General features: G+C 38.5%; 1 protein-coding gene, 1 long non-coding RNA gene and 2 other non-coding genes across 4 annotated transcripts; 3 read left to right on the top strand and 1 right to left on the bottom strand.

Moving 5' to 3' along the window:
* The first annotated feature begins 23,382 nt into the window (after positions 1–23,382).
* Positions 23,383–23,496, top strand: LOC143672413 (U5 spliceosomal RNA). Its single transcript, XR_013169861.1, has one exon. It is a non-coding gene; the product is annotated as a U5 spliceosomal RNA (small nuclear RNA).
* Positions 23,497–62,571: 39,075 nt separating this feature from the next.
* Positions 62,572–215,333, top strand: LOC143671180 (uncharacterized). The gene is made up of 3 exons (XR_013169502.1): positions 62,572–62,731; positions 73,380–73,484; positions 211,425–215,333. It is a non-coding gene; the product is annotated as an uncharacterized LOC143671180 (long non-coding RNA).
* Positions 62,849–65,877, top strand: UBQLN2 (ubiquilin 2). Its single transcript, XM_077146170.1, has one exon. The coding sequence runs from the start codon at positions 62,864–62,866 to the stop codon at positions 64,733–64,735; it is 1,872 nt and encodes a 623-aa protein (XP_077002285.1). The 5' UTR covers positions 62,849–62,863; the 3' UTR covers positions 64,736–65,877.
* Positions 138,747–138,959, bottom strand: LOC143672386 (small Cajal body-specific RNA 2). The gene has a single exon (XR_013169838.1).
* Positions 215,334–288,358: the final 73,025 nt, after the last annotated feature.

Here is a 288,358-nt window from a genome sequence, read left to right as displayed (position 1 = left end):
ATCTTATTTTATCTTTACAACAATCATGTGACATATGTAATGCTATACCCATTTTTCATTTGAAGAAACTGAAGCACAGAGATGTTAAGTGGATAGATAGCTCAAGGTTACAAAGCCAATTTATGAAGGAGCTATATTTAAATTCCAGGCTGACTGAGATTTAACTGACTTCAAAACCTGGTTGTTGTTGTTGTTGTTTACTTCTGTGATATACTGCTAAGTGTTTGAGTACCCTAAATTATCCTGGTATTTTATTGGACATGTAGTTCAGCAAAAAGACATACCTGTGTGTCTTTAAAAACATTTTTTAAAGTACTCTTTCCTATAAAACGGATGGATATAGAAAGTTGCCGAAGTATTGTTGGAAGTGAATTTTATTGGTTGTAGTTAAGGTTGGCTAAGATTTTATAGATTTATAAGATTTTTAATTGTTTCCTTATCATATATATCTTCATGCAAAACAAGAGTTTAGTTCTCACTCTGTTAAAATGAAAGAAAAAAAAAGTATTCTTTCCTAGCAATGAAAGGCCTGAACTACTGCTAGATAAAACAACATGGATGAATCTTATAAGCACAATGGTGGGCAAAAGAAGTCAGACCCTAAGAAGTAATATCTAGTTCTTAAATTTATTTCACTTATATAAAACTCAAAAGAAATGACAATTTATCCATTATATTAGAAGTGAGGACAGTGGCTACATTAGAGGGGTTTGTGACTAGAAGGGAACATGAGGGTGACTACTAAGGGGTTGATAATCTGTTTTTTGAGCTGGACATTGATTAACCAGATGTGTTCATTGAGCTCTAAACACATGATTTGTGTGTTTTTCTATATATATGTTATACCTCAATAAAATAAATTTAAAATTATTCCTTTCAATTTAACTATATAGTTGTTTTATGAATTTACATCTTCTTCAGGCCAATTCTCTTATTCTTTGACTACTGCATAGTGGTACTTCTAATTAATCACCACAACTAAATATATCCCTACTCATCTCACTCAAACCCAGGCCCACAGAGGCTCAGTACAGAACTCTTATGGATTTAAAGTGACTGAGTTTAAATCTTAGCTCTGCCACTTACTAGATGTGTGACTGTAGGTAAGTTACTTAACAGCTTTGCACTTTATTTTCTTTATCTATCAAATGGGAATAATGAATACCTACTAGGACCAGTTATTGGTAGAATTTAATTGAATTAATTTCTATCTCTTAGTTAATGATCATAAAAACATTATAATTATTCTCATCATTATCCTCATAACTCTCCTATTCCCATTAAGAAAATCATCACTACGCAGATCTTCCAGTGCCTGATTGGACAGACAGTCCTCATAAATGTCTTCTAGGAGGTGATACAGGATGTTTCCAAAATTTGCCACAGGAAAAAACTAAAGTTTTGAAGCACTCTATGTTTCCTACACAGTTGTTTCTTACCTGATTCTAGAGAAAATTATAAAGGTAATTCTTCAACAGAGCTTATTCATACCAGCAAATCTCTGGCCATGGGAGAGAATTTTTCCTTCTTACTGAGATATATTGTATAGTCACATACTACATAATCATCCAAAATGTACAATCAGTATCATCATATAGCTGTGCATTCAACATCACAATAGATTTTTAAACATTTTCATTACTCAAAAAATTTTTCAAATAATAAAAGTAAGAATAAAAGTAAAAGGAAAAAAAGAAAACCCAAAATATCCCATACACTTTTTGTTTATTTCTTTTTTGTCTCATATTTTCTTACTCATTTGTCCACACACTGGATTAAGACAGTGTCAGTCACAAGGTTTTCACAATAACATGGATATGCCACAAAAGCTCTATAGTTATTCAATCATCTTCAGGAATCAAGTTTATTGGATTATGGTTCAACAGTTTCAGGTATTTCTCTGCAGCTACCAGAAAACTGCACAAGACTAACCTCCAGAATGACCTCTCAGCTCTATTTGAAATCTCCCAGACACTGACACTTTATTTTGATTTCATTTCTCTTTTCCCTTTTGATCAAGAAGGCTTTCTCATTCCCACATTGCCAGGGGCAGGCTCATCCCTGGTAGCATGTACCATGTAGGGGGGGATGGCAGGGCATTCACCTGTGGAGTTGCCTTAGAGAGAGACCACATCTGGGAAAAAAAGAGGTTCTCTTGGGGTGACTCTTAGGCATAATCATAAGTAGCTTTAACTTCTCTGCTGCAGGAATAAGTTTCATAATGGCAAGCCCAAGATTGAGGGTATGGGCCATCAAATTGGCAGTACCAAATGATTGTGAGAATATCAGGTTTTCTGCAGGTAGGGAAGTTTAATATTTCCACTTTTCCCCCCAATCCCTCAAGGGAACTTTGCAATTATTTTTTTAACTCTTCTGCCCATATTACTTTGGAATGTATTAGGGCATCACACCAACCTGTACAGACCAACAAGGTCTCACACCCTATTCAAGGTTCCATGTAATTAGGTGTTTGAATAACCTGACCGTATAAGTTAAATTAGATATTGGGGTACTGAAAATAAAAATTTTGCACCAAATAAACATGTCTTCCTTTGTTCTTACACAGAAGTTGAAGTTTTAAAATACAGTCAATATCATCTGTATGCATTTCAAGCTATTATGTACTCCAGAAAAGCAATGCCCTTTAATCTTCATTAAATATTTCTGGGTCGGAGCCTTTTGATTGTGTCCATGGAACTGTGACCACCCAATTGTGGGTAGAAACTTTTGATTAGATGGTTTCCATGAAAATGTGTTTCCATCCATTCGAGGTGGGTTGCCTACTATAGCCTTTTTAGAGGGAACCATTTTGGCAAAAGCTTTAGAGCCCACACAGCCAGAGATCTTTGCAGATAAAGAAGGAAAACACTTCTAGGGGAGCTTCATGAAACAAGAAGCTGGGAGAGAAAGCTAACAGATTTTACTATGTGCCCTTCCAACTGAGAAAGAAACCCTGAGCTTCATTGACCTTCTTGAACCAAGGTATCATTTCCAGGATGCCTTAGATTGGACATTTTTATAGTCTTGCTTTAATTTGGATATTTTCATAGCCTTAAAACTAAATTTACAACTTAATAAATTCTCCTTTTAAAGGCTATTCCATTTCTGGTATATTGCACTCCAGCAGCTTGCAAGCTAGAACACCATCCTTTACCCTTTAGTCTAAGCTACCTCAGTCATACTCAAATTAATTTCATTTATATCTGTAATTGAAGTATGATCACATTTTCAGTTGCTATATGGGGTAATGTTGACTTTTAAAACTGCAGAAACTGAGTTTCAGGTGTCACACAAAACTCAAAGTTCCAGGGACTAACCAGGTTATACATGAAGAGTTCAGCCTCTCAGAATGTAGAAATAACAGTTACAACTCTGGAATAGACATGACTGTTGTAGGAGTTTATAATCTAGGAACCTTTACAACATGGCTTCACCTGATAACCTATGGCCTCAAATTTAATTTGCAGTTTGCACATTACAGTTAGTCTATATTAGAGAGGTGTTATAATACTTGTTTTTTCATTTCTGGCTGATTTCATTCAACATACTGATCTCAAGGTTCAGTCCCCCAGTTGGACACCTCACAACTTCATTTCTTCTTGCAGCCACTCAATAATCTATTGTATGTATACACCACAGTTCCCCTTTCCATTCCTCAGTCAATGCACCCTTAGGCCACCTCCATCCATTGCAAAATTCAAACAATGCTGCCATAAGCACCAATGTGTGAATGTCTATTCCTGTCCCCACTCTCAGTTCCTCCAGATATATACATAGTAACAGGGTTGCAGGATCACTTGGCAACCCCACCCCTAGCCTCCTGTGCAACCACAACACTGCCCTCTAGAGGTCTGGAAGATAATTTTTTTTAAGTACACTCTGCCTTTACTACCAACACCGTGCTTTCCCACATCACCAAGGACCTCTTCTTATTTACTGGCCTCATCCCTTTATTCTGAGACATATTTGAAGTTTCTTCCAACAATTAAGTTTTTCCTCCTGTACTCAGATTAGTCCCTGCATATTTAAATTAGCTTTTTACACTTACGACTACTTCATTTTATGATGCAGATTATTCAGAAAATGGATTTTGCCCTCCCCTATACATACCAAAATCAGATCTATGCTTTCCACTAATTTTTATGTGTTCTGCAAAAGCAAGAGAAAAGTTTAAAAATTCAACAGCAATAAAATATTGAGTTCTCTTTGTATAATCACCAATAATATGTTCCACCAACCCAGAATTTTGTACACAGTTTTGTAACCTATTTTATATTAAACATGGTTCCTTATACCAGATGCATGCACTTCCTCATCTCTCAGAACCTAAAAGTATCTCTCAATCTAGGGTCCTTATTCTGTTCTTATCATAGCTCAGTTGCTGTACTTTTTCCCCTTTTCTGAAGAGGATTTGGGCTTCATTTAGAAACTCATCTGAATAGAACTACCATTAAAACATTCTTTGTCTTTTTTTCCATTTCATGAGTTTTGGTATTTAATCACCATCCCTTTCTGATAATGTCATCATCATCCAATATGGTTCTTTTCTTCCTTGCTAATATTTTCTGGTTTCATTTCCTCACAGACACTTATTTTTTCCAATCTTCTATTTTTGGTTCTTTATGTTTTTTTCCCATTCAGGCAGATTTATCCCCTCTGTGCTTGTCTTTCTGACTTCCCCCTGGTCAACTTTTCTCTTTAATTATTTCTATATATTTTGAGTGGTTATTACCCAACACACTAAGTTCTCATATATTTGCCTTGAGCGTGTGACTATATATTCTGTCTGGTATCACACATGTCATGGTCAGTTTCATGTGTCAACTTGGCCAGTTGGTGGTACCTGTTTGTCTGGCTGGGCAAGTGCTGGACTGTCTGTTGCTATGAGGACACTTCATATAATTAAATCATGATCACATTGGCTGCATCCACAGCTGTTTCCATTTGTAATCAGCCAAGGGGAGTGTCTTCTGCTTAATCTAATCACTGGAAACCTTTTAAAGGGGATTCAAAAGAGACAGGCTGTCTTCCTGCTTCAGCCAGTGAGTCTCTCCTGTGGGGTTTGTTCAGACCCTCCATCAGAGTTGTCAGCTTCACAGCCTGCCCTATGGATTTTGGACCGTATGTTCCCATGGTTATGTGAGATGCTTTTATAAACTCTATAATTAAGGATATTTTCTGTTAATTCTGTTTCTCCAGAGAACCCTAACTAATACAGTTTGGTACTTGGGAGTGGGGTGTTGCTACAGTTTGCAAATACCAAACATGTTGGAACAGTTTTTTAAATGGATAAGGGGAAGAGTGTGTAGGAGTTGTGAGGAGCTTGACAGAGAAGGCATAAAATACTTTGAAGAGACTGATGCCAGAAGTGTGAATTCTAAAGATACCTCTGATCAGGCTTTAGATGGAAATGAGGCATGTGTTATTGCAGACTGGAAGGAAGACCATCTTTCTTTTAAAATTGCAGATAATCTGGCAAAGTTGACTAGTGGCTTTGGCTAGAAGGCAGATTTTAAAAACCATGAACTTGGATATTAAGCAGAAGAGATTTTCAAATTAAATGTGGAAAGTGCAGCCTGGTTTCTCCTGGTAGTTTATAGTGAAATGTGACAGGAAAGAGATAAGCTAAGAAATGAATTCTTGGGTACAAAGAAACCAGAAACTGATGTTCAGGAAAATTCTGGGCTTCCGGGAAGGGATACCCTAAAGAATAGTGCCCCACGTGAGGATTTAACCAAATGTAGAACCAGTCAGCCATTTCAGAGAAAGCTAGGATTAGACATGGAGTTATCCAGGAAGGATTTGGGAAACTCCTTATGTCTAATGGGCACATGCTCAGGGAATTCTCTGGTCTTACCATGTTCCCCACCCTCCAGAAGCAGCTGGATTGATAGAACGGTGGAATGGCCTTTTGAAAACTTAATTACAGTGTCAACTAAGTGGCAATAACTTGAAGGGCTGGGGTAATGTTCTCCAGGAAGCTGTATATGCTCTGAATCAGTGTTCATTGTATGGTGCTGTTTCTCCCATAGCCAGGATCCATGGGTCCAGGAACCAAGGAGTGGAAATGGGTGTGGTACCACTCACTATGACCCCTAGTGACCCACTAGGAAAATTTTTCTTCCTGCCCCTGCAACCTTGAGCTCTGCTAGTCTACAGGTTTTAGTTCCAAAAGGAGGAGTGCTTCCACCAGGAGAAACAACAATGATTCCATTGAACTGGAATCTAAGACTGTCACCTGGTCACTTTGGGCTACTCATGCCCCTGGATCAACAAGCCAAGACAAAGGTTGCATTATTGTCTGGGGTGATTGACCCTGACTATCAGGGGGAAATAGGACTGCAACTATACAATGGAGGTAAAGAAGAGTTTTCTTGCAATATAGGAGATCCCCTAAGGTGTCTTTTAGTACTACCATAGCCTGTGATTAAAATCTCAATGGAAACCTCAACAACCCAATCCAGGCAGGAATATCAGTGCATCTGAAACTTCAGGAATGAAGGTTTGGGTCACCTCACCAGGCAAAGAACCACAGCCAGCTGAAGTGCCTGCTGAGGGTAAAGGGAACATGCAATGGGTAGTGGAAGAAGGTAGTGATAAATATGAACTATGACCACATGATCAGTTACAGAGATGAGGACTGTGATGCTGTTTTGTTCCTGTTATACTATTTAAGTTGTAAGATATCAAGTTTAAGAATAAATATTACCCAAGGACTTGCACCCTATTCTGGATAGAGTTAGTGTGTTTCCAGTTATATGCAGGACAGTTGAGTATTGTTAGGTGAAAGAAAAAAAATGTGTGTTTTAATGTTTTCTATTTAGAAATTAGGTATGGTTTAAGATGATGTGTATAGTTGCCAGGCTGACAAGGAGTGGACTGTCATAGTCAGGTTCATGTGTCAACTTGGCCAGGTGGTGGTATCTGTTTCTCTGGTTGGGCAAGTGCTGGCCTGTCTGTTGCTATGAGCACATTTCAAAGAATTAAATCATGATCACATCAGCTGCATCCACAGCTGATTCCATTTGTAATCAGTCAAAGGGAATGTCTTCTGCAATGAGTATGTTTAATCACTGGAAATCTTTTAAGGAGGATTCAGAAGAGACAGGCTCTCTTCCTTCGTTGGCTGGTGAACCTCCCCTTTGGAGTTCATCCAGACCCTCCATCAGCTTCACAGCCTGCCTTATGGATTTTGGACTCTATGTTCCCATGGTTATGTGAGACACATTTATAAATTTTGTGTTTATGGATACTTCCTGTTGATTCTGTTTCTCTAGAGAATCCTAATACAATACCCTTTGAATTTCTTCCATAATAATGTTTACTCATTTACTAATTTTAAGTGTAAAAAGACTATACTTGCTTACTTCATTGATGTTGTTCTCCCTGAGCAGTATTGAGGTTCCTCTTCATAGCTGTCAATCTCAAGAACTAGAAAATTAAGGCTATTTGATTGTCCTTTGCACATTAAATTGTATGCTCAGCACATCATTAATCAGAAAAAAAAGATGTTAAATCATCTGAAGATGACAGAATGACTCTCGGTTCCACAATATATGACTATATTGTGACCCAATTGACTGTATTAAAATATAAATAAAGAATATTTAAATCTGAAAGGGATATAAACAAAAACAAAAAATAAAAGTAAAAGAAAAAGTCTGAAGGGTCTAGAAATAGTAGTCAGTCACAAAAGCATAGGGAAAAAGAGAATGAGGTAAACATTGGCAGTATCCAATAATAAAGGAATTTTAAGCATTAAACTCCTAATATTTCCTGTCCAATGATGAATACTATCTCTGTTGAGAGATTAAAGTATAGTGCCAGTGTATATTAATTCAATTAAACTTTTGATTTATGATATTCTGAAGTGCAATTTAGCCAACAGCCATCCCAGTACATCCCATCACACGTCTTTAGATGATTTTGCCTATGTTTGCTTTAAACAATGATGTGCTGGGTTTAGAATTTACAGCCAAAATGCAATCAGCTATCCCATATTGTATAATTCTGATTTTGATTTAGTTTTCCATTTAGCTTTGCTGAGGGAAAATGTGCTGAATGTATAGACATGTGTACTTACAGTTGGTGTGCTCATGCTACTTTTTCACTAGAAATTAGTAAATTCTGGTGTCGATCTCAGTTTCATGTGCTTTCTCATTTGGGTGAATCAACCTCTCAGGGCCTGAACTCCTCTAGATCATGAAAAGAGTGACCCTCTGGACCTGCAAACCAGATGATCAGAGTCAACATGGCAGTACACAAATCAATGATCTTCAAACACTTTTACTCATGTAACCCTTTAACAGATTTTGAACTGCATACCATGGCTCATAATTTTTTAAACTTTTTTATCATATAGTCTAACATATTCAAAGCAAAGAAATAAAAAAGCAATAGTTTTCAAAGCACTCTTCCACAAGTAGTTACAGGGCACATCCCAGAGTTTGTCATGGGCTACATACCATCCTCTAACATTTTTCCTTCTAGCTGCTCCAGAATATGAAGCCAGAAGGCTTAAATGTTTTTATCATCACAATCGACTTTTTTCTTTCTTTTTTTCTGTAAAAAATAGCATATATACAAAAAAAGCAATAAATTTCAAAGCACAGCGCCACAAATAGTTGTAGAACATATTTCAGAGTTTTACATAGGTTACAATTCCACAATTTTAGGTTTTTACTTCTAGCTGCTCTAAGTTACTGGAGACTAAAAGAGCTATCAATTTAATGATTCAGCATTCATATTCATTTGTTAATCCTATCTTCACTGTATAACTCCACCATCAGCTTTGATCTTTTCATTCCTCTCTTTAGGGGTGTTTGGGCTATGGCCATTCTAATTTTTCAGATTGGAAGGTTCTGCCAGTAATATGTGGTAGGGAGATGGAACTTTATGATGTTCTGGAGAGACTGGGCTAGGTTTCAGGGCTTATCTGGGCCAGGGACCCATCTGGAAGTTGCAGTTTCTAGAAAGTTTCTCAAGTGCATGGAATCTTTGTGGAATCTTATATATTGCCCTAAGTGTTCTTTAGGATTGACTGGAATGGTCCTGGTTGGGGTTTGGTTGGTTGTAATAGGTAGTAATGTCTAACTGAAGTTTGCATAAGAGAAACTTCCAGAGTAGCCTCTCGACTCCATTTGAATTCTCCTTGCCACTGATACCTTATTAGTTACCCTTCTTTCCCCCCTTTTGCTCAGGATGGAATTGTTGATCCATGGCCAGATTCACCCAGGACCTGGGAGTCATCTCCCACATCGACCATGGCTCATATTTAAGTTGACATGTAAAGTTTGCCATTGTATGTTTAAAAGATTGCAAGAATGTAATTTCTTGTGTGTTGCATATATCAATTTTTTAAAAATAAAATATTAAGTCACTCTCTTAAATGTATCCAATGGAGTCTAAATACTGTAGCAATTAGAAATCCATCATTATTCTTTTTTAAAATACAAGGAAAAATTCTTCCCTAACAACTGGAAAATCAATAATATTTCATTTTTTTCCCTTGAGGTGTATTTCCATTTATTTCCTCCATGGAAAATTTATCCTTATGTTTTGGTTTCTTAAAGTTGCTGGAATGCAGTATATAAGAAATGGAATGACATGTATATCTATTTTGCTTGGGTAGGCACACTGGGAATCAAACCTATGTCTCCGGCATGGCAGGTATGAACTCTACATGCTGAGCCACCATAGCTCATCCTGGAATGGCTTTTTAAAAGTGAATTTATTAAGTTGCAAGTTTACAGTTCTAAGGCCATAAAAATGTCCAAACTAAGGTGTGCTGGTTTGAAACTGTTGTGTACCCCAGAAAAGCCATTTTCTTTAATCCTCATTCAATATTGTTGGGTGGGATCTTTTTTATTAAGTTGTTTCCATGACGATGTGACCCACCCAATTGTGGTTGGGAACTTTAGATTAGGTGGCTTTCATGTATATGTGTCTCCACCTATTCAAGGTGGGGTTGCTTACTGGAGTCCTTTAAGATTAAACCATTTTGGAAAAATCTTCAAAGCTGACAGAGAGATATTTTTGGAGATGCAGAAAGAAAATAACCCAGGTGAAGCTGTTTGAAATGAGAATCCAGGGAAGAAAGCTAGCAGACATCACCCTGTGCCTTCCCAGCTGAGAGAGAAGCCCCAAATACCATCAGCCTTTTCTTGAGTCATGGTATCTTTCTCTGGATGCCATAGTTTGGACATTGTTATGGTCTTAAAACTGTAAACTTGCAACTTAATAAATTCACTTTTGAAAAGCTGTTTCATTTGTGGTATATTGCATTCTGGCAGCTTTAACAAATCAAAACATAAGGCATCCAGGGTCTTTCTGCATAGCCAAAGGTCTGTCTCTTGTTGGCTCTGTTCCTTCTGAGGTTTCTCAAAAATGTTTCCTATTTTAAAGGACTGCAGTAAATTAATCAAGACCCACCTTTAATGGGTGACATCACATCTCTAATCAAAAGGCCATACCTACAATCGGGTGCATCACATCTCCATGGAAGCAACCCAATCAAAGTTCCCACCCCACAATGTTGAATCAGGATTAAAAGAAACATGGCTGCCCCAACAAGGCTGGATCAAGAAAAAGGACATGGCTTTTCTTAGGTACATAACAGCCTCAAACTGGCACACCTCATTTTCAATATTTTTATATTAGAAAGATTTTCATTGTTCATCCTATCATACTTCTCTACCACAAAAGCTATAAAGATTGAAATTAATTTTTAACAGTTCTAAGCCATAAAAATTATTTTTAATTATAGTGATTGCATACATATACATATATGTATGTTATAATTATAATTATATATATATATCACTATAAATAAATATAGATAACAAATATCAGAACTACAGGGAAAGATGGTAGAGTAGGGAGCTCCAGAACTCAGCCCTCCCACCAAAACATCTATTAAACAGTCAGGAATTATCTGAAACAACTTTATTGAATCCTTAGAGGCCAAAAGAACACTCTTCAGCATCCAGGGAGGAGTAGAAGGAAGAAGGTGATAAATTATGGTAAATAAATGTAAATTACCTTTTTTATGCAGTGGTTGCTAGTTCCCATATCCCACTTTCACAGCATGCTACTGTGAGTCCAGTCCCTGGCTAGCTGCTGGTGACAGAAAGAGATATAAAAATCCTCTTCTCCGGGAACAGAAGTGGGTATGGCTGATCACTGATAATGGCTTTTGATTAACAAATTGGGGTCAGTGGTTCTTGGTTCTGAGGACAGATATTGTTTCAACTCCACCAGGACAGGGGTGGAAGCAGTGATTTAAAGTTGTAGCACCTCCCCAGGGCTGCAGGTTACAGTTTGCTGAAGGGCTACATTTGCTGGGCAGACTAGGAAACTCAGTTTCACTGAACTATCAGGGACACTTTTGGACCCCTTCTTGATCCCTTCCTCAGGGAAATGTGGAGCTGATCTGTGACTCTTCCTGGTACCCTGGCTTCTGTTTGGCTGGAAAAGATTGATTTGCAAAATTTATCCCCAAATGACATGCCTCACAGACATCCCCTTCAGGGAAAAGCAGCCCCAGACAAGGAAAAGAGTGTAAAAAAACTGTAGCAGTCTGGATTAAAAGTTGACTGGTGGAACTGCAAGTGTAGTTCAGTGATAGAATTCTCACCTGCCATGTGGGAGACATGGGTTCAATTCCCAGCCCATGCACTTCTCCCCTGTCAAGTATTCCAGCATCTAGAAAGCTAGAACCACTCCCCTCCCTCCCCCCCCAAAAAAACATTCAACAAATGGTGCTGCAATAATGGGATAGTCACATGGAAAAAGAATGAAATGTGACCCTCATCATGCAGCATGCAACAAAAAGAAAAAAGCCTACTGGCATCAAATACATGGGAAAGAGAGGTATGTCTCCTGGGAAAGAGAGGGGACAACCAAACTCCTGTAAACAGGGGAATTCCAAAGCAACTAACATGCAAAATCCCAGGATAAGACAGAGACCCAGAAAAACTGTGAAAAGTCTACACAATGCACTCACTTTGAGCAAACCTTCCTGATTGGAAAGTGAAGCTCAAGAAAACCTCTTTCTCCTTACCACCAGGAAACAGACATCCTAGGGAGTAAATCTCATAGTTAAGATTTTTAAATGTTAAAATGTACAGTGTGAAAAAAGGAGTACAAGACAAAGAAATAGGAAATGCTGGTCCATCCAAAGGAAAAGGATAAAAATACAGAGCATACCAACAAAGAAGACAAGAATGTGAACAGACTGAGAAAGCCTTGAAACAAAATCTTAATAATGCTCAAGGATATGAAGGAAAGTACAGAGAAGGAACTGAAGCATATCAGGAAAAGAAAGAATGAAAAATATGAGAGTTTAAGTAATGAGATAGAAATTTTAAAAAGGAACCCAGGAGAACTACTAGAGTTGAATAAAACAATAACTAAATGAAAAATCTTATGAGGGTTTCAAGTGCAGATTGGTGATAGGGGAAGAAAGAATCAGGGAACTAGAAAACAAGACACTTGAAATAAGTCAGGCTGAGAAAATGAAAGAAGAAAGAAATACTAAAAGTGAAAATAGCCTAGGGCAGCTATGGACACCATCAAGTGCACCAATATGTGCATAATGGAACCTCAGAAGGAGAAGAAAGAAGAGAAAGTTGTAGAAGAAATTGTCAAATAAATGATGGGAAAGAACTTCCCAAACATAGCAAAAGATGTGAACATGCATATCCAAGAAGCTCAGAGAACATCAAACAGAATGACCATTAAGACATATATACCTTATCATACATGAATTACACTATCAGATGCAAAGGAGAAGGAGAGATTTCTGAAAGCTGCAAGAGAAAATGATGTGTTATATACAAAGTAATTCCAATAAGATTGAATCTTATTTTCATTTCAGAAACCATAAAAGCAAGTAGGTTGAAGTACTTAGGGAGGTGAAGGAAATCAACTGCCAGACAAGAATTTTATATCTGGTGAGAATCTCTCAAAAATGAGGGTAACAAGTGGAAAATTCTTGATATTTTCACTAGCAGTGGGTACAACCAAAGCAATAGGATGAGCCCCCAATCTTGGGGTTTGTTCATATGAAACATAACCCCACAAAGGATAGGTCAAACCTACTTAAAAATAGGCTTACGAGTGGCCTCTCTCAAAAACCAACATAACAAGCAAACTCAACACCCTCCCCCTCTCTATGTGGGACTTGACTCCCAAGGGTGTGGACCTTCCTGGCAACATGGGACAGAAGTCCTAGAATGAGCTGGGACCACAGCATCAAGGGATTGAGAAAATCTCGAACAAAAGGGGGAAGAGCAAAATGAGACAAAATAAAGTGTCAATGGCTGAGAGGTTACAAACAGAGTCGAGAGGTTATCCTAGAGCTTATTCTTATGCATTAAATAGATATCACTTTGTTAGTCAAGATGTAATGGAAAGGCTGGAGGGAACTGCCTGAAAATGTAGAGCTGTGTTCCAGTAGCCATGTTTCTTGAAGATGATTGTATAATGATATAGCTTTCACAGTGTGACTGTGTGATTGTGAAAACCTTGCGTCTGTCTGGTGCACCTTTTGTCTACTGTATCAACAAATTAGTAAAACATATGGAATAAAAATAAATAATAGGGGGAACAAATTGTTAAAATAAATTTAGTAGATTGAAATGCTAGTGACCAATGAAAGGGAAGGGTAAGAGGTATGGTATGTATGAATATTTTTCTGTTGTCTTTTTATTTCCTTTTCTGAATTGATACAAATGTTCTAAGAAATGATCATGATGATGAATATACAACTATGTAATGATATTGTGAATTACTAATTATATGTATAGAACAGAATAATCATATGTTAAGAATGTTTGTGTTTGTTGTTATAGTTTTTAAAAATTAAAAAATTAATTTAAAAAATAAAAAAATGAAGGTAAATTCCAGCCAACTCTAAAGAACATCCAGGGCAATATATAAGATTCCACAAGGGTTCCATGCACTAAAGTTAACTTTCCAGAAACCTACAACATTCAGATGGGTCCCAGGTCCAGATAAGTCCTGAAACCTAGAGGGCCCAGCCTCCCCAGAATGTCAGATAGCTCCATCTCCCTAGTGAAGGCCCTAACAATATGAAAAAGTTAGAATGACCATAGCCCAAACACCCTTAAAGAGAGAGATAGAAAGATCAAAGGTGATGGTGGAGTTATACAGTGAAGATAGGATTTAACAAATGAATATGAATGTTGAATCATTGAATTGATATTTCTTTTAGTCTCCAGTATCTTAGATCAGCTAGAAGTAAAAACTTAAAATCATGGAATTGTAATCCATCTCAAACTCTGGAATATGTTCTGCATCTAATTGTGCTGTGCTTTGAAATTTGTTCTTTTTTTTGTATATATGTTACTTTTCACAAAAAAGAAGGAAAAAAGTCTATTGTGATAATAAAAACAATTTAAGCCTTCTAGCCTTCTATATTCTGGAGCAGCTAGAAGGAAAAATGAGAGAGGATGGTATGGCAGCCCATTGCAAATTCTGGAATCTCTCCCATAACTACTTGTTGAAGAGTGTTTTGACAACTTTTCCTTTTTTATTTCCTTGCTTTGTATATATATTATATTATACAATAAAAAAAATTTAAGGATGGTGTGATGGTGGTTCAGTGACAGAATTCTCATCTGCCATGCCAGAGACCAGGTTCAATCCCCAATTTCTGCCCATGTAAAAAAAAAATTTTTTTAATGATGGTAAGATTAATGCATCCTCAGATAAACAAAAGATGAGGGAGTTCATCCACTAGACCACACCTACAATCATAGCTAAAACTGAAAGGAAAGGCCCCTAGACAGTGGTTCAACTCAGCATTAAAAAATAAAGACATGTAAAGGTAACCATTTCGGTAATTTAAAATGCCTGTATTATTGTATTGTATTGTTTGGTACGTAACTCCTCTTCTTACTTCCTACATCTTTTAAAATGAAAATGCATAAAAGTGATGATAAGACTTCCAGGAAGACGGCCTTATAGAGTAGCTCGAGATTAGCCCTGTTGCATGGAGAAGTTAGAGAAGAGACAGGATGGCAACTGAGATAGCAACTTGGGAGTGTGGCTAACCTGGGAGAGCTTTCTGTACCACATAGGGAGCCCTAGTTGCAGACACCGAGGAACTGGAGGCAGAAAGCTGGAGCCTGGTGCAGAGGCGGGAAGCCTGAGGGAGTGCATGGATGGAAGCCAGACACCAGGAAGTAAGCCAGGCCACATTCTTTGGGTGCACTACCCTCAGCAGTCCAGCCCTGTAACTGGTGACTTCACAACCCACACACCTGAATTCCGTTACTTGCTCCCATTCCCTATGCTCCAGGCACCCTCACCCCACCAGCCCCCAGTACACATACCCGTCCCCCCACCCCAAGTGTAGTCCAACCCACCTTCTCCTGCACACTTCCCCAGCACTACCTCCCTCACCCTGCTCTCTGCAGGCAATTACCGGTGCACAAAGACTGCAGGCACTAACCTCCATACTCAGGCTAACCCTGGACCCCCTGTCCATAGTGTCGCACAACCTCACCCCACCTTCCCTGAGCTCTGTGCATCAGTTTACATCACTTCTAGGGCCACACATGTGCACTGCCCCCCAATCACATCACTCAGCTCTGGGAACTGCACTTTACAGCAGCCCTAGAACTGTACATGCATGTGGCCCTCAGCTACACTTTCCAGCTCTGAGAAAGTGCTGACCTGTGCAGCTGGGTCACATCTGCCCCCAATCCACAAAGGTATAATGCCGACCTGCTACCAAAGCTCTACACATGCACACAAAGGGCCCCATGCCTTAGCCCAGTGCACAAAGGTGATATGCCCCCCCAGATCAGTGCACCCACACAGCTACATTCTCCCTGACTGCTGGGTGTCCACGTTCACAACCATCAGCATAACATCCCTGATCTGTGCCTATACTTGCCCTGAAACAAATCACTGCACTGACTGCCCTGCTCAGTACCGTACTGCCTGCTGTACAGACATTCTGAAAACACAAGGCCTTAGACTAATGAAAGAAATCAACTCCCAAAGTGCATCAATCAAGATATTTACATGCCATGAAGACAGCAGAAGATCATCAAACATATCACAATGCAGACAGATATAGCCCTGCCTAGTGATCAAATTAAAACACCAGAGGAGACACAGATGTTGGAACAACAAATCAAAGATGTTCATACAAATTTACTTAATAAAATAAGTGGTATAGCAACTGACATAAAGGAGATCAAGAAGACAGTAGAAAAGCATAAAGAGGAATTTGAAAGAACAAATAAAAAATAGCAGATATCACAGAGATTAAAGACTCTGTTGACCAAATAAAAAAGGTACTAGAGGCACACAACACCAGATTTGAAGAGACAGAAGAAAGAATAAAAGAACAGGATAACTGACTTCAAAGACTCAAGGTAGCAAATGGCAAAAAAAAAAGATGGAAAAATATAAATTGTATCTCAGGGAAATGATAGACAAAACAAAGCACACAAATATAACAATCATTAGTTTCCCAGAAGGAGAAGAAAGGACTAAAGGGATAGGAAGATTAGTTGAGAATATAATAAGAGAAAACTTCCCAACCCTCATAAAGGACATAAATATGCAACTCAGTGAAGCCTAATGTACTCCAAACAGAATAAATCCAAATAAGCCTTCCCCAAGACACATACTAAACAGTCTGTCAAATGTTGAAGAGAAGCAGAAAACCCTGAAAGCAGCAAGAGAAAAACAATCTACCAAATATAAGGGAAACCAAAAAAGACTGAGTTCAGACTATGCAACTAACACAATGGAGGAGAGAGGGCAGTGGTATGATACATTCAAGATCCTGAAAGAGAAGGATTTCCAGCCAAGAATTCTCTACCCAAACAAATTGTCCTTCAAAAGTGAGGGAGAGATTAAAATTTTCACAGACAAACTGTGAAATTTGTTCTGTTAGACAAACAAGTCCTAACAGAATTTGTCAACAAGAGACTGGTCTTACAAGAGATACTAAAAGGAGCCCTGCCAGTTGAAAAAAAAAAGACAGGAAAGGGAGGTCTGGAGGATGGCACAAAATTGAAGAGTACCATGAAGGGTAATTTAAAGAATACAAAGAGAAAGATGAAAAAGAATACATAGAGCCAACAAATAAAATTAAAAAGATAAGATGGTGGATTCAAGAAACACCTTTTCAGTAATAACTTTGAATGTTAATAGACTAAATTTACAATTAAAAGATACAGATTGGCAGAATGGACTAAGAAACATAATAAAGCTATACGCTGCTTACAAGAGACTCATCTTAGACACAAGACTACAAATAGATTGAAAGTGAAAAAATGGGGAAAGATTTTCCACACAAATTGTAACCAAAAGAAAGCAGGAGTAGTTAAACTAATAGACAAAATAGATTTTAAATGTAAAGACATCATAAGAGACAAAGGATACTATATACTAATTAAAGGGTCAATTCACCAAGAAAATAAAACAATCATAAATGTTTATACTCTCAATCAAGGAGCTCCAAAGTACATGAGACAAACATCAACAAAACTGAAGGGAGTGATAGCTGTTTCATCAATAATAGTAGAAGACTTCAATACAATGCTCTCCTCTATACATAGAACAACCAGACAGAAGATCAATAAGGAAATAGAGAAGTTAAATATCTTGATTTAATGAATTAGATGTAACAAACATATACGAGTCATTGCATGCCAAAACACAAGGATATATATTCTTCTCTAGTGCTCATGAAACATTCTCCAGGATAGATCACATGCTGGGGCACAAAACAGGTTTTTATAAATTTAAAAACATTGAAATTATGCAAAGCACTTTCTCTGATCACAATGGAATGAAGCTGGATCTCAATAAAAACCAAAGAATGAGAACATTTGCAAATATATGGAGATTAAATAACACATTCTTAAACAACCAGTGGGTCAAAGAAGAAATTGCTAGAGAAATCAGTAGCTATCTGGAGATGAATAAAAATGAGAATACAACTTGTCAGAACTTATAGGATACAGCAAAGGTTGTGCTGAGAGGGAAATGTATTGCCCTATGTGCCTATAGTAAAAAACAGGAAGGAGAAAAAGTCGAGAACTTAACAGCACACCAGGAGGAACTTGAAAAGGAATAGCAAACTAACCCCAAAGCAAATAGAAGAAGAGAAATAACAAAGATTGAAGCAGAGATAAATGAATAGGAGAACAAAAGAATGAAAGAAAATCAAAAGGTGTTTCTTTGAGAAATCAATAAAATTAATGGGCCAGTAGCAAGACTGAAAAGAAAACAAGAGAGAAGATGCAAATAACCAAAATCAAAAAAGAGAAGGTGTGCATAACCACAGATGATGAAGAAATAAAAGAAATCATAAGAGGATACTATGAATAACTATATGCCAACAAACTAGACAACTTAGAAGAAATGAACAAATTCCTGGAGACAAACGAATCAGTTACACTCCACCTAATTCATTTTATGAAGCTAATATATTTTTTAAATTAATAAACAGGGTAAAGATACCATAAGAAAGTAAAACTAACACCCAATCTCCCTAATGAACATAGATGCAAAAATTCTCAATAAAATATTAGCAAATCAGATTAAAAGAATTATACACCATGACTAAATGGGGTTTATATCAGGAATGCAAGGATGCTTCAATGCAAGAAAATCAATTAATGTAATATAGCACACTGACAAATTAGAAGGGAAAAATCACATTATCATCTCGATTGATGCTGAATAGCATCTGAAAAAATTCAGCATCCTTTTCTGATAAAAACACATCAAAAGATAGGAACCAAAGGTAACTACTTCAATATGATAAAAGGAATATACGAAAAACTGAAAGCCAGCATTGTACTCAATGGAGAAACACTGAAAGCCTTCCCCCTAAGATCAGGTACAAGACAAAGATGCCCACTGTCACCACCATTATTCAATATTGTTCTAGAAGTTCTAGCTAGAGGAATTAGGCAAGACAAAGAAATAAAAGGCTCCAAATCAGAAAGAAAGAAGTAAAACTCTTTTTATCTGCAGATGACATGATACTATACTTGGAAGATCCTGAGAAAATCTTCAACAAAGTTATTTGAACTAATAAACAAATTCAGCAAGGTGGCAAGATATAAAATTAATGTGCAAAAATCAGTAGCATTTCAGTACACAAGCAATGACCTAGCTAAGGGGTCAGTTGAGGAAAAAGTTCTATTCAAAATAACCAAAAGAATAAAATAGTTAGGAATGAAATTAACTAGAGACATGAAGGACTTGTACACAGAAAACTACATAACATTGCTAAAAGTAATCAAAGGAGATCTAAATAGGTGGAAAGACATTCCCTGATCATGGATAAGAAGGATAAATATAGTTATGATGTCAAGTTTCCCCAAATTGATCTACAAATTCAACACAGTACCAATCAAAATTCCAAGAACCTACTCTCTGAAGACTTATAAAAGCTAACTACCAAATTCATCTGGAAGGGAAAGAGGCCCCAAATAGCTAAAAGCATCCTAAGAAAGAAGAAAGATGTGGGAGGATTAACACTCCCTCACTTTAAACCTACTATGAAGCCAGAGTGGAAGAAACAGCATAGTACTGGCACAAAGACAGAAGCACTACCAATCGAATCGAATCAAAAGTGCAGGATTAAACCACCCAATCTATGGTCAACTGATTTTTGACAAGGCCCCAAAATCCTCTGAACTGGGACAAAATAGTCTTTTCAATAATGGGGCATGAAAGAACTGTATATCAATAGCCAAGAGTATGAAAGTGGACCCCTATCTTACACCCTACACAAAAATTAACTCAAAGTGGATCAAACACCTAAATATAAGAACTAGCACCATAAAGCTTCTAAAAGTAAATATAGGGAGACATCTTCAAGACCTAGTAATAGGAGATAGCTTCCTAAACTTTATACCCAAAGCACAAGTAACAAAAGAAAAAGTAGGTAAATGGGAACTCCTCAAAATCAAATGCTTCTGCACTTCATAAGACTTTGTCAAAAAGGTGAAGAGGCAACCAACTCAATGGGAGAAAATATTTGGAATTCACATATCAGACAACGGTTTGATTTCCTGTATATACAAAGAAATCATACTGCTCAACAGCAAAAGAACAAACAACCCAATTATAAAATGGGCTAAAGATATGAGTAAGCATTTTTCTGAAGAGCAAATACAGATGGCTCAAAAACACATGAAGAGATGCTCGTTTCCATTGGCTATAAGGGATACCACTTCACACCTATAAGAATATCTGTTATTGAACAAACAGGAAATTATAAACATTGGCGAGGATGTGGCGAAACTGGAACACTAATGCACTGCTGGTGGGAATGTATAATGGTGCAGCCACTATGGAAGAGAGTTTGGCGGTTTCTTAGGAAAATAAATATCGAGTTGTCCTATGACCCAGCAATAGCACTAGTTGGTATATACCCAGAAAAGCTGAAAGCAATGACATAAACAGACGTTTGCACTCCTATGTTCATAGCAGCATTATTCACAATTGCCAAAAAATGGAAACAAACCGAATGTCCGTCAACAGACAATTGGATCAACAAAATATGGTACATACATACAATGGAATATTATGCAGCAGTAAAATGAAATGACATCCTGAAGCATATGACAAGATAGATGAGCCTTGGATACATAATGCTGAGTGAAATTAACTAGACACAAAAGGATAGATACTGAATGATTCCACATTTATGACCAGCATAAAGGTATAATCAGAGGTTTATAATACAGAATATAGGTCTTAGAGATACATAGAAACTAGACATGGGTGAACCGCTAGCTAATGAAGTTGAACCCCAATGTAAGGGAATAGATAGAAGCAAAGGTGATTCTCTAGTGGGTCTAGAAGTAATATTGCCCTATTGAAGATGAACAAGATTGAAAGGGGTTTTATAAACTTATGTGTCCCACTGATTAACACTAAAAATATGAATGAATTCTCTTAAGAATTACTTCAAAGATATGATTCTTCTATAAAGAGTGTTTAAGTCCAGGATACAGGGGGAAATCTGCAGTTGCATGCTATGAGCTATGTTCAGAAGGAAACCATCAGCACTACCACAGCAACAGCAGAGGTAAATAATGGGCTGAGGGACAAGGGTTAAGAGGAGCTTTAGATTTCTTATTTGGCAAGGGTGTGTTTATTGGTTTTCTTTCTCTTGGGAACAATGAAATTATCTAAAATTGAGAATGATGATGGACTGTGCACCCTATACATGGTGCCTGATGAATGCAGGTGGTTGAAGGATGCACTGATGGAGAAGTAGAGTGGCAGATGATAGTGTATAATTATGAATGAAGGTTGTGCTGCTACAAAAAGGAACAAAGTTCTGAGGCATGCAATGATATGAATGAACATGTGGGACATTTGGTGAGACAAAATAAGCCAGAAACAAAAGAACAAGAATGGTATGGTCACCATTAGAAAATGCTTATAAGAAAACATGGGCTAGATTGTAAGCTTTTCAAGCAGACACATTAAGTCCAGAGTGGTGATAATTATTTCTAGATTTTGAGAGGCTGTTTTATATATATAACCAGATATTTAGAAATAAGAATGAAGGTGAACAGGTTGGGGTTAAAGTAAGTCAGAACATAGGGGTAAGGAATATGGTGTCTGTATTTTAGAACCACACATACTCTTTGAGACCAATGGAAGAAAGATTTATTTGGTCTGGAACTGAAATTTTCTGTAGTGCATGATCTAATTCACCTTATCTGTATAGCTCATTTGAACAATTGAAACACAGAGCCCAGAATAAGAAATAGGTCCTCTAATCCTGTACAGAATATTGTAGTACCTGGATACATCCTAGAGTATATTAAGTAGATAATCAAAAAGTATTGGCAAAGGAACTATTAAACTTTAACATCATGGAATCCACTGATACTGTGTCAACTTTTAGGGACACCTGAATCAACAGGCCATGTCATTGATCATGAGGCTTCCTTTTGTGAAGCTTATGTAGGTAGCAGAGAAGTTTAGCCTACCTATAGGCATATCGAAGAGTTACTTTTGGAGGGCCTCTTTTGTTGCTCAGATATGGCCTCAGTCTCTCTATGCCCAACTCTGCAAGTGAAATCATTGCCCTCCTCCCTATGTGGGACATGACATCCAGGGGTGAAAGTCTCCCTGGCAATGTGGGTGATGATTCCCAGGAATGAGTCCAGACCTGACACCATGGGATCAACAATTCCACCCAGACCAAAAGGGGGAGAAGAAGTGTAACTAATAAAGTATCAGTGGCAGAGAGATTTCAAATAGAGTCAAGAGGCTACTCTGGAGGTTGGTCTTAGGCAAGCTTCAGTTAGACCTTGTTACCTGTCATAACCTGTCAACCCCCAACCATGACCATTCCAGCCAATTCTAAAGAACACCTAGGGTAATATATAAGATTCCACAAGGGTTTCATGCACTAGAGTAACTTTCCAGAAACCTACATCCTCCGGATGGGTCCCTGATCCAGATAAGTCATGAAACCTAGCCCAGTCCCTCCAGAATATCAGATAGTTCCATCTCCCTATCCCATATTAGTGACAGACCCTTCCAATATCAAAAATTTAGAATTGCCATAACCCAAACACCCCTAAAGAGAGGGATAGAAAGATCAAAGGTGATGGTGGAATTACACAGAGAAGATAGGATTTACAAATGTATATGAATGCTGAATCATTAAATTGATATCCCTTTTAGTCTCCAGTACTTTAAGCAGCTAGAAGTGAAAACCTAAAATTGTGGAATTGTAACCAATGTCAAACTCTGAAGGATGTTCTACAACTAATTGTGGTGCTATGCTTTGAAATTTATAGAGTTTTTGTATATATGTTATTTTTCACACAAAAAGAATGCAAAAAAATCAATTGTGATGCTAAATAGTATTTAAGTCCTCTACCCTCTTCTATTCTGGAGCAGCTCAAAGGAAAAATATGAGATGATCATATGGTAGCCCATGACAAACTCTTGGATCTGTCCTTTAACTACTTGTTGAAGAGTGCTTTGAAAACTGTTGCTTTTTTATTTCTTTGCTTTGTATATAGGTTATATTATGCAATAAAAAAGTTAAAAATAAAATAATAATGATAAATCTAGGCTTTTGGTTGTAGAATATACATAGATTAAGTGGTATATGCACCCGAAAAGATGGTGGGAGGTATAGGAAAATAAATGTGCATTCTACTGAACTTAGGTCAGTGGTTACCATGGGGTTAAAATTTAACATCCCAAATATATAATCACAAAGAAAATAGAAAAAAAAATCTAGATAGAAGTGAAAAGGCACTCAATATAACACAACACAAGAAAGCAAATAAGTATAAAATTAAGCTTTAGTGGTATGAGGGATAAAAAAGGAATAAGATATTCAGGTTTCTCTTCAGATTGTATAAATCTTTTGCCATTTGGTAAAGATTTCCATGGAAAGAAGCAATAATGAGCTACAGGACTAATTTTGATGTCTTGCTTTGGAAAGACCAAATATAAGCTGTCAGAAACTTAACTTACTAAGAAACAAACTTCTAAGCAATGAAAAAAAAGGAATAAGACTTACAAAGGGTAAATAGCAAATGGCAGGAAAAAGTCTGGTATTATCAGTAGTGCCTTTAAATGTAAATTGACTAATCTTTCTTGTCAAAAGATGGAGATTGGCAGAATATAGCTTATCTGCAGGAAGCTCACCTGAAAGTCAAAGATACAAGTAGAAGGAGGGTGAAATGACAGAAAAAATATATATACCCTACAAGTAGTAACAATAAGAGAGCTGGGGTAGCTATACTAACTGTTTTAGTTTGCTAAAGTGGCCAAAATGCAATATATCAGAAATGGACTGGCTTTAACAATGGAAATTAATAGCTTACAAGTTACAATTCTAAAGAGGTGAAAAGGTACAAATTATCCATTAACGGGAGGATATTTTCTCTGAAGAAAGGCTGCTTGCATCTGAGACACCCTTATCACATGGGAAAGCACATGGCTGCCATCTGCTGATCTTTCTCTCTCACGTTTCATTGCTTTAAGATTCTGAGGTAAAGCAATGAGGTTTTTTCAACTTCTCTGTGTCCTTCCTTACTTCTCTGAGGCTTTTCTCTCAGCTCTTATAGGTTTTTTTTTCTGTAAGTGCTCTCTGCTTTTTCCGTCCTTTATCCTCTCACAAAGGACTCCAGTAAAATAATTAAGACACTTTGAATGAAGTGAGTCTTCATTGCTCACATTATACTCAAATTGAATAAACCTAATCAAAATGTCCCACCCAGAATAGGCCTCCATGAATGGGAATGGATTAAAAGAACATGATGAGATAGGGCTGACATGACCTGCGGATGGGTCAGATGGGGCTGTAAAGAGAAAGGGAGGCCCTGGTTGCAAAAGCTGAGGAACTGAGAGGCAGAGAACCAGAGACTGTCTGGCTGGTGCAAACAGCATAACGCAGAAGCCCGGAGCCCTCAGGAGTGCATGGATGGAGAGACAGGGACGAAGAAGTAAATCAAGCTGCATTCCTTGAACATACTACCCTCATTGGTGCAACCCCTTGACACATAACTCACCCCACACCCCACACACCTCAACCCTGTCATCTGCCCCCTCCCCATGCTCCAAGTACCCCCACCCCACCAAACCTCCACTCGAGTACCCACCCCACACCCCCACCCCAAGCATCTGCATAATTTCCCCAGCCCAACCCACCTCTCCTGCAAAAGTGCAATCTCACCCCACCCTTCCTGAGCCTGACCGCCCCCTCCCTACATCCTGTAGGTGGTCGCCAGAATATAAAGGCTGTGGGCACTTACCTTTGTACTCAGGCTACACCAACTCCCAACCTATACAGTCATGCAATGACACTCTGTGCCCCCCTGATGTCTGTGCACATGAACATTAGCTTACAGCCCTCCCAGATCTGTGCTTGTACATGGTTCCCAGTCAAGCCCCCCAATGCTGAGTAAGCACTGACATGCGCAGCCAGGCCACATCCACCCCCAGTTCACGCAGACGCAACACTGACCTGCGATCTTGAGCTCTGTGCATGCACACAAAGAGCCCCACACCCCAGACTAGGGCACACCAGTGTCCTGTCCTTCACATTCATGCACTTGCACTGTCACACCCTTGCCACCACTGGGGGCCCACGCTCACAGGCACCAGCTAGCATCCCCAAACTGCACCTATACCTGTGCTGTAATGCATCACTGAACTGTTATGCACCCCCATGCCCCGCATCCTGCTCCACATCCATCCCACAAATACAAAGATTTAGACTACCGAAAGAAATCAACTTCCAATGTAAGTCAATCAAGATATTTACATACCATGAAGGCAGCAGTAGATCACTAAGCATGTCATGGTGCAGACAGATATAGTTCAGCTTAATGACCAATTTAAAACACCAGGAGAGACACAGACATTGGAACAACCAGTCAAAGATGTTCATATAATTCTACTAAATAAAATTAATGGGATGGCTAAAACATGAAGGAGATCAAGAAGACACTAGAAGAACATAAAGAGGAATTTGAAAGAATAACTAGAAAAATAGCAGATATCAGAGATTAAAGATGCTGTAGACCAAATGAAAAACTTACTAGAAACACACATCACCAGATTTGAAGAGGCAGAAGTAAAAATAAGTGAACTAGAGAACAGGACAACTGATTTCAAACACTCAAAACAGCAAATGGCAAAAAGGACGGAAAAACTTGAATTGGACCTCAGGGAAATGGTGGACAAAATAAAGCACATAAATATAAGAATCACTGGTGTCCCAGAAGGAGAAGAGAAGAGTAAAGGGCTGGGAAGATTAGTTGAGGATATAATGGGGGAAAACTTCCCAATCTTTATAAAGTACATAAATATGGAAGTCAAAGAAGCTCAATGAACTCCAAATAGAATAAATCCAAATAGGTCTTCCCCAAGACACATACTAATCATTCTGTCAAATGTTGAAGAGATGCAGAAAATCCTGAAAGTGGCAAGAAAAAAGCAGCCTGCTATATACAAAGGAAACCACATAAGACTGACTTCAGGATGCTCAACTGGCACCATGGAGGGGAAAAGGCAGTGGTATCATATATTTAAGATCCTGAAAGAGAAAATCTTCCAGCCAAGGATTCTGTACCCAGCCAAATTGTCCTTCAAAACTGAGGAAGAGATGAAATATTTGCAGACAAACAAATCCTGAAAGAATTTGTTCACAAGAGACCAGCCCTACAAAAAATACTAAAGGGAGTTCTACCAGCTGGAAAAAAAAGGAACATGACATTTTCTTGGGTACATAACAGCTCCAAACAAGTACACTAATATTGGATAAAATAGACCTTAAATCAAAAGCAGTTATGAGGGGGAAAGATGGTCATTATATACTAATAAAGGGTACAATTCAACAGGAAGATGTAACAATTATAAATATATATGCACCTAATAGCAGAGTGCCAAAATATATGATGCAAATACTGACAGATTTTAAGGGAGAAATTGACAGTTCTACATTAATAGTAGGGAAATTTAATACATCATTTTCAATAATGGATAGAACATCCAGTCAGAATATCAATAAGTAGTACACTAAACTAACTAGACCCAACAGATACATAGAGAACACTGCACCCAATGAAAACAGAATGTGCATTCTTCTCAATTGTGCATGGGTCATACTCCAAGAAAGACCATATGTTGGTTCACAAAACAAGTCTCAATAGTTTCAAAAATATCAAAATCTTACTATATATATATATCTGACCTCAACTGAATGAAGCTAGAAATCAATAACAAAGGGTGAAATGGAAAATTAATAAATCTGTGAATATTAAATAGCATATTCTTAAGCAACCAATGGGCTAAGGAGGAAATCAGAAGAAAAATTAGGAAATATCTTGAGACTAATGACAATGAAGACACAGTACACCAATTCTTAGGGGATGAAGGGAAGATAGTGCTGAGAGGGAAATTTAACTCTAAATGCTTGCATTAAAAAAGAAGAAATAATTCAAACCAGAGACCTAACCACAAAACTGGAAGAATAGGAAGAGAAGAGCAAACTAATCCAAAGAGGGAAAAAAAAGGAAATAACAAAGATTAGAGTGGAGATAAATGAAACAGTAAAATAAACAATACAGAGAATCAACAAAACTAAAAGTTGGTTCTTTGAAAACATCAATAAAATCAACAAACATTTGGCAGGCATAGAAAAAAAGAGAAAGAATATAAATAATGAAAATTAGAAATGAAAGGGGGAGATTACTACCAACCCCGCTGAAATAAAAGGACTATAAGAGCATATTATGAACAACAGTATGCCAATAAATTAGGTAATCTAGATGAAATGGACAAACTCTTAGAAACACATAAACTACCTACATTGAATCAAGAAGAGATAGACCTTAACGAATGTTCTAGTTTGCTAGCTGCTGGAATGCAATGCACCAAAACAGAATGACTTTTAAAAGGGGGAATTTAATGAGTTGCTAGTTTACAGTTCTAAGGCCGAGAAAATGTCCCAATTAAAACAGGTCTATAGAAATGTCCAATCAAAGGCATCCAGGGAAAGATACCTTGGTTCAAGAAGGCCTATGAAGTTCAGGGTTTCTCTCTCAAGTTCGCCGGCACATGGCGAACACAGGGCTTCTTGGCTCGTGGACTCTCTGCATCTCATGGCTACATCGTTCTGCTCCCTCTGAATCTCTCATTCTCCAAAATATTTCCTCTTTTATAGGATTTCAGAAACTAATCAAGGCCCACTCAAATGGGTGGAGACATGTCATCCCCTAATCAACATTCTTGACTAAACCACATCAACCAGGGAGATGATCTCATTACAGTTTCAAATATACAGTATTGAATAGGGATTATTCTACCTTTATGAAATGGGATTTATATTAAAACATGGCTTTTCTTAGGGGGCATACTTCTTTTCAAACCAGCACAACGAACTAATCACTAGTACAGAGATTAAATCATAAAGCAAAAATGTCCCTACAAATTAAAGGCCGGGCCAGTTTAGTTCAGAGGGAAATTCTTCCAAACATTCCAAGAAGCCCTAACTCTAGTTCTGCTCAAATTCTTTCAAAGTATGAAGAGAAAGGACTACTTCCTGTGATGGTCCAGTTCATGTGTCAACTTGGCCAGGTGATAGTACCCAGTTGTCTGGACAAGAAAGCACTGGCCTATTTGTCACTGTGAAGACTTTTCATGGACTTAAATCATGAGCATGTTGGCTACATCCATGGCTGATTACATTGGCAGTCAGCTAAAGGGAGTGTCTTCTGCAATGAGTGATGCTTAATCTAACCATCAAAGGCTTTTAAGGAGGATTCAGAAGAGGTGATCTCTCCACTTCAGCCAGCCAGCCTCTCTGGAGAGTTCACTGAGGACCTGCACTGGAGCTGCCAGCTCATGGGTTGCCCTACAGGTTTTAAACTCTTAAATCCCCACAGTTGTGTGAGACACTTTTATAAATCTCATATTTACAGATATATCCTGTTGGTTCTATTTTTCTAGCAGACCCTGACTAATAGTTTCATACCAGGAGTGGTTCTTGAGAAACAGAATATTAAAAATTGGTTTTTGCACTTGGTTTTCTACTCTGACTGGATTCAGAGGCATGAATGACTCTGTTTCCAATAATCAAGATGACAGTGACAATCCATGGGTTGAGTTGGCAAAAGAGATACTCAAAATATCACCATTAAATTCTGCTAATTGTATGCTTATATGAGGCAAGGCTCTGGGTGAGAGTGTTTTTTGATAAATTTATGGAGTTTTGTGGAATTAAGAGGTATAATGATGTTGGCTGGTTGTTGTGAGGTATGCTGGATACAGTGATGAGGAAGGGGGATGAATTAAAGGCTTCAAATTTGCAGCTTAAGCACTGTATGAAAGATGTAAAAGCTTTTATGAGTGCCGTGAATGAAAATCTTATTTCCTATAGGGGCAGACTTGAGATCTCTGAAAATCAGACCCAGAGTCTCATTATTAGAGTAGCAGCTTTACAAGGTAAACTGAAATCTCAGCCTTGCAGGGTGTCTGCTATTAAAGTGAGAGCAGTGATTGGAGAGTGACTACAAAATGGGGCGGTGACATATAAATGGATAATAACAGCTATAGGGACATTGAAACCCTAGATTATGCTGAGTCTTTTCTAGATAAACCTGTAATGGTCGGCCCTGGGGACATAGCTGCCCTCCTCCAGCCTGCTTTGAGAAAATGGCTCCCTGACCTCTACTCAATCCTGAAGAGTCCATCATTCAACCTCCTCCTGAAGAGATTAACCCTTCAGTGCCTGTGAGTCATGTAACTACCTCCCATGGGGAAATAGTCCTTGCTCTTCTGTCTGGAGTAATTAATCCTGTTTCACCAGATGAAACTGCAAATGAATGCCCTGAGGTAAATGACTTGGAAGATACTTCTAATTCTTTTCATGACCCGCCCCAATGACCCCTCTTTTTGTCTAGACCTATAACTAGACTAAGTTCCAACAAGACACCAAAAGGTGAGGCACAAAGTGTCACCCATGAATAGGTACAATATACTTCAAAAGAACTGCATGAGTTGTCCAGTTTATATAGACAGAAATCAGGGGAATATGTGTGGGAATGGATTTTAAGGGTGTGGGATAATGGCGGAAGGAATATAAAGCTGGATCAGGCTGAATTTATTGATATGGGCCCACAAAGCACAGATTATGCATTCAATATTATAGCTCAAGGGTTAGAAAGGGCATTAACAATTTGTTTGGGTGGTTGACTGAAACATGGTTGAAAAGGTGGCCAACATTACCTGAGGTTGAAATGCCAGAACTGACCTGGTATAAGGTAGAGGAAGAGATCCAAGGGCTTTGGGAGATTGGAATGTTAGAGTGGATTTATCAGGGAAGTCCTATTCACACACCCCAGAAATGCCCAGAGGACACACTGTTTACCAGAACTATGAAAAATAAATTTTTGAGACTAGCTCCATCATCTCTGAAGAGCTCTGTACTCACCCTTCTCTGTAGGTCATTATTACTATGGGAACTGCTATCACTGAGCTGGAATCCTTGAGCACAATGAGGATGATCAGATCCTGAGTTGGCAGAAGTGAGGTGGCAGCACCTAATCACCAAAGTCAAGGTGGGCATGGCTATCATAATGAACAGCAGACTCAAAGCAGGAGTCAAAATAATCTGACTTGTAGAGACTTGTGGTGTTGGCTAGTATATCATAAGGTACCTAGAAGTACAATAGATGGGCAATCTACTACATTCTTGTTTGAACTGTATAAGCAGAAGAGTTCTAGGTCAAGTGAACAAAAGTCTAACTTGAATTACAAAACAGAGAGTAATGGCCCCTTAATAAATTCCAATATTTGAGACACTTTCCAGACCCAGAGCCCCTTGAATGAGGGGAGGGGAGAGTCCCCTTGAGGAAGTTACCCCCTGTTACACTGCCACAAATTTATACTGTTAATCTTCCTCCAAGCCTTCCCCAAGGAGATTTATGCCCTTTGATCAGGGTAACTGTGCATTGGGGAAAAGGAAATGATCAGATATTTTGGGGATTGTTAGACACTGGTCCAGAAGTGACAATAACTCCAGGGGACCCAAAATGTCACCTTGGTCCAACAGTCAGAGTAAGGGCTTATTGAGGTCAAGTGATTGATGGAATTTTAGCTCAGGTCTGTCTCGCGGTGGGTCCAGTGGGTCCCAGGACCCATTCTGTAGTTATTTCCCAAGTTCCAGACTGCTTATTTGGAATAGACATATCGAACAACAGGCAGAGTCTCCACATTGGCTCTCTGATTCATGGAATGAAAGCTATTATGGTAAGAAAGACCAAGTGGAAGCCACTAGAACTGTCCCTACCTAACAAAATAGTAAATTGGAAGCAATATCAGATTCCTGGAAGAATTGAAGTAATTAGTACCACTCTCATGGACCTGAAGGATGCAAGGGTGGTGATTCCCACCACATGCACATTCAACTATTTGGTCTTTGCAGAAAACAGATGGGTGTTGGAAGATGATGGTGGATTATTGTAAACTTTACCAGGTGGTGACTTCAATTGCAGCTGCTGTTCCAGATGTGGTATCATTGCTTGAGCAAATCAGCACATTTCCTGATGCTTAGTATGCAGCTATTGATCTGGCAAATGCTTTTTACTCAATAGTTGTGAGTAAGGACCACCAGAAAGAGTTTGCTTTCAGCAATACACTTTCACTGTCCTACTTCAGGGGTAGATCCCGATGTCCCTAATTTTGTCCACAGGGAACTTGATCATTTCTCCTTCCCACAAGACAGTGCACTGGTCCATTATATTGACGATATCATGTTGATTGAATGTAATGAGCAAGAAGAAAAAGCTACTCTAGACTTATTGTTAAGGCATTTGTGTGTCAAAGGATGGGAGATAAATCCAACAGAAATACAGGGGCCTTACACCTCAGTGAACTTTCTAGTTGCCCAGTGGTGTGGGGCATGTCAAGAAATCCTTTCAAAGATGAAAGATAAGTTGTTGCATCTGGCCTTCCTACAACCAAGAAAGAGGCACAATGCCTAGTTGGTCTCTTTGGATTTTGGCAACACATATTCCTCATTTGGGTGTCCTACACTGGCCCATTTACCAAGTGAACAGAAAAGTAGCTAATTTTGAGTGGATACTTGAACAAGAGGAGGCTCTGCCACAGGTCCAGGCTGCTGTACAAGCTGCTCTGCCACTTGAACCATATGGTCCAGCAGATCTAATGGTGATGGAAGTGTCAGTGGCAAATAGAGATGCTGTCTGGAGCCTTTGGCAGGCCCTTATAGGAGAATCACAACACAAACATGTAAGATTTTGGAACAAAGCCTTACAATCCATGCAGATAACTACTCTCCTTTTAAGAAACAGCTTTTGGCCTTAGTAGAGTCTGAACACTTAGCCATGGGATGGTGAGTTACCATAAGAGCTGAGTTGCCTATCATGATCTGCCTGTTTTCTGACCCATCAAGCCATGAAGTTGGGCATGCACAGCTGCATTCCACCATAAAATGGAAATGGTATCTCTGAGATAGGGCCGGAGCAGCTCCTGAAGGCACAAGTAAATTACATGAGGAAGTGACCCAAATGCCCATGGACTATACTCCTGCTACATTACCTTCTCTTTCCAAGACCAGAGCTATAATCTTTTGGGGAGTTCCATATAGTCAGTTGACTAAGGAAGAGAAAACTCATGCCTGGTTTACAGATGGTTCTGCATGATAAGCATGTACCAACCAAAAGCAGACAGCTGCAGCACTGCAGTACATTTCCAGTATGTCCTTGAAGGACCGTGGTTAGTGAAAATCCTCCCAGTGGACAGAACTTCAAACAGTGCACCTGGTGTTCATTTTGCTTGAAAGGAGAACTGACCAGAGATGCTTTTGTATACTGACTCTTGGGCTGTTGCTAATGGTTTGGCTGGATGATCAGAGTTTTGGAAGGAGCATGATTGGAAGATTGGTGACAAAGAGGTCTGGGGAAGAGGTCTGTGGATCGACCTTTGTGAGTGGACAAAAAACATGAAAATATTTGTGTCCCATGTGAAAGTGAACCAGAGGGTGACTTTAACAGAGGAAGGTTTTAATAATTAAGTGAATAAGATTACCTGTTCTGTGGATACCAGTCAGGCTCTTTCCCCAGGAACTCCTTTCATTGCCCATTAGGCTCATGGACAAAGTGGTCATGGTGGTAGGAATGAAGGTTATGCATGGACTCAGCAACATGGAATTCCACTCACTAAGCCTGACCTGGTTAGTGCTCATTCTGACAACAACAGAGATCCACACTCGGTCCCTGATATGGCACCATTCCCTGAAGTTATTAGCCAGCTACATGGTAGCATGTTGATTACATTGGACCACTTCCATCATGGAAGGGGCAGCAATTTGTTCTAACTAGAATAGATACATTCTCTGGATATGAGCTTGCTTTCCATTCACACAATGCTTCTGCCAAAACTACCATACATGAACTTAGAATTCCTTATCAACCATTATGGTATTCCACACAGCATTGCTTCTGATCAAGGAACCCACTTCACAGCAAATGAAGTGTGGGCATGGGCACATCTCATGGAATTCTCTGGTCTTACCATATTCCCCATCATCCAGAGGCAGCTGGGTTGATAGAATGATGGAATGGCCTTTTGAAGACACAATTACATGCCAACTAGGAGGCAATACCTTGCAGGACTGCGGCAATGTTCCCCAGGAGGCTGTATATGCTCTGAATCAGCATCCAATCTATGGTGCTGTTTCTCTCATAGCCAGGATTCACAGGTCCAGGAATCAAGGGGTGGAATTGTGAGTGATACCACTCACTAGTATCTCTAATGCTGCTCTAGGAAGATTTTTGCTTCCTGACCCTGTGACCTTGAGCTCTGCTAGTCTACAGGTTTTATTTCAAGAAAGTGGAGTCCGTCCACCAGAAAAGACAACAATGATTCCATTGAACTGGAGTCTAAGACTGCCTCCTGGTCCCTTTGGCTACTCATGCCCCTGGATCAACAAGCAATGAAGGGAATTAATTTACTTGCTAGGGTGATTGACCCTGACTATCAAGGGAAAATAGAACTGCAACTACACAATGGAGGATAAGAAGAGTTTTCCTAGAATATAGAAGATCCCTTAGGGCATCTCTTAGTACTGCTATGACCTGTGATTAAAGTCAATGGAAAATTGCAACAACCCAATTCAGGCAGGACTACTAAAATGGGTCAGAAACTTCAGGAATGAAGGTTTGGGTCACCCCACCAGGCAAAGAACCATGGCCAGCTGAGGTGCTTGTTGAGGGTAAAGGGAAAATTGAGTGGGTGGTGGAAGAAGGTAGTTATAAATATGAACTGTGGCCACATGATCAGTTACAGAAATAAGGACTGTTATGGTATGGATATTTCTTCTTTGCTTTGTAATTAGTATCTATGTATTCGTGCATAAAGCAAATATCTTTGTTTTCCTCTCTATTTTATCCCTTTATCAAATGATATAAGTTGTACTGTTCATGCTATAGTATTTAAGTTGTAGGATATCAAGCTTAGGAGTGAATATTACCCAAGGATTTGTACCCTATTCTGGAGAGATTTAATGTGTTTCTGGTTATACACAAGACAGTTGAGAATTGTTAAGTAAGGAAAACATGTGTCTGTTATGGTTTTCTATTTACAGATTAAGTATGGCTTAATGTGTATAGATGCCAAACTGACAAGTGGTTGACTGTGATGGTCAGGTTCATGTGTCAACTTGGTCAGGTCTTAGTGCCCAGTTGTCTGGTCAAGAAAGCAGTGGCTTCTCTGTTGCTTTGAGGACATTTCATGGACTTCAATCATGAGCACATTAGTCCCATCCATGAATGATTACTTCTGCAATCATCTAAGGGGAGTGTCTTCTACAATGAGTGATGCTTAACTTAATCACCCAAAGGCTTTTAAGAAGGATCCAAAAGAAATAATCTCTCTTTCCCCTTCAGCTAGCCAGCCTTTCCTGAGAGTTCATTGAGGACCTTCATTGGAGCTGCGAACTCATGACTTGCCCTACAGATTTTGGACTTTTACATCTCCATGGTTGTGTGAGACACTTTTATAAATTTCATATTTACAGATGTGTCCTGTTGGTTCTGTTTCTCTAGAGAACCCTGACTAATACACTCCCTACCTACTCATTCTACCAGGCCCACATCCCCCTCATATCAAAGCCAAATAAAGATACCACTAGAAAAAGAAAACTACAAACAGAAATCTCTCATTAATATAGACACAAAAATCCTTAACAAAATAAGAGCAAACCATGTCCAACAGTATATTAAAAGAATTATACACCATGATCAAGAGGGATTTATTACTGGGATAAAGGTTGGTTCAACATAAGAAAATCAATAAATGTAATTCACCACATTAACAGGATGAAGGGGAAAAAACATGATTGATGCAGAAAAGGCATTTGATGAAATGCAGCACCCTTTCCTGATAAAATAAATTTAGGACACAAGGAATATAAAGGAACTTCCTCAACATGATAAAGGGTATATATGAAAGCCCACAGATAACATCCTACCTAATGATGAAACACTGAAAGCTTTCCCTCTGACACCAGGGAAAAGAGAAGTGTGCTCACTTTCACCACTGTTATTTGATAGTATGCTAGAATTTCTTGCCAAACAATTAGACAAGGAAAAGAAATAAAGACACCCAGATAGGAAAGGAACAAGTAAAATTTTCCCTATTTGCAGATGATATGATTGTATATATAAAAAAAGAAAATCCTGAAAAATCCACAAGAAAGCTCCTAGAGTTAATAAATGAATTCAGCAATGTGTCAATATACAATATCTGCACCCACAAATCAATAGTGTCTCTACACACAGGTAATAAACAATTGGAAGAGATCAAGAAAAAAATTCCATTCACAATAGCAACTAAAGAAATCCAATATCTAGGAATAAATCTATCCAAGGAGGTACAGGGCTTGTACACAGAAAACTACAAAATGTTGCTAAAATAAATTAAAGAAGACCTAAATAAATGTAAGGATATTTTGTGTTCATATATTGGAAGACTAAATATCACTAAGATGCCAATAATACCCAAAGTAATTTATAAATTCAATGCAATCCCAATCAAAATTCTAACCTTTTTTGCAGAAATAAAAAAGCCAATCATCAAATTTATGTAAAAGGTAAGGGGCCCAAAAAAACTTATTACAAATCAGCAGTAATCAGAACAACATGGTACTGGAATAAGGGGAAACATAGAACAATGAAACAGAACTGAGGAACTGAGAGTTCAAAAACAAACCCTCACATTTATGGCCAACTGATTTGTGAAAACGGGGCAGAGACCACTCAATTTGTCTTCAACAAATGGTGCTGGGAAAACAGGGTCTCCATTTGCAAAAAATAAAAATAAAAATAGGAGGACTCCTACCTCACACTATACACAAAAATCAACTGAAAATGGCTCAAGGATTTTAATATAAGAGTTTGAACTATTGAACTCCTAGAAGGAAACATATGGAAGGATCTTCAGAACCTTGTGTTAGGCAGTGGTTTCATATACTTTACACCCAAAGCACAAGCAATAAATGAAAACCTAGATAAATGAGACCTCACCCAAATTAAAAACTTCTGTGCAGCAAAGGACTTTATCATGAAAATGAAATGACAATCTACACATTGGGAGAAATATTTGGAAATCACATATCTCATAAAGGATTAATGCCCAGAATATTAATATCCAGAATATTCCCGCCTTGAACAGACATCTCTCCAAAGAAGATACACAAATGGCCAAAAATTACATGAAGAGATGCTTAACATCATTAACCATCAAGGAAATGTCAATCAAAGCCACAATGAGATGCCATTTCACATCCATTAGAATGGCTGCTATTTAAAAAAAATGGAAAATAACAAGAGTTGAAGAGGATGGGGAGAAATAGGAACACTCATTCATTGTTGGCGCAATGTAAAATGGAGCAGCTGCTGTGGAAGACATTTTGGAGTTCCTCAGAAATCTAAGTATAAAACTACCATATAACCCAAGAAATTAACTAATAGGTATATACCACAAATAATTCAAAGCAGGGACTTGAACAGATATTTGTATGCCAAAGTTCATAGCAGTATTATTCACAATTGCCAAAAGATGGAAGCAACCTGTGCCAATTTGAATCTATTATGTACTCTCAGAAAAGCCATGTTTTAATCCTGATCCAATCTTGTGAGAGCAGTCACTTCTTTTAATCCTGATTTAATATTGTAGGTTGGAAACTTTGATTAGATTATCTCCATGGAGTTGTGACGCACCCAATTGTGGGTGTGACCTTTTAATAAGATAGAGATATGACTCCACCCATTCAAGGTGGGTCTTGATTAGTTTACTGAAGTCTTTTAAAAGGGGAAACATTTTGAAGAAATTTCAGAGCTGACACAGATGTTGACACATGGAAAATAAAGACAGGGATGTTTGGAGATGCTTGGAGCCCAGCAGACTTTGCCATGGGATGTTAAGCAGGCCAGGACCTGGAGAGGGCCAAAGGAAGTTAAGAGATGAAGGCCAGCCATGGAGAAGCAAACTGAAGAACCCCCACAGGAAGAGAGGCTGAAAACAGTGCAGCCCAGGAGCAAGGGACCAGCAGATGCCAGCCATGTGACTATTCAGCTGACAGAGGTGTTCCTGACCCATTGACCTTCCTTGTGTTATGATATTTTTCCCAGGATGCCTTTGTTTGAACATTTTTATAGATTTAGAAAACATGTAAACTTGCAACTTATTAAATTTCCCTTTTAAAAAGTGCTCCAGTTCTGGCTTGTCACATTCTGGTAGCTTGCAAATTAATACACAACCCTAGTGGCCATAAACCAATGGGTGGATAAAAATATGTGGTACATAAACACCATGACTATTACTCTGCCACAGAAAAGAATGAAGTAACATGAATGAACTTTGATGACATCATGTGGTGTGAAATAATCCAGACATAAAAGGACAAATACTGTATGGTCTCATTGTTTTGAAACAATTACAATAAACAAACTCTTAGAGTCAGAATCTAGAATATAGGGGATTGGGTGTGGATAGGGAATGGGAAGTTAAGGTTTAAAATGTACAGGTTTCTTGTTTAGAATGATGGACATTTTTGTTAATGAATGGTGATGCTGGTAGCACAATATTGTGAATGCAATTAGTGGCACTGAAATATATACCTGAATATGATTAAAAGGGGGAAATGTTAGATTGTATATATAGTAACAGAGTAATTTTTTTTAAATCCTTAATAAATAAAACTATGCTATTTTTAAGCTCACCATTCAATGGTATTAATTACATTAATTACATTCACAATATTGTGCTATCATTAACAAAGCTTTTTCATGACTTGAAACAAGAACTTTCTTCCATTTAAGCAATAACTACCCACCCACCCCTCCAAGTCCCCTCATAGCCTTTGACCAGATCTCTGCCTCTATGAATTTGCTTATTCTGAATATTTCATATGTGTGGAATCACACAATATTCATCCATTTGTGTCTGGCTTATTTCACTTAGCATAATGTTTCCCAGCTTCATCCATGTTGTAGCATGTGGTGGCTTGAAGTTATATACTCTGGAAAAACATGTTCTTAATCTTAATTCATTTTTATGAGCATGAACTCTTTGTAAATAGGACTTTTTTGATGAGGTGACTTCAGTTAATATTTGGTCTAACTAAATCAGGATGGGTCTTAATCCTTTTACCGGAAGCATTATGTTAAAGGTCACTGAGGAAGAAGCCTTGGTGAGAAGCCAGAAGCTGGAAGTCAATGGAACCTGGAAGAGAAATAAGGCACTGCCATGTACATTTCTCTATTATAGAAAAGCCAAGGAACTGGGATCACCAGCAACTAGCCCCAGATTGCCACAGTCTTCTGGGAGAAATCGTCTTTCTGACACCTTGATTTTGGACTTCTCCTAACTTCAAAACCATGAGCCAATAAATTCCCATTGTTTAAGACAGCCCATTGTATGGTATTTGTTTTTGTAGCTGGGAAATTAAACCATAGTATGTATCAGAATTGCATTCCTTCTTATGGCTGAATAATATTTGATTTTACATAGAACATATTTTGTTAATCCATTCATCTGTTAATGTACATGTGGGTCCTTTTCAGCTTTTGGCTCTTGTAAATAGTGCTGCTATGATCACTGGCATATGAGTATCTGTTTCATTTCCTATTTTCAATTTTGAGGGATATATACCTGAAAGTGAAACCATAAGGTTTGTGTGTATGTGTGTGTGTGTGTGCGCATGGTCCAGTAATTGAAGCCAGGTCTCCTGCATGGAAGGCGAACATTCTACCACTGAACCACTCATGTACACTCAACCATAAGGTTTTAAGGGTTAAAATTTGTTCTGTATTGTTACCATTACAATTATTAGGCTAATCAACAGTTGATAAAAATAATATAAAGATATTACTGACTTTGATAAATAGGATATATAAAAATTAAAATTTAGTTGGAAATTCATTTGTGGGCTGTCTTAATTTCTTAGGGTTACTGTAACAAAGAACCACAAACTGAGTTGCTTAAAACAATAGAAATATATTAACTCATCATTCTGAAATCAAGGTGTCAGCCAGGCCCTACTTCCTCTTAAATCTCTAAGGGAGGATCTGTTCCATATCTTCTGGCTCCTGGTGATGGTTTGCCAGCAATCCATGACATTCCCTGCTTCAGGTGTCACAAGGTATTCTTCCCTCTGTCTCTGTGTTCAATTACCTCTTCTAAGGATACCAGTTATACTGGATTAGGGCCCACCCTAATCCAGATGGGTCATTTTAATAAATAGCATCTTTGAAAATCCTATTTCCAAAAAGGATCACATTTACATAACCTGAAGTCAGGACTTGAACATATCATTATGGGGGAGAAAATTCAGTCCATAACAGGGTTTTTTTTGTTAGTTTATTTATCCACATATCAATATTAATCATTTCTAGCAAATTTTTTCCCTCTTTTAAAAGCAGTATGTAAGCAGTAAGAGCCTTTATGATAAATAAATAAATAGTTGGGAATGGAAGGATGTTTATTATAGTAATTTCCTTACATCCTTGGACTCCTTCCAAATAATATGCTAAAAATCACACAATAATCCATGTCCATAAATTATTTTAATGACTTATCAGTTGAATACTCAATTAAGTCCTCCTTCAGTTTTGTTTAAGGTAGAAAATTGGAGATCATTGATTTGCAAAAGGATTTATTACCTAGTCATTCGATTCACTCACTTTCTCAACATAGACACCAGTACATATTTCAAATTGTCCCTTCATTTGTTGCTCCAGAAGTCTTTATACCCAGTGGCAATGCATCTTGGAGGGTGACAGAAGTATGCCTTTATTTTGTAAAGAGGAGAAAGTCAATAGTGAAAAGGAATGCCTTGGCTGCAGGAACATTTTCTGGCAGATCATTTTTAGGAGAGAGGATAATAAGAAATTAAGTATATGGAAATTGATTCTATTTAAGCTATCTTTACTGTCCTGCTGTTTGAAAAGTCTTTGTGTTCCATCAGGCGTACAAGTATGGCTGTAGATAAATTCAAGCTTGAAGACCATTACCTTAGATGACACTGCTACCACTTTCACATCTATTGTCGTGACTGATTTTTACCATCCACACCAGATATTTCCCTTGTGAGATTTCAAACTTTCCTAACTAGTATTTTCATTTCACTCTCTGCAGTCTGTAGACCACAAAATTTTTCACATGCTTAGTATCCCTGAGGATTGCATTCTCCTTTGATTTGGCCTGAGTATTTTCAATGTCTGATAGGGCTGGACTGCAACATCATAATTCACCAAGAGGTGTCATCAGCAGGAGCCATTCTGAGAACCTCAAATTGTGCATAAATACCAGCTGCATATTTTTCTCATATATAGATTTGCTTTGTGAAAGCAGTCACCTTGGAAAAAGATTTTACAATTCAACTATTGAACAGTTCTTTTTTTCTCTGCCCCCATTTTGAACTGCCCAAGGATTTTCCTTTTCATGATTTTCTCCACTCACACCAGAGTTTTGGGAATTTACTTGCAATGAATGTGGAGGAAGGCAACTGCTCCCACTGCAACCAGGTGTATTTCTGTTGAAATTCTGATTTGCAACTTGGAATGAATTTTCACATACCTTTTCAATGGTGACACATTCCCACTGGGCTATAATGTAACTAACTTCAACTCATAACTTTTTATAAATAAAAATATAAATTGTGATTCTCAGAGCATTCTGAATGGACAAAATATCCTCTATAGCCACCATTCTATCTTTAAAGTGACTAGGCCTTGATGACTACTAAAATGACAATTTCAACTTCTGAACCTTTCACTTTGTCAATTAATTCTACTTTATTGAACTGAACTAGATTCAAAGAGGCAATTGTTCTACTCATTTCTAACTTTCAGTGAAACACCTGCTCTTCTCCTTTTATATTTTATATCCAGCCTTCCATATATTTATTTACTTAATATTTTTATTGAGAAATCTTCACACACATACAGTTCATCCATAGTATACAATCAATGGCTGACAATATCATCACGTAGTTGCATGTTCATCACCATGATCACTTTTAGAACATTCAATCACTCCAGAAAAAGAAAGAAAAAAAAAAAGAAAAAACTCAAATACACAATAACTGTTAACCCTACCTCTCATTGATGACTAGTATTTCAATCCACCCAGTTTTTCACCCTTTATCCCCTCCACTGTTTATTTTTTATCCTTATTTTTTTTTACTCATCTGTCCATTCTCTGGATAAAAGAAACAACAGACACGAAATTTTCCAATCACATAGCTTATATATAATTATATAAGTTATATAATTACACAATTTTTTTCAAGAATCAAGGCTACTAGAACACAGTTCAACAGCTTCAGGTGCTTCCATCTAAGCACTCCAAGTACACCATAAACTAAAAGGGGATATCTATGTAATGCATAAGAACAACCTCCAAGATAGCCTCTGGACTCTATTTGAAATTTCTCAGCCACTGAAACTTTATTTTGCCTCATTTCTCTCTTCTTTTTAGTCAAGAAGGCCTTCTCAATACCATAATTCCAGGTCTTGGCTCATCCCAGGAGTCCTTCACCATGTTCCCAGGGAGATTTACACCCCTGGGAGTCATGTCCTATATAGTGGGAAAGGCAATGAGTTCACCTGCTGAGTTGGTCACATCTGAGCAACAAAAGAGGTTCTCTGGGGGTTACTCTTAAGCATAATTATAAGTAGGCTTAGATTCTCCTTTGAAAGAACAAGTTTCATAGGGACAAACTCCAAGATTGAGGGCTCAGCCTACTGAATTAATTACCCCCACTGCTTGTGAGGATATCAGGAATTCCCCAGCTGGGGAAATTTAATATTTCCTCCTTTCTCCCCAGTCACCAAAGTGAAATTTACAAATACTTTTTTATTCTCTGCTCAAATTACTCTGGGATATATATCAGGGCATCACACTAACCTGGACAAACCAAAAAGATCTCAAGCCCTGTTCAAGATTTCATGTAATTATGGTATTAGAATAAACTGACCATACAAGTTAAATTAGATGATACACTATCAAAAATATAAATTTTCCCTTTTGTCTTACACAGAATTTTAAGTTTTAAAATAAGAACCATATCATCCTTTACCCTGAATTCTGATTTACCTTAGTCCTATCCAGATTAGCTTCATTTATATCTCTAGTTGAAGTCTGATTACTTTTTCAACTTTTAAAACAGCTGCTGTTTGGGGAAATGCTGACTTTTACAGCTTCAGTGCTTTAACTCTGAGTCTCAGGTGTCACATAAATACTTGAAATTTCAGGGGATGACCAGGTTATACACAAATAGTTCAATATCTCAGAATTTAAAAATAACAGTTTCAACTTCTGAATATATGTGACTGCTGTAAGAGCTTACAATTTAGGACCCTTTAAAATGGGACCCAACCTGAAAACCCATACTCTTGACTTCAATTTTCCAACTTTGTATATTATGGTTACTCCATGTGAGGGACGGATGGTAATATTTGCTTTTTGTTTCTGTCATTTTATTAAACATACTGTCCTTAAGGTTCATTCACCTAATTATATGCCTCACAACTTCATTCCTTCTTGTAGCCACTCAGTAGTTCATTATACATATGCACCACCGTTCCCTGTTCCATCCCTCAGTTGTTGTATGCTTAGGACACTTCCAACCATTGTGAGTCATGAACACAGCCACCATAAACACCAGTATGCCAATGTCCATTTATGCCCTGCCTCTCAGTTCCTCAAGGTGTATACCTAGCAACAGGGTTGCAGGATCATATGGCAACCCCACCCCTATCCTCCTGTGGAACCACCACACTGTCCTCCAAAGGCGCAGCACATCTCACCTTCCCTACAAACAATGATTAGTTACCTTTTTTTCTCCATATTTTCTTTAGCAGTTGCTTCTCTCTGTTCATATTTACACAGTTTTATTCGCATGTCATACGATGCAGTCTAAGTAAATAGCCATGAATTTGTCACCATATTCTATATGAAGACATTTCCTTTTCAGCCACAGAGAATCCACCCCCTCCCCCATAATTCCTGCTTGTTAACGTTTAGTTTTGGCATAATGCCTTAGTTACATTCAGTGGAAGCATAACACAATGTTACTGTTGACTATAGACCTTAGCTTGCATTGATAGTACTTTTTCTTGGATACTGTCTCATTTTCAACACCTTGCAATGTTGAAATTAATTTGTTCTCCCTCATGCAAAAATGCTTTTATATTTGTACATTTAATCACCATCATTGTCCACTGTAGGCATTCCTAAGTTATACCATCTCAGTCTTTATCCATTATCATTCGTGCTGCTGCCATACATGCCCCGAGACCTTCTACTTCAATCATACTCACATTCAGCTTCATGCAGTGTACTTAGGTTATTGTGTAAGCATCACACTGTATTGTACTATCCATTCTGAAGTTTTACAATCAGTCCTGTTGCACATTCTGTATTTCACCAAATTCCCAATCTCTAACTTATTTCTATTTCCTGATAACCTGTGTTCTTAACTTTAACTCTCAGAATTCACTCATTAATGTTAGTTCGTATTAGCGAGACCATGCAGTATTTGTCCTTTTGTTTCTAGGTTCATCCACATTGATACATGTTTCATAACTTTATTCTGTCTTACCGATGTATAGTATTCCATCATAAGTATATAACACATCTTGTTTAGTTAATTGCCCATTGATGGACATTTGGGCTGTTTCCATCTCTTGGCAAAAATAAATAATGCTGCTATAAACATCAGTGTGTAAATGTCCATTTGTGTCCTTGCCTTCAGTTCCTCTGAATATATACCTAGTATTGGGATTGCTGGGTCACACAACAATTCTATATTTAGCTTCCTGAGGACCTGCCAAACTGCCATCCAGAGGAGTTGCACCATGTTGCATTCCCACCAACATTAAATGTGTGCCTCTTTCTAAACCATCCTCTTCAGCACTTGTCCTTTTCTTTTTTTTAATAATAGCCATTCTAATGGGTGTGAAGTGATGTCTCATTGTGGTTTTGATTTGCAATTCCCTAATAACCAGTGAAGTGGAGCATCTTTCCACATGCCTCTTAATGATTTGTACATTTGTATTTCCTCTTCTGAAAAGCATCTGTTCATGTCTTTTGTCCATTTTAAGAATATTTTATTATAAACAATGAACAGACGTACAAACATTCTTGACATGGTTGCAATCAATAGCTCACAATATCATCATGTAGTTGTGTATTCATCACCATGATCATTTTTTGAACTTTGCATCTCTCCAGCAAAAGAAGGAAAAAAGAAAAAAATTCATACATGCCATACCCCTTACCACTACCTTTCATTGACCAGTAGTATTTCAAGCTACTTGATTTATTTTAAAGTAATTGTTCTCCCTTTTAGTTGTTTATTTTTTAATCCATATTTTTTACTCATCTCTCCACACTGTAGATAAAAGGAGCATCAGACACAAGGTTTTCACCAGTCATATTGCAAAAGCTATATCATTATACAATCATCTTCAAGAAACATGGCTACTGGAACACAGCTTTACAGTTTAAGGCACTTTCCTCTATCCACTCTAATACACCATAAACTAAAATGGAGATTTCTATATAATGCATAAGTATAATCTCTAGGATGGCCTCATGACTCTGTTTGAAATTTCTCAACACTGACACTTTATTTTGTCACATTTCTCTCTTTCCCCTTTTGGTTGAGAAGGTTTTCTCAATCTCTTGATGCTGAGTCCCAGCTCATTCTAGGATTTCTGTCCCAGGTTGCCATGGAGGTTACACCCCTGGGAGTCATGTCCCATGTAGAGAGGGGGAGGGCAGTAAGTTTGCTTGCAGTCTTGGCTAAGAGAGAGAGAGGTCACATCTGAGCAACAAAAGAGACTCTCTGGGGGTGACTCTTAGGCCTAATTTTAAGTAGGCTTAGCCTATCCTTTGTGGGGTTGCTTCATAGTAACAAACCCCAAGATTGAGGGCTCGGCCTATTGATGTGGTTGTCCCCACTGCTTGTGGAATATCAAGAATTCTCCAAATGAGGAAACTGAATTTTCCATCTTTCTCTGCATTCCCACAAGAACTTTGCAAATACCTCTTTATTCACTGTTGAAATCACTCTGAGATTTATTGGAGCATCACACTAACCTGGACAAACCTACAAAATCTCATGAGATTCCTTTGTTCTTCCTCACACAAAAATGCTTTTAATTTGAACATTTAGTCACTATAATTGTACACTTTAGGCACTCCTAGATTATACCATCTCAGTCTTTGTCAGCTATCTTTCTTTCTTGTTTCATATGTGCCCCCCAATCCTCCTTCTTCTATCATTCTCAAATTCAATGTGCTTACATTACTGTGCTATAATCAGGTAGTATTGTGCTATCCATTTCTTAATTTTTCCAATAAGTCCTGTTGCACAATCTTTATCCCTTAAGCTCCAATTACCCAATCTCTACCCTATTTCTATCTCCTGATAATCTCTGTTCTTAACTGAAATTCTCCAATTTTGCTCATTAATGTTAGTTCATATCAGTGAGGTCATACAGTATTTGTCCTATTGTTTGTTTCTGGCTAATCTCACTCAGCATAATATCTTCAAGGTTCATCCATATTGTTACATGCTTCATGAATTTATTCCGTCTTACAGCTGCATGATATTCCATCATATGTATATACCATGTCTTGTTTAGGCACTCATCCATTGATGGACACTTGGGCTGTTTCTATCTCTTGGCAATAGTAAATAATGCTGCTTTAAACATTCATGGGAAAATGTCTGTTCTAGTTTGCTAGCTGCCGGAATGCAATATACCAGAAACGGAATGGCTTTTAAAAGGGGAAATTTAATGAGTTGCTAGTTTACAGATCTAAGGCCGAGAAAATGTCCCAATTAAAACAAGTCTATAGAAATGTCCAATCAAAGGCATCTGGGGAAAGATACCTTGGTTCAAGAAGGCCGATGAAGTTCAGGGTTTCTCTCTCATCTGGAAAGGCACATGGCGAACGCAGTCAGGGCTTCTCTCTCGGCTGGAAGGGCACATGGCAGACACGGCGTCATCTGCTAGCTTATTCTCCTGGCTTCTGGTTTCATGAAGCTCCCCGGGAGGCATTTCCTTTCTTCATCTCCAAAGGTCGCTGGCTGGTGGACTCTCTGCTTTGTAGTGTTGCAGCATTCTCTGCCCTCTCTGAGTCTCTCCGAATCCCTCTCTCCAAAATGTTTCCTCTTTTATAGGACTTCAGAAACTAATCAAGACCCACTCAAATGGGTGGAGACATGTCATCCCCTAATCCAGTTTAACAACCATTCTTAACTAAATCACATCAACTAGGGAGATGATCTCATAACATTTTCAAATATACAGTACTGAGTAGAGATTATTCTACCTTTAAGAAATGGGATTTATATTAAAACATGGCTTTTCTTAGGGGGCATACTTCCTTTCAAACCAGCACAATGTCCATTTGTGTTCTTGCCTTCAGTTTCTCTGAATATATACTTAGTAATAGTATTGCTTGGTCATATGGCAATTCTATACTTAGTTTCCTGAGGAACTGCCAAACTGGCTTGCAGAGCAGTTGTACCATTTTACATTCCCACCAACAGTGGATAAGTTTGCCTCTTTCTCCACATCCTCTCCAGCACTTGTTGTTTTCTTTTTTTTTAATAACAGCTTTTCTAGTGGGTGTCAGGTAATATCTCATTGTGGTTTGGATTTGCATTTCCCTAATAGCTAGTGAAGTTGAGCATCTTTTCATGTGCCTTTTAGCTATTTGTATTTCCTCTCCCGAGAAGTGTCTGTTCATGTCTTCTGTGAATTTTTTAATTGGGTTGTTTGTCTTTTTGTTGTTGAGTATCAGGTATGAGATATGGATAATCTTTCATTCTTTTGCATATGGATATCAAGGTCTCCAAACACCATTTTTTTTGAAGAAGCTCCTCTGTCTCCGGTGAGTTGGCTTTAACACCTTATCAAAGATCAATTGTCCATAGATGAGAGGGTCCATTTCTGAACATTCAATTTTATTCCATTGGTCAATATATCTATCTTTATGCCAGGACCAACCTGTCTTGACCACTGCAGCTCCATAGTATGCTTTAACGTCAGGTATTGTGAGATCTCACACTTCATTTTTCTTTCTCAAGATATTTTTAGCTATTCAGGGTTCCCTGCCCTTCCAAATGTATTTGGTTTTTCTATTTCTGCAAAGTAAGGTATTGGAATTTTAATTAGTGTTGTATTGAATCTATAAATCAATCAAGGTAGAACTGACATCCCAACCATATTTAATCTTCCAATTCTTGAACAGAGCATGCCGTTCCATTTATGCAGGCCTTCCATGATTTTCCCCAGCAATTTCCTATAGCTTTCTGTGCAGGTCTTTTGTATCCTTAGTTAAAATTATTCCTAAATACTTGACTATTTTGGTTGCTATTGTAAATGGACTTTTTTCTTGATTTCCTCCTCAGATTACTCATCACTAGTGTAAAGAAATAAACACTACTGATCCTTGGTTTTTGATATTCTACTCTGCCACCTTGCTGTACCATACATTAGCTCTCATAGCTTTGCTGTAGATTTTTCGGGATTTTGACATATCATGTCATCTGCAAACCATGAGAGTTTTACTTCTTCCTTCCCAATTTCAATGCCTTTTTTTCTTTTTCTTGTCTAATTGCTCTGGCTAGAACTTCCAGCACAACACTGAATAACGATGGTGACAGTGGGCATCTTGTCTTTTTCCTAATCTTAGAAGGAAAGCTTTCAGTCTTTCCCCATTGATGTTGATGTTAGCTTTGGTCCTCTCATATCTTCCCTTTATCATGTTGAGAAAGTTCCCTTCTGTTTCTATCATTTGAAATGGTTTCATCAAGAAAGAATGTTGAATTTTGTTACATGCCTTTTTTGCATCAATCGAGATGATCATGTGGATTTTCTGCTTTGATTTGTTGGCATTGTGTATTACATTAATTGATTTTCTTATGTTGAATCAACCTTGCATACCTGGAATAAATTCCACTTGGTCATGGTGTATAATTCTTTATAAATCGAAGCTGCTGGATTCGATTTGCAAGTATATTGTTGAGGATTTTTGCATCTATATTCATGAAAGAGATTGGTCTCTAACTTTCTTTTCTTGCAATATCTTTGCCTGGTTTTGGTATTAGAATGATGTTGGTCTCATAGAATGAGTTAGGTAGCTTTCCCTCTTTGTTCTAATTTGCAAGTTGTCAGAATGTGATATAACAAAAATGGAACAGCTATTAAAATGAGGTATTTATTAAGATGCAAGTTAAATGCTGTGAAAATGTTCAGATTAAAGCAACATTATAGAAATACCCAATATCAGACATCCAGGGAAAGGTACCTTGTTTCAAGAAGGCTGATAATGTTCATGGTTTCTCTTTCAGCTGTAAAGGCACATGGTGAATATGGCAATGTCTGCTAGCTTTCTTTCCAGGCTTCTTGTTTCAGGAAAGATTTCCTTCTTCATCTCCAAAGGTCTCTGGCTGAATGGGCTCTAAAGTTTTTTCCAAAATGGTACCCTCTTAAAGGGCTCCAGTAAGCAACCTCACCGTGAGTTGGTGGAGACACAGTTCCATGGAAACCATCTAATCAAAAGTTACCACCCACAATTGGGTAGGTCACATCTCTATGGGAATGATAAAAAAGATTCCACCGAGCAATACTGAATGAGAATTAAAGAACTTGGCTTTTCTGGGTACTCAACAGATTCAAATTGGAACATTCTACCTGTTGGACCCAAAAAAGACATATTCATTCCAAATGCAAAATACATTCATTCCATAACAATATCAGAAAGTCTTAAACAATTTCAGTAACTATATAAGGCAATACTAAGTCAGAACCAGTTCAGAATCTCATCAAAGTCAACTACAGGCATGGTCTTTCCTAATGCAAAATTCTCTGGCTTTGGACCTATAAAACTCAGAACAAGTTCTTTTGCTGCCAAAAACAAAGGAGGAACAGTCATAGGATACATATTCAAATTTCCACAGGGAGAAAATGGAAGGAACCCAGGGGTTACTGGACCCAAGCAATCTTGAAAACCTGTAGGATAAACTCCATTAGATTTCAAAGTCTGGGAGTCATTTATTTTCAGGGCTTTAGAACGTGTCACTACCACCCTTTCCAAGGACCTATGCAGTGGCCCACCTCTCTCAGAATGCAACTCTGGGGGACATTGGAGAGACCACATTTTTCTCAGCTCCACCCTCTCCAAGCATGGGGGCCACACCGGGGCTCTCTGCCATCTCTAGGGCACATGCTCAACCCCTCCATGTTGTGGCAGCCAGGATCCCCCCCCCCCCACAATCCACAGGGAATGTGCTCCATCCTCTCCAAGACCTGAGGCAACACAACTCTTCCATTGCAATGAGATGGAAAGCCCACCCTCTACCTTCTGAGCAAACTCACCCTCTTCAAGTGCTCGAGTGGGTCCACTCTCCTGGGCCGAGGTTTTTTAACTTCAGACCTTAACCTCTATGAGTCTGCCGCTGAAGACATTTCACCTTCAGTTTGTATCTTTTCTGAACCTTTTAGTCCAGACTGGCATCGGTTCCATTTTTACAGATCCCACAACACTCTTGTTGGCTTTGTATGTAGTAGGCAAGGGTCATGACCATCAGACAAAAGGCATTTCCACAAATTCTTCCTGGATAACTCCATTTCCAATCCTGGCTTTCCCTGAAATTGCTGACTGGTTTACATTAGGTTAAATCCTCATGTGGGGCACTATTCTCCTGGGTCTCCCTTCCTGGAAGCCCAGAATACTCCAGAATATCAATTTCTAGTTTTTCAGTACCCAAGATTTCAGTTCTCAATATATCTTTTTCTTCTTGCATTTTACTATAAACTTCAAGGAGAATCCAGACTGCATTTTCCAAATTTACACCCTCAAATTCTGCTCTCCAACAACAAAGAATGCCTTCCTTCTAGCTTGGAACAACACATTCATCAATTCTGTCTAAAGCCTCTTCAGAGGTATCTTTAGTTTCCACATTTCTACCAACAGTCTATTCAAAGCATTCTAGGCCTAATCTGTCAAGCTCCTCACAACTCTTCCAGAATCTTCCCCTTATCCATTCGAAAAACTGTTCCAACATGTTTGGTGTTTGAAAACTGCAGCAGCACCCCTTTCTCTGGTACCAAAATCTGTTCTAGTTTGCAAGCTGCCATAATGCAATATACCAGAAATGGAATGGCTTTTTAAAAAAATGAATTTATTAAGTTGCAAGTTTACATGTTCTAAGGCTATGAAAATTTCCAAATTAAAGCAACACTATAGAAATGTTCAATCTAAGGCATCCAAGGAAAGATACCTTGGTTCAAGAAGGCCGAGGATATTCAGGGTTTCTCTCTCAACTATAAAAGCACATGGCAAACATGTTGACATCTGTTAGCTTTCTCTCTAGACTTTTTGCTTTATGAAGCTCCCCCCAGGGGCATTTTCCATCTTCATATTCAAAGGTCTCTGGCTGTGTGGGCTGCAAACCTTTTTCCAAAAATGTTCTCTCTTAAAAGGCTCTAGTAAGCAACCCCATCTTGATTGGGTGGAGACATGTTTCTTTTGAAACCTTCAAAAAGATTCCACCCAACAATATTCAATGAAGATTAACTAATCCTCAAAGTATTTGAAGAGTTTGAGCAGGATTGGTACCAATTCTTTCTTGACTGCTTGATAGATCTCACATGTGATACTGTCTGATCCTGGACTTTTCTTTTTGGGGATTTCTTGATGACTAGTTTAATCTCTTTCCTTGTAATTGGTTTGTTGAGGTCATCTATTCCTTCTCAGGTCAATGTTGGTTGTTCATGCCTTTCCAGGAAGTTGTCCATTTCATCTAGGTTGTCCAGTTATTAGCATATCGTTGCTCATGGTGTCATTTCATTGCCTATTTTATTCTACATGGTCAATGGTTATGTCCCCTCTTTCACTTATGATGCCATATTTGCAATCTCTCTCTCTCTCTCTCTCTCTCTCTCTCTCTCTCTCTCTCTGTGTGTGTGTGTGTGTGTGTGTGTCTGTCTGTCTGTCTGTCTGTCTCTCTTTCTCTTTCTCATCAGTCTAGCTAAGGGTCTATTCATGTTATTGATTTTTTCAAAGAACCAACTTCTGGTTTTGTTGGCTTTCTTTATTGTTTTCATATTCTCAATTTCATATATTTCTGCTCCAATCTTTGTCATTTCTTTCCTTTTATCTGCTTTGTAGATAGTTTGCTGTTCTTTCAATAGCTCTTCCAAGTGAACAGTTAATTCCTTGATTTTTCCTCTGTTTTCTTTTTAAATATAAGCATTTTAGGCAATAATTTCCTTCTCAGCACTGCCTTAGCTTCATCCCATAAACTTTGATATGTTTTGCTTTCATTTTCATTTGCCTTGAGATATGTACTGATTTCTCTTGTAATTTCTTCCTTGACCCACTGGTTGTTTAAGAGGGTGCTGTTTATCCTCCATGTATTTGTGAATTTTCTGGCCATCTGCCTGTTATTGATTTCCAACTTCATTCATTATGATCTGAGAACATGTTTTGTGAAATTTCAATCTTTCAAAATTTATTGAAACTTGCTTTTTTGACATAGCATATGGTCTATCTTTGAAAATGATTCATGAGCACTTGAGAAAAATGTGTATCCTGCTGTTGTGCGGTGTAATGTTCTGAAATGTCTATTAAGTCTAGTCTGTTTATCCTATTATTCAAAATCTCTGTTTTCTTATTGATCCTCTGACTAGATGTTCTATCCATTGATGAGAGCAGGGCATTTAAGTCTCCAACTATTGTGGTAGAAGTGTCTACTTCTCCCCTCAGTGCTGTCAGTGTTTCCCTCATATATTTTGGAACACTCTACCTCAGTGCAAAAATGTTTACAACTGCTAGGAATTGTTCCTTTTATTAATGCATAGTCTCCTTTTTTGGCTCTTTTAATTGTTTTACATTTGAATTCTAATTTGTTAGATATTAGTATAGCTACCCCTGCTCTTTTCTGGTTGTTTGCATGAAATATCTTTTCCCAACCTTTCACCTTCAATGTATATTTGTCCTTGGGTAAAGTGATAAAGATATGTCCTGTTTCAGAATCCATACTGCCAGTCTATTTTGGGGGGGTGGGGTGCATGGTATGGGAATCAAACCCAGGTCTCCCACATGGAAGGCAGGCATTCTAACTGAACTACCCTTGCCACCCTTGCAGTCTATGTCTTTTGATTCAGGAGTTTAACGCATTAACATTTAAAGTTATTACTGTGAAAGCAGTACTTTCTTCTATCATTTTGTCTTTTGGATTTTATATGTCGTATTTATTTTTTCTCTTTTTACTTTCCCTGATAGTCTTCATTTTTACTCTCTTCTCCAGACCTCTCTCCCTCTCTCTCTCCTGTCTTTTCCTATCTGCCCTGTGGGCTCTTTTTAGTATTTCTTGTAGAGCTGGTTTCTTAGTCACAAATTCTCTTAGTAACTGTCTGAAAATATATTAATCTCCCCCTTGTTTTTGAAGGACAGTTTTGCTGGGTATAGAATTCTTGGTTGGCATCTTTTCTCTTTTAGAATTTTAAATATATCATACCACTACCTTTTGCCTCCATGGTTTCTGCTGAGAAATCCACAACATAGTCTTATGGAGCTTCCCTTGTACGTGATGGTTCACTTTTCTCTTGCTGTTTTCAAAATTCTCTCATTGTCTTTGACATTTGACAATCTGATTAGTAAGTATTTTGGAGTAGGTATATTTGGATCTATTCTGTTGGGGCACACTGCACGTCTTGGATTTGTAATTTTATGTCTTTTATAATAGATGGGAAATTTTCAGTGATTATATCTTCCATTAGTCTTTCTGCTCCCTTTCCCTTCCCTTCTCCTCTTAAAACACATATTACATTTTCCAGAACCCTGGTCATACTTTTTCATTCTTTTCCCTATATTTTCTTTTGCGTGTTTATTTCAGATGTCCTGTCCTCTAGTTCACTAACACTTTCTTCTACCTCTTCAAATCTATTGCTGTTGTTCTCTATTTTTTCATTTCTTCTATTGTGCCTTTCATTCCCCAAATTCTACAATTCGTTTTTTTAATACTTTTGAGTTCTTTATATTTACCCAATGTCTTCTTTATATCCTCTCTCAACTCATTGATTTGATTTTTGATGAGGGATTGCATGTTTGTTTGAACATCCTGAATGTGCTTTCAACATCTCATTTAAAGTGTTGATTTGTTCCTTTGACTTGGCCTTATGTTTGATTTTCCTAGTATGATTGGTTATTTTTTCCTGGTGTGTAGGCATTTGATTTCCTTAATTAGTTTATTCTGGAGGTTCTTTGCACTCTTTTAGCTAGGGTTGTCTTGTTGGATGGTGTGATAGGTTCAGGTGTCAACTTGGCCAGGTGAAGGTGTCTAGTTCTATTGCTGTGGACATGAGCCAGTGGCAAGTGAATCTCATCTGTTGCTGACTACATTTGCAGTTGGCTCGGAGGCATACCTGCTGCAATGGATGATGTTTGATTTAATTGGCTGGAAGCTTAAATGAGAGCTCAACGTAGCACAGCCCAAGCAGCTCAGCATACCTCATCTCAGCACTCACAGCTCAGCCAGGGCTTTTGGAGATTCAGAAAGGAATCACCCAGGAGGAAAGTTGTTGGAACCCAGAGGCCTGGAGAGAAGGCCAGCAGAGATCACCCTGTGCCTTCCTGCATAAGAAAGAATCTCAGTTAAAAGTTATCTGCCTTTCCTCTGAAGAACTACATGTTTTTAATGAAATAAATCCCCTTTTATTAAAAGCCAATCCATCTCTGGTGTGTTGCATTCCTTCAGCTAGCAAACTAGAACAGATTTGGTACCAGGAGTGGGGTGCTACTGCAGTTTGCAAATACCAGACATGTTGGACCAGTTTTTTTTTGGATGGAAAAGGGAAGATTTTGGAGGAACTGTGAAGAGAATGATGGAGAAGACCCAGAGAGCTTGAAGAGACTATTGGTGCAAATGGAACCACTACCAATCTGGACAAAGGGAGACACAAAAGGGACAAATTGGAGTTTGCAGAGTGAGAACCATGGAAGCTTGGGTTTGAAGCCAAGAAAACTTGGCAGGGAGAGTGGACCCACCCATATACATGGAGAGGGTGAGTTTGCCCTGAAGGCAAAGGATGGGCCTGTAACCTCGTTGCAGTGGAAGAGTTGTGCTTCCTCAGGTCTTGGAGAAGGTATAGCACACTCCTTGGGGACTGGGGAGAGCATGGCTGCCACCACATGGAGGGGTTGAGCCTGTGCCCCAGAACTGGCAGAGCCCAGGTATGGCCCCAATGCTTGGAGAGGGTGGAGCTGAGAAAAAGGTGGTCTCCTCAATGTTCCCTGAGGTTGATTTGGAAAGAGGTGGGCCGCTGCATAGTTCCTTTGAAAGGGTGGGACTGCCACTTTCTAAAGCTGAAGGATAAATGATTTTCAGACTTTGAAATCCAATGGAATTTGCCCACAGGTTTTCAGAACTATTTGAGTCTTGTGACATCTGTGTTCCTTTCAAGTTCTCCCTATGGAAATGAAAACATGTATCCTGTGACTGTTCTCCTTTGCATATTGGCACCAGATAACTTGTTTTGAGATTCATAGATCCAGAACCAGAAGAGAATTTTTGTCACTTTAATATGGTTTAAGATGAGGTGCATAGTTGCCAAGTTGACAAAGGGTGGACATGTGGTAGTTAGGTTCAGGTATCAACTTGGCCAGGTGAAGGGGCCTAGTTCTATTGTCATGGACATGAGCCAATGGCATGTGAACCTCATCTGTTGCTGATTACATCTGCAGTCAGCTAGGAGGTGTGCCTGCTGCAATGAATGATGTTTGAGTTAATTGGCTGGAAGCTTAAATGAGAGAGCTCAACGTAACACAGCCCAGCAGCTCAGCATACCTCATCTCAGCACTCACAGCTCAGCCCAGGCATTTGGAGATGCAGAAAGGAATCACCCAGGGGAAAGTTGTTGGAACCCAGAGGCCTGGAGTGAAGGCCAGCAGAGATCACCCTGTGTCTTCCCACATAAGAAAGAACCTCAGTTGAAAGTTAGCTGTCTTTCCTCTGAAGAACTACATGTTTTTAATGAAATAAGTCCCCGTTTATTAAAAGCCAATCCATCTCTGGTGTGTTGCATTCCCACAGCTAGCAAATTAGAACAGATGGCTTTGTTCTCTATCTGTTCTTAGGCATTCAGTTCAACTTATTCTAGACCTCTAGCATAGGTTTTGTTTATCTGATTAGAATTTTTCAGTTCTTGTTTTTCTGTTTCTTGCCTTGCCTATATGGAGCCTTTTTTTTAAAGATGGTGTCCTCAGAGATGATCAACCCCTATCAGATTTTCCCAGACCAGACAGGCCCACCTCTTGGGAGAAGAGAGTAGCCAGTGTCAAGTATCCCTAAGCATGAGACCCAGTGGGTTGTCAGACTTTCCTATGAAGCCTCTAGATGCTGTGTTTTTCCTGTCCTGCCCAGCATACGGTGCTTTTCAACATGCAATTCGCCACCAGCATAATTGCAGCTGTGCCTTTAATTTCAGGAGCCTCTCCCTGCCAGCGATATGGTTGAGACAGTGGCTGAAGTAGTAGGCTGGCTTTGATCGATTCTGTTTTTGAGCCCCTGGAGCCTGAATTCCCTGAAGGAAGGCCTCCACTTGAGCTGGGTCCCACCCTCTTTTCTTGGAGAAGATATTCCCTTTAGAGATTTAACTCCTTTCACCTAACTATTTTGTCTCTCAAACATGCCTTAATTCCACCCTTGCCTGGGTCAGTGCTGGAGCCTGAGATTGCTTGCAGTTCTGTCTAATGAGAATTCTGTGTGGAATCTCAGCCATTCCACCCACTGCAAACTTGTGTACAATGTGTGTCTGGTCACTGAAGTCCCCTCAACAGTTGTTCCATACAATTCCTGGTTATTTATTAGCTGTTCTGGAGGACAAATTAAATTCCACATCTCACTATGCAGCCATCTTCCCCTACCTCCTCACATATTACCTATTTTTAATTATACCTGAATATTTTCTCCTACCCCTCATTTTCATTTTAATTCTTCTATTGATTTTGTAAGTGTTGAAGGGATTTAGTTCTTCTAAGTTCCCTTGAAAGCCACATATAAAAAGCAACTTATCCTATAGTTTAAAATATAATATTCCACTTTTAATTGTACAGTGTGGCAGACATTCACTTCTATCACATATTGCTCAAATTCAAAGTTTCAATTGGAAGTCCCTCAAGGTCATAGGACTCTCAGGTTAAAGGCATGAAAAGACAAATTGAAGGAAAAGTATTAGTTGCTGTCATTATCATCAACAACAACAAGAGAAAGAGAGTGTTTGTCCCCAAATGGACATATTTCTACAACCCCTATGTGAATATACCAGCTCCTAAGAAAGTGAACCAATTATGTCCTTGTTTTTTTTTCCCCAAATCATCTCAATTCTTCCGTACTTCTACTCTTCAAGAGTTAGAGTGAAGGGTGGGAAGGTTTGAGCTCCTGCATAAAGGGTGGAAAACTCCAAAGCTTATGGAGCCAGCTATATAAGAAAGTGAATGAAGTGGGCCTAGTGGAGCCTGGCAAATCAGACTACATGTCTTGTCCATCGGGGCAGCCACTACGCAGCTCCAGTTAAATTATGGCCCTTCAAATGTATAGGCTCAACATAACCATATCATCCATTAAAATCTGGCTTTATACAGGAAATTTGTCAAATTAGGTGATGACAAGTGAAAGTCCTTCTACATGTTGCCAGTAATTCATGTCCTAGAATTTAAAGAAAGCATCTAACACTAGAATTTCTGGACATTCAAGAAAGACTGGCTTATGCATTCTTTCTTTATAGGCAAACTATATGAAAAAAGTTAAATTATTAAAAGATTATAGAAAGCATGCCTCAGAAGAAGAAAGATAGATCATTTGAATATATATCTCCAGAACAGAATAGATGCCTTACAGGTAGACAATATCTCTCCTCTGATTTTGTATTAGTACTTTTTTTTTTCGTTTCATAGTTTAACTTACCAGTGTAAACTTATTTCATTTGTTTCAATTCAAAGAGGGAGCTGTCAGAGCAATTATCATCTCTTTCATATACTTGATGCTGCTGAAATAACAGAGGTTCAAAGAAATGAATGAAATGTTCTGTGACTGAGCTGGAATTGAAACCCACGTTTGCTTGGTTCAAGTATATACTGTTCCCACTACGCCACTCTGCTGTCTCTTTTATGATTATTATTTGCACTTCTCCTTCACACCATAGCCAGGAGTGGGAAAAAAATCATAGGACTTCCATTAGGTTCTGTAGGTACTTAACGAGTACAGTCTTCTCCAGATCTCAACCGCAGGGAATTTTCCACCATCACAATATGTCTCTTTCTCCTGGTACCAGTTACAATTTCCCCACAATAATTTTTAGAGTGGATAATACATCATAGAATATAGAACACTGTCTCTACTTCAAGTCTAAATTTACTATCTGTTCTAGTTTGCTAGCTGCCGGAATGCAATATACCAGAAACAGAATGGCTTATAAAAAGGGTAATTTAATAAGTTGCTAGCTTACAGTTCTAAGGCCGAGAAAATGTCCCAATTAAAACCAGTCTATTGAAATGTCCAATCAAAGGCATCCAGGGAAAGATACCTTGGTTCAAGAAGGCCAATGAAGCTCAGGGTTACTCTCTCAAGTGAGAAGGCACATGGCAGACACAGAGTTGCTCTTTCATCTGGAAAGGTATGTGGTGAACACGGCATCATCTGCCAGCTTTCCCTCCTGGCTTCCCTTCACGAAGCTTCCCAGAAGGCATTTTCCTTCTTCATTTCCAAAGGTCACTGGCTGGTGGATTCTGCTTCTTGTGGGTATGTCATTCTGCTCTGCTCTCTCTGAATCTCTCTCATTCTCCAAAATGTTTCCTCTTTCATAGAACTCCAGAAACTTATCAACATCTGCCAAAATGGGTGGAGGCATGTCATCACCTAATCCAGTTTGACAACTGCTCTTGATTAAATTACATCTCCAGGGAGATGATCTAATTACTGTTTCAAACATATAGAATTGAATAGGGATTATTCTGCCTTTATGAAATGGGGTTTAGATTAAAACATGGCTTTTCTAGGGGACATACATCCTTTCAAACCAGCACACTATCTAAGAAGAGTTTTATCACTTTGGGTAAATGTTTATCTATGCTCTTATCCATACATACTCACACTCATAAAATGGGATTTTATTCTATGGATTATTTTTCTACAGTTTTCCTAAGAGTATTCTTTTTCCAAGGTCAATAAATACATTTTTACACTACTTTTTCCAAAGGATACATAAAATGGTTACACTAGAATGTGTTTACCAATCTCTTTTTTCTGCCATTTAGATTATTTTCAGTGTTTTTCCTATTATAAAGATTGCTGCAATGCAAATCTTTTTAGATAAATCATTAGAGTTCCTTAACTACTTCCTTAGGATAAATTCATAAAAGGAGAATTGCTCAGTAAAATTCTCTGCACATTTTATCAAGCTTTTGCTGTTTATTAACTAATTGCCCTTCAGATAACTTGTACCCACCAAGCAACCAGCAAAGAATGAAGTATCTGTTTTCTAAAATAATAATGATGATGATCATTATCATTACACGGTGTTTACTTTGAACAATTTTAAGCACTGTTCTAAGTGATTAACGTATGCTAATTTATTTGATTGTTAAAACAGCCCTTCATTTCACAGATGAAGAATACTGAGGGACAGAGATTATGTGCCCAATGTTATATAACTAATAAGTAGAAGTGATGAAACAAGGATTTGAATCTAAGTAGTCTGGATCTACTATGTCAAGATTGGATATTATATCAGTCATTAACTCTATAGACAGAAGAAAATGTTTCATTTATTTTAATTTGTATTGTTTTTTAATTTAAAGAAGATATTTTCCCTTTTTCTTCTTTCTCTTCCCTCCCTCCCTCTTTCCCTTTCCTTCTCCCTCCCTTCTTTGCTTTCTTCCTCTGTTCTACCCTTTTCTTCTTCCTCTTTGCCTTTGTTTTTCCTTTTGTAAGATACTAGCTCATGTCCTTTATCTATTTTTTTCCCTTGGGGTTTTCATTAATTTAAATAGATTTGTAAAATTGTGTGTATGTAAAGGATATTAAGACTTCATATTTTATATATGTTGCAATTTTTTATTTTGCCTCTAACTTTAAAGATTAAAAGTTTAACATTAAAAGTTTCTATTGTATTTTTGACATATACACGTTTCAAATTCTTATTTAACCAAACTCATCAATCTTTTCATTTATGGGTTTTTTTTTTGTTATTTAACCTAGTATTTTTCTGCAAATTTTATAATTTTATTTATCACCTGTAATTTATTTTAATATTTGACATGAAGAGCCACAGATGACTGTCTTTCCAACACTGTTAATGGTTCATTATTTTTCTTATGTTGTTTCTGTCATTTCAGTGGAAATTTGGTAAGGAGGGGTGGAAAATGCACAAACTCAGTCACCACCTTGAACAAGAAAGCTGATTTATTAAACAGATAATTATTTAACTACTTGCTCATTTTCATTCATGTTTTTTACATGGTCTGTTCAGGTTTTCTACTTCTTCAATGTATTTTGGTCATGTTATTTTCCTAGAAAAAATCGGTTTGCCTTTGTTATTAGCAGACATTTGCATGAAGTATTCCCTCACAATTTTTAAAAATCTCTCCTTCATCTGTGGTTAATCTACTCATGCAACCCAGTTTTGTTTGTCTTGCTACTGTTTGCTTAAGTTTCAGCTAACTAATATTGGGCATCTCACTAGTTAAGGCATGCTTGTTCAACTACGGAATGTTAATTTTATTTCACTGTAACTCATTAGAAACATTAAAATGGATGTATTTTGAAACAAAACACACAAAAAAAGCATGTGATTTATAAGAGAAAAGAGAATTCAAAGAAATGTGCTTGTTATGGACATCTTTGGGGAGGGTTCCAGCCTCCTTTTCTGTGTACTTTGGTGAGGGAATTGTGAGCTAAGAGAATCACTAAACTAATAGTGATTTATCTGATTGATTTGTTTTTTCAAAGAACCTCTTAGATTTATTTAACGAATTTTATTTTTGTGTGTTAATTCATTATTAATTGCTTTTTGCATTTTGTAGCTGGCACCCTGCTTTCCACATTATTTTCCTGTTGAACATTTTTAAACTTCTTTATATAAATGCCTAATTCTTTTATTTTCATTTTTGTGTTTAAGGTCTTCGAGTGTATAAATCTGATTCTGAGTTCATCCACATAGTATAACGTATATAAAATATTCTTAATCAGGAGCTTATTAAGAATTCAGATTCCTGGGCACTAGTATTTCAGTAAGTTTGGGGTGAGGTCTAGAAATTTGCATTTTTAGCAAGGGCTTCAGGTCACATTTAAGGAAACCCTATCCTAATTGTGACATATATTTTTCTCATTATTGTTATTTTTCTAAATAAGAACTTGGATTTGCATTTTGTTCCAAGAGTGTTTGGTTTTAATTTTCAAGTGGTTGAGTTTTTCATCCATATTAGCTTTGTTTATTAGAATGAAAGAAGGTGGCCTGTGATGTTTTCCTATTTTTCTTTTTTTTTGAGAAATTTAAGAATACACAAAAATACAAACAGTATTACAACAAATATTCATATTCTCACCACCCAGAATTAGCTATTGCTGATATTTTGCTTCCATTAAAAAACGAAATACCTTTTTATGGATTGAATTCAAGTTCCCTTTAATCACTATCTGGGTTTTATTCCATTTACTCTTCCTCAGGGTGTAACCACTGGTGCATCAAATATGTATGAATGCATCTATAAACACTATAGATGTTGTTTTGCATGTACTAATTAAGTTTTTTGAGATCTATACATATTGATATATTTAGATTGAGGTCATTCATTTTACCTTGTATTTTCCATTAATCATGTTAGTCATAATATATTAATCTCTATTCCCCTATTGATGGACCTTAGGTACCTGATTTTCTCTTAATCTTGAGATTTATTAAAGTATTGTGGCCTATGACTGTCAAATGATGTTAAATGTTCCTTGGATACTAAAGGAAAATAGAATTTTCTGGATGGTGTAAACCAGCTTTACAAATTTATCCATAAATTGGAAATTTATTGTATTATTCAAGTATTCTTTCTTAACATTACATCTCTATTTATCCTACTTAATTTGTAAAAGAATGAGGTAAATATATTAATAACTGCCACTAGTCATGTCAAACTCTACGTATATGCTTGTCTAAAAATAACTGCTTTTTAAAAAATTATGACTGCAGTGCTTACTTTTAAAAATCATCAGGAAATTCAAAACATTATTAAAAAAATAAGAATTATAACTTCAGCACTCAGCAGTAGCCATCATTAATATATTGGTATATAGTGTTCCAGATTTTTTACACATACAGTTTACTTATACAAACTGTTCAAAAAATAGTTTTAAAATAAAAATATCTTCATTGAAGTTTTTGGTATTAAAGCGTACATACTTGTAAAATTCCAAACTATACGGAAATATATAAAGCAGAAAGCAAAATTCTCTTACTTCCCTACAACTGATGTTTATTAATGTATGCCCTAAAGATTTTTTTATGCCATATAAATTAACCACACATTTTTAAACATAGTGCATATTATTTTATTGGTAATAGCATAAGGTATTTGATCGATCTGTGTAAACAAACACTGATTATCTTTTTAAAATGCTACTTTTAAAATGTTGCAGTGATATATATTTTATACATATATATTTTGCATAATTATCTGATTTTATCAGGTGAGGTCTCTGGATAAGGCATTTCTAAATAAAAGTAGAAATATTTAAAATGTTTGTATATATTTTCAAATTGCTTTATAGAATGAATGATTGTAATTCACACTTCAACTAGCATGAGAATGCATTTTGCCAACTCCCTGCCAACGGTAAGGTTTATCACTATTTTCCATATTTGCCAGCAAGGTAGGCCAAAAGTGGAATCTCATTGTTTTAATTTGAAATTTTTTTCATTACTAGCGAGATTGATCATCCTTTTATCTGCCTATTGGCCATTTGCACTTCTTTTGTAAAAATGTTCGCTTTTGTGCTGTAGTCTCCCCTTCCCCCATTGGGGGTGTTCCTTTTTTTCTTTTTGCTTTGTCAGAGTTATTATTCGTTTTTCGTCTTTTACACTGGATCGGTTCGATTCAGGCTTTTCACCTTTTCACTGCCTTATAGACTGCTAACATATATTCTCCATGGATTTTTAAATGCCGTATACAGAGACTCGCTCCTTCTCCTCCCTGCCTCCCTTCTCTATTTTTTTTTTTTTCTCTTTCTCTCTCTCCCCTCTTTTCTTTTCAGTACAGAAGTTTCTAATTTCCTCGGAGTCAAATCTATCAATCTGGGCTTGGCGCCGCGTCAGGAAAGGGGAGCCGGGAGGCGGGCGCCGAGCTGGGGGAGGGGAGGGAGGAGGGGAAGGGGCGTGGAGGAGCGGGCGGAGCGGCTGCGGGAGTTGCTGGGAGTGCTCGCGGTTTCATCACACGGCGGCGGCGGCGGCGGCGTTGGCGGCGTTGGCGGCGGACCGGAACCCTGATCGCTGAGACCTAGGCTCTAGGCTTACGTCGAGCTCTCTCACCATCGGAGCACCAGGAACCGGAGGAGGCAACGTTCGTTACAGAGGTACCGTGTTCCGCGCTCCCTGCCCGGCCCGGCCCGGCCCTATCCGTTGCGGCGGCGCCCCTTTCCTTCCTCCTTCCCTCGTTCTCTCGCCCGCCCGCGCCTTCCCTGCCCGCCTGCGTCACCGCGGCCGCCATGGCTGAAAACGGCGAGAGCAGCGGCCCTCCGCGCCCCTCCCGCGGCTCTGCTGCGGCCCAAGGCCCGGCCGCTGCCCCGGCCGAGCCCAAAATCATCAAAGTCACTGTGAAGACTCCCAAAGAGAAAGAGGAGTTCGCGGTGCCAGAGAATAGCTCGGTCCAGCAGTTTAAAGAAGCGATTTCGAAACGCTTCAAGTCCCAAACCGATCAGCTAGTGCTGATTTTTGCTGGAAAAATCTTGAAAGATCAAGATACCTTGATCCAGCACGGCATCCATGATGGACTAACTGTTCACCTTGTCATCAAAAGCCAGAACCGACCCCAGGGCCAGTCCACGCAGCCTAGCAGTGCCGCGGGAACTAATACTACCACGACGTCGACTCCCAGGAGTAACTCCACACCGATTTCTACAAATAGCAACCCGTTTGGATTGGGGAGCCTGGGAAGTCTTGCAGGCCTTAGCAGCCTGGGCTTGAGCTCGACTAGCTTTTCTGAGCTTCAGAGCCAAATGCAGCAGCAGCTCATGTCCAGCCCTGAGATGATGATCCAAATAATGGAAAATCCCTTTGTTCAGAGCATGCTTTCGAATCCCGACCTGATGAGGCAGCTTATTATGGCCAATCCACAGATGCAACAGTTGATTCAAAGAAACCCAGAAATCAGTCACCTGCTCAACAACCCTGATATAATGAGGCAGACCCTCGAAATCGCCAGGAACCCAGCAATGATGCAAGAGATGATGAGAAATCAAGACCTGGCTCTGAGCAATCTCGAAAGTATCCCAGGTGGCTACAATGCTCTAAGGCGCATGTACACTGACATTCAAGAACCGATGCTGAATGCCGCACAAGAGCAGTTTGGGGGTAATCCGTTTGCCTCGGTGGGGAGCAGTTCCTCTGGGGAAGGTACGCAGCCTTCCCGCACAGAAAATCGAGATCCACTGCCCAATCCATGGGCGCCACCACCGGCTACACAGAGTTCTGCGACCACCAGTACAACCACCAGCAGTGGCAGTGGGTCTGGCAGTAGCTCTAGCAATGCTACTGGAAACACCCTGGCTGCAGCCAATTATGTTGCTAGTGTCTTCAGTACCCCTGGAATGCAGAGCCTGCTGCAACAGATAACTGAAAACCCTCAACTGATCCAGAATATGCTGTCTGCACCCTACATGAGAAGCATGATGCAGTCGCTGAGCCAGAATCCAGATCTGGCTGCACAGATGATGCTGAACAACCCGCTCTTTACAGGAAATCCTCAGCTGCAGGAGCAGATGCGTCCTCAGCTCCCAGCCTTCCTGCAGCAGATGCAGAATTCAGACACACTATCAGCCATGTCAAACCCCAGAGCAATGCAGGCTTTAATGCAGATCCAGCAGGGGCTACAGACATTAGCTACAGAAGCACCTGGTCTCATTCCAAGCTTCACTCCAGGTGTGGGGGTGGGGGTGCTGGGAACCGCCATCGGTCCTGTAGGCCCAGTCACTCCCATAGGCCCCATAGGCCCCATTGTCCCGTTTACCCCCATTGGGCCCATTGGGCCCATCGGACCCACTGGCCCTGCAGGTCCTACTGGCCCTGCCGGTTCTACCGGCCCCACCGGGCCCACCGTGTCTAGTTCTGCACCGAGTGAAACCACGAGTCCGACGTCAGAATCTGGACCCAATCCGCAGTTCATTCAGCAAATGGTTCAGGCTCTAGCTGGAGCAAATCCTCCACAGCTGCCGAATCCAGAAGTCAGATTTCAGCAACAACTGGAACAGCTCAACGCAATGGGGTTCTTAAACCGTGAAGCAAACTTGCAGGCCTTAATAGCAACAGGAGGCGACATCAATGCAGCTATTGAGAGGCTGCTCAGCTCCCAGCCATCATAATTGCATTTCTGATCCTTGAAAAAAAATGTATCTTATTTTTGATAATGGCTCTTAAATCTTTAACACAGGCAAAAAAAAAAAAAACGACAACCCGTGCTTTATGTTTATTTGATTCTTTTAAATCTGTCTAGTTATAAATCTAATATGATGCATTTTAAGGTGGAGTCCTTCCTCCCTCTCTCCCTTCCCTCCCTCCCTCCTTCCCTCCTTCCCTCCTCTGTTTTGAATGGTGAGAATCAATGCTGTTTCACTCTAAGGTGTTGCATGCAAACACTTCTCTTTATTCTGCATTTATTGTGATTTTTGGAAACAGGTACCAACCTTCACAGTTGAGTGAATAAGTTTTGTCTTACAGATGTTTATTTGCATTTTAAGCATTAGCCTATGATAGTAATTTAATGTAGAATGAAGATATTAAAAACAGAAGCAAATCATTTGAAGCTCTCTAATTTGTGGTACAATATTGCTTATTGTGACTTTGGCATGAATTTTTGCTAGCAAAATGCTGTAAGATACCACTCATTGACCTTTTTGCTATGTTTGTACACGGTACAGTAAGCACAATTGGAACTGTACATCTTCTGGATAAATTACAATAGACTCTGTGAACAGAATATATGTAATCAAAATAAGAAAGAATACAAGAAATATTTCTGAAGCTAGGTATGTCTCCGAATCTTGTAGAATCTTACAGCATCTTTGATAAACTCAGTGAAAATGTTGGCTAGGCAAGTTGAGTTAAAATATAGTAGAAATGTTTATCCTGGTTATCTCTAAGTATACATTTAATTGTACAGAAAACTTACAGTGTACCATTGTGTTAACTTTTGCAGATAGACTGTAAATGACTTTAATCTTAGTGCAGCCTGAAGGATCAATGTAGTTATGCGAGAAAAGTGCTTTTTACCTAAGGCTTCCTTCTCAGTTTCTCTCATAAAGAGACAGACCCTAATGCATTTTGATTTGTAATTGGAAATGTAATTTTCACTGAAAGTGTCATGTGATGTTTCAACTACTTTTAACTGTTATGTATAAAGGAAACTGTATCTTTAGACTTTATCAGCTATTTCTCTTGTGCACAGGGAAAAATACATTAAAATGACTAAAAAAAATAAAAAATTAATTAAAATGGATAATTCTTTTCTTTCTGCCTTCTGGTCCTAAGATCATGTTTGGAAGGGTTACACCACCCTAAGATTATATAAATCTTAAGTGTATTAATCTAACTTTTGTGCACTTATTTAAAAAATTGTTTGCCCCATCTAGAATAATTTTGATGTATGGATTTACATATTCTTTTTTCCCAGAGGGTTAGCAGTTGTTAGCCAGTGGTTTTATCTCCCCCGTTCATTTGAAATGTCATATGTATATATACCCACTTGGCATATATACTTTATTCTGTGTTTGGAATCTCTTTGGTACCACTGAATCTCTGTTGTAGTCTCTGTACATCAGCCAAAGTAGTTAAATTGTGTTAGAAATATAACTTAATATCTATTAAGGTTATAAATATAATTTCACATCTGTTAGGTTAAGTCCTCCTATTGATCTTTTTTATTTTTACTTTTCATGATTTTCTGACATCCTCACATTTATTTTACCAGGTGAACTTTACAGTTAATAAGTTACCACCTCCCCCCCCAAAAAAAATATAAATTGGGAATTTGACTGGGATTGTCTTAAATTGATATGATGGTGAGAACTTCAGAATTGCATTTCTTTCCAGAAACATGATATGTTGTCTCACTTTTTAAAAGCATTTTACATCTTTCAAGAGAGTTTTATTTAAATCCTGAATAATTTTTTGTTAGTGCCTAGTAGTATGGGTACACAGGAAACATACACACTGATACTGTGATTGATAACTCTTAGTGTGCTACGTATGTGGTCATTGTTGGTGTAAAGGAGAGATTTATTTTCATAGATTAATTTTAAGTGGGGAAATATACTGAAATTTATTAATTTCAAAGGTTTTCAGTTATTCCATTTGGGTTCTTCTGCTAGGCAGTCTTATCCAGGATGTTATAGTAATGTGTTCTCCTTTGCAAAATTTATAATGTGGTTTCTAACTGCATGGGTTAAACACTTCTAGAACAGTGCTAAATAAGAAAGGTGGCAGCAGCATCCTTGTCTTGTTTCTTACTTTAACCAGAATATCTTTGCTGTAGCAATTCTAAATTGTATTTTGTGAAACATTCTTCTGGGAGATGGTCAAATAAGTTCATAAAATGTGGTATATTATAGTCTCTCTTGGAGATTCAATATGCAGTAGATATTGGCTATTATTATTTTTTTAATGAGTATGCTCTTCAGGTTTTTAAAAAACTTTATAAAACATTTTTTTTTCTTTTCAACACGTCTAGTAGCATTTGGCCTGACTGATCCTCAGAACGCCACTTTAGCAAATGTTGATTTATTTTTTCACAGCTATATGATGATGGATGTTTCAGGTAATCACAAAGCAAAGTCTGCTATAATAAATTTTAAATTTTTAATGAAATGGATAATTTTATAGGAAAATAGTACTAAAATTGGCCAATTTGTCTAGAAATTAGTGATAACTCAGTAACCATCGGAGAAACTGGTTGTCATCTGAGGCCTGGCTCAGTTTAACAGGTGAATTTCTTTTAAATGTTCAAGGAACAGAGAATTTCTTAATTAGCCTTGCCAAATATATGTCTCTTTATAAAAAATCTGTTTTATTTTCTCCCTGAGAAGATTCAGGTTTTTAATTTATTCTACTATTTTTCTGCTTTCTTGTTCATTAATTCTTTTATGATTTATTCATTTTGTCCTCATTTTTACTGCATTTTAACTGTTTTTCCCCCATCTCTTGCATATTGTGATTCCCTGCTATGTTGGAGCTCTATTTTCTTATTATTAGAGAAGTTGTAGGTTTATGAAAAATCAAGCAGAAAATGCAGAGTTCTCATATACACCCCCTCACGTACACAGTTTTCCATATTATTAACACTTCATATTAGTGTGGTAGTTTTGTTAAATTGATGAAACAATTTTATTATATTATACTAATAACTGTAGTTCATAGTTTATGTGTTCTATAGTTCTATGGTTTTAAAATTTTTACTCTGGTAACATATATACAACTTAAAATTTCCTATTTTAACTTTTCAAATATACAATTCAGTGTTCTTAAGTATATTCACAATGTTTCATCAGCACCATCCATTACCAGGAGTTTTCCATTATTCCAAACAAACTGTTCCAATAAGTACTAAGTCCTTATTCCCTACCCACACCCCAGCCTCGGGTAATCTGTATTTTAGCTTCTAATGCTGAATTTGCTTATTCTAATTATTTCATATTGGTGAGATCGTTCACTATTTGTCCTTCTGTTTCTGGCTTATTTCACTCAACATATGTTGTCTTCAAGATTCATCATGCTATAGCATGTATATCACATTTTGTTTATCCATTCATCTGTTAATAGACACTTAGATTGCTTCCATCTTTTGGCATTTGTGAATAATTCTGCTAGGAACATTAGTGTGAAAATATCTGTTCTTGCTTTCAATTCTTTCTGATATATACCTAGCAGTGAGATTGTCAGGTCATATGGTAATTCAATACTTAATTCCAAGGAGCTACCAATAGTGGTTGCGCCATTTTACCTTCCCATCAACAGTGAACAGGTGTTCTCCAGAATCTTTTAGGTTCTGTTTTTGTTTTGGGTTTTTTTCGTCTAGTATTTATCCAATATTTATGTACTTATTCATTCTTGAATAAGGAAGGGTATATTCTGACCTGCTGTTCTTCCCTTTTCAATAAAAGAGTGGGTCTGGTGATTCTTTTTAAAATTATTATTAGAGAAGTTGTGGGTTTACAGAATAATCATGCATATAATACAGGATTCGCATATACCACTCTATTCACACCTTGAATTGCTGTGATACAGTTGTTATAATTGATGGAAGCACATTTTTATAACTGTATTATAATTTGTGGTTAATTTAGGGTTCACTGTATGGTGCAGTTCCATGGATTTTTTTTAACTTTTATTTTACTGCGTTATATACAAGCTAACATTTCCCTTTTAACCACATTCAGGTATATTTTTCAGTGCTGTTAATTATGTTCACACTGTTGTACTATCATCACCATCATCCATGATCAATACATTTACATCGTTCCAAATAGAAACTGTATTTTAAGCCTTAACTCTGTATTCCCAGCTAGCAATACTTGTTTCCTCTCACTGTTTACTTAAGTTTTCACATGCTCCCAAAGCTTACAATGGATGCCTGGATGGTGTAAGTTTGTATTACTGGCTCTGTGATCTAGTAGGTTGAGGTAGCAAGGAGGTGGCTAGGGCCATAGGCAACTCTGGGAGGTGAACTTCACCAGGTGGCAGCTTTCCATATTTGTTCTTTTGGCATCTACTTCAAGTACGTGGTATTGTATGAACTCTTACCCCTTGTTGGGAGTGAAGGAATAGGGGAATCACAGATAGGCAGTTTTTAATTAAAGGGACTTTTGCATCAGGCCAAGACTACCATGTTAGTTGGGAAACCATAGTCAGGAAATGCCTGTATTTGAATGTGGCTGAGCTTGTCCTCTGAGGGGTAGTCTGGTCTAGATCCTTTTGATCTGTTGTGTCAAAATAGTAACAAATGGAAAGATTCCTGTCAGGGTGTAGCCTGGGGATTAGGATTCAAGTGTCAGGAGAGCCATTTGGCCTGGGTCTCACATTCATGAAGGGTCTCAAATTTAGACTTTGGACATTATGCCCAAATGAATTTATAATTCCAGTCACAGAACCAGAATGACCTGTTGGAAAGATATTCATCATATATCTTAAATTATTAAATGTAAAATTGTAATCTGGCAATTTAGATAACCCTAATTTGGCATTATTTGGTTTTAAAATATATAGTGAGGGTGTTAAAATGGAAGTGATTTAGTGATTTGTTTCCCTCAATTTAGGAGATTTTCATCCCAGTTTTTTTCTACTTCCTGCATCAGCCTCCAGGCCTTTCTTGTTTAAAGTAGATGTTATTAATGAGTTTCTGGTACAATTTTCCAGGCTATCATAGAACTTTCTTAGGTAAGGCAGTAGGTGACATCTCTCAATAAGGCCCCATCCAGCATCATTTCTTGCAGAAATTCCTTGAGAGTTGTGCTGCACTCTTTGCTTGTACAAATTGCCCCCTATGTTTCTTTTTTTTTTTTATGTTCTATTCTATTGGTTTGTGGGAGTACAAAACCACAAACTTTTTCCCTAAGTCTCATAACAGACTTCTGGGGAGATGGCAAGAATTGGAGACCTGTTCTCATGCTGCCATCTCCCCAGAAGTCTGTTATGAGACTTAGGGAAAAGCAGTTTTCTAAAAATAGATAGTAGAAGCATGATTTGAGATATGTCAGTCTGTAGCCACCCCAAGAGCAAGCTTTGTCAGACAGTGCACATACTTGCCTAGACTTAAGACTTTTTGCTAATGGGTAAAAACTCTGGACGAAAGCTACTCAAAACTGACAAACTTAAGCCTTTGGGTAAGCCACACTCAAATAAGGAGTTTGTCTCAACATACAAGAGCAACATATCCCAAATGGGTATGAATTAAGGCATATAGCAACAGATGTACTGAGGTATCTGAGCACAAATTTGGGCTTCCTGAGTCAGTACCTCCAAAATCCAACTTCCCGACTTCTGGACCTAAAGTATAGCTTAGCAAACTTAAGGTAATTTCAGGAAGGTTTCTATAATTCATTATTAAAATGATAGTTGATGAGCATGAAAGGAAGAAAAAGATTATTATTTGGCCCTAGCATGAATTTCCTTAGATTGTATTGTCAGATTAAATGAATTTCTATTAGATTGGGATAACAGTAGTAGCTAACAAGAAATCACTGTTATGTTCAATTGTCATAACAATGCTATGAGGTATTTCTATTATCATCGTCTCTAGTTTACATATGAGGAAATAGGCTAAAAGAGGATAAGTAACTTGTCTAGGATCACTCTACTATTAAATGACAAACCCAAGATTTGAACCTGGTTCTGAGATTCCAAAGTGTGATCTTAACCAGTGTACTATGTTACCTCTTCCTGAGTCCATTAATCTATACTGTCCATAAATCTATGGACATAAATCTATGTCTGTTAATCATAGAGCTTTTAAAATAAATTATATACTTGCTGGTCTCCTGAATGTTGTTCAGGAGACACATTAGCCAATGTTAAATAACTACATCTCTGCTGCTACTCACCTTGGAGCAGACTACATAAAAATGCACACATGAGAAGCAACTCTGTCACAAAACAATAACTGCCATTTGGAACATTGCTTTTTTGACTTTCTAGTTGTGGCTAATATTTGAAGCTGCCCTTCAATGCATCTGTCCACAGTGGCCTAATACATATGGTATGTCTCCAAATTGGCACTCACATGGGCCACTTGTGCTTCAGCTGCTCTGGAGGATGCCTGCCTTTTTGTTGAACTGCCTCCCGAAGACATCAGAAGGCAATAAACATTGTGTACCTCACCAAAGTATTTGAGAGTTTCTCAGAATGTCCTTGAAAATAAAGTGGATTACCATGAGCTAGAGGATAATGACAGGATAGTAGGTGGGTTAGTAATTTGAATGAACAATATTGAACAATGTGTCAGTTATTATGAACAGGTTTCCAACCTCAGCCCTCTTGCATTGAAGTTATTTTATAATAACTAGCATGAAAACATAAAATAGCATGCTCATTCCATTGCAAATAATAGAAAATTACAGGGCAGAACAAATGTGCTGATGACACTAACAAGCTCCAAAAGTTCATTAGAAGGCTAGGAAAAAAATAGCCAAATCTAGCAAGATTAAATTGAATAGGATCAGATGTAAAGTCCTGCACTTGTATAAAAAATTCATTTACCAAGGGAAGGTAAAATATAGTGCTTAAAAATAGCACATGTGAAGAAAGCTCGGTGGTTTTAATTTACTGTAAGTTAAAGATGAGTCAGCCTTGTGAGGTTATAGCACAGACACACATGTAATGAAATCTTATGCTCCATTAATAGGGGCATCGTATCCAGAAAAAGGAGGGCCTTCATAATGTTTTATTCTGTACTTAATAGTTTATTTTGGGAGATCTGGGTCATTTCAAAGTTTCACAATTAAGACAGACACAGACAATCTGGAAAATGACCAGGATAGTGACAGGTTTGCAAACAGACACAGTAAAGAAATTATTGAAAGGATCAAGAATGTTTTAGTCTAAAGACTGGAGGTTGTGGAGATTTTCTGAAAATAATTGAAGGCTTGTCAAGTAGAAGAGGGGTAACATTTACTTGAAGTTTTTCCAGAGGACAGATCAAGCCAGATGTTAGAAGAACTCAGAATTTTAGCTTGCTTTTGGGGAGTTTCAAGCAATTGAAGATACCTTCTTCACTGGAGACGCCCACTTGGCAGAAATGTTAGAGAATGGTTTTATGCATCAGGTAGAATTTTGGATTAGAAGACTTTTAAGATTCCTTCTAAAGCTAATGTTCTCCCAATGGACTTTTCAGTTCCCTACTGAAGCTGCAAGTCTGGGATCAGAATTATTCCAGAATGAAGTTACATTACAGATCTCTGTCCTGAATTTCTTAGTTTTAGTAAACAGCAACCTAGAAGACTGCATGTTAGTTGACATATAAGATCTAGGTATATTCAATTCATTTTATCTGTTGACACTACATGTGGGAAAAGGACACAAACTACAAGATCTTAAGCTGAGTGTCACAAATTGCTAGACCTTGAAGTAGAAAATAGGTTGGGATGCCTGAGGTCAAAGGACTCTGGTTTGAGGTTGAAGGTTACAGGGATACTCTGGCCTCCTGTTTCTCTTGATAGTATTCCCCCAACCCCTATCATTCATGGTGGTGGTTAAATTGGTAGAAGGGTGCTAAAACTGAGGGGAATGAATATAAGATATAAGAGAGAGCAATTTTTATTTATTTCATATATAATTCTTCTGTCAGAGTGATCCTTTTGGAGCAAAAAGATGTTTGCCTCGCCTAACATGACATTCATGTGGATATCATTACATTAAATAAAAATACCTTAAGACTCTGAGTCATTATGATTTACCTTCTTTGTACATTACCCTAGCAAACCAAAGGGTCTACAGAAGAGTATACTAGTACCAATGACAGGCTGACACGCACATCAAATTCCTTATTTGAGAAATGTGTATAGAATTTCAAATATGTGTGTGAGTGTTTGTGTATGTAACTTTGGTTTTGCCAGCTAAATCAAGATTCCTTCCACATACTCACATATTTATGAACTGACCTTATCTATTCCCTGTATAGATATTTGCCCTCTCCATGGACCTTAAACTGAGTTGATCACATATTGCTTGGCCAGAGGCCATGGGGAAATTGTTTTGGCCTTCCTGCTTTACTTGAACAGTTGTTCCCATTTCTGGATCCATTCCCATGTCTAAATGGCAATGATTTTTTTAAAAATGAACTTTTTAATTTAGAACAGTTTTTGGTTTTCGGAAGAAAATGCTGACACCTGATTTTGCCTGTTCTAGCATCTTATTTTAGTCTGTAAGTAACAATAATGTAATCATTATTACATACATTATTGTTAATTGAAGCCCATGTTTTAGTCACATTTCCTTAGTTTTTACCCTTTTCTATTCCAGCATCCCAGCAAGGATATCACATTACATTTAATGATGTCTCTCGGCTGTGACAGTTTGTTAGATTGGCCTTGTTTTTTATGATGTCAGCAGTTTTGAGGTGTACTGGTAAGTATTTTGTGGATTGTCCCACAATTGGTATTTATTTGATGTATTTCTCATGATTACTCTGGGTTTATGGATTTTTGAGAGAAACACCTGTAGGGAAAATACCATTTTCATCACACCCTATCAAGAGTACATACTATCAGAATGACTTACCAGTGTTCATGCTGACCTTGGACACCTGGCTTAAGATAGTGTTTGTCATCTTTGTCTACTTTGCAGTTATTCTTATTCCCCTATTCAGTACTGTACTTTATGGAAGGAAGTTATCATTCAGTTATAAGCTCACACTTACTCCCTACCACTTTGACAGCACAGTATTTATATAAATTTTTTGGAATTCCTCTGCATGGACTATTTGTCTCTTCTCCCCATTTCTATATATTTATTTATTTTAGAGAAGTTGTGGGTTTATGAAAAAATTACTCAGAAAGTACAGAGTTCCTATATATTACCCACCATTATTAGCACCATGAATTAGTGTAGTACATTTGTTTCAAATAATGAAGGGACAGTATTATAATTGTACGGTTAACTATAGTTCATGGTTTAAATTAAGGTTCATTATGTTTTACAGTCCTATGGGTTTTTTATTTTTCTTTTTTTTTAATGGTAACATATACACAACCTAAAATTTCCACTCTAAAGCACATTCAAATATACATTTCAGTGCTACTAATTATGTTCCCAATGTTGTGCTACCATCACCACCATCCATGACCAAAATATTTCCAAAATCCCAAACAGGAACTCTGTACAATATAAGCATTAACTCTGTATTCCCTAACATCATCCTGGCTCCTGTTTACCTATATTCTAGTTTCTGACTCTGTGAATTTGTTTATTATAATTATATCACATCAGTAAGATCATACACTATTTGTCCCTTTGTGTCTGGCTTATTTCACTCAACCTGATGTTCATCCATATTGTTGCAGGTATCAGAAATTTATTCCTTTAACAGTTGAAAATATTCCATTGAAGGTATGTCCCACATTTGGGTTGTAATTAATTGGCTGATGGATACTTGGATTTCTTCCATCTTTTGGCAATTGTGAATAATTCCACTATGAACATCAATGTACATATAATGTTTGAGTCTCTGCTTTCAATTCCTTTGAGTATATACCTAGAAGTAGGATTGTAAGGTCACATGGTAATCCTATACTCACCTTTCTGATGAACCACCAAAATGACTACCACAGCAGCTGCACCATTTTACATTCCCACCAACAATGAATGGCTGTTCCTATTTCTCCACATTGTCTCCAACATTTGTAGATTCCTGTTTTTTCGATAGTGACCATTCTAGTAGGTATGAAATATCTCATTGTGGTTTTAATTTATATTTCCTTAATAGCTAGAGTGTTAAGCATCTCTTTTTTTTATTATTTCATAAAAATATTTTTATTGAGAAATATTCACACACATACAGTCCATCTATAGTATACAATCAGTGGCTCACAATATCATCACATAGTAGTATTCATCACCACGATCATTTTTAGATGTTTGCATCACTCCAGAAAACAGAAATACAAAGAAAAAACTCATACATCCCATACCTCTTACCCTGGAGTATAACCACTCCGATACACCATAAACTAAAGAAGGATATCTATGTAATGCATAAGAATAACCTCCAGGATAACCTGTCAACTGTTTGACATCTTTCAGCCATGGAACTTTGTCTCATTTCTCTCTTCCCCTTTTTAGTCAAGAAGGCTTTCTCAATCCTGTGATGCCAGGTCCCTGCTCACCCCAGGAGTCCTGTCTCACATTGCCAGGGAGATTTACACCTCTGGAGTCATGTTCCACATAGGAGGAGGGCAGTGAGTTCACCTGCTGAGTTGGCTTAGAGAGAAAGGCCACATATGAGCAACAAAGGAGGGTCTCTGGGGGTGACTCTTAGGCATAATTATAAGTAGGCTTAGCTTCTCCTTTACAGGAATAAGTTTTATAGGGTTACAACCCCAAGATCAAGGGCTCAGGCTATTGATTTGGTTGTCCCCACTGCTTGCGAGAGTATCAAGAATTCCCCAGATGGGTTGGGGTTAAAAGTAATTCAGAACACAGAGGTAAGGAAGACAGTGTCTATATTTTAGAACCACCCATACTGTTTGAGACCAATGGAAGAAATGCTTATTTGATCTGGAACTGAAATTTTCTGTAGTACATAATCTAATTCAACCTATCTGTATAGCTCATCTGAACAACTGAAACATAGGAAACACAGAATAAGAGAGTTCCTTTAATCCTGTAAAGATTATTGTAATGCCTGGAAACATCCTAGAGTATATTAAACGGATAATCAGAAAGTATTAGCAAAGTCCCCTGAGGGAGGGGAGAAAGACTATGGAACTATTAAACCTTACCTTCAGGGAATCCCCTGATACTGTGTCACACTTTAGGGACACCCAAATCAAGAGGCCATGCCCTCGATCATGAGGCTTATTCTTGTGAAGCTTATGTAGGTAGCGGAGAAGCTTAGACTATCTACAGGCATGCCTAAGAGTTACTTCTGGAGGACCTCTGTTGCTCAGATGTGGTCTCAGTCTCTCTAAGCCCAACTCTGCAAGTGAAACCATTGCCCTCTATGTGGGACATGACATCCAGGGGTGAAAGTCTCCCTGGTGATGTGGGAGACAACTCCCAAGGATGCATCCAGACGTGGCACCATGGGATCAACAATTACATCCTGAGCAAAAGGGAGAAAAGAAGTGTAATTAATAAATTATCAGTGGCAGAGAGAGTTCAAATAAAGTCAAGAGGCTACTCTGGAGGTTGCTCTTACACAAGCTTCAGGTAGACCTTGCTACCTGTCATAACCTGTCAACCCCCAACCAGGACCATTCCAGCCAATCCTAAACAATACCTAGGGCAATATATAAGATTCCACAAGCGTTCCAGGCACTAGAGTAACTTTCCAGAAACCTACAACCTCTAGATGGATCCCTGGTCCAGATAAGTCCTGAAACCTAGCCAGCCTCTCCAGAACATCAGATAGTTCCCTCTCCTTACCCCATATTAGTGACACACCTCTAATATCAAAAATTTAGAATTGCCATAGCGCAAACAACCCCAAAGGTAAGTATGGAAAGATCGATGGTGATGGTGGAATTATACATAGAAGATAAGACTTAGCAAATGAATATGAATGCTGAATTATTAAATTGATATCTTTTATTTTTTTATTATTATTATTTTTTACATGGACAGGCACTGGGAACCGAACCCGGGTCCTCTAGCATGGCAGTCAAGCATTCTTGCCTGCTGAGCCACTGTGGCCTGCCTGATATCTCTTTTAGTCTCCAATATTTTAGAGCAGCTAGAAGTAAAAACCTGTTATGTAATTGTAACCCATATCAAAGTCTTTATGTTGTACAACTGATTGTGATGCTATCCTTGGAAATTTATAGATATGTTATTGTTCACAAATATAAGAAGGAAAAAAGTCAATTGTGATGAGAAAAATGTATTTAAGCCCTCTGGCCTCCTATATTCTGGAGCAACTAGAAGGAAAAATATGAGAGGATCATATGGTAGCCCATGCCAAACTCTGCAATCTATCCTGTAGCCACTTTTTGAAGAGTGCTTTGAAAACTATTGCTTTTTTATTTCTTTGTTTTTTATGCATGTTATACTATACAATAAAAAAAGTTAAAAAAAAAGTTGATAAAAAAATAATTTTAAAAAAAATAATAATTCCCCAGATGGGGAAGTTTAATGTTTCCTTTTTTCTCTCCAGTCCCACAAGGAGACTTTTTTTTTTTGAAAAAAGAATAGAGATAATTTATTTTAGAAATTTAAAATATTTATCTCTGCATTGTGTGGTTTGTGGGTGATTGTACTTTCTTGTAAGTTCCCAAATTTTATACAATTATCAAGTATACTGTAAATTTCAGAAAAACATGTTTTTAAGTAAATTTTAAAAATCATATTTCCATAAATCAATTTAATTTTCCAAAGCTTAAATTTTTATTTCAGTGATGCTTTAATCTTAGTTTCTGAATGGTCTTCAGGTGGCAGTGTGCCCTCAGGTTAAGTTCAAAATGGAAGTTTCCACAGTTTACATCTCCAAGTCTTCTTTGTAATATTCTCTCCTCTTCTTCCCATTCCTATGTCCATACAAACATTAGTTTGCATTTGTTAAGTAATGTTCCAAATTTAATTATTCAAGCCCCTTGATAACTTTCACACAGCATTGTAGAACAGCGTGGTCTCTAGTGGAGAACTGTTGGTGCTATAGAGCTCCTAACCAAAACAAAAGTGAAGTTGAATGATGAGGAACCCTGAGGTTGAGGCATGTATGTCATTTCTGTTGCAAGCCCAGCAATGTTTTCCTTATTACAAAAGTAATGTGAGACTACAAATATAAATAAGTTATTACATGAATTACTTCAAAAGTATAACACTTGTACAAAAAAAATCATAGAAGGGTATATGGGAAAAGCCACTTATTGCATCCTTTATTTATTTATTTTTTTTATTTTAACATTTGTTCCCCCTATTATTTATTTTTATTCCATATGTTCTGCTCGTTTGTTGACAAGGTAGATAAAAGGAGCATCAGACACAAGGTTTTCACAATCACACAGTCACACTGTGAAAGCTATATCATTATTCAATCATCCTCAAGAAACATGGCTACTGGAACACAGCTCTACATTTTCAGGCAGTTTCCTCCAGCCTTTCCATTACATCTTGAATAACAAGATGATATCTACTTAATGCATAAGAATAACTTCTGGACTCTGGAATCTCTCAGCCATTGACACTTTGTCTCATTTCACTCTTCCCCCTTTTGGTCTAGAAGGTTTTCTCAATCCCTTGATGCTAAGTCTCAGCTCATTCTAGGGTTTTTTCTCACCCCCAAGGAGACTTTTGAGCAACTTTTCATGTGCTTTTTAGCCAATTATATTTCCACTTTGGAAAAATGTCTATTCAAGTCTTTTGCCCATTTTTCAATTGTCTTTTGTATTTCTCCCCTTTTTATTGTTGAGTTGTAGTATAACTTTATATATTCTGGACATTAAACCCTTATTGGGTATGTGATTTCCAAATATTTTCTCCAATTGATTAGGTTGCCTTTTCACTTTTTTAACAAAGACCTTTGAAGTGCAAAAGTTTTTAATTTTGAGGAGGTCTCATTTGTCTATTTCTTATGCCATTGGTTGTGCTTTAGATGTAAAGTCTAAGATACCATTCTCTACCACAAGAACTCGAAGAGCAAATGGCCACCCTTGTCTTGCTCTAAATGTTAAAGGGAATGCTTTCAGTATTTCACCGTTGAATATGATGTGAGTTGTGGGATATTCATATATTCCCTTTATCATGTTGAGGAAGTTTACTTCTGTTGCAATCTTTTGAAGTTTTTATCAATAAAGGATGCAGGATTTTGTCGAATACATTTTCTGCATCGTTTGAGATGATCATATATTTTTTCCCTTCAATTTGTTAACATGTGTGTTACATTAATTGATTTTCTTCTGTTGAACCACCCTTGCATACCTGGTATAAAATTGATTTGACCATGGGTGTAACTCTTTTAATATGCTGTTGAATTCTGTTTGCAAGTATTTTGTTGAGTATTTTTCACCTATATTCATTAGAGAAATTGGTCTGTCATTTTCTTTTCTTGTAGTATCTTTATCTGGCTTAGATTTTAGGGTAATATTGACTTCATAGAACAAGTTAGGAAATATTTCCTCCTCTTGAATTTTTTGAAAGAGTTTGAACAGGATTGGTATTAATTCTCCTTGGAATGGTTGGTAGAATTTCTCTGTGAAGCCATCTGATGCTGGGCTTTTCTCTGTTGGGAGATTGTTGATGACTAGTTCAATCTCTTTACTTCTAGTTGGTCTGTTGAGGTCTTCTATTTTTTCTAGAGTCAGTATAGGTTGTTCATGTTTTTCTGGAAATTTGTCCATTTCATCTAAGTTGCCTAATTTGCTGGCATACAGTTGTTCATAGGATCTACTTATGATGCTTTTTGTTTCTTTGGGGTTTGAAATAATGTTCTGACTCTTACATCTTACTTAATTTATCACATCTTCTCTTTTTCTTTGTCTATCTAGCTAAGGGTTTGTCAATTGTGTTGATCTTAGTAACTAAGAACCTAGTTTTGGTTTTGTTAATTTTCTCTATTGTTTTTGTTGTTTGTTTTTTCTTTTGGCATGGGCAGGCTCTGGGAATCGAACCCAGGGCTCTGGCATGACAGGTAAGAATTCTACCACTGAGCCACTGTTGCACCACCCTCAATTGTTTTTTGTTTTTCTCAATTTCATTTATTTGTGCTCTAGTCTTTGTTTTTTCTTTCCTTCTGCTTGCTTTGGTGTTAGTTTCCTGTTATTTTTCTAGTTACTCCAGGTGTGTACTTAGGTCTTCAATTTTTAGCTCTTTCTTCTTTTGAAATAGCATGTAGGGCTATAGATTTCCTTCTCAGCACTGCCATCACTGCATCTCATAGGTTTTTATATGTTGTGTTCTCATTTCGTTGTCTCAAGATAATTACTGATTTCTCTGGAAATTTCTTCCTTGACCCCCTGATTGTTTAAGACTGTGTTGTTTAACCTACATATATTTCTGAATTTTGCAGTTCTTCACATGTTATTTTGATTTCTAGCTTTATTCTGTTAGGGTCAGAGAAAGTACTCTGTATTATTTCAGTCTTTTAAAATTTATTGAGACTTGTTTTGTGCCCAGACTTATAGTCTATCCTGGGGAATGATCCCTGAGCACTTTAGAAGAATGTATATCCTGCTATTTGGAGGTGCAGTGTTCTGTATATGTCAATTAGGTTTAGTTCATTTATCATTTCATTGAAGTTCTCTGTTTCCTTATTGATCTTCTGCATAGATGTTCTATCTATTGATGAGAGTGATGTATTGAAATCTCCAACTGTTATTGTAGGGATGTCTATTTCTTCCTTCAGTTTTGCCAATGTTTGTCTCATGTATGCTGGGATACCTGGTTAGTTGCATAAAATTTTATGTTTGTTATTTATTCTTGGTGGATTGCCACTCATATTAATATATAATGTCCTTCTTTGCCTCTTATAACTGCTTTTGCCTTAAAGTCTTTTTGTCCATTTAAATGTTAAGCAACTACTGATAAGGATTTCCTGCCATTTTCATGTTTTCTATTTGCAAATCTAATATATTTTCTGATCCTTAATTTATCCATTAATGCCTACTTTCAACATTATTATTTAATACCATTTGAGTCCCTTTTCATTTCTTTCTAACTGTAATTTTTATATATTGTCTTTATGGTAACCATGGAGTTAACATTATCACCATAAATCTATAACAATCATATTTGACTTGATACCAGTCTAACTTCAATAGCATACACATACACTGTTCCTATATTCCACCATACCTCCACTTTTCTGTTGTACTTGTTACAAGTTTTATCTTTATACATTTTATATTGAATAGTATAGATTTAATATTACACTTTATGCTTTTGCTTTGAGAACCTGTAAGATGTAAGAATTGGAATTCCATACCAAAAGTAGTATAAAATAACACTATCATTTATAATTACCTTTTAGAGGTCTTTATTACTTTTGTGGTTTTTTTTTTAATTAGAGAAGTTGTACATTTAAAACAATTATCCATATAGTACAGGATTTCCATATACCACCCTATTATCAACACCTTGTATTGGTGTGGAACATTTGTTACAATTGATGAAAGCACATTTTTACAGTTGTACTATTAACTATAATGCATGATGTAATTCAGGGTTCACTGCTCGTGTAGTTTCATGGATTTAAAAAAAAGTAAATCACTTTCAGACATATATTTAAATGCTGCTATTTATTTTCACATTTTGTTCTTCCATCACCACCATCCATTACCTTAAACATTTCCATCATTTCAATAGGAAACCTGTACATTTTAAGCCTTAATTTCCCATTCCCTATTTACAAACAATCCCCTGGTAAACTATATTCTGACTGTATGAATTTGCTTATTTATTTATTTCAAATTAATGAGATCTGGCTTATTTCACTCAGCGTGATGTCTTCAAGATTCATCCGTATTTTCATCTGTTTCAAGACTTCATTCCTTTTTATGTCTACATAATATTCCATTGTATGTTTATATCACATTTTATTTATACATTTATCAGTTATTGGACTTTTGGGTTGCTTCCATGTTTTGGCAATTAAGAATAATGCCACTGTGAGCATCATATATAAATATCTGTTCAGTACATTTGGGTATATACCTAGTTGTGGGATTGCCAGGCCTTATGGTAATTCTATACTTAGCTTTCTGTGGAACTGCTGCACTATCTTCCACAGAGGTTGCATCATTTTACATTGCCACCTGCAATGGATATAAGTGTTCCTATTTCTCTACATTCTCTCCAATACTTGTTGTTTTCCATTTTTGTGTGTGTGTGTGCATGGGCAGGCACCAAGATCGAACCCAGGTTTCCAGCATCCTTTTTTTTTTTAATAGCATCCATTCTCATGGGTTTGAGATGATATCTCATTGTAGTTTTGATTTGCATTTCCTTCATGGTTAATGATGTTGAGCATCTTCTCGTGCTTTCTGTTTATTTATATATTGTCTTTGGAGAGTTGTTTATTCAAGTCATTTTCCAATTTTTTAAAATTGTTATTTGTATTTTTGTTCTTAAGTTGAAGGATTTCTTTAGATAGTACGGATATTTAACCTGTGCTGATAGGTGGTTTCGAAATATTTTGTCCCATGTGAGGGTTGTTATAGTTTGCAAGCTGCTAGAATGCAATATACCAGAAAAGGAATGACTGTTTTATTTTTTAATTTTTTTATTGAGAAATCTTCACACACATACATTCTATACATGGTATACACTTAACAACTTACATTGTCATCACATAGTTGTGTATTCATCACCATGGTCATTTTTTAGAACATTTGCATCACTCCAGAAAAAGAAATAAAAAGAAAAAGAAACAACTCATACATACCATACCCTTTACTCTTCCCTCTCATTGACCGCTAGTGTTTCCATCTATCCAATTTATTTTACCCTTTGTCCCCCCCATTATTTATTTATTTATCTATATGGACTCATATGTCCATACCCTGGATATGAGAAGCATCAGACCCAAGGTTTTCACAATCACACAGTCACATTATATGCGCTATATCTTTATACAATTGTCTTTAAGAATCTAGGCTACTGGAATGCAGCTCAACAGTTTCACGTATTTCCCTCTAGCCAATCCAACACCCCATAAACTAAAAATAGACATCTATATAATGCCTAAGAATAACCTCCAGGATAACCTCTCAACTCTGTTTGAAATCTCTCAGCCACTGACACTTTATTTTGTCTTATTTATACTCTTTCCCCTTTTGATCAAGAAGGCTTTCTCAATACCATGATACCAGGCCCCAGCTCATCCCAGGAGTTCTGTCCCACATTGCCAGGGAGATAGATTTACATCCCTGGGCATCAAGCCCAGGGGTATAAATGGGGGGAAGGGAAAGGCAGTAAGTTGTTTCCATTTGCGTAAGCTGCCCTTTTACTTTCTTGACAAAGTTCTTTGATGTACAGAATGTTTAATTTTGAACACTTCCCATTTATCTATTTCTTTATTCAATGCTCATGCTTTGGGTGTAAAATCTTGGGAACCACCTCCTATTACAAGTTTTATAATATATTTCCCTATATTTTGTTCTAAAAGTTTTATGATCTTATCTCTAATATCTAGGTTTTTAATGCATTTTGAGTTGATTTTTGTATAGGGTGTGAGACATGGATCCTCTTTCATTCTTTTGCATATGGATATCCAGTTTTCCAAGCACCATTTATTGAAGAGGCTACTCTGTCCCAGCTGAGTTGGCTTGATTGCCTTATCAAAGATCAATTGTCCATAGACGAGAGTGTCTGTATCTGAAAACTATTCAATTCCATTGGTCAGTATATCTATCTTTATGCCAGTACCATGCTGTTTTGACCACTGTAGTTTCATAATACGCTCTTAAGTCAGGTAGTGTGAGAACTCCCACTTCATTTTTCTTTCTCAAGATATTTTTGGCTATTTGGGGGATTCTTCCCATCCAAATAAATTTGGTTATTGGTTTTTCTATTTTTGCAAAGTACATTTTTGAGATTTTAGTTGGTTTTGAATTTAATCTATAAATCAATTTGGGTAGAAGTAACATCTTTTTTAAAAAAATATTTTTATTGACAAAACCACATACAAGCACAAACATTCTTAACATACAAACATTCCATACTTGGTGTACAATCGATGGCTCACAGTATCATCACATAGTTGTATATTCATCACCATGATTATTTCTTAGAGCATTTGCATCACTCCACAAAAAGAAATGAAAAGATAAAAGAAAAAACTCATATATACCATGCCCCTTACCCCTCCTTTTCATTGACCACTAGTATTTCCATATACCAAATATATTTTAACCTTTGTTACCCCTGTTATTTGTTGTTTTTTGTATTCATATTTTTCACTCATCTGTCCATACCTTAGATACAGGGAACACCAGATACAAGGTTTTCACAATCACATTGTAAACATTATATCTTCATGCAGTCATCTTCAAGAAACAAGTCTACTAGAGCACAGCTCCACAGTTTCAGGTACTTCCCTTTAGCCACACAAATACATCATAAACTGAAAAGGGATATCTTTATAATGCAGAAGAATAACCTCCAAGATAACCTCTTTACTCTGGAATCTCACAGCCACTGACACTATATATTTTTCTTATTACTCTCTTTCCCCTTTTGGTCAAGAAGGTTTTCTTAATCCTTTGATGCTGGGTCCCAGCTCATCTTGGGATTTCTGTCCCATGTTTTCAGGGAGATTCATACTCCTGGGAGTCATGTCCCATGTAGGAGGGGAGGGCAGTCGATTCTCTTGCCATATCGGCTTAGTGAGAGAGAGGCCACATCTGAGCAACAAAAGGGGTTCTTTGGGGGTGACTCTTAGGCCTAATTTTAAGTAGGCTTAGCCTGTCCTTTGCAGGAATGAGTTACATAGGGGTGAACCCCAAGATCAGGGGCTCAGCCTATTGATTTGGTTGTCCCTACTGCTTAAGAGAGTATTAGAAATTCTCCAAATGGGAAAGTTGAATCTTTACCCCTTTCTCTCCATTTCCCTAAGGGGACCCTGCAATACTTCTTTATTCACTGTTCAAATCACTCTGGGTATTATCAGGGCATCACACTAATCTGGCAAACCAACGAAATCTCATGCCTATTCAAGATTCCCTGTACTTACGGTGTTAACTAAACTTACCATACAAGTTAAATTAGGACATGCACTACCTAAAATATAAATTTTGTGCCAAATAAACATCTCTCCCTTTAGTCTCACACAGAAGTTGAGGTTTTAAGATATGGACAGTATCATCCTTTATCCAGTCTTCTGATATACCTTAGTCCTATCCAGATCAGCTTCATTCATATCTCTACTCAATGTCAGATAACTTTTCAACTTTTTAAACCATTTCTGTATGGGGCATTGCTGACTTTCATAGCCTCAGAGCTTTTACTCAGAGTCTCAGGTGTTACATAAATACCAGAAGTTTCTGGGAAAGACCACGTTATATACAAACAGCTCAGTAGCTCAGAATTTAGAATTAACAATTACACCTCCTGAATATATGTGACTGTTGTAAGAACTTACAATCTATGACTCTTTTCAATAAGGTCCAACCTGATAACCTGCGTTCTCAACTTTAGTTCACTGAGTTTTTATATTATAGTTAGTCCATATAATTGTGCATGAAAATATTTGCCTTTTTCTTCTTGACATTTCATTTAACATACAGTTCTTAAGGTTCATTCACCTAGTTGCATACCTCACAACTTCATTCCTTCTTGAGGTGGCTCACTAGTCTTGTATATATACACCATAGTTCCCCCTTCCATTGCTCAGTCATTACACCCTTTGACCACCTCCATCCATTGTGAATCATGAGCACTGCTGCCAGAAACACCAGTGTGCAAAGAATTGACACCTTAAGTATGTTTATTCTTCCCATCCATGAACACGGTGTGCCCTTCCATTTATTTAGATATTCCATGATTTTTTTAGCAATTCCTTGTAGTTTTCTGTATATAGGTCCTTTGTATCCTTAGTTAAATTTATTCCTAAATATTTGATTCTTTTGCTTGCTATTGTATATGGAATTTGTTTCTTGATTTCCTCCTCAGAATGCTCATTACTACTATATAGAAAACTACTGATTTTTGTGACTGATCTTGTACCCTTCCACTTTGCTGTACTGACTTATTAACTCTAGTAGTTTTGCTGTGTGTTTTTTGGGGGTTTTCAACATATAGTGTCATATCATCTGCAAACGGTGAGAGTTTAACTTCTTCCTTTCAGTTTGGATGCCTTTTAATTCTTTTTCTTGTCTAATTGCTCTGGCTAGAACTTCCAGCACAGTGGTGAATAGCAGTGGTGAAGTGGGCATCCCTATCTTGTTCTTGATCTTAGGGAGAAAGCTTTCAGTCTTTCCCCATTGAGGATGATGTTTGATGTGGGTTTTTCCTATATTTCTTTTATCTTGTTGAAGAAGTTCCTTCTATTTCCATCCTTTGAGTGTTTTCATCAAGAAAGGATGTTGAATTTTGTCACATGCCTTTTCAGCATCAATTGAGATGATCATGTGGTTTTTCTGCTTTGATTTGTTGATATTGTGTATTACATTAATTGATTTTTCTTACATTGAACCAGCCTTGTGTACTTGGAATAAATCCCACTTGGCCATAGTGTATAATTCTTTTAATGTACAACTGGATTTGATTTGCAAGTATTTTATTGAGACTTTTTCCACCTATATTCATTAGAGAAATTGGTCAGTAATTTTTGTGTCTTTTTCTGGCTTTGGTTTGAGGGTGTCTTTCTTGTAGTGTCTTTTTCTGGCTTTGGTTTGAGGGTGATCTTGGCTTCATAGAATGAGTTAGGTAACTTTCCCTCCTCCTCAGTTTTTTTGAAGCGTTTAAACAGGATTGATACTAATTCTTTCTTGAATGCTTGATAGAATTCACATGTGAAGCCTCTAGTCCTGAACTTTTCTTTTTGGGAGCTTCTTGATAAATGATTCATTCTCTTGGGATTCGTTTTTTGAGGTCATCTATTTCTTCTCAAGTCAATGTTGGTTGTTCATGCCTTTCTAAGAAGTTGTCTTGTCTCCACTGTCTACCTTATTATCGTATAGTTGCTTGTAGTATCCTCTCATTACCTCCTTTATTTCTGCAAGGTCAGTGGTTATGTCTCCTCTTCCATTTCTGATTTCAGTTATTTGCATCTTCTCTCTTTGTTTTGTTTGTTTGTTTTTGTTTTTGTCAGCCTACCTAAGAGCCCATTGATATTATTGGTTTTCTGAAAGAATCAACTTCTGGTTTTATTGATTTTCTCTATTCTTTTCATTTTCTCAATTATTTTTATTTCTGCCCTAATCTTTGATATTTCTTTCCTTTTGTTTTCTTTGGGGTTAGTTTCCTGTTCTTTCTCTAGTTCTTCTAAGTGAACAGTTAATTCCTTGATTTTTGCTCTTTCTTTTTTTTAATGTAGGAATTTAAGGCAATAAATTTCCCTCTATCTTGATACTGCCTTTGCTGCATCCCATAAATTTTGATATCCTGTGTTATTTTCATTTGCCTCTAAATATGTACTGATTTGTCTTGTAATTTCTTCCTTAACCCACCCATTGTTTAAGAGTGTGTTGTTTAGCTTCCATAGTTTGTAAATTTTCTGGACCTCTGCCTATTATTGATTTCCAACTTCCTTCCATTATGATCTCAGAAAGGGTTTTGTATGATTTCAGTCCTTTGAAATTTATTGAGACTTGCTTTGTGACCCAGCATATTGTCTATCCTTGAAAATTATTCATGAGCACTTGGGAAAAATATCCTGCTGTTGTGGGGTGTAATGTTCAGTAAATGTCTGTTAAGTGTAGTTCATTTATTGTATTCTTCAAATTCTTTGTTTTTTACTGATCCTCTGTGTAGATATTCTCTCTGTTGATGAGAGCAGGGATTTCAAATTTCCACCTATTATGGTAGAGGTGTCTGTTTCTCCCTTCAGTGTTGTCAGTGTTTGCCGCATGTTCTTTGGAGCATTCTGCTCAGTGCATAAATATTTATGATTGGTATGTCTTATTTTTGAATTGTTCCTTTTATTAATACATAGTGTCCTTTTTAAAAAATTTTTTTATTAATTTAAAAAAATTACAGAAAGAACACAAACATTCCCAATATGTGATCATTCCATTCTACATATATAATCAGTAATTCACAATATTATCACATAGCTGCAGATTCATCATCCTGATCATTTCTTAGAACATTTGCATCAATTCAGAAAAAGAAACAAAAAGACAACAGGAAAATAAAACGAAAACAGAAAAAAAAAGCATACACACCATACCCCTTACTCCTCCCTTTCATTGATCACTAGCATTTCAAACTAAATTTATTTTAACATTTGTTCCCCCTATTATTTATTTTTATTTCATATGTTCTACTCATCTGTTGACAAGGTAGATAAAAGGAGCATAAGACACAAGGTTTTCACAATCACACAGTCACACTGTGAAAGCTACACCATTATACAATCATCATCAAGAAACATGGCTCCTGGAACACAGCTCTACATTTTCAGGCAGTTCCCTCCAGCCTCTCCATTTCCTCTTAGATAACAAGGTGATATCTACTTAATGCATAAGAATAACCTCCAGGATAACCTCTGGACTCTGGAATGACACTTTGTCTCATTTCTTTCTTCCCCCTTTTGGTCAAGAGGATTTTCTCAATTCCTTGATGCTGGGTCTCAGCTCATTCTAGGGTTTTTCTCAATCCCTTGGTGCTGAGTTCGAGTTCATTCTCGGATTTCTGTCCCACGTTGCCAGGAAGGTCCACACCCCTGGGAGTCATGTCCCACATAGACAGGGGGAGGGTGGTGAGTTTGCTTGTTGTGTTGGCTGGAGAGAGAGGCCACATCTGAGCAACAAAAGATCTCTTGGGGGTGACTCTTAGGCCTAATTTTAAGTAGGCCTGACCTATCCTTTGTGGGGTTAAGTTTCATATGAACAAACACCAAGACTGGGGGCTCAGCCTATAGCTTTGGTTGTCCACACTGCTTGTGAGGATATCAAGAATTCAACTTGGGGAAGTTGAATTTCCCCCATTCTCACCATTCCCTGAAGGAGACTTTGCAAATACTTTTTTATTCACTGTTCAAATCACTCTAGGATTTATTGGGGCATCACTCTGGACAAACCAACAAAATTTCACATCCTACTCAAGGTTCCATGTACTTGTGGTGTTTAATTAAGCTGTCTGCATAAGTTATATTAGGAAATGCACTAGTCAAACCATAAATTTTGTACCAAATAAACATTTTTTGCTTTAGTCTCACACATAAGTTGAAATTTTAAAATATTAATTGCCATGTATTTTCAGCACCCTGCGGTAATGACATTCCTTTGTTCTTCCTCATGCCAGAGTATCCTTCTTTACCTCTTTTAATTGTTTTACATACATCTATAATTTGTTAAATATTAATGTAGCTACTTCTACTCCTTTTTGATTATTGTTTGAATGAAATATCCTTCCTAACCTTTCACTTTTAACCGATTTTTGTCCTTGGAGCTAAAATGAGTCTCCTCTCATTTTATATGTCAGATCTAATATTTTTTTCTATTTTTACCTTTCCTGATAGTCTTCACTTCTACACTCTTCTCCAGACCTCTCTCTCTTGCCTTTTCCTATCTGCCTGTAGTGCTTCCTTTAGTATTTCTTGCAGATCCAGTATCTTCTTCACAAATTATCTCAGTGATTGTCTGAAAATGTTTTAGTCTCCCCCTCATTTTTGAGGGACAGTTTTGTTGGATATAGAATTCTTGGTTCACAATTTTTCTTTTCTAGAATCTTAAATATGTCATGCCACTGCCTTCTCACCTTCACGGTTTCTGCTGAGAAATCCACACATAGTCTTATTGGGTTTCCCTTGTATGTGATAGATTGCTTTTTCTTGCTGCTTTCAAAGTTCTCTCTTTCTCTTTGACATATGAGAATCTGATTCTTGGAGTGTCTTGGAGTATGTGTATTCGGATGTATCTGTTTGAGGTATGCTGCTCTTCTTGGATCTGTAATTTTATGTCTCATAATCAATGGGAAATTTTCAGTGATTATTTCTTCTATTAGTCTTTCTCCTTCTTTTCCCTTTTCTTCTCCTTCTGGGATACCCACAACACAAATATTTTTGTGCTTCATGTTGTGATTTATTTCTTTGAGAACCTTCTCATATTTTTCCATTCTTTTCCCTATATTTTATTTTGTGTGTCGGATTTCAGTTGTCCAGTCATCTAGTTCACTAATTCTTTCTTCCGCCTCTTCAAATCCATCATTGTAGGTTTCCATTTTTTTTTACCATCTTACCTAAGTTTCTTTGCTTGTTTTAACGTTTTTTATTGTATAGTATAACATATATATAAAGCAAAAAAATAAAAAAGCAATAATTTTCAAAGCACTCTTTAACAAGTGGTTACAGACAGATCCCAGAGTTTGCCATGGCCTACCATATGATCCTCTCCTATTTTTTCTTCCAGCTGCTCCAGAATATATGAGGCTAAAGGGCTAAATACTTTTTTTATCACCACAATCGACATTTTTTCCCTACTTTTTTTTTGTGAAAAATAACACATTTATAAAAAAGCTATAAACTTCAAAGCACAGCACCAAAATTAATTGTAGAACATTTTTCAGACTTTCACATGGGTTGCAATTTCACAATTTTAGGTTTTTACCTCTAGCTGCTCTGAAATACTGGAGAGTAAGAGATATCAATTTCATGATTCAGCATTCATATTCATTTGTTAAGTCTTATCTTCTATGTATAATTCCACCATCACCTTTGATAATTCCATACCTTTCATTGGGGTTGTTTGGACTATGGCAATTCTAAATTTTTGACATTGGAAGGGTTTGTCAATAATATGGGGTAGGGAGATGGAACTATCAGATGTTCTGGAGAGGCTGGGCTAGGTTTCAAGACTTATCCGGACCAGGGACCCATCTGGAGGTTGTAGGTTTCTGGAAAGTTACTCTACTGCCTAGAACCCTTGTGGAATCCTGTATATTGCCTAAGATGTTCTTTAGGATTGGCTGGAATGGTCCTGGTTGGGGGTTGGCAGGTTATGATAGGTAGCAAGGTCTAAGTGAAGCTTGCATAAGACCAACCTCCAGAGTAGCCTTACGACTCTATTTGAACTCTCTCTGCCACTGATACTTTATTAGTTACACTTCTTCTCTTCCTTTTGGTCAGAATGTAATTGTTGATCCTATGGTGCCAGGTCTGGATTCATCCCTGGGAGTCCTCTCCCACATTGCTAGGGAGATTTTCACCCCTGGATGTCATGTCCCACATAGAGGGGGAGGGCAATGATTTCAGTTGCAGAATTGGGCTTAGAGAGACGGAGGCCACATCTGAGCAACAACAGAGGCCCTCCAGAAGTAAGTCTTAGACCTGCCTATAGGTAGTCTAAGGTTCTCCGCTACCTCCAGAAGATTCACAGGGTAAGTCTCATGATCGAGGGCATGGCTTCTCGATTTGGGTATCCCTAAAGTTTGACACAGTATCAGGGGATTCCCTCATGGTATGGTTTAATAGTTCCATAGTCTTTCTCCCCTCCCTCAGGGGACTTTGCCAATACTTTTTGATTATCTGCTGAATATACTCTAAGATGATTCCAGGTATTATAATAATCTATGCAGGATTAAAGGAACTCATTCTGTGCGTCCTGCTTTTCAGTTATTCAAATGAGCTATACAGATAGGTTGAATTAGATTATGCACTATAGAAAATTTCAATTCCAGATCAAATAAACCTTTCTTCCATTGGTCTCAAAGAGTATGTGTGGTTCTAAAATATAGACCCTGCCTTTTTTTTTTTTTTTTTAACATGGGCAGGCACTGGGAATCGAACCTGGGTCCTCTGGCATGGCAGGCAAGCATTCTTGCCTGCTGAGCCACCGTTGCCTGCCCTATACCCTGCCTTCTTTACCCCTATGTTCTGAATTACTTTAACCCCAACCTGGTTCGGCTTCATTCTTATCTCTAAATATCCGGTTATATATATTAAACAGCCTCTCAAAATCCAGAAATAATAACCACCATTTCAAACTTAATGTATCTGCTCTAAGAGCTTACATACTAATCCCCTGTTTCCTTATAAGCATTTTCTAAAGGTAACCATACCATTCTTCTTTACTTGTTTCTGGCTTATTTTATCTCACAAAATGTCCCAGGTGTTCAATCACATCGTTGCATGCCTCATGACCTTCTTCCTTTTTGTAGCAGTACAGCTTTCATTCATAAGTATCCGCCATCATTCGCCAATCTATTTCTCCATCAATGCATCCTTCAGCCACCTGCATTCATTGGGCATCATGTAGATGGCCCAAAGTCTATAGTCCATCAATTTTCTCAGTTTTAGATAATTTCATTGTTCCCCAGGGATAGAAAGCCAATAAACACACCCTTCCAAATATGAAATATAAACCTCCTCTTATCTCTTATCCCTCCCTCCATTATTTACCTCTTCTGTTGCTGTGGTAGTGCTGATGGTTTCCTTTTGAACATAGCCTATAGCATGCAATAGCAGTTTACCCCTGTACCCTGGACTTAAACACTCTTTATACAAGAATCATCTTTGAAGTAATTCTTACGGGAACTCATTCATATTTCTAGTGTGAGTTAGCAGTACATGTAGTTCTATACAACTCCTTTCAATCTTGTTCATCTTCAATATGGTGACATTACTTCCTAACCTACTAGAGAATTACCTACGCTCCTATCTGTTCCCTTACATTGGAGTTCAATCTCATTAGCTAATGGTTCACCCATCTTTAGCTTCTATGTATCTCTAAGTCCCCTATATTCTGCTGTATAAACCTCTGATTATTCCTTTATGCTTGTCATAAAAGTGGAATCATACAGTATCTATCCTTTTGGGTCTGGCTAATTTTGCTCAGCATTATGTCCTCAAGGCTCATCATCTTGTCATGTGCTTCAGGATATCATTTTGTCTTAATGCTGCATAATATTCCATAGAATGTATATACCACAATTTGTTGATCCACTCATCTGTTGATGGGCATTTGGTTTGTTTCCATCTTTTAGCTATTGTGAATAATGCTGCTATGAACATCGGTGCGCAAATATATGTTTGTATTGTTGCTTTCAGCTCTTCTGAGTATATACCAAGTAGTGCTGTTGCTAGGTCTAGGGCACCTCAATATTTAGTTTCCTAAGGAACCGCCAGTCTTCCATCATGGCTCCACCATTATACATTCCCACCAGCAGTGCATAAGTGTCCCAGTTTCTCCAAAACCTCTCAAACATTTATAGTTTCCTGTTTGTTTAATAGCAGCCATTCTTATAAGTGTGAGCTGATATCTCATTGTAGTCTTGATACGCATTTCCCATATAGTAAAATAAATTGACCATCTCTTCATGTGCTTTTGAGCCATCTGTATTTGCTCTTCAGAAAAATGCCTACTCATATCTTTAGCCCATTTTTTAATTGGATTGTTTGTTCTTTAGTTTTTGACTTGTATGATTTCTTTGTATATACAGGAAATCAGTCCTTTGTCTGATATGAGATTTCCATATATTTTCTCCCATTGAGTTGGCTGTCTCTTCACCTTTTTGACAAAGTCTTTTTGAGGTGCAGAAGCATTTGATTTTGAGGATTTCCCATTTATCTATTTTTTTCTTTTGTTGCTTGTGCTTTGGCTGTAAAATTTAGGAAGATACCTCCTATTACTAGGCCTTGAAGATGTTTCCCTATATTTTCTTCTAAAAGCTTTATGGTGCTAGTTCTTATATTTAGGTGTTTGATCCACTTTGAGTTAATTTTTGGGTAGGGTGTAAGATAGGGGTCCACTTTCATACTCTTGGCTGTTGATATCCAGTTCTTCCATGCCCAATTATTGAAAGGACTATTTTGTCCCAGTTCAGAGGATTTGGGGGCCGTGTCAAAAATCAGTTGACCATAGATTTGGTGGTTTAATCCCACATTCTTGATTCAATTCAATTGGTCAGTGCTTCTGTCTTTGTGCCAGTACCATGCTGTTTCTACCACTCTAGCTTTATAGTAAGTTTTAAAGTCAGGGAGTGTTAATCATCCCACATCCTTCTTTCTTAGGATGCTTTTAGCTATTTGGGGTCTCTTTCCCTTCCAGATGAATTTGGTAGTTAGCTTTTCCAAATCGTCAGAGTAGGTTCTTGGAATTTTTATTGGTACTGTGTTGAATCTGTAGATCAATTTGGGGAGACTTGACATCATAACTATATTTAGCTTTCATATCCATGAGCAGGGAATGTCTTTGTACCTATTTAGATCTCCTTTGATTTCTTTTAGCAATGTTATGTAGTAGTTTTCTGTGTACAAGTCCTTTACGTCCCTGGTTAAATTCATTCCTAAGCATTTGATTGCTTTAGTTGCTATTTTGAATGAAATTTTTTTCATTAACGTACTCCTCAGCTAGGTCATTGCTTATACATAGAAATGTTACTGATTTTTGCACTTTAATTGTATATTCTGCCACCTTGCTTAATTTGTTTATTAGCTCAAGTAACTTTGCTGTAGATTTCTCAGGATCTTCCAAGTACAGGATCATATCATGTGCAAATAGCAAGGGTTTCACTTCTTACTTTCCAATTTGGAAGCCTTTTATTTCTTTGTCCTGCCTGATTGCACTAGCTAGAACTTCTAGCACAATGTTGAATAATAGTGATGACAGGGGACATCCTTGTCTTGTACCTGATCTTAGGGGGGAAGGCTTTCAGTGTCTCTCCATTGAGTAGGATGCTGGCTATCAGTTTTTCATATATTCCTTTTATCATATTGAGGTGGTTACCTTTGATTCCTATCTTTTGGAGTGTTTTTTTTTTATCATAAAAGGATGCTTAATTTTGTTGAATGCTTTTTCAGCATCTATCGAGATGATCATGTGATTTCCCCCTTGTGATTTATTAATGTGCTGTATTACATTAACTGATTTTCTTGTTTTGAATCATCCTTACATTCCTGGTATAAACCCTACTTGGTCATGATGTATAATTCTTTTAATGTGCTGTTGGATTCAATTTGCTAATATTTTATTGAGAATTTTACATCTGTGTTCATTAGGGAGATTAGCCTGTAGTTTTCCTTTCTTATAGCATCTTTACTCGGTTTTGCTCTTAAAGTGATATTAGCTTCTTAAACTGAGTTAGGTAGAGTTCCTTTTCCCTCAATTTTTTGGAAAAGTTTGAAGAGGATTGCTATTAGTTCTTTCTGGAATGTTTGATAAAATTCCCCTGTGAAACCATCTGGCCCTGAGCTTTTCTTGTAAGAAGATTTCTGATGACTGACTGAATCTCTTTACATGTGATTGGTTTGTTGAGATCTTCTATTTTTTCCTGAATCAGTGTAGCTTTTTTGTGTGTCTCTAGAAATTTGTCCATTTCACTTAAGTAGTTTAGTTTGTTGGCGTACAGTTGTTCACAATATCCTCTTATGATTTCTTTTATTTCTTCACGGTCTGCGGTAACACACCCCTTCTCATTTCTGATTTTGTTTGTTTGCATCCTCTCTCTTTTTTTTTTTTGTCAGTCTTCCTAGTGGCCCATCAATTTTATTGATTTTTGCAAAGAACCAGCTTTTGGCGTTATTGATTCTTTCTATTGTTCTTTTGTTGTCCCATTCATTTATCTCCGCGTTAATCTTTGTTATTTTTCTTCTGTTTGCTTTGGGGTTAGTTTGGTGTTCTTTCTCAAGTTCCCTCAGGTTTGCTGTTAAGTCCTCAATTTTTGCTCTTTCTTGTTTTTTAATATAGGCATTTAATGCAATAAATGTCCATCTCAGCACAGCCTTTGCCGCATCCCATAAGTTCTGATAAGTTGTATTCTTATTTTCCTTTATCTGCAGATAGCTATTGATTTCTCTAGCAATTTCTTCTTTGACCCACTGGTTGTCTAAGAGTGTGTTATTTAATCTCCATATATTTGTGAATGTTCTTGTTCTTCGGTGGTTATTGAAATCCAGCTTCATCCCATTGTGATCAGAGAAAGTACTTTTAATAATTTCAATATTTTTAAATTTATAAGACCTGTTTTGTGCCCCAGCATATGATCTATCCTAGAGAATGTTCCATGAGCACTAGAAAAGAATGTATAACCTTGTGCTTTGGGGTGCAATGACCTATATATGTCTGTTACATCTAATTCATTTACCAAGTCGTTTAACTTCTCTATTTCCTTGTTGATCTTCTGTCTGGTTGTTCTGTCTATAGAGGAGAGTGGTGTATTGAAGTCTCCTACTATTATTGTTGAAACGTCTATTACTCCCTTCAGTTTTGCCAGTGTCTGTCTCATATACTTTAGAGCTCCTTGATTGGGAGCATAGACATTTATGATTATTATATCTTCTTGATGAATTGACCCTTTAATTAGTATATCATGTCCTTCTTTGTCTCCTATGATGTTTTTATATTTAAAGTCTTTTTTGTCCAATATTAGTATAGCTACTCCTGCCTTCTTTTGGTTACAACTTACTTGGAAAAATTTTTTCCATCCTTTCACTTATTTGATTTCCTTTGTATGCAGTAGATTGTTTTTTCTTGCTATTTTCAGGATTTTCTGCTTCTCTTCAATATTTGACAGACTGGTTAGTATGTGCCTTGGGGAAGGCCTATTTGGATTTATTCTGTTTTGGTTTCCTTGGGCTTCTTTGACTTGTATATTTATGTCCTTTATGAGGGTTGGGAAAATTTCCCCCATTATATCCTCAACTACTCTTCCTAGCCCTTTACTCCTCTCTTCTCCTTCTGAGATACCAGTGATGTTTGTATTTGCATGCTTTGTTTTGTCTATCATTTCCCTGTTTTCCCATTCAGTTTTTTCCATCTTTTTTGCCATTTGCTGTTTTGAGGCTTCGAAGTCAGTTATCCTGTCCTCTATATCCCTTATTCTTTATTCTGTCTCTTCACATCTGTTGTTGTGTGCCTCTTGTATGTTTTTTATTTGGTCAACAGAGTCTTTAATCTCCATGGTTTCTGCTATTTTTCTATTTATTCTTTCAGATTCTTCTTTGTACTCTTCTACTGTCTTCTTGATCTCCTTTATGTCATTTGCTTTCCCACTTATTTTATTAAGTAGAGTTTTTGAACATCTTTGATTAGTTGTTCCAATATCTTTGTCTGTTCCAGTGTTTTCATTTGGTCATTAGGCAGGGCTTTGTCTGTCTGCATTGTGATATGCTTAGTGATCTTCTGCTGTCTTTGTCACATGTAAATATCCTGATTGATTTACTTTGGGAGTTGATTTCTTTCAGTAGTCTAAGGGCTTGTGTTTGTGGGATGTTTGTACAGCAGGTAGCAGGGAACGAGGTGGAGCACTCAGTATGTTGATTTGTTTCAGGGCAGGTATGGGTGCAGTTTGGGGATATTATGCTGATGCTTATGAACATGGGCACCCAGTGGCCAGGGAGGATGTAGCTGTGTTGTTACACCAGTGTGGGGGGTGTAACCCTCGTGTGCTCTGGTCTAAGGCACAGGGGCCTTTGTGCCCATGTGTAGAACTGTGGCAGCAGGTCACCATTACGCCTTCATGGATTGGGGGCAGATGTGCCCTGGCTGCACAGGTCGGCACTTTCTCAAGTCTGGGAAGTTAGGCTGAGGGCTCTGCACGTGTATTTTTTAGGACTGCTGTAAAGCGCGGTTCCTAGAGCTGAATGACGTGATTGGGGGCTTGTGCACATGCACGGGCCTGGGAGTGACATAAACCAATGTGCTGGGCTCAGAGAGGGTGGGGTGAGGCTGTGCAACATTATGGGTGGGCAGCAGTCATAGCCTAAGTATGGAGGTTAGTGCCCCCAACCTTTACGTGCTGGCAACTGCCTGCAGGGAACAAGGAGCAGAGGTAGTGCTCAGGAGGGGTGCAGGAGAGGTGGGTTGGTCTGCCCTTGGGGTGGGGATGTGGGACAGGTATGTGCACTGGAGGCTGGTGGGGTTGGAGCACCTGAAGCTCAGGGAATGGGAATGGATGACAGGGTTCAGGTGCATGGGGTGTGGGGTGAATCGCCAGTCACAGGACTGTGCTGGTGAGGGTAGCATGCCCAAGGAACATGGCCTGGCTTACTTCCTAGTCCCATGCTCCCATCCGTGCACTCCCATGGGTTTCGTGGCTCCATGCTTCAGCACCAGGCTCCAGCTTTCTGCTTCTCAATTCTTCAGCTTCTGCAACCAGGGCTGCTGCATGTGGTGCAGAAGGCTTTCCCAGGTCAGCCGCACTCCCGAATTGCTGCCTCAGTCGCCTTCCTGTCCCTTCTCTAACTTTTCCTTGGAGCAGGGCTAATCTCTATCTACTCTAGTTGGCCTTCTTCCTGGAAGTCTTCATTATTATTATTTTTTGCATCTCTTCTATTGTGCCTTTCTTTCCCATAAGGTCTGTGATTTGTTTTTTGAAACTTTTGATTTCTTCTTTGTGTTTGCTCAGTGCCTTCTTTATATCCTCCCTCAACTTGTTGATTTGATTTTTGATGAGATTTTTCCATGTCTGAACATCCTGAATAAGTTGTTTTTGTATCTCATTTGAATTGTTCGTTTATTCCTTTGACTCAGCAATATCTTTGATTTTCCTAGTGTGATTCATTTGATTTCCTAACGTAGTATTCTCTGGAGGCTGTTTTTGCTCTTTCACCTAGGATTTTCTTGCTGGATGGCTTTATTCTCTGTTTGTTCTTTGACATTCAGTAGATCGGGTTTTAAAAAGAGGAATTTATTAAGTTGCATGTTTACATGTTCTAAGGCTGTGAAACTGTCCAAATTAAAGCAGGGCTATAGAAATGTCCAGTCTAAGGCATCCATGGAAAGATACCTTGGTTTCAGAAGGCCATTGATGTTTAGGGTTTCTTTCTTAACTGGAAAGGTACATGGTGAATATTACAACATCTGCTAGATTTCTCTCAATGCTTCTTGTTTTGTTGAAGCTCCCCCTGGGGCATTTTTCTTCTTCATCTCCAAATGTCTCTGGCTGCAGGGGATATCATGGGTTTCCTGACTCTGAAGCTTTTTCTAAAATTGTTCCCTCTTAAAGGGATCCAGTAAGCCACCCCTACTTGTATGGTCGGTCACATCTCTATGGGAACAATCAAAAAGCTCCCACCCAGTAGTATTGAATGAGGATTAAAGGACTTGGCTTTTCTGGCCAGCTCAAACTGGCCAGTATTTTTTGTGTGTGTGTGTGCTTTATGGCAGGGGTCACATTTCCTTCTTTTTCCATGCAAGTATCCCCTTATTGAATAATTTTTGTTTGATTTGTATTTTCATTTGTTTGTTTTTGCTTGTTTGTTTGGGAAGTGCATGGACCAGGAATTGAACCCAGGTCTACTGCATGGCAGGCAAGAATTCTACCACTGAACTATGCTGGCACCCCCTCAGTTGTATTTTTACATTAATGATAAAGTCTGATGAGACAGAAAGTTTTTAATTTTGATGATGTCCTATTAATCTGTTTTTTTTCTAGTGTTTATTGTGCTGTGGTATATAGTTTAAGAAACCATTGACTAACACATGTTCCTAAAGATGTTTCCCTTATGTTTTCTTCTAGGAGTTTGATATTTCTGGCTCTTATATTTGGGTTTTTGTTCCATTTTGAGTGGATTTTTATATGTGTTGTGTGGTGGGGTACTCTTTTTTTTTTTTTTTTTTCAAATTGTTATCCAGTTGTCCCAGCACCATTTGTTGGAGAGACTATTTTTGTCCCCGTTGAGTGGTGTTTGCCCTTTGTCAAAAATAAGTTTGACAAAAATATGGAGGTTAATTTCTGAGCTCTCAGTTTTATTTCATTGGTCTATACATCTCTCCTCATGCCAATACCTTGCTGTTTTCTTTACTGTGGCTTTGTAATAAGTTCTAAGATTGGGAAATGCAAGTCTTTCAACTTCATTCTTCTATTTCAATGTACATTTGACTATTTGGAGCCTCTTACCCTTCCATATAAACTTGATTATTGACTTTTCCATTTCTTCAAAAATTTTATTGGAACTTTGATCAGGATTGCATTGAATCTATAAATCATTTTGGGTAGGATTGATATCTAATATTTAGTCTTGCAGTCCAGGAACACAGAATATCCTTCCATTTATTTAGATTTTCTTTGATTTTGATTTGCTTTTGCAATATTTTATAATTTTCTATGTACAAGTCTGTTACATGTTATTGCAACTTGTTTTGTGACTTAATCTGTGGTCTATCCTGGAGACCATGTGCACTTGAGAAGAATGTGGGTTCCACTGTTGTGGGGATCAAGTGCTCTACAAATGTGTAAAAGGGCCATTTGATTTAAAGTATTGTTCAAGTCTTATATTTCCTTATGGATCTTTTGATAAGATGTTCTACACATTATTGAGAGTGGTGCAATAAGTCTCCTACTATGAATGTAAAACCATCAATTTCTCCCTTCAAATTTCTCAGTATTTGCTACATATATTTTGGGTCTTTGCTGTTAGGTGCATATATATATATATATATTCATAATTGTTATATCTTTGTTGGTTTGACCCCTTTTCTATATATAATATCTGTCTTTGTCCTTCATAAGTGTCTTTGACTTAAAGACTATTTTGTCTGATAGTAATGTACCTACCTATGCCAGTTTGAAAGTGTTCTATATTCCAGAAAAGCGATGTTTTAATCCTGGTCCAATCTTGTGGGAGCAACCATTTCTTTTAATCCTGATTTCAATACTGTAGGTTGGAAACTTCTGATTAGATTATCTCCACAGAGATGTGGCATGCTCAATTGTGGGTGTAATTTTTTGCTTAGATGGAGATATAACTTCACCCATTCTAGGTGGGTCTATTTTTTTGGGGGGGGAGGGTGCGAGGCCCGGGAATCTAATGCAGGTCTTCTGCATAAAAGGCGGGCATTCTAACCACTGAATTACCCGTGCACCCTTTAGATGGGTCTTGATTAGATTCTTACAGTTTGTAAAAGAGGAGACATTTTGGAGAAATGCCAGAAGCAACAGAGAGAACTGACAGAAACCTTAGAGCAGAGCTGACACAGATGCCGATACTTGGAGAACAGAGACATGGATGTTTGGAGATGCTTAGAGTCTAGCAGATGTCACTATGAGATGATAAGCAAGCCAAAACCTGGAGAGAGCCAAGGGAAGCCAAGAGATGAAAGTAGCCTGCCCTGAAGAAGCAAAATAAGGAACTTCCACATGGACAGAGGCTGAAATCAATGGAACTCAGGAACAAAGGAACAGCAGATGCCAGCCATATGACTTCTCAGCTAACAGAGGTGTTCCAGACCAATCTGCCTTTCTTGAATGAAGGTAACCTCTTGTTGGTGCCTTAATTTGGACACTTTCATTTCCTTAGAAGTGTAAACTTGTAACTTAGTAAATTCCCCTTTTTAAAAGCCATTCCAGCTCTGGTATATCACATTCTGGCAGCTTTCAAACAAACACACTACCCTATCTCTCTTTTGGTTAGTACTTGCATAGTATATATTTTTTCCACGCTTTAACTTTTTTTTTGTCTGTTGTATGGTGGGGTCGCATTTTATTATTTTTCCATGTGAGTATCCTGTTACTGCAGCATTTGTTGAATTTTTGTTTGTTTCTTTTTTGTTTGTTTCTTTTTTGTGAAGTGCATGGAACAGGAATTGAATCTGGGTCTCCTGCATGGCAGGCAAGAATTCTACTCCACCCTTTCACTTTTAACCTACTTGTTTCTTTCAGTTTATGGCAAGTCTCTGGAAGACAGCATTTATTTAGGTTCATCATTTTTTATCCATTCTGCCGATCTCTACCTTTTGACAGGAAAGTTTAATCCATTTGCAGTTAAAGTCACTACTGGTTACTGTTTAGGCTTTGTAGGTCGTATCTCTTTTGTCCTTGAATTCTTTTGTTGAGGCCCACTTTCATATTTCTTTGAGTTTTGGGTGTGTTGTATCATATTGAATGCCTTCGCTTTTCTATCATGATATATTTCAGCTATTTTCCTTGTTGACACCATGTTGTGAAAATTTAACATGCTCAATATATAACAATCATTTGTTTTGTGTGCTGTTTGAATTCGTGGACCCCCAAAAAACCATGTCCTTTAATCCTCATTCAGTACACCGGGTGGGAGTTTTTAAATTTTTCCCATGGAGATTTGACACCCGATTGTGGGTATTAACTTTTTTTTTTATTATAACTTTTGTATTGTGTAGTATAACATATATGCAAAGCAAAGAAATAAAAAAGCAATAGTTTTCAAAGCATTCTTTAATAAGTGGTTACAGGACAGATCCCAGAGTTTGCCATGGTCTACCATATGATCCTCTCCTATTTTTCCTTCTAGCTGCTCCAGAATATAGGAGGCTAGAGGGATTAAATACTTATTTATCATCACAATTGACTTTTTTCCTTCTTTTTTTGTGAACAATAACATATATACAAAAAAGCTATAAATTTCAAAGCACAGCACCACAATTAGTTGTAGAACATATTTCAGAGTTTGACATGGGTTACAATTTCACAATTTTAGGTTTTTACTTCTAGCTGCTTTAAAATACTGGAGACTAAAAGAGATATCAATTTAATGATTCAGCATTCATATTCATTTGTTAAGTCTTATCTTCTGTGTATAATTCCACCATCACCTCTGATCTTTACATCCCTCTCTTTGGGGTGGGGTTGTTTGGGCTATGGCAATTCTAAATTTTTGACATTGGAGGTGTCTGTCACTAATATGGGATAGGAAGATGGAACTATCTGATGTTCTGGAGAGGCTGGGCTAAGTTTCAGGACTTATCTGGACCAGGGACCCATTTGGAGGTTGTAGGTTTCTGGAAAGTTACTCTACTGCCTGGAACCCTTGTGAAATCTTATATATTGCCCTAGGTGTTGTTTAGGATTGACTGGAATTGTCCCGGTTGGGGGTTGGCAGATTATGACAGGTAGCAAGGTCTACCTGAAGCTTGTGTAAGAGCCTATTTGAACTCTCTCTGCCACTGATACTTTATTAATAGCACTTCTTTTCCCCCTTTTGGTCAGGATGTAATTGTTGATCCCACAGTGCCAGGTATGGATTCGTCCCTGGGAGTCATCTCCCATATTGCCAGGGAGACTTTCACCCCTGGATGTCAGTCCCATGTAGGTGCAGGGCAATGATTTCACTTGCAGAGTTGGGTTTAGAGAGACTGAGGACACATCTGAGTGGTATGAACTTTTGATTAGAGGGAGATGTGACTCCACTCATTCCAGGTGGGCCTTGGCTGGAATCCTTTAAAAGAGGAAACATTTTGGAAAATGTCCCCTTTTAGAGGCACAACAGAGCTTGTCCAGCCAGAGAACTTTGGAGATGAAGAAGGAAACCCCCCTCGAGTGAGCTTCATGAAACAAGATTCTGGGAAAGGAAGCTAGAAAATGCCACCATGTTCACCAGGTGCCTTTCCAGTTGAGAGAGAAACACTGACCTTTATCAGTTTTTCTTGAGTTAAGGTAATCCTTTGTTGATGCCTTAATTTGGACATTTCTATAGACTTACTTTAGTTAGGACATTCTCACAGCGTTAGGATTGTAGACTAGCAACTTAATAAATTCCCCCCTTTAAAAGCCATTTTGTTTCTGATATATTGCATTCTGGCACCTAACAAACTAGAACAGCTTGACACCAAGTTAACATCAATACCATACATACATACTTGTCCTATATCCTTCTGTCAACCCTCCTTTGTTTTTGTAGTTGTTACCACATGTTTCCTTTTCTACATTGTATGTTCAGAACCAAAAATTCATCATTACTTTTGATACATTCGCATTTTAGCACCTGTAGGAAGTAAGAAGTGGAGGAAGAATGAATGTATTTCACATTTGGCAAGACCATGTCTTTTGGGGATAAAGGGTAGAATGTGCCATTTTGAATCTCTTGAGTACTCCAGAAAAGCCAAGTTCTTTCTTTGTCATTCAGTATTCCTGGGTGGGAGCTTTTTGATTGTTTCCATGGAGATATCATCCATCCGGTTGTGGGTGGTAACTTTTGATTAGGTGGTTTCCATGAAGATTTATCTCCACCCATTCAATTTGGGGTTCCTGACTGGAGCCCTTTAAGAGAGAACCATTTTGGAAAAAGCTTGAGAGCCATGAAAGCATCCAGAACTAAGAGTCCACATAGCCAGTGACCTTAGGAGTTGAAGAAGGAAAACATTCCTGGGGGAGCTTCATGAAACAAGCATTGGGATGGCACCTAGGCTCTCTGCCATCTCCAGGGCACATGTTCAGTCCCTCCATGTGGTGGCAGTCAGGCTCTCTCCAACCCTCAAAGAATATGCTCCACCCTCTCCAAAACCTGAGGCAGCACAACTCTTCTACTGAGATGAGGTGGAAGGCCCATGCTCTGCCTTTGGGGCAAACTCACCCTCTTCAATACTTGGGTGTGTTCACTCTCCTGGCTCAAGGTTTCTTGACTTCAGACCTTAGTCTCCATGGTTCTGCCTCTGAAGACATTTTACCTTCACTTTGTCCCTTTTCTGAGCCTATTAGTCCAGACTACCAGTGGTTCCATTTATACAACAACTACAACACTCTTATTGGCTTTCTGTGCAGTAGGCAAGTCTCATGCCCATCAGACAAAAGGAGTTTCACAAATCCTTCCTAGATAACTCTATCTCTAATCCTTGCTTTTTCTGAAATGGCTGACTTGTTCCACATTTGGTTAAATCCTCCAGAGGGACACTATTTTCTCGGGTCTCCCTTTCTGGAAGCACAGAATTTTCCAGACTGCGGATTTCTGGTATCTTAATATCCAAGAGTTCAGTTCTCAGCTTATCTCTTTCCTGTTGCATTTCACTATAAGCTGCAAGGAGAAGCCAGGCTGCACTTTCTGCATTTACTTTGGAAATCTCTTCTGCTATATATCCAAGTCTTTGTCTTTTATAATCTGCCTTCCATCTAAAACCAGCAGTCAATTTTGCCAGACTATCTTCCATTTTAAAACAAGGAATGCCCTCCTTCCAGTTTGCAGTAACACATGCCACATTCCTGTCTAGAGCCTCTTCAGAGGTACCTTTAGAGTCCACATCTCTACCAACAGTCTCTTCAAAGCATTCTAGGCCTTCTCTATAAAGCTGCTCACAACCTTTCTAAAATCTTCCCCTCATCCATTTAAAAAGCAGCTTCAACACATTTGGTATTTGCAAACTGCAGCATCCCACTTCTCTGGTACCAAAATCTGTTCTAGTTTTCAAGCTGCTGGAATGCAATATAGCAGAAATGAAAAAGCTTCTAAAAAGGGGAATTTATTAATGTGCAAGTTTACAGTGCTAACACCATGAAAATGTCCAAATTAAGGCATTTCTCAGCTGGGAGGGTACATGGTGATGTCTGCTAGCTTCTTGTCTCATGAAGTTACCCCAGGAATATTTTTCTTCTTCATCTCCAAAGGTCTCTGGCTATGTGGACTCTATAGGTTCTGGTTGTTTTTGTGGCTCTCAAGCTTTTTCCAAAATGGTTCCCTCTTAAAAGTTTCTAGTAAGGAACCCCATCTTGAATGATTAGAGATGCATCTCCATGGATACCATCTAATAAAAAATTAACATCCACAGAACTCAAAATCAAATGCTTCTGTACCTCAAAAGACTTTATCAAACAGGTGATGAGGCAGCAAACTCAATGGGAGAAAATATTTGGAAATCACACATTTGATAAAGGTTTGATATCTTGTATACATAAAGAAATCATACAGCTCAACAACAAAAGAACAAACAACCCAAGTATAAAATGGGCTAAAGATATGAACAGGCATTTTTCTGAAGAGCAAATACAGGTGACTCAAAAGCACGTGAGGAGATGCTCATTTTCATTAGTTATAACGGAAATGTAGATCAAGAATACAATGAGATACCACCTCACACCTATAAGAATGGCTTTACAGGAAACTAAAAATGTTGGAGAAGACATGGAGAAAATGGGACACTTATGCAGTGCTGGTGGGAATGTATAATGCTACAGCTGCTATGAAAGACAGTTTGGCGGTCCCTTTGGAAACTAAATATTGAGTTGCCCTATGACCCGGCAATAGCACTACTTGGTATATACCCAGAAGAGTGAAAGCAATGACACAAACAGACACACAGTGTTCACAGCAGCATTATTCACAATCACCAAGAGATGGAAACAATCCAAATACCCATCAACAGATGAATGAATTAACAAAATGTAGTATATACATACGATGGAATATCATGCAGCTCATGAAACAAAATGACCTCCTGAAGCACATGACAAGATGGATAAGCTTTGAGGACATAATGCTGAGTGAAATAAGCCAGACACTAAAGGATAAATACTGTATGGTTCCACTTTTATGATCGTGATAAAGATAAAATTGGAAGCTTATGATATAGAATATAGAGGACTTAGAGATACATAGAACCTGAAGATAGGTGAACAGTTAGCTAATGAGGTTGAACTCAAATGTAAGGGAATAGATAGAAGTGAAGGTAGTTCACTAGTGGTCTATAAATAATATTACCATATTGAAGGTGAACATGACTGAAAGGGTTTGTATAAACCTATATGTCCCACTTATTAACACTACAAAAACAAATAAGTTCTTGCATGAACTACTTCAAAGGTACGATTTTTGTACAAAGAAGGTTTATGTTCAGGGTATAGCAGGAAAACCACTGTTACATGCAATGGGCTATGTTTAACAGGAAAACATTAATTGTACCACAGCAATACCTGGAGTAAATGGGGGGAGGGACAAGAGTGAAGGGGAGGTTTACATTTCCAACTTGGTGAGGGTGTGTTTATCAATTATCTTTCTCATGGGAACAATGAAGTTATCTAATATTGAGAGTGTTGATGCACTTTGGACTTGGAGCATTATACATGATATGTAATGAATGCAGGTGGCTAAAGGATGCACTGACCAAAAAAGTAAATTGGTGAACGATGGTGTATACATGTGATTAAATATTTGTGCTGCTACAAAAGGAATGAAGTTGCGAGACATGCAGCATTGTGAATGAACCTGTGGGACATTTGGTGAGGCAAAATAAGCCAGAAATAAATGAGCAATTATTGTATGGTCTCCTTTAGAAAATGCTTATAAGAAAACAGGGGCCTAGATTGTAAGCTTTATAGCACTCATATTTAGTCCAGAGTGGTAAGTATTATTTCTGGATTTTGAGAGACTGTTTTATATATATAACCTGGTATTTAGAAATAAGAGTGAAGCTGATCAGGTCAGAATTAAGGTAATTCAGAACAGAGGGGTAAGGAAGACTTTGTCTATATTTTAGAACCTCACCTACTCTTTGAGACCAAAGGAAGAAAGGTTAATTTTGCCCAGAACCTAAATTTTCTGTAGCACATAATTTAACTCAGTCTGTCTGGATAGCTCATTTAAACAGTTGAAACACAGAGAGCCCTGAATAAGAATGAGGGCCTTTAATCCTGCATAGCTTAATGTAATTCCTGGATACATCCTTGAATATATTAAGTAGATAATCAAGAAGTATTGTGAAAGTCCCTTGAGGGATGGGAGAAAAAACATGAACCTATTAAACTTTACCACTGGTGGAACCTCTGATACTATGTCAAACATTAGGGACACCCAAATCAATAGGCCAAGCCCTTGATCTTGAGTCTTGCTCTTGTGAAACTTACGTATGTAGCGGAGAAGCTTAGCCTACCTATAGGTATGCCTAAGAGTTACTTCTAGAGGACCTCTGTTGTTGCTCGGATGGCCTCTCTCTCTCTAAGCACAACTTTGCAAGTGAAATCATTGCCCTCCTGGCTACCTAGGACATGACATCGAGGGGTGAAAGTCTCCCTGGCAACGTGGGGGGAGATGACTCCCAGGGAGGAGTCTGGCCCTGGCACTGTGGGATCAACAATGCCATCCTGACCAAAAGGGGGGAAAGAAATGTAACAAATAAGGTATCGGTGGTTGAAAGAGTTCAAATAGAGTTGTGAGGCTACTCTGGAGGTCACTCTTATGCAAGCTTCTGTTAGACATTGCTACCTATCATAACTTGCCAAACCCCAACCAAAACCATTCCAGCCAATCCTAAAGAACACCTAGGGCAATATATAAGATTCTACAAAGGTTCGATGTACTAGGGTAACCTTCTAGAAACCTACAGCCTCCAGATGGGTCCCTGGACCAGATAAGTCCTGAAACTGAAGGGGCCAGCCTCTCCAGAACATTAGCTAGTTCCATCTCCCTACCTCATATTATTGACAGCCCCTTCCAACATGAAAAATTAAGAATGGGCATAGCCCAAATTCCCCTAAAGAGTGGATGAAAGACTAAAGATGATGGTGGAGTTATACAGAGAAAATAGGGCTTATCAAATGAGTATGATTGCTGAATCATTAAACTGATATTTCTTTTAGCCTCCAGTACCTTAGAGCAGCTAGAAATAAAAACCTAAAATGTGGAATTGTAATCCATACTAAACTCTAAAATCTGTTCTATAACTAATTGTTGCACTGTGCTTTGAAATTTTTGCTTTTTTATGTTATTTTTCACAAAAAAGAAAAAAGTACATTGTGATGATAAAAAAAATATTTATTCCTTCTTGCCTCCATTGTTCTGTAGCAGCTAGAAGGATTTTATGATGTTATGGTAGTCCATGACAAACTCTGGGTTCTGTCCTATAACTACTTGTTGAAGAGTGCTTTGAAAACTATTGCTTTTTTATTTCTTTGCTTTGTTATATATGTTATTTCATAACAATAAAAAAGTAAAAAAAAAAGTTACCACTCACAATTGGGTGGGCCACATCTCCATGGAAACAAACGAAAAGCTCCCACCCAGCGATATTGAATGATCAAAAATTTGGCTTTTCTGGAGTACATAACAGATTCAAACTGGCACAGGCTCCAACATCTTAAGAAACTGAGGAGATGACTGGACTCTAGGCTCCACTGTAGTCAAGCATCAGGTTGCAGTTGTACTCTGGGGTCCATTGTCATCAAGCATTGGGGTGGTGGTCAGACTTTCTGCAATCCCCCAGGCATCTGAGAAAACTGAGGGTGTTTTGAAGCTGTTATGTGAGGCAGGCTAGAACAGGGAGAGAGGGGAGAAGGATAAAAACACAAAGGAGCCTTTGCACAAGGATAGTTGATCAAGGTCAGGAGAGCCCCTATCTGGCCAGACACTCTGCCTGGGGGCTACCCACTTATGGGAAACACCCAACGACAGCAGCCCAGCTGCAGCCAAACAACCCCCACCTGAGTGAGTCAATTATGGAGCACAGTGGAGCCAACTGACTCGCCTGAATGCACTATCTACCACCAGAATCCATAGTGAAGAGAAGGGAGAGTAGGAGGAAGGACTTTCAGTAAGGAAGGGGGAGCAAATGAAGCAAAGCAATAAAAGCAGTTAGTCTAAATTCGGTGGTCTCTGACTCTTGCAAGAGTGCCTGTATGCACCTTCTCTGTGTGTATACTCAATAAATTTTCTACCTACTTGCTCTCTCTGTGCTGTGCTCTTGAATTCTTTTCTTATGGTGCAGCTAAGAACCTGGAAGCTGAAATCCAGCAACACCTTTTGGTGAGCCAGCCAGAGCCATAAGCCACTTCTCTTCTCCTACTGCCAGAACTGGTGAGCACTGGGAAGCTTGGCTATGTGATTTCACCTTTTCTTCTTGCTTGGCTCTTTTTCTTTTGTCTGTCTGTCTGTTGGCTCTCACTCTCTCTCTCTCTTTCTCTACTTGGCTCTTTGAAACTTCTCCACTCACTTGGCTTAATTAAGGGCCTCTGATGCAGCTTCCCCAGGGCATAACCTCAGTTCACCCTGAGCCTTTAGCTCCCTCCTTGGAGGTGGCAGGAGTCCCATCTCCTTTTTTGACCTGATTGGGGGCTTCTCCCCACGTCAAGCAGGCTTCCAATGGGGGCCAAATCAATTCTCTCTCTCCCTCCCCTCCCCCTCCCCCTCTCCCCATGGCTTTCTGAGTTTCCCCCTCACTCTTTTATCCTCCCCTCTGAAGACCCAAGCCCTTCCCCCTGCTGAATCTGTTCCTCTTTTCACCTCTTTGACAGAGGTCCTCTCCCCTACCTCCATGAGACTCTCCCTCTTTCTCCTCTGTCTGGCTTTCCATGCCTTCTAAGACACACCATCATTTATAGCATATAAATCTGGGCTAAGGATTCTTGTACCAAACAAGGTGTTTCTTGACGTTCTAAGGAGTCACCTCTGGTTTAGGCCAAGGGCAATTGAGCCCATTCCAGTAGGAGTGTCTCCCTCTGAAAGCCAGAAGTGAAGTTTGTAGGGTAAGTGAAAAACCCAGCTATCCTGACTGAAGGGAAATAAGCCTTTGAGAGCCAGTAAACCATACACCCCCTCCCCCATTTGTCTTAAAATGGGCACACAGGCCCTTTTTCCCTTGCTTACTTATGATATCAGCTCTCCAATCCTCACTCACCCAGTGTCAGCCTGGACGAGGGTTTCTTCTCCCCACTATTGCTCTCTGGTATGGTTGAAACCATGGCAGGAGTTTTTCTTGGGGAAACAAGAATGTTAAGTTTCTTTCATTTTCTGAAATCTCTACTGCAAGTGACAGGGGAACCTTGCTCCTGGCCATGTCCTATAATATGTCCATAATAAGACCCCATGGATTGCCTAAAAAGTGTACTAAACCACATTTTATTGTGTAGCCTTTCCCAAGACCCTTAAGGGGAGCCTGATTTCTTTGCTGTATATTCCTTTCTTCTAGCCAAATACTGGCAACACCCAGGAAGATTCCCTCCCTAGAGTTTTTGTTTGTGGCAAATCCTTTCCATTCTCTTATGCAGTAAGTCAAGCAATAAATTAAAAGCACAAACATTTCTAAAGATGAGGGAGTTGGGTCAACAGCATTGGGATGGTATCAGGCTATCCATCTTCTGAGTCTTTGAGGATCCTGGGGGTGCTTGGGGATAGGGAACCTGATCCCATGGTGCCAAGAGATCAGCACTCAGAACTTCAGGCTGAAATCTCCTGTTTTCTCTTCTCTCTCTTCCTCAGAAATCGGTGGTACTTCCAGTATTCCAGCTGATAGTCTATTGGGCTGCCTGCTATGAAATTGAAATACTCTTCCTACCACAGAGCTAAAAAAGAAAAGGTTTTATTTTCTACTGTAATACTGATGCGCCCCAGTATCACCTGGAGGATGGCCATTGTTGCTTACAAATGAAACTTATTATCCTATCCTATAAAATCTCTTTTGTAAAATGGAGGGAAAGTGGCAAGTAATTCCTTACATACAGTTTTGTATAAGCTTATTTCAGGATAAATCCATGAAAGGCTCTTGAAAATTATGCCCAGCAGAACCTCTCAAAATTTATAGAAAAATTTTTAAACTTGGTATTAGCCTATAAGATATGCAAGTTATTCTTTCCTCCTGTTTCACTCCTGAGGAAAAGTGTTGAATTTGGACTGAAGCATAGGGCCACACAGACCAACTTACAGACCAGCAGCCTACCCAATATGCAGTAGGGGCAGAAGTGGTTCCAAATGCTAACACAAATTAGAACTATGAGAGGAGTCATGCAGACTTGAAAGCAAGAGACCATATAATTTGTCTAATAGAAGGAATGAAAAAGTGTACCATCAAACCTGTAAATTATAATATATTACAAAGCATAACTCAGAGGGATAAGGAAAACCTGGTTCTATTTCAGGAAAGGCTATTGGAGGCTATAAAAAGTATACCCAAGTAGACCCTAACTCCCCAGAAGGGCAAATAATGCTTAAGATCTATTTTATTAATCACTTCTCAATATTAGAAAAAAATTCCAGATATCAGCCTCTGGGCCACAAACTCTATGAATGATCGCATGAATGCTGCTTTTCCATTTTTAATAACCAGGACAGGGCTACAGCAAGGGAATAGATAAGGATAAGCAGTAACAAACCTAGGCTCACAGCACTTGCTGTGAATGGAAAACAGCCACTTGGGGGCCACTCAGGGCAGAAGCTAGCCAGATCTTGCAATAAGTGTGGAAAAATGGGGCACTGGAAGTACAAGTACACTCAGGAATGCTAAAAGCTCCTGGGGGCTTTGCCTTAGGTGTAGGAAAGCTGGCCAAGTTGTGCACCAAGTCCCAGAGGGTCATTGAGGCCCTCCCAAAGGTCTTAGTGACCACTCCTGAGTAAGACTGAGGAGGCCCAGGGTAGCTAGTGGCTCCCTAGACATCACCAAAGAGCATTGATTTCAACAAGCTCCAGGTGATCTTTGACTTGGCAAGTAACACAATTTTAAAATTAATACTGGAGCCATTTTGTTTTGATCTGTCACTCAGACTCATTATCCCCACAAACCTGTCCCATGGTACAGGTAAATAAAAAAACTTAAAGCCAGAACCTCCACTCAGCCCCTCCTTTGTCAAATTGGCAGCACACTTTTAAATCATCAGTTATTAGTAGTACAAGAATTCCTCACCCTTTCTAAAATGATCTTTACTCCCTGTGGGCCACCTTAAGACTAATAAACCCAGCTTGTGTTTACCCCCTTGGTTACCCTAAAGCCCCTACTAGATTGAGGCCTCTTGGCATTCCAGAAAAAATCCTTAAGCAAATAAACCTGTCTGTATGGGATAAAAGCATTCCAGGGCTAGCCCACAAATAACCCCTGACAGCATGCACATTTTTAGTTTTAAATATTAAAGATGCATTTTTGTATCCCTCTTCATGCTAACTCTAAATACATATTTGCTCTTGAATGGCAGGGACTATTCAAGCTGGCTAGCTTCTGCCCTGAGTGGCCCCCAAGTGGCTGTTTTCCATTCATGGCAAGTGCTGTGAGCCAAGGTTTGTTACTGTTTATCCTTATCTATTCCTTTGCTGTAGCCCTGTCCTGGTTATTAAAAATGGAAAAATAAGATTTCCACCCTACTCACTTAGTGCTACCTCAAGAGTTTAAAAATAATTCCTGTATCTTTAAAAATAGCTTAGTGGCACACCTTACTGCCTAAAAGTAGTCTTACAATATGTTAACTGTGAACTAATTTATTTCTAATATAAGTGAATTTTGTTTGTTATAATCATTGCTAACTGAATGGATATGGAAAGTCACAGAAAGGTTTAAGAAACTGAATTTTGTAGTCATTATCGACTACAAGTCCTAAATGGATGTGGAAAGTTGTGGAAATTTTAAAAAGTAAGTTTTGTTTGTAGTCACTGCTGACAACAAGTTATAGGGAATTTATAAAAATGAATTCTGTCTCTCCTTGTAAATGTTGCTCTCTGTTAAATTGCTCTTAATAATAGTTATGAAAAGTTTTTCTTAATAATCTGAGTACTCTGTCTAAAACATAAAAATGTTATATCAGAAGAATATCCTTATTAATGTTTATGTTAACCTTATCATCCTTTATTTCTGAAGACAAGTCTTCTCACTCTTAAAGGAAAACTGTTAAAAAGATGTGTTCTCTTGTCCTACTCCAACCCTGTCCTTAATACCTCTGTGGACCTCCCTCTGTCCTTTGCTCTTCAACCACACTGGTCTACTTGGTGTTCCTCAAACATACCATGCGCCTTTCTCCCTTAGGGTCTGTATTCCAACTATTTGTTCCACCTAACAGGCTCTTCCCTTAAATTCTTTTTGGTGAAAATCCTTCACCTCCTTTAAGCCTCTGTTTCAACCTTACCTTATCAATGAGGCTTACTGTCACTACCGTTTGAGGCTTAATCTCACTACCCTCCTTGCCCAACCGATCCCTCTTTTCTTACTTTATTATTTTTTCTTCCACAGTACATATATTGTAATAGATTATATAATTAGTTAGGTTTATTGTCTAGTGCCTCAACCTCCCTAGAATGTCAGCCCATGGATTATGTTCACTGATATAACCCAAGTACCTACACCAGTGTCTGATGCATGCTAGGCATTGAATAAATATTTAGGAGAGGTGAATTATTACCTTTCTGATTCTTGGTTATAATTTGCACGGTTTTATCTGAACACCGATATATGATAGGACATCTGAAAGGACATATGATATTTTGATTAGTTATGTATAGGGACTATGATTGGAGAAATGTTTAAAGTGCAGTACTTTACTCAGAATATGAGCTCCATATGGACAGAGACCAAGTGTGTCTTTTTATTGCTGTATCTTTTATGCCAAGAACAGTGCATGGCACATAGCAGATGCTCAATAAATATTTGTCAAATGAATAAATGCATGAACGAAAAAAAAAAAAAGATGTGTTCTCTCACCCTGTGAAAGTAAAGTGCTAAAGTAGTTTAACATATTACTTAAAAGTGTTTAAGTATTACAATAATTTAAAAACGGTTTCTATCTTTCTGTTGGCTAAATTTGCACGGGTAAAATGTTATTCATATATTTAGAAGTTGTTTCTATCCTACTACAGATCTGTATAATGTTGAAGGTTACAAATCATGGAAACAACCAAATTTGCTTGTCAGAAACACTACTCTAAAGCTTCTCTAAAAAGTACAGGTTATCAGCTATACTTCATCTTCAAGAAAAAGACTTTAAAAAGAATCAAGGCAGGGGATGCAATGGTAGTTTAGTGGTAGAGTGCCATGCAGGAGACCCGGGTTCGATTCCCAGCCCATGCACCTCCCCAAAAAACGAAACAAGCATAACAAAATTCAACAAATGGTGCTGCAATAAAGGGATACTCACATGAAAAAATAAATAACATGTGACCTCGCCATACAGCATACAAAAAAAACCAAGACAAGTATAAAAATTATGATTTACCTGTTAATTAACATAACCCTGGTAAATGTATTAAACAGGATAAAACTTCTGCCATAGTTGATGACCCCAATATAAATCATCTGTCAAATGTTTTTATTTCTGAAAGTAAGTTCATTTTAAATGCTTATAAAAATTATAGCTTAAAGTGTCAACTCTTACAACAATCACACTTATTCCTAAATTTTAACTGTTATTTCTAAATTTTGAGATGCTTTGATCATTGTATAACCTAGTAGTTCCCTAAAACTTTAAATATCAGTATAACACCCAAAATTCAGAGTTAAAGTTCTCCAGCTCTGAAAGTAAGTAATACTTCATACAGCAAATATTGTTGATCAGGAGGGCCCATGTCTGTCACAGACATCCTGCTCAGTGACAGCTGACCCACTGGGAACCAAAGGCCCCGCACCTGAGTGAGTCATAGGAAATGTGGGACCAACTGACCCACCCGAAGGTACTATCTACCACCAACAACTACCCTGGAGAGAAGGAAGGTGTTTTGGTTTGCTAAAGATGCCAAAATGCAATATACCTGAAATAGAATGGCTTTTAAACAGGGAATTTATGAAGTTACAGGTTTGCAGTTCTAATGCCATATAAATATCCAAACTAAGGCATCCAGAGAAAGGTACCTTGACTCAAGAAAGGTCAATGTCTGTCACATGGGGAGGCATGTAGCTGGTGTCTACTGTTCCTTGTTCCTGGTTCTGTTGCTTCCAGCTTCTCATGCCAGTGGTTTCCCCTCTAAGTATCTGTTGGCCTTCACTTAGCTCCTTCAGAATACCACTCTGGGTTCTGGCTTGCTTAGCATCTCATGGGAAGTTACATTGCAATGTCTGCTGGGCTCTGCATCTCCAAACATCCAGGTCTAGGTATCTGATCGCTCTGTTGGCACTCCAAGCATGTCCAAATGTCTGCATCTCAAAGCAATCATCTAATTTCTGTCAGCTCTCTCAGCTCCTGGTGTCTCCTGATGCCTCTACATTTCCAAACATCTTTGTCTATGTCTATATCTGAGATTTCTACAAACATTTCCCTTTTTAAAGGACTCCAGTAAACTAATCAAGACCCACCTTGAACAGGCAGAGTCATATCTCCATGTAATCAAAAAGTCACACCCACAGTTGGGTGTGTTACATCTCCATGGAAACAATCCAATCAACAGGTCCACCCACAACTGGGTGTGTCATCTCCATGGAAACAATCCAAAGTTTCCACCCTACAATATTGAATCAGGATTAGAGGAACTTTTCTGGTGCACATAACAATTTCAAACTAGCACAGGAGGGTAGGAGGAAGGACCTTGAATAAGGAAGGGGGAGGGAAGTAAGTGAAACAAAGGAATAAAAGATGGTCCCAATGTTGGGGTTCTCTTGCCCGTATTCTTTTCTGGGAGTGACTGCATGCTCCTTTTCTGCATGTGTACTTAATAAATTTTCCACCTACTTGTTCTATTTGTGCTCTGCTCTTGAAGTCTTTTCTCACAGCACAGCCAAGAACCTTGAAACTGAAATTTGGCAACATTAAGCCACAGAAAAGGCCATGTTCTTTCAGTTCACTCCTGTGGGAGTAGTCCTATTGTGGGTGTGATCTTTTGATTAGGTTGTATCAATTAAGATGTTACCCACCCAATTCAAGGTGGGTCTTAATCATCTGACTAGAGTCCTTTATGAGGATAAAAAAGAGGAAAATCCCAGAGAGCTGAGAGGAAAACACAGAGAACTTGGAGAGAAAGACCCTAGGGGTGCCAAGAGAGGACCAACAGCTCAGAGAGGAGGCTACTGGAACCAGAAGCCAAAAGTAACATAACACTGGAATGAAGGACCTGCAGACACTGACCATGTGCCTTGCTATATGACAGAGGAACCTAGATGTCAGCAGCCTTTATTCAGAAGTTATTGGTCCTGTTGATGCCTTAACTTAGACATTTTCATGGCCTTAGAACTGTAAATTTGTAAGCTATCAAATTCACATTGTTAATGCCAACCTGTTTCTGGGTATTACATTCTGGCAGCTTTAGCAGATGAAACAGGTGGAACACTCTTTCTCAACAATGGAGTTGAAGGCTTGTCCCGCCCCAAGCTCTGGGTATACCCAACATTTCCTCATACATGGGTGGGTCCACTCTCTTGGCCCTAGAAGATGTCTTTAGTACAGACTTCAGATTCTATGGTTCTACCCTTGAAGACAGTTTTCCTTCAATCTGTCCCTTTTCTGTCCCTTTTAGTCCAGGTTGACAGTGGTTCTGTTCATACAGATCTTACAATAAACTTGTTGGTTTTGCATGCAGTGCACAGGGTCCAAACCATCAGACCAAGAGTTTTCTACAAGTTCTTTCTCAATAACTTTATTTCCAATCCTGACTTTCACTGAAATGGTTGACTTGTTCCATGTTCAGTTAAACCCTCACATGGAGCACTATTCTTTGAGGACTAATTTTCTGGAAGCTCAGAATTTTCCAAACCATCAATTTCTGTTTTCTTTGAGCTCAAGATTTCAGTCCTCAGCTTATCCCTTTCCTCTTGCATTTTACTATAAGCTGCAGGGAGAAGCCAGACCATACCTTCCACATTTAGTTGGGGAACCTCCTTATCTAAATATCCAAGCTTATTACTTTCTAATTCTGTATTCCACCCAACATCAGAACTCAATTTTGTCATGTTCTCCAGCCTATTTAATACAAGGGTCACTTTTCTTCGACTTTGCAATGACATCTTCATCATTTCTATCTAAGTCCTCATTAGAAGTACCTTTAGCATCAATCTTTTCAACTAAAAGTCTCTTTAAAGCAATTTTGGCCTTTTCTACCACACACTTCACAATTCTTCCTGCCTCTACTCATTATCCAAGTAGAAAGCCTTTTTAACCTTTTTGGTATTTGCAGTAGCAGTACCCCACTCTCTGATGCCAAAATCTGTTTAGTTTCCTAAATCACTCAAAGCAGTTACCATGAAATGAACTGGCTTTACCTATGGAAATTTATTAGCTTGCAAGCTTACAGTTTTAATCCATGAAAATATCCAAATCTAAGCATCATTAAGATGATCCTTTCTACTGAAGAATGGCTTCTAGCAATCCTGGACTCCACTGGTACATGACAAGGTATATGACAGTGTCTGCTGGTCTCTCCCTTCTCTCCCAGGTTTTGTTCCTTTCCACTTCTTGTTTCTATCATTGTCTCTCTCTTTGAATTTCATTCCCTTATAAAGGACCCCAGTAAGAGTATTAACTTTTAAGTACATGCTTTTTGGGGGGGTACATACAGCTTCAAACCACTACAACTTCCAAGACCTTTTGACATGCCCTCCATCATTTTTTAAAAATCATTTACTTTCTGGCCCTACAAGATGCAGCAGATAAATCATCTTGTATATTTCCTGGACCACTTCACCAAGGAGCCCTAGTTTCTTGTATTGAAGAATAGTATTAGAAAGAAAGATCTGGGTACTAGATATGTGTGTTGCTACTTAGATGTCTTTGTTTTTAGCCACTCTCAGCTAAAAGAGCAAGGAAATATATGTGTGTATACTAACCCGTGTGTATTCACATATATATAAATATTTTTATATATGGTCATCTGTATCATACAAAGCTAAATGCAAGTACTTAACTAATGTCTCCAATTCTGATCCATCACCTATAGATAGTTATCCACATGGATCATTATAGTCTTCTCCCCTTGCTTATCTGTAACCTCCCACTCCAACATTAGAAACCTGATTCTTACCATCCACCATACAGTTAGTTAATTGTTGAATTCTAGCATACAAATATAGCAATTACCCATACCACTATGGGACACAGCTTTATCAACTAGAATATAGTGCTTATGTACAGTTTCTTTTGCCTTTAGTCTTACAGGCTCCATCCATTTCCAATCAGCACCTTTGTCTAAACATATGTCAATGTAGACGTTTTATGGATATGTAATAGATAAGTTGTTTTGTCACATTCTGCTTTCCAACCAAGGATCCCTGAACTCCTAAGTGAATTTTCAAATGTGCAGACATTAAGATTCATTCTTTGTGCTGTAAAATGTTTTTTGCAAGTGCATAGTGTCATGTATCCCCCATTACAGTATCATGCAGGATCATTTCACTCCCCTAAAAAATCCACTGTGCTTCAACTATTCAGCACTCTACTCCTCCCCTTGAGCCTCTGGAAACCCCAGAATATTTTTTGTCATCATTATAGTTTTGCTTTATCCAGAGCATCTTATATTTGGAAGTATACAGTAAGTAGTCTTTTCAGACTGGCTTCTTTCACTTAGCAATTAACATTTAAGATTCACTGATACCTTTTTTTTTCCCATAGGCAGGCACCGGGAATCAAACCTGGGTCTACAGCATGGCAGGTGGGAATTCTGCCACTGAACCACTGTCACACCACCCACTGATATCTTTTTGTGACTTGATAGCTCATTTCTTTGTATTGCTGATTAATATTCCACTGTATTGATATACTTCAGTTTGTTTATCCATTCACCTACAGAAGAAATCTTGATTGCTTCCAGTTTTTGTGAGTTATGAATAAAGCTGCCAGAAACATTCACATTCAGGTGGCCTTTTTTTAAAAAAAAAATTTTATTGACAAATCTTCACACACATAAAGTCCATACATGGTGTACAATCAGTGGCTCATAATATTATCACTTAGTTGTGTATTCATCACCACAATCACTTTTTAGAATATTTGCATCACTCCAGAGGAAGAAATGAAAGGAATAAAAAGCTCACACATCCTGTGCTGGTTTGCAATGATGTATGTACCCTAGAAAAAGCCATGTTTTAATCCTAATCACTTTTTGTAAAGGCAGCCATTTCTTTTAAACCCTATTCGGTTTTGTATGCCTGAAACATAATTAGATCATCTCCCTGGAGATGTGATTTAATCAAGAGTGGTTGTTAAACTGGATTAGCTGGAGGCATATCTCCACACATTTTGGTGGATCTTGATAAATTTCTGGAGTGCTATAAAAGAGAAAACATTTTCGAGAATGAAGGAGATTCAGAGAGAACAGAGAATGCTGTAGCACCATGAAGCAGAGAGTCCACTAGCCAGTGCTTTGGAGATGAAGAAGGAAAACACCTCCCAGGGAGCATTATGAAACAGGAAGCCAGGAGAGAAAGGTTGCCATGTGTCCTTCCAGCTGAGAGAGAAACCGTGACTGTGTTCATGTTCCTTTCCACTTGAGAGAGAAACCCTGAACTTCATCGGCCTTCTTGAACCAAGGTATCTTTCCCTGGATGCATTGATTGGACGTTTCTATAGACTTGTTTTAATTGGGACATGTTCTGGGCCTTAGAATTGTAAGCTAGCAACTTATTAAATCCCCCTTTTTAAAAGTCATTCCTTTTCTGGTATATTGCATTCTGGCACTAACAAACTAGAATGCATCCCATACCCCTTACCCCTCCCTATTATTGTCAGGTACCCTTTTGACTTTGTCTCCTATTTTCCAAATGTCTGCTCACCCTTTAGCCTTTAAAATAGAATTACCTTAACATAAAAGGAATATATGCTTATTGCAAATACAATTTTTAAAAATATAATTAAGAAAATAAGAAGAAACCCTCATAACCAGAGATTACCACTGTTTTATTTTTAGTTTTGTCTTTTGTTTTATAAAATTCTAACATATGTCTTTAAAACAAATGCAAAATATTATAAATTCATTTTTATTTTTCCTTTTAAATTTATCTTTATATTATGAACATTTTTCCCTTTAGTCCCCAATTTTCATTTTTAAATTCAAAAGTGGCATATTTCTTATAAAACCATATAAAATTCTGAAATGTATAATGCAAAAATGAAAGTTCTGTCCTCAATATCATATACTTTCCAGGACAAGGGAAGGATGGTGGGGATATGTTAACATTTCAGTTAACAGAATATATATATATATAATTTATCTATCTATATATCTGTTTATTTACATTGCAAATGGTCATAGAGGACAATGATGGTGTTGAGAAAGAGCTAGGAAAATAGGAATTCTACCTTTTGGGTAGGGATCTAATTGGTACAGACTTTCTGGGGAGAATTTCACATTCTTTATTTCTATTTTAAAGTCATGTAATTTTTTGCCAAGCAATTGCACCTCTACAAAAATAACCGAATTTGATATAATTTTTCCAAATCAGTGTATTATTCAGAGATTTGCCTTACTCTTTTCCATGCTTACATGATATTCCAATGTATGAATATGCCACCATTTACTTATCACCTGTTAATGAACTTGTGGGTTGTTTCCAAATTTTCCTTATAAGCTTTGCTCAGGTTATCATATTTAGTGCAATTAAATTTATTCACCTCTTCATTTATTTTCTAGGATGAATTCCTAGTAGAAGAACTGCATGCAAAAAAGATACACAAATTTAATATATAAACTGAAAATGCCAAATTGCTCTCCAGAAGGGCTGTTACCCCTACCAGAGTTATAGAATTCGTTTTCTAGCTCTTTCTCAATATGCTCAGTGTTTCATCTGTGACCACTTGATATGTAAGTAAATGTATTTTTGTTGTTCCACTGTCCATGTATTTGATGATGAGTAAAGTAAAGGATTGTCCATAAGATAATGACCATCTATATTTCTCTTAAGTGAACTGCAAGTCTCAGCCCATTTTCCTATTACGGTATTTGTATTTTTTCACATTGCTTAAAAATTGTCATTTATTAAGAATATTACTTCATTGTCTCTTATGTTGAATTTATAACTTGCTTTCCCCAGTTTATCATTTGGCCTTTAAATCTGTTGAAAGTTACTATATACTTTTCAAGTTTTAGGTATTCAAATTTTCCAGTCTCTTTCTTCACAGTGTCTGCCTCACATTAAAAAAGAAAAACAAAACCAAAAATACTCCCACTGCAAGGTGTAGAAATAGACTTTGACATTTTAATTAAGAACATTTTTCATTTTAAAATTTTTCCCTCATCAATTTTGATATTTGTTTTTTTATTTGAAAACTTGTAAGTATACAGAGCAATCATACCTTAAATATAGGATTCCCATATACTGACCCAACACCAATGTCTTTCATTGGTGTGGAATATTTGTTATAATTGATGAAAGCACATTTTTATAGTTGTATTATTTTTTAACAGCAGTTGCCTTTGTTACAATTGATGAAAGGTTATGAAAATTATACTTTTAACTATAGTCCATAGTTTACATTAGGTGTATTTTTACATATATCATCTGTTTTTGGTTTGCTAATGCTGCCAGGCTGCAATGTATGGGAAATAGATTGGCTTTTTTTACAAAGGGAATTATTAAGTTGCAAATTTACAGTTCTATGGCCATAAAAGTGTCAAAACTATGGCAGTCAGAGAAAGCTACCCTTGACTCAAGAAGGGCCGATGGGTCTGGAACACCTCTGTTAGTTGGGAAGGCACGTGGCTGATTCTTTGGCTTTGGCTTTAAACAGCTTCACTGCAGGAATTTTCTTTCTGCATCTCCAAATGTGTAGGTCTTGTGTTGGATTTGTCAGCTGTCAGCTCTGAATTCTTTTCCAAAATGGTTGACTCTTAAAGGGATCCAGTAAGGAAGTGTCATGGTCAAGTTCATGTGTCAACTCGGCCAGATGGTGGTACCTGGTTGTCTGATTGGGCAAGTGCTGGCTTGTCTTTTGCTATGAGGACATTTCACAGAATTAAGTCATGATCAAATCGGTGACATCCACAGCTGATTCATTTGTAATCAGCCAAGGGGAATGTCTTCTTTAAGGAGTGATGCTTAATCTAATCACTGGAAGCCTTTTAAGGAGGATTCAGAAGTGACAGGTTCTCTTCCTACTTTGGCCGGCGAGCCTCTCCTGTGGAGTTTGTCCAGATCCTCCATCAGAATCATCAGCTTTACAGCCTGCCATACAGATTTTGGACTCTACATTCCCATGGTTACATGAGACACTTTTATAAATTTTTATATATATGAATATTTCCTGTTGATTCTATTTCTCTAGAGAACCCTAACTAATACAACTTGGTACCAGGAGTGGTTCTTAAGAAACAGAATCTTAAAAATGGGTTTTTATGAATGGTTTTCTACTCTGACTGGACTCAAAGGCACTAAGGACTCTGATTCCCATAATCAGAATGACATTGCCAATTGATGGAGTGAGTTGGCAGAAGAGATACTCAAAATACGCCATTTGATTCTTCTAATGCTTTGCTTGTATGAAGCCAGGCTCTGGGGGGATAATGTTTTTGACACTTTTACAGAGTTGTGTGGAAATAGGAAGTATACAGAAGTTGGCTTGTTGTTGTTAGATACACTTTATACATTAATGAGTGAAAGAGATGAGCTTGTCTTCAAACCAGAAGCTTAAGCACCGTCTGACAGATGTAGACATTTCTGTAAGTGTCCTGAAGGAAAATCTTATTTCCTGTAGCTATAGACTTGAGATGTCTGAAAATCAGACTCAGAATCTTATTATTAGAGTAGCAACTTTAAAGCATAAACTGAAATTTCAGTTTTGCATGGTGTCTGCTGTTAAAGTGAGGGTGTTGATTCAAAAGGAGTGGGATCCTGAAAAATGGGATGGTGAAATATGGATTGATAATGATGTCACTGAAGAGGTTGAAACCCTAGGTCATACTGAGTCTTCTCTAGATAACCCTGTAATAGTCTGCTCTGAGGACATAGCTGCCCCACCTCCAGTCTGCCTTGAGGAGTTGGCCACCAAAATGCCACCTGAAGAGATTAGCCCTAGAGTGATTAATCCTGTTTCACCAGATGAAACTGCAAATGAATGCCCTGAAGCAAATGGCTTGGAAGATACTTCTAATTCTTTTCATGACCCACCCCCATCACTCCTCATTTCTTCCAGACCTACAACTAAAAGTCCCAACAGGCCCCTAAAGATGAGGTACAAAGTATCACACATGAGGAGGTACATTATACTCCAAAAGAAATGTGTGAGTTTTCTAATTTATATAGACAGAAATCAGGGGAATATGTTTAGCAATGGATTTTAAGGTGTGGGATAATGGTGGGAGGAATATATGTCTGGATCAGGCTGAATTTATTGATATGGGTCCACTAAGCAGAGATTCTGCATTCAATGTTATAGCTCGAGGCATTGGAAAAGGCATTAACAATTTGTTTGGATGGTTGGCTGAAACATGGATCAAAAGGTGGCTGACATTACCTGAGATTGAAATGCCAGAACTGCCCTGGTATAATGTAGATGAGGGGATCCAGAGGCTTAGAGAGATTGGAATGTTAGAGTGGATTTATCATACAGTCTGCTCTTACACCCCAGGAATGTCCAGAGGATGCACCTTTTACCAGAACAATGAGACATAAATTTGTGAGACTAGCACCATCATCCCTGAAGAACTCTGTAGTTGCACTTCTCTGTAGGTCAGATATTACTGTGGAACTACTGTAACTGAGTTGGAATCTTTAAACACAATAGGATCCTGAGTTGGCAGAGGCCATGTGACAGCATTTAATCACCAGAGACAGGGTGGACATGGCTATTATAATAGACAGCAAACTAAAAATAATCTGACTCACAGAGATCTGTTGCATTGACTAGTAAATCATGGGGTATCTAGAAATACAATAGATGGGCAGTCTACTAAATTGTTGTTTGAACTGTATCAACAAAAGAGTTCTAGGTCAAGTGAACAGAAGTCTAACTTGAATTACAAAAACACAGAGTCATGGCCCTGATCAATTTCCATACTTGAGACAGTTTACAGACCCAGATCCCCTTGAATGAAGGGGAGGCCAGGTCCCTTTGGGGTGGAACCCTGTTACACTGCCACAAAGCTATACTGTTAATCTTCCTCCAAGCCTTCCCCAAGGAGACCAACAGCCTTTTACAAGGGTAACTGTGCATTGGGGAAAAGGAAATGATCAGATATTTTGGAGATTATTAGACACTGGTTCAGAAGTGACATTAATTCCAAGGTACCCCAAACGTCACTCTCGTCCACCTGTAAGAGTGGGGGCTTATGGAAGTCAGGTGATCGATGGAATTTTAGCTCAGGTCCCTCTCACAGTGGGTCCAGTGGGTCCCCAGACCCATTCTGTAGTTATCTCCCCAGTTTAACAATGCATAGTTGGAATAGACATACTGAGCAACAGGCAGAATCCCCACATTGGCTCTCTGACTGGTGTAGTAAGGGCAATTATGGTGGGAAAAGCCAAGCAGAAGCCACTAGAACTGCCCCTACCTAGCAAAATAGTAAATCAGAAGCAATGTCAGGTTCCTGGAGGAATTGCAGAGATTACTGCCACTCTTAAGGACTTGAAGGATGCAGGGGTGGTAATTCCTACCACATCCCTTTTCAACTCTCCTATTTGGCCTGTGCAGAATACAGATGGGTCTTGGAGGATGACAGTGGATTATTGTAATCACAATCAGGTGGTAATTCCAATTTCAGCTGCTGTTTCAGATGTGGTATCATTGTTTGAGCAAATCAATACATCCCCTGGTACCTGGTATGCAGCTATTGACCTGGCAAATGCTTTTTTCTCAATTGCTGTTAGTAAGGACCATCCGAAACAGTTTGCTTTCAGCTGGCAATGTCAGCCATATCCTCTCACTTACCTACCTCAGGGGTATATAAACTCTCCAGCCCTATGTTCTAATCTTGTCCACAGGGACCATGATCATTTCTCCCTCCCACAAGACATCACACTGGTTCATTATGTTGATGATATCATGTTGATTGGCCCTAGTGAGCAAAAAGTAGCAAGCACTCTAGACTTACTGGTAAGGCATATGTGTGTCAGAGGATGGGAGATAAATCCATCAAAAATACAGGGGCCTTCCACCTCAGTGAAATTTCTAGGTATCCTGTGGTGTGGGGCATGTCGAGATATCCCTCCTAAAGTGAAGGGTAAGTTTCTGTATCTGGCCCCTCCTACAACAAGAAAAGAGGCACAATGCCTAGTTGGTCTCTTTGGATTTTGGTGACAACAAATTCCTCATTTGGGTGTGCTACTTCAGCCCATTTATTGAGTAACCAGAAAAGCTGCTAATTTTGAGCGGGGACCTGAACAAGAGGAGGCTCTGTGACACATTCAGACTGCCGTACAAGCTGCTCTGCCACTTGGGCCGTATGATCCAGCAGATCCAATGGTGCTGGAAGTGTCAGTGGCAAATAGAGATGCTTTCTGGAGCCTTTGGCAGGCCCCTATAGGAGAATCACAATGCAGACCCTTAGGATTTTGGAGCAAAGCCTTACCATCTGCTGCAGATAACTACTCTCCTTTTGAGAAACAGCCTTTGGCCTGCTATTGGGCCTTAGTAGAGACCAAACGCTTAACCTTGGGCTACCAAGTTACCATGAGACCTGAGTTGCCTATCATGAGCTGGGTGTTGTCTGACCCACCAAGGTATAAAGTTGGGTGTGCACCGCAGTACTCAGTCATAAAATGGTGATGGTATATAGGAGATAGGGCCAGAGCAGGTCCTGAAGGCACAAGTAAGTTACATGAGGAAATGGCCCAAATACCCGTGGTCTCCACTCCTGCCACATTACCTTCTCTTTCCCAGACCAGAGCTATGGCCTCTTGGGGAGTTCCCTACAGTGAATTGACTGAGGAAGAGAAAACTCGGGTCTGATTTACAGATGGTTCAGCATGATATGCAGGTAACACCCGAAAGTGGACAGCTGCAGCACTACAACCCCTTTTTGGGGTGTCCTTGGAGGACAGTGGTGAGGGGAAATCCTCCCAGTGAGCATAAGCAGTGCACCTGGTTGTTCATTTTGCTTTGAAGGAGAACTAGCCATAGGAGTGTTTGACTCATGAGCTGTTGCTAATGGTTTGGCTGGGATGGTCAGAGACTTGGGAAGACCATAATTGGAAAATTGGTGACTAAGAGATCTGGGGATGAGGTATGTGGATAGATCTTCCTGAGTGGGCTAAAAACATGAACATATTTGTGTCCCATATGAATGTGCACCAGAGGGTGACTTCAGCAGAAAAAGGTTTTAATAATCAAGTGGATAAGATGATCCATTCTGTGGATGTCAGTCAGCCCCTTTCCCTAGCAACTCCTGTTATTGCACAATGGGCTCAGGAACAAAGTATTCATGGCAGTAGAGATGGAGGTTATGCATGGGCTCAGCAACATGGACTTCCACTCACCACATATGACCTGACTATAGCTGCTCCTGAGTGCCTAATCTGCCAGCAGCAGAGACCCACACTCAGCCCCCAATATGACATTATTCCCTGAGGTGACCAGCTGGCTAAAGGGTGGCAGGCTGATTACATTGGACCACTCCCTTCATGGAATTGGCAGCAATATGTTCCAACTGGAATAGACACGTACTCTGGATATGGGTTTGCTTTCCCTGCATGCAATTCTTCTGCCAATATTACCATCCGTGGGTTTACAGAATGCCTTATCCATCATCATGGTATTCCACACAGCATTGCTTCTGATCAGGGAACACACTTCACAGCAAATGAAGTAAAGGAATGGGCACATGCTCATGGAATTCTCTGGTCTTACCATGTTCCCCATCATCCAGAAGCAGCTGGATTGATAGAACAGTGGAATGACCTTTTGAAAACTCAATTATGGTGCCAACTAGGTGGCAGTAGCTTGAAGGGCTGGGGTAATTTTCTCCTGGAAGCGGGTGTATGCTCTGAATCAGCATCCACTGTATGGTGCTATTTCTCCCATAGCCAGGATCCATTGGTCCAGGAACCAATGGGAGTGGTACCACTCACTATTATGCCTAGCGATCCACTAGGAAAATTTTTGCTTCCTGTCCCTGTGACCCTGAGCTCTGTTGGTCTACAGGTTTTAGTTCCCAAAGAGGGAGTGCTTCCACCTTGAGAAACAACAGTGATTCCATTGAACTGGAATCTAAGACTGTCACCTGGTCACTTTGAGCTACTCATGCCCCTGGATCAACAAGCCAAAAAGGAAGTTACATTATTGTCTGGGGTGATTGACCCTGACTATCAGGGGGAAATAGGACTGCAACTATGCAATGGAGGTAAAGACAAATTTTTCTGGAATATAGGAGATCACCTAGGGCATCTTTTAGTACTACCATGCCCTGTGATTAAAATCAATGGAAAACTGCAACAACCCAATCCAGGCAGGACTACCAATGGCTCTGAAACTTCAGGAATGAAGGTTTGGGTCACCGCAGTAGGCAAAGAACCACAGCCAGCTTAAGTGCTTGCTGAGGGTAAAGGGAACATGGAATGGGTAGTAGAAGAAGGTAGTGATAAATATGAATTATTACCACATGATCAGTTACAGAAATGAGGACTATAATGCTGTTTTGTTCATGTTAGACTGTTTAAGTTTTAAGGTATCAAGTTTAAGAATAAATATTACCCAAGGACTTGCACCCTATTCTGGAGAGATTTAATGTGTTTCTGGTTATATGCAGGACAGTTGAGTATTGTTAAGAAAATGATACTGTTTTCTATAATACAAAACGCAATAGTGTTTTCTATTTAGAAACTAAGTATGGTTTATGGTGATGAGTATAGCTCCCCAGTTGACCAGGGGTGGACTGTCATGGTCAGGTTCATGTGTCAACTTGGCCAGATGATGGGACCTGTTTGTCTGGTTGGGCAAGTGCTGGCCTGTGTTTTGCTATGAAAACATTTCACAGAATTAAATCATGATCACTTTGGCTACATCCACAGCTGATTCCATTTGTAATCAGCCAAGGGGAGTGTCTTCTTTAATTAGTGATGCTTAATCTAATCACTGGAAACCTTTTAAGGAGGATTCAGAAGAGACAGGTTTTCTCCCTCCTTTGGCCAGTGAGCCTATTCTGTGGAGTTCATCCAGAGCCTCCATCAGAATTGCCAGCTTCACAGCCTGCTGTGAATTTTGGACTCTACATTCCATGGTTACATGAGACAGTTTTATAAATTTTATATTTATGAGTATTTCCTGTTGATTCTGTTTCTCTACAGATTCCCTAACTAATACAGCAACCCAACCTTGAATGTTCAGAGACACATCTCCATGGAAACCACTTAATGAAAAGGTTCCATCCATAATTGGATGGGTCATATCTCCATGGAAACAACTTACTCAGAAAAGAACCCATCAAGCAATATTGAATCAGGATTAAAAGTACATGACTTTTGTGAGGTATGCAACAGTTTCAAACCAGCACACTATCCTGTTATTAACACCTTGCATTAGTGTTGTACATGTCATAATCCATGAAAGAACGTTCTTGTACTTGTCCTATTAACTGTAGTCTATCATCTATAATAGGATTCACTGTGTTGTGCAATCCTATATATTGTATTTTTAAATTTACTCTAGAAACCTATAACCTAAAGTTTCCTCTTTTGACCACATTCACCTATAATTCAGTACTGTTAATTACACTCACAATATCATGCTACCATTGCCAACATCCATTCCCAAACCTTAACAATCAACCTAAATAGAAATTCTGTACACATTTAGGAACAACTTCTCATTCTCTAAACTCTATCCCCTGACTATACTCTAGATTCTAACTATATGAGTTGTTTATTATGAATTCATATCAGTGAGATAGTACAATATTTTGGTTTTTGTATTTGGCTTATTTCACTCAGCATAATATCTTCAAGGTTCAGCATACATCAGGATTTTATACCTTTTTACAGCTGAATAATATTCCATCATATGTATAGTCCACATTTTGTTCATCCATTCACTTGATAGACACTTGAGTTGCTTCCATCTTTTGGCAATTATAAGTAAAGCTTCTGTGACAATGGGTGTACAAATATCTGTTGGAGTCCCTACTGTCAATTCTTACCATATACCTGGTATTGTGATTACTGGGTCATATGGTAATTCTATACTTAGCTTTATGAGGAAAATCCAACCAGTCTCCCATAGCAACTGCTCCATTCTACATTCCCAAAGACAATGAGTGTTCCCCTTTTTCCACATCCTCACTAACACTTGAAGATTTCTGGGTTTTTTTTAATGGTAACCATTCTAGTATGTATGAAATGATATCTCATTGTGGTTTTTAAAAAATCAGTTTGAGATATATTCACACACCATACAATCCATCTGTTCTAGTTTGCTAGCTGCCAGAATGTGAACCAGAACCAGAACCAGAATGGCTTTTTAAATGGGGACTTTATTAAGTTTCAAGTTTATAGACCTAAGGCTGTAAAAATGTCCCAATTAATGCAAGCCTATAAAAACATTCAAATTAAGGCACCAACAGAGGTTACCTTCACTCAAGTCTGTTGAAGTTCAGGGTTTCTCTCTTGACTGAAAAGACACATGGTGAACATGGTGACATCTGCTAGCTTTCTTTCCAGGCTTGTTTCATGAAGCTCCCCCGGGGCATTTTCCATCTTGAACTCCAAAGGTCTCTGGCTACATGGGCTCTCATGGTTCTCATGGCTCGGAAGCTTTTTCCAAAATATTTCCTATTTTAAAGGATTCTAGTAAACTAATCAAGGACTACCTGGAATGGGTGAAGTCACATCTCCCTCTAATCAAAGGTTAATTCCCACAATTGTGTGAGTCACATCTCCCTGGAGATAATCTAATTAAGTTTCTAACCTACAGTACTGAATAGGGATTATATGAAATGTCCACCTCCACAAGATGAATGAGGATTAAGACAGGGTTATTCTAGGGTACATGATCCTTTAAAACTGGCACACCAGCCGAAGTGTATAATCAATCACTTGCAGTATAATCAGAGTTGTACATTCATTACCATGATCTATTTTAGAACATTTTCATTACTTTAAAAAGAAAAATCCTATATTCCATGTACCTCCTGTTACTGACACTTCAATGTGATGTACATTTGTTAGTGTTGATGAAAGAATATTAAAATATAACTATTAACTATAGTCCATAGTTTATAGTAGATGTATTCTTCCTATGTACTACACTATTATTAACTCCTTGTAATAGTGATATCCATTTCTTCTAGGTCATGAAAAAGCACTTTTAAATTTGTACTATTAACCACACGCATGTGGTGTTCACTGTGTTATACAGCCCCATGTTTTAACCTCTAACTTAACGTCTAGTAACATATTTGACTCTAAACTTCCTCTTTCGAACACAATCACACATAATTCACTGCTATGAATTTGATAATGGATAGAGGTGCTATGCTCACCTCTATCCATTATCAAACATTTAAATTCAATTTAGTGAAAAATTCTACACCCATTTAGCATCTGCTCTCCATTCTCTATCCTCATTCGATCTCCTGGTAGCCTATAATCTGGATTATAACTATGATTTTGCTTATTATGGTTAGTTCATATTAGTGAATTCATATAATATTTTTCCTGTTGTGTCTGGCTTATTTTATACAACATAATGGCCTCAAGATTATTCCGTACTGTCACTTGCATCAGGATCTCATTCCTAACAGCTCCATTGTATTTATATATCACATTTTGTTTATCCATTCATTAGTTGATGGATACTAGGGTTGCATCCATCTTTGGGCAATTGTAAATCATGCCACTTTGAAGATTGGTGTTCAAATATCTGTTTGCATCCCTGATTTCAGTTCTCCTGGGTACAGTAGTGGGATTGCTGGGTCATATAGCATTTCTGCACTTAACTTTTTGAGGAACTGCTGAACTATCTTCCACAGTGGCTGCACCATTTTCCATTCCCACCAACAGTGAACAAGTGTTCCTATTTCTCCATATCCTCTCCAACACTTGTAGTTTTCTGTTATTTTTTTATTAAAAAAAATTAACTAACAACATTTAGAAATCATTCCATTCTACATATGCAATCAGTGATTCTTAATATCATCACATAGATGTATGATCATCATTTCTTAGTACATTTTCATCGATTTAGAAAAAGAAATAGCAAGACAACAGAAAAAGAAATAAAATGATAATATAGAGAAAAAATCAAAATAAAAAATACAAAAAAATGTATAAAAAAACCAACAAACAAACAAACATGCCTTTCTAGGAAGTTGTCCATTTCATCTGTGTTGTCTAGTTATTGGCATGAAGTTACTAATAGTACCCTCTCATTATCTCCTTTATTTCTGCAGCATCAGTAGTTATGTCTCCTCTTCCATTTTTAATTTGATTTATTTCTATCCTCTCTCTTTTTCTTTTTGTCAACCTTGATAAGGGTCCATCAATTTTATTAGTTTACTCAAAGAACCAACATTTGGTTTTGTTGATTTTCTCAATTGTTTTCATGTCCTCAATAACATTTATTTCCACTGTAATCTTCATTATTACTTTCCTTTTGCTTGCTTTGGAGTTAGTTTGCTGTTCTTTCTCTAGTTATTCCTAGTGAACAGTTAATTCCTTGATTTTTCTTCTGTTTTCTTTTTAAATATAGGCATTTCAAGCAATATATTTCCCTCTAAGTACTGCCTTTGCTTCATCCCATAAATTTTGATATGTTGTGTTTTCATTTTCATTTGCCTTGAGATGTTTATTGATTTCTCCTGTAATTTCTTCCTTGACTCACTGATTGTTTAAGAGTGTGTTGTTTAGCCTTCATATAGCTGTGAATTTTCTGTCCCACCTCCTGTTATTCATTTTGAACTTCATTCTTTATGATCCAAGAAAGTGTTTTGTATGATTTCAGTCTTTTCAAATTTATTGAGACTTGCTTTGTCACCTAGCATATTGTCTATCCTTGAAAATGATCCATGAGCATGTGAGAAAAAGGTGTGTCCCGCTCTTTAGGGGTACAATGTTTATAAATGACTGTTAAGTCTAGTTCATTTATTGTATTATTCATATTCTCTGTTTCCTTATTGATCCTCTGTCTAGATATCCATTGATGAGTGTGGGGAATTGAAGTCTCCATCTATTATGGTAGAGGTGTCTATTTCTCTTTTCAGTGTTTGACTCATGTATTTTGGAGTACTCTGGCTCAGTGCATATTTTTGATTGTTATGTCTTCTTGTTGAATTGTTCCTTTTATTAATACATAATGTCCTTCTTTGCCTCTTTTAATTGTTTTAAATTTGAAGTCTAATTTGTCAGATATTAGTGTAGCTACTTCTGCTTTTTTCTGATTTTTGTTTGCATGAAATATCTTTTTGCAACATTTCACTTTCAACCTATGTTTGGCCTTGGGTCTAAATTGAGTCTCCTGTAGACAACATAAATATTGGTCCTGTTTTTTAATCCATTCTGCCGGTCTATGTATTTTGATTGGGGATTTTAATCAATTAACATTTAGTGTTATAACTGTAAGGGCAGTACTTTTTTCTACCATTTTGCCTTTTGGATTTTATATGTCATATCTATTTTTTTCTCTTTTCACCTTTACTAATATTCTTCATTTCTACACTCTTCTCCACATCTCTCTCTCCTGTCTTTTCCTATCTGCCTCTAGTGCTCCCTGTAGTGTTTCTTGCAGAGCTGGTCTCTTGGTCACAAATTCTCTCACTGATTTTATTTGTCTGAAAATTTTTAAATTTCTCCCTCATTTTTGAAGGACATTTTTGCTGGATATAGCATTCTTGGTTGGCAATTTTTCTCTTTTAGAATCTTAGCTATATCATACCACTGTCTTCTTGCCTCCATGGTTTGCACTGAGAAATCTATGCATAGTCTTATTGGGCTTCCCTTGTATATGGTGGATTGCTTTTCTCTTGCTGCTTTCAAATTCTTCTCTTTCTTTTTGACATCTGACCTTCTGCTTAGTGAGTGTCTTGGAGTGTATCTATTTGGATCTATTCTGTTTGGGGTATGCTGCGCTTCTTATATCTGCAATTTTATGTCTTCCATAAGAGATCAGAAATTTTCAGTGATAATTTCCTCTATTAGTCTTTCTCCTCCTTTCCCCTTCTCTTCTTCTAGGATACACACAACATGTGTATTCGTGTGCTTCATGTTATTGTTCAATTCCCTGAGTTCCTGCTCATATTTTCCCATTCTTTTCCCTATATTTTCTTTTGCATGTTGGATTCCAGATGTCCAGTCCTCCAGTTCACTAATCCTTTCTTCTGCCTCTTCAAATCTAACATTGTAGGCTTCCATTTTTTTTTTATCTCTTCTGCTGTGCCTTTCATTCCCATAAATTCTGTGATTTATTTTTTCAGACTTTCAATTTCTTCTTTTTGTTCACACATTGCCTTCTTTATATCCTTCCTCAACTTGTTGATTTGATTTTTGATGAGATTTTCCAGCTCTATTCAACATTGTGGTTTAGTTGTTTCAACTCTTGTATCTCATTTGAATTGGTTTGTTCCTTTGACTGGGCCATATCTTCAGTTTTCCCAGTATGACTCATTATTTTTTGCTGGCATCTAGGCATTTGATTTCTTTAATTAGTTTATTCTGGATATTGCTTTTTTTTACCTAGGATTTTCTTGTTGGATGGCTTTGTTCTCTTTGTATTATTTGACATTCAGTTCAGCTTATTCTGGACATCTAGTATAGGTTTTGTTTAAAGGATCAGAATTTTTCAGTTCTTTTTTTCTGTTTCTTGCTCTGTCTATATGGAGCCTTTTTATTTTTTATTTTTTTTAGGAAGGTCTACTTAGATACTATAGACCACAGTCAGATTTTCCCAGACCAGACTGGCCTCCTTTCAGGAGGAAAGATTCACCAGCATCAGTTTTCTCTGAGGGTCAGACCCAGCAGGTTGACAGATTGTCCTATGAAGCTTCTAGATTCTGTGTTTTTCATATCCTGCCCAGTCTGTGGTGCTTGTCTGCCTGTGGTTTCCCACTGCTATAAAGTGATGTGGTGCCTTTAACTTCAGCAGACTCTCCATGCTAGGGGCATTGTTGAGACAGAGGCAAGGTTGTAGGCTGGCTTTAATTGCTCCAGTTTTCCAGGCTCTGTGGTCTGAATTCCTTGAGGGAAGAATTCCACCTTAGCTGGGCCCCACCCCTCTCCTGGGGAAGGCATAGCCTCCAGGGAATTAGCTCCTTTCACTTGACCAGCCTCTTTGTCTCTCAGACAAGCTTACTTTTGCCCTTGCCTGGGGCAGTTGAAGCCTGAGAAGCTTTGCAGTTCCATCTAATAAGTTACTAAGTAGTAGAAACAAAGCAAAAAAAATCCTTTTCAGAGCAGGGCCTCTGGGTTTGTTAATCAAGAGCTTAAGTTGGTATGTTGCTCTATGTATCTCCAGGTTCTATGTGGCCCCATGCCCCCTTTTTTAGAGTCTAGTCATTCTCAAGTATTTTGTGTTGTCTGATCAAAAATGCCTCTGTTTTGATTTGTTTTTTCTTCTCCCATCAGCCCTTCCCCTCTGTGCTGAGGCAAAATCTCCTAGTATCTTTTGCTCTTATTTGAAGTTTATCTGAGCTGTGGACCTATTTTCAGTAGTCAGAATTTGTTAATTAATTCTGCATTTGGAGCTTGGTTGAGCTAAGCCCCTGCTGCCAGTAAAGTCTCTTTCCTTTCCCCTCTGGGAACCAGCCTATGGTGGAGCCAGCCTCCATGGCTTGGGAGACTTAAAGTTCTTGTAGGATTGCCGCTGATAAAGCTTGTCCAGACTGGTGTATGCTGTGTGTCCAGTCACTGATGTTGCCCTAGCAGTTGTTCTGTACTGATCCTGGCTATTTGATAACTGCTCTGGAGGACAAACTAAATTCCATACCTCAGCAAGCCACCATCTTGGGACTGACTCACCAGTACCATTTTTTGAAGGGACTGTTCTTTCTGAATTGAGTGGACTTGGCCATTTTGTCAAAAATCATTTGGCTGTAAATGTGAGGATCTATTTCTGAACTCTCAATTCTATACTGGTCAATGTATCTATCCTTCTGCCAGTACCATGCTGTTTTGACCACTGTAGTTTTGTAATTAGTTTTTTAAAATGTAATTTTATTGATGTATTTTCACACACCATACAATATATCCAAAGTTTACATCACAGAATCATCATATAATTGTGCATTTATCACCATGATTATCTTTAGAACATTAGCATTACTTTAGAAAAAGAAATACAGATTAAAAGGAAACCCCCAAACACCCATGCCTCTTATCCCATCCTCCTAATGACCACTACTATTGGATTCTACCCAATTTTAAGACTTGCAATAGGAGTAGGTTAACTAAGACAGCTCTTGTGGTGTTCCTATATTTAGCCTCCTGTGGAACCACAACACTCCTCTCCAAAGGGCTGCACCATTCTACTTCCCTACCAACAGTGAATAGTTATATCACCCTCTTCACATCTTCTTCAGCACTTGTATCCTCTTTTTGTAAGAGCTTTGTAGGCACACTGTACAATCCACTTCAAATGTACAAATGTACAATCAATGGTTCCAATATAATCACATAGTTATGCATTCACCACCACAATTTATATGAGAACATTTACTTATTTCCACAAAGAAAGATGGGAAAAGAGAGAGAGAGAAGAAAGAAACAACAGTAGCAATTATCTTAATCCCCTCCCTCATATCCCTCTCTTATTGACATTTTGCTTTGGTATATTGCCTTTGTTACAATTAATGAAAGAATGTGACAGTGCTACTTTTAACCATACACCCTAGTTCCTAATTTGTAAGCACTTACAGCAGTCACATCTATTCCTGAGTTTTAACTGTTTTTCTGATTTTTGAGATGCTGTGCTTTTTTGTTCATAGCCTGGTAGTTTCCTGGAATATTGGGTATCTGTGTGACATCTGAGACTCAGTTAGTGGCCCACACCTCTGAATGTCAGCATTACTCCATACTGCAACTGATAAAGAAATTAATTTTGTTTTTTCCATATATCATCCTATTTTAAACACCTTGCAATGGTGACAATCAATTTTCTCCCTCAAGTAAAAACTTTCTTATATTTCTATATTTAATTACCATCATTGTCCACTCTAGGTTTTGCTATGTTATACAATCCTAGTTTTTATTCTCTATCATTCATTCTGGTGTCATAAATACCCCTAGCTTTCCTCTAACAACCATGCTCATATTCAGCATGGTTTATTTTCTGAGGGGGGGAGGGAGCAAACTCTTTTTCTTGCCTTTTTAAATGCAATTTTATTGAGGAACACTGACATACTATATAATCATCCAAAATATATGATCAGTGGTAAACAGTAAATCATTGTATAGTTGTGCATTCATCACCACAATCAATATTTGAACATTTTCATTCTCCAAAACTAAATAAATAAAAATTAAAATTAAAATAACACCCAAAACATGCCATAATCCTGATCCCCCCCCCCATTATTTTTTTAATTTTTTTGTCTCTGTGTTCTCACTTATCTATCTATACACTGGATAAAGAGAGTGTCAGTCACAAGGTTTTCCCAATCACACAGTCACACCATAAAAGTTATATAGTTATGCAATCATCGTCAATTAAAGCTACTGGATTACAGTTAAACAGTTTCAGATATTTCATTCCAGCTGTTTGAATACACTAGAAATTTAAAAGGATATCTATATAATGCATAAGAATAACCTCAAGAATGGTCTCTTAACTCTATTTGGAATCTTTCAGCCACAGAAATCTTATTTTGTTTCATTTATCTTCCCCCTTTTGGTCAAGAAGTCTTTCTCAACCCCATGATGCCAGGGTCAGCCTTAATCCCGGAAGTCATATCCCACATTTACAGGGAGGTTTACACCACAGACTGTCATGTCCCACATAGGGGGTGGGTAGTGTGTTTATTTGCAGAGTTGGTTTGAAGAAAGAGACCACATAAGGACAACAAAAAAAGGCTATCTGTGGTGATTCAGGCATATTTACAAGCAAGCCTAGGCTTGCCATTGTAGAGACAAGTTTCATAAGGGCAAGCCCTAAGATTGAGGAGTCCTCAATGCTTGCAAGAATATCAGGAGTCCCAGGTGGGGAAATTTAATAGATCCACATTTTTCCCCATTCCCTCTAGGAGACTTTGCTAATATATTTTTTTAATTTTCTTCCCAGATTAATCTGGGATGTATTGTCTCCCTCAGTTTTGAAGAACAGTTTTGCCAGATATAGAATTTTTGATTTGCAGTTTTTCTCTGTCAGTATCTTAAATATATCATACCAATGCCTTCTAACCTCCATGGATTCTGCTGAGAAGTCCACAGATAGTTTTATTGAGCTTCCCTTGTATGTGATGTATCAATTGACAGTCTGATTAGTAAGTTTCTTGTAGTAGGTCTATTTATATCTATTCTGTTTGGGGTACCTTGTGCTTCCTGGATCCATAATTTTAGGTCTATCATAATAGTTGTTTTTTCAAGCTTCAAGTTCTTCTTTGTGGTTGCCCAGTGTCTTCTCTATATTCATTATCTCTTTTGCAACATTTTCCATCTCTTCTTTGATTTTGTTTTATTTAGAAGATTTGTTTGAACATCTTTAATTCATTGTTTCAACATCTGTATCTCACTTGAGATGTTAGTTTGTTAATTTGGGGGGGCTGTATCATGCTTTCTGGCATGAATTGTGATTTTCTACTGGTGTCTAGCATATGATTTTCTTGTTTGCTTTATTCTGGAGGTAGTTTTCTTTCTTTTCTATGATTTTCTTGTTAGTTGGCTTTGTTCTCTCTCTGTTCATCTCTTTTGCCAGCCATTTGTCAAATTGGCTCTGCCCCCATTCTCCCAGAAAACGCAGATGCCTGCAGCAGCCTGCCTCAAGGATGAGGGGTAGGCTTTGGGCAGCACAGCAAGGTCTCTGTGGGTCTCAGTGTGCTCTGTTTTTCTCAAGCCCACAAAACCTGGGTGTGTTTTAGGGCACTGCTGTAGCAGTTGGGTCATTCATATTTCTCAGCCAAAACAGGGGTGTGTTCCCATGCAGGGGGGTTAGAACAACTCCAATGGGCCCGAGTTATTTTTCTGAAGAGTCTCTCAAAAAGGCCTTCAATTCCTCTGCACTTTCTGGTCTACCCAGCAGATGGTGCTATTTGATACCTTAACTGTCCTGTTTGCCTCATAGCCCAGGCTACATCTGACTGGGTGGGGCTTGAACAGAAGGGTTCCTGTGCCCTCATTTTACCAGCCAAGATATGTCTCTATGTGGAGCTGTGTCCCTCAGTTTATTTGTGGCTGAGGACTCCTCCAGCTGACCCAGTTTTCAGCTGACCCCAAGTCAGAGAGCAATCTGCCTGCTCTTTTTCTCTCAGGAATTAGGGATGGGCTTTCAAACCCAGGGCTGGAAATACAGATTATGTCCCTGTTTACTCATACTCTTTAACCCTCACTGACCTGGGCCTTGAAATACTCTTCCCTCTCTCTCTCTCTGCTCTCCAAATGGTGGGGTCTGTCTCACTGCTGTGAGAGAATTTATATTCTCTGTCCTAACAGGAGGGGCCCCAGCTTCTGTTTCTGTGCCCTTCCTGTGCTGTGAGACCAAGTGAGGGGGATGGGAGGAAAACTGCCTATCCAATACAGAGGCTTCCTATCTGAAATTTTTCTTCTCTCTCTTTAAGTCAGCATTTGTAGGGTCCTTCTCCCTTCTATATCTACCTCCAGGTTTCTGAAAAAATTCGAGTTGTGCTTTTTTCCACCGAATCTCTGGGGATTGATTTTCAGTAGCTGTTTACATCACCATGTTTATGATGTCTGAAACTGTAATAAGTTTTGAAGTTATGATGTGTGAGTTCCAACTTTGTTCATCTTTTTCTATATGCTTTTTTCCAGATCAAATAAGATCAAGGTGTAGGCAGGAGGGAGGAGTTCAGGGGTAGGTACACATATTTGCCTTGCATGACCCCCACACACAGACACTCATGCATCCACTTATGTACTCGGCCCACATACTCCTTACATATGAAACCATAACACACCAACCTCACCCCATGCTGCTCTCCCTCCCATGAAAGTTTTTCTATATGCTTTTGACTCTTCAGGGCTCCTTATCTTCCAAATAAATTTGATAATTGTCTTTTCCATTTCTGCAAAATAAGCTGTTGGAATTGGGTTGAATCCATAAATCATTTCAGGTAGAATTTATATCTTAATGATATTTAGTCTTCCAATCCATAAACACAGATGGTCCTTCCATTTATTAGGTATTCTTTGATTTCTTTAAGCAATGTTTTGTAGTTGTCTGTGCACAAGTACTTCCCATCCTTGGTTAAATTTATTGCTAGATATTTGATTTTTTAGTTGCTATTTTAAAAGATTTTTTCCCTTGATTTCATCCTCAGAGCTCATTACTGATTTATAGAAACACTACATTTTTTTTCATGGTGCTCTTCTACCCTACCATTTTGTTGAATTTATTTAATAGTTTTGTTGTAGATTTTGTGGAGCTTTCTCTATATAGGATCATGCCATCTGCAAATGGTGAAAGTTTTATTTCCTCCTTTCCAATTTGGATGCCTTTTATTTCTTTTTCTTACCTAACTACTCTGGCTAGAACTTCCAGTACAATGTTGAATAACAGTGGTGACAGTGGGAATACTTCTCTTGTTCCAGATCTTAGAGGGAATACATTCAGTCTTTCACATGTGAATATGATTTAAAATTTGGGTTGTTCATGTATGCCCCTTATCATGTTGAGGATGGTTCTTTCTATGCCTACTGTTCTGAGTGTATTTATCAAGACAGGATACTGTATTTCATCAAATGCCATTTCTGTGTCATTTGAGCAGATCATGTGTTTTCCCCCCTTTGTTTTGTTAATGTGTTGCTTTACATTAATAGATTTTCTTATGTTGAACTAGCCTTGGATAACTGGGACAATACCTACTCGATCATGCTGTATAAATATTTTAATGTGTTGCTTGATTCAATTTGCAAGTATTTGAAGATTTTTGGATCTATAATTATAAAAAACATATTCATAAGGTCTATAGTTTTCTTGCATTGTCTTTTTTCAATACAGTGAAGATTTATTATCTTTTACAGTTTCTGAGGTTTAAAAATATGCTGGTTGTTTCTGATTTAGACTCTCTTGTGAGGTTGCATTTAAACAACCTCCAGTCTGAATTGGAGGCATCTGAAAGCTTGACTGGGGCTATAGGATCCACTTCCAAGTTCATTTACATGCTTGTTGGCTTCAATCTCTCACTGACTGTTAACCAGAGGCTTCAGTTCCTCACTGCATAAATTTCTCCCTAGGCTGCTCACAACATGGTAGCTAGCATTCCCTAGAGTGAGTGGTCCAAAAGAGAGAGCACATGTGAGTGAGAAAGCACCCAAGATTGAAGATATTTTTTATAAGTTATTACATAAAGGGACATAACAGCACATGGACCAACCCTGGTACAATGCAGGATACAACTCATGGGTGGAAATGCCAAGATGTGCAGATCACTGGGGGTAATCTTGGATGCTAGCTATCAGATACATATAATTCAACCAAGTCTTTAAGTAGCAATATCTCTACTCTTCTCTTGAAAGAAGGTTCTTTGAATGTTTAACTCCACTCACAACCCATTTTCTGTATTACTGTTATCAAGCACCAATCTGTTTTTACCACCACCACCAGTTGTTGTTATTATTATTACTTGAACCATTTATTTGGATATATTATTATTTCTCCATTTAATATTTTTTTTGGGGGTGCATGGTCTGGGAATTGAACCCAAGTCTCCCACATGGAAGGCAGGCATTCTAACCACTGAACTACCCTTGCACCCCTTCTCCATTTAATTTTTAACACCAAATTCCTTCTTGAATTCTAAGTCCTTCCATTTCCTAAGTAAAGACACTCTGTAGTTCTCTCTACAAATGACTAAGTGGTAAACTTTGTTTTTGCTAAAAAATGTATTTATTTTACCCTTACTCTTGCATAATGATTTTCCTGGTTTTGGAATTCTAGGTTTGCATGTTCTTTTTTTACTGTTAGTTTGTTGAAGATATTTTTCCATTGTTTTCTAATAAGTATTGTTAATGATATATATATGTGTAGAAAAGGTGTACTGGTCAATCCTTTGGAAGTAATATGTATATTTTTAATGTATGGGAAAGGAGTAATTTGCAAGTTTTTCTATTTTTCAAATCCAGGAATTGCCTGATTGATTTTGTTATTCTTTGTCTTCTCTGAGACTCAGTATCTTTAATTCAAGGACTTATGTCATTCTTTGCTTTTGTAAATTCTTAGTCAGTATATTTCAGCCATTTCTCTCATCTACGTTACACATATGTTTTTTTTAACATTTTTATTGTGAAATATAACATATATACAAAAAAGACCAACAAAAATATCAATATAATGATTCAACATTCATACTCATTTGTTAAATCTATCTTCTCTGTTATATTACTCCTTCTCTTTAAATAATATATATACATAAAAGCAATACATTTCAAAGTGCATCACAACAATTAGTTGTAGAACAGATTTCAGACTTTGGTATGGGTTACAATTCCACAATTTTAGATTTTTATTTCTTACTGCTGTAGGGTACTGTATGCTAAAAGAAATATCAGTACAGTGATTCAGCCTTCATACTCATTTGTTAAACCAGACCTTCTCTGTATAACTGCACCATCACATTTGATCATTCTCTGACTCTTTAAGGGTTCTTTGGGCTATACCCCTTCTAACTTCTTCTTATTGGAAGAGGCTGTCAATAATATGGGATAGGGGGATATTCTGGAAGGGCTGACCCCTCTCAGGACTTATCTAGTCCAGGGACCCATCTGGAGGTTGTAGGTTTTAGAGAGTTACCCTAGTGCATGGAACCTTTGTAGAATCTTATATAATGTCCTAGGTGTTCTTTAGGATTGGCAACTTATGACAGTTCACAATGTCTAATAGAAGCATGTGTAAGAGTGACCTCCAGTGTAGCCTCTTGACACTATTTAAACTCTCTCAGCCACTGATACCTTATTTGTTACATTTCTTTTCCCCCTTTTTGTCAGGATGGCATTGTTAATCCCATGGTGCCAGGGCCAGACTCATCCCTGGGGGTTATCTCCCATGCTACCAGGGAGACTTTTATCCCTACATGTCATGTCCCACAGGAGGGCAATGGTTTCACTTGCTGAGTTGGGCTTAGAGAGAGAAAACCCACATCTGAGCAACAAAAGAGGTCCTCTGGAGGTGACTTCTAGGTGTACCTATAGGGGGGCTAAGCTTTTCTACTACATACATAAGCTTCACAAGAGCAAGCCTCAAGATCAAGGGCTTGGCCTATTGACTTGAGTATCTCTAATATTTGGCACAGAATTTGGGGTTTCCCTGGTGGTAAAGTTTAATAGTTCCATAATTTCTCTTCCATTCTTCAAGGGACTTTGTGAATACTTTTTGATCATCTGCTTAATGTACTCTGGGATGTATCTGGGCATTACATTAAGCTTTACAGGATTAAAGGCTCTTATTGTTGCTCTGGGCTCTCTGTGTTTAAATGATCTATCCAGACAGGTTGAGTTAGATTATGTGCTACTGAAAACCTAGGTTCTGGACATAATAAAGTTTTCTTCCTTTGGTCCCAAAGAGTAGGTGAAGTTCTAAAATGCAGCAATGTCTTTCTTACCCCTATGTTCTGAATTGCTATAATCCTGACACAATCGGCTTCACAATTATCTCTAAATACCAGGTTATACATATATAAAACAGCCCCTCAAAATCTGAAAATAATAATTACCACTCTGGACTAAATGTGATTGTTCTTAGAGTTTACAATCTAGGCCACTGTTTTCTTGTAAGTATTTTCTAAATGAGATCATACAATATTTGTTCTTTTGTGTATGGATTATTTTGCCTCATCAAATGTCCCACAGGTACATTCACATCATTGCATGCCTCAAAACTTCATTCTTTTTTGTAGCAGCACCGTTTTTGATCATATGTTTACACCATCATTTGCCAATCTATTACTCAGTTAGTGCATCTTTCAGCCACCTCTATCTACTGGGCCTCATGTATAATGTCCAAAGTCAACAATCCATCAACACTCTTCATTTTAATAATTTCATCGTTCCCAAGAGAAAGATGACCAATAAACAAGCCCTCACTAAATAGAAAATCCAAACCTCCCCCTAACTCTTGTCCCTCCCCCATTATGTACCCCTGGTATTGATGCAGTCCTGTTGATGATTTCCTGTTAAACACAGCCCAGAGCATGCAATATAATTTTTTCCCATACTCCCAAATTGAACATTCTTTGTACAAGATTCATACCTCAGCAATAGTTCATGCAAGAACTTATTTAAACTTTTTAGTGTTCATTGGTGGGACACATGAATCTATAAAACCCCTTTCAATCATGCTCACTTTCAATATGGTAATATTACTTATAGACCCACTAGTGAACTGCCTTCACTTCTGTCTATATTCCCTTACAATTAAGTTCAACCTCATAGCAAACTTTTCACTCATCTCAGCTTCTGTGTATCTCCAGGTCCCCTATATTCTGTATTATAAGCCTCTTATTTTACCTTAACCATGGTCATAAAAGTGGAATCATACAGCATCTGTCTTTCTGAAGCTGGCTTGTTTCACTTGTAGTTTCCTGTTTGTTTAATAGCAGCCATTTCTACAGGGGTGAGGTGATATCTTATTGTAGTCTTGATCTGCATTTCCCTTATAGCTAATGAAAATGAGCACCTATTCATGTACTTTTGAGACATCTGTATTTACTCTTCAGAAAAGTGTCTATTCAGATCTTTAACACTGTTTATATCTGGGTTGCTTGTTATATTGTTGTTGAGTTGTATGATTTCTTTATGCATATAGGATATCAAATCTGTCTAATGTGTGATTTCCACATATTTTCTGCCACTGAGTTGGCTGCCTCTTCCCCTTTTTCACACAGTCATTTGAAGCATGAAAGAATTTTATTCTGAGGAGCTCCCATTTATCTTTTTTTTTTCTTTTCTTGCTTGTGCTTTGGGTGTAAACTTTAGGAGGCTACCCCCTATTACTGGGTCTTGAAAATATTACCCTACATTTTCATCTAGGGGCTTTATGGTACTTGTTCTTATGTTTAGATATTTGATCCAATTTAGGTTATTTTTTGTATAAGGTGTAATGTAAGGGCCCTCTTTCATTCTTCTAGCTATTGATATCCAGTTCATTTATTGAAAAGACTATTTTCTTCCAGTTTAGTGGATATGGGGGCCTTGTTGAAGATCAGGTTAGCATAGATTTGGTGGTCTATTTCTGCACTGTTGATTTGATTCCATTGGTCAATACTTCTATCTTTCTGTCAGTACCATGCTGTTTTGACCACTGTGGCTTTATAATAAGTTTTAAAATCAGAGAGTGTTAATCCTCCTACTTCATTCTTTTCTTTTAGAATGCTTTTAGCTATTCAGCATCCCTTTCCCTTCCAGATGAATTTGGTAACTAGCTTTTCCAAATCTTCAAAATAGGTTGTTGGAATTTTGATTGGTACTGAATTGAATCTGTAGATCAATTTGTGTAGAATTGACATCTCAACTATATTTAACCTTCCTGTCCATAAGCAGGAAATGTCTTCCCACCTATTTAGAGCTTCTTTGATTTCTTTTAACAATGTTATGTAGTTCTCTGTGCACAAGTCCTTTACATCTGTAGTTAACTTCATTCCTAGATACTTTATTCTTTTAGTTGTTGTTTTGAATGGAATTTTTTCCTTAATTGACTCCTCATTTAGGTCATTGCTTGTGGATAGAAACATTACTGATTTTTGCATATTAATTTTATAACATGCCACCTTGCTGAATTTGTTTATTAGCTCAAATAACTTTGTTGTAGGTTTCTCATGATCTTCCAAGTACAGTCTCATGCCATCTTCAAATAATGAAAGTTTTACTTCTTCCTTTCCAATATGGATGCCTTTTATTTCTTTGTCCTGCTGATTGCTTTAGCTAGAATTTCTCGTACAATATTCAATAACAATGGTGACAGAGGGCATCCTTAGTCTCATTCACAATCTTAGGGGAAAACTCAGCCTCTCACCATAGAGTATGATGCTGTCTATGGTTTTTTTATTTATTATGTTGAGGAAGTTACCTTTGATTCCTACCTTTTAAACTGTTTATATCAGAAAAGAATGCTGAATTGTGTTGAATGCTTTTTCAGAATCACTCTAGAGGATCATATGATTTTTCCCTTTCAATTTGTTAATATGTTGTATCACATAAACTGATTTTCTTGTGTTGAACCATCCTTGCATTCCTCATATAAACCCCACTTGGTCATGGTGTATAATTATTTTAATGTGCTACTGTATTTGAATTGCTCATATTTTGTTGAGAATGTAGCACCTATACTCATTAGGGAGATGGGTGTGTTGTTTTTCTTTCTTGTAGAATGTTTACCCAGTTTTGGTATTAAAGTGTTGTTAGCTTCATAAAATGAGTTAGGGGGAATTCCTTATTTTTCAATTTTTTGGAGAAGTTTAAGCAGGATTGGTGTTAGTTCCTTTTGGAATGTTTGATAAAATTCCCCCATGAAGACATCTGGCACTGGGCTTTTCTTTATAGGAAGATTTTTAATGACTGTTTGGATCTCTTTACTTCTGATTGGTTTGTTCATATCTTCTATTTCTTCTTGAGTCACTGTAATTTCTTTGTGTGTTTCCAGGAATTTGTCCATTTCATCTAATTTGTCTATTTTCTTGGCCTATAATTTTTCACACTATCATATTATAATTTTTTAATTTCTACATGGTCTCTCATTTCTGATTTTGTTTATTTGTATCCTTTCTCTTTTTTTTCTTTAGCAGCCTTGCTAGTAGCCCACCAATTTTACTGATTTTCTAAAAGTCTCTATTGATTCTTTCTATTGTTCTTTTGTTCTTCCATTCATTTAACTCTGCTTAATCTTTGTTATGTCTCTTCTTCTATTTTATTTGGGTAAGTTTGTGGTTCTTTCTCAAGTTACTCCAGGTGAATAGTTAAGTGCCCAGTTCTTGCTCTTTCTTGTTTTTTTACTTTTTTTTTTTAACTTTTTTATTGTATGGTATAACATATATACAATGCAAAGAAATAAAAAAGCAATAGTTTTCAAAGCACTCTTCAACAAGTGGTTACAGGACAGATCCCAGTGTTTATAATGGGCTACTATATGATCTGCTCATATTCTACCTTCTAGCTGCTCCAGAATATAAGATTTTAGAGGGTTTAAATATTTTTTCATCATCACGATTGACGTTTTTCCTTCTTTTTTTGTGAAAAATAACATATATACAGATAAGCTATAAATTTCAAAGTACAGCACCACAATTAGTTGTAAAACATATTTCAGACTTTGGTATGGGTTACAATTTCAAAATTTTAGGTTTTTACTTTAAGCTGCTTTAAAATACTGGAGACTAAAAGAGATATCAATGTAATGATTCAGCATTCATATGCATTTGTTAAATCCTATCTTCTAGGTATAACTCTACCATCACCTTTGATCTTTCCATACCTCTCTTTAGGGTTGTTTGGGCTATGGCAATTCTAAATTTTTGATATTGGAATGGTCTGTTAATAATATGGGGTAGGGAGATGGAACTATCTGATGTTCTGGAGAAGCTGAGCTAGGTTTCAGGGCTTATCTGGATCAGGGACCCATCCAGAGGTTGTAGGTTTCTGGAAAGTTACTCCAGTGCCTGGAACTCTTGTGGAATCTTATATATTGATATAGGTGTTCTTTAGCATTGGCTGGAATGATCCTGGTTGGGGTTGGCAGGTTATGATAGGTAGCAAGGTCTACCTGAAGCTTACCTAAGAGCAACTTCTGGAGTAGCCTCTCGACTGAATTTGAACTCTCACTGCCACTGATACTTTCTTAATTACACTTCTTTTCCCCTTTTTGGTCAGGATGGAATTGTTGATCCCATGGTGTCAGGTCAGGATTCATGCCTGGGAGTCATCTCCCACATCACCAGGGAGACTTTCACCCCTGGATATAATGTCCCATGTAGGGGGGAGGGCAATGATTTCACTTACAGAGTTCAGCTTAAAGACACTGAGGCCACATCTGAGCAAAAAGAAAGGCCCTCCAGAAGTAACCCTTAGGCATGCTTATAGGTAGTCTAAGCTTCCCCACTACCTAAATAAGCTTGACAAGAGTAAGCCACATGATCGAGGGCATGGCCTAATGATTTGAGTATCTGTTAAGTTTGACACAGTATCAAGGGATTCCCTGATGGTAAGGTTTAATAGTTCCATATTCTTTCTCCCCTCCCTAATGGGACTTTGCCAATACTTTTTGATTATCTACTTAAAATACTCTAGGATATTTCCAGGCACTACAATAATCCATATAGGATTAAAAGACCTCTTTCTTATTCTATACTCCCTGTTTCAATTGTTCAAATGAGCTGTACAGGTAGATTAATTAGATTATGCACTACAGAAAGTTTCAATTCCAAGTCAAATAAACATTTCTTCCATTGGTCTGAAAGAGTATGTGTGATTCTAAAATATAGACACTGTCTTCCTTACCCCTATGCTCTGAATTACTTTAACCCCAACCTGTTCAGCTTCATTCTTATCTCTAAATATCGTGTTATATATATGTATAATAGCCTCTCAAAATCCAGAAATAATAATCACCCCACTGGACTTAATGGGTCTACTCTAAAAGCTAACAATCTAGGCCCCTGTTTTCTTATAAACATTTTCTAAAGGTGACCGTACCATTGGTTTTTGTTTCTGGCATATTTTGTCTCACCAAATTTCCCACATGTTCATTCTTACTGTTTCATGCCTCACAACTTTGTTCCTTTTTGTAGCAGCACAACCTTCGTTCATATGTATATACTAATCTACTCTATCAGTGCCTCCTTCAGCCACCTGCATTGATTGGGCAGCATGTAGAAGGCCCAAAGTCCACAGTTCATCAACATTCTCAATTTTAGATTTTTTATTTTTATTGTTTCCAAGAAAAGAAAACCAACAAACACCCTCGCAAAATAGGAAATCTAAACCTCCTCTTAACTCTTGCCCTTCACCCCATTATTTAACTGCTGTGGCTGTGGTATGCTGATGGTTTCCTTTTGAACATAGCTCATAGCATGCAATAGCAGTATTCCCCATGTACCCTGGACTTAAACACTCTTTATACAAGAATCATATCTTTGAAATAATTCTTGCAAGAACTAATTCATATTTCTAGTGTGAATCAGTGGAACGTGTAGGTCTATACAATCCCTTTTAATCTTGTTCATCTTCAATATGGTAGTATTACTTATAGCTCCACTAGGAAGTCACCTTCAGTCCTATCTATTCCTTTACATTGAATTTTAACCTCAGTAGCTAATGGTTCAACCATCTCTAGTTTCTATGTATCTCTATGTTCACTATATTCTGTATTATAAGATTCTGATTATACCTTTATTCTTGTCATAAAAGTGGAATCATACAGTATCTGTCTTTTTGTGTCTGGCTTATTTTGCTAAGCATTATTCTCTCAAGGCTCATCCATCAGGCAATGTGATTCAGGATGTCATTTTGTCTTACTGCTGCATAATATTCCATCGTGTGTAAATACCACATTTGGTTTAGACACTCATTGTTGATGGGCATTTGGTTTGTTTCTATCTTTTTTTTTTTTTTTTTACAATCAGTAATTCTTAATAACATCACATAGTTGCATATTCATCATTTCTTAGTACATTTGCATCGATTTAGAAAAAGAAATAAAAAGACAACAGAATAAGAATTAAAACAATAATAGAAAGAAAAAAAAACAAAAAAAACAAAAACAAAAAACCTATACCTCACATGCACCTTCATTCAGTGTTTTAACATAATTGCATTACAATTGGGTAGTATTGTGCTGTCCATTTCTGAGTTTTTATATCCAGTCCCGTTGTACAGTCTGTATCCCTTCATCTCCAATTATCCCTTCTCTTTTTTTTTTTTTTTTTAATTAACGGAAAAAAAGAAATTAACCCAACATTTAGAGATCATACCATTCTACACATGCAATCATTAATTCTTAACATCATCACATAGCTGCATGATCATCATTTCTTAGTACATTTGCATTGGTTTAGAAGAACTAGCAACATAACCGAAAAAGATATAGAATGTTAATATAGAGAAAAAAATAAAAGTAATAATAGTAAAATCAAAACAAAACAACACAAAACAAAACAAAAACCTATAGCTCAGATGCAGCTTCATTCAGTGTTTTAACATGATTACTTTACAATTAGGTATTATTGTGCTGTCCATTTTTGAGTTTTTGTATCTAGTCCTGTTGCACAGTCTGTATCCCTTCAGCTTCAATTACCCATTGTCTTACCCTGTTTCTAACTCCTGCTGAACTCTGTTACCAATGACATATTTCAAGTTTATTCTCGAATGTCCGTTCACATCAGTGGGACCATACAGTATTTGTCCTTTAGTTTTTGGCTGGATTCACTCAGCATAATATTCTCTAGGTCCATCCATGTTATTACATGGTTCATAAGTTTATCTTGTCTTAAAGCTGCATAATATTCCATCGTATGTATATACCACAGTTTGTTTAGCCACTCTTCTGTTGATGGAGATTTTGGCTGTTTCCATCTCTTTGCAATTGTAAATAATGCTGCTATAAACATTGGTGTGCAAATGTCCGTTTGTGTCTTTGCCCTTAAGTCCTTTGAGTAGATACCTAGCAATGGTATTGCTGGGTCGTATGGCAATTCTATATTCAGCTTTTTGAGGAACCGCCAAACTGCCTTCCACAGTGGTTGCACCCTTTGACATTCCCACCAACAGTGGATAAGTGTGCCTCTTTCTCCGCATCCTCTCCAGCACTTGTCATTTTCTGTTTTGTTGATAATGGCCATTCTGGTGGGTGTGAGATGATATCTCATTGTGGTTTTGATTTGCATTTCTCTAATGGCCAGGGACATTGAGCATCTCTTCATGTGCCTCTTGGCCATCCGTATTTCCTCTTCTGAGAGGTGTCTGTTCAAGTCTTTTTCCCATTTTGTAATTGGGTTGGCTGTCTTTTTGTTGTTGAGATGAACAATCTCTTTATAAATTCTGGATACTAGACCTTTATCTGATATATCATTTCCAAATATTGTCTCCCATTGTGAAGGCTGTCTTTCTACTTTCTTGATGAAGTTCTTTGATGCACAAAAGTGTTTAATTTTGAGGAGTTCCCATTTATTTATTTCCTTCTTCAGTGCTCTTGCTTTAGGTTTAAGGTCCATAAAACCGCCTCCAGTTGTAAGATCCATAAGATATCTCCCTACATTTTCCTCTAACTGTTTTATGGTCTTAGACCTAATGTTTAGATCTTTGATCCATTTTGAGTTAACTTTTGTATAGGGTGTGAGAGATGGGTCTTCTTTCATTCTTTTGCATATGGATATCCAGTTCTCTAGGCACCATTTATTGAAGAGACTGCTCTGTCCCAGGTGAGTTGGCTTGACTGCCTTATCAAAGATCAAATGTCCATAGATGAGAGGGTCTATATCTGAGCACTCTATTCGATTCCATTGGTCGATATATCTATCTTTATGCCAATACCATGCTGTTTTGACCACTGTGGCTTCATAATATGCCTTAAAGTCAGGCAGCGCGAGACCTCCAGCTTCGTTTTTTTTCCTCAAGATGTTTTTAGCAATTCGGGGCACCCTGCCCTTCCAGATAAATTTGCTTATTGGTTTTTCTATTTCTGAAAAATAAGTTGTTGGGATTTTGATTGGTATTGCATTGAATCTGTAAATCAGTTTAGGTAAGATTGACATCTTAACTATATTTAGTCTTCCAATCCATGAACACGGTATGCCCTTCCATCTATTTAGGTCTTCTGTGATTTCTTTTAGCAGTTTTTTGTAGTTTTCTTTATATAGGTTTTTTGTCTCTTTAGTTAAATTTATTCCTAGGTATTTTATTCTTTTAGTTGCAATTGTAAATGGGATTCGTTTCTTGATTTCCCCCTCAGCTTGTTCATTACTAGTGTATAGAAATGCTACAGATTTTTGAATGTTGATCTTGTAACCTGCTACTTTGCTGTACTCATTTATTAGCTCTAGTAGTTTTGTTGTGGATTTTTCCGGGTTTTCGACGTATAGTATCATATCGTCTGCAAACAGTGATAGTTTTACTTCTTCCTTTCCAATTTTGATGCCTTGTATTTCTTTTTCTTGTCTAATTGCTCTGGCTAGAACCTCCAACACAATGTTGAATAATAGTGGTGATAGTGGACATCCTTGTCTTGTTCCTGATCTTAGGGGGAAAGTTTTCAATTTTTCCCCATTGAGGATGATATTAGCTGTGGGTTTTTCATATATTCCCTCTATCATTTTAAGGAAGTTCCCTTGTATTCCTATCTTTTGAAGTGTTTTCAACAGGAAAGGATGTTGAATCTTGTCGAATGCCTTCTCTGCATCAATTGAGATGATCATGTGATTTTTCTGCTTTGATTTGTTGATATGGTGTATTATATTAATTGATTTTCTTATGTTGAACCATCCTTGCATACCTGGGATGAATCCTACTTGGTCATGATGTATAATTCTTTTAATGTGTTGTTGGATACGATTTGCTAGAATTTTATTGAGGATTTTTGCATCTGTATTCATTAGAGAGATTGGTCTGTAGTTTTCTTTTTTTGTAATATCTTTGCCTGGTTTTGGTATGAGGGTGATGTTGGCTTCATAGAATGAATTAGGTAGTTTTCCCTCCACTTCGATTTTTTTGAAGAGTTTGAAGAGAATTGGTACTAATTCTTTCTGGAACGTTTGGTAGAATTCACATGTGAAGCCATCTGGTCCTGGACTTTTCTTTTTAGGAAGCTTTTGTATGACTAATTCAATTTCTTTACTTGTGATTGGTTTGTTGAGGTCATCTATGTCTTCTTGAGTCAAAGTTGGTTGTTCATGTCTTTCCAGGAACCCGTCCATTTCCTCTAAATTGTTGTATTTATTAGCGTAAAGTTGTTCATAGTATCCTGTTATTACCTCCTTTATTTCTGTGAGGTCAGTAGTTATGTCTCCTCTTCCATTTCTGATCTTATTTATTTGCATCCTCTCTCTTCTTCTTTTTGTCAATCTTGATAGGGGTCCATCAATCTTATTGATTTTCTCATAGAACCAACTTCTGGCCTTATTGATTTTCTCTATTGTTTTCATGTTTTCAATTTCATTTATTTGTGCTCTAATCTTTGTTATTTCTTTCCTTTTGCTTGCTTTGGGGTTAGCTTGCTGTTCTTTCTCCAGTTCTTCCAAATGGATAGTTAATTCCTGAATTTTTGCCTTTTCTTCTTTTCTGATATAGGCATTTAGAGCAATAAATTTCCCTCTTAGCACTGCCTTTGCTGCGTCCCATAAGTTTTGATATGTTGTGTTTTCATTTTCATTCGCCTCGAGGTATTTGCTAATTTCTCTAGCAATTTCTTCTTTGACCCAGTCGTTGTTTAGGAGTGTGTTGTTGAGCCTCCACGTATTTGTGAATTTTCTGGCACTCTGCCTATTATTGATTTCCAACATCATTCCTTTATGGTCCGAGAAAGTGTTGTGTAAGATTTCAATCTTTTTAAATTTGTTGAGACTTGCTTTGTGACCCAGCATATGGTCTATCTTTGAGAATGATCCATGAGCACTTGAGAAAAAGGTGTATCCTGCTGTTGTGGGATGTAATGTCCTATAAATGTCTATTAAGTCTAGTTCATTTATAGTAATATTCAGATTCTCTATTTCTTTGTTGATCCTCTGTCTAGATGTTCTGTCCCTTGATGAGAGTGGGGAATTGAAGTCTCCAACTATTATGGTATATGAGTCTATTTCCCTTTTCAGTGTTTGCAGTATATTCCTCACGTATTTTGGGGCATTCTGATTCGGTGCGTAAATATTTATGATTGTTATGTCTTCTTGTTTAATTGTTCCTTTTATTAGTATATAGTGTCCTTCTTTGTCTCTTTTAACTGTTTTACATTTGAAGTCTAATTTGTTGGATATTAGTATAGCCACTCCTGCTCTTTTCTGGTTGTTATTTGCATGAAATATCTTTTCCCAACCTTTCACTTTCAACCTATGTTTATCTTTGGGTCTAAGATGTGTTTCCTGTAGACAGCATATAGAAGGATCCTGTTTTTTAATCCATTCTGCCAATCTATGTCTTTTGATTGGGGAATTCAGTCCATTGACATTTAGTGTTATTACTGTTTGGATAATATTTTCCTCTACCATTTTGCCTTTTGTATTATATATATCATATCTGATTTTCCTTCTTTCTACACTCTTTTCCATATCTCTCTCTTCTGTCTTTTTGTATCTGACTCTAGTGCTCCCTTTAGTATTTCTTGCAGAGCTGGTCTCTTGGTCACAAATTCTTTCAGTGACTTTTTGTCTGAGAATGTTTTAATTTCTCCCTCATTTTTGAAGGATAATTTTGCTGGATATAGGAGTCTTGGTTGGCAGTTTTTCTCTTTTAGTATTTTAAATATATCATCCCACTGTCTTCTAGCTTCCATGGTTTCTGCTGAGAAATCTACACAAAGTCTTATTGGGTTTCCCTTGTATGTAATGGATTGTTTTTCTCTTGCTGCTTTCAAGATCTTCTCTTTCTCTTTGACCTCTGACATTCTAACTAGTAAGTGTCTTGGAGAACGCCTATTTGGGTCTAATCTCTTTGGGGTGCGCTGCACTTCTTGGATCTGTAATTTTAGGTCTTTCATAAGAGTTGGGAAATTTTCAGTGAAAATTTCTTCCATTAGTTTTTCTCCTCCTTTTCCCTTCTCTTCTCCTTCTGGGACACCCACAACACGTATATTTGTGCGGTTCATATTGTCCTTGAGTTCCCTGATACCCTGTTCAAATTTCTCCATTCTTTTCCCTATAGTTTCTGTTTCTTTTTGGAATTCAGATGTTCCATCCTCCAAATCACTAATTCTATCTTCTGTCTCTTTAAATCTATCATTGTAACTATCCATTATTTTTTCTATGTTTGCTACTTTGTCCTTCACTTCCATAAGTTCTGCGATTTGTTTTTTCAGTTTTTCTATTTCTTCTTTATGTTCAGCCCATGTCCTCTTCATGTCCTCCCTCAATTTATCGATTTCATTTTTGAAGAGGTTTTCCATTTCTGTTCGTATATTCAGCATTAGTTGTCTCAGCTCTTGTGTTTCATTTGAGCTATTGGTTTGTTCCTTTGACTGAGCCATATTCTCAATCTTTTGAGCGTGGACAGTTATCTTCTGCTGCTGGCGTCTGGGCATTTATTCAGATTTCTCTTGGTGTTGGACCCAGCAAGGTTGTAATATTTTTCTGTGAAATCTCTGGGTTCTGTTTTTCTTATCCTGCCCAGTAGGTGGCGCTCGTGGCACACGTTTGTCTGCGGGTCCCACCAGTAAAAGGTGCTGTGGGACCTTAAACTTTGGAAAACTCTCACCGTCCTGGGGGTTCGCTAGCCGAAGCGGCTTGAGCCGGCCCTTGGTCCGAACGCAGGGAGGGTTGCTGGTCGCCGCAGCCAGGGAAAGAGCCCGTCCGAATTTCCTAGTCGGCCCTGGGCAACAAGCGTGGCGGGAGGGCGCCAGCGGCAGCGGCCCGCCCGAGAGAGTGCACGTTCCCCGGGAGTCACGGGTTTGGAAGGGGCCTCCCGCACCCGTCACCGTTCTCCGCGGGCTGGGGATTTCCGATCCAATTCTCTCAGTTGGTCCGGGGGCTGCGCGTGGTGTGGGCGCCAGTCGCCTTGGTTTCAGGGGACCGGCTCTCCAATTCTCCCAGCCGGCCCGGGAAGGGGGAAGGGAGTAACTCCGGCCGCTTGCCACCCCGCCCGGTAAGGCCCGCGCGCCTCGGCGATCTCACCCGAGCTGCTTCTCTCAGCCAGCCAGCCGTTCCAGGATGGGGTACGCTGTCTTTTTTATCTCTGTTGTGGCTTTGGGCGCTTTCTGTATCGTTTCTACTCCCCTAGTAGGTGTCCTGGAGAAGAAACTAAGATCCGCGCGTCTTACTAAGCCGCCATCTTCCAGGAAGTCCTGTTTCTATCTTTTGACGATGGTGAATAATGCTGCTATGAACATCATTGTGCAAATGTCTGTGTCATTGTTTTCAGCTCTTCTGGGCATATACCAAGTAGTGCTATTTCTAGGTCATAGAGGAACTCAATATTTCATTTCTTGAGGAACTGTCAAACAGCCTTCCATAGTGGCTGCACCATTATACATTCCCACTAATAGTGCATAAGTATCCCAGTTTCTCCACATCCTCTCTAACATTTATAGTTTCCTGTTTGTTTAATAGCAGCCATTCTTATAGGTGTGAGGAGGTGTCTCATTGTAGTCTTGATCTGCATTTCCCTTATAGCCAATGAAAATGAGCATCTCTTCATGTGCTTTTGAGCCATCTATATTTGCTCTTCAGAAAAATGCCTATTCGTATCTTTAGCCCATTTTGTAATTGGGTTGTTTACTCTTTTGTTGTTGACTTGTATGATTTCTTTGTATATATAGGAAATCAAACCTTTCTACAATATGTGATTTCCAAATATTTTCTCTCATTGAGTTGGCTGCCTCTTCACCTTTTTGACAAAGTCTTTTGAAGTGCAGAAGCATTTGATTTTGAGGAGTTCCCATTTATCTATTTTTTCTTTTGTTGCTTGTGCTTTGGATATAAAGCTTAGGAAGCTACCTCCTATTGCTAGGTCTTGAAGATGTTTCCCTACATTTTCTTCTAGAAGCTCTAAGGTGCAAGTTCTTATATTTAGGTGTTTGATCCACTTTGAGTTAATTTTTGTGTCAAGTATAAGATAGGGGTCCTCTTTCATTCTCTTGGCTGTTGATATCTAGTTCTTCCATGCCCAATTATTGAAAAGACTATTTTGTCCCAGTTCAGAGTATTTGTGGCCCTTGTCAAAAATCATTTGCCCATAGATTTTGTGGTCTACTTCTGCACTCTCGATTCGATTCCATTCATCAATGCTTCTGGCTTTGTGCCAGTCCCATGCTGTTTTGATCATTGTGGCTTTATAGTAGGTTTTAAAGTCAGGGAGTGTTAATCCTCCCACTTCATTCTTCTTTTTCTATGATGCATTTAGCTATTAGGGGTCTCTTTCCCTTCCAGATGAACTTGGTAGCTAGCTTTTCCCAATCATCAAAGTAGATTGTTGGAATTTTGATTGGTACTGTGTTAAATCTGTAGGACAATTTGGGGAGAATTGACATCTTAATTCAATTCTTACTTCAATTCATCTTAATTTAGCCTTCCTATCCATGAGTAGGGAATGTCTTTCCACCTATTTAGATCTCCTTTGATTTCTTTTACCAATATTTAGTAGTTTTCTGTGTACAAGTCCTTTACAACCCTAGTTTAGCTCATTCCTAAGTACGATTCTTTTAGTTGCTATTTTGAATGGAATTTTTTTCTTAACTGATACCTCATCTAGCTCATTGCTTGTGTACAGAAATGTTACTGATTTTTGCACATTAATTTTATATCCTGCCACCTTGCTGAACTTGTTTATTAGCTCAAGTAAGTTTGCTGTAGATTTCTCAGGATCTTCCAAGTATAGTATCACATCATCTGCAAATAATGAGAGTTTAATTCTTCCTTTCAAATTTGGATGCCTTTTATTTCTTTGTCCTTCCTGATTGCTCTAGCTAGAACTTCTAGCACAATGTTGAATAATAATAGTGACAGTGGGCATCCTTTTCTTGTACCTGATCTTAGGGGGAAAGCTTTCAGCCTCTCTCTGTTGAATATGATGCTGGCTATCAGTTTTTCATATATTCCCTTTATCATATTGAGGGAGTTGCCTTTGATGCCTATCTTCTGGAGTGTTTTTATCAGAAAATGATGCTGAATTTTTTCAAATGCTTTTTCAGCATCAATCGAGATGATCATGTGATTTTTCCCTTTTGATTTTTTAATGTGCTGTATTACATCAATTGATTTTCATGTGTTGAACCATCCTTGCTTTCCTGGTATAAACCCCACTTGGTCATGGTGTATAATTCTTTTACTGTACTGTTGGGTTCAATGTGCTAATACTTTATTGATAATTTTTGCATCTATGTTCATTAGGGAGAGTGACCTGTAGTTTTCCTGTCTAATAGCACCTTTACCTGGTTTTGGTATTAAAATGATATGAGGTTCATAAAATTAGTTAGGTAGAGTTCCTTTTTCCTCATGTTTTTAGAAAAGTTTGAGCAGGATTGGTGTTAGTTCTTTCTGGAATGTTTGATAAAATTCCCTATGAAGCCTTCTGACCCTGGGCTTTTCTTTGTTCAAATATTTTTGATGACTGATTTAATCTCTTTACTTGTGATTGGTTTGTTTCTGTCTTCTATTTCTTACTGAGTCAGTGTAGCTTGTTTGTGTGTCTCCAAGAATTTGTCCATTTCATCCAAGTTGTCTAATTTGTTGGTGTATAGTTGTTCATAGTATCCTCTAATGATTTCTTTTATTTCTTCAGGGTATGTGGTAATGCACACCTTCTCATTTCTGATTTTATTTGCATCCTCTCTTTTTTTTTCTTTGTCAGTCTTGCTAATGGCCCATCAATTTTATCAATTTTCTCAAAGAACCAACTTTTGGTTTTATTGATTCTTTCTATTGTTTTTTTGTTCTCCCATTCATTTATGTCTGCTTTAATCTTTGTTATTTCTCTTTTATTTGATTTGGAGTTAGTTTGCTCTTCCTTCTTCAATTCCTCCAAGTGTGCTGTTAAGTCCTTGATTTTTGCTCTTGTTTTTAAATATAGACATTTAGGGTAATAAATTTCCCTCTCTGCACAGCCTTTGCCACATCCCAAAAATTCTGATAAGTTGTATTCTCATTTTCATTCATCTACAGATGACTACTCATTTCTCTAGCAATTTCTTTGGCCCACTGGTTGTTTAAGAGTGTATGATTTAATCTCCATATATTTTCAAGTGCTCTCATTCTTTGTTGGTTATTGTGATCCAGCTTCATCCCATTGTGATCAGATGAAGTGCATTGAATCATTTCAATATTTTTAAATTTATAAAAATCTTTTTGTGCCCCAGCATATGATCTATCCTGGAGAATGTTCCATGAGCACTAGAGAAGAATGTATAACCTTGTGCTTTGGGATGCAATGATCTATATATATGTTAGATCTAATTAATTTATCAAGTTATTTAATTTCTCTATTTCCTTGTTGGTCTTGTCTAGTTGTTCTTCCTATAGAGGGAAGTGGTGTATTGAAGTCTCCCAGTATTATTGTTGAAACATCTATCACTCCCTTCAGTTTTGCTAATGTCTTTCTCATATACTTTGGAACCCCTGGATTGGGAGCATAAGCATTTATGATTGTTATATCTTCTTGGTGAATTGGTCCTTTAATTAATGTATAGTGTCCTTCTTTGTCTCTTATGATGTCTTTACATTTAAAGTCTATTTTTTCCAATATTAGTATTGCTGCTCCTGCTTTCTTTTGGTTACAACTTGTGTGGGAAATCTTTTTCCATCCTTTCACTTTCAATCTATTTGTATCCTCTTGTCTAAGATGAGTCTCTTGTAAGTAGCATATAGCTGGATTTTATTTCTTAATCCATTCTACCAACCTGTATCTTTTAATTGATAAGTTTATTTCCTTAACATTCAAAGTTATTACTGAAAAATGCATTTCTTGAATCCACCATCTTATCTTTATCATTTGTCAGATCTATATATTCTTTTCCCTCTTTCTCTTTGTATTTTTTAAATTACCGTTAGTGGTACTCTTCAATTCTGTGCCTTCCTCCAGACCTCCCTCTCCTCTCTGTTTTTTTTTTCAGTCAACAGAACTCCTTTTAGTATTTTGTGTAGGGCTGGTCTCTTGTTGACAAATTCTTTCAGGACTTCTTTGTCTGTAAAAACTTTAATCTCTCCCACAATTTTGAAGGAAATTTGGCTGGGTACAGAATTCTTGGCTGAAAGTCTTTCTCTTTCAGTATCTTGACTTTATCATACCACTGCCTTCTCACCTCAGGGTTCTAGTTGAGTAATCTGAACTCAGTCTTATTTGATTTCCTGTGAACCTAGTAGATTGTTTTTCTCTTGCCACTTTCAGTATTTTCTGCTTCTCTTCAACTTTTGAGGGATTGATTAGTATGTGGCTTGGTGAAGGCCTGCTTGGATTCATTCTGTTTGGAGTCCTTTGGGTTTCTTTGATTGTATATTTATGACCTTTGTGAGGGTTGGGAAGTTTTCCCCCATTATATCCTCAACTGCTCTTCCTAGCCATTTACTCCTTTCTTCTCTTTCTGGGACACCAAGGATTTTTATATTTGCATCCTTTGTTTTGTCTATCATTTTCCTGAGTTCCCATTAAATTTTTTCCATCTTATTTTGCCATTTTCTGTTTTGAGTCTTCGAAGTCAATTATCCTGTCCTGTATATCACTTATTCTTTCTTCTGTCTCTTCAAATCTGGTGTTATGTGCATCTAATATGTTTGTTATTTGGTCAACAAAGTCTTTAATCTCCATGATATCCCTTATGTTTCTATTTATTCTTTCAAATTCCTCTTTATGATCTTCTACTGTCTTCTTGATCTCCTTTATGTCACTTGCTATACAACTTATTTTATTAAGCAGAATTGTATAAACATCTTTGATTAGTAGTTCCAATGTCTGTTGTCTCTGGTGTTTTAATTTGGTCATTAGGCAGGGCTATATTTGCTGCATTGTGATATGCTTAGTGATCTTCTGCTCTCTTCATGGCATGTAAATATCTTGATTGATTTACTTTGGGAGTTGATTTCTTTTAGTAGTCTAAGGCCTTGTTTTTACATGATGGTTTATAGCAGGGAGCAGGGCACAGGGTGGGCACTCAGTGCAGTGATTCGTTTCAGGGCAGGTATAGGCACATGTTGAGAATGTTACACTGATGCTTGTGAATGTGGATGCCCAGCGACCAGGAAGGATGTAGCTGTGTGGGTGCACCAGTGTTGGGGATGTAAACCTGGTATCTGCTGGTTTAAGGCATGGGGTCCTTTGTGTGCATGTGTAGATCTATGGCAACAGGTCAGCCTTATCCCTTTGTGGTTTGGGAGCAGATGTGACCCGGCTGTGCATGTCTGCACTTTCTCAGAGCTTGGAAGTGTGGCTGAGGGCCATGCATATGCACGGTTCTAGGGCTGTTCCTAGTCCTGTGCTCCTGTCTGTGCGCTCCCATGAGCTCTGCAGCTCCACGACTCCATGCCAGGCTCCAGCTTTCTGCTTGTCCGTTCCTTGGCATCTGCAACCAGGGCTACCGCATGTGGTCAAGAAGGCTCTTCCAGGTCAGCCCCACTCCTAAATTGCCACCTCAGTCGTCCTCCTGATCCTTCTCTAACTTTTCCATGGAGCAGGGCTAAGTTCAGGCTACTCTCTTCAGACATCTTCCTGGAAGTCTTTCTTGTTTTTTAATATACATATTTAAGGCAATAAATTTCCCTCTCAGCACAGAGTTTGCCACATCTCATAAATTCTGATATGTTATTTTCTCATTTTCATTAATTTCTAGGTAGTTACTGATTTCCCTATCAGTTTCTTCTTTGAACCACTCATTGTGTAAGAGTGTGTTATCGAATCTCCAGATATTTGGAAAGTTTTGTTCTTTGCTGGTTATTGATTTCCAGCTTCACTCCATTGTAATCAGAAAAAGTGTTTTGAATAATTTCAATGTTTTTAAATTTATAAGCCCATGTTTTGTGTCCCACCATATGATCTATCCTGGAGAATGTTCCATGAGTACTAGAGAAGAATGTATATCCTGGTGTTTTGGGGTGTAATGTTCTATATATGTCTGTTAGGTCTAATTCATTTATGAAATTATTTAAGTTCTCCATTTCCTTGTTGATCCTCTGTTTATAGAAGAGAGATGTGTATTGAAGTCTCCTACTATTATTGTTGAAACATTTACCTCTCCCTTCAGTTTTGTCAATGTCTGTTTCATGTACTTTAGAGCTACTTGATTGGGAGCATAGACATTTATGATTATTATTTCTTCTTGGTGAATTGTCACTTTTACTAATATAGTTTTCTTCTCTGTATTTAAGGTGTCCTTGTATTTAAAGTCTGTTTTGTCTGGTATTACTATAGCTATTCCTGCTTTCTTTTTATTACAGCTTGCATGGAACTTTTTTTCCATCCTTTCACTTTCAATCTATTAGTGTACTTGTGTGTAAGATGAGTCTCTTGTAAGCAGCATATAGATGGATTATATTTCTTAATCCATTCTGCTAATCTGTAACATTTAATTTGTAAATTTAGTTCATTAACATTCAAAGTTATTACTGTAAAGGCATTTCTTGAATCCACCATCTTATCCTTTGGATTTTATTTGTCTGATCTATATGTTCTTTTCCCTCTTTCTCTTTTTATCTTTTAGGTTACCCTTACTGGTTCTCTTCAATTCTGTGCCCTCCTCCAGACCTCCCTCTCCTGTCTTTTTTTTCAGCCAGCAGAACTTTTAAAAATATTTCTTGTAGAGCTGGACTCCTGTTAACATATTCTCTCAGCCTTTGTCTGTGAAAATTTTAGTACTTCCCTCAGTTTTGAAGTACAGTTTGGCTGGGTACAGAATTCTTGTCTGGAAGTCTTCCTCTTTCAGGACCTCCATAGTGCCAGTTGAGTAGTCTAAACTCAGCCTCCTGTGTTTTCCCTTGTGTTCTAGTTTGCTAGTTGCCAGAATGCAATATACCAGAAACAGAACAGCTTTTAAAGGGGGGAATTTAATAAGTTGCTATTTTACAGTTTTAAGACCATGAAAATCTCCAAATTAAAGCAAGTCTATAAAAATATCCAAACCAAGGCACCATCATGAGGTTACCTTCACTCAAGAAAGGCCAATGAGTTCAGCATTTCTCTCTCAACTGGGGAGGCACATGGCATACATGGTGACCATCTGCTAGCTTTCTCTCAGCTTCCTGCTTCATGACGCTCCCCCAGGGCTGTTCTCCTTCTTCATCCCTGCAAGTCACTAGCTGGCAGACTCTGTGGCCCTCTCAGCCTCACGGCTCTGCTTGGCTCTACTGTGGCTTTCTTATGGCTCTGTCATCATTCTCTGTTCTCTCAGAATCTCCTCTTTTATAGGATTTGAGTAAACTAATCAAGAGACACATAGAAAGGGTGGAGACATATCTCCATCTAATCAAGTTTAATACCCACAATTGATTGAGTCAAATCTCCATGGAGATAACCTAATCAAATTTCCAACCTATAGTGCTGAATAGGGATTAGAAGAAACTGTTGCTCCCACAAGATTGATTAGGATTGAAACGTGGTTTTTCTAGGGTACATAAATCCTTTCAAACCAGCACACCTTGTGTATGGTAGGTTGTTTTTCTCTTGCTGCTTTCAGGATTTTCTGTTTCTCTTAAACATTTGACAGACTGATTAGTATGTATCTTGGGGTAGGCCTATTTTGATTTATTCTATTTGGAGTTCATTGGGCTTCTTTGTTTTGCATATTTATGTATTTTTAAAAGTTTGGGAATTTTTCCCTATTATATCTTCCATTAATCGTCCTAGTCCTTTACTCTTCTCTTCTTCTGGGACACCAGTGATTCTTGTATTTGTGCACTTTGTTTTGTCCATCATTTCCCTGAGAGCCAATTCAAATTTTTCCCTCTTTTTTTGTCATTTGCTCTTTTGTGTGTTCAAAATCGTTTGTCTTTGCCTGTAGTTCACTTATTCTCTCTTCACCTCTTCAAATCTGCTGTTGTGTGTCTCTAGTATATTATTGAATTGGTCTACAGCATCTTTAATCCCTGTGATATCTGTTTTTCTATCTATTCTTTCAAATTCCACTTTATGCTCTTCTGGTGTCTCCTTGATTTCCTTTATGTCATTAGCCATTCTGCTGATTTTATTTAGTAAAGTTATATGAACATCTTTGATTAGTTGTTCCAAAGTCTGTGTCTCCTCCAGTGTTTTTAATTTGTTCATTACACTGGACTGTATCTGTCTGCATCTTCATATGTTTAGTGATCTTATGCTGTCTTTACAGCATGTAGATATCTTGATGGGGTGGTTTTGGATGTTGATTTCCATCAGTAGTCTAAAGCTTTCTATTTGTGGGATGAGAATGGAGCAGGATGCAGGGTGCAGTACAAAGCACAGTGGTCTGGTGATGGGTTGTGGGTATATGCAGAGGTTGGGGGCTCTATGCTGGTGCTTCCTTGTCCCCATCTCCCTGTCCATGTACTCCTGGTGGCTCTGGGCCTCCATCTGGAAATGGATGCACTAGGCTGTCTGCACCCGCTAGCCAGTCTACAATTCCTTACTCTCAACCCCTCTGCCTTTTCAACCAGGGCAACTCCACGTGGTGCAGAAGACTCATCCCCCCAGGTCTCTTGATCTTCCCTCCATCCCTTCTCCAGCTGCTCCTCAGAGCATGGGTGAACCTGACCCATCCTACCTCACAATCCTCCTTAAGTCTCTCTTGTGTTATCTTTGTATGGCTGTTTATTATGGTGATGTTGATCTCATAGGATGAGTTAGATAATGTTCCCTTATGTTAAATTATTTGGAATTTTTCTGACAAGATTACATTTTATTCTTCTTGGAATGATTGCTAGTTTTATTATATAATTATATGTCTTTTTATTAGGATGATGTTGGTCTCATAGAATGAGTTAGTGCTCCCTCCTGTTAATTTTTTTCAAATGTTTGTGACAGGATTAGCATTGATTCTTCTTGGAATGATTGGTGGAATTCACCTGTGAAGCCATCTTTTTCTGGGCTTTTCTTTTTGTGTGTTTTTGATGACCGATCCTAATTATAAATAACTTTTTTGTTGAGATCTAATTTTTCTTGCTCTATGTAGGTAGTTTGTTATTTCTAAGAGTTGTCTATTTCATCTAAATTACCTAATTTTTTGGCATACAATTATTCTTAGTATCTTCTTATAGCCCTTTTATTTCAGTGGGGCTGTTATTCCTAGTATCCTCTTATAGTCCTTTTATTTCAGTGGGGTTGGTAGTAATCTTCCCTGTTTATTTCTGATTTTCATTATTTGTATCATCTCTCTTTTCCTATGTCAGTCTAACTTAAGGGCTCTTCAATTTTATTCTGTTTTCAAAGAACAAACTTTTGGTTTTGTTGAGTCTCTCTATTGTTTTTGTTTATTTGTTTTGTTTTCTATTTCACTTATCTCCACTCTAATCTTTGTTATTTTATTCCTTTTCCTTACTTTAGATTATATTGCTCTTTTCATTCCAGTACTTCCACTTTTGAGGTTAGGTCTCTGTGCCAATTTGAAGCTGTTATGTACCTGAGAAAATGCATTCCTTTGATCCTGATTCAATGTTGTAGTGTGGAAACTCATTTGATTAAATTATTTCCATAAACAGGTGGTGTACTCGATTGCTGGGTGTGGTCTCTTGGTTAGATGGAGATATGACTCTGCCCATTCAGGGTGGGGTCTTCATTAGTTTACTAGAGTCCTTTAAAATAGGAAACATCAGAGCAGGTGCAGATACAGACACAGATATAAGCATTTGTTGATGTTTGGAGAACAGTTGTTTCAAAGTTGAGAGAGACACACGGATGTCTGGATATGCCTGGAGGGCTGAGAGAGAGAGAGAGAGCAGATGCCTAGATATGCACAGAGCCCTGCAGATATTGCCATGTGCCTTCCCATGAGATGCTAAGCAAGCCAGAACCCGAAGCTGTGTCCCAGAGGAGCTATGTGAAGGCCCACAGAAGCCAACTGAGGAGCCCCCACTGATAGTAAAAGCTGAAAACAACAGACCCCAGAAGCAGAGGTCCAGCAGATGTCAGCCATATGACTTCCCACCTGACAGAGATGTTCCAGATGGCATCAGCCTTTCTTGAGTGAAGGTAACTTCTCATTGGTGCCTTAATTTGGGCATTTTCTTACCTTAGAAATGTAAACTCATAACATATTAAATTCCTTCTAAAAAGTCATTCTATTTCTGGTATATTGTATTCCAGCAGCATTAGCAAAAAAATGTAATCTCCGACTTGAAGTCTTTCTCTTTTTTTTACTGTGAGCATTTTGAGCTATAAATTTCCACTCGGCACTACCTTCCCTGCATCCCATAACTTTTGGCATGTTGTATTTTCATTTTCAATCACCTCAAGATATTTCCTAATTTTGTTTCTGATTTCCTCCTTAATCCATTGGTTGTTTAATCCATATATTTGTAAATTTTCCTGGAGAATGACATATGTGTGCTTGGGAAGAATGTGTATTCTGTTTTGTTTTGTTTTGTTTTGTATCAGTATACTATATATGTCTGTTAGGTGTAGTTAGTTTAGGGCATCATTCAATTCCTTATTGATCTCCTGACTAGGCATCCTACCTATTATTGAAAATCGTGTGTTAAAGTTTCTTCTTGTTAATGTAGAGCTATCAATTTCTTCTTTCAAATCTGTCAGTATTTGCTTCATATTTTAGGGTGTCCTGCTGTTAAGTGAATATATATTCTTAATTTTTACATCTTCTTATTGAATTGTCACTTTTATCAGTATATAATGATCATCTTTATCCCTCGTAACTGTTTAAGTCTATTTTATCTGATATTAGTATGTTCACCACATTCTCCTTTGTTTATTACTTGTATGGTATCTATTTTTTCCAGCCTTTCCCCTTCCAACTACTTGTATCTTTGACTTTAAGCTGAGTCTGTTGCAGACAGCATATAGGTTGATCATGCTTTCTAAATTCATTCTGCCAATCCCCATCTTTTGACAAGAGAGTTTAATCCACTTACATTTTTTTTTAAATTTTTGTTCAGGAGTTTTACCTATTGACTCTTTTTTTCCCCCCTTTCTTGGTGTTGGATATATACTTTTATTGTGAAAATAAAATATACAAGAAAGCAATACATTTCAAAGCATGCTATAACAGTTAGTTGTAGAACAGATTTTAGAGTTTGGTATGGGTTATTGTTCCATAATTTTAGGTGTTCCTTCAAGTTTCTCCAAGACACTGGAGACTGAAATAAATATTAATATAATGATTCAGCAGTTGTGCTCATTTGTTAAATCATTTGTTAATATTTTTTCTGTTAAAGTCACTACTGATTATATGGGACTTTCTTCTTAAGAAAATTTTACTTCTTCCTTTCCAGTTTGGATGCCTTTTATTTCTTTGTCCTGCCTAATTGCTCTAGCCAAAACTTCTAGAAAAATGTTGAAGAGTAGTGGTGACAGAGGGCTTCTTCATCTCATTCCTGACTTTAGGGGGAAAGTTTTCAGTCTCCTTTGAGTATGATGCTGGCTATTGGTTTTTCATATATTCCCTTTATCATATTGAGGTAGTTACTTTTGTTTTCTATCTTTTAGAGTGTTTTTATCAGAAAATGATGCTGCATTTTGTCAAATGTTTTTTCAGCATCAATTGAGATGATCATGTGATTTTTCCCTTTCGATTTGTTAATGTGCTGTATTACAGTAATTGATTTTCTTGTGTTGAACCAGCCTTGCATTCCTGGTATTATACACCAGGTGTATAATTCTTTTAATGTGTTGTTGGACTCGATTTGGTAATATTTTATTGAGAATTTTTGCATCTTTGTTCATTAGGGAAATTGGCCTATAGTTTTCCTTTCTTACAATCTTTACCTGGTTTTGGTATTAAAATGATATTAGCTTCATAAAATGAGTTATGTAGAATTCCTTTTTCTTCAATTTTTTGGAAATTTTGAGATTTGGTGTTAGTTGTTTTTGTAATATTTGATAAAATTTCCTTGTGAATCCATCTAGCCCTGAGATTTTCTTTGTAGGAAGATTTTTGATGACTGATTAAGTCTCTTTACCTGTGATTGATTTGCTGAGATCTATTTCTTCCTGAGTCAGTGAAGCTTGTTTGTGTGTTTCCAGGAATTTGTCCATTTCATCTAAGTTGCCTAGTTTGTTGGCATATAGTTGTTCATAATATTCTCTCATGATTTCTTTCATTTTTTCAGGGTCTGTGGTTACACACACCTTCTCATTTCTGATTTTGTTTATTTGCCTCCTATCTCTCTTATTTTCTTTGTCAGTCTTCCTAGGGGCCCATCAGTTTTATTGATTTTCTCAAAGAACCAACTTTTGATTTTATTGCTTTTTTGTATTGTACTTTTCTTCTCCCATTCATTTATCTCTGCTTTAATCTTTGTTATTTCTCTTCTTCTATTTGCTTTGGGTTTATTTTGCTGTTCTTTTTCAAGTTCCTCCAGGTAAGCTAAGTCCTTGATTTTTGCTCCTTCTTGTTTTTTTTAATATAGGCATTTAAGGCAATAAATTTCCTTCTCTGCACTGCGTTTGCCACATTCCATGAGTTCAATAAGTTGTATTCTCATTTCCTTTCATCTCCAAACAGCTACTGATTTCTCTAGCAGTTTATTCTTTGACCCACTGATTGCTTAAGAGTGTGTTATTTAATCTTCATATATTTGCAAATGTTGTCATCATTTAGTGGTTATTAACATCCAGCTTCATTTCATCATGATTAGAGAAAGTGCTTTGAATAATTTCATTATTTTAAAATTTATAAAGACCTGTTTTGTGCCCTGGCATATGATCTATCCTGGAGAATGTTCCATGAGCACTAGAGAAGAATGTACATCCTTGTGTTTTGGGGTGCAATGACCTATATATGTCTATTAAGTCTAATTCATTTCTCAAGTTACTTAATTTCTCTATTTCATTGTTGATCTTCTGTTTGGTTTCCTATCTATAGAGGAGAGTGGTATATTGAAGTCTCCTACTATTATTTTTGAAACATCTATTGCTCCCTTCAATTTTGCCAATGTTTGTCTCATGTACTTTGGAGATCCTTGATTGTGAGCATAAACATTTATGATTGTAATATCTTCTTGGTGAATTAACCCTTTAATTAGTATATAGTGTCCTTCTTTGTCTCTTATGATGTCTTTACATTTAAAGTCTATTTTTTCTGATATTAGTACAGCTACTCTTGTTTTCTTTTGGGTACCACTTGCATGGAAAAACTTTTTCCATCCTTTCACTTTTGATCCATTTGTATCCTTGTGTCTAAGATAAATCTCTTGTAAGCAGCACATAGATGAATTATATTTCTTAATCCATTCTGCGAATCTGTATCTTTTAGTTGGTAAGTTTAGTCTGTTAACATTCAAAGTTATTACTGAAAAGACATTTGTTTAATCCAGTATCTTATCTTTTTAATTTTATTTTTGAGATCTATATATTTTTTTCCCTCTTTCTCTTTTTATCCTTTAAGTTACCCTTACTGGTACTCTTCAATTCTGTGTCCTCCTCCAGACCTCCCTCTCCAGTCATTTTTTTTTCAGCTGGCAGAACTCCCTTTAATATTTCTTGTAGGGCCAGTCTCTTGTTGACAAATTCTTTCTGAACTTGTTTGTCTGTGAAAGGTCTGGCCTTCACTTTTGAAGGACAATTTGGCTAGGTACAGAATTCTTAGATGGAAGTCTTTGTTTTGGGGGGATCTTAAATATATCAAGCCATTGCTTTCTTGCCTCCATGGTGCTAGTTGAGTAGTCTGAACTCAGTCTTATGTTGTTTCCTTTGTATTTAGTAGATTTGTTTTTCTCTTAGCCACTTTCAGAATTTTCTGCTTCTCTTCAACATTTGACAGAGTGATTAGTATGTGTCTTGGGGAAGGCCTATTTTGATTTATTGTGTTTAGAGTGAGTTTGGCTTCTTTGACTTGTATATTTATGCCCTTTATACGGGTTGGGAATTCCCCCCCCTTATATCCTCAACTACTCTTCCTAGCCCTTTACTCATCTCTTCTCCTCCTGGGACACCAGTGATTCTTATATTTGCGTTCTTTGTTTTGTCTATCATTTCCTTGAGATTCAATTCAAATTTTTCCATCTTTTTGCCATTTACTGTCTTCAGTGTTTGTAGTCAGTTATCCTGTCCTCTATATCACTTATTCTTTCTTCTGTCTCTTCACATCTGCTGTTGTGTGCCTCTAGTATGTTTTTCTTTGGTTCATAGAGTCTTTAATTTGTGTGATATCTGTTATTTTTCTATTTATTCTTTCTAATTCCTCTTTACGCTCTTCTACAGTTTTCTTGATCTCCTTTATATCATTTTCCATCCCACTTATTTTATTAAGTAGAGTTATATGAACATCTTTGATTAATTGTCCCAATGTCTGTCTCTCCTCTGGTGTTTTAATTTGGTCATTAGGCAGGGCTATATCTGTCAGCACTGTGATATGCTTAGCGATTGTTCTAGTTTGCTAGCTGCTGGAATGTAACACACCAGAGATGGATTGGCTTTTAATAAAAGGGGATTTATTTCATTAGTTCTTCATTGGAAAGGCAGCTAACTTTCATCTGAGGTTCTTTCTTATGTAGGAACGCTCAGGGTAATCTCTGCTAGCCTTCTCTCCAGGCCTCTGGGTTCCAACAACTTTCCCTGTGGTGATTCCTTTCTTCATCTCCAAAGGACTGGGCTGAGCTGTGAGTGCTGAGATGAGGTATGCTGAACTGTTTGGGCTGTGCTATGTTGCGCTCTCTCATTTAAGCACCAGCCAATTAAGTCAAAAGTCATTCATTGCAGCAGACACATCTCCTAGCTGACTGCAGATGTAATCAGCAACAGATGAGGTTCACATACCATTGGCTCATGTCCACAGCAACAGAACTAGGCACCTTCACCTAGCCAAGTTGACGACTGAATCTAACTACCACAGTGATCTTCTTTCGTTTTTCTCACATGTAAATATCTTGATTGATTTACTTTGGGAGTTGATTTCTTTCCATTGTGTAAGGCCCTGTGTTTGTGGGATGGATGTGCCACAGGGAACAGGATGCAGCATGGGCCACAAAAGTGCAGTGATTCATTTCAGGGCAGTTATAGGTGCAGATTAGGGATGTTATGCTGGTGCTTGTGAATGTGGGCACCCAGCAGCCAGGGAAGATGTAGCTGTGCAGGTGCACCAGTCTGGGGGGTATAACCCTGGTGTGCACAGGTCTATGGCATAGGGCACTTTGTATGCATGTATACAGATGTGGCTGCAGGGCAGTGTTATGCCTTCATGTGTTGGGAGCAGATGTGACCCAGCTGTACAAATCAGCACTTTCTCTGAACTAAGAAGCATGAATCAGTACCATTTATTTTAATCCCTATTCAGTACTGTAAGTTGGAAACTTGATTGGATTATCTCATGAAGATGTGACACACCCAGTTGTGGGTATTAGCATTTGATTAAAGGGAAATGTGACTCCACCCATTCCAGGTGGGTCTAGATTAGTCTACTGGAGTCCTTTAAAAGAGGAAACAGAGGAGGAGTGCCAAGATGGCAGCTTAGAGAAGTGTGAGATTTAGTTCCTCCTCCAGAAAAGCTATTAAATAGCCAGGAACAGTACAGAACAACTGCTGGGGCCATATCAGTGACCAGAAACACAGCATACCCCAGTCTGGACCAGCTGGACTGGCTGAGCCCCCCCAGAACCCTGAGTGCCCCAAACCATGATGGCCCATGCCCTGCCCCCACAGGCTGCTTCCCAGAGGGGAAAGGAAAGAGAGTTTACCAGCAGCAGGGTCTAAGTGCAACTGAGCTTCAAGTGTGGAATTAATTCCCAAATTCTAACTACTAAAAATAGGCCCCTAGTTCAGGTGAATCTTGTCAAAGCAGAGGTTGCTGATTTTTGTCCCGGTGCTGAAGGGGCAGGGTTGATAGGAAAGGAAAAAAAGAAAGAAACAGAGGTTTTTTGGATGAATAGCACATAATATTTGAAATCATCTGGGCCCTGAAGTAAAGAAGGAGGCACATAGGATCTGAAGGTACACAAGGCAACATACCAACTTATGCTCTTGATCGACAAACCTGAGGAATGGGGTCCTGCTCTGAGAAGGCTTTTTCTCTTTCTTTTTTACTGGTTGTGTTTCTGCAGCTTGACTGCCTTTGGATACAGTGGCATGGCTTTTCAGACTGCAACTGCCCCAGGCATAGGCAGAAACAAGCTTGTTTGAGAGCTTGTCTGGAGCCTATGCCTTCCCCAGGGGAGAGGTGGGGTCCAGCTCATGTGTATTCCCTCCCTAAAGGAATTCATACCCCAGGGCTTGGAAATTTGAAACCATTAAAGCCAGCTTACAACCTCTCCTCTGTCTTGACAACGCCCCCAGCAGGGAGAGTCTGCCAAAGTTAAAGGTATGACATCATCTTATGCTGGTGGGACCTGCAGGCAGACAAGCACCACTTACTGGGCAGGATAAGAAAATCACAGAGCTGAGAGACTTCACAGGAAAGTCTTTCAACCTGCTAGGTCTCACCCTCAGGGAAACCTGATACAGGTGACTCTTTCCTCCTGACAGAGGGCCAGTTTTGTCTGGGAAAATCTGGCTGGGATCTATAATACCTAAGTAGATCCTCCTAACTGTGTGTGTGAGTGGGAGGGACCATAGAGGCAGGACAAGAAACAAGAACTGAAAAATTCTGCTCTGTTAAACAAAACCTAAGCTGGTGGTCCAGAATAAGCTGAACTGAATGTCAAAGAACAGATAGACAACAAATTCATCCAGCAAGAAAATCCTAGGTAAAAGAAGTGAAAACAATCTGTAGAATAAGCTAATTAATGTAATTAAATGCCTAGACACCAGCAAGAAATAACAAATCATTAGGAAAATTGAAGATACAGCTCAGTCAAAGGAAGAAGCCAACAATTCAAATGAGATACAGGAGTTGAAAAATTAATTCAGAATGTTCAAACAGACATGGAAATCCTCATCAAAAATCAATAAATTGGGGGAGGATATAAAGAAGGCAAGGAAAGAACAAAAAGAAGAAATTGAAACTCTGAAAAAAAATCACAGAACTTATGGGAATGAAAGTCACAGTAGAAGAGATGAAAAAAACAATGGAACTTACAATGTTAGATTTCAAGAGGTAGAAGATAGAACTAGTGAACTGGAGGATGGACCATCTGAAATCCAACAAGCAAAAGAAAATATAGGGAAAACAATGGAAAAATATGAGCAGGGACTCAGCGAATTGACTGACAATATGAAGCACACGAATATATATGTTGTGGGTGTCCCAGAAGTAGAAGAGGAGGAGAAAAACTAATGGAGGAAATTATCACTGAAAATTTCCTAACTCTTATGAAAGACTTAAAATCACACATCCAAGAAGTGCAGCATACCCCAAACAGAATACATCCAAATAGATGCACTCCAAGACACTTACTAATCAGAATGTCAGAGGTCAAAGAGAAAGAGAGACTCTTGAAAGCAGCAAGAGAAAAACAATCCATCACTTAGAAGGGAAGCCCAATAAGACTATGCATAGATTTCTCAGCAGAAACCATGAAGGCAAGAAGACAGTGGGATGATATAGTTAAATTACTAAAAGAGAAAAACTGCCAACCTATATCCAGCAAAATTGTCCTTCAGAAATTAAGGGAGAAATTAAAAGATTTTCAGGCAAAAAAAAAAATACTGAGAGAATTTGTGACCAAGAGTCTGGCTCTTCAAGAAATACTAAAGGGAGCACTAGGGGCAGATATGAAAAGACAAGAGAGTGGTGTAGAGAAGAGTGTAAAAATAAAGACTATCAGTAAAGGTAAAAAGAAGAAAAATTGGATATGACATATAAAATCCAAAAGGTAAAATGGTAGAAGAAAGTACTGCCAATACAGTAATGACACCAAATGTTAATGGATTAAACTTCCCAATCAAAAAACAAGAACAGATTAAAAACAGGACCCATCTATATGCTGTCTACAGGAAACAAATCTTAGACACAAGGATAAACATAGGTTGAAAGTGAGAGGTTGGGAAAAGGTATTTCATGCAAATAACAATCAGAAAAGAGCAGGAGTAGCTATACTAATATCCAACAAATTAGACTTCAAACGTAAAACAGTTAAAAGAGACAAAGAAGGACACTATGTATTGCCAAAAGGAACAATTCAACAAGAAGACATAACAATGATAAATATTTATGCACTGAGCCAGAATGCTCCAAAATTCATGAGGCAAACACTGGAAACAGAAATAGACACATCTACCATAATTATTGGAGACTTCAATTCCCCACTCTCACCAATGGAAAGAACATCTAGACAGAAGATCAATAAAGATAGAGACAATTTGAATGATACAATAAATGAGCTAGACTTAACAAACATTTATAGAACATACACCCCCCAACAGCAGGATACACCTTTTACTCAAGTGCTCATTGATCATTCTCAAGGATAGACCATATACTGGGTCACAAAGAAAGTCTCAATAAATTTAAAAAGATAGAAATCATGTAAAACACTTTCTCACATCATATAGGAATGAAGTTGGAAATCAATAATATGCAGAGTACCAGAAAATTCACTAATATGTGGAGGCTCAACAACACACTCTTAAACAACCAGTGGGTCAAGGAAGAAATTACAAGAGAAATCAGTAAATATCTTGAGGCAAATGAAAATGAAAACACAACATATCAAAACTTATGGGATGCAACAAAGGAAATTTATTGCCCTAAATGCCTATATCAAAAAAGAAGAAAGGGCGAAAAATAGAAGAATTAACTGTCCACATCAAAAAACTAGAAAAAGAACAGTGAACTAACCCCAAAGCACACAAAAGAAAAGAAATAATGAAGATTAGAGCAGAAATGAATGAAATTGAGAACATGAAAACAATTGAGAAAATCAACACAACCAGAAGTTGGTTCTATGAGAAAATCAGTAAAATTGATGGACCCTTAGCAAGATTGATAAAAAGAAGAAGAGAGAGGATGCAAATGAATAAAATCAGAAATGGAAGAGGAGACATAATCACTGACCCCACAGAAATAAAAGAAGTAATGACAGGATACTATGAACAACTTGATGCTAATACATATGACAATGTAGATGAATTGGACAACTTTCTAGAAAGGCATGAACAACCAACATTGACTCGAGAAGAAATAGATGACCTCAACAAACCAATCACAAGTAAAGAAATTGAATGAGTCATTAAGAAGCTCCCCAAAAAGAAAAGTCCAGGACCAGATGGCTTCACATGTGAATTCTACCAAACATTCCAGAAAGAATTAGTACCAATCCTGCTCAAATGCTTCAAAAAAAATGAAGAGGATGAAAAGCTACCTAATACATTCTACAAAGCCAATATCACCCTCATACCAAAGCCAGACAAAGAAATTACAAGTAAAGAAAGCTACAGACCAATCTCTCTAATGAATATAAATGCAAAAATCCTCAACAAAATTCTAGCAAATTTAATCCAGCAGCACATTAAAAAATTATATGTCATGACCAAGTAGGATTCATCCCAGGTATGCAAGGATGGTTCAACATAAGAAAATCGATTAATGTAATACCTGGTATCAACAAATCAAAGCAGAGAAAACACATGATCATCTCAATTGATGCAGAAAAGGCGTTTGACAAAATTCAACATCCTTTCCTGCTGAAAACACTTCAAAGAATATGAATAGAAGGGAACTTCCTCAAAATGGTAAAGGGAATATATGAAAAACCCACAGCTAACATCATCCTCAATGGGGAAAACCTGAAAACTTTCCCCCTAAGATCAGGAACAAGACAAGGATATTCACTTTCACTATTGTTATTCAACATTGTGCTGGAAGTTCCAGCTAGAGCAATTAGACAAGGAAAAGAAATACAAGGCATCAGAATTGGAAAGGAGAAGTAAAACTCTCACTGTTTGCAGATAATATGATACTATATGTCAAAAAAAACCCAAAAATCCACAGCAAAACTATTAGAGCTAATAAATGACAGCAAAGTGGCAGGTTACAAGATCAACACTCAGTAATCTGCAGTGTTTCTATACAGTAGTAATGAACAATCTGAGGGGAAAATCAAGAAAAAAATTCCATTTACAATTGCAACCAAAGACCTGTACAAAGAAAACTACAAGAAACTGTTAAAGGAAATCATAGAAGACCTAAACAGATGGAAGGGCATACCATGTTCATGGATTGGAAAACTATAGTTAAGATGTTGATTCTACCTAAGTTGATTTACAGATTTAATGCAATACCAATTAAAGTCCCAAAAGGTTACTTTTCAGAAACAGAAAAACCAATAACCAAATTTATCTGGAAGGGCATGGTGCCCTGAATGGCTAAAAATATCCTGAAAAAAAAAATTGAAGTCGGAGGTCTCACGCTACCTGACTTTAAGGTGTATTATGAAGCTACAGTGGTCAAAACAGCATGGTACTGGCATAAAGATAGATATACTGACCAATGGAATCAAATAGATTGTTTAGATATAGACTCTCTCATCTATAGACAATTGATCTTTGATAGGGCAGCCAAGCCAACTCACCTGGGACAGAAGAGTCTCTCCAGTAAATGGTGCCTAGAGAACTGGATATCCATATGCAAAAGAATGAAAGAGGGTCCATATCTCACACCCTATACAAAAATTAACTCAAAATGGATTAAATACCTATACATTAGATCTAAGATCACAAAACAGTTAGAAGGAAATGTAGGGAAATATCTTATAAATCTTATACTAGGAGGTTGTTTCCTAGACCTTAAATCCAAAGCAAGAGCATTGAAAAAAGAAATAAATAAATGAAAACTCCTCAAAATTAAACACTTTTGCACATCAAATAACTTTGTCAGAAAGTAAAAAGACAGCCTTCACAATGGGAGACAATATTTGGAAGTGATATATCATATAAAGGTCTAGTATTCATAATATATAAAGAGATTGTTCAACTCAACAACAAAAAGACAGACAACCTAATTACAACATGGGCAAAAGACTTGAACAGACACTTCTCAGAAGAAGAAATACAAATGGCCAAAAAGCACATGAAAAGATGCCCAACTTCTGTGACTAATAGAGAATGGGAAATCAAAACCACAATGAGATATCATCTCACATGCACCAGAATGGCCATTATCAATAAAACAGAAAATGAAAAGTGCTAGAGAGGATGTGGAGAAAGAGGCACACTTTTCCACTGTTGGTGGGAATGTCAAATGGTACAACTGCTATGGAGCGCAGTTTGGTGGTTCCTCGGGAAGCTAAATATAGAATTGCCATATGACCCGGCAATATCATTGTTACGTATCTACTCAGAGGACATGAGGGCAAGGACACAAATGGACATTTGCACACCAATGTTTAAAGCAGCGTTATTTACAATTGTGAAGAGATGGAAACAGCCAAAATGTCCATCAACAGATGAGTGCTAAAAAAACTGTGGTATACACAATGATGGAATATTGTGCAGCTGTAAGACAGAATAAAGTTATGAAGTATGTAACAACATGGATGGACCTTGAAGACATTATGCTGAGTGAAATTAGCCAAAAACAAAAGGACAAATACTGTATGGTCTCACTGATATGAACTGACATTAGTGAATAAACTTGGAGAATTTCATTGGTAACAGATCATCAGGAGATAGAAACAGGGTAAGATATTGGGTAATTGGAGCTGAAGGGATACAGATTGTGCAACTGGACTGATTATAAAAATTCAGAAATGAATAGCATAATACTACCTAACTGTAATACAATTATGTTAAAGCACTGAATGAAGCTGAATGTGAGAATGACAGAGGGAGGGGGGCTGGGGTCACAAATGAAATCAGAAAGAAAGATGATAAAGACTGAGATGATATAATCTAGGAATGCCTAGAGTGTATAATGATAGTGACTAAATGCACAAATTTACAAAATGTTTTTGCATGAGGAAGAACAAAGGAATGTCATTACTGCAGGGTGTTGAAAATAGATGGTAACTAATATTTTAAAATTTTAACTTATGTGTTAGTCTAAAGCAAAAAAAATGTTTATTTGGTACAAAATTTATATTTTGGCTAGTGCATTTCCTAATATCAGTTATGTAGACAGCTTAATTGAACACCATAAGTATATGGAACCTTGAGGAGGGCATGAGATTTTGTTGGTTTGTCCAGAAGGTTAAACCCCAGAGTGATTTGAACAGTGAATAAAAAAGTATTTGCAGAGTTCCCTCGGGGGAATAATGAGAAAGGGGGAAAATTCAACTTCCCCAATTTGAATTCTTGATATTCTGACAAGCAGTGCAGACAATCAAAGCAATAGGCTGAGCCCCCAATCTTGGAGTTTGTTCATATGAAACTTAACCCCACAAAGGATAGGCTAAGCCTGCTTGAAATTAGGCCTAAGAGTCACCACCAAGAGAATGTCTTTTCTTTCTCAGATGTGGCCTTTCTCTCTCAGCCAACATGAGAAGCAAACTCACTGCCCTCCCCCTCCCTATGTGAGACATGACTCCCAGGGGTCTGGACCTTCCTGGCAACAAGGGTCAGAAATCCTAGAATGAGCTGGAACTCAGCACCAAGGGATTGAGAAAACCTTCTTGACTGAAAGGAGGAAGAGAGAAATGAGTCAAAATAAAGTTTCAGTAGCTGAGAGATTCCAAACAGATTCGAGAGGTTATCCTGTAGGTTATTCTTACGCATTAAATAGATATCAGTTTTTTAGTTAAGGTGTAACAGAGAGCCTAGAGGGAACTTCCTGAAAATGTAGAACTGTAGATTCCAGTAGCCATGTTTCTTTCTTTTTTTTTTTTTAGTAGCCATGTTTCTTGAAGATGATTGTACAATGATATAGCTCTCACAATGTGACTGTGTGATTGAGAGAAAAAAAAGTGTCTTTTGTCCAATATTACTATAGCTACTCCTGCTTTCTTTTGATTACAATTTGCATGGAAAATCTTTTTCCATCCTTTCACTTTCAATCTATTTGTATCCTTGTGTCTAAGATGAGTCTCTTGTAAGCAGCATATAGCTGGATTATATCTCTTCATCCATTCTGCTAATCTGTATCTTTTAATTGGTAAATTTATTCTGTTGACATTCAAAGTTGTTACTGAAAAAGCATTTCTTGTCTCCCCCATCTTACCATTTTTATTTTATTTGTCAGATCTATATATTCTTTTCCCTCTTTCTCTTTGTATTTCTCTTTAAATTAACTTTGGTGGTACTCTTCAGTTCTGTCTCCTCTCCAGAACTCCCACTCCTGTCATTTTTTTTTTTAGCTGGCAGAACTCCTTTTAATATTTCTTGTCCAGCCAGTCTCTTGTTGACAAATTCTTTCAGGACTTCTTTGTCTGTGAAAACTTTAATCTTCCCCTCAATTTTAAATGGCAATTTGGCTGGGTACAGAATTCTTTACTGGAAGTCTTTCTCTCTCAGGATCTTAAATATATCCATACCACTGCCTTCTCACCTCCAGGGTGCTAGTTGAGGAGTCTGAACTCAGTCTTATTTTATTTACCTTGTATGTAGTAGATTGTTTTTCTCTTGTCACTTTCAGGATTTTCAGTTTCTTTTTAACATTTGACAGACTGATTAGTATGTGACTTGGGGAAGGCCTATTTGGATTTATGCTGCTTGGAGTTCTTTAGGTTTCTTTGATTTATATATTTATGTCCTTTATGAGGGTTGGGAAGTTTTCCCCCATTATATACTCAACTACTCTTCCTAGCCCTTTAGTCCTCTCTTCTTCTTCTGAGACACCAATGATTCTTATACTTGTCTGCTTTGTTTTGTCTATCATTTCCCTGAGTTCCCATTCAATTTTTTTCCATTTTTGCATTTTCTGTTTTGAGTCTTCAAAGTCAATTATCCTGTCCTCTATATCACTTATTCTTTCTTCTGTCTTTTCAAATCTCTTGTTGTGTGCTTCTAGTATGTTTTTATATGGTCAACAGAGTCTTTAATCTGCTATTTTTCTATTTATTCTTTAAAATTCCTCTTTGTGCTCTTCTACTGTCTTCCTGATCTCCTTTATGACATTTGCTGTCATGCTTATTCTATTAAGTAGAATTGTATGAACATCTTTGATTAGTTGTTCCAATGTCTGTGTCTCCTCGGGTTTTTTAATTTGGTCATTAGGCAGGGTTCTACTGCCTGCATTGTGATATGCTTAATGATGTTCTGCTGTCCTCATCACATGTAGGTATTTTGATTGATTTACTTTGGGAGATGATTTCTTTTCAGTAGTCTAAGGCTTTGCGTTTGTGGGATGGTTGTACAGCAGGAAGCAGGGCACTGGGTGGAGCATTCAGTGTGGTGATTTGTTTCAGGGCAGGTATGGGCATAGTTTGGGGATGTTACACTGATGCTTGTGAAGGTGGGTGCCCAATGGCCAGGGAGGATGTAACTGTGTGGGTGCACCTGCCTGGGGGACATAGCCCTGGTGTGCACTGATCTAAGGCATGGTGCCCTTTGTGTGCATGCATAGGGCTGTGGTAGCATGTCAGCATTATGCATTTGTGGATTGGGGGCAGATGTGACCCAGCTGGGCAGGTCAGCACTTCCTCAGAGCTTGGAAGTGAGGTTGAGGGCTGTGCACATGCATGGTTCTAGGACTGCTGTAACATGCAGTTCCCAGAGCTGAATGACATGATTGGGGGCCTGTGTGCATGCATGGGCCTGGGAGTGCTGTAAATGGATGTGCTGAACTCAGGGAGGACAGGATTAGGCTGAGTGACAGTATGGGCAGGGGTGATGGTGGGGGTAGCCTAAGTATGGAGGTTACTGCCCACAATCTTTATGCAGTGGTAATAGCCTACAAGGAACAGGGAGGGTGATGTAATTCTTGGGAGGGGTGTAGGAGAGGTGGGTTGGGTAGGGGGGCAGGTACATGCACTGGGGGCTAGTGTGTTGGGGGTGCCTGAAGCACAGGGAATGGGAGTGGATGACAGGGTCCAGGTGTGTGGGGTGTGGAGTGAGTCACCGGTCACAGGGCTGCACCAGTGAGGGTAATGCACCTGTTAGGGTTCTCTAGAAAAACAGAATCAACAGGAAATATTCATACATATAAAATTTATAAAAGTGTCTCACATAACCATGGGAATGTAGAGTCCAAAATCTGTAGGGCAGGCTGTGAAGCTGACAGTTCTGATGGAGGTTCTGGATGAACTCCACAGGAGAGGCTCACCAGCTGAAGCAGAAAGAGAGCCTGTCTCTTCTGAATCCTCCTTGAAAGGCTTACAGTGATTAGATTAAACATCACTCATTGAAGAAGACACTCCCCTTGGCTATTACAAATGGAATCAGCCATGGATGTAGCTAATGTGTGATGATTTCAATTCTATGAAATTTCTCATAGCAAAAGACAGGCCAGCACTTGCCCAACCAGGCAAACAGGTACCACCACTTGGCCAAGTTGACACATGAACCTGACCATGACAGTCCACTCCCTTGTCAACTTGGCAGCTATACTCATCACCTTAAACCATACCTAATTTCTAAATAGAAAACAATAAAGGACACATTTTTTTCTCACCTAACAATACTCAACTTTCCTGCATATAACCGGAAACACATTAAATCTCTCCAGAATAGGGTGTAAGTCCTTGGGTAATATTCATTCTTAAACTTGATATCTTACAACTTAAATAGTATAACATGAACAAAACAGCATTACAGCCCTCGTTTCTGTAACTGATCACGTGGTCGTAGTTCATATTTATCACTACCTACTTCCACTACCCATTTTATATTCCCTTTACCCTCAGCAAGCACTTAAGCTGGCCATGGTTCTTGGCCTGGTGGGGTGACCCAAACCTTCATTCCTGAAGTTCCAGAGCCATTGGTAGTCTTGCCTGGATTGGGTTGTTGCAGTTTCCCATTGATTTTAATCACAGGGCATGGTAGTACTAAAAGATGCCCTAGGGGATCTACTATATTCCAGGAAAACTCTTCTTTACCTCCATTGTGTAGTTGCAGTCCTATTTCCCCCTGATAGTCAGGGTCAATCACCCCAGGCAATAATGTAACTTCTTTCTTGGCTTGTTGATCCAGAGGCACAAGAGCTCAAAATGACCAGGTGGCAGTCTTAGATTCCAGTTCAATGGAATCATTGTTGTTTCTCCTGGTGGAAGCACTCCCTCTTTGGGAACTAAAACCTATAGACCAGCAGAGCTCAGGGTCACAGGGACAGGAAGCAAAAATTTTCCTAGTGGATCACTAGGGGTAATAGTGAGTGGTGCCACTCCCATTGGTTCCTGGACTGATGGATCCTGACTATGGAGAAACAGCTCAATACAGTGGATGCTGATTCAGAGTATACACAGCTTCCTGGAGAAAATTACCCCAGCCCTTCAAGATATTGCCACCTAGTTGGCACCGTAATTGAGTTTTCGAAAGGCCATTCCACTATTCTATCAATCCAGCTGCTTCTGGATGATGGAGAACATGGTAAGACCAGAGAATTCCATGAGCATATGCCCATTCCTTCACTTCACTTGCTGTTAAGTGTGTTCCCTGATCAGCAGCAATGCTGTGTGGAATACCAAGATGAGAGATAAGGCATTCTGTAAACAAACAGATGGTAATATTGGCAGAAGCATTGTGTGCAGGGAAAGTATATGTCTATTCTTGCTAGAAAAAATTGCTGCTCCTTCGATGAAGGGAGTGGTCCAAAGTAATCAACCTACCACCATGTAGCTGGTTGGTCACCTCGGGGAATGATGCCATATTGGGAACTGAGTGTGGGTCTTTGCTGCCAGCAGATTAGGCACTCAGGAGCAGCTATAGCCAGGTCAGATGTGGTGAGTGGAAGTCCATGTTGCTGAGCCCATGCATCACCTCCATCCCTACCACCATGGCCACTTTGTTCATGAGCCTATTGGGCAGTAACAGGAGTTGCTGGGGAAAGAGGCTGACTGGTATCCACAGAACGGGTCATCTTATACACATTAAAACCTTCCTCTGCCGAAGTCACCTCTTCCCCAGACCTCTCTGTCACAATTTTCCAATTATGGTCTTTCCAGGTCCCTGACCATCCAGCCAAACCATTAGCAACAGACCATGAGTTAATATATAAATGCACCTGTGGCCAGTTCTCCTTTGAAGCAAAATGAACAACCAGGTGCACTGCTCAAGGTTCTGCCCACTGGGAGGATTCTCCCTCACCACTGTCCTTCAAGGACAACCCAGAAAGGAGTTGTAGTCCTGCAGCTGTCCACTTTCGGGTGGTACCTGCATATCGTGCTGAACCATCTATAAACCAGGCCTGAGTTTTCTCTTCCTCAATCAATTCACTGTAAGGAATTCCCAAAGAGGCCATAGATCTGGTCTGGGAAAGAGAAGGTAATGTGGCAGGGATGGAGACCATGGGCATTTGGGCCACTTCCTCATGTAACTTACTTGTGCCTTCAGGACCTACGCTGGCCCTATCTCATATATGCCATTACCATTTTATGATGGAGTGTGGCTGTGCACACCCAACTTTATGGCTTGGTTGGTCAGAGAACACCTAGCTCATGATAGGCAACTCAGGTCTCATGGTAACTTGGTGGCCCAAGGATAAGCATTTGGTCTCCACTAAGGCCCAGTAGCAGGCCAAAAGCTGTTTCTCAAAAGGAGAGTAGTTATCAGCAGCAGATGGTAAGGCTTTGCTCCAAAATCCTAAGGGTCTGCATTGTGATTCTCCTATAAGGGCCTGCCAAAGGCTCCAAACAGCACCTCTGTTTGCCACTGACATTTTCAGCATCATTGGATCTGATGGATCTTATGGTCCAAGTGGCAGAGCAGCTTGTACAGCAGTCTGGATGTGTCACAGAGCATCCTCTTGTTCAGGCTTCCACTCAAAATTAGCAGCTTTTCTGCTCACTTGATAAGTGGGCCAGAGTAGCACACCCAAATGAATAATATGTTGTCACCAAAATCCAAAGAGACCAACTAGGTGTTGTACCTCTTTTCTGGTTGTAGGAATGGCCAGATGAAGCAAATTATCCTTCACCTTAGAAGGGATATCTCGACATGCCCCACACCACTGGACACCTAGAAATTTCACTGAGGTAGAAGGCCCCTGTATTTTTTTTTGATTTATCTCCAATCCTCTGACACACAAATGCCTTACCAGTAAGTCTCGAGTAGTTGCTATTTCTTGCTCACTAGGTCCAATCAACATGATATCCTCAATATAATGGACCAGTGTGATGTCTTGTGGGAGGGAGAAATGATCAAGGTCCCTGCCAACAAGATCATGACATAGGGCTGGAGAGTTGATATACCCCTGAGATAGGACAGTGAAACCATATTGCTGACCTTGCCAGCTGAAAACAAACTGTTTCTGATGGTCCTTACTAACAGCAATTGAGATAAAAGCATTTGCCAGGTGAATAGCTGCATACCAGGTACCAGGGGATGTATTGATTTGCTCAAGCAATGATACCACATCTGGAAAAGCAGCTGCAATTGGAGTTACCACCTGGTTGAGCTTATGATAATCCACTGTCATCCTCCAAGACCCATCTGTTTTTTGCACAGGCCAAATAGAGTTGAATGGGGATGTGGTGGGAATCACCACCCCTGCATCCTTCCCTTCCTTAATAGTGGCAGTAGTCTGAAATCCCTCCAGGAACCTGATATTGCTTCTGATTTACTATTTTGGTAGGTAGGGGCAGTTCTATTTGCTACCACATGGCTTTTCCCACCATAATAGCCCTCACTGCCTGAGTTAGAGAGCCAATGTGGGGACTCTGCCAGTTGTTCAGTATGTCTATTCCAGTTATGCATTCTGGAACTAGGGAAATAACTACAGAATGGGTCTGGGGCTCCACTCGACCCACTGTGAGGCACACCTGAGCTAAACCTCCATCAGTCACCTGACTTTCATAAGCCCCCAGTCTGACTTGTGGACCAGAGTGACGTTTTGGGTACCCTGGAATTAATGTCACGTCTGAACTAGTGTCTAATAATCCCCAAAATATATGATCATTTCCTTTTCCCCAATGCACAGTTACCCTGGTAAAATGCTGTTGGTCTCCTTGGGGAAGGCTTGGAGAAAGACTAACAGTATAGAAATGTTCAGGGTTCTCCCACAAAGGGTCCTGGCCTCCCCTTCATTCAAGGGGCTCTGGGTCTGTAAACTGTCTCAAGTCTGGAAACTGATCAAGGGACCATGACTCTGTGTTTTTATAATTGAAGTTAGACTTCTGTTCACTTGACCTAGAACTCTTTTGTTTATACAACTCAAACAAGAATTTATTAGACTGCCCATCTATTGTATTTCTAGGTGCCCCATAATTTACTAGCCAATGCCACAAATCTCTGTGAGTCAGATTAATTTGACTCCTACTTTGAGTTTGCTGTCTATTATAATAGCCACATTCACCCTGTCTTTGGCAATTAAGTGCTGCCACATGGATTCTGCTAACTCGGGATCTGGTCATCCCCATTGTGTCTAAGGATTCCAGCTCAGTGATAGCTGTTCCCACAGTAATATCTGACCTACAGAAAATTGCAACTACAGAGTTCTTCAGGGATGATGGCATTAGTCTCACTAATTTATTTCTCACTGTTCTGGTAAAAGGTGCATCCTCCAGACATTCCTGGGGTGTAAGAGCAGGCTTTGTATGGTAAATCCACTCTCACATTCCAATCTCTCTTAGCCTCTGGATCTCCTCATCTAATATTATACCAGGGCAGTTCTAGCATCTCATCCTCAGGTAATGTAGGCCACCTTTTGATCCATGATTCAGCCAGCAATCGTAACAAATTGTTAATGCCATTTCTAATCCCTTGAGCTATAACATTGAATGCAGAATCTCTGCTTAGTGGAGCCATATCAATAAATTCAGCCTGATCCAGCCATGTATTCCTCCCACCATTATCCCACACCCTTAAAATCCATTGCCACACATACTCCCCTGATTTCTGCCTATATAACTTGGAAAATTTACACAGTTCTTTTGGAGTATACTTTGTACCTCACCTTTAGGGACCTGTTGGGACTTTAGTTTAGTTATAGGTCTGGAAGAAATGAGGCGTGATGGGGATGGTTCATGAAAAGAATTAGAAGTATCTTCCAAGCCATTTGCTTCAGGGCATTCATTTGCAGCTTCATCTGGTGAAACAGGATTAATCACTCTAGGGCTAATCCCTTCAGGTGGAGGTTGGGTAGTCATATCCTCAAGGCAGACTGGAGGTGGTGTGGCTATGTCCTCAGGGCAGACTATTACAGGGCTATCTAGAGAAGACTCAGTATGACCTAGGGTTTCAACCCCTCCACTGACATCATTATAAATCCATATGTCCCCATCCCATTTTTCAGGGTCCCACTCCTTTGCAATCTATGCCTTCATTTTAACAGTGGACACCATGCAAGACTGAGATTTCAATTTACATTGTAAAGTTGCTACTGTAACAATAGGATTCTGAGTCTGATTTTCAGAGATCTCAAGTCTACAGCTAAAGGAAATAAGATTTTCCTTCAGGACACTCACAGAAATGTCTACATCTGTCAGAAGTGCTTAAACTTCTCATTTGAAACCTTAAACCCATCACTTTCACTTATTAATTTATACAATGCATCTAACAACAACCAGCCAACATCTCTAAACTTACTATTTCCACAAAATTCCATTAAGTTGTCAAAAACATTATCCCTAGGAGCCTGGCTTCATATAAGTGAAGCATTAGAAGACTCGAATGGTAATATTTTGACTGTCTCTTTTGCCAGCTCATTCCATGGATTGACAATTTCATTGTGATTATGGGAATCAGAGTTCTTAGTGCCTTTGAGTCCAGTCAGTTTAGAAACCCATTTCTAAAAACCAATTTTTAAGATTCTGTTTCTCAAGAACCTCTCCTGGTACCAAGTTGTATTAGCTAGGGTTCTCTAAAGAAATAGAATCAACAGGAAATATTCATAAATATAAAATTCATAAAAGTGTCTCACATAAGCATGGGAATGTAGAGTCCAAAATCTGTAGGGCAGGCTGTGAAGCTGACAATTCTGATGGAGGGTCTGGACGAACTCCACAGGAGAGGCTCGCTGGCTGAAGCAGGAAGAGATCATTTCTCTTCTGAATCCTCTTTAAAAGGTTCCCAGTGATTAGATTAAGAATCACTCATTAAAGAAGACACTCCCCTTTCACTGATTGCAAATGGAATCAGCTGTGGATGCAGCTTATGTGATCATGATTTAATTCTATGAAATGTCTTCATAGCAAAAGACAAGCCAGCACTTGCCTGACCAGACAAACAGGTGACACCGTACCATCACCTGGCCAAGTTTTCACATGAACCTGACTATGTCAGCACCCAAGGAATGCAGTCTGGCTTACTTCCTAGTCCTGTGTACCCATCCATGCACTCCTGTGGACTCTACCACTCTGTGCCTCCATGCCAGGTTCCAGCCCTCTGCCTCTCAGTTCCTCGGCCTCTGCAACCAGGGCTGCAACATGTGATGCAGAAGGCTCTCACAGGTCAGGTACACTCCCAAATTGATGCCTCAGTCGTCCTCCTGTCCTTTCTCTAACTTTTCCGTGGAGCAGGGCTCTGATTATTTTATTATTTGTTCCATATTCTCTGTCTCCTTTAAAGTTTTAATTTAGTCCCTTGGGTGGGCCATATCTTCCTATCTTTTAATATGGCTTGTAATTTTTTGCTTATCTAGGCACCTGATTATCTTTACTCTGAAAATCAGTTCCCCCACTTATCTAGGAATTTATTGTTGATGTCTTTTGCATTAAGACCTTATTTGATGCTTGGTTCAAATTATTCTAAAACTTTACCTTAGCCCATGTCTAAATGATCACATTTTCTCAGCTCTTCTTTATTTTATCTGATTCTTCCCCTGATAGTAAGTATAATTTTTAGCTTTTTTTTAGAAACAATTTCAAACTTATAGGAGAGTTGCAAAAATAATACAAACCTAATACAGAAAATTCCAATATGTTGGAGCGTGCATTTATTTTTTTTAATTTAAATTTTTTTCAGAGTTTGTCAATATATTCATCTATCATATATTCCAACCACATTATACAATCAATCTCTCACAGTATAATCACTTGGTTGTGCAAGCATCACACTTACTTTCAATCATTTTCATTATTCCAAAAAATTATCAGATAGACACAAAAAAAGAAACCCAAGACACCCCTAACCCATATTGCCCCCTATTATTGACCCCTAGTATTGTTGTGGTATACTTGTTAGTGCTGATGAAAGAATTTTAAGGTATTACTTTTAACTATACTCTGTAGCTTGCAATAGGTATATTTCCCCAGCATACCATACTATTATTAACTCTTTGTACCAATGTCATAAATTTGTACCAGTTCATGCAAGTACTTTAATTTGTACTGTTAACTGGTGACATACATGACTCTAAAAAATTCCTTTCAAGCAAAATCACCTATAATACAGCACTATTCTCTACATTCCCACTAATGTGCTACCCTCACCCCAAATATATTACCAAACATTTTAAGTTCAACCTTGTTATACATTTTGAACATATTATGTTACCACTTCATCTTCTCTAACTTCTATTTCAATGTATGCTATATTCTGCATTTTAAGACTCTTAGTTTACATATTCTAGTCAGCTCATATTAGTGAAAATCATACAATATCTGTCCTTCTATGTCTGACTTATTTGACCTAGCAGTATGTCCTCAAGGTTCATCCATGTTGTTGTATGCCTCAGGATCTCAATTCTTTTTACTGCTGCATAATACTCCATCATATGTATATACCACATTTAGTTTATCCATTCCTTTGTTGATGGGCATTTGGATTGTTACCATCTTTTGGCAATTGTTAACAATGCCAATATGAATGTCAGTGTGCAAATGTGTGTTCCTGTCCCTGCTTTCAGATCTTCTGTGTATATACCAAGTAGCAGAATTCCTGGGTCATATAGCATCTGAATATTTAGTTTTCTGAGGAATCATTAAACTGTCTTCCACAGTGTCTGTACCATTTTCCACTCTCACCAGCAGTGAATAAGTGTTCCTATTTCACCATATCCTAACACTTGTAGTTTCCTGTTTGTTTAATAGCAGCCATTCTTATAGGTGTGAGATGGTATCTCATAATGGTTTTTATTTGCATTACCCTACTAACTAATGGAGATGAACATCTTTTCATGTGCTTCTTAGCCATCTCTATTTCTTCTTTGGAGAAATGTTTATTCATATATTTGCCCATTGGGTTGATTATCCTTTTATTGTTGAGTTTAAGATTTCTATATATATATACTTGCTCTCAATTCCTTATCAGGTATATGGTTTAGTAGTTAGGTTCAGGTATCAACTTGGCCAGGTGGTGGTGCCCAGTTGTTCTGTTGCTGTGGACTTAAATCATCAGCATGTGAAATTCATGTATGGCTGATTATATCTGCAGTCAGCTAAGGGAATGCCTTCACAAGGAGTAATGTTTAATTTAATTAGTTGGAGGCTGTGCCAGTTTGAAAGGATTATGTCCTCTAGAAAAGCCATGATTCAATCCTGATTAATTTTGTGGAAGCAGCCGTTTCTTTTAATCCCTATTAAGCACTGCAGGTTGGAGACTTGATTAGATTATGCCCACAGAGATGTTTACACACCCAATTGTGGGTATTAACCCTTGATTAGTTGGAGATGTGACTCCATCTATTCCAGGTGGGTCTTGATTAGTTTACTGAAATCCTTTAAAAGAGGAAACATTTTAGAGAGAGCAAGAGAGCCAAAAGAACCATGGGAGCCCAGAGGCCTTTGGAGATGAAGAAAGAATACATTCCTGGGGGAGCTTCATGAACAAAAGTCCTAGAGAGAAAGCTTGCAGACATCACCATGTTTGCCATATGCCTTTCCAGTTAAGAGAGAAACCCTGAATATCATCAGCTTTCTTGAACCAAGGTCTCTTTCCCTGGATGACTTAGGTTAGACATTTCCATGCCTTTGCCTTAACTTGGACATTTTTATAGATGCTTTAATTGGGACATTTTCATGGCCTCAGAACTGCAAACTAGCAACTTAATAAATTCCCCCTTTTAAAAGCCATTTTGTTTCTGGTATATCACATTCCAGCAGCTAGCAAATTAGAACAGAGGCTTAAAAGAGAAAGGTCAGAAGAGAGCTCAGTAGTGCTCTGTAGCCCAGAACACCTCAGCTCAGAGCCCAGAACTGACACAAACTCAGATGTTTGGAGGTGCAGAAAGAATTGCACAGAAGGAAGCTGTTTGAACCAGAAGCCATGAGAGAAGTTCAGCAGACATCACTGTATGCCCTACCAAATTAGTAAATTTGTAACTAAATAAATCCCCTTTATAAAAGCTAATCCATCTCATGTTATTGCATTCTGGCAGACTTAGTGATCTAAAATGCACGGTTACCAAATATTATTTCCCATTGATTTGGCTGCATTTTCACCCTTTTGACAAATTCTGTTGAAGCACAGAAGTTGTTCAATCTTGAGGATTTCCCATTTACTTTTTTTCATTCATTGCTTGTGCTTTGGGTATAAGGTCTAAGAAGCTACTTCCTATCGTTATGTCTTAAGCTGTTTCCATACATTTTCATCTCAGAGTTTTATGGTACTGGCTATTTAGGTCTTTGATACACTTTCAGTTCATTTTTGTATAGGTTGTTAGGTAGGAGTCCTCTTTCATTCTTTTGGATATGTATATCCAGTTCTCCTAGCACAATTTATTGAAGAGACTCTTCTGTTCCAGTTCAGTGGATTTGGGGGCCTTGTAAAAAATCAACTAATGATAGATCTGAAGGTCTATTTCTGAACTCTCAATTCAATTTCATTGATCAATGTGTCTGTGTTTGTGCCAGTATCATGCTCTTTTAACCACTGTGGCTTTATAATAGGCTTTAATTCAAGACATATAAGACATCCCACCTCATTCTTTTTCAGGATATTTTTGGATATTTGTGACCTCTTTCCCTTCCAAATGAATTTGATTAATAAACTTTCAATTCAGCAAAGTAGGTTGTTGAAATTTTGATTGGTACAGCATTGAATCTGTAGATCAATTTGGGTAGAATTGACATCCTAACAGCATTTAGCCTTCCTATCAATGAACATGGAATGTCTCTCCACCTACTTAGCTCTTTGATTTCTTTATGCATTTTTTTTGTAATTTTCTGTGTGCAGGTCTGTTGTAGTCTGTGTCAAAGCCTCCAGAATGCAACACACCAGAAATGGATTGGCTTTTAATAGGAGGGGATTTATTTAGTTAAAAATGTATAGTTCCTCAGAGGAATGGCAGCTAACTTTCAACTCTTACACTGGAAGATATCTGCTGGCCTTATTTCCTGGCTTCTGGGTTCCAACAGCTTTCTTTGGGGGAGATTCTGCATCTCCAAGTGTCTGGGCTGAGTTGCAAGTGTTGAGATGAAGTATGCTGAGCTGCTTGCCTGTGCTACATTGTGTTCTCTTCTGACCTCTTTCTTTTAAGCATCCAGATAATTAAATTAAACACCACTTATTGCAGAAGGTGCTCCACTTAGCCAACTGTAGATATTACATCTAATTACTAGCCATAGATGAGTTTCACATGCTAATGATTCAAGTCCACAGCAACAGAACTAGGCACCATCACCTGGCTAAGTTGACACCTGAACCTAACTATATCGTTGATTAATTTTATTCCTAGGTACTTGATTGTTTTATGTGCTATTGTGAATGGAATTTCTTTCTTAATTTCTTCCTCAATAAGCTCTTTGTTGTGTTTAGAAACACTACTGAGTTTCATACATTGATCTTGTCTCCCACCAATGTGCTGAATTTGTTTATTAGCTCAGGAAGTTTTGTAGATTTCACTGGATTCTCCAAATAATAAGAGTTTTACTTTTTCCTTTGCAATTTGGATGCATTTTTTGCCTCACTGCTCTTGCTAAAACCTCAAGCAAATGTTGAATAACATTGGGGACAGTGGGCTTCCTTGTCCGTTTCCAATCTCAGAGGGAAGGCTTTCAGTCTCTCACCATTAACTGATGTTTGTTGTGAGGTTTTCATGTATCCTGTTTATCATATTGAGGAAATTTCCTTTGATTCCTACCTATTTAAGTGTTTTTATAAAGAAAGGGTGTGAATCATATCAAATGCTTTTTCAGTGTCAGTTGAGATGATCATGTGGTTTTTTCCTTTCAATTAATGTGTTGTGGTATTACATTAATTCATATTAATTCATATTCTTGTGTTGAACCACCTGTGTTAGTTTGCAAGCTGCCAGAATGCAATATGCCAGAACTGAAATGGCTTTCATAAAGGGGAATTTAATAAGTTACATGTTTACAGTTCTAAGGAAGTGAAGGTGTCCAGATTAAGGCACCAACAAGAGGTTACCTTCATTCAAGAAAGGTTGATGGATCAGGAACACCTCTGTCAGCTGGGTAATCATGTGGCTGGCATCTGCTAATCCCTTGCTCCTGGGTTCTTTTGCTTTCAACCTCTGATCCCATGGAGGTTTCTCACTTTGCATTTCTGGGACTGGCTTTCATCCCTTGGCTTCCCTTGGCTCTCTCCAGTTCTGGTTTCCTTAACATCTCATGGCAATGTCTGCTGGGCTTCAAGCATCTCCAAACATCTGTGTCTCTGTTCTCCACATGTCCGCATCTGTGTGAGCTATGCTGTGAAGTTTCTGTCAGCTTAGATGCTTCTGTAATTTCTGTCATTTCTCCACAATGTTTCCTGTTTTAAAGGATTCCAATAAGTGAATCAAGGCCCAGCTGGAATGGGTGGAGTCACATCTACATCTAATTAAAGGTCACACCCAAATTGGGTGAGTTACATCTCCCTGGAGATAATCTAATCAAAAGATTCCAACATGCAGAATTGAATAGGGATTAAAAGAAATGACTGCTCCCACAAGATTGGATCATGATTAAAACATGACTTTTCTAGGGTACATAATACTTTCAAATCAGCACACCACCCTTGCATGTGTGTAATAAACCTCACTTGATTATGGTGTATAATCATTTTGATGTACTGTTGGATTGGATTTACAGGTATTTTGTTGAGAATTTTTGCATCTATATTCATTGGGGAGATTGGCCTGTAGTTTTCCTTTCTTGTAGTGGCTTAATTAGGTTTTGGTATTAGAGTAATATTTTCTTCATAGAATGAGTTGGTAATGTTCCTTCTCTTTCAATGTTTTGAAGAGTTTGAGCAGAAGTGGTGTGTGCCAGTTTGAATCTGTGGTGGATCCCAGAAGCACCATTTCCTTTAACCCTCATTCAATATTGCTGACTGGGAGCTTTTTGATAGTTTCCATGGAGATGTTACTACCCGATTGTGGGAATTAACTTTTGATTCGAGGGAGATGTGATTCTACCCATTCCAGGTGGGCCTTGACTGGAATCCTTTAAAAGGGGGAGCATTATGGAGAGAATCCCTTTTTAGAGCCACAACAGAGTCTGCACAGCCAGAGACCTTTGGAGGTGAAGAAGGAAAATGCCCTTGGGGGAGCTTCATGAAACAAGAAACCTGGAGAGAAAGCTATCAGAGGCCACGAATTTCACCATGTGCCTTTCCAGTTAAGAGAGAAATTCTGAATGTCATCGACCTCCTTGAAACAAGGTATCTTTTCCTGGATGCCTTAGATTGAACATTTCTATAGGCTTACTTTAATTGGGACAATTTCATGGCCTTAGAACTCTGAATTTGCAACTTAATAAATTCCCCTTTTGAAAAGCCATTCCGTTTCTGGTATATTGCTTTCCAGGAGCTAGCAAACTAGAACATGATGGTATTTCTTCTTGGAATTTTGATAAAATTCCCCTGTAAAGCCATCTGGCCCTGGGCTTTTCTTCGTAGGGAGGTTTTTGATGACTGACTGAATCTCTTTACTTGTGATTGGTTTGTTGAGGTCTTCTATTTCTTCTTGAGTCAGTATAAGATGTTTGTGTATTTCTAAGAAATTGTCTATTTCATGTAAGTTTTCTAGTTTGCTGGCTAAAACTTTTACCTAGTATTTTCTTATGATTTTTTAAAATTTCTTTGGGATCCATGGTAATGATCCCCTTCTCATTTCTGATTTCATTTATTTGCATCTCCTCTCTTTTTTACTTTGTCAATCTAGCTAAGGGGTATTTCAATCTTCTTGATTTCATTCAAAGAACAGACTCTTGGTTTCACTAATCCTTTCTATTATTTTTTTGTTCTGCAATTCATTTATTTCTGCTTTAAGATTTCTTATTTCTTTTCTTGTACTTACTTTATGGTTAGTTTGCTGTTCTTTCTGTAGTTTCTTCTGTTGGTCAGTTAAGCCTTTGGTTTTATCTCTTTCCTTTCTTTTTAATGTAAGTGTTTAAAGGTATAAATGTCCCTCTTAGCACAACCTTTGCTGCATCCCATAAGTTGCAATATGTTGTACTTTTGTTTTCATTCATTTCCAGATACTTATTTCCCTTTAATTTCTTCTATGTTCCAGTGATTGGTTAAGAGTGTGTGGTTTAACCTCCACATGTTGGTGACAGATCAGTTCTTCAACGGTCATTGATTTCCAACTTCATTCAATTGTGGTCAAAGAATGTGCTTAGAATAATTTAAATCTTTTAAATATTATTAAGACCTGTTTTGTGCCCCAGCATATGATCTATCCTGAAGAATGTTTCATGAGCACTTGAGAAGAGTGTATATTTTGCTGTTTTGGGATGTGTCATGGTTAGGGACAGGTGTCAACTTGGCCAAGTTGTGGTACCTGTTCATCTGATTGGGCAAGTGCTGGCCTGTCTGTTGCAATGAGGACATTTCATAGGATTAGGTCATGTAATCAGCCAAAGGGGAGTGTCTTCTGCAATTAGTGATGCTAAATCCAATCATGGGAAGCCTTTTAAGGAGGACTCAGAGGAGACAGGTTGCATTCCTGCTTTGGCTGGTGAGCCTCTCCTGTGGAGTTCATCCAGGCCATCCATTGGAGTCGTCGGCTTCGCAGCCTGCCCTGTGGATTTTGGACTCTGCATTCCTACGGTCACGTGAGACACTTTCATAAATTTTATATTTGCAAGTGTTCCCTGTTGATTCTGTTTCTCTAGAGAACCCTAACTAATACAGGATGCAATAATTATTTCTAAGTCATTTATCATGTTATTTGGCTTCATTATTTCCTTGTTGATCCTCTATCTAGTTGTTGTATCTATTGAAGAGAATGGTGTGTTGATGCCTCCCACTATCAATGTAGAAACATTCATTTCTGCCTTCAGTTTTCCTGATGTTTACCTCATATACTTTGGAGCACCTTGATTGGGTACATTATTATTTCTTCTGGGTGGAGTATCCCTTTTATTAATATGTAGTGTCCTTCCTTGTTCTTACAACACCCTTGCATTTAAAGTCTATTTTATCTGATATTAGTATAGCTACTCTCTTTTTCTTTTATTGCTTGCATGTCATATCTTTTTCCATCCATTCACTTTAAAACTATTTGTATCCTTCAGTCTAACATGAGTCTCTTGTAAACAGCATGTAGATACATCATATTTTTAATCCATTCTGCCAATCTGCATATTTTAATTGATGAATTTAAACCATTAAATTTCAATGTTATAACTTAAAAATTGTCTTTGCTTCATCCATTTATCCTTTGACTCATTTTTCAGATCTAGTATTTTTCTCTCTTTTTATCCTTTTGATTACCCTTGCTGATAATCATCATCTCTATACTATCCTTGAAGTCTCTCTCTCCTGTCTCTTTTTTTTCAGCCAACAAAACTCACTTTAGTATTTCTTATACGTTAGGTCTCTTATTAACATATTCTCTCAACACTTATCAGTGAAGGTTTTAAACTCTCCCTTACTTTTGAATGACAGCCTTTCTGGATTAAGAATTCTTGGCTGGCAATTTTTCTCATTCAGAATCTTAAATATATAATATCACTGCCTTCTTCCTCCATGGTGTCTGGTGAGTAGTCAGCACTTAGTCTCATGTGGCTTCCTTTGTATGTGGTCAATCGCTTTTCTCCTGCTGTTCTCAGGACACTCTACTCTTCAGCATTAGACAGCCTAATTAGCATATGTCTTGGAGTGTGTCTATTTGAATTTATTCTATTTGGAGTTTATTGATCTTATTTGATTTGCATATTTAGGTCTTTAATAAGATATAAATTATTCCATCTTTTCCACCATTTGTTCTGTTATGCATTCAAATTCAGTTGCTCTGTCCTGTAGCTCACTTATTCTTTCTTCTGCCTCCTCAAATTTGTGTTTCTAATATATTTTTCATTTGATCTACAGTATCTTTCATTTCTGTACAATCTGCTATTTTTAAATTTATTTTTTCGAAATCTTCTTTATGTTCATCTAGTGTCTTCTTGATATCTTTATCTCTTTAGTCAGATCATTGAAATTATTTAGATTTGTATGAAAATCTTTGATTAGTTGTTCCAAATTTTGTGTCTCTGCCAGCTTTTTATTTTGATCATTTGGCTTAGCCATATGTTCTTTTCTTCAAATATTTTTATTGACAAATCTTCACACACATATATTCCATACATCGTTTACAATCAGTGCCTCACAATATCATCACATAGTTATATATTTATCACCATGATCACTTTTTTTTTTTATGGACAGTGTGCCAGTTTGAAAGGACTTATATACCCTAGAAAAGCCATGTTTTAATCCTAATCCCATTTTGTAAAGGCAGCCATTTCTTCTAATCCTATTCAATACTGTATGTTTGAAACTTTAATTAGAGCATGTCCCTGGAGATGTGACTCAATCAAGAGTGGGTATTATACTTGATTAGATAGAGATGTGACTCCACCCATTTGGGTGGGTCTTGGTTAGTTTACTGGAGTCCTATAAAAGAGGGAACATTTTGGAGAATGAGAGAGATTCAGAGAAAGCAGAGAAGAGTGATATACCCACGAGAAGCAGAGAGTTCACCAGCCAGTGACCTTTGGAGATGAAAAAGGAAAACACCTCCAGGGAGCTTCATGAAACAAGAAGCCAGGAGAGAAAGCTAGCAGATGATGCCATGTTCACCATGTGCCCTTCTGGCCAAGAGGGAAACCCTGACTGTGTTTGCCATGTGCCTTCTCACTTGAGAAAGGAACCCTGAACTTCATTGGCCTTCTTGAATAGACCTATCTTTCCCTAGATGCCTTTGATGGACAATTTCTATAGACTTGTTTTAATTGGGACATTTTTTTTGGCCTTAGAACTTTAAACTAGCAACTCATTAAATTCCCCCTTTAAAAAGCCATTCCATTCCTGGTATATTGCATTCCAGCAGCTAGCAAACTAGCACCCATGATCACTTTTCAGAACATTTGCATCACTCCAGAAAAAGAAATAAAAAGAAAAAACTCATACATACCATACCTTTTACCACTCCCTCTTATTGACCACTAGTATTTCTATCTACTGAATTTATCTTACCCTTTGTCCTTCCCTACTATTTATTTATTTATTATCCATATTTTTTAACCCATCTGTTCATACCCTGAATTAAATGAGTAGACACAAAGTTTTCAAAATCACAGTCACATTGTAAAAGTTATATCTTTATACAATTGTCTTCAAGAATCAAGGCTACTGGAAGACAGCTTGTTTCAGGTACTTTCCTCCAGCCACTCTAATACACTATAAGTTAAAAAGGGATATCTATATAATGCATAAGAATAACTTCCAGGTACACCTCTTGTGCTGGTTTGAAAGAATGTGTGTCCCCTAGAAAAGCCATGTTTTAGTCCTAATCCCATTTTGTAAAAGCAGCCATTTCTTCTAATCCCTATTCATCATCGTATGTTTGAAACTGCAATTAGATCATCTCCCTGGAGGTGTGATGTAATCGAGAATGGTTGTTAAACTGAATTAGGTGATGACATGTCTCCACCCACTTGGGTGGGTCTTGAGTAGTTTTTGAAGTCCTATAGAAGAGGAAACTTTTTGGAGAATGAAGGAGATTCAGAGAGAGCAGAGAATACTGCAGCACCACAAAGCAGAGAGTCCACAAGCCACCAACCTTTGGCGATGAAGAAGAAAAACGCCTCTCAGGGAGCTTCATGAAACCAGAAGCCAGGAGAGAAAGCTAGCAGATGATGCCCTGTTCACCATGTGCCCTTCCAGCTGAGAGAGAAGCCCTGATTGTGTTCACCATGTGCCTTCTCACTTGAGAGAGAGACCCTGAACTTTATCGGCCTTCTTGTACCAAGGTATTTTTCCCTGGATGGATGCCTTTGATTGGACATTTCTATAGACTTGTTTAATTGGGACATTTTCTTGGCCTTAGAACTGTAAACTAGCAACTTATTAAATTCCCCTTTTTAAAAGCCATTCCATTTCTGGTATATTGCATTCCAGCAGCTAGCAGACTAGAACACCTCTCAACTCTGTTTGAAATCGCTCAGCCACTGAAATTTTATTTTGTCTCATTCATCTCTCATCCCTTTTGGTCAAGTAGGCTTTCTCAATGCCTTGATGCTGTGTCCTGGCTCACCCCAGGATTTCTATCCCATGTTGTCAGGGAGATTTACAGCCCTGGGAGTCATGTCCCACATAGGGGGAGGGCAGTGAGTTCACCTGCCAAGTTAGCTTAGAAAGAAAGGCCACATCTGAGCAACAAAAGAGGTTCTCTGGAGGTGACACTTAAGCCTAGTTTTAAGTAGGCTTAGCCTACCCTTTGCAGGAATAAGTTTCATAGGTGCAATCCCCAAGATTGAGGGCTCAGCCTATTGATGTGGTTGTCCCCACTGCTTGTGAGAATATCAGAAATTCCCCAAATGGGGAAGTTGAATATTTCTTCCTTTCTCCCCAGTCCCCCCAGGGGACTTTGCAAATACTTCTTTATCCACTGCCCAAATTACTTGGCGCACCACACTAACCTGGATAAATCAACAAAATCTCATGCCCTATTCAAGATTCCATATACTTATGGTATTCAACTAAACTGACCATACAAGTTAAATTTGGAAATGCATTTCCCAAAATATAAATTTTGCACCAAATAAACATCTCTCCTTTTCATCTCACACAGGCCATATGTTCTTTCTTCTTCATGTGGTTTGTGATTTTTTTCTTGTTGGTTACTTGGCATCTGATTATGTTGTTAAGGTTATTTTGAAAGTTAATTTCCCTTACTCATCTAATATTTTGCTGTTTACTTGGATTTGCATTGAAGGTCTCCTTTGGCACTTGGTTTTTTAGTAATTCCCAGCCAAACCATGATCATGGGCTATCTCAGTGGGGGTAGCACTGTTCAAAATTCTGTCAGAGTCCGGACAGAGAAGCAGCTTGCTGGTCTGAACTTTTCCCATCCTCACAGCAGATGGTAGTGTTGGGCCACCTCTTTTCCACGATCAACCTATCCCTGTGGCAGTCCACAGGGCAGGATCCAGACCAAGTAAAAATCCAGTCAAGGCTGCAAACCCTCAGGTGTGCTAGAAACCACCCGCTCCAGTGGTGGGGGATGCGCTCTGTGCATGATGGCAAAGACTCTAGCCTGCTAGATGCGTTGGGTCTGGTAATTCCCAGACTCCTGGGTGTAAAGACTCCAGGCTGCAGGACTGGGACGTCCAACTTTACCAGCCAACAGCCAACAGAGGAATGCATTTCTTTTTGCTGGCCAGCAAGACTGTGTTGGTGTGGGGGATGGGCACCTGCATTGCAGTTCAGCTCCCTCACCCCAATCTCTCTGTCTGTGATTGCAGTGAGTGCCCTGCATCCCTGCACAGAAAGGATTGATACAGGGGGACCCAGGGTGAGTGTTTCTTTCACCAACCAATTGTCAGATTGACTCTACATCCAAGAGGAAGGCTTCATAGACTCTTCCAAGTACAGGTCACCACAGTGGCCTGCCTCTAGGATGGGGGTTTGAGCTGGGCACTGCAGCAGGGTCTTTTTATGTGGTTAAGATTAATCTACTATCTCCTATGTTCCTTCACAGGAATGCTAGAGTGTAGGTCTGAGAGGATTTCCTCCCCCACCTCTCTAAAGCAAAGGTTTGCTGCTTTTTGGCCATCTGATCTGGCCATTGTGTGGCTGAAAACCTTAGGGATGATTGCAATTAAATACACTCACCCCAGTTTCTCAGTCTTTGTTTCTCTGCTTTTCCATCCACGTCTTCTATAACAATGCAGATGTCCTTCTGATCACCCAGACTCCAGAACTGCTGCTTTAGTTGTTTTCTTCCTGTTCTCTAGTGGTATTAAAGTAGTGAAAACTCTGTTTACCCAAGAAAGCACCTATGCCTCTGAGAAGCGGCCAAAGCTTCTGGCAGACCCAGAGGACTCCTTGTCCAAAGTCTGAGCCCCAAATATTCTTTGTTTCTAGATTATATAGGCTAGTGAGCAAGGTGGGAGTTATGAAGGGAATGGGTAGTAAACACTGGAAAAGTTCAGAGACAGAACTTGCAGGGTAGGAGTTACTATATGGCCCTTAGCTGAACTCTTTTGTCTGAGATAAGGGCAGCTCCTGGACATGACAAGAAACACACCAGGGATCCTCCCTCTTTGCACACATATCTTCAGACAGGCTCAAGTAAGCCTGGATGTGATTTACAGCACTGCAGACATTCTGCTTTTCTTCCTTCAAGAAAGTTTGCAATTTGTAGTGATGCATGCAAATGCACAGTGTAATACACGTGACTGCATAAAGTGATACACATAAATTCATAAAATTATACAATAATACTGAGGTTAAACTTGTAAACTACCCAATTTCCCCCTTTTGATCATAAGACATATACCAAGCAGCCCTAAAACAGTTCCAATTAGAGTTTTATACCCTCCAAAAGCTGAGAACCACCCTTCAAATAGGTTTTTGGGGCCCCAGCCATTCCAGGTTTGAGCTGGGACATGGACTAGGGTTCTCATGCAATTGGTGATTTCCTCTATTCCTTGGTCATCTAATTCCAAGCAACAGTTGAAAAGGTTGAATTTTCCACATACACCACATTCCTTGGCTAACAGGTAATCAAGAGCCAATTGATTCTGTTAGATGGCTGTTCTAAATTTTGTCTGTTGCCATGCCAACAGATCCAGAGCATGGACAGTTTCCTTACTGATTATTTCCACCACTGCCTTAAGTCAAATGATGCATTTAGCATATAAATTGGAGTTTGATATCCCCATGACCCATCCTCCACCCATGTTGCCAGCCCATAATACTGGATAATGCTCTCAGGAGAACACTCATTTTCTTTCCAGTTCCCTATTTGTATGCCTTTCTTTTGGACCTGGTTATTTTCTGATTCATAGTCTGGGTATCCTAGCAGTTCCCCTTGCTTTAGGAGGACTAGAAAGAAGGAAGGGTGAATGTTCCTACCACACAGGTTCCCGACCACCCTGCAAGCAATTCAGAATAGGTTGTTCTGCCACAGATCCAATATAACCCTTCAGGGGCTTTCCAAACCCCTGGAGCTGAAACGTCTTTCCAAAAATTTTTTAGGGTGGGAAAAGAGGCCAATGGTGACGGGTCAGGAGCTGTGTGATTTTTATCTGACCTCCACCATAAGGTGGCATTTTTACTCTTATTATAATACTGTTGTCCCAGACAGATTAGTTTCCCAACTGGAACTGGGAAGGTTTCTCCCCATCTAGTTACACAGTTTTTTCCAATTGTGGAAGTTGTGAGGTTCCATCTGCTGGGTTCGGCCCGGGAGGCAATTACATTTACTTTTTCTGTTGACGTTAGTTCCCTTGCCTCCCATGGCCATTGGTCCCCCATTTTTATTCATCCACAGACATAACAGGAGGACACATTTAGGGAGAAGACCACCTGTTCTGCTGGTTGAAAGAGCAAATTTTAATTTCTTATATGAATGGCTGGGGGTTGTTCTTATATTTCCTTATAGAAGGAATGGAATACCTGGAATTTTTCTTAGGTGTAAGAGTTCATGGTTTTCTTTATATATAGGGTGGGGTCAGTGATGGCTTTAGGGGACCACTTCACTCCAAAGAGCACCTGGACTTGTTTTTCCCACCGGATATCGTGAACATTTAAAATGCCAAGATTAGCAAGATTGCAATGCTCAGTCCTGCAACTGGGGGTACTTGGTGTTATTTTAAGAGGGTACCTCACAGGTTTTTCATTTGGTATAGCACACAGCAGCTGGTGGTACTTAGTGCTCTTTGTAGGAGGGCACCTTGAGGGCTTCCTATTCATTGTAACACTCTGGGGCAGCAATCCCGAAGGGACCTTGGGAAAAACAACTTATATAGGAAGGGAGAAGTTGCCTGGATATAAGGGATCCCACCAAATTAGAGTAAAGTCAGTTCTTAGGAAGAATTCCAGGTTACCTATTTCTAGGAGGGCTAAGGCTGCTAAGTGAAAAACAAACACAAAGAGTAAGAAAAAGACAATTAGTCCACAGACCTGGCAGGCTGGGAAGTCCATGCGTCAATTCCTCAGTCTTCAGCCATGTGTGGATCAGTCAGCTTCCAGGGTGACTGAAGCAAGTCTTGAATATTTTATCAGGCTCTAGCCATGCATAGACCACCCAGTTTCTGAAGTGGTGGGGGCAAGGCAGGTTGTTTTCTCATGCAAAATCAGATGCAGTGGTTTCTCTGGGTCAGTTTGGCACTTCCAAGATGGAGTTAAGCCATTTCCAGGCTTTAGTCTGGAGTGGTGGATGCAGAGGATGATCTTGGCAACCTTAACAGCTGTAGGAGTAGAAAGGAAGACCATATAGGGCCCTAACCAAGTAGGTGTTAATGCCTGACTTTTCCAATCTTTTACCCAGACTAGCGATCCTGGGTAAAAGTGAAGTAAACAGGGGGTGCTAATTGTAGTGGGAATCTTTTATTTACCCAGCTGTGCAACTGAGACAGAGTGGAGCTTAAGCCCTGGAGCTGCCTTTATAAAGTTAATTCTGCAAATTGTGTAATAATATTTCCTTGGAGTTCTTTTATTAGTGGTGGAGGCTGTCCAAACAGAACTTCAAATGGGGAAAATTCGGTTTGTTTTGTGGGACTGTATCTTATTCTTTACAAGGTTATGGGGGATACATCAGTCCATTTTAGATTGTTTTCTTGACAGAGTTCTTTCAGATGTGACTTCAGGGTGCAGTTTATTCACTCCACTTTTCCTGAACTCTGTGACCTATATGCTGTGTTAAGATTCCACTTTATGCAGAGGGCTTTGCTGAGATTTCTTATGATCTGGGACACAACTGCTGGTCCATTGTCAGAGCCCAGGGAGCTCAGCAGGCCATACCTCAGAATGATTTCTTTGCATAAGAAACAGACCAGTTCCTGGACTTTTTCTGAGTGAGTGGGGATGGCTTCCATCCATCCTGAGAGGGTACAGACTCCTACTAGTAAATAGTGATACCCCTTTGCCCGGGGGAGTTCTATGAAGTCTATTTGAATGTCATTGAATGGCATCTGCCGAGCGACTTGAATTCCAGGGGTGGGGAGGGTTTGACCCTTGTTGGGGGTTGTTTTGAGCACAAGTTATCATTTAGCACAGACTGCCCAGGCAAGCTGGTACAGTCGAGGAATATAAAAGTACTGTTGAAGAAACTGCTCCAGGGCTATTTTTCCGTAGTGACTATTTTCATGAACTTGCAAAACCAGGGTTGGGCTGAGTGCTTCTGGAATTGCTAATAGACTATCCTTGAATTTCCACCACCCATTCGATAGGAGGGCACCACCTTCTTGGCTTAGCCAGGAACATTCAATCTCAGGATATTTTGGCTGTATACCACTTATAGGTTCAGGCAGGAGTGCTGCTGTTACGGAGAAGTAGGCTCCCCTTAAACCTGCTGCTTTGGCTTCCTTATTAGCCAGTCAGTTCCCTCAAGCTACTGTTGTGTTTCCTGACTGATGCCCGGGGAAGTGGATAATGGCAAACTTTGCGGCGACCCATACTACTTCCAGGAGGGTCAGGATTTCTGGGCTATGCTTTATTTCCTTTCCTCCAGCACTGATCAGTCCTTTTACTTTGTATAGGGCCCCATGCAGTTAAGTGGTGTTGAGAAGCATACCTTGAATCAGTGTAGATGTTGATCACAGAATTTGCCCCTAACAGCAGGGCTCTGGTGACTGTGATGAGTTCGGTTTTTGAGTGAAGGTGCCTATGGGGAGGGACCCAGATTCCACAATTGAGTCCAGGGTTACCACTGCATACCCTGCTTTTTGCATCCTTTGTGGACAAAACCGCTTCTGTCTATATAGTATTCTACATCAGGGTAAGAGAAAGGCTGGTCCTTTAAATCTGGTCTGCTGGAGAACACTTCTTCTAAGGTTTCTGTACATTTATGCTTGGGCAGACCTTCTCCTGTTGGCTGGAGAGTAGCTGGGTTTAGGCTGTATACAATTTCCACTTGAATATTCGGGTTGTCACATAAGAGGGCTTGATATTTTAGCAGCTGGGAAGTGGAAAGCCAATGATGTCCCTTTTGCTGGAGAACTGCCTTCATTTGGTGTGGGATGTGAAGGATTAATTGCTGGCTGAAAGTTTTCTCAGCATCATGGGTTAGAATGACAGCCACCACAATGGCCAGAAGACAGGTAGGCCATCCTTTGGCCACCAAGTCTGTCTGCTCCTATAAGTAAGCTACCCAGCAGTCCCAGGAGCCTAATTTCTGAATGAGGATCCCTGTGGCTGTTCCCTGTCATTCATGAATGTACAGGGTGAAAGGTTTGTCAGTGTCCCAGAGACCCAAGGCTGGGGCTTGGGTGAGTTCCTTTTTTAGAGTTTCAAAAGTTTTTTGTTGTTCAGCTCCCCAGGGTAGAGGCAAATTTTCAGCTTCTCATACAGGGGCTTGGCAACTGCAATGAAGTTAGGGACCCAGATGCAGCAGAACTCTGTGGCCCCTAGGAAGCCACAGACTTGTCATTGAGATGTGGGTGTAGGAATCTGGCAGATGGCTTGCTTTCTTTCAACCCCCAGGTGCTGGTGCCTTGAGCAATGTGAAATCCAAGGAATTTCACCTGTTTCTTGCAAATCTGGGCCTTTTTCTTAGAGACCTTGTAGCCTCTTTGAATTAAGTGAGTCAGGATTGCTTTAAAACTTTTTAGACAGTCTTGTGAAGTTGTGCTGGCTAAGAGCAGATCATCCACATATTGGAGTACACTATTATACTTTTTATTGTGGAATTCCTGTAAGCTATTTCCAAGGGTCTGGCTAAATATAGTGGGAGAATTCTTAAATCATTGGGGTAGGCACATCTAGGTGAATTGTTGCTTTTTTCCAGTGCATGGATGCTCCCATTCAAAGGCAAAAATGGGTTGGTTGACTGGTGCCAGACAAACACAGAAGAAAGCATCTTTCAGGTCAAGACAGGAGAAAAATGATACTGTTGCAGGAATTAAGCTCAATGGAGTATACAGGTTTGATACTATGGGATACAGTGTAACTGTCACTTTGCTGATGACCCACAAATCTTGAACAGGGCAGTAATCATTGGTGCCACATTTTCATAGCAATAGCAGAGGAGTTTTCCATGGGGACTGGCACTCCTGTAGTGTACCATGAACAAGCAGGTAGTTGGTGTGTGCCTGAATTCCCACCTGGGCCTCCTGGGGGACTGGATATTGTTTAAGACACAATGGGGCAACTCCCAGATGAGTTTCACAAGGACTGGAGGGGCATTTTTTGCTAGCCTATGTGGACTGTTTTCTGCCAAAACAGAAGGATCAACTCCTGGCATTTGTGGATGGTCAGGGTGGTTTCAGTTTTCTTTGGCAAGAAAGAGGCACCACTCTTCTGCTTGGGGGGCTGTCAAGGTCACCATGATTTTTGTCTCTGGGTTTTTTAATGTCAGGAAACATCCCCCTTCTGCACTGAAACTTATCTGGGCCTGGAGCTTTGTCAGGGGGGAGGTCATGGCCCAGCACAGGTACTGGGCAGTCAGGAAAGTACAGAAATTGATGAGAAACTTCACAAGATCCCAGCAGACACCTGTGGGCTATTAAGGGCTGTTGAGCTGAAATGCCAGTGGCCTCAATAATGGTGGTTTGCCTTTTAGTTTTAGGCCCAATTTGCTGCATGACAACAGAAAGTTCTGCACCTGCATCTACAATAAAGTCCATTTTTTGGCGCCCTACTGTCATCATGACCATGGGCTCCCAGCGCCAAGTATGAAAGGACCCGGTGTGTCTCAGTCTGAATTGTCTTCAAGGCCTGCTAGGCCTACAAAATTAGTAGATATGGGCTCCTCATAGCTAGCTGGTTGCTTACTTCCACTTTCCCATTTTTTATTGGGTCATTTTGTTTTCCAGTGTCCCTCCTCTTTACAGTAAGCACAATGTTTTCTTCCCAGTGGAGCTGCTCTCCTCCATTCTCTGGGTGGCCTCCAATAAGTGGGTGTTTTATTTTCTGGCCCTGGATGCTTGAAAGTGCTAGGTTTTGAGAATGGAGGTTTTCTGGTGCCCTGCGTGAGCACTGCAGCAAGCAGGTCTGCTTTATTCTTTAGTTGGCAGTCTGCTTCTCTCTGTGCCTCTTGGTCTCAGTTCATGTAGACTTTTCTAGCCACTTCAAGGAGCTGGGATATATTCATTCCAGAAAACCCTCCTAATTTCTGCATCTTTCTTTGGATACCAGGTTGGGCTTGCCTAACAAATGCAGAGTTAACAAGTTTCTGGTTTTCTGGTGCCTCAGGGTCAAAAGGAATATCTTTTGACCCTGAGGTCAAAAGGCTTCACAGAGGTGCTTGTGGAACTGGCTAGGAGTTTCATCTGGCTTTTGCAGGACTTCAGAGGTGGTTTTTTTTTTGACATATTTATTGTTTTCCTGGTCCCCTCTTTCATGCCTTGAATGAGTGCATCTTGGTAGAGATTCAAACTGTTCCTACCAGCTTTGGTATACAGGTCCCACCATCTGGGAAGGAGTTATGAGCATATTGGGATGCATTCATCTCCCCTTCAGAAGCATTTTCTTCCAACCACTTCAGGGCAGCTTGTGAAATTTGTGTGTGATTTTCTGCATTGAAGAGTGTGATGCAGAGCTGATGGCAATCCTGCCACATCAGTCGATGAGTGTGTATAATCAACTGGAGCAGGTTGATCATAGCCTGGGGCTTCTCAGTGTAGGAGGGAGTGTGGTTTCTCCAGTTGATGAGGTCAAAAACTGAAAAAGGCTGGTAGACGAACATGGTCTGGCCTCCCTGAATTGGCCTTCTGGATCATAGTAAAACAGCGCTTGGGTTTTCTTCAGGAGGCAGCTGTAAAGCCTCTGGGGCACTGAAGGCTTTTCCCAGCTTGTGAGTGAAGATTCCCAGGATCTGCGGGATCTCTGGAGAGAGTTTGGGTGGACTGAGACCTGGTGAGATGAGACACAGCTGTGGAGAGCTGGCTGGGGTACCTGAAGAGGCAGAGTTTTCAGTAGAGGTCATCGCAGGAGGTGATGATGCCTCCCAAACCAAAGGTGCTTCCGGAACCAAAGCTGGTGCTTGTGGCAGGGATTGAGGGGCTAGAGCTGAGTAAGGTGGAGGCAATGGATTTTCTTCTTCAGCTGGGAAGACTGGAGGTTTTTCCAGGGGTATAAACTTAGGAAAGTGGAGGTAAAGTTCTCTGTCAGCAGCGGGGAGGGCGCTGAGGCTTGGATGGTCTCACCCTGATGCTCAGAGTCGTGGAGAGCTTCTGTTGGCAATGGGGAGGGAGCCGAAGTTCAGGCATCTATGCCATGACACATGCAGTCGCTGGGAGCTGGGGCTGAGAGCGGAAACAGTGGTGGCAGTTTTTCTGTCTTTTTATCTAGGTGGTCAGGGTGCTTTTCTGTCAGTAGCAGAGGGCCTTTTGGGGTTGAAGTTTCGTGTCTGTGCGGGCTTACTTCTTTTCAGCAACTGCGCTGGGGAACAGAATGCCCAGGTTGGCATGTTCCACTAGGACTATTGCACGGCTTTCAATACAAGTTTTTTGCCATGGTGGTGAATTAACAATTTGGAGCCAGGAGTCAATATATGGAAATTGGTCAGGGTGTCCAGACTGTTCCATGAAAACTTGCCAGATGGCCTGGATCAGTTAGGGGTCAGAAGACCCCTCAGATGGCCATCCAACTCCAAAAAGGGCCAGTCCAATTGGCAAAATTTATGCAACTCCTGGGGCTGGAGCTTCACTCTATAGTCTCCAGAAAAACCTATCCTAAAGTTCTTAGTGAGGCACACTAAGGGGGTTTTGCTCTCAGTACCTCCCATAGTGATCCTCTGGGGACACCAGAAGACAAATAAACAAATAAACAAGATGATAATCACTTCATCCATCTCTGGCTGCTTCCCATGAGGGAGAATTTAGGGTTCTCTTGGGATAAGACAGGTTGGTATAAACCCCCAACCCAGACCCTCACAAACTCTCCCATTTGATCGAGGGCACTGCTGTGCAAGCTGTAACAAGATCTCATGGACCTGCAGATCAGGACACACACTTTGCTGCATGGGTGACACAATGCCAAAGCCTCTGGACAGAGCCATGACTCAGTCACGCACTTTCACACACCAGGCACTCGACAACATGACAAGTTATGTATGACTCCCTCCCAAAACCAAAGTGTATCTAACTACTGGGGGTTTCTCCTCCAGCTTTTCTGAAGGTTACCTGGCCTGGTATAGGGGGTATCAGCCTCCTCTTATGGCTGAAAGGCAGAACCGGACAGTCCCTATATCGGATCAGCGGGTGCTCAGCAAATGGCCATTCTTACCAGTCTGATGGGTGGAGTTCTGGGTCAGTTCTCAGGGCTGCTGAGGTCCCTCCCAAGTCCAAGGAAACCAGTGACTCCTTCCAGTCAGATCATCCTGAACTGGGTGAAAAAGTTCTGGGGATGCCCTGGGATGATTGAAATTGGCCCACATCTCAGTCCTCCCCAGAGGCAGGGAGGGGACACAATGGTGTCTCTTACTTGGGGTGTGGAGTTTCTCCACCACTGCACCAGAAATGAAGTAGTGAAAACTCCATTTACCCAAGAAAGCACCTGGTCTCTAAGAAGTGGTCAAAATGTTATTGCTGGAAGACTCAGAGGACTCTTTTTCCTAAGTCTGAGCCCCAAATATTGTTTGTTTCTAGATAATATAGGCTAGTGAGCAAGGCAGGAGTTACTAAGGGAATGGGTGGTTAACACTGGAAAAGTTCAGAAACAGAACTTACAGGGTAGGAGTTACTATATGGCCCTTAGCTGAACTCTTTTGTCCAAGATAAAGGTAACTCCTGGACATGACAAGAGCCTGGCAGCCTACCTCTTTGCACACCAATATCTTTGGACAGGCTTGAGTAAGCCTGGACATGATTTACAGCACTGCAGACATTCTGCTTTTCTTCCTTTGAGAAAGCTTGCAATTTTACCTTTATGAATGCCTCAATTTGTAGTGATGCACACAAATACACAGAATAATGCACATGAATGCATAAAATAATACACATAAATTCATAAAGTTATACAACAATAATGCTGAGGTGATACACATAAACTCATAAAGTTATACAATAATACTGAGGTTAAATTTGTGAACTACCTCAGTTTTATGGTAGAGGAGTGAGCTCTGCCTATCCTATTCCACCATATTCCCAGAAGTCTCCATCAGTATAATTTGAAAGACTGCATGTTTGTGTAATTGTTGCACCTCCTGGAGAAATCTTCCTTTCTTCTGTTCTTCCTCTGAAAATCTTTATCTACTCTGTTTGATTTTGTGCAGTATTTTTACCCCTGCTCCTCTGAGGTGTTCAAATTTTTTCCCTCACTTAGTGCCCCCATTTCCTTACACTTTTCAATTCTGGAACCCTGCAGTCTCACAGCAGTTCAGCTTAAACTCTTTTTAATTTTTTTTCACTGTGTGAATTTTCTGCCACTGGTTTCTTCCCTGTTAAGGTATCCCATCCTGAGGAACCAGATGGCATCAATCTCCAGAAAAATGAATCACTGCAGAAAATTCAATTTTGTGTTGAAGGATCCCAACAACAGCAACTATCTTGAGTGTGTAAGAAAATTAAGTTTAGCTTTCACACAAGATGGTACAGGAAAGGGCTGCAGGACAGCTCCAACTTGTCTTGCAGGAAGGGAAGAGCTCTGATGTAAGCCTAGAATTGGCACCAAATGGGTAGAAACAAGTTTAAAGAAGTAAGAGCCACGGTTATTGAAATGTAAAACATAATCAAAAGGGGGAACCTTTGGCTGGAAGTTTGGATTAATTAGACTATCCAGATAGACTGTAACCCCTGGAGTATCCAGGCAGGGGAGAAACAAGGTAGAGGACTGCATGCTAGGCTTAGGTATAAGATTTTTGGCATTCTATTGTTTGGCATGTCAACCACCATGTTTTGACTAGGTGTCCATTCTTGCAAGCTCATGAATAAATTCTTATATTTTCCACAATCAGGTGAGAATTTATTCTATTTCAAGTATGGCATTCTTTCTAATAATTTGGGGGCTCCTCTGGGATCTGAGGCTTCAGAGGAGGATCCCAGTAGGAGAATGAAGGGAAGGTGCATCCTGCTGATTGAACAGTCTTGATTCCACCATTGGGGGCCTACCTCTGGCAGCCAGGAGGACTCAAGACCAAACACTTGGACCCACTGATTGTGAGGGAGAATAGGGGAAGGGAAAATCTGCCTGCTGGTGACCAGGTAACTCTGTACACAGACTAAGGTAAGAAAAAGACTATTAAGTAGTGCCTTGGTGGTTGGGATGAATTTTGATGAGCTTGGCATTGAATAAGCAAGTGCAGAGCCCCAATCCATGGTTCCTTTTTCCCATGAGGGAAAGGGCCATAGTCAGATGAAGCAAAAGAGTGCTGAGACAAAGGAACCCAGGCAAGACTCAGAATGGGTAAAGACAGTTGACCGTGCAAGGAAAAAAAAGGAGGAGGTACCTGTAGAGTCTCTCAGGAACATTCCCCTTGATAGCCCATAGGGAAATGGGCTCTCATACAACACCACCATGATCTGTGGTGTTGTATGAGAGGGAGGTGGGGAGCAGGTGAGAGGGGGGTGCTCAGAACTGTTCAGTGTCAAGGCTGTGAAAGGATATGTGGGAGCTCTCAGCTTTGAATCTGCTCTGGAGAAGCAGCACAGAGGAATCAGGTAGTCACTGGGCATCTCCTAGGTACCAGTTACCAGGGGTCTTGTTTACTCAACAATGAAGCATAAAAGAAGTGCTGAGAACAGGCCCTGCTTGAAGTGGCTGCAGGGCACATGCCAGCCCCAGCAGCTCTGTAGCCATTGCTTTTGTGCTGGTCACTACTGCATGGAGGGACCTGTGGTCTCTGGTGAGCCCAGGAATGCAGGGGAACCAGAGCTACCTGGCAGAACAGGGTATGCAGAGGCACCAGGGCTGGTAGTATGGGCTTGGCACCTGTCCAGCTCACTTGTCTAAGCCCCCAAACCCCTCTGCCATGCATGACCCACCTCCAAGCTCCCAGGACTGTGCAGCTGCTGGCCCCTCTGGGGGTGGGGACCAACACCAGGGATGGGCCAGCAGGGATTGGTGAGGGACAGGCTTGGCTGAGGAACCGCTGCAAACACTTCCTGGGTGTTCCCAAGACTGCCCACCAAGTGCAGAAACTAAGTCATTTAGTTGAACATCTTCCCCTTCCAAGCCATTGGTTATAGTGGGTTGCAATAAGAGAAGAGGAAAGTAGAAACAATAAGCTACGGTCATGTTGAGCACATGGTCAAGAAGGGATTAGAGATAAAGCCAGGAGGTGGAGAGAGGCAGAAGTGAGGTAGAGAAACAGTCTAGGCCAAAAGGGATAAAGGAGCAAGAAGGGAACAAGACTCAGCAGGGTGTTATTACTGTGGGAAGCCTGGTCATTTCAAAAGGGAATGCCCTAGTTTAAAGAAAGAAGGTAGAGTGACAGTGCTGATGAATTTTTAGAATTAGGGCGATCAGAGCCTCTGCATCTTAAGAGCCCAATGGGAGCCTTTGGTAAATCTAGAGGTGGGCCCATATCAGGAAGAAATTACATTTTTGGCAGACACTGGGGCAGCTCAATCTTCTGTGACCCATATCCCAAAGGAGATCAAATTCTCTAGTAGTTCCCTCACAGTTTCATGGGTAAAAGGGGAAATATTTAAAGTCCCCATTTTCAAGCCTACTAATATCTGTTGGGAAGATAACTGAATTATAAGTCCCCTGCTGTACATTCCGGAAGCTTGGAGTAACTTGTTGGGAAGGGACCTGATAATACCCATGGGACTGGCTGATGAGGATGACATGAGACTACTACATAGAAAGCCAGCAAGAGTGTTATGTTATTAGTATAAAAAGAGCTACTGCCAGGGAAGGGGTACATTGAAGGAAAAATGGCTTCAGGGGTAGAACTATGGAAGCTGGGGTCTGAAGTCTGGTGGCCTTGGGATGGGAGAGTGAACATACCCAAGAAGTTGGAGAGAGCGAATTTGTCCCAAAGTTAGAGGATGGGCCTTCCACCTCAAGGTGGAGAAGTGGTGCTCCCTCAGGCCTTGGAGAGGGTTGAGCACATTACTTGGGGATTGGGGGAGCCTAGCTGCCACCAAGTGTGGGGGTTGGGTGTGTGCCCCAGAAATGGCAGAAGGCCCCAGGTGTGGCCTGATGCTTGGAGAAGGTGGAGTTGAGAAGGGTGTGGCCTCCCCAGTGTTCCCCATGGTTGCATTCGGAGAGAGGCTGGCCACTGCATAGGTCCTTGGAAAGGGTGGGACTGCCACTTTCTAATGCCCCAAAGATAAATGACTCTTAAGCTTTGAAATCTAATGGAGTTGCCCTGCAGGTATTTGAAACTGCTTGGGTCCAGTGATCCCTGTGTTCCTTCCAATTTCTCCTTGTATCCTATGAGTGCCCCTCCTTTGTAAGTTGGCAGCAAAACACTTATTCTGAGTTTTACAGGTCCAGAGCCAGAGAAGAATTTTGCCTTAGGACAGACCATGCCAGTAGCTGACTTTACAAAGGACCTCTTCCTTAAGAATTCTGTACTGACTTTATCCTCTGCTTTATCATTCCTCAGGCTCCTTGACTTGCTGGCCCAGATCCCACCTCTTGAATTTGTTGCCCATCAACACCAAACCGGCAGTTGGGTCCTCATTAAATCATGGAAAGAGTCCAAACTCCAACTGACCTGGGAAGGATGTTGACAACTGAAATGGCCATCTGGATGGCAGAAAAAGGCTGGACTCATTACCAATACCTGAACTGGATGATAAGTACCCAAGAACACGGTCCAATTCTTGGGAAATAATTCCAACTTCAGAACCTTTAGAATCACACTAAAGAAACAGTAGTTGGGAGGGTAAAAGGGGTTTTTGGATTTGGGATTTGGAGTCTGTACTGTAATCCAACATAGTTAATAGTGACCCTGACCAAAGAAAAGTCTTATCCAAGGAAGACAGATGAGGGATCTGAGGCCCAATTTAAAAATGAGAATAATTATCCTAGACGTAATGTTCCAAATTGAGGATGCAACAAGCCCCATCAAATTGGTACTGAATGTAACGGAAGGTTTTAAGTCCCAAACTATACAGTTTGATGAAAGGCAAACTCAATAAGAAGAAAGGTGGGACAAAAGAGTTCATGCAAAGGCTTTATCTCAGGGAAAAACAGATCATAGCATTTCAACAGAAAGAGGAAAACAGCTGCTCTCAGGTGGCAAGGGATAGCATTTTTAAGGCTTAAGGTTAAGGAGTTGTGGGGCAAGGGTTAGGCAGTTCCCTGTTGGCTAGTTTTCAGAAATAGGGGGCTAAGTTTGGAGTTGGCAGCTTTCTATTGGTAAAGTTTAAAATTTAAGCATGGTCTTGGGCATGCAGCATTATAAATGCCAGAGGGCATGTAGTAAATGAGGGGAGTTTACACAAGAATGCACATACCAGAGAGTGGAAGCTAAGTAATAGGAGGTTATTGCAAAAGGGCAGCTGATGGAGGGTGAAGGAGATGCTGGGCTGGGGCAGTTTGTGGTAAAAGAGGCTTTCCAAAATATTTGCCAAAGGTAGGTTACATCCTGTGGGGAAAGGGGTCCTGTGCTTCAGGTCTAACATTTGATGCTTGGCAAGTAATATACTATGGAGACATAATGAATCAATGGCAATTGAGTGGGGAAAACAAGTACTTGTACCCAAAGCCAGGAAGAGGGAGTGCTGGTTTGAAAGGATTTATGTATCCTAGAAAAACCATGTTTTAATCCTAATCAATCTTGTGGGAGCAATGGTTTCTTCTAATCCTTATTTGATACTATATGTTGGAAATTTCATTAGGTTATCTCCACAGAGATGTGACTCAATCAATTGTGGGTATTAAACTTGATTAGATGGATACTGTCTCCACCAATTCTATGTGGGTCTTGATTAATTTACTGGAATCCTACAAAAGAGGAGATATTTTGGAGAGTTCCTTTTTGAGAAGAAAGAGAGAGCTGCAGAACCATGACAGAATGACAAGAGAAACACCAAGTCCATCAGCCAGTGACCTTTGGAGATGCCTCCTGGGGAGCTTCATGAAGCAGGAGGCCTGGAGAGGAAGCTAGCAGACATCACCATGTTCACCACATGCCTTCCCAGTTGAGAGAGAAACACTGAACTCATTGGCCTTTCTTGAGAGAGGGTAACCTCTTCTTGGTGTCTTAATATGGACATTTTTATAGCCTTGCCTTAACTGGGAAATTTCCTCAGCCTTAGAACTGTAAACTAGTAACTTATTAGATTCCTCTTTTTAAAAGCCATTCCATTTCTGGTATATTGAATTCCAGCAGCTAGCAAACTAGAACAGATTTTGGTACCAGAGAAGTGGGGTGTTGCTATGGTTTGCAAATACCAAACATGTTGAAATGGCTTTTTAAATATATAAAAGGAAGCTTTTAGAGGATTTGTGAGGAACTTGATAGAGAAGACCTTGAATGCTTTGAAGAGGCTGTTGGTAGAAACATGGACACTAGGGATGCCTCTGGCCAGGCACTAGACAGAAATTAAGCATGTGTTATTGCAAACTGGAAGGAAGGAGATCCTTGTTTTAAAATGGCAGATAATCTGGCAAAATTGATTAATGGCTTTGGCTGCAAGGCAGATTTTAAAAGCTATGAACCTGGATATTTATCAGAAGAGATCTCCAAATTAAATGCAGAATGTGTAGCCTGATTTCTCCTCACAGCTTATGGTGTGATGTCACAGGAAAGAGATAAGCTGAGAACTCAACTCGGGTACAAATAAACCAGAAACTGATGTTCTGGAAAATTCTGGGCTTTCAGGAAGGGAGGCCCCAGAGAATGGTGCCCCACATGAGGGTTTAATTAAATGTGGAGCCAGTCAGCCATTTCAGAGAAAGACAGGATTGGATATGGAGTTATCCAGGAAAGATATGTGGAAACTCCTTATGTCTGATGGGCACGATCCAAGGCTACTGCATAGAAAGCAAACGAGAGTGCTTTGAGACCTGTATAAATAAAGCCGTTGCCATTCTGGACTGGGGGGCTCAGAAAAGGGGCAATGTGAAGGTAAAATAACTTCAGAGGCAGAACCATTGTTCCTGAGTCCATAAAAATAAAAAAAATCTTCCATCTCTACCACAGTGGACACTTTGTTCATGAGCCCATTGGGCAATGACAGGAGTAGCTGGGGAAAGAGGCTGACTGATATCCATAGAATGGGTCATCTTACCCACTTGATTATTAAAATCTTCATCTACTGAAGTCACCTTTGATGAATATTCATGTGGGACATAAATAACCTCATTTTTGTGTCTACTCAGAAAGGTGCATTCACATATCTCTCATCCACATTGCCTTCCCACCAATTTTTCAATCATGTTTCTTCCAAGTTCCTGAGTACCAAGTCAAATCATTGGTGACAGCCCAAGAATCAGTAAAAAAATATATATATCTCCAGCCATATTTTAAAATTTGAAGTTTTAAAATATGGACCATATCATCCTTTGCCCTATATTCTGATTTACCTTAGTTCTATCCAGATCAGTTTCATTCATATCTGTAGTTGAAATCTGATCACTTTTTCAACTCTTTTAACAGTTGCTGTATGGTGTAATGCTGACTATCATAGCTTCAGAGCTCTAACTCTGAGTCTCAGGTGTCACATAAGTACCCAAAGTTTCAGAGAATAACCAGGTTATACACAAATAGCTCAGTATCTCAGAAATTAGAAATAACAGTTACAACTCCAGAATAGATGTGACTGTGGTAAGAGCTTACAATCTAGAACCCTTTACAATAGGTCCCAACCTGGTAACCCAATGTCTTGACTTCAGTTCTTCAACTTTGTATATTATAGTTAGTCCATATGAGTGAGGCATGATAATATTTGTCTTTTTGTTTCTGACATTTCATTCAACATACTGTCTTCAATGTTCATTCATCTAGTTGCATGCCTCACAACTTTGTTCTTTCTTGTAGCCACTCAGTAGTCCAGTGTGTGTATACAACACAGTTCTTCCTTTCCTTAGTCACTGTACCCTTAAGCCACCTCCATCCATTGAAAATCATGAACATTGCCTCCATAAACACCAGTGTGCAAAATCCCATTCATGTCCCCTCCCTCAGTTCCTCCAGGAAAATACCTAGCACCAGGATTGCAGGATCATATGGCAATCCCACCCTAGCCTTTTGTGGAACTGCCACACTGCCCTCTGGAGGGGCTGTGTCTCTCTCTCAGCTTCCCTACCAACAGTGGATAGGTACATCTCTTTTCCCACATTTTCTAGCACTTGTTTCTCTTTAAACAGTTTTATTCACACAACAAACAATCCAACCTAAGTAAATAGCCATGCCGTTGCCACCAAAATCTATATGAAGACATTTCCTTTTCTTCTGCAAAGCTGATTTCTTTTTGAGCTGTTCTTAATTTTCTGTATATTTAAGTCCAAAACAATATAAGGCAATTATTGAGATTATGACAGGATTAACCTAAACATTTTAAAGAATATTAGCTTCACATTAATAACCTTTGAAAAATATCATACCTATGAAGTATAGTTACAGCAGATTATTGATTAGCAACATAAAAATTATCCTTCATCTTATAACAATTTTATATGATTAGTTGTTTAGTTTTAGTAACTTTTTAAGTGCTCTACAATTTGAGTTATACTTTAGTTTTCATTTCAATCTTTCCCAATTGATACTAATATATAATAAACATGTGGGGCTTGGTGTTCTAAAGCTTTGATTTAAAATTATTCTCACATGGCCCAATATATTTCTTGTAGAATATCCATGAATTATGTAAGTTATATTATTCTTACAATTTAAACCATGCCTGATAGAAACAATTCCATCTTCCAAAGTCATGTTACCAATATAAGACATACATATCCCACCAAGCCCTTTATCCATTATTAAAGTTTATTTTTACTTCTTGAAGGGTAAATATAGAACTGTTAACTTGTAGGGAACAGGGCTCAGCTTGTTCCCAATCTTTGAAAAACCCGTTAACTGACCATTATTTACTACTGTCAATGTCAATAGTAGCATTTGAATTAGTCATTTAAATCTCTTTGAATGACAGTCACCCATCTAAACTATTGTATGTGTATATGTAAACATATGTTTACATCCTTTAATAAATTAATGATATTGGTTCAGGTTTTAGCAGTTTTGATCTGAAAATGCCAAATCACATCTTATCTATCTATACTATGATCAACCATTTTGCATCATACTTTATTCTCTCATAGGTTGCATCATGCCCAATACCTAATTATTCCCATTAAGTAGATACAATCCTTTAGTTTAGTAAGTATATTCTGTAGTTGTTAAATAGCTAGTTGTTGGTTGATGATACAGGTGAGAGCTTGTGAGAATTCTGTATATTTTGTTGAAATAGTATTTCATTCTAAGCTCTCCAATTCCAAGTTATTCCCCATGTCCATTCTAATTTTGCTCCTACTTCTATGTCCTATATCAGATTATCATTCCATCCTGTTTGCATCAGAATTGCATGTTTCTGCAGTTTCCCTAAGGCAGTATGGTTGCCAGTATTTCTAAAACATGAGTTGGCTTTCCAGTCCCTGTTTCTATCTATCCTCCCCTCCACCCCCAATATAGTATTCAATAAGTCTTTTCTTGTTCAGTCATGGTCCCAATTTGATCCCTCTGTTAAATTTTTCCATGATGGTAAAATCCATTGTACACAAGTAGAATTGAATTGTCTTGCATTCACAGCAATAACATTAAAAGACATAGTTCATTTAATTATCTTAGTGTCCTTAAGTATGGGGACTGGTAATTTCTAGGTTGAAAACAGAGTAGGCTCATATTTATGGGATGATATATTTCAGGCCATTTGGAGAAATTACCCCCACCATTTGGGCCAGGATATTTGTTCCTCATATTTATATCCATTTTCAGCTTTATTAAACCATACCCCAAGAGTTAAAAAGATAGAGAGCAACTGGGGTCCAGTGGTACTGTTTGGAGACTTTGACATTTGAGTATAATTATATTCAGCTTGATTGGTTAAAAATTCTTTCCAATCATTATATTCTGTAACACAGTGAGGGGTGATATTTTAAATGTATTATTTAATATTAGGGTAATAGTGTTTTCAGTCTATGGAAATATTTTACATTTTTCATTTCTTCTCATTTTAAATAATCCAATCACTGGGTTTGACACATCATCTCAAAGAACTGCGTTTCTCAAAGCTTCAAATGATATTCAGGATGATTTGTAGTTATACAAAATTATGTGAGTTTGAGATACATATTTTTTAAATGGGGAGAAATAATAATTTTATAAGTTCAAATGACATGAAATAAAATAAATATCAAAATTATAATTTTCATTATAACTAGAAAGAAAGAATTTTAAACAGTCTATCTCTTTTTGCTGTTTATCCATTAGAGAGTCATTTCTCTTTAGCTTGCATATTATTGTAAGTTACACTCTAGAGAACTTGAGGTAAGGGCCTTTAAGGAATGGGAATTCCATTCAGTTATATGGCCTGTATTGGTTTGTTAAAGCTACCAAAATGCAATTTATCAGAAATGAGTTGGCTTTTATAAAGAGAATTTATTAAGTTGCAAGTTTACAGTGCTAAAGCCATAGAAATGTCCAAACTAAGGCATAGGGAAAGATACCTTGACTCAAGAAAGGCCAATGTGTCCAAACCATCTCTCTCTACTGGGAAGGCACATGGCTGGCATCTGCTGGGGTCTTTGGCTTCTGGTTTCAAACAGCTTCCCTTGGGGCATTTTCTTTTCTGAATCTCCAAATGTCTAGGTCTCATGTTGGCTCTGTCACATCTGAGGTTTCTCAAACATGGATCCTCTTTTAAAGGACCCCAGTAAACTAATTAAGACCCACTTTGTATGGGTGAAGTCACATCTCCATGTAATCAAGAGGCCACTCCCACAATTGGGTGTGTCACATCTCCATTGAAACAATACAATAAAATATTCCCACCCACAACTGAGTGTGTCATATCTCCATGGAACTAATCCAATCAGAGTTTCCACCCCACAATATTGAATCGGGATTAAAAGAAACATGGCTGCCCCGACAAGATTGGATCAGATAAAAGGACATGGTTTCTGGGGTATACAACAGCTTCAAACTGGCACAATGCAATTCTCACATACGAAGTATAGATTCGTATGAACCCAGTTCATATCTGGGTTTCTTCTTCACTTTGATAGTAGTATGAGTGATTAGTAACACCCAGTAGGGTCCTTCCCAGCACAGTGACTATCCATTCTGTCATCAAAACACTTTCATATAGACTTGGTGTAAACATACAGACTCGGGGAATTTTTCAGCATCTAGCCACACAGTGCTGTAATGACTCTATGGAAACTGTCAAATCCTGTAAGTATTGTATGTGATTATAAGTATTTTCTATTGATTCAGATAAAAGGCTAGGTTTAAACCTGAAATTTATAGATCTCCCAAACATCAATGCAAGTGGAGAAATACCTTTACCTTATTTTAGCAGAACCAATAGTAAGGCTTGATAATTTAGTCAAATACTTATTTAGGGTAGACTTCATTTTTTCCACTTGTCCAAAAGACAGGAGATGATATGCAGTGTGGTTAGCTATTGATATTTGCAGGGATTTAAGTCCCTGAATTACCATAGAAACAAAATTACTTTTTGATTGGATTCTTTTTCAAAAAATATTTTATTGATAAATCTTCACATGCATACATTCCACACATGGTGTACAATCAATGGCAAACAATATCATCACTAGTTGTGTATTCATCACCATGATCATTTTTTAGAGCATCTGCTTCACTCCATAAAAAGAAACAAGAAGAAAAAAGAAGAAACTCATACATACCATGCCCCTGGCCCCCACTCTCATTGACCACCAATATTTCCATCTACCCAACTTATTTTATCCTTTGTCCCCCATTATTTATCTATTTTTTACTCATCTGTCCATACCCTGAATAAAAGGAGCATCATACACTAGGTTTTCACAATCACACAGTAACATTGTAAAAGTTATATCTTTATATAACCATCTTCATAAATCAAGATTACTGGAACACAGCTCAAAAGCTTCAGGCACTTCCCTCCAGCCACTCCAATACACATAAACTAAAAGGGGATATCTATATAATGCATAAGAATAACCTCCAGATAACCTCTCAAATACTTGAAATCTCTCAGCCACTGAACTTTATTTTGTCTCATTTCTCTCTTTCTCCTTTTGTTCAGGAAGGCTTTCTCAATCCCTTGATATCAGATCCTGGTTCATTCTGGGATCTCTGTCCCATGTTGCCAGGGAGATTTACAGCCTGGCATGTCCCACATAGGGTGAAGGGCAATAAGTTCCTGTATCAAGTTGGTTTAGAAAGGGAGGCCATATCTGAGCAACAAAAGAGGTTCTCTGGGGGTGACAGCTAAGCCTTTTTTTTTTTTTTAACTTTTTCATTGTATAGTATAACATATATACAAAGAAAAGAAATAAAAAAGCAATAGTTTTCAAAGCGCTCTTCGGCAAGTAGTTACAGGACAGATCCAGGAGTTTATCATGGGCTACCATACTATCATCTCAGAATTTTCCTTCTAGCTACTCCAAAATATTTAAGCTGGAAGGCTTAAATATTTTTTATCACCACATTTTTTTTGTGTGTGAAAAATAACATAGATATAAAAAAGTGATAAATTTCAAAGCACAGCACCATAATTAGATGTAGAACATATTTCTGAATTTGATATGGGTTACAATTACACAATTTTAGGGTTTTACTTCTAGCTGCTCTAAGATACTGGGAACTAAAAGAGATACCAATTTAATGGATTCAGCATTCATATTCATTTGTTAAATCCTATCTTCTTTGTATAACTCCACCATCACCTTTGATCTTTTCCATTCTTCTCATTAGGGTGTTTGGGCTATGGCCATTCTAACTTTTTCATGTTGGAAGGGTCTATCACTAATATGGGGTAGGGAGTTGGAACTATCTGATATTCTGATGGGGCAAGGCCCTCTAAGTTTCAGGACTTACCTGGTCCAGGGACCCATCTGGAGGTTGTAGGTTTCTGGAAAGTTACACTAGTGCCTGGAATCTTTGCAAAACCTTATACATTGCCCTAGGTGTTCTTTAGGATTGGCTGGAATAGTACTGATTGGCCTTTGGCAGGTTATGATAGGTAGTAATATCTAACTGAAGCTTGCATAAGAACAACCTCCAGAGTAGCCTCTCAACTCTATTTGAACTCTCTGTCACTGACACTTTATTAGTATCTTTTCCCCCTTTGGTCAGGATGAAATTATTGATCCCATGGTGCCAGGGCCAGATTCATCCCTGGGAGTTATCTCCCACATCACCCAGGAGACTTTTGCCCTGGATGTCATGTCCTATGTAGGGGGGAGAGCAATGATTTCACTTGCAGAATTGGGCTTAGAGAGAGTGAAGTGCTGGGACTAATTTTAAGTAGGCTTCACCTATTCTTTGCAGGAATAAGTTTCATAGGGGCAAACCCTAAGATTGAGGGCTTGCCTATTGATTTGGCTGTCCCCATTGCTGGCCAGGATATCTGATTTGATTCTTTATTTTTGTTTTTAATATTTTTTAAATTGTGAAACACAGTATATATACAAAAAAATCCAATATGTTTCCAAGTACATTTTAACAAGTAGTTACAGAACAGATTTTAAAGTTTGGTATGGGTTACAATTCCATGATTTTTCATTTTTTTCTTCTAGCTGCTCCAACACACTGGAGACTGACAGAAATATCAATATAGTGATTCAGCAGTCATACTTATTTGTAAAATCTCTCTTATCTGTTATACTCATCTTTCTCTTTAAATAACATATATACATAAAAACAATAAATTTCAAAGTACATTGCAACAATTAGTTGTAGAACAGATTTCAGAATTTGATATGGGTTACAATTCCACACTTTTAGGTTTTTATTTCTAGCTGCTCTAAGGTAGTGGAGACTAAAAGAAATATCAGTATAATGATTCAGCATTCATACTCATTTGTTAAAACCTGATCTTCTCTGTATAACTCCACCATCACCTTTGATCTTTCTCCCATTCTTTAGGGGTATTTGGGCTGTGCCCATTCTAACTTTTTCTTTTTGGAGAGGGCTGTTGATAATATAGGTTGGGGGATGAAACTAGTTGATATTCTAGAAAGACTGACTCCTCTGCATTTCAGGACTTATCTGGTCCAGGCACCCATCTGGAAGTTGTAGGTTTTGGAGAGTTACCCTAGTGAATGGAATCTTTGTGGAATCTTATATAATACCCTAGATGTTCTTTACAATTATCAAGAATGGCCTCAGTTGGGGGTTGGCAAGTTATGACAGGTAGTAATATCTAACTGAAACACGCATAAGAGCTACCTCCAGTACTGCCTCTCGACTCTATTTGAAATCTCTCAGCCACTGATACCTTATTTGTTACACTTCTTTTCCCCCTTTTTGTCAGGATGGCATTGTTGATCCCATGGTGGCAGGGCCAAGCTCATCCCTGGGAGTCATCTCCCATGATTCCAGGGAGACTTTCATCCCTGGATGTCATGTCCCAAGCAAGGGGAAGGCAATGGTTTCACTTGCAGAGTTGGGCTTAGAGAGAGAGAGAGGCCACATGTGAGCAACAAAAGAGGTCCTTGGGAAGTAACAATTAGGCCTACCTATAGTAGGCTAAGCCTCTCCACTATATACATAAGCTTCACAAGAGCAAGCCTCAAGATCAATGGCTTGGCCTATTTGTGAGAAAATGGCTGAAGGCCAGAATATTTCCATAACACAGATAAAAGTGCAGACCTTGGAGCACAGGTCCTGCCAGGGTGGAACACTATCTTGGTGAACATATGATGTTTGCAGAAGGAAACATTTGAAGCTTGTATGGCATGTCTGAGATTGATGTTGATGTGGCAGTTCAGGCAAGAAACAACTAACAACTTTGAAAGATACCTTCTCTTTTGAAGCTTCTCAATAAATACAATGGGGAACTCAGGATTGAGGCTTTTGTCCTTTGAGATATGAGTCCCCTGCTCACATCTTAAAAGACTCTTCTGTGTGAATGTCTTTATTTTTCAGATTCATGGTGCCCTCCTTGGCCCCTCATGCTGAGCTGGTCTCAGCACCTATTGATTTCAGTGTCCCTAATATTTGGCACAATATCTGGAGTTTCCCCGGTGGTAAAAGTTAATAGTTCCATAATTTTTCTCCTATCCCTCAAGGGACTTTGCCAAATTTTTAAATATCTACTTTAATATACTCTGGGATGTATCCAGGCATTATGATTGGATTCTTTTTTTTATTATTAATTAATGGAAAAAAAGAAATTAACCCAACATTTAGAAATCATACCATTCTACATATGCAATCAGTAATTCTTAACATCATCACATAGATGCATGATCATCGTTTCTTAGTACATTTGCATCGGTTTAGAAGAACTAGCAACACAACAGAAAAAGATATAGAATGTTAATATAGAGAAAAGAAATAAAAGTAATAATAACAGTAAAAAAAAAACCTATAGCTCAGATGCAGCTTCATTCAGTGTTTTAACATGATTACTTTACAATTAGGTATTATTGTGCTGTCCATTTTTGAGTTTTTGTATCTAGTCCTGTTGCAGTCTGTATCCCTTCAGCTCCAATTACCCATTATCTTACCCTGTTTCTAACTCCTGCTGGACTCTGTTACCAATGACATATTCCAAGTTTATTCTCGAATGTCCGTTCACATCAGTGGGACCATACAGTATTTGTCCTTTAGTTTTTGGCTAGACTCACTCAGCATAATGTTCTCTAGGTCCATCCATGTTATTACATGCTTCATGAGTTTATCCTGTCTTAAAGCTGCATAATATTGCATCGTATGTATATACCACAGTTTGTTTAGCCATTCTTCTGTTGATGGACATTTTGGCTGTTTCCATCTCTTTGCAATTGTAAATAACGCTGCTATAAACATTGGTGTACAAATGTCCGTTTGTGTCTTTGCCCTTAAGTCCCTTGAGTAGATACCCAGCAATGGTATTGCTGGGTCGTATGGCAATTCTATAGTCAGCTTTTTGAGGAACCGCCAAACTGCCTTCCACAGTGGTTGCACCATTTGACATTCCCACCAACAGTGGATAAGTGTGCCTCTTTCTCCGCATCCTCTCCAGCACTTGTCATTTTCTGTTTTGTTGATAATGGCCATTCTGGTGGGTGTGAGATGATATCTCATTGTGGTTTTGATTTGCATTTCTCTAATGGCCAGGAACATTGAGCATCTCTTCCTGTGCCTTTTGGCCATTTGTATTTCCTCTTCTGATAGGTGTCTGTTCAAGTCTTTTTCCCATTTTGTAATTGGGTTGGCTGTCTTTTTGTTGTTGAGTTGAACAATCTCCTTATAAATTCTGGATACGAGACCTTTATCTGATACGTCATTTCCAAATATTGTCTCCCATTGTGTAGGCTGTCTTTCTACTTTCTTGATGAAGTTCTTTGATGCACAAAAGTGTTTAATTTTGAGGAGCTCCCATTTATTTTTTCCTTCTTCAGTGCTCTTGCTTTAGGGTTAAGGTCCATAAAACCGCCTCCAATTGTAAGTTTCATAAGATATCTCCCAACATTTTCCTCTAACTGTTTTATGGTCTTAGACCTAATGTTTAGATCTTTGATCCATTTTGAGTTAACTTTTGTATAAGGTGTGAGATATGGGTCTTCTTTCATTCTTTTGCATATGGATATCTAGTTCTCTAGGCACCATTTATTGAAGAGACTATTCTGTCCCAGGTGAGTTGGCTTGACTGCCTTATCGAAGATCAAATGTCCATAGATGAGAGGGTCTATATCTGAGCACTCTATTTGATTCCATTGGTCGATATATCTATCTTTATGCCAACACCATGCTGTTTTGACCACTGTGGCTTCATAATACGCCTTAAAGTCAGGCAGCATGAGACCTCCAGCTTCGTTTTTTTTCCTCAAGATGTTTTTAGCAATTCAGGGCACCCTGCCCTTCCAGATAAATTTGCTTATTGGTTTTTCTATTTCTGAAAAATAAGTTGTTGGGATTTTGATTGGTATTGCATTGAATCTGTAGATCAATTTAGGTAGGATTGACATCTTAACTATATTTAGTCTTCCAATCCATGAACACGGTATGCCCTTCCATCTATTTAGGTCTTCTGTGATTTCTTTTAACAGTTTTTTGTAGTTTTCTTTATATAGGTTTTTTGTCTCTTTAGTTAAATTTATTCCTAGGTATTTTATTCTTTTAGTTGCAATTGTAAATGGGATTCCTTTCTTGATTTCCCCCTCAGCTTGTTCATTACTAGTGTATAGAAATGCTACAGATTTTTGAATGTTGATCTTGTAACCTGCTACTTTGCTGTACTCATTTATTAGCTCTAGTAGTTTTGTTGTGGATTTTTCCGGGTTTTCGATATATAGTATCATATCATCTGCAAACAGTGATAGTTTTACGTCTTCCTTTCCAATTTTGATGCCTTGTATTTCTTTTTCTTGTCTAATTGCTCTGGCTAGAACCTCCAACACAATGTTGAATAATAGTGGTGATAGTGGACATCCTTGTCTTGTTCCTGATCTTAGGGGGAAAGTTTTCAATTTTTCCCCATTGAGGATGATGTTAGCTGTGGATTTTTCATATATTCCCTCTATCATTTTAAGGAAGTTCCCTTGTATTCCTATCGTTTGAAGGGTTTTCAACAGGAAAGGATGTTGAATCTTGTCAAATGCCTTCTCTGCATCAATTGAGATGATCATGTGATTTTTCTGCTTTGATTTGTTGATATGGTGTATTACATTAATTGATTTTCTTATGTTGAACCATCCTTGCATAGCTGGGATGAATCCTACTTGGTCATGATGTATAATTCTTTTAATGTGTTGTTGGATACGATTTGCTAGAATTTTATTGAGGATTTTTGCATCTATATTCATTAGAGGGATTGGCCTGTAGTTTTCTTTTTTTGTAATATCTCTGCCTGGTTCTGGTATGAGGGTGATGTTGGCTTCATAGAATGAATTAGGTAGTTTTCCCTCCACTTCGATTTTTTTGAAGAGTTTGAAGAGAATTGGTACTAATTCTTTCTGGAATGTTTGATAGAATTCACATGTGAAGCCGTCTGGTCCTGGACTTTTCTTTTTAGGAAGCTTTTGAATGACTAATTCAATTTCTTTACTTGTGATTGGTTTGTTGAGGTCATCTATGTCTTCTTGAATCAAAGTTGGTTGTTCAGGCGGGCCGCGGTGGCTCAGCGGGCAAAGTGCTTGCCTGCTATGCCGGAGGACCTCGGTTCGATTCCCGGCCCCAGCCCATGTAACAAAAACGGAGAAACAGAATACAATAAAACCAGAAAATGTTTAAAGATGTTTCCCTTTCTTCCTTCCTTCCTTCCTTCTATCCTTCCTTCCTTCTCTCTGTCTTTCCTTTAAAAAAAAAAAAAAAAAAAAAAAAAAAAAAAAAAAAAGTTGGTTGTTCATGTCTTTCCAGGAACCCGTCCATTTCATCTAAATTGTTGTATTTATTAGCGTAAAGTTGTTCATAGTCTCCTGTTATTACCTCCTTTATTTCTGTGAGGTCAGTAGTTATGTCTCCTCTATTTCTGTGGTATCAGTAGTTATGTCTCCTCTTCCATTTCTGATCTTATTTATTTGCATCCTCTCTCTTCTTCTTTTTGTCAATCTTGCTAAGGGCCCATCAATCTTATTGATTTTCTCATAGAATCAACTTCTGGTCTTATTGATTTTCTCTATTGTTTTCATGTTTTCAATTTCATTTATTTCTGCTCTAATCTTTGTTATTTCTTTCCTTTTGCTTGCTTTGGGATTATTTTGCTGTTCTTTCTCCACTTCTTCCAAGTGGACAGTTAATTCCTGCATTTTTGCCTTTTCTTCTTTTCTGATATAGGCATTTAGGGCAATAAATTTCCCTCTTAGCACTGCCTTTGCTGCATCCCATAAGTTTTGATATGTTGTGTTTTCATTTTCATTCTCCTCGAGGTATTTACTAATTTCTCTTGCAATTTCTTCTTTGACCCACTTGTTTTTTAAGAGTGTGTTGTTGAGCCTCCACGTATTTGTGAATTTTCTGGCACCCTGCCTATTATTGATTTCCAACTTCATTCCTTTATGATCCGAGAAAGTGTTGTATATGATTTCAATCTTTTTAAATTTGTTAAGACTTGCTTTGTGACCCAGCATATGGTCTATCTTTGAGAATGATCCATGAGCACTTGAGAAAAAGGTGTATCCTGCTGTTGTGGGATGTAATGTCCTATAAATGTCTGTTCAGTCTAGCTCATTTATAGTAATATTCAGATTCTCTATTTCTTTACTGATCCTCTGTCTAGATGTTCTGTCCATTGATGACAGTGGTGAATTGAAGTCTCCAACTATTATGGTATATGTGTCTATTTCCCTTTCCAGTGTTTGCAGTGTATTCCTCATGTATTTTGGGGCATTCTGGTTCGGTGCGTAAATATTTATGATTGTTATGTCTTCTTGTTTAATTGTTCCTTTTATTAGTATATAGTGTCCTTCTTTGTCTCTTTTAACTGTTTTACATTTGAAGTCTAATTTGTTGGATATTAGTATAGCCACTCCCACTCTTTTCTGGTTTTTGTTTGCATGAAATATATTTTCCCAACCTTTCACTTTCAGCCTATGTTTATCTTTGGGTCTAAGATGTGTTTCCTGTAGACAGCATATAGAAGGATCCTGTTTTTTAATCCATTCTGCCAGTCTGTCTTTTGATTGGGGAATTCAGTCCATTAACATTTAGTGTTATTACTGTTTGGATAATATTTTCCTCTACCATTTTGCCTTTTGTATTGTATATATCATATCTGACTTTCCTTCTTTCTACACTCTTCTCCATACCTCTCTCTTCTGTCTTTTCATATCTGACTCTAGTGCTCCCTTTAGTATTTCTTGCAGAGCTGGTCTCGTGGTCACAAATTCTCTCAGTGACTTTTTGTGTGAGAATGTTTTAATTTCTCCCTCATTTTTGAAGGACAATTTTGCTGGATATAGGAGTCTTGGTTGGCAGTTTTTCTCTTTTAGTAATTTAAATATATCATCCCACTGTCTTCTAGCTTCCATGGTTTCTGCTGAGAAATCTACACATAGTCTTATTGGGTTTCCCTTGTATGTGATGGATTGTTTTTCTCTTGCTGCTTTCAAGATCCTCTCTTTCTCTTTGACCTCTGACATTCTAACTAGTAAGTGTCTTGGAGAACGCCTGTTTGGGTCTATTCTCTTTGGGGTGCGCTGCACTTCTTGGATCTGTAATTTTAGGTCTTTCATAAGAGTTGGGAAATTTTCAGTGATAATTTCTTCCATTAGTTTTTCTCCTCCTTTTCCCTTCTCTTCTCCTTCTGGGACACCCACAACACGTATATTTGTGCGGTTCATATTGTCCTTGAGTTCCCTGATACCCTGTTCAAATTTTTCCATTCTTTTCCCGAAAGTTTCTGTTTCTTTTTGGAATTCAGATGTTCCATCCTCCAAATCACTAATTCTATCTTCTGTCTCTTTAAATCTATCATTGTAGGTATCCATTGTTTTTTCCATCTTTTCTGCTTTATCCTTCACTTCCATAAGCTCTGTGATTTATTTTTCAGGTTTTCTATTTCTTCTTTTTGTTCAGCCCATGTCTTCTTCATGTCCTCCCTCAATTTATCAATTTCATTTTTGAAGAGGTTTTCCATTTCTGTTCGTATATTCAGCATTAGTTGTCTCAGCTCCTGTATCTCATTTGAGCTATTGGTTTGTTCCTTTGAAATGGCCATATTTTCAATTTTCTGAGCATGATCCGTTATCTTCTGCTGGCGTCTGGGCATTTAGTCAGATTTCCCTGGGTGTTGGACCCAACAGGTTGAAAGATTTTTCTGTGAAATCTCTGGGTTCTGTTTTTCTTATCCTGCCCAGTAGGTGGCGCTTGTGGCACACGTTTGTCTGCCGGTCCCACCAGTAAAAGGTGCTGTGGGTCCTTTAACTTTGGAAAACTCTCGCCGTGGGGGAGGTTCGCCAGCCAAAGCGGCTTGGAAGAGTGCCAGCCGACCCGGGGATCCGAATGCCAGGAGGGTCGCCGGCCGCTGCAGCCCAGGAGAGCGCCCGTCCGAATTTCCTAGTCGGCCCTGGGCACCAAGCGTGGCAGGAGGGCGCCAGCCACCGCAGCCCAGGAGAGTGCTCCATTCCCAGCCGGACCGGGGAGTCACGTGTTTGGAAGGGACCCCCCAGGTCACCGTTCTCCGCAGTCTGGGGATTTCCGATCCAATTCTCTCAGTTGGTCCGGGGGGCCTTGTGTGGTGGGGGCACCAGCTGCTGTGGCTTGAGGGGACCGCCTGCCCAATTCTGCCAGCTGGCCCAGGAAGGAGGAAGGGAGGGACTCCGGCCGCTTGCCGCCCCGCCCGGGAAAGCCCACACCCCTCGGCGATCTCACCGGAGCTGGTTCTCCCAGACAGTCAGCCATTCCAGGATGGGGTACGCTGTCTTTTTTATCTCTGTTGTGGCTCTGGGAGCTGTTCTGTATCGTTTCTACTCCCCTAGTAGCTGTTCTGGGGGAGGAAAGGTGAGGGTGGCAAGCCTGTTGAGGACAGTGGCGGAGGAGCCGGTGAAGGCAGAACAGGTATGATTGGATTCTTAATGTTCAAGAGTCCTAAATGTTGGAATGTTAGAACACAGTAAGGCCTTGGTCACTGTGATGGCTAGGTTCATGTTCAACTTGACCAGGTGATGGTACCCAGTTGTCTTGTCAAGAAGCATTGGTCTAACCATTACTGGGAGGATATTTCATGGACTTAAATCATGAGTCATTTGGTTACATCTATGGCTAAATACATCTATGATCAACTAAGGGGAGTGTCTTCTACAATGAGAGTCATTTAGTCCAATTAGTTGAAGACTTTTAAGGGAGTGGTGATGAGTTCAGCAGTCAGAAGAGAGAATTTTCATCTAGACTTCAATCAGTCAGCCTCTTTGGGGGAATTCATCTAAGACCATCAGTGTGCCAGCTTGCAGCCTGCTCTATAGAATTTGGACTTGTGCATCCCCACAGTTGCATGAGATACTTTTTTAAAATTTCATACTATTTGCAGTTATGTCCTGTTGGTTCTATTTCCCTAGAGAACCCTGACTAACACAATCACCATTTGAGCAGCCTCTCTAGCCAATGGGAACATTTCTGGCCATCCAGCATTATACTCACCATTACCAAATAATATTCCTTACTTTCTGCTAGTAGTGTATCTACAATGTCCATTTGTTCTTATGTTCCAGGTAAATTTGGCTTCAATGGGCTTCCTTAACTTACTTTAGGTGTTCCCTGTAAAGACATTTTTAAGATAAACAGCACAACTTTTATTATTTCTTGAATTATTTGATCCTTATTACAAACATGTTAAGATTTCAAGGTTTTCAACATATTTCTTTTGTTTGTATGCATTTGTTGGTGGTATGAAAAGGTCATTCAAGCATACAAAAATAACCCCAATGGATAATTCCCATTTTCTTATAATGGTCTTCTTAGCCTCCATGATTTCTAAATTTCCAATTTTTTTGGGGGGGGGGATGGTATGGCATATTTCTGAAACTGTGAATAAGACTCCCTGGATAGAAGTAATAGAATTTCCATTTATGCAGTAAAAAATGCAATAGCCTTTGTAGTGGCTTGGTCTGCAGATCAATTTCCTTTTAATGTTTCATATTTCTGTCTGGTATGAGCATTACAGTGAATTACAGAAATCTGTTGAGGATCACTGATTAGTTTCCCATGTAGTATTTTCATTGCCATTGTGATTAGACCCCTTTATTCTTCCAAATTTGGCCTATATCATGCCAGACTGAAAACACATATTTAGTAACAATATAGATATTCACTTTAAGATTGCAGCTAAACTAATGGCTCATGTAACAGCTATGAGCAGCACTATGTCAGCTAACTTTATGTTTTGGAAAGCATAAGCCTCTAAAACCTCATGAGGAATGACTACTGCATAAGATGTACTTGTATTTCTCTTTGTCTCCCTCAAATAAGGTCCATCACTGAATACTATTAACTCAGAATTGGTAATAAGGATATCAGATAAATCAGATAAAGGTTGGGCATATTCTTCTATGACTATAAATGTCATGTTCACCTGTGTGGTCAGGAGCTGTCATCAGAGTGGGTGGGTTCAGAATGTTATATCTGCCTAGAATAATGTCAGCATTATACAATAGATCTAATCTGGTGGCACATTAACAAGATTGCATCTTCTGAACTTGTATAATAGCAGTAACAGCATGAGGTATATAAGTAAGTTAAATGTCTCAGAGACAAAACCTGAGCTTTTTCTTTCAAAAGAGAAACAACTTCTATGCTTCATAAACATCCTGACATCCCCTTAGCAACAAAATCCAATTACATGGAAAAGTAAAAAATAGGCCTGTATCAGGGCCTAATTTTTGAGTAACCATACCACTAGCAGCTCCCTTATACATATGGCAGAAAAGATGAAATTGTTTATCTAACTTGGATACTCCTAATAATTTTCTTTTAACATTGATCTACTGATTGGACTTTTTAAAAATTTATTTTTTAATTTAAAAAATTTAACAAATGAACTAAAACATCAACATATAAAATCAGTAATTCACAATATCATCACTTAGTTGCATATTCATCATTTCTTAGAACATTTGCATCAATTCATAAAAAGAAATAAAAAGACAACAGAAAAAGAAATAAAACAAAAACATAGAAAAAAAAGATTATACATACCATACCCCTTACCCCTCGCTTTCATTAGCATTTCATACTAAATTTATTTTAACATTTGTTCCCCCTATTATTTATTTTTATTCCATATGTTCTACTCATCTGTTGACAAGGTAGATAAAAGGAGCATCAGACACAAGGTTTTCACAATCACAGTCACACTGCGAAAGCTATAACATTATTCAATCATCATCAAGAAACATGGCTACTGGAGCACAGCTCTGCATTTTCAGGCAGTTCCTTCCAGTCTCTCCATTACCTCTTGAATAACAAGGTGATATCTACTTAATGCGTAAGAATAACCTCCAGGATAACCTCTCGACTCTGTTTGGAATCTCTCAGCCATTGACACTTTGTCTCATTTCACTCTTATCCCTTTTGGTCGAGAAGGTTTTCTCAATCCCTTGATGCTGAGTCAGCTCATTCTAGGGTTTTTCTCACTCCCTTGATGCTGAGTCTCAGCTCATTCTAGGATTTCTGTCCCACATTGCCAGGAAGGTCCACACCCCTGGGAGTCATGTCCCGTGTAGACACGGTGAGGGTGGTGAGATTGCTTGTTGTGTTGGCTGGAGAGAAGGGCCACATCTGAGCAACAAAAGAGGCTCTCTTGGGGGTGACTCTTAGGCCTAAATTTTAAGTAGACTTGACCAATCCTTTGTGGGGTTAAGTTACATATGAATGAACCCCAAGACTGGGGGCTCAGCCTACAGCTTTGGTTGTCCACACTGCTGGTAAGAATATGAAGAATTCAACTTGGGGAAGTTGAATTTCTCCCCGTTCTCACCATTCCCCAAAGGGGACTTTGCAAATACTTTTCCACTCACTGATTGAATCACTCTGGGATTATTGGGGCATCACTCTGGACAAACCAACAAAACCTCATGTCCTACCTGAGATTCCAAGTACTTAAGGTGTTCAATCAAACTCTCTACATAAGTTATATTAGGAAATGCACTAGTCAAAATATAAATTTTGTAACAAATACCTATTTTTTGCTTTAGCCTTATACATAAGATGAGATTTAAAAAATATTAATAACCATCTATTTTCAGCACCCTGCAGTAATGGCATTCCTTTGTTCTCCTCATGCAAAAACATTTTAAAAATTTGTACATTTAGTCACTATTATTATACTCTCTAGGTATTCCTAGATTATACCATCTCAATCTTTAACATCTATCTTTCTCATTTCATTTATGCCCCCAGCCCTCTTCACTCTATCATTTTCTCATGCAGCTTCATTCAGTGTTTTAACATAATTGTATTACAGTTAGGTAGTATTGTGCTGTCCATTTCTGAGTTTTTATATTCAGTCCTATTGCACAATCTGTATCCCTTCAGCTCCAATTACCCAATATCTTACACTATTTCTATCTCCTGGTGGTCTCTGATACCAACGAAATATTCCATGTTTATTCACTAATGTCAGTTCATATCAGTGAGACCATACAGTATTTGTCCTTTTGTTTTTGGTTAATCTCACTCAGCATTATGTGCTCAAGGTCCATCCATGTTGTTACATACTTCATAACTTTATTCTGTCTTAAAGCTGCATAATATTCCATCATATGTATATACCACAGTTTGTTTAGCCACCCCTCTGTTGATGGACATTTTGGCTGTTTCCATCTCTTTGCAATTGTAAATAATGCTACTATAAACATGGGTGTGCAAATGTTTGTTTGTGTCTTTGTCCTTATGTCCTTTGAGTAGATACCTAGCAATGGTATTGCCGGGTCATATGGCAATTCTATATTCAGCTTTTTGAGGAACCGCCAAACCACCTTCCACAGCAGTTGTACAATTTGACATTCCCATCAATAGTGAATAAGTGTGCCTCTTTCTCCACATCCTCTCCAGCACTTGTCATTTTCTCTTTTGTTGATAATGGCCATTCTGGTGGGTGTGAGATGATATCTCATTGTGGTTTTGATTTGCATTTCTCTAATGGCCAGGGACATTGAGCATCTCTTCATGTGCCTTTTGGCCATTTGTATTTCCTGTTCTGAGAAGTGTCTGTTCAAGTCTTTTTCCCATTTTGTAATTGGATTGGCTGTCTTTTTGTTGTTGAGTTGAACAATCTCTTTATAAATTTGGGATACTAGACGTTTATCTGAGATGTTATTTCCAAATATTGTCTCCCATTGTGTAGGCTGTCTTTCTACTTTCTTGATGAAGTACTTTGATGCACAAAAGTGTTTAATTTTGAGGAGTTCCCATTTATTTATTTATTTTCTCAATGCTCTTGCTTTGGGTGTAAGGTCTATAAAACCACCTCCAAGTATAAGATTTATGAGATATTTCCCTACATTTTCTTCTAACTGTTTTATGGTCTTAGACCTAATGTTTAGGTCTTTGATCCATTTTGAGTTAAAATTTGTATAGGGTGTGAGATATGGACCCTCTTTCATTCTTTTGAATATGGATATCCAGTTCTCTAGGCACCGTTTATTGAAGAGACTGCTCTGTCCAGGTGACTTGGTTTGACTGCCTTATCAAAGATCAATTGTCCATAGATGAGAGGGTTTATATCTGAACACTCTATTCAATTCCATTGGTCAATATAGCTATCTTTATGCCAGTACCATGTTGTTTTGACCACTGTAGCTTCATAATATGCCTTAACATCAGGCAGCGTGAGACCTCCAACTTCATTTTTTTTCCTCAGTATATTTTTAGCTATTCGGGGCACCCTGCCCTTCCACATAAATTTGCTTATTGGTTTTTCTATTTCTGAAAAGTAAGTTGTTGGGATTTTGATTGGTATAACATTGAATCTGTAAATCAATTTAGGTAGAATTGACATCTTAACTATATTTAGTCTTCCAATCCATGAACACGGTATGCCCTTCCATCTATTTAGGTCTTCTGTGATTTCTTTTAACAATTTTTTGTAGTTTTCTTTGTATAGGTCTTTTGTCTCTTTAGTTAAATTTATTCCAAAATATTTTATTCTTTTGGTTGCAATTGTAAATGGAATTCGTTTCTTGATTCCCCCTCAGATTGTTCATTACTACTGTATAGAAACACTACAGATTTTTCAGTGTTGATTTTGTACCTTGGTACTTTGCTGTACTCATTTATTAGTGCTAGTAGTTTTGCTGTGGATTTTTCAGGGTTTTCAATGTATAGTATCATATCATCTGCAAACAGTGAGAGTTTTACTTCTTCCTTTCCAATTTTGATGCCTTGTATTTCTTTTTCTTGTCTAATTGCTCTGGCAAGAACTTCCAGCACAATGTTGAATAATAGTTGTGATAGTGGACATCCTTGTCTTGTTCCTGATCTTAGGGGAAATTTTTCAGTTTTTTCCCCATTGAGGTGGGTTTTTCATATATTCCCATTATTATTTTAAGGAAGTTCCCTTCTATTCCTATCCTTTGAAGTGTTTTTAACAGGAAAGGATGTTGAATTTTGTCAAATGCCATTTCTGCATCAATTGAGAAAATCATGTGGCTTTTCTGCTTTGATTTGTTGAGATGGTGTATTACATTAATTGATTTTCTTATGTTGAGCCATCCTTGCATACCTGGGATGAATCCTACTTGGTCATGATGTATAATTCTTTTAATGTGTTTCTGGATTTGATTTGCTAGAATTTTGTTTCGGATTTTTGCATCTATATTCATTAGAGAGATTGGTCTGTAGTTTTCTTTTTTTCTAGTATCTTCGTTTGGCTTTAGTATGAGGTGATGTTGGCTTCATAGAACGAATTAGGTAGCTTTCCCTGCACTTCAATTTTTTTGAAGAGTTTGAGCAGGATTGGTACTAATTCTTTCTGGAATGTTTGGTAGAATTCATATGTGAAGCCATCTGGTCCTGGACTTTTCTTTTTGGGGAGCTTCTTAATGACTGCTTCAATTTCTTTACTCATGATTGGTTTGTTGAGGTTGTCTATTTCTTCTCGAGTCATAGTTGGTTGTTCATGCCTTTCTAGGAAGTTGTCCATTTCATCTGCATTGTTGTATTTATTAGCATAAAGTTGTTCATAATATCCTGTCATTACTTCCTTTATTTCTGTGGGTTCAGTGGTTATGTCTCCCTTCCATTTCTGATCTTATTTATTTACATCCTCTCTCTTCTTCTTTTTGTCAGTCTTGCTAAGGGTCCATCAATTTTACTGACTTTCTCATAGAACCAACTTCTGGTTGTGTTGTTTTTCTCAATTGTTTCCATGCTCTCAAGTTCATTTATTTCTGCTCTAATCTTTGTTATTTCTTTCCTTTTGCTTGCTTTGGGGTTAGTTTGCTGTTCTTTCTCTAGTTCTTCCAAGTGAATAGTTAATTCCTCGATTTTTGCCCTTTCTTCTTTTTTGATATAGGCATTTAGGGCAAAAAATTTCCCTCTTAGCACTGCCTTTGCTGCATCCCATAAGTTTTGATATGTTGTGTTTTCATTTTCATTTGCCTCAAGATATTTACTGATTTATCTTGTAATTTCTTCTTTGACCCACTGGTTGTTTAAGAGTGTGCTGTTGAGCCTCCACATATTTGTGAATTTTCTGGCACTCTGCCTATTATTGATTTCCAACTTCACTCCTTTATGATCTGAGAAAGTGTTTTGTATGATTTCAGTCTTTTTTAAATTTATCAAGACTTGCTTTGTGACCCAGCATATGGTCTATCCTCGAGAATGATCCATGAGCACTTGAGAAAAAGTTGTATCCTGCTATTGTGGGGTGTAATGCTCTATAAATATCCATTAAGTCTAGCTCATTTATTGTATTATTCAAATTCTCTGTTTCTTTATTGATCCTTTCTCTAGATGTTCTGTCCACTGATGAGAGTAGGGAATTGAAGTCTCCAACTATTATGGTGGATGTATCTATTTGTTTTCAGTGTTTGCCATATGTATTTTGGAGCATTCTGGTTTGGTGCATACCTATTTATGATTGTTATGTCTTCATGCTGAATTGTTCCTTTTATTAGTACATAGTGTCCTTCTTTGTCTCTTTTAACTGTTTTACATTTGAAGTCTAATTTGTTGAATGTTAGTATAGCTACTCCTGCTCTTTTCTGATTGTTATTTCCATGAAATATCTTTTTCCAACCTCTCACTTTCAACCTATGTTTATCCTTGTGTTAAGATATTTTTCCTGTAGACAGCATATAGATAAGTCCTGTTTTTCCATCCATCCTGCCAGTCTATGTCTTCTGATTGGGGAGTTTAATCTATTAACACAGTTTTGTTACTCTATGGGTAGTACTTTCTTTTACCATTTTGCTCTTTGGATTTTATATGTCATATATAATTTTCCTTCTTTTTTCCTTTACTCACAGTCTTCCTTTCTACACTCTCTCCACACCTCTCTTCTGTCTTTTCATATCTGTCTCTAGTGCTCCCTTTAGTATTTCTTGCAGAGCTGGTCTTTTGGTCACAAATTCTCTCAGTGATTTTTTGTCTCAGAATGTTTTAATTTCTCCCTCATTTTTGAAGGACAATTTTGTTGGATATAGAATTCTTGATTGTCAGTTTTTCTCTTTTAGTAATTTAAATATATCATCCCACTGTCTTCTTGCCTTCATGGTTTCTGCTGAGAAATCTATGCATTGTCTTACTGGGTTTACCTTGTATGTTATGGATTGTTTTTTTCTTACTGCTTTCAAGATTCTCTCTTTCTCTTTGACTTCTGGTGCTCTGATTAGTAAGTGTCTTGGAGCATGTCTATTTGGATCTATTCTCTTTGGAGTATGTTGCACTTCTTGGATCTGTAATTTTAAGCCATTCATAAGAGTTGGGAGATTTTCAGTGATAATTTCCTCCATTATTTTTTCTTCTCATTTTCCCTTCTCTTCTCCTTCTGGGATATCCACAACATGTATATTTGTGTGCTTCATATTGTCATTCAATTCCCTTAGTCCCTGCTCATATTTTTCCATTTTTTTCTGTATAGTTTCTGTTTCTTGTCAGATTTCAGATGTTCCATCTGCCAGTTCACTAATCCTATTTTCTGCCTTTCAAAATCTACCATTGTAGGTTTTCATTGTTTTTTCATCTCTTCTACTGTGCCTTTCATGCCCATAAGTTCTGTGATTTGTTTTTTCAGACTTTCCATTTCTTCTTTTTGTTCATTCCTTGCCTTATTTATATCTTCCCTCAATTCATTGATTTGGTTTTTGATCAGGTTCTCCATGTCTGTTCGTATATTCTGAATTAATTGTTTCAGCTCCTGTATCTCATTTGAATTGTTAGTTTTTTCCTTTGATTGGGACATATCTTCAATTTTCCTGGTGTGATTTGTTATTTTTTGCTGGCGTCTAGACATTTAATTACCTTAACTTGATTATTCTGGAGATTGCTTTCACTTCCTTTACCTAGGGTTTTCTTGCTGAATGGATTTGTTGTCTGTCTGTTCTTTGACATTCAGTTCAGCTTATTCTGGACCTGTAGCTTAAGTTTTGTTTAACAGAGGGGAATTTTTCAGTTCTTGTTTTCTTGTTTCTTGCCCTGCTTGTATGGTGCCTTTTTACCCCCACCCTTAGGAGGGTCTGCTTAGGTATTGTAGACCCTAGCCAGATTTTCCCAGACCAAACTGGCCTCCTATTAGGAGGAAAGAGTCACCTGCATTGGTATTCCCTGAGGGTGAGACCCAGCAGGTTGAAAGACTTTCCTGTGAAGTCTCTGGACTCTGTTTTCCTTATCTGGCCCAGTATGTGGCACTTGTCTGCCTGCAGGTCCCACCAGCATAAGATGATATGGTACCTTTAACTTTGGCAAAATCTCCCTGCTGAGGGCATGGTGCAGACAGAGGAGAGGTTGTAGGCTGGTTTTAATGGCTTCAAATTACCAAGCCCTGGTCTGAGTTCCTTAAGGGAGGGATTCCACCTGAGTTGGGCTTCACCCCTCCCCCGTGGATGGCACAGGTTCCAGACAAGCCCTGAAACGAATTTCCTGCTGCCTATGCCTGGGGCAGTTGCAGCCTGAGAAGTCCTGCTGCTGAAACCAAAGGCAGTTAAGCCTTTGTAGAAACAAAGCTGCAAAAACCTCTGTTTCCTTTTTTTTTTTCCTTTTTCCATCAGCCCTACCCCCTTGGCACCTGGGCAAAAATGAGCAACTTCCGCTTTGACCAGTATCAGCTGAGCTGGGGGGCCTATTTTTAGTAGTCAGAATTTTTAAATTAATGCCACAATTCGTGCTTGGTTGGGCTCAGCCCCTAATGCTGTTAAAGTCTCTTTCCTTACCCTCTGGTAAGCAGCCTGTGGGGGCGGTGCGCCGGCCACCATGGCTTGGGGAACTCATGGTTCTGGGTAGGTTTGCAGCCAGTCCAGCTGGTCCAGACTGGAGTATGCTGTGTGTCTGGTCATTGATATGGCCCCAGGAGCTGTTCTGTAGTGTTTCTGGTTATTTAGTAATTGTTCTGGAGGATGAACTAAAATGTGCACATTGCTAAGCCACCATCTTGGCCCAGAACCTCTACTGATTGGACTGTTCTTTTATCTTTCTTATCTAAACTATACCATAAATGTATTAACAATGCTTTATAGTTTCCATTTCTTTAAAGTGGAGTAGTAACTTAAAGCAATTATGAAACAATATAAGTGCAGAATCTTTCTAGATTTTGATGCCCTTTTCTAATATTTTATAATTGTTTTTCCCACAACTAAGTTAATAGTTTCTAGAGCAATTTACTTTTCTCATGCTCTCAGATTAGTTTTGATAAAAATTATTAATTTTGGTATGCGTATTTCCTCAGCATGTGCTATTTAATTAAATAACATAATTACAATTGTGAAGTGCAACTGTCAAAAACAGATTAGAATATAAAAACAGCAACAAATTACTTGGTATATTTATTCTATTTCTTTTTTGTGTATGGTGGGGTCACATTTCATTCTTTTTCCATGTGAGTTTCCCATTATTGCAGCACCATTTGTTGAATTTTTTCATGTGTTTGTTTTGTTGGTTTCTTTTTTTTATTTTGGGAAGTAAGTGTGTGGGCCAGGAATCGAACCCAGGTCTCCTGCATGGCAGGTGAGAATTCTACTACTGAACTACCCTTGCACCCCCATGCTATTATTTTTAAATGCAATATCAGTGAGATATATATTCACATACCATACAATCATCCAAATAGGACAATCAGTGGTTCACAGTATCATCATACAGCTGTGCATTCGTTGTCACAATCAATTTTTTAACATTTTCATTACCTCAAAAGATAAAGTAAAAATAAAAGCAAAAAAGAATACCCAAAATATCCCATACTCCCCTCTCCTCTATTATTTATTTATTTATTTATTTATTTATTTATTTATTTTCTTACTCATCTGTCCATACACTGGATAAAGGAAGTGTCAGTCACAAGGTTTTCATGGACACACCTTAAAAGCTCCATAAAAAAGAAAGAAAGAAGCAAAGAAAAATCTCTATATTTATTCAATCATCTTCATGAACGAAGGCTATTGGATTAGAGTTCAGCAATGTTAGATATTTCCCTCCAACTACTCCAAAATACTGAAAAGTGCTATCTATATACTGCATATAACCTCCAGAACAATCTTCCAGCTCTATTTGAAATCTCTCAGCCACTGAAAATTTTATTTTGTTTCATTATGGTTCCTTATTTTGGTCAAAAAGTTACCATTCTGATTAGAAACATTTATTCTTCCAAATTTGTCCTATATCATGCCAGACCCAAAATACATATTTAGTAACAATATATTCACTTTAAGATTGCAGCTAAACTAATAGCTCATGTAACAGCTATGAATGACACCATTTCAGATGATTTTATGCTTTGGAGAGCATAAGCCTCTAAAAACTCATGAGCAACATGAGCAGGGCAGGCCCACACCCTGGAGTCATGTCCTATGTTGCCAGGGAAATTTACATCCCTGGGAGTCATATCCCATGTAGTGGGGATGGTGGTTAGCTCACCTGTGGAAATGGCATAGAGAGAGAGGCACATCTGTGTAATCTAGATAGAAAATGAAAAAGTATTTGCAATGCCCACTTTGAAGAACTGGGGGGAAAGGTGGAAATATTAAACTTCCTCATGTGGGGAAGACCTAATATTCTCACAAACATTGGGGACTGCCAATTTGATGGACCAGGCCCTTGATCTCATGGCTTGCCATTATGAAACTTATTCCTGCAAAGAAGAAGCAAAGCCTCCTTAAGATTATGCTTCAGTCACTTCCAAAGAACCTGTTTTGTTGTTCACACAATTCTTAAATGGAAGAGGTGAAAAAGAATAACTAGAGAGTAGTCTTCTTCAGTGTACAATACGCACCTGCCACTATACTTTACAGAGGGAGTGGTGAATGTTGGTTAATCTGCCAAGCTGTTTAATTGTAGATTAATAAAGGGAACTTCTATTAGCTATAATTTTCACTTTCTTTATTAAATTTATCTTCTGTTCCTTGAATTATCTATTCCTCCAGGATCAGCTTTCTGTTTATCTCACCTCTAAATGTTCACATTCCCTAGTGATTGTCCTTTGTTTTCTGCTCATAATTAGAAAAGAAGAGCTCATATGGGTTTACTCTTCTGTGCAAGTAGCTCTGTATTTTGGCTAAGCCTCCCCTTTGAGTGTCAATCCTGACTGGAAGCTTTCAGTAAGGTGGGGCGGGGTGGAGTGGAGCAAATAATCCTGCCTGTTTTGATTTAGGGTAAGTAGGTAGGAAGCAGGCTGTCAGACTACTGGATCTCTAGCTGCTAGAGTGTACAACAATGCACACTAGAAACTTGTTTCTTCCTAGGTATTTTATTCCATTTTTAGGAAAGGGCCTTCCATTTCTTCTACTTGGAAGCAAATACTAGGCTGCCTGCTCTCTGAAGTCAGGGTAGAGAAAGGGAAAGGAGGAAGGGGGGGTTTGTTTGTCCCATGCAGGCCTTCAGTTAGTCTCTGTTTACAGTTCCACTTCTCATTTTTGCCTTGCATAGCCTCTGTAGATTCAGCAACTCTCCACTTTCTATCAGTCTTTTGAGAACATCCTCTATGCTGAGGATTTCTCTTTCTGTTTCATTTCTCAAATATTCCCACTGCCTTTTAATTCTCTGTTGTTATTGGTTTTTTCTTTTATTACTACCATTGTATTTTAATGGAAACTAGGGTGGAATCAAAAGCAATTACCTTTTTCCTTCCAGCCAATTTTTTTTTTACATGGGCAGGCACCAGGAAATGTCTTCAGCATGGCAGGTGAGAACTCTGCTACTGAGTTACCATGGCCCACCCTCTTCCATCCAATTTTAACCAGAAGTCCATTCTACCCTTAGATTTCCAAATCACAAATTTATCATAACCATCATGATTTGGTATTAAATTCTTAATCTCAGTTTGACCATGTCACTTTGCATTTTCAAATGCTTCATGATTCTAAACATTCTACTTATTATTTAGTAAATATATACACCAACTGTGGGAACCTCCATTAAGTATCCTTCCCATTTCCTATACCTATTTGTTAATTTGTACTTGTAGTTCAGAAGAAAATTATCCAAACATGTATTGATTTTTCCAGTAATTCATGCATGTCACAAAATGCAGAAGGTACCAAAGTACATAGAGTAAAAAGGAGGTTTCTTTCCTTCCCTAGTCCCAGCTACCTGTATCATCTCCCTAGAAGCAACTCTATTTTATGATTTCTTGTGTATCATTCCAGAGATACGCTGTGCATATATAGCAAGAATATAGTTTTATGTATCTTTTTTACACAAATGGAAACATGTAGGCATAATTTTGCACATTGCTTTTCCCACCTAACAATATATTTCTAATTCTATACCATGTATTAAAGGAACAGGTTTTATAGAGATACTAGTATTTATAGAGATGTCTCAATTTTTAACAGCTATGTAATATTCAGTTGTGGGGATGAACTAAAATGTATTTTCAAAATGATGGACATATGGGTTGTTTCCATTATTAAGTTATTGTGAAGAATGTGACAGTGGATATCCTTGTAGATATGTCATTTCATACATTTTCAAGTACATCCTAGAAGTGAAATTGTTCTCTCTGAATTGCCAGTGTATTAATGCCATCTGTCATAGGTCAAATTGTACTCTAACCTTGGATCCCATATTATCTTATATAATCTTATTTTCACTGTTTTAATTCTACTTTTGGCTACTCCAAGGAGGAAGAGAGTGTTGTGACATCCATGTCCTCTTAACATGACTGTAACATCAATGTAATTGTTGTTGCTAGCAATTATGTCACTTGAAAACTCATTTTTGTGAAGCAGGTATGATTATGATAATATAGCTGTGTCAGCCTAACTGAACATCAATAATGAAATAACAGAATTGAGAAGTTGTTTTGGTGTTGTTCAGGTGTGGCTTGGAGTATGGGTTTGGGTATTAGATGTGACTAAGAAAGGTTTTGGAACTAAATGTATACAGACAAGGAGGAATTTTTCTATGATAGTAAACTGGTTTAAATAGTGCCCCTCCAAAATTCATGTCCACCAGAAGAATGTGACCTTATTTGGAAATAGAGTTTTGCAGAAATAATTAGTTAAGATGAGGTAAAATTGATTGGGGTGGACCTTAAATTAAATGACTGGTATCTTTATAAGACCATGTGAAGACACAGAAACACACAGGAAAAACACAATATGACAACAAAATCAGAGATTTGAGTTATGCAGGTGCTAATCAAGGAATATCAATTATTGTGGCAATCACCAGAAATTGGAAGGGGCAGGGAAGAATTTTCCCCTACAGGCTTCAAAGGATCATGTTCCTACTGACACCTTGATTTCAGATCCTAGCATCCAGAACTGTAAAGAATAAATTCTGTTATGCTGAACCACCTGTTATGTGGAATTTTGTTATGGCAGTCCTGAGAAATCAATAAAGGTGCTCTCAGTTAAAACAAGCTATTTTATTCTTCTTGACTAGCATGATTTCTTTCTCTACCTATTGAAATATATTTTTGCCATGCATGCAAATCATTTGCAACCACTCTCCTTGCACATCTGAAGGCTTTTAAATTCTAAAACATCTATATTGAATTATGCATGACTTAGGATGCATTTTTGGAGGCCAATCACACTTCGTTTACTCAATTTCAGAATGTTCCTGGCATTCCCTAGATTTTGTAGTAAAGATTTTTTGTTTCTAGAACAATAAAGCTTCTCTAACTCGTGGAAGCAAAGTAATGCTCATTTCTACTCAAACAGTTGATGTAATAGTAATTCAATAATTACTTGCCAGCAAAATGTTGCTTTGCACCAAAAGTTTAGAACAATCTTAGAGCCATCTTCATCAACCCCATAAAACTGTGGGGTCTTCTTTTTTAAAAATATTTTCCTGGGTTTCCATTTTAAAGCTAATTTGTTTGTTGCTATTCTTTTTTAATTCCACTCCATACCTCATTAAAATACATATCTAAAACAATACAGAGAAAATATCGGAACACATTTGTTCAGCTCTGAATCATACACTTAAAATGGAATGTAGTTAAACAAGCAATGGATAAAAGGGAGTGATTGGTATGATGAAAGGACTCAAAATCATTTTTATACTATTTTCTATGAAGAATGATTTAAAAACTTGGGTACTTTTGGCCTGGAGAAAGGAAGCATTGGGGATAGGGATGGAAGAATTTTGTGCAGTTGTCTGATGGGCTCTAGGTGGAAGGTAGATTTGGTTAACTCTGTGCAATTCCAAGGTTTATAAGGAAGATCAAAGTAGGTAAGCACTCTACCTCACTTTTGATCCCTAATTTAAGATAGGACAAACCACCATGCATTAAATTTGTTTTAAAAAATTATTACAGAAGTTGTGGGTATAACAAGCAATCATGCATGAAATGCAGGATTCCCATACCCCATTCCACCACCAACACCTTGCAGTAGTGTGGAACCTTTGTTAAAATTGTTGATAGCACTTTTCAATAATTATACTGCTTTTAACAGTAATGTTACATTTGTTACAATTGATGAAAGATTATTGAAATAGTATTGTTAATTGTTGTCCATAGTTTACATTAGGTATATATTTTCCCATATGCTTCTCTATTATTAACATCTTGCATTAGTGTCATAAGTTTGTAATAATTCATGAAAGAATATTCTTATATTATTATCTACAGTCCTTCCTCTAAAATAGGATTAACTGTGTTGTAAAGTCCTTCAATTTTTATTCTGGTAATATATACATCCTAAAGCTTCCCCTTTTAACCACATTCACCTCTAAAATTCAGTCATGTTAACAACACTCATAGTAATGTGCTACCATGACCACTGACCATTTCCAAATGTTTACCATCAGGCTATATAGAAAATCTGCACTAGATGAGCATCGACCCCACACTTTCTAACACACTGTATCTCCTGGTAACATATAATCTAGACCTTAATTCCATGAGTTTGCAATTATAATTAGTTTATAACACTTGAATCATACAATATTTGTCCTATTGTATTGGGCTTATTTCACTCAACATAATGTTCTCAACGTTCATCCATGTTGTCACATGCATCAGGATTTCATTCGTTTTTACAGCTGAATAATATTCCATTGTATGTATATACCAAATATTGTTTGTCATTCATTGGTTGATGACAATCAACTTAGGTTGCTTCATCTTTTGGCAATTGTGAAAAAATGCTGCTATGAACATCAGTGTTCAAAATATCTGTTTGAGTCCCTGCTTTCAGTTCTTCTGAACCTAGACTTAGTAGCAGGGTTGCTGTATCATATGGTAATTCTTACTTAGCTTCTTGAGGAACTGCCAAACTATCTGCAACATACTGCATTCTCACCAGCAGTGAATAAGTGATCCTATTTCTCCCTATACTCCCCAAACACTTGTAGTTTTCTGTTGTTTTAATAGTGGCCATTCTAGTAGGTATAAAATGATATCCCAATGTGGTTTTGATTTGCATCTTCCTAATAGCTAGTGATACTAGGCATCTTTTCATGTGCTTTTTAGCCATTTGTATTTCTTCTTTGGAGAAGCATCTATTCAAGATTTTTGTCCATTTTTTAATTGGATTGAGTTTGAGTTGTAGGGTTTATTTGTACATTCTGGATATTAAGTCCTAAACAGATATGTTTTTCCAAATATTTTTTTCCACTGAGTAGGTAGCCTTATCATTTTCTTAATAAAGTTCTTTGATGCACAAACATTTTAATTTTCAGGAAGTCCCATTTATCTTATCTTTTCTTGCTTGTGCTTTGTTTGTGAAGTCTAAGAAACCATTGACTACCACTGTATCATGATGATAATTCCCTACACTTTCCTCCAAAAGCTTTATGTTCTTAACTCTAATGTTTAGGTCTTTGATCCATTTTGAGTTAATTTTTGAATATGGTGTGAGATAAGGGTCATACCATGTGTATATCCAGTTCCCCCAGCACCAACTGTTGAAAAGTCTATTTGATCTGAATTAAGTGAACTTGAAAGCATTGTTAAATATAAATTGGTCATAGATGAGAGGGTCTATGTCTGAACTCTCAGTCTGATTGCTTTGATCAATATATCCATCTTTATGCCAGTGCCATGCTGTTTTAACCACTGTAGCTTTGTAGTATGCATTAATGTTGGAAAGGTAACTCCCCCAACTTTGTCCTTTCTCAAGATGTTTTTGGCTCTTTGGGGCCCCTTAACATTCCAAATGAATTTGACAATTGCCTTTTCCACTTTTGCTAAATGGGCTGTTGGAATTTTGATTGGGATTGAGTTGAATCTATAAATCAATTTGGGCAGAATTGACATCTTAGAGATATCTATTCTTTCTGCCCATGAACAGACAATGCCCTTCCATTTCTTAAATCTCCTTTGATGTCTTTTAGTACCATTTTGTAGTCTTATCTGTACATGTTTCTTACATCTTGGTTAAATGTACTCCTAGGTATTTTATTTTTGTAGTTGTATTTGCAAATGTAATTTTTTTCTTGATCTCACTCATTTCTAATGTATAGAAACACTACTGTTTTTTGCATCTTGATTTTGTATTCTGCCACTTTGCTGAACTAATTTATTAGCTCTAATAGCTTTGTAGCAGATATTTTTGGACTTCCTGTTTATAGGATCATGTCATTTGCAAGTAGTGAAAGTAGTACTTCTTTCTTTCCAATTTTGATGTCTTTGATGTTTTTTTCCTTGCCTGACTGCTTTAGCTAGAACTGCTAGCACAATGTTGAATAACAGTGGTGACAGTGGGCATCTTTGTCTTTTGTAGATCTTAGAAGGAAAGGTTTCCGTCTTTCAATATTGAGTACAATGTTAGCTGTGGAACCTTTTATCATATATGCATTTTATCATGTTGAGGAAATTTACTTCTATTCCTAACTTTCGACGTTTTTTTCATAAGAAAGAATGCTAGATTTTGTCAAATGACTTTTCAGCATCAATGGGAATTATCATGTCATTTTCCCCCTGTGATTTGTTAATGTTCTGTAATATGTTAATGGATTTATTATGTTGAACGATCCTTGCATGCCTGGTATTTAAAAACCCAATTGTTCATGGTGTGTAGTTCTTTCAATATGTGGTTGGATTCAATTTGCTAGCACTTTGTTGAGGATTTTTGCATCTATATTCACTAGAAAATTGTTTTGTAATTTCCTTTGCTGGTAGTATCTTTATCTGGCTTTGATATTAAGGTGGTGTTGGCTTCATAGAATGTTAGGTAGTATTTGCTCCTTTTTTATTTTTTGGAAGAGTTTGAGTAGAACTGATATTAATTCTTCTTGGAATGATTGATGGAATTCATCTGTGAAGTTATCTGTCCCTGGGCTTTCCTTTGTTCTTAGGTTTTTAATGACTGATTCAATCTCTACCAGTAATTAGTTTTTTGAGGCCTTCTATTTCTTCTAGAGTCAATGTAAGCTGATAGTGTGTTTCTAGGAATTTTTCCATTGTATCTAGGTTGTTTAATTTATTATCAAACAATTTGTCCAAATTATCCTCTTATGATCCTTTTCATATCTGTGAGTGCAGTAATAATGCCCCTCATTTCATTTCTAACTTTATTTGCATCCTCTCTCTTTGTTTCTTTTTCAGTTTAGCTAAGGGTGTTTCAATTTTATTGATGTTCTCAAATAACCAACCTTCAGTTTCATTAATTCTCTGTATTGTTTTTCTAAACTCAGTTTCATTTATTTCTGCTCTAATTTTTGTTATTTTTTTCCTGCTGCTAGCTTTGAGATTTGTTTGCTTTTCTTCCTCTAGGTCCTCTAGGTGTGTAACTGGGTCTTTGATTTTAGCTCTTTCTCTTTTAATGTAGGTATTTAGGGCTATAAACTTCCCTCTCAGCACTGACATAATTGCTTCCTATAAGTTTTGATATATTGTTTTCTCTTTTTCATTCATTTCAAGGTATTTATTAATTTACCTTGTAAATACTTCTTTGAGAACATTGTTTAAGAGTGTGTAGTGGAGGCAGGGCAAGATGGCAGCTTACTGAGATGTGGAATTTAGTTCGTCCCCCAGAGCAGCTAGTGTGGAGGGTCAGGAGAAATAAATCAGGCCCACGAAAGGAGAAGGTATCTGGAGTCACAAGATCCAGGGTGGAAAGTCCCCAAGAGTTAAAAATTGAACAATAATCATTGTTAAGAAACTAAAAGAATGGGATGTATTTTGCAAGCACTAATGGCATTTTCCTGCTTCTGTAGATAAGCTTGCTTGCTTACAGCTACAAACCAAGATGTGGCTCTAAAAAGATAATGCCCCTTTCCTGCTTCTGTGGATAAGCTTGCAGTTTTTGCCTTTATAAGCCCCCCTTGAGAACCTCTCAGGGCTGCTCCCTGAATCTTCTGTCTTGGGGGTTTCTGAGGCAGTCACTCGCCTGCTAATAAAGACTCCAAATTGGCTTGCAGATTTTTTAAATTGTGTGGTCTCTCTTTTGGTGTGCCCCACAACATTTGGAGGCCCCAGTGAGATTATCCCTAATGGGACATCTGGTGACCACAGCTCCTGGGGATTGCCCCCAGAACTGAGGTCTGGCTAGGGAAAGGCCTTGGAGAGATGTTCCTCCAACCCAGGCAAGGACTGGAGACTGGACCAGTCCTATAGGACCCTCCAAAATTATACAAAATCTGGTGGAGTTATCTGTTTCTGGAAACCTCACCAGTGAGTACAGGTCTGCTACTGGATCCAGTGGGGACCTCTGGAAGGTTGGACGCAGCATTACTTCTGAGGTCAGGTCCCAGAGCAAGACGTTGCCCAGGGCTTCTGGTTAGGAATCAATTAAGGATAAGGCTTTGTGTGTCTTGATTTAGTTTGTCCCTTCTCTCATCTGTTGGTCTCATTGCATTCTGTGTCGTTCTTGTCATAATTGCCATGGGTCACTTAAGCGCATCTGTCTGTACTCCCCTTCAATGTTTTTTGAAAAATTTTCAGGAATTTCAGCAGAAGGCTGGAAACTACAGAGCCCCTGTCAATGCCTTTGACTTGGAGAAATTTTGCTCACAGGAGTGGCCAACTTTTGGTTCTGGGTGGCCTTCTGAAAAAAACACAGACCTATCTATAGCTTATAGAGTCCAAAGGACGATTTTTGGTGATCCAGGCCACTCTGACCAAATACCCTATATACTAATTTGGATTAAAATTTTAACAGAAAAATCCAAGTGGTTACGGTCTTGCCTGGTGTCCCAAAAAGGGAAACCCCCCAAAACCAAAATGGCCCTCATACTGAAGAACACTCAGAAAGAAAAGACTAACAGGGTCCCAGTAATGACGAGACCACCAGAGGATCCGCTCTTAATGGACCCTCCCCCATATCCAATAGCCCCTCCACCCCCTCTGAGACCAGAGGGGAGAAGCGGCTGAGAGGTGGCAATCAGCCCCTCTGATAGCTGGGAGGTGACCCTAACCCCCCCCCATAACAGAAGTGGCTCTGCTTACCACCCTTCTTCTGGTGCACAGTTATCGGATTCTTTTGGGGCCCCAATTTTACCCTTAAGACAGGTTGCTCCTGCCCCCAGGGTATGACCGCCCACCTTTCATGGTTTATGTCCCCTTTTCCTCTAGCAATCTGTATAATTGGAAAAACCAAAATCCCTCTTTCTCTGAAAAGCCCCAAAGGGCTCATCTCCCTCTCGGAGACTGTCTTTTTTACCCACCAGCCCACCTGGGATGACTGCCGACAGCCCCTCCAGGCCCTCTTCACCTCTGAAGAATGAGACCAGGTCAGGAGAGAGGTGAGGAAGTTAATTCTTAGACCTGACGGACAGCCTACTACCGAGCCAACCTGATTAGAGGCTGTGTTCCCCTCCACCCATCCCAGATATGACCTCAACACTGATAAAGGTAAGGAGGCTTTCGATCGGTATTGCCAGACTCTGCTCTGGGGAATACGAGTGGCAGCCAAGAAGCCGACCAACTTATCTTAGGTAAGCGAAACTGTACAAAAGCCAGACGAATCTCCCGCCATTTTCCTTGAGCACCTCCTGGAGGCATACCGCTTATACACCCCTATAGATCCAGAGGTGCCCGAAAATAGGCGAGCTGTAAATATAGCATTTGTCACCCAGTCAGCCCAAGATATAAGAAAAAAGTTACAAAAATTAGAAGGATTTGAGGGTAAGTTGCTGTCCAAACTGATAGAGATTGCCCAAAAGACTTTTAATAACAGAGATGACCCCAGGACCATGCAGTCCAAAAAAATAGCCAGAATTTTAGTATCCACAATGGCTGAACAGGAAAAACAGAAAGGTAGATGGGAAACCATTGAAAAAAGGAAGGGGAACTAAGGAAAGAGGTTGGGCCTAGGTGCAAACCAATGCACCTACTGCAAAGAAAATGGACATTGGAAAAATGAATGCCCTAAAAGAGGACTTAAAGGACTGAAACCGTCCCTCATTCTAGTTGAGGAGGCAAATTGATGGGGCTGGGGCTCCATTCTGTTGAGCCCCCAGGAGCCCAGGGTCACCTTAGAAATTGGGGGCAAGCCTTTAAAATTTCTTGTGGATACTGGGGCAACCTTCTCTGTCCTCCAGCAGGCAGAAGGGCCCATATCTAAGGAAAAAATCCCCATACAGGGAGCAATGGGAAAGACAAAGTCTTACCCATGGACAAAGACTAGGATCACTAACCTTGGGGAAGGAACTGTCACCCACTCATTTCTTGTGATGCCAGAGTGTCCATATCCCCTTTTGGGAAGGGACCTTCTCCAAAAATTACAGGCCACAATCTCTTTCAGAAATGATTTGGCTGAGCTCTCCTTCAATACCAACCCCCTGGCAATCCTCTTCACTTGCCACTTATCAGAAGAATATTTACTTACTGTGGAGGTGGCACTGCAGGCCCCAGACCCATACCTGTGGGAATTTAAAGAAAAAATACCAGGCGTATGGGCAGAAACTGACTTACCAGGATTAGCCACCCACTGGCCCCCCATTGCAGTCCAGCTGACTAGCACCGCCACACCTGTCAGAATCCGACAGTACCCAATAAGCTTAAGGGCTAAAAGAGGCATTGCAGTCCATATCAAAAGACTCTGGGAGGCAGGCATTCTAGTCCCCTGCCATTCAGCCCGGAACACACCCCTTCTTCCGGTCCAAAAACCCAGAACCGTGGATTACCGGCCAGTACAAGACCTCCGGGAGGTGAACAAAAGAGTTGGAACTATTCACCCTACTGTGCCTAATCCATATACACTCCTGAGCCTGTTACCTCCCAGTCAACAGGTTTATACTGTTCTGGACTTAAAGGATGCCTTCGTTTCATTCCCTCTGGCTGAGGTAAGTCAACCCATTTTTGCTTTTGAATGGATTGACCCAGAGTGGGGGGATTCTCTGGACAATAGACCTGGACCCGGTTGCCACAGGGTTCCAAAAATTCCCCCACCCTGTTTGATGAAGACTTAAGTCAAGATTTGGCCAGATTTAGACAAAAGCATCCAGAAATAACCCTGATACAATATGTGGATGACCTCTTGCTGGCAGCTAATAACCTGTCAGACTGTGAAAAAGCAACTGAAAATTTACTGTGGGAGCTAGCCCAGTTAGGCTATTGGATCTCAGCTAAAAAAGCCCAACTCTGCACCAATTCAGCAACATACTTAGGATACAAAGGAAGGAAGGAAGGAGGTCACTATCTTCGAGTAGGGTTGAAGCTATCTTAAGGATACCCCAACCAAAGACAAAGAGGCAGGTACGGGAATTCCTGGGGGCAGTTGGATATTGCCAACTCTGGATTCCCAGATTTGCAGAAATAGCCAAACCCTTGTATACTAGTACAGGGGTAAAAGAGGAAACTCTAGCCTGGGCTGAAACTGAGCAAAAGGCTTTTAAAACACTGAAACAGGTGCTTGTAAGTGCTCCTGCCTTAACCTTGCCTGACCTGTCAAAACCCTTTCAACTGCATGTTGCTGAGGCCTAGGGAATAGCAAAAGGGGTCCTAACCCAAATATTAGGACCATGGAAATGACTGATTGCCTACCTATCTAAGAGGCTAGACTATGTAGCAGCTGGGTGGCCAAACTGCCTCCAGGCCATTGCCTCCATGGCTATTTTGGTTAAAGAAGCATCCAAATTAACTCTGGGGCAGGACTTAAAAATAGTGGCCCCACATTCAGTAGAAACATTACTAAAAAGCACACCTGAGAGATGACTCTCAAATGCCCAGAAAACCCAGTATCAATTACTGCTACTAGATCCCCTGAGAATCTGCTTCCTGAAAGCGACAACCCTTAACCCCACCACCTTACTCCTGGATGATGACCTGTCTGAGCCCATCCATGACTGCCACAGGTCCTGGAATCCCTCGCTAACCTGAGGGTTGACCTCACTGACAACACCTGGCCAAATCCTGATGAAGAATTATATACAGATAAGAGCAGTTACATCTCAGAAGGAATCAGGTATGTGGGGGCAGCGGTGGTAACTGTGGACCAGGTCATCTGGGCTCAGGCCCTAGGACATGGGACTTTGGCCCAAAAGGCTGAACTAATAGCTCTGACCCAGGCTCTAAGGTGGGGAAAGGGAAAGGTTGTCAGCATCTGCACGGACAGCAGATATAACTTCAAAACTGCACACGTCCATGGGGCACTATATCAGGAGCGGGAAATTTTGACATTGGAGGAAAAGAAATAAAAAAACATACCAGAAATACTCGCCTTGCTAGAGACTATCTGTTTGCTGAAAAGGGCAGCCATTATACATTGCAAAGGACATCAGACTGCCAAAACTCAAATCGCCAGAGGAAATGCCCTGGCTGATAAAACGGCAAAAGAGGTTGCCCAAAAACCAGAGGGGATGCTACAGATACTTCCTGTCTTACAGACGGGTACTGTCAAACTCTCCAAATTATACCAGGGAAGAAATTAAACTGGGTGAAACTCTGGGCACTAGAACAGATCCAGATGGTTGGAAAATTCTCCCAGAAATGGAAGAATCCAGGTGCCAGAGCACCTGGGGCACAATTTGGCTGCCTAGGTTCACCTGGGCAGTATGAAAATTACAACTCTTACAGAGAAATTACTACATTCACTGACTGCAACAACAAGCCCAGCAGATATCATCCAGATGTCACATCTGCACCCAGGTAAATTCTGGCCAAGGGAAGGATGTGTCCCAAGGGACCAGGATGAGGGGACAAGCCCCAGGAGAAAAGTAGGAAATAAACTTCACGGAAATATTACCTGGTCCATATGGATAAAAATACCTGCTGGTTTTCATCAACACCTTCTCCGGATGGACTGAGGCATTCCCTACCAAAACCGAGACAGCACAAATAATGGTAAGAAAACTAGTTTCCAAAATTGTCCCCTGATTTGGCCTCCGGACTGCAATGGAGTCTGACAATGGACCGGTGTTCATTGCCCAAATTACCCAATTGTTAGCAAAAAATATTAACTATCAAATGGAGATTACATTGTATTTATAGGCCACAGAGTTCAGGGCAAGTTGAGAGAATGACTAGAACCATAAAAGAAACTTTGAATAAACTGAACCTCGAGACTGGTGAAAACTGGGTGTCTCCTTCCATTTGCCCTCCTAAGGACTAGATGTACTCCCTATGTTAAAGGAATTACCCCAATTGAAGTCATGTTTGGGTGACCACCCCCACTAATTCCTAAGTTGGGGGAAGAGAAAATAGCTGAATTAAGTAACCATTCTCTTCTAAAATCATTACAGGCCTTGCAATCTGCCACCTAGCACACCCAGGAACTGGTGAAGGCAGCCCATCTGAGACCAACAAATCCTGCCCCTAACAAAGATCTGTTTCAGGTGTAGCTTGGAGACCTGGTCTGGATTAAAAAGCTTCAGCCAGCCACCTTGGAGGCCCAGTGGATGGGACCCCTGCCAGTAATCCTCACAACCCCAATGGCAATAAAAGTTGTGGGAAAATGGCACTGGATTCATCACACCCAGATCAAGAAGGCTGCCACAGACCAGCTCCCTGGAAAATGGACCATCCAGCTAACTGAGGATCGACTAAAGATAAGACTTTCCAGAAATCCCTCTGGGTCCTCCGTATATTCCTGGTGGGGGTCGTTGGGAAGAAACCCTCACCAGGTTATAAACTATACCTGGGAAATCACTAGGATGGTGGATGGAGTAGTGGTGGCTACAACCACCACTCCCTTCCAACCAACCCTCTGCTTTGATCTCTGCTGGTTGTTCGGGAACCACTGGAACCCTCAGAAAAAACAAGGTTTTGGTTACAGGGGAGCAGGGGCAGCCAGAGTTCCAGCCCAACAATTTGGGTGCAGTACTCTCCCCTTGGAACAAGGTTTATGGCATGCCCAACACTACGCCTGCCCTGAGGAAGGTAGTCCAGAATGCCAAGGGGAGGGCGAGTTTCATTATGCTGAATGGGGTTGCAAAACACTTGCCCTGTGGGCTGATCAGGACCCATTAATCTCCCTAACTAGACTAACATCTCCTGGCCCTGATGCCTGTGCCTGTGCCCAGGCCTCTTTGCAACCCTGTCACTATCCAAATCTCCAAATGGCACACTCAAACCTGGGCTAGTGGGAAAGCCTGGGGTCTTAGATTATATGTCACAGGTTATGACACCGGCATTAGTTTCACAAGATTCCTTGCCCCCAAACTGAACAACCCCATAGGACCAAACAGAGCTCTAAACACTGGCATAAAACCCGTACAACCCCCCAACAGAAAGCCACTGCTGCTCAAGTGGCTGCCACCATCGCAGCTCCCTCCTGCCAGCCAAGGGGCGGGGCAGATCACCACCCCTGAGCTACCCCAAATCCAAACAGTCTCACCCCTTTAAGCCCTCATACAGGCTTCTCCCCCTCCCCTAGAAAACCCCTGCTTGACATGTTGGATTTCAGTGTTCCAATTCATCAATCAAACCAATCCACTTATTACTGAAGACTGTTGGCTTTGCTTAAACACTGAACCCCCTTATTACATAAGAATAGGAGCTAATATCTCCTTAGGCCTCGTGGATACCCATATGAGAAACCTCTCAGTCCAATAAGCACAAGGCCAACACCTATGCAGGTGGGGACAGGAACTGAAACTCACCCTAGGAGATCTCCAAGGGCAGGGAACCTGTATTTATTCTGAGGATTTCAATCTAGCTAAATCCCCCTATAGTGACTCTTGTGGACTCCTCATATCACTAGAGGACACTTTAACTTCAACCCCAAATGGATGGGACTGCCTCCTAGTAGCTCCCAACAATACTTGGTTTGCTTGCACAGCTGGCATCACCCCCTGCATAACTCCCCCAGTAATGGCCATCGAGGAGCAATTTTGTATCTTAGTTCACCTTATCCCCCAAGTATATTATTATTCTGTGGAAGGGGATAGGAAACATTTAGAAATCACTTACTGGGCCAAGCGAGCCCCAATCTTGGTGCCCCTCCTTGTCAGACTGGGCATTGCAGGATCAACTGCAAGTTGGAACTTCAGCCCTTACCACCAGGGACCAAAATTTTAAAACCCTTAGCAAATAAGTTGATCTGGATCTTAGTGAGTTAGAAAGCTTCATCAGTCATTTGGAAAACTCCCTAAATTCACTGGCTAAGGTTGTTCTCCAAAACTGCAGAGGCTTAGACCTATTTCTAAAACAAGGGGAGTTATGCATGGCCCTTGGAGAGACCTGCTGCTTCTATGCCAATCATTCTGGAATAATTAGAAATAGTCTATCCTTAGTACAAATGCCAGAAAGCTGAAACCAACTGTATGAAAATTTGTTTTCCTGGTCCCCATGGCTAACCACGTTTTTAACCACCGTAACAGAACCCCTAATTCTCATATTATTAGGCTTAGTGTTTGGACCCTGTATAATAACCTGTCTGAACTCATATATGAAAAAAAGAATACAAGCTATTCTTCGAACCCACTATCAACAGATTTATAATCAAAATACAGAAACAATGATTTGATTCTCTCATAAAACCAGTGGGGAACATGGGGGGTCAGGAGCAATAAATCAGGTCCAAACAAAGAAAAGGTATCTGGAGTCACAAGATCCAGGGCGGAAAGTCCCCAAGAGTTAAAAATTGAACAATATTCATTGTTAAGAAACTAAAGGAATGGGATTATTTTCAAGAGCTAACAGCATTTTTCTGCTTCTGTAGATAAGCTTTCTTGCTTAGAGCTGCAAATCAAGATGTGGCTCTAAAAAGATAATGCCCCTTTCCTGCTTCTGTGGATAAGCTTATGGTTTTTTGCCTTTATAAGCCCCCCTTGAGAACCTCTCGGGGCAGCTCTCTGGATCTTCCTTCTTGGGGATTTCTGAGGCAGTCACTAGCTGGCTAATAAAGACTCCAAATTGGCTTGCAGTTTTTTTTGAATTGTGTGGTCTCTCTTTTGGTGTGCCCCACAACACTAGTAAATAGCCAGGAACAGTACAGAACAACCATTTGTGCTGCACTAGTGACCAGACCCACATCATAAACCAGTCTGGACAAAGTGGACTGGGTGAAACTCCACACAGAACTATAAGTCCCCCATGCAAAGAAGGCTGGTGCTTCTTCCCCACAGGCATGGTAGCCTGGTTCCATGAGGTGAAAGGAAACAGACTTTACTAGCAGCAAGGGCTTAGCTCAACCAAGCTCCACTTGTGTAATTAATTATCAAATTTTGACTACTGAAAATAGGCCCCTAGGGCAGATAATCCTGCTATAAGTGCTAATGGTATTAGGAATTTTGCCCCAGGAGGGGGGTAGTTGATGGAAAAAGAAAAAAAATAAGGCTTTTTGAGTCAGACAGTACAAATGCTGGAAAAAGACCGGACCCTTAGAAAGGAGGGGAGGAAACACATAGAGCCTGGAGATACATAGAACCAAATACCAACTTAAGCTCTTGATTGAAAAGTCCAAGGAGCAGGGATCCTGCTCTGAAAAGGATTTTTTCCTGCATTGTTTCTGCCACTTAACAGCTCATTAGATAGAACTGGAAGCCTTCTCACGCATCAGCTCTGCTCCAGGCAAGGGGAGAATTAAACCCCTCTGAGAAACAAAGTAACTAGTCAGGTGAAAGGAGTTAATTTCTTAAAATCTATATCTTCCCCAAGAAAAAGATGGAAGCCGGGTCAAGTGAAATCCCTCCACCAAGAAATTCATGCCCCAGGGACTGAACAATTGAGGCAATTAAGGCTAACCTACAGCCTCTCCTCTGTCTCAACTATGCCCCAGCAGGGAGAATCTGTTGAAATTAAAGGAGCACATCGCTTTATGTACCAAGCCAGAGTGCTTCAAAATACATGAGGCAAACACTGACAACACTGAAGGGAGAAATAGGCACCACTGCTATAATAGTTGGAGACTTCAATTCCCCACTCTCATCAATGGATAGAACATCTAGACAGAGGATCAGTAAACAGAATTTGAATAATACAATAAATGAACTAGATTAACAGACACTTACAGAACATTACACCCCACATTTTTCTCAAGTGCACATGGATCTTCTTAAGGATAGACCATATCTGGGTCACAAAGTAAGCCTCAATTAATTAAAAAAGATTGAAATAATATAAAAAAACTTTCTCAGATAATAATGGAATGCAGTTGGAGACCAATAACAGGAAGAAGGCCAGAAAATTCACAAATATATAGAGGTTAAACAGCACAGTCTTAAACAACCAGTTGGTCAAGAAAGAAATTACAACAAAAATCAGTAAATATCTCGAGGAAAATGAAAATGAAAACACAACATATCAAAATTTATGGGATGCAGCAAAGGCAGTTTTAAGAGGGAAATTTACTGCCTTAAATGCCTATATTAAAAAGAAGAGAGTGGTTGAACCATGGCTCAGTGGTGGAATTCTCACCTGCCATGCTGGAGACCCGGGTTTGATTCCTGGTGCCTGCCCATGCAAAAAAAAAGACAAGAAGAAGAAAGAAGGTTAAGTTCTGGGAAGATGATGGCAGAATAGATCAAGTTCAACACTGCTCCAAGGAATAGCTAGAGAAGGGGTGGGAGGGCAACTGAGATGGTGATTTCAGGATGTAAGTGACCTAGGAGAGTCTTCTGCACTACATAGGGTGGCCCTGGTTACAAAAGCTGAGGAACTGAGAAGCAGAGAACAAGAGTCCGTCCAGTTGGTGGAAACAGCCTAATGTGGAAGCCTGGAGCCCTCAGGAGTGCACGAACAGGGAGATGGGAAATAGGAGGTAAGCCAAGTTGTGCTTCTAGAATGCACTACCCTCACAAGTGCAGCCCCATAGCATGCCACTCACCCCACCTGAGCCCTGCACTGGTCCCTTTTCCCATTACTCCAAGCACCCCAACCCCACCAAACCCTCCAGTGTGTACCTGCCCCACAACCCAACCCTAAGCATGCACATGTCTGCCCCAGCCCAACCCACCTCTTCTGCACAGGCGCAGTCTGCCTGCCCCTTGTGAGCCCTATCTCCCAGTCCCTGCCCCTGCAGGCAGTCACCAGCACATAAAGGCTGTGGGTGCTTACCTCCATACCAAGGCTACATCCGTCCTCAGCCCATACAGTCATGCAGCCCCACCTCACCCTCCCTGAACTGTGCCTGTGTACATCAGTTTACAGGACTCCCAGATCCACGCATGCACATGGGTCCCAGTCACACCCCCAGCTCTGGAAAAGTGCTGACCTGCACAGCTGGGCCACATCTGTCCCCAGCCCAGGCAGGCACAAGACCAACGTGCTGCCCTAGCTCTGCAATTTAAAATGGGCAAAAGACATGAACAGACACTTCTCAGAACAGGAAATACAAATGGCTATAAGGCACATGAAAAGACGCTCAACTTCCCTGGCCATTAGGGAAATGCAAGTAAAAAACACAGTGAGATATCATCTCACATCCATGTAGAATGGCCATTATCAAAAAAACTGAAAATGACAAATGCTGGAGAGAATGTGGAGAGAATGTACATACCCACTGTTGGTGGGAATGTAAAATGGTACAACTACTGTAGAAGGCAGTCTGTTGGTTCCTATGGAAGCTAAGTAAAGAATTGCCATATGATCCTGCAATCCCATTTCTAGATATCTATTTAGAGGCCATGAGAGCAAGGACACAAATGGACATTTGCACACCAATGTTTAAAAAAGCATTAGTTACAATTTCCAAGAGATGGAAACAGCCCAAATGTCCATCAACAGACGAGTGGCTAAACAAGCTGTGGTGTATGCACGCAATGGAATATTACACAGTTGTAAGACAAAATAAAGTCATGAAGCATGTAACAATGTGGATGGACCTTGAGGACATTATGCTGAGTGAAATTGGTCAGAAACAAAAGGGCAAATACTGTATTGTCTCACTAATATGAACTACCATCAATGAATGAACTTGGAAAATTGAAGTTAAGAACAAGGTTATAGGGAGACAGAAATAAGACAGAGATTGGGCAATTGGTGCTGAAGAAATACAGATGGTGCAACAGGACTGACTGTAAAAATTCAGAAGAAAGTAGCATAATACTACCTGATTGTAGCATACTAATATAAATACACTGAGTGAAGCAGAATTTGAGTATGATAGAGGGAGAAAGGCTGAGAGCACATATGAAACCAAAAGGAAAGATAGAGGATAAAGAGTGACATGTTATAATTTAGGAATCTCTATAGTGTAAAATGATGGTGATTGTATATACAAATTAAAAAATGATTTTTTGTTTTTTGCATGTGGGAGAACAAATGAATGTCAGAATTGTGGGGTGTTGAAAATAGATGGTATATAAGAAAAAGTACAATCAATGTAAGCTAGGGTCTAAAGTCAACAGTGACATTGTAATATGCTTCCATTGAATGTAACAAAGGAATTATGCCAAAACTAAATGCAACAGGTGGGGGATTGGGAAAAGAGTGTGGATTCTGTGTGGAAGAAAAGGAAATGTCTTCAGATAGGGTATGATGGCAAAAGAATGTCTATACAATTAAACTGGATTGTATGATTTGTGAATAAAACTGTTTGAAAATGAACAGAGAGAAAATAGTGCTAGAGGAAATGCAGAAAGAGAGATGTTTCTATTCACTTTTAGTAGGGAAATGAGAGATCCAGCCCCTTGGAGAACAGAGTGGTGGTTCTACAAGAGGCTACGTGTGGGTTTGCCATTTTTGAGTTTTTGTATCTAGTCCTGTTGCACAGTCTGTATCCCTTCAGCTTCAATTACCCATTGTCTTACCCTGTTTCTAACTCCTGCTGGACTCTGTTACCAATGACATATTTCAAGTTTATTCTCGAATGTCCGTTCACATCAGTGGGACCATACAGTATTTGTCCTTTAGTTTTTGGCTGGATTCACTCAGCATAATATTCTCTAGGTCCATCCATGTTATTACATGGTTCATAAGTTTATCTTGTCTTAAAGCTGCATAATATTCCATCGTATGTATATACCACAGTTTGTTTAGCCACTCTTCTGTTGATGGAGATTTTGGCTGTTTCCATCTCTTTGCAATTGTAAATAATGCTGCTATAAACATTGGTGTGCAAATGTCCGTTTGTGTCTTTGCCCTTAAGTCCTTTGAGTAGATACCTAGCAATGGTATTGCTGGGTCGTATGGCAGTTCTATATTCAGCTTTTTGAGGAACCGCCAAACTGCCTTCCACAGTGGTTGCACCCTTTGACATTCCCACCAACAGTGGATAAGTGTGCCTCTTTCTCCGCATCCTCTCCAGCACTTGTCATTTTCTGTTTTGTTGATAATGGCCATTCTGGTGGGTGTGAGATGATATCTCATTGTGGTTTTGATTTGCATTTCTCTAATGGCCAGGGACATTGAGCATCTCTTCATGTGCCTCTTGGCCATCCGTATTTCCTCTTCTGAGAGGTGTCTGTTCAAGTCTTTTTCCCATTTTGTAATTGGGTTGGCTGTCTTTTTGTTGTTGAGATGAACAATCTCTTTATAAATTCTGGATACTAGACCTTTATCTGATATATCATTTCCAAATATTGTCTCCCATTGTGAAGGCTGTCTTTCTACTTTCTTGATGAAGTTCTTTGATGCACAAAAGTGTTTAATTTTGAGGAGTTCCCATTTATTTATTTCCTTCTTCAGTGCTCTTGCTTTAGGTTTAAGGTCCATAAAACCGCCTCCAGTTGTAAGATCCATAAGATATCTCCCAACATTTTCCTCTAACTGTTTTATGGTCTTAGACCTAATGTTTAGATCTTTGATCCATTTTGAGTTAACTTTTGTATAGGGTGTGAGAGATGGGTCTTCTTTCATTCTTTTGCATATGGATATCCAGTTCTCTAGGCACCATTTATTGAAGAGACTGCTCTGTCCCAGGTGAGTTGGCTTGACTGCCTTATCAAAGATCAAATGTCCATAGATGAGAGGGTCTATATCTGAGCACTCTATTCGATTCCATTGGTCAATATATCTATCTTTATGCCAATACCATGCTGTTTTGACCACTGTGGCTTCATAATATGCCTTAAAGTCAGGCAGCGCGAGACCTCCAGCTTCGTTTTTTTTCCTCAAGATGTTTTTAGCAATTCGGGGCACCCTGCCCTTCCAGATAAATTTGCTTATTGGTTTTTCTATTTCTGAAAAATAAGTTGTTGGGATTTTGATTGGTATTGCATTGAATCTGTAAATCAATTTAGGTAGGATTGACATCTTAACTATATTTAGTCTTCCAATCCATGAACACGGTATGCCCTTCCATCTATTTAGGTCTTCTGTGATTTCTTTTAGCAGTTTTTTGTAGTTTTCTTTATATAGGTTTTTTGTCTCTTTAGTTAAATTTATTCCTAGGTATTTTATTCTTTTAGTTGCAATTGTAAATGGGATTCGTTTCTTGATTTCCCCCTCAGCTTGTTCATTACTAGTGTATAGAAATGCTACAGATTTTTGAATGTTAATCTTGTAACCTGCTACTTTGCTGTACTCATTTATTAGCTCTAGTAGTTTTGTTGTGGATTTTTCCGGGTTTTCGACGTATAGTATCATATCGTCTGCAAACAGTGATAGTTTTACTTCTTCCTTTCCAATTTTGATGCCTTATATTTCTTTTTCTTGTCTAATTGCTCTGACTAGAACCTCCAACACAATGTTGAATAATAGTGGTGATAGTGGACATCCTTGTCTTGTTCCTGATCTTAGGGGGAAAGTTTTCAATTTTTCCCCATTGAGGATGATATTAGCTGTGGGTTTTTCATATATTCCCTCTATCATTTTAAGGAAGTTCCCTTGTATTCCTATCTTTTGAAGTGTTTTCAACAGGAAAGGATGTTGAATCTTGTCGAATGCCTTCTCTGCATCAATTGCGATGATCATGTGATTTTTCTGCTTTGATTTGTTGATATGGTGTATTACATTAATTGATTTTCTTATGTTGAACCATCCTTGCATAGCTGGGATGAATCCTACTTGGTCATGATGTATAATTCTTTTAATGTGTTGTTGGATACGATTTGCTAGAATTTTATTGAGGATTTTTGCATCTGTATTCATTAGAGAGATTGGTCTGTAGTTTTCTTTTTTTGTAATATCTTTGCCTGGTTTTGGTATGAGGGTGATGTTGGCTTCATAGAATGAATTAGGTAGTTTTCCCTCCACTTCGATTTTTTTGAAGAGTTTGAAGAGAATTGGTACTAATTCTTTCTGGAACGTTTGGTAGAATTCACATGTGAAGCCATCTGGTCCTGGACTTTTCTTTTTAGGAAGCTTTTGAATGACTAATTCAATTTCTTTACTTGTGATTGGTTTGTTGAGGTCATCTGTGTCTTCTTGAGTCAAAGTTGGTTGTTCATGTCTTTCCAGGAACCCGTCCATTTCCTCTAAATTGTTGTATTTATTAGCGTAAAGTTGTTCATAGTATCCTGTTATTACCTCCTTTATTTCTGTGAGGTCAGTAGTTATGTCTCCTCTTCCATTTCTGATCTTATTTATTTGCATCCTCTCTCTTCTTCTTTTTGTCAATCTTGCTAAGGGCCCATCAATCTTATTGATTTTCTCATAGAACCAACTTCTGGCCTTATTGATTTTCTCTATTGTTTTCATGTTTTCAATTTCATTTATTTGTGCTCTAATCTTTGTTATTTCTTTCCTTTTGCTTGCTTTGGGGTTAGCTTGCTGTTCTTTCTCCAGTTCTTCCAAATGGATAGTTAATTCCTGAATTTTTGCCTTTTCTTCTTTTCTGATATAGGCATTTAGAGCAATAAATTTCCCTCTTAGCACTGTCTTTGCTGCGTCCCATAAGTTTTGATATGTTGTGTTTTCATTTTCATTCGCCTCGAGGTATTTGCTAATTTCTCTAGCAATTTCTTTTTTGACCCAGTCGTTGTTTAGGAGTGTGTTGTTGAGCCTCCACGTATTTGTGAATTTTCTGGCACTCTGCCTATTATTGATTTCCAACATCATTCCTTTATGGTCCGAGAAAGTGTTGTGTAAGATTTCAATCTTTTTAAATTTGTTGAGACTTGCTTTGTGACCCAGCATATGGTCTATCTTTGAGAATGATCCATGAGCACTTGAGAAAAAGGTGTATCCTGCTGTTGTGGGATGTAATGTCCTATAAATGTCTATTAAGTCTAGTTCATTTATAGTAATATTCAGATTCTCTATTTCTTTGTTGATCCTCTGTCTAGATGTTCTGTCCCTTGATGAGAGTGGTGAGTTGAAGTCTCCAACTATTATGGTATATGAGTCTATTTCCCTTTTCAGTGTTTGCAGTATATTCCTCACGTATTTTGGGGCATTCTGATTCGGTGCGTAAATATTTATGATTGTTATGTCTTCTTGTTTAATTGTTCCTTTTATTAGTATATAGTGTCCTTCTTTGTCTCTTTTAACTGTTTTACATTTGAAGTCTAATTTGTTGGATATTAGTATAGCCACTCCTGCTCTTTTCTGGTTGTTATTTGCATGAAATATCTTTTCCCAACCTTTCACTTTCAACCTATGTTTATCTTTGGGTCTAAGATGTGTTTCCTGTAGACAGCATATCGAAGGATCCTGTTTTTTAATCCATTCTGCCAATCTATGTCTTTTGATTGGGGAATTCAGTCCATTGACATTTAGTGTTATTACTGTTTGGATAATATTTTCCTCTACCATTTTGCCTTTTGTATTATATATATCATATCTGATTTTCCTTCTTTCTACACTCTTTTCCATATCTCTCGCTTCTGTCTTTTTGTATCTGACTCTAGTGCTCCCTTTAGTATTTCTTGCAGAGCTGGTCTCTTGGTCACAAATTCTTTCAGTGACTTTTTGTCTGAGAATGTTTTAATTTCTCCCTCATTTTTGAAGGATAATTTTGCTGGATATAGGAGTCTTGGTTGGCAGTTTTTCTCTTTTAGTATTTTAAATATATCATCCCACTGTCTTCTAGCTTCCATGGTTTCTGCTGAGAAATCTACACAAAGTCTTATTGGGTTTCCCTTGTATGTAATGGATTGTTTTTCTCTTGCTGCTTTCAAGATCTTCTCTTTCTCTTTGACCTCTGACATTCGAACTGGTAAGTGTCTTGGAGAACGCCTATTTGGGTCTAATCTCTTTGGGGTGCGCTGCACTTCTTGGATCTGTAATTTTAGGTCTTTCATAAGAGTTGGGAAATTTTCAGTGATAATTTCTTCCATTAGTTTTTCTCCTCCTTTTCCCTTCTCTTCTCCTTCTGGGACACCCACAACACGTATATTTGTGCGGTTCATATTGTCCTTGAGTTCCCTGATACCCTGTTCAAATTTTTCCATTCTTTTCCCTATAGTTTCTGTTTCTTTTTGGAATTCAGATGTTCCATCCTCCAAATCACTAATTCTATCTTCTGTCTCTTTAAATCTATCATTGTAGCTATCCATTATTTTTTCTATGTTTGCTACTTTATCCTTCACTTCCATAAGTTCTGCGATTTGTTTTTTCAGTTTTTCTATTTCTTCTTTATGTTCAGCCCATGTCCTCTTCATGTCCTCCCTCAATTTATCGATTTCATTTTTGAAGAGGTTTTCCATTTCTGTTCGTATATTCAGCATTAGTTGTCTCAGCTCTTGTGTCTCATTTGAGCTATTGGTTTGTTCCTTTGACTGAGCCATATTCTCAATCTTTTGAGCGTGGACAGTTATCTTCTGCTGCTGGCGTCTGGGCATTTATTCAGATTTCTCTTGGTGTTGGACCCAGCAAGGTTGTAATATTTTTCTGTGAAATCTCTGGGTTCTGTTTTTCTTATCCTGCCCAGTAGGTGACGCTCGTGGCACACGTTTGTCTGCGGGTCCCACCAGTAAAAGGTGCTGTGGGACCTTAAACTTTGGAAAACTCTCGCCGTCCTGGGGGTTCGCTAGCCGAAGCGGCTTGAGCCGGCCCGCGGTCCGAATGCAGGGAGGGTGTCCGAACGCAGGGAGGGTTGCTGGTCGCCGCAGCCAGGGAAAGAGCCCGTCCGAATTTCCTAGTCGGCCCTGGGCAACAAGCGTGGCGGGAGGGCGCCAGCGGCAGCGGCCCGCCCGAGAGAGTGCACGTTCCCCGGGAGTCACGGGGTCACCGTTCTCCGCGGCCTGGGGGTTTCCGATCCAATTCTCTCAGTTGGTCCGGAGGCTGCGCGTGGTGTGGGCGCCAGTCGCCTTGGTTTCAGGGGACCACCTCTCCAATTCTCCCAGCCGGCCCGGGAAGGGGGAAGGGAGTAACTCCGGCCGCTTGCCACTCCGCCCGGTAAGGCCCGTGCGCCTCCACGATCTCACCCGAGCTGCTTCTCTCAGCCAGCCAGCCGTTCCAGGATGGGGTACGCTGTCTTTTTTATCTCTGTTGTGGCTTTGGGCGCTTTCTGTATCGTTTCTACTCCCCTAGTAGGTGTCCTGGAGAAGAAACTAAGATCCGCGTGTCTTACTAAGCCGCCATCTTCCAGGAAGTCCTCAAAGTAACTCTTTAAGTAGTTGAAAAAAGGAATCAGACTTCAACTAGAAATATGAATGAAGCTGATATGGATAGAACTAAGATATACTAGAAGACGTGACAAAGGATGATATCATCCATATTTTAAAACCTCAACTTCTGGGTGATCTAAAAGGCTAGACATTTATTTCGTGCAAAATTTATATTTTGGGCAGTGCATTTCATAATTTAACTTTTATGGTCAGTTTAGTTGAGCAGCATAAATATATGGAATGTTGAATAGGGGGGTGAGAATTTGTTAGTTTCTCCATGTTAGTGTGATGCCCTGATAAATCTCAGAATGATTTGGGCAGTGAATAAATAAGTATTTGTGGGGTCCCCTTGGGGGAATGGGGAGAAGAAGGGAGGTGTTCAACTTCCCCATTTGGAGAATTTCTGATACTCTCACAAGCAGTGGGGACAATCAAATCAATAAGCTGAGTCCCCGATCTTGTGGTTCACCCCTATGAAACTTATTCCTGCAAAGGCTAGACTAAGCCTACTTAAAATTAGGCCTAAGAGTCACCCCCAGAGAACCTCTTTTGTTGCTCAGATGTGGCATCTCTCTCTAAGCCAACTCAGCATGTGAACTCACTGCCTTCCCTCCTACATGGGACATGATTCCCAGGGATGTAAATCTCCCTGGAAATGTGGGACAGAAAGTCTGGGATGAGCTAGTACCCAGCATCAAGAAATCGAGAAAGCCTTCTTGACCAAAATGGGGAAGAGAGAAATGAAACAAAATAAAATTTCAGTGGCTGAGAGATTTCAAACAGAATAGAGCAATTATCCTGAGCATTATTTTTATGCATTATATGTATATCCCTTTTTAGTTTATGATGTATCAGAGTGGCTAGAAGGAAGTACCTGAAACTGGTGAGCAGTGTTCCAGTAACCTAGATTCTTAAAGACAATTTTGTAATGATATAACATATACAATGTGACTGTATGGTGGTGAGAACCTTGTGTCTGATACTCCTTATATCCAGCATATGGACAGATGAATAAATAATATGGATAAACATAAATAAATAACAGGGGCAACAAAGGGTAAAATAAATTGGATAGATGGAAGCACTAGTGGTCAATGAGAGGGAGGGGTAAGGTGTATGTATGTATGATTTTTTTCTTTTTTCTTTTTATTTCTTCTTCTGGAGTGATGCAAAGGTTCTAAAAAATGACCGTGGTGATGAATACACAACTATGTGATGATATTGTGAGCCATTGATTGTGACCACATATAGAAAGTATGTGTGAACATTTTTCTCAATAAAATTTTTTTTAAAGTGTGCTGTTTGACATACATATATTTATGAGTTTTGTAGCTGTCTACCTATTACTGATTTCCAGCTTCATTCCATTGTGATCACAGAAAATGCTTTGTATAATTTCAATCTTTTTATGTTTATTGATCTTCTGTGTAGATGCTCTATTTATGGATGACAGTGGTATATTGAAATCCCCATCTATTATTGTAGAGACATCTATTTCTCTCTTAAGTTTTACCAATGTTTGCACGAGTGTATTGAGGCCCCCTGGTTAGGTGCATAAATATTTATGATTGTTATTTCTTTATTGTGTTTTGCCCTTTTTACTAGTACATAATATCCTTCTTTGTCTACTATAACAGCTTTGAATTTAACGTCTTTCTCTTTTCCTATATTAGTATAGCTAATCCAACTATTTTTTTCATTACTGTTTGCATGGAATATCTTTTTCTGATCTTTCACAGTCAACCTCTTTCTGTCTTTGGGTCTAAGGTAAGTCTCTATGGACAGCATATATTTAGATCATACTTTTTATTCATCCTGCCATTCTATGTCTTTTGATTGGGTAGTTTAATGCATTAGTATTCAGTGCTATTACTGTAAAGGCAGTACTTATTTCAACCATTTATCCTTTGGCTTTTATGTCATATCCTATTTTTGTCTCTCCTTTTACACCTTAAATGACCCTTTTTGATAATCTTCATTTCTACACTCTCCTCCAAGCCTCTCTCTCCTGTATTTTCCTTTCAACCTGCAGAATTCCCTTTATTAATTCTTATAGATCTGGTCTCTTGTTGATGCACTCAATCAGTTTCTGTTTATCTGTGAATATTTTAGACTGACCTTCATTTTTTTGTATGCTGTATTTTTTGTATCTTTTTCCATGTGACTGTCCTGTTATTGCAGCACCATTTCTTAAAAATTTTTGAAGTTGGGAGAAGTGTATGGGCTTGGAAACAAACCTGGTCTCCTGCATGGCAGGCAAGGATTCTCCCACTGAATTGGTAGAATTGCACACCCTCTCTTTCATATTTGTTTCCTTTTTTTAAAAAATACTTTGATAAAACAACATACAAACACAAACATTCTTAGCATACAGACATTCCATACATGATATACAATCAATAGCTCACAATATCACCACATAATTGTATATTCATCACCATAATCATTTTTAGAACATTTGCACCATTCCAGAAAAAGAAATAAAAAGAAAAAAGACAAAACTCATGCATAGCATACACTTTACCCCTCCCTCTCATTGACTGCTGGTATTTCCATGTACCCAACATATTTTAACCTTTGTTCCCCCTATTATTTGTTTATTTTTTATCATATTTTTACTCATATGCCCATACCATAGATAAAGGGAGCATCAAGACACAAGGTTTTCACAATCGCACAATCACATTGTGAAGACTATATCTTCATACAATCATCTTCAAGAAACAAGGCTATTGAAACACAGTTCTACAGTTACAGGTGCTTTCCTCTAGCCACTCAAATACACCATAAACTGAAAAGGGATCTCTAATGTGCAAGAATAAACTCCAGGATGACCTCTTGATCCTGTTTGAAATCTCTCAGCCACTGACACTTTATTTTTCTCATTTCTCTCTTTCCCCTTTTGGTCAAGAAGGTTTTCTAAATCTCTTGATGCCAGGTCCCAGCTCATCCCAAGACTTCTGTCCTACATTGTCACAGAGATTTGCACTCCTGGGAGTTAGTTCCCAAGTAGGAGGGAAGGCAGTGAAATATGGACAGTATCATCCTTTACCCAGTCTTCTGGTATACCTTAGTCCTATCCAGATCAGCCTCATTCATATCTCTACTCGATGTCTGATCACTTTTTCAACTGTTTAAACAGTTCTTGTATGGGGTACTGCTGATTTTCATAACTTCAGGGCTCTAACTCTGAGTCTCAGGTGTCACATAAATACCAAAGTTTCCAGGAAAGGCCAGGCTATATACAAGCAGCTCAGTATCTCAGAATTTAGAATTAACAATTATAGATCCTGCATATATGTGGCTGCTGTAAGAGCTTACAATCTAGGACCCTTTACAATAAGCCCCAACCTAATAAACCATGCTCTTGACTTTAGTTCATTGAATTTTTATTTTAGAGTTAGTCCATACAATTGAGGCATGATAATATTTGTCTTTTTGTTCATGACATTTCATTCAACATACAGCTCTCAAGGTTCATTCATCTAGTTGCATGCCTCACAACTTCATTCCTTCTCGAAGAGGCCCAGTAATCCATTATATGTATACACCATAGTTCCCCCTTCCATTCTTCAGGCATTGTATCCTTAAGCCACCTCCATTCATTGTAGATCATGATCACTGCCACCAGAAACACCAGTGTGCAAATGTCCATTCATGTCCCCACACTCAGTTCCTCCAGGTATATACTGAACAACGGGGTTTCAGGTTATACCCCGAACCCACCCTAACCTCCTGTGGAACTACTGCACAGCTCTTCAATGGGCTGCACCTCTCATTTCACTATCAACAGTGAATAGGTATACCTCTTTCTTTGCATTTTCTCTGACCATTTTAAAACAGTTTTATTCACACATCATACAATCCAACCTAAGTGTATAGACATGCCTTCACCACCATACTCTATCTGAAGACATTCCCTTCCACAAAGAATCCATACCCCTTTCCCAATCCTTCCACCTGCTGATATTTAATTTTGGCATAATGCCTTTGTTGCATTCATTGCAAGCATGTTCCTGTTGACTATAGACCCTAACTTACATTGATTGCACTTTTTCCTTTATACCACCTATTTTCAACACCCTGCAATACTGATATTCCTTTGTTCTGCCTCCTGCAAAAACATTTTCTTAATTTATACATTTAGTCACCATCATTGTACACTCTAGGCATTCCTAAATTATACTGTCTCAGTCTTTATCCTGTATCCTACATTCTGATTTCATATGTGCTCCAGCCCTTCCCCCTCTATCATACTCACATTCAGCTTTATTCAGTGTACTTACATTATATTGTTACAATCAGATGGTATTTTGCTATCCATATCTGAATTTTTACAATCAGTCTTGTTGCACAATCTGTATTCCTTCAGCTCCAATTACCCAATCTCTTTCTTATTTCCATGTCCTGATAATCTGTGTTCTTAACTTAAATTCTCCAAGTTCACTTATTAATGTTACTTCATATCAGTGAGACCACATAGTATTTGCCCTTTTTTTCTGGCTAATTTCATTCATCATAATGTCCTCAAGGTCCATCCATATTGCTACATTCTTCATGACTTTATTCTGTCTTACAACTGTGTAATATTCCATTGTGTGTATATGCCACAGCTTGTTTAGCCACTCATCTGTTGACGGACATTTGGGCTGTTTCCATCTCTTGGCAATGGTAAATAATGCTGTTATAAACATTGGTGTGCAAATTTCCATTTGTGTCCTTCCTCTCATATCCTCTGAACTGATACCTAGCAGTGGGATTGCTGGAACATATGGCAATTCTATACTTAGCTTCCTGAGGAGCTGCCAAACTGCCTTCCACAGTGGTTGTACCATTTTACATTCCCACCAACAGTGGATAAGTGTGCCTCTTTCTCCTCATCCCCTCCAGCACTTGTCATTTTCAGTGTTTTTGATAATGGATGTTCTAATGGGTGTGAGATATCTCATTGTGGTTTTGATTTGCATTTCCCTAATTGCCAGTGAAGTTGACCATCTTTTCATATGCCTTTTAGCCATTTGTATTTCCTCTTCTGAGAATTGTCTGTTCATGTCTTTTGCCCATTTCTTAATTGGGTTGTTTGTCTTGTTGTTAAGTTGAAGAATCTCTTTATATATTCTGGATACTAAATCCTTATCTGATACATGGTTTCCAAATATTGTCTCCCATTGCATAGTCTGCCTTTTTACTTTCTTGACAGATTTCTTTGATGCACAAAAGTGTTTAATTTTCAGGAATTCCCATTTATATCTTTGTTTTTTCAATGCTCATGCCTTGGGTATAAGACCTAGGAAACCAACTCCTATTACAAGGGTTCTAAGATATTCCCCCACATTTCTTCTAAAAGTTCTATTGTCTTAGCTCTAAGGTTTAGATCTTTGTTCTATTTTGAGTTAATTTTTGTGTAGGATGTGAGATATGGATCCTCTTTCATTCTTTTGCATGTGGATATCCAGTTCTCCAAGCACCATTACAAGCAACTCTGTCCCACATGAGTTGGCTTGACTACATTATCAAAGATCAATTGTTCATAAATGAGAAGGTGTACATCTGAACATGATATTCTCTTCCATTGGTCAGTATATCTATCTTTATGCCAGTACCATGCTCTTTTGACCACTGTAGCTTTGTAATATGCTTTAAAGTAATCTCTTTCATTTTTGAAGGGCAATTTTGCCAGGTAAAGGATTTGGGGCTGGCAGTTTTTCTCTTTCAGTATCTTAAATAAATCATACCATTGCTTTCTTGCCTTCATAGTTTCTGATGAGAAATCAGAATTTATCCTTATTGCAGTTCCCTTGTATGTGATGCATCATTTTCTCTTGCTGCTTTCAGGATTCTCTCTTAATCTTTGGTATTTGACATTCAGATTTATATGTGTCTCAGAGAAGACCTATTAGAGTTTATTCTGTTTGGAGTATATTGTATTTCTTTTTCATAAATATTTTATGTCTTTTATAAGAGTTGAGTAATTTTTGGCCATAATTTCTCCCTCTTTTCCCTTCTCTTCCTTTTCTGAGGTACCCATGACTCATACATTTGTGTGCTTCATACAGTCATTTAAATCCCTGAGAACCTGCTTAAGTCTTACCATTCTTTTCTCTATCCACTGTTCTTTCTGTGAGGTTTCAGTTGCCCTCTGTTCTATTTTGCTGACTCTTTATTCTGCCCATTCAAATCTGCTGTGGTATGCCTCTACTGTATGTCTAATCTCTTCTGTTCTGCTTTTCATTACAATGATTTCTGTTATGTTTCTTTTTAAACTTTGAAATTCTTTACTCACTCAGTGTCTTCTTAATATCCTTTATCACTTTAGCCATATTTTCCTTCATTTTCTTGAATTGATTTAGGAGATTTGTTTGAACATTTTTTGATTAGTTGCTTCAAATTCTGCATCTCTTCCTAAGTTTTGATTTGTTACTTTGGGACATATATTCTAGTTTCTTAATATGGCTTGCAATTTTTTTTGCTAATGTCTAGGCATCTGATTATATTGTTGAATTTACTCGGGAGGTCAATTTTTCTCTCTTGCCTTTGGTTTTATTGTTGATTGGTAATCACACAGAGTGTGTTAGGGCTCTCCTTTGATAGTTGGTTCAACTTATTCTATATCTTTAGAATAGTCCGGGTTGAACTGATCTGATGTTTTCAACCCTTCTCCATCTGATTCTTAGCCTGGATATATGGTACAATTTTTGAGATTGTAGTATTTATACAATTATTTCACTCCCAGGGGAATGCTTCCTTTCCTCTGTTCATTCCCTTGGAATGTTAATCTATTGTTTTTATTTCACCCTTTAGTTTTTTTTTTTTTAACACTCCTTCATTGCCCCTAGATACATTTGCTTAGAGGGCAAATTCAGGGAGGAGTATCATGAAAGAGACAACTTTTTCCATCAGTGTTTTGCAGTCAAAATAGGGCCAGGGACCCGTGAAGGGGGCATAGACTGGCTCCATAGCTCTGGGGAAGAAGCCAGAAAGGATGCAAAATGTCACTTTGATGGCTCCCTTTAGTTGTGCTTTCCTGGCCAGTAGGTGGTACTCTTTCACCAACTGTTGCCCACAGTCTTAAGGAGGTACAGTGTTTTGAAGTCTCCACTGATTCTGCCTCTTTCAGGGACATAGTTGAGATAGAAGCTGCAGTCTGCTTTTGTCTGGGGCAGACTGAAACCTTATCTCAGAGCAGTCTGAATTTGCTAATTAAAAGCCTTAATCAATGCTTGGCCATGCCCCCCCTTAACTTATGGAAGAGCCACACTTCAACAAACTGTTCCCTGCAGGCTTAAGGAGGCAGTGTTTTTAAATTAACCCTGCTTCCACTCCTGGCAGGCAGTCTGCTAACTGCTTCTGCCTGGGGAGGGTTGAAACAATAGCTGTTCTTAGAGCTGGTACCCAGTGATCCAAACTCACTGATCAAAAGCTGTGATTGGTACTAGACCATGTCCCTCCCTGTTTTGGGGGGAAGTGCTGTCATTTATCACACTGCTCCTGCAAACCTAGGTGGGTACTGTGTCCTTAAATCACCCCCACTTCTACCCTTTCTGGGGTGTGGTTGAAGCACAGTTTGCTAGCTGCTTTTGTCTCCAGCAGGTTGAGACAAAAGCTGTTCTCAGAGCCAGGAACCAGGGATTCTAGTTCGCTTATCAAAAGCCATAATCATTTCTCAGTGTTGTGGGGCGCACCAAAAGAGACCACACAAATCAAAGCAATTTACAAGCCAATTAGGAGTCTTTATTAGCCGGCCGCGACTGCCTCAGAAACTCAAGAAGGAGGAATCAGAGAGCAGCCCCGAGGAATTCTCAAGGGGGGCTTATAAAGGTAAAAACCACAAGCGTATCCACAGAAGCAGGAAAAAGGACATTATCTTTTTGAGCCACATCTTGGTTTGCAGCTGTAAGCAAGCAATCTTATCTACAGAAGCAGAGAAATGCCATTTGCTCTTGCACAATACATCCCATTCTTTTAGTTTCTTAACAATGATTATTGTTCAATTTTTAACTCTTGGGAACTTCCCGCCTTGGATCTTGTGACTCCGGATACCTTCTTCTTACTAGGGCCTGATTTATTGCCTGATTTATTGCTCCTGACCCCCCACACTCAGCCATGCTCTCCCTTCTGCCCTGTTCTTGTGGAAGAGAACTTTTATGCCCCTTTTTGACAGCAACAGCCAGCTAGGGACTAGATCTCAAGGTGGCTTACCACAAGAACACAGATTGGACATCAACCAGCAGTTATGTGAAGAGTGATACAGTTCTTCACTGCTGCTTATCAATCTCTTCCTCTTGCTCTTCCCTGAATGCTGTACAGTATTCTTCTGGCTTCCAGAGCCCAAGAACAGTTGTTTCAGATGACTCTTGACTGTTTACTAGCTGCCCTGGTGGACAGAGTGTATACTGAAGTTTCCCACTCCTCCATCTTTCCCAGAAGTCCATGCATGAAACTCATTAAACCATATAAGCAAATCCTATGTACAAGACTTTATGTAGTGGGCATGCTTTGCTTGCTTTCTCAACAGTCATTCCTCCCTACCTGCTTCCCAGCAGCCCCAAATTTCCTTAGGAGATGCTTGTGGTTTCAAAGAATTCAGCTCCATGATTGGCTCCAGAGCACATTCCTCTAGTCATAGTGACTGCTTCAGAGGTAGGCATATGATCTAAGTATATTCAATTGGAATGAGTATAATTTTTTCTACCATAGTAATCAAAAATATAAATTTTGCACCAAATAACCATCTCTCCCTTTGGTCTCACACAGAAGTTGAATTTTTTTTAATATGGACGATATCATCCTTTACACTGTACTCTGATCTACCTTAGTCCTATCCAGATCAGCTTCATTCATATCTCTACTCAAAGTCAGATCCATTTTTAAAGTTTTTAAACAGATCCTGTATGGGGTATTGTTTACTTTCATAGCTTCAGAGTTTTAATTCTGCATCTCAGGTGTCACATAAATACCTGAAATTTCTGGGAATGACCAGGTTATAAAAAAATAGCTCAGTATCTCAGAATTTAGAAATAGCAGTGACCACTCATGAATTTATGTGACTGCAGTACGAGCTTACATTCTAGGACACTTTACAATAGGCCCCAACTTGATAACCCATCCTTTTGAATACAGTTCACTGATTTTTTATATAATAGTTAGTCCATATGAGTGAGGCATAACATTTGTATTTTTGCTTCTAACCATTTACTCAACATACAGCTCTTAAGGTTCATTCATCTAGCTGCATGCCTCACAACTTCATTCCTTCTTTTGGGTGCTCAGTAGTCAATTGTATGTATACACCATAGCTCCGGCTTCCATTTCTCAGTCATTGTACCCTTAAACCACTACCATCCATTGTGGACTGCGAACACTGCTGCAATAGACAGCAGTGTGCAAATGTCCATTTGTGTCCCCACACCCATTTCCTCCAGCTATATACTGAGCAATGACTCCCATGGCTTTTTAAATACAATTTTATTGAGATATATACACACACCGTATAATCCATTTAAATCATACAATCTAGTTCACAGTATCATCATTTAGTTATGCATTCATCACCACAATGAATTTTAAAACATTTTCACTACTACAAAAAAGAAATAAAAATAAAAAAGAATTCTCAAAACATCCCAAACCCCTTATCTTCCCTATTATTTTTGTCTTTATTTTATTACTCATCTACCCATATACTGAACAAAGGGAGTATTGCCAGTCGCAAGGATTTTATAATCACATAGTCACACAATGAAAGCTATATAGTTCTACAATCATTAACAAAGATTATGGCTACTGGATTACAGTTCAACAATATCAGGTATTTCCTTCTACCTAGTCTAGTACATTAGAAACTATAAAGAAATATCCACATGATGAGTCAGTACTCATAATCATTAGGTAAATCCTAATTTCCCAAGGACACATCTTCCCTCTCATTTGACCGTTCTCTCAATCTTCAGGAATATCTGGGCAATGACCATTTTAACTTCCTCATCATGGAAAGGGGTGTTGACCTTATGGGGTAGAGGAATGAAATGGTTGATGTTCTTGGACAAACTGGTATTTCTGCGTTTCAGGCCTTATCTTATATAGGAACAATGTGGAGGCATTATGTTTCTGAAAAAAAATAAACTTAGTATCTAAAACATTTAAAGAGACTTAGATAAAGCTGAGAGTATTCTTCAGGGTTTTCAAAAATAGTGTTAGTTTTGTCTTAACACACTATGGTGAGTAGGAATATCTGGCTGAAACCTGCACAAGAGTAACCTCTGGAATGATATCTTGAGTCTCCTTAAAATCTCTTAGCTACTGAAATTTATTTTGTTTCATTTTTCTTCCACCTTTTAGTTAAGAAGGCATTCAAAATCCCATGATTGTAGGGTCAGGCTTATCCCTTGGTGTCATGTCGCACATTTCCAGGGAGACTAACACCCCTGGGAGTCATGTCCCACATAACAGGGCAACAAAAGCAGTTATCTTAGGGTGACCCTTAGGCATAATTACAAGCAGGCTTACCTTCATCATTGCAGAAATAAGTTTGATAAGGACAAGCCTCAAGATTGAGGGCTTGGTTTATTAAAATGGGCATCCCTTTTTTATTTTCTGCCAAAAATAGTCTGGAATATATTGAGGTATTGCATTAACCTGTACAGAATAGCAAGATCTCAATCCCGTATTCTAGGTTCCATGTAATTATGCTGTTTAACTATTCTGACCAGAGAAGTTAAATCATAAAATATGCTACAGAAATTTTGAATTTTGGGCAAAATAAACCTCTCTTCCTTTGGTCTTACATAGAAGATGAGGTTTGAAAATATAGACAATACAATGTTTTACTCTATATTCTCATTTACCTTAGTCAGAACCAGGCCCATTTTATTCATATCTCTAGTTGAAGTCTGATATCTTCATCAGCTTCTTTGATAGCTTCTGTATGGAGTAACACTGAACCTTAGATCTTCAGAACTCTAACTCAAGTCAAGTTTCATCCAAGTTGTTGCATGCCTCATGACTTTAGTCTGTCTTATTGCTGTGTAATTTTCCATCATATATATATATATATATATATACCAAAATTTGTTTATCCACTCATCATTTGATGGACATTTAGGTTGTTTCCATCAACTGACAAACATGAATAATGATGCTAAAAACATCGGTGTGCAAATGTCCATTCATATACCTGCTTTTGACTTCTCCTAATATTTACCTAGTAAGGGGATTGTTGGATCACATGGCAATTCTATATTTGCCTTGCTGAGGAAATGCCAAACTGCTTTCCAGAGTTGTTGGACCATTCTACATTCCCACCAACAGTGAATGAATGTACCTTAATCATTAATTGCATCTCTACATCATCTCCAGCATTTTAGTTTTCTGTGTTTTTAAAATAATGGCCATTTTAGTAGGTGTGAGTTGATATACCATTGTAGTTTTGATTTGCATTACATTAATTGCAAGTGAAGTTGAGTTTCTTTTCATATGATTTTGAACCATTTGCATTTCTTCAGAAAAGTGTGGGTCCATGTCTTTTGCCCATTTTTAATTGGCTCATTTTTCTTTTTGTTGTTGAGTTGAAAGTCCTCTTTAAATATTTTGGATGCTAAATGCTTATCTGATTTGCGTCAATTTGTTTCAAATATTGTTTCCCATTGCATAAGCTGACATTTCCCTTTCCTGGCAAAGTCCTTTGGTGCACGAAAATGTTCAATTTTGAGGAGATCTCATTTATCCATTTCTTGTGTTACTGTTTGTGCTTTCAGTGTAAGGTCTATGAATCCATTTCTTATCGCAAGACCCTAAAGATATTTCATTACATTTTCTTCTAAATATTTTATGATCTTAGCTCTAATATTTAAGTCTTTGATCCATTTTGAATTAAATTTTGTGAAAGGTGTGAGATAGATAACCTCCTCCATTCTTTTCTATGTGGATATCCAATTTTACAAGCACAATCTGTTTAAGAAGCTGCTCTATCCAAGTTCAGTTGCCCTGATGGTCTTACCAAAGATCAATTGGCCATAGGTGAGAGGGTCCACCCCTGCACATTCTATTTGATTCCACTGGTCATTAACACTATCTTTATGCCAGTGCTATGGTGTTTTGACCACTGTAGCTATGTAACATGTTTCAAAGTCAGGTAGTGTGAGAACTATCACTTCATTTTTCTTTCTCAAGATATTTTTAGCTATTCAGAGCAACCTCCACTTCCAAATAAATTTGATGATTGGCTTTTTTATTTCTGCAAAATAAGTGTTTTGGTTTGTAAAAGCTTCTGGAATGCAATATACTGGAAATGGAATGGCTTTTAAAAAGGGAAATTTATTAAGTTACAAGTTTAAGTTCTAAGGCCATGAAAATGTCCAAACTAAGGCAAATATAAAAAGATATCTTGATTTAAGAAAGGCCAGTGGGTCCAGAACACCTCTGTCAGCTGGAGAGGCACATGGTGACATCTGCTAGCGTTCCCTCTCAGTTTCTTCTTTCATGAAGCTCCCCTGGGGCATTTTCCTTCTTCATCTCCAGATGTCACTGGCTGTGTGGGCTCTGCTGGCTTTGTTGGTTGTAAAGCTTTTTCCAAATTGGTTCCCTCTTAAAGAGCTCAAGTAAGCAGCCCCATCTTGAATGGGTGGAGTCATATATCCATGGAAACTATCTAATCAAAGTTAACACCCAGAATTGCACGGGTCACATCTCCATGGAAACAATAAAAAAATCCCACCCAGAAAAATTGAATGAGGATTGAAGGACATGGATTTTCTGGGGTACATCACAGCTTCAAACCAGCACAATAAGTCTTTGGAATTTTGATTGGTATTGTACTGAAGCTCTAAATCCATTTGGATAGAAGTGACATCTTATCTATTTTTAGTTTTCCAGTCCATGAATACGGTGTGTCATTTCACTTTTTTAGGTCTTCCTTCCTTGATTTCTTTTAGCACTGTTTTTTACTTTTCTATGTATTGGTATTTTATGTCCTTGGTTACATTTATTTCCTAAATATTTGTTTATATTGTTGCTATTGTAAATAATTATTTTTCTTGATTTCCTCCTCAAATTGTGCATTGCTGGTGTATGGAAACACAACTTATTTTTTCACATTGATCTTGTTTCCTACCACTTTTCTGTACTTGCTTATTAGCTCTAGTATCTTTACATTGGATTTTTTTTACGTATAGGATCATGTCATCTACAAACAGTGAAAGTGTTACTTTTTCCTTTCCAATTTTCATGCCTTTTATTTCTTTTTCTTGCCTAATTACTCTAGTTAGAACTACCAGTAAAATATTGCATAACAACTGTGACAATGGGCATCCTTTTCTTGTTCCTGATTTGAGAGGAAAAGTTTTCAATCTTTCCACATTAAATATGATGTTTGCTGTGGGTTTTTCACATATTCCCTTTATCATTTTGAAGAAATTCTCTTCTGTTTGTATTATTTGAAGTATTTTCATCAAGAAAGTATGCTGTGTTTTTCAAATGACTTTTCTACATCAATTGAGATGATCATGGGTTTTTTCTTCTTTAATTTATTGATGTGGTGTATTATTAATTGATTTTCTTGTGTTGAATCACCGTTTCATACCTGGGAAAAAACCTACTAAGAAAGTGTATAATTTTTTAAATGTGCGACTACATTTATTTTGCAAATATTTCGTTGAGCTTTTCTACATCTATATTCATTAAAGAGATTGGTCTGGAATTTTCTTATCTCATAGAATCTTGCCCTGGCTTTGGTATTAGGGAGATGTTGGCTTCATAGAATGAGTTAGGTAGCTTTGTCTCCTCTTCAATTTTTTTTGTAGAACTTGAGCAGGATTGGTATTAATTCTTTCCTAAATGTTTGGTATAATTCAAATGTGATCCCATCTGGTTTGGATCCTTTCTGTCGGGGGAGTTTTTCATGATTGATTTAACCTCTTTACTAGTGATTGGTTTGCTGAAGTCTTCTATTTCTATTTTTTGAAGTCTCCTTCATATTCCTGGCTGGGAGCTTTTTGATTATTCCCATGGAGATGTGACCCACCCAATTGTGAGTGGTAACATTTAATTAGATGGCTTCCATGGAGTTGTGACTTCTCCCATTCCAGGTGGGTCTTGATTCATTTACTGGAATCTTTTAAAAGAGGCATCCATTTTGGAGAGAGCCATGAGACTCACAAGAGCCCACACAGCCAGAGACCTTTGGAGATGAAGAAGGAAAATGCCTCTGGGGCTGCTTCACAAAACAAGAAGCCTGGAGAGAAACCCAGCAGACATTGCCATGTTTTCCATGTGCCTTTCCAGTTGGGAAAGAAAACCTGAACTCTATCAGCCCTTCTTGAGAGAAGGTAACCTCTTGTTGGTGCCTTAATTTGGACATTTTTATAGACTTGCTTTAATTGGGACATTTTAATGGCCTTAGAACTGTAAATTTGCAACTTAATAAATTCCCCTTTTTAAAAGCCATTCCATTTCTGGTATATCACATTCCAGCAGTGAGAAACTAAAACATGCTCCAACATGTGATCTGTCCTGGAGAATGATCCATGAGCATGTGAGAAAAATGTATCCCACTGTTCTTGGGTGCAATGTTCTGTAAATGTCTGTTAAGTCTAGTTCATCTGTTTGTATTATTCAGGATATCACTTTCTGTATTAACGCTCTCCCTAGAAATTCTATCCATTGATTACTGTGTATTGAAGTCTACAACCACTATTGTAGAAGTGTCTACTTCTTCCTTCAGTTTTGTCAGTGTTTCCCTCATGTAACTCTGGCACTCTGGCTTGGTGCATAGATATTTATGACTGATATGCTTCCTGCTAAATTCTCCTTTTTATGAATGCATAGCATCTTTTTTGTTTAATTGCTTTACGTTTGAAGTTCAATTTGTCAGATATTAGTATGGCTACCTCTCCCTTGTTGGGGTGCTGTTTTCAGGAAATATCGTTTTCCAACCTTTCACATCCAACCGTTTTCATCCTCATGTCTTCATTCGTCTCTTGTAGAGAGCATATAGATGGATACTGTTTTTTTTATCCTTTTGTCAATCTATGTCTTTTCATTGGGAGTTTAATCCAATGAATTTAATCCAATAACATTTAATGCTATTACTGTACAATAATTTAATGTTATTGTTTTTTATTTTTATTTTTTAATTTTATTATTATTTATTTTTATTTTATTGTTTATTTAATTTAAAGTTAATGTTAACATTAACATTTAATATTATTACTGACAATACTTTCTTCGACCATTTTGCATTATGGATTCCATCTGTCATATTTTACTTTTATTTTTCCCTCTTTTTTTACCCTTTTAGTTACCCTACTGTGAATCTTCATATCTACACATTTCTCCAAACCTCTTTCTCCCGTCTTACCCTATCTGCTTATATTGCTCCTTTTAGTATTTCTTGCAGAACAGATCTCTTGTTCATGAGCTCTTTCACAGTATCTGTTTATCTGTAAATATTTTAAACTCACCCTCAGTTTTGAAGGATAGTTTTGCTGGATATAGATTTCTTGTTCAGCAGCTTTTCTCTTTCAATATCTTATATATATATCATACCATTGCCTTCTTGCCTTCATGGTTAGACTTCCTGAGCTTCCCTTGTGTGTGATGGGTTGGTTTTCACTAAAAAAATATATTTTATGGACAATTCTTCACACACATATAGTCCAACCACAGAATACAATCAATGGCTCACAATATCATCATATAGTTGTGTGTTCATCACCACAATCATTTTTAGAACATTTGCCTCATTTCAGAAAAAGAAATAAAAAGAAAAAGGAAAAGACACTCATGCATCTCATACCCCTTACCCACCCTCATTGATGACTAATATTTCAATCTACTCCATATTTTTACCCCTAACCCCCTGTTATTTATTAATTAATTTCTCTTTATTTTTTATTCATCTCTCCACACCCTGGATAATGGGAGCATCAGACACAAAGTTTTCACAAGCACAATCACATTGTAAAAACTATTTGGTCATACAATCTTCTTCAAGAATCAAAACTATGGGAGCACAGTTCAACAGTTTCAGGTACTTCCACCTAGCCACTCCAATGCACCATAAATTAAAAAGGAATATCTATGTAATGCATAAGAATAGCCTCCAGGATAACCTCTTGTCTCTATTTTAAATCTCTCAGCTGCTGAAACTTTATTTCATTTCATTTCTCTCTTCCTCTTTTTCATCAAGAAGGCTTTCTCAATCCCATGATGCCAGGTCTTTCTTCATCCTGGGATTCCTGTCCCATGTTTTCAGGTAGATTTAAACACCTGGAAGTCATGTCCTGCATAGAGGGGAAGTCAGTGAATTCACCTGCCACGTTGGCTAAGAGAGAAAGGCCACACATCTGAGCAACAAAAGAGGTTCTCTGATGGTGGCACTTAACCATAATTATACATAGGCTTGCTTCCCTTTTGCAGGAATAAGTTTCATAGGGTTGAACCCCAAGATTGAGGGCTCAACATATTGAGTTGGTTGTCCCCACTACTTGCTAGAATATCAGGAATTCCCCAAATGGAGAAATTTAATATTTCCTCCTTTCTCCCTTGTCTCCCAATGGGACTTTGTAAAACCTTTTTTATTCTCTGCACAAATGAGTCTGGAATATATCAGGGCATCACATTAACCTTTACAAACCAACAAGATCTCACTCCCTATTCAAGATTCTATGTAATTATGGTACTCAAGTAAATTAACCATAGAATTTAAATTAGATAATGAGCTACCAAAAACATAAATTTTGCACCAAATTATCAATTTCTCCCTTTGTTCTCACAGAGAAGTTGAAGTTTTAAAATAATGGACCATACCGTACTTTACCTTGTATTTTCATTTTCCTTAATCCTATCTAGAGCAGCTTCACTCATATCTCCAGTCAAAGTTTCATCACTTTTTCAACTATTTAAAAACTTGTGGTATGGGGGTATTGCTGAACTTCATAGTTTCAAAGCTCTGACTCTGAGACACAGGTGTCACATAAATACCCAAATATTCAGAGAATTACCTGGTTATACAAAAATAGCTCAATATCTCAGAATTTAGAAATAACAGTTACAGCTCCAGAATAGATATGACTGCTGTAATAGCGTACAATCTAGGACTCTTTACAATAGGTCTCAACCTGGTAACCCACATTCTTTGAGTTTGTATATTATAGTTCCTATGAATTAGGCATGATAATATTTGTCTTTTTGTTCCTGACATTGCTTTCAACATACTGTTCTCAATATACTTTCACTTAGTTGCATGTCTCACAACTTCATTCTTTCTTGCAGCCACTCAGTAGTCCATTGTATGTATACAACACAGTTGCCCCTTCCATTCCTCAGTTTTTGTCCCCTTAGGCCACCTCCATCCATTGCGAATCATGAACACTGCCACGGTAATCACCAGTCTGCATATGTCCTTTCATGTCCCCACTCTCAATTCCTCCAGTTATATACCTAGCAATGGAGTTGCAGGATCACAGGGCAACTCCATCCCTGACCTCCTGTGGAACCAACACACTGCCCTCTGGAGGGGCTGTGCTTCTCAGCTTTTCTACCAACATTGAATAGGTAAATCAGTTTCTCCACATTTTTTTAGCACGTGTCTCTCTCTGCTCCTTTTTCAACTGTTTTATTTGCATATTATACAATCCAACCATGAAGCCATGGCTTCATCACCACAATCTATATGAAGATATTTCTTTTTCTCCTGCAAAGAATCCATGCTCTTCCCCTATATCCCCCTGTTGCTGGCATTTTGTTTTGGCCTAATGCTTTTGTTAAATTCAGTAGAAGTATATTACAATATTACTCTAGCTTGCATTGATGGTATTTTCCCCTGTATACCATCCCATTTTCAACACTTTGCAATGTTTACATTCATTTGTTTTTCCCCATGAAAAACATTTTTATATTTGTATATTTAATTGCCATCATTGTCCACTCTAGAAATTCCTAAGTTATACCATCTCAGTCTTTATCCTTTGTCTTTTGTTCTGGTGTCATATGTGCCCCCCGCCCTTCTCCATCAAGCATATTCACATTCAACTTCATTTAGTGTACTTGTATTATTGTGCTATCATCAGACAGTATTGTGCTATCCATTTCCGAACTTTTACAATCAGTCTTGTTGCGCATTCTGTATTCTTTCAACACCAAATGCCCAATCTCTACCCTCTTTCTATCGTCAAATAACCTGTGTTTTTAACTTTAACTCATTTTGTCCACTCGTTAAGTTTAGTTCATATTAGTGAAACCATGCAATGTTTGTCCTTTAGTTTCTGGCTAGTTTCACTCAGCATGATCTCCTCAAGGTCCATCCACATTGTTAGATACTTTATGAATTTATTTTGTTGTACAGCTGCATTATATTCCATTGTGTGTGTATACTACAGCTTATTTGACCACTTGTCGTTTGATGGATATTTGGGCTGTTTCCAAGTCTTGGCAATCATAAATAATGCTGCTATAAACAGTAATATGCAAATGTCCATTTGCATCTTGCCTTCAGTTCCTCTGAACATATACTTAATAAGGGGATTGCTGGATGACATAGCAATACTATATTTAACATCTTGAGGACCCATCAAACTGCCTTACAGAGAAGTTGCACCATTTTACATACCCAACAAGAGAGGATAATTGTGCATCTTTCTCCACATCTTCTCCAGCACTTGTTCATTTTTATTTTTTGATAGTGGCTTTTCTAGTGAATATGAGATGATATCTCATTGTGGTTATGATTTGTCTTTCCCTAATACCCAGTGAATTTGATTATCTATTCATGCACTTTTTAGCCACTAGTAGTCCCTCTTCAGAAAAGTGTCTGTTCATGTCTTTTTCCCATTTTTAAATTCGGCTGTTTGTCTTTTTGTTGTTCAGTTGTAAGATCTCTTTATATATTCTGGACACTAAACCCTTACCTGATACGTGATTTCTAAATATTGCTGCCCATTTTGTAGGCTGCCTTTTTATTTTCCTGACAAAGTTCTTTGATACACAAAGTGTGTAATTTGAGGAGATGCCATGTATCTATTTCTTTTTTCATTGCTTGTGCTTTGGGTGTAAGGTCTAGGAAACCACCTCCTATCACAAGATTTCTAAGATATTTCCCTATATTTTCTTCTAAAAGTTTTATGATTTTAGAGCAAACGTTTAAGTTTTTTATCCATTTTGAATTAATTTTTGTATAAGGTATGAGATATGGATCCTATTTCATTCTTTTGCATATGGATATCCAGTTATCCAAACACCATTTATTGAAGAGGTTACTCTCTTCCAGTAGGGTTAGGTTGACCACCTAATCAAAAGTCAGTCATTGGGTGGGCCACAGTGGCTCAGCAGGTAAGAGTGCTTGCCTGCCATGCCCGAGGACCCAGGTTCAATTCCCGGTGCCTGCCCATGTTAAAAAAAAAAAAAAAGGTCAGTCATTGAGTTCTGGGAAGGTAGCTGACTAAAGTAGCTTGAGATTAGCCCTGCTCCATGGAAAAGTTAGAGAAAGAACAGGAGGGCGACTGAGGCAACAATGCAAGAGTGCAGCTGACCTGGGAGAACCTTCTGCAGTACATGCAGCAGCCCTAGTTGCAGAGGCCTAGGAACTAAGAGGCAGAAAGTTGGAGGCTGGTGCAGAGGTGCAGAGTGACAGAGCCTGAGGGAGTGCACAGATGGAAACATGGGACTAGGAAGTAAGCCAGGCCATGTTCCTTGGGCTCTCTATCATCACCAGCACAACCCCGTTACTGGTGACTCACCCCACACTCCATGTACCTGAACCCCATCACCTGCTCCCATTGCCCACACTCCAGGTACCACCAACCCCACCCACAGCCCCCAGTACATGCACCTGCCCCACACCCCAACCCCAAGTGCAGCCCAACCCACCTCTCTTGCACCCGTTCTGAGCACTTCTTCCCCCTCCCTGTTCCCTGCAAGCTGTTGCCAGTGCAGAAAGGTGGCATGCACTGACCTCCATAACTAGGCTCCTTGACCCCTATGTATATTGTCATACAGCCTCACTCACTCTCCCTGAACTCAGCACATCCATTTATGTCACTTCCAGGACCACACATGCACACAGGCTCCTAAGAATGTCATTTAGCTCTGGAAACAGCACCTTACAGCACTCTTAGAACCATGCATATGTACAGCCCTCATCCTCAACTCACAGCTCTGAGAAAGTGCTAACCTGTGCAGCTGGATCACATCTGCTCCCAATCCACAAAGGCATAATGCAACCTGCTGCCAAAGCTCTATGCATGTACACAAAGGGCCCCATTCCTTAGACCAGCATACACCGGGGTCACACCCCCCAAACTGGTGCACCTGCACAGCTACATTCTCCCTGGCTGCTGGGCGCCCATGTTCACAAGCATCAGCATAACATTCCCAACCTGCACCCACACTTGCACTGAAACAAATCACTATACTGAGTGCTCCACCCAGTGCCCTGCTCCCTGCTGTACAACAATCCTGCAAACACAAGGCCTTAGACTACTGAAAGAAATTAACTCCCAAAGAAAATCAGTCAAGATATTTACATGCAGCGAAGAGAGCAGAACATCACTAAGCATATCACAATGCAGACAGATATAGCATTGCCTAATGACCAAATTAAAACACCAGAGGAGACACAGATGTTGGAACAACTAAACAAAGATGTTCATATAACTCTATTTAGTAAAATAAGTGAGATAGCAAATGACATAAAGGAAATCAAGAAGACAGTAGAAGAACACAAAGAAGAATTTGAAAGAATAAATTAAAAAATAGCAGAAATCACAGAGATTAAAGACTGTTGACCAAATAAAAAACATACTAGAGGCAAACAAAATCAGATTCGAAGAGACAGAAGAAAGAATAAGTGATAGAGAGGACAGGATAATTGACTTTGAAGACTCAAAAGAGCACATAGCAAAAAAGTTGGGAAAAATTGAATGTGAACTCAGGAAAATGATAGACAAAACAAAGTGCACAATTATAAGAATCACTGGTGTCCCAGAAGGAGAAGAGAGGAGCAAAGGGCTAGGAAGACTAGTTAAAGATATAATGGAGGAAAACTTCCCAGCCCTCATAAAGGATATAAATACACAAGTGAAAGAAGCCCAAAGAACTCCAAACAGAATAAATCCAAATAGGCCTTTTCCAAGGCATGTACTAATCAGTCTGTCAAATGTTGAAGAGAAGCAGAAAATCCTGAAAGTGGCAAGAGAAAAACAATCTACTACATACAAGGGAAATCAAACAAGACTGAGTTCAGACTACTCAACTAGCACCCTGGAGGGGAGAAGGCAGTGGTATGATATATTCAAGATCCTGAAAGAAAAAGACTTCCTGCCAAGAACTCTGTACCAACCAAATTGTCCTTCAAAACTGAGTGAGAGATTAAAGTTTTCACAGACGAAGAAGACTGAAAGATATTGTCAAGAAGAGACTGGTCCTAAAAGGAATACTAAAAGGAGTTCTGTCAGCTGAAAAAAAAAGACAAGAGAGAGAGGTCTGGAAAAGGACACAGAATTGAAAAGTCCCACTATGAGTAATTTAAATAATACAAAGAGAAAGATGGGAAAGAATATAAAGATCTGACAAATTAAATAAAAAAGATAAGATGGTGGAATCAAGAAACACCTTTTCAGTAATAATTTTGAATGCTAATGGACTAAACTTACCAATTAAAAAATATAGATTGGCAGAATGGATTGAGAAACATAATACAACTATATCCGGCTTACAAAAGACTCATCTTAGATAAAAGGATACAATACATTGAACGTGAAATGATGGAAAAAGATTTTCCATGCAAGTTGTAACCAAAAGAAAGCAGGAGAAGCTATTCTAATATTGGACAAAATAGATTTTAAATGTAAAGACATCATAGAGACAAAGAAGGACACTATCTACTAGTTAAAAGGTCAAGACACAAAGAAGATATAATAATCATAAATGTTTATGCTCTCAATCAAGGAGCTCCAAAATACACGAGACAGACATTGACAGAACTGAAGGAAGTGATAGATGTTTCAACAATAATAGTAGGAGACTTCAATACACCACTCTCCTCTACAGATAAAACAACCAGACAGAAGATCAACAAGGAAATAGAGAAGTTAAATAACATGATAAATGAATTAGACCTAACAGACATGTATAGGTCATTGCACCCCAAAGCACAAGGCTATACATTCTTCTCTAGTGCTCATGGAACATTCTCCAGGATAGATCATATGCTGGGGCACAAAACAGTTCTTTATAAATATAAAAATATTGAAATTATTCAAAGCACTTTCTCTGATCACAACGGGATGAAGCTGGATCTCAATAACTACCAAAGAAGGAGAACAATCACAAATATGTGGAGAATAAGTAATACACTCTTAAACAACCAGTGGGTCAAAGAAGAAATTGCTAGAGAAATCAATGGCTATCTGGAGATGAATGAAAATGAGAACACAACTTATTAGAACTTATGGGATGCAGCAAAGGATGTGCTGAGAGGGGAATTTATTGTCTTAAATGCCTATATTAAAAAACAAGAAACAGCAAAAATTGAGGACTTAACAACAAACCAGGAGGAATGTGAGAAAGAACAACAAACTAAACCCAAAACAAACAGGAGAAGAGAAATAGCAAAGATTAAAGCAGAGATAAATGAGTGGGAGAACAAAAGAACAACAGAAAGAATCAGTAAAACCAAAAGTTGGCTCTTTGAGAAAATCAATAAAATTGATGGGCCACCAGCAAGACTGACAAATTAAAAAAGAGAGAAGATGCAAAATAAGCAAAGTCAGAAATGAGAAGGTGTGGGTTACCATAGACCCTGAAGAAATAAATGAAATCATAAGAGGATACTATGAACAACTATATGCCAACAAACTAGACAATTTAGATGAAATGGACAAATTCCTGGAGACACACAAGCTATACTGACTCAGGAAGAAATAGAAGAGCTCAACAAACTGAACAAAAGTAAAGACATTCAATCAATCATCAAAAATCTTCCTACAAAGAAAAGTCTAGGGCCAGTTGGCTTCACAGGGCAGTTTTATTAAACATTCCAGAAAGAACTAATGCCAATCTTGCTCAAATTTTCCAAATAATTGAAGGAAAAGGAACTCTACCTAACTCACTTTATGAAACTAATAATTTAATGCCAAAACCAGGTTAGGTGCTATAAGAAAGGAAAACTACAGGCCAATCTCCCTAATGAACATAGATGCAAAAATTCTCAATAAAATAATAGCAAATCAAATCCAACAGCACATTAACAGAATTATACACCATAACCAAACGAGGAATGCAAGGATGCCTCAACACAAAAAAAATCAATTAATGTAACATGCGCATTAACAAATCAAAAGGGAAAAAAATCACATGATCATCTCGATTGATACTGAAAAAGCATTTGAGAAGATTCAGCATCTTTTTCTGATAAAAACACTCCAAAAGATAAGAATTAAATCAATATGATAAATATGATAAAGGGAATATATGAAAAGCCAATAGCCAGTGTAGTATTCAATGGAAAGAGATGAAAACGTTCCCCCTAAGATCAGGTACAAGACAAGGATGCCCACTATCACCACTATTATTCAACATTGTGCTAG

The sequence above is a fragment of the Tamandua tetradactyla genome, chromosome X (assembly GCF_023851605.1).
Source record: "Tamandua tetradactyla isolate mTamTet1 chromosome X, mTamTet1.pri, whole genome shotgun sequence".
NCBI classification, from domain to species: Eukaryota; Metazoa; Chordata; class Mammalia; order Pilosa; family Myrmecophagidae; genus Tamandua; species Tamandua tetradactyla.
Note: the sequence above shows the minus strand (reverse complement) of the source record. Positions and strands in the feature narration are given on the sequence as shown.

Coding starts and splice junctions, on each gene's coding strand:
- UBQLN2 (XM_077146170.1), top strand. CDS start 62,864: ATGGCTGAAAACGGCGAGAGCAGCGGCCCTCCGCGCCCCTCCCGCGGC.